The sequence below is a fragment of the Balaenoptera ricei genome, chromosome 14 (assembly GCF_028023285.1).
Source record: "Balaenoptera ricei isolate mBalRic1 chromosome 14, mBalRic1.hap2, whole genome shotgun sequence".
Taxonomy (NCBI): Eukaryota; Metazoa; Chordata; class Mammalia; order Artiodactyla; family Balaenopteridae; genus Balaenoptera; species Balaenoptera ricei.
This window is the reverse complement of record NC_082652.1, coordinates 10,302,496-10,573,429: the sequence shown is the minus strand read 5'-3', so window position 1 is coordinate 10,573,429 and position 270,934 is coordinate 10,302,496. Positions and strand designations below refer to the sequence as shown.

Here is a 270,934-nt window from a genome sequence, read left to right as displayed (position 1 = left end):
TCCTCTCACTGATCCATATTCATGCTGCTCAGAACCAAGTAATCGGGACGGCCAAAGTGTGCCGAGAAGCCGTCCTGATGAGCTTGCTCAGCTCCTCTTTTGAAACGGCATCCCCTGCTGGGCTGTGGGGCCTCTTCTGTCAATACTGACGCCTGTCTGAGACTCTTGGAACCTGCCATGAACGGAGGGGCAGCTGCTGCTGAGAGTTAGAGAAAGGAAAAGAAAACAATACAGATTCCCCCTTAACAACACTACCGCTTGGCACTGCAGATCCAGCAAACCCCTGTGCATGTGGAGAAACTGGGGAAGAAAAGTCTGGATCAGATGCCAGCTGACCTGCGAGGTATGTGCCCGGGCTCCTCACCCAGTCGCCTGTTCGGCAGCCTGTTGGGCAGCACCGCGGAGGGCCGGGAAATCTGCTCTGGGGAGGGGATGGTGCTCCCCGGGGAGCTGAGATTTTAAGTTCTGCCGAGGCTGCAGCCTCTGGAGGGGCAAAGTCATGCTTCTGGGGCGTGAGAAATCAGGGGCTTGGAAGAGGGCTTTTCAGGAAGGATGGTGTGGCTGTGGAGTCCGTCCTAGGTTTGAATCCTATAATAAGCGAGTTATCCTCTCTGGCAAATGGGGTTTATTCGCTCAACAAATATCCATGCATCTGGAGACCAGGACAGTCCAAGGCCATGGGGATATAAGTAAAATGCCAAGCACAGAGCCTGAGCCTGGCACTTAGCGTGTCCTCAAGAAATGCAGAAGCTCTAGATGGATCAGGCAGGGGTCACCACCCTGTGGTTGCCTTATCCACGGGGAGAGCGACATGGCTGTGTAAGGAGGGCTTTGGAGGGACTTCCCTGGCAGACCAGTGGTTAAGACTCTGCGCTCCAAATGTGGGGGGCACAGGTTCAAGCCCTGGTCAGGGAACTAAGATCCCACATATCACACCGCTTGGCCAAAAAAAAAAAAAGAAGAGCTTTGGAGACAGCTTGTTCTCCAGCCCTGCCACCGGCGCTGTCACACACCCTTGGACAATTATCCCATGTGATGGTTCTTTTTATGTGTCAACTTGACTGGGCCACTGGGTGGCCAGACATTTTGCCAAACGTTATTCCAGGTGTGTCGGAGAGGGTGTTTCTGGATGAGATTCGCCTCGAATCAGTAGACTCCATTTCAGAAGACTGCCCTCCCTGACGCGGGTGGGCCTCTGGCTGGTCAGGCTGTTCAAGATGGCTGTCCTCTTGCCCCCTGTCCATCCCCTGCTTGCCCAGCCCCTGCTTCACTCACATGACTGTCCAGTCCTCTTCACTGTAGGGCTTAGTCAGTAATTGCCTACATGCTTGCCCCCTGCCCCAGCCACTGGTTTCCCTGGTAACTGACGAGCCAACCTGACGCCAATTCCCCATATAAATGGTAGCCTCCGCCCCCGTGTAGCAAACGTTGCTCCCACGTCCTGCCTGCTGTCTGCTGTACGCGGAGGGCTGTCGTTCCCGGGCCCTTCGTTTCGGATGCGTAAGATCCCCTGTCTAATAAGTATTGATGTCTCTGCCGCTGCCTCCAGTCTCTCTCTGCGGTCTCGAAGCTGGGCTTGCAGGCCTGCGGGGTGCAGTCCAATAGTTGGCCAGCCAGGAGGCCGAGGAAACCCCCGTGAACACCAAGAGGTCAGGAAATAAGGATGGGGAATGGAAAGCAGCAGGGTGACCCCAAGGAGGCCATCCACTAGCACGTGCATGGGGCCTTGTGGCAGCTGACCACCATGGGAGGTGTCTTTTTCTTCCATTACATTGAGGGCACCCTGTTCACCTTGGAGTCTCTTTCTAGTTTAAAAGGAGCAGCCCCACGCTCATGGCTCATCTGACTGCCCGGGGATGGCTGGTGAACACTGACAGAATGCAAGGACCTGGACCATCTATTACATACTTGGGTATTTTCTGGTCCGGGAAGGCAAGCCTACCCCTGACCCACCACCGCTACACAATGAGAGACACAGGCTTTAGGGATATTAACTCAGGGAAAGGCTTGTGAATTGGACGTGGCCAGTTATCCAAAATGTGGTAATGGCCAAATAACAAGAGAACCCTTGGGCTTCTGGTCCGGCTATGGAAGGGCACAGAGCAACAATATAATGGGATGGGACCACAGCTACATGCCGTCTACAATGCGTTACAACAGGTGGGAGACGTTACAAAAGGCCAACCCGAGTCATCAAGCACCACAGAAAGACCACTATTGGGGGGGCCGTCTAGAACAGCTGTGCACAAAATAAGGACCCCCATGGACGTCACCATCGACCAAGGACCATGAAGTCCAGGAGTGGGCTGATAAAATGACATCCGCTGGCATTTCCACCAGCCTTACAACCTCACCGCTGCCAGGCTAATGGAAAAGATAAACGGAGTACTTAACGATTCAGGCAGGAAACCCGTGCTCTCAACATGTGGGCCAGGAGGCTGACTCAAGCCCTACGAACCGTGACGGAACATCTCAGGAGCATCGTCCCAGCGTCCATGCCATGTTAACCCCGAGGCAACTAGTCAACACAATCTAAGTTCAACTCTCGACCACCAAAGGACCCAAAGGTTGCCAACTGTCAGTCAGGACAGCAACTCACTTTTGCCTACAGGACCTGCCCGCAGAGGGACACATTATAAATGGCGTGGGGCTGGCAGGTAAGACCCTGCTGGTTTGGGTTTGCTGCCTAGTGGGGAATAAGATTAGAAAGGGACTCACAGATCTCACCTGTGGTCTAGCCGGCCCCACCTAAGACTACTTAGGTAATTAATCCGGCCCCTACTGGAGAAAGGCACCAGTATATCCACATTATACCTCGCCTCCAGTATTCGGCACCAGCTCTGGGGACTGCCAGTGGACGGGTGACGCGATACTGCAGGCCAGTACAGAAATTGCAGGCGGGGGCGGTATGATCTCGGAGTGCTGTTACTGCTGTATTCTGCTTAAAGGTCACGACCTCCCCTGTATTGTGCCTGTTAAACATCTTACATTTGCTCCCGAGTCTGAGTGGAGGGAGTCTGCTCTCAGACGGGGCGCAGTGGTGGGCTCACTATGAAATGAATCTGGCTGCTGGGTCTACAGCGAGATGCTGTTGTCGTCATCCTCTGGATTTGCATGAAAAATTGACCCGATAAACACCAGCTCCAAAGTTTACCCACCTCTAGGCGAATTTTACTCTCTTTAGCATACTGGGTATATTTACTCTTTTTTTTTAAAAATAAATTTATTTTTGCGCTGGGTCTTCATTGCTGCGCACGGGCTTTTCTCTAGTTGCGGTGAGCGGGGGCTATGCTTCGTTGTGGTGCGCGTGCTTCTCACTGCGGTGGCTTCTCATGTTGAGGAGCACGGGCTCTAGGCGCACGGGCTTCAGTAGTTGTGGCATGCAGGCTCTAGGCACGTGGGCTTCAGTAGTTGTGGCATGTGGGCTCAGTAGTTGTGTCTCGTGGGCTCTAGAGCGCAGGCTCAGTAGTTGTGGCGCACGGGCTTAGTTGCTCCGCGGCATGCGGGATCTTCCTGGACCAGGGCTCGAACCCGTGTCCCCCGCATTGGCAGGGGGATTCTTAACCACTGTGCCACCAGGGAAATGCCGGTACCTTTACTCTTGGCGCTCCTTAGCTGCTGTTACTTGTATCGCATGTGTGGCGTTCAGTTGCAGTGCAGCTCTATCTACCTGACCTGAGGGCAGCCGTGGAAGAGAGGTTGACCAAAACTGTGAGGGTCGTGCAGGGCGTGTGGAGGTGGAGTGTGAGGTCAGGCCACTCAAGATGGCTGTTCTCTTGCCCTCTGTACACTCCCTGCATGACCAGCCCCTGGTCCACTCACATGATAGGTGTAATCAGTAGCTGCCTACGTGCTTGCCCCCTGCCCCAGCCACTGGTTTCCCTCGTAACTGATGAGCCAACCTGACATCAATTCCCCCTATAAATGGTAGCCTCCTTCTCCCCTGAGAAGTGAAGTTTGCTGCCATGTCGTGTCTGCCGTACACAGTAAGGTGTTGGTCCAGGACCTTGTGCTTCAGACGTGTAAGATTCCCTATCCAATAACGGCTGGTGTCTCTGGGCTCTTTCTTTGGTCTTGAGGCTGGGCAGCTGCAAAGCTTGCAGGCCTGGGGGGTGCAGCCCAACAGCAGCCTCCTTCAATCCATTGAACACCTGGGTGGAATAAAAGGCTGAGGAAGAGGGATCTCCTCCTGCCGAACGGTTAGAGGTGAGATACTGGTCTCTTCCAGCCTTCAACCTTGGATTGAAATACTGGCTCTTGGGTCTCAAGTGTCAACAGTTTTTCAGCTAGTTATGTGTCATTGGCTAATCCTGGTTCTCAGACTTTCGGACTCAGACGGGGACTCTGCGTTGGTTCTCCTGGGTTTCCAGCTTGCCAACTGCACATCTTGACTTTCCAGCCTCCGTAATTGTGTGAGTCAATTCCATATGATATCTGTACCTCCTGTTGGTGGGGGAGGGATGGATGGGGAGTTTGGGATTAGTAGATGCAAACTATTATATAGAGAATGGATAAACAGCAAGGTCCTACTGTGTAGCACAGGGGACTATATTCAGTATCCTGTGATAAACCGTAGTGAAAAAGAATATGGAAGAGAATGTGTATGTATAACTGAATCACTTTATACAGTAGAAATTAACACAACATTGTAAATCAATTAAATTTCAATAACTTTTTTGTAAAAAAGAATACAAAAGTTCTTACCTATTACACTATGAAATGGGTAAGAACAGGGAGCTGGGGCCTCAAAGGAATACATGACCCAGTCTTCAAGAGTAGGTTTTTTTTTTTTTTTTTTTTTTTTTTTTTAAGAGTAGGTTTTTAATAGGAAGAGAGTAGTAGTAGTATGGATGAGTAGTTGATACCAGAGGAGGGTATGGAAAGTGTTTGAAGAAGAAGGAACAGAGTATGCAGAGGCCAAGAGGCCAAATAGTCTGTGGCTTTATTGGAGCCCTGAACATGGCTCTAATGCCAGACCACAGGGCCCTTCTGCGTCACATGACTACCTTGGTCTTTATCTTGAAGGCAATGGGAGCCACTGAAGATTCTTCAGCACAGCAGGGACATGGATCTATGGGATTTTTAACAATTCACTTTGATCTCCCTATCAATCTCCTTACGACTAATATCCAATAGCTCCACCCACCTCACTGCTTTTTTGTGAAGATCAGATCAAGTTTTGTATCTTAAAGTACTTTGTGAATCACTGAGTGCTTGGCAATGGATGGCAGGGTCACCACCCATAAGTCAGTCCTATTATGTCCACTTCAAGGCTTTCGTGTTCCTAGCAGTTTCTCCAACCAGAGCTGCAAGTCAAATAAGATACAGGATAAGAACTGATTTGGCAAACCCTGGAACTTTTGACTAAAGGTAGAGATGTGTTAGGTGTCTCCCTGGTATCTGTGTTAATTTGTGTCTTACAAGAAACAGATGCTAAAATGGGGTTAAACGTGCAAGAGATTTATTTGGGGAAATGCCTGTGAGAATGGAGAGGGAGCTGGCACCTTGACACAGGTGAAGGGTAGAGAGGAGGAAAGAAGGATGAATGAAAGCATGTTAGACTTAATGCATAAGCCATTCAGCAAGACCACTAGGGAGTCCTTGAGCCAACGTGACTTGTCAGGAGAGCCTTGTGTCTCCCAGGAAGGGGTCTGCCTTGGTATTCCTTCTGCACTCACCTGCTGTCTGGAAGCAGCCCGAGGGAAGTGTGGCCTCTGCACAAACATGGTGATGGATTTCAGAGCATGGCAGTTGAGGCCCTCGACTCATCATGCGCCCTGCACACAGAGATCCAAGAGGCGCATTCTTGTGGTCCCCACAATATCCACTACCCTTCTTGTGACTACAACCCTGAATTGTTTTAAGAAATGGGATCCTTTCCTGCTCTCGCTGCACATGACTCAGGCCTGAGACAATCAGAGCATCATGGTTCACTGGCTGTAGTGATTGGTTGCCCACATGCATTCATGGGCACGTGACCTGGGCTGGTCCAGTTAGAGTACGTTTCAGAGTTTTATGAGGACCTTTAGGGAAAAGGTGATGCTTTCTTGGCTCTGGATCTGAATATAGAAGGATGGAGTCCAGGAGTCATGGCAGCCCTGTTGACCAAGTGAGGCAAGCCTCTCTCTGGGAGAGACAAGTTGCACAAAGAAGATACCATTTAAGTTTTTTTTTTTTTCAGACATGCTTGGAGCCAGAATTATTTTCTTGACAGTTCAATTTTTAAAATTCTATGTATTCACTTTTCTTAATAGCTTTACTGAGGTGTAGTATGCAACAAACAGCACATATTTAAAGAGTACAAGTTGATGCTTTGATATATATTTACACCAGTGAAGTCATTCCCATAGTCAAGGACATACCCATCACCCCCCAGGTTTCTTCCTGACTCACTTAATCTTTCCCTCCCACCTCATGCCTTGGGCAATCACTGACTTGCTTTCTAAGTTTTCTTTTTCTAGATTTTTATACAATTTTTGTCTCCCTTATTCTACTCGGCATAGTTATTTTGAGATTCATCTCCATTAGGTGCATCAACAGTTCATTCCTTTCTATTGAGTAGTGTTTCATCATATGTATATACCAGTTTGTTTATCCATTCACCTGTCAATGGACATCTGGGTTGTTTCCAGTTTGGGTCTATTACAAATAAGGCTGTTATGAGCATTGGGTGCAAACCTTTACATGGACATAAGCTTTCATTTCTCTTAGATAAATAGCTAAGTGTGTGATAGCTGAATCATATCATAGGTATAATTTACTTTTTAAGAAAAGTACAACTATTTTGCAAGTCAGTTTGTCAATATTACATTCCCAACAGCAGCATTTAGGAGTTGCAATTTCTCCAGTCTTTGCCAACATGTGTTAAGGTCCGCCTTTTGAATTTTAACCATTCTAATAGGTGTTCAGTGGTATCCTATTGTTTTTTTAGTTTGCATTTTTCTAATGAGTAATGACTAAATAAGCTGAGCTTTTTTTGATGTGCTGATTTGCCATCTCTATAGATTCTTTGGTGAATTGTCTATTCAAACAGTTCACCCATTTTTAAATTGGATTTTTTCCCTTACTGTAGAGTTTTGAGAGTTTTTATATATTCTGAATACAAATCCTTTATTAAATACATGACTTGGAAATAATGTCTTCCGGTCTATTAGTGGCACCTCTATTTTTTTTATGTATTTTATTGAAGTATAGTTGATTTACAATGTTGTGTTAATTTCTACTGTACAGCAAAGTGATTCAGTTACGCATATACATTCTTTTTCATATTCTTTTCCATTATGGTTTATCACAAGATATTGACTATAATTCCCTGTGCTATACAGTAGGACCTTGTTGCTTTATCCATTCTCTATATAATAGTTTGCATCGGCTAATCGCAAACTCCCAATCCTTCCCTCTCCCACCCACCCTCCCCCTTGGCAACCACACGTCTCTTCTCTATGTCTGTCTTTCTGTTTTGTAGATAACACAAATGAGAAAGACTCATTTGTGTCATATTTTAGATTCCACATGTGATAGCATATGATATTTGTCTTCTCTGTCTGACTTACTTCCCTTAGTATGATAATCTCTAGGTCCATCCATGTTGCTGCAAATGGCATTATTTCATTCTTTTTTATGGCTAAGTAGTATTCTATTATATGTATGTATCACATCTTCTTTATCCATTCATCTGTCCATGGACATTTAGGTTGTTTCCATGTCTTAGTTATTGAGAATAGTGCTGCAATGAACATTGGGGTGCATGTATCTTTTCAAATTACAGTTTTCTCCAGATATGTGTGGCATCTCTTTTCATTCTCTTAAAAGTGCCTTTGGACCCTCCAAGGTCATGTGACTTTTCTGTTCTGTTAAACTTCATTGTAATAAAATGAGAGAGAAAAAAAGTGCCTTCGAAGAACATGTAATGGACTGGGTGTTTTCATCCCCTGCCCCAAAGTTCATATGTTGAAACTCTAACTCCCAGGGTGATGGTATTTGGAGGTGGGGCCTTTAGCAGTACTTGGGTCATGAGGGCAGAGCCCTCGTAAGTGAGGTCAGTGCCCTTCAAAAAGAGACCCCAGACATTTCCGCTCGGGGTGGGGCGGGGTGGGGCGGGGAGGGGCCTCTTTCTACATCAACCTCGCGATTTTAAAACACCCGGGGGAAAAAAAAAAAAAAGAGACCCCATAGAGCTCCCCATCCCTTCCATTCTGTGAGAATACAGCGAGAAGTTATGGGCTATGAACCAGAAAGCTTGTCCTCAACAGACAGCAAATCTGTTGGCATCTTGATCTTGTATGGCTCAGCCTCTAGAACGGTAAGAAATTTCTGTGGCTTATAAGCCACCCAGTCTGTGGTACTTAGTCTGTTGGGGCTGCTTTAACTAAGAGCAGAAGATCTTAATTTTGATGAAGTCTGATTTGTCCATTTGTCTTTATATAGGTTGTACTTCTGGTGTCATATCTAAGAAATTTTTGCTTAAAGCAGGGTCACAAAAGTGTTCTCTTCTGTTTTCGTCTCGAACAGTTTCTCCATCTTTGTACTAATATGTTGGTCCAGACACCCAGCACCGTCATCTCTAATCCTTGCAGAAGATTCCCCAGCCTTGGGTAGTTGCTCGCATGCATGAGCTGATCAGAACTCCACCGTTTCTGAAGTTCTCTCTGAATAGCACTCTTCTGCACGATTCTAACTTGGGAACTCTAGCCACCATGGGTTCCCAGACTCTCAGCAATGTCTTCTCATTTCAGGGAGTCCACCAGGCCCCCTCCCTATGCTGCACCCTGGAAATTCTCTCATGGAGGAATGCAAACCTAGGGCTGACTTTTTGTTTCTTGCCCCTCAGGGATCACTGTCCTTTGTTTCCTGAGGGCCAGTAGCTTGGAAATCATTGTAGCATATATTGCACCAATTTTTTGGTTGTTTCAGGCAGGAGGATATTCCCATTCCCACTACTCCATCCTCGCCTACAGCTAAAGATTGTCCAATTATTGAACTAATTCCTGGTTTCTGTCGGAGTTCCATCATCTGTTAAGAAAAAGCACTGTAATTGTTTAGTTATGTGGCCTGTCAGATCTGGGAAAAATTGAGCTAGAGCACCTTATCTAGGTCTGGATAAAAGGCCAGGGAATGGTGAGAGGTGGTAGTAATTCTTGTTAATTATATATTACTATATATATATCATATATAGTAATGCATCACATCTTACTACTACAGGGTAGTAATAGGAACCCAGGGCTGAGAGGAAAGGTCTTAAACCTGCTTTAATTCCCAGATAGTCCCACTCCATTTCCTGCTATAATTCACAGGTATTCCTTTTGGAAACAACTTTTGTTTTCTGAACAGAAAAATTAATGCACTGTCACTGGAGAAAAAATTTGGAACAGAAAAGCTCAGCAAGTATAAAAATAACCCTGATTCTCATTTTCTCAGAGGACCATATAACCTTCCAGTCTTTTTTTTTTTTTTTTCATGAAGTCATAGCCATATACTTTTTTTCCCATAAAACTTAGATCATACCATTTGGTATTCTATTTGGTTTCTTTAACAACATGGTATCATTTTTCCTCATTCAATATATATTCTTCTCTAATATACTTTTTTTTTTTAAAGTATTTATTTATTTATTTATTTATTTATTTATGGCTGTGTTGGGTCTTCGTTTCTGTGCGAGGGCCTTCTCCAATTGTGGCAAGCGGGGGCCACTCTTCATCGCGGTGCGCAGGCCTCTCACTATCGCAGCCTCTCCTGTTGCGGAGCACAGGCTCCAGACGCGCAGGCTCAGTAGTTGTGGCTCACGGGCCCAGTTGCTCCCCAGCATGTGGGATCTTCCCAGACCAGGGCTCGAACCCGTGTCCCCTGCATTGGCAGGCGGATTCTCAACCACTGCGCCACCAGGGAAGCCCCCTCTAATATACTTTTAAATGACTTCAGAATATTATTGCATTCTTAGGATATGCCATTAGTTGATATAATTCTTTGTCATTGGACAATTAGATTTTTCAAATATTTGTTTGTTTATTTATTTTTGGCCGCATCGGGTCTTAGTTGAGGCACATGGGCTCTTTTGTTGTGGTGCGGGCTCCAGAGTGCACAGGCTCAGTAGTTGCAGCACATGGGCTCTCTAGTTGTGGCACGCAGACTCAGTTGTTGTGGCACATGGGCTTAGTTGCCCCCTGGCTTGTGGGATCTTAGTTCCCCGACCAGGGATTGAACGTGTGTCCCCTGCATTGGAAGGCAGATTCTTCACTGGACTACCAGGGAAGTCCCAGGGAAAACCATTTCTAATTTCATCACGGGAACGCAGAACCCCCGGGCAACAGATCCAAGCCAGGGACCCTCCCATCTTTCAGTCTATAACCTCCCAAGAGTGGATCTGTCCTTTCCTCTCTCTGAAACCCACTCCTGAGTAGAGAAAGACAGAAGAAAATGAGACAGATGGAGAACTCATTAAAACAATCAATTATTTCAATGCATTTGGACATGACAGAAGTACACCAGGGCATGTGGGTTTTTAATAAGGCCCATGCCGGGCGAGCAGCCTCGGGACCGACTGGCAAAGAATGAGACATTGCTTTCTAGAAGGCACCTACTGTGATAATGTTACCTGCCGTTTGCGCTGTGGCAGAAAATAGACACGGAATCAGAGAACGTTAAATCTGAGATAATGGGTTTTTTAATTGTTTTCAAATTTTGGATGAGCATTTTAATTGAAGTGGTTGGTAGGTTAATATAACTTTTATATCTGATTATCTGGCAAGGAGAGGGGGAAATGAAAAGTGGGGGAAATTGAGGTAGTCTTTTAAAGAAGAAAAAAACACTCGTAACACGTATCATGATATATTCCATTTCTGTACAGTCGTTTGCATTAGACAGCAGAGGCAAAATGATTTCTGTACATAATTAGTGCCAAGATCAGAGAAGTGCTGACAGCCTGAGTTTCTAAGTTAACCGTCTGCATGCTGAGGAGGGGAAATCTTCATTCTTTCACTGAACTGTTCGCCCATTGACATTGAAGTTGAAGAGCCCATCTGTGACGTTGGGTTTACTTATTCAGCCTCCTTGAGCCTCAATGTTATCTTCTATAAAATGGTAATAATAGTAAACGGTAATAATAGCATGCACCATCTGGGTTTTTTATTTTTTGTTTTGAACATTTACTGAGATTAAGCCCCTTAGCATGGTTCCTGGAATAGGGCAAGTACTCAGTAGACATTAGCTGTTGGTATTAACAGGAACCTGCCTGTCTCTGCATAAAGTTTCTATTTTCAAGGTCCTATGGGGAAAAGAAGTTTTCAAAGACGTGGTTCTCCTCTCGGGGAACTTACAGTCTGTAGAGATAATAGATCAGGATCCCCAAATTGCCAGGTAGCTCCAGTCTGGTCAGTGGACAGATGGTTGGTGACCTTTCCCCTAGTTTGCCAGGATTTCAAATATTCTGTTGTATCATCAAAACTTGCCCACCTCTTCCCTACCCTATCATGAATCTCGATTTTCCTTTTTTTTTTTTTTTTTTGTCTTGAGAAAAACGATCCATTTCAGCACCTAGAAAAGTATTAAACGTATTGGACTTCACCCATAGGCATTGAAGTTGAGGAGCAGGTTTCCACCTTGTCTGGAAAAGTGAAGTCGCCAAGTCTATAGCCATCATGGAAGGGTTTAGGTTCCTGCATTTGGGGAAACTTTCTCTGGCAGGGCTTAAGGGTGCAGGTGATTTGAGGAGCTCCGTCTACTCTTTCGGGGGCAGAGTGTCCTTATCCAGATACTTACGAGCTTCCTCCCTCCCCTAAAACTGATGTTGCCAACAAAGGCGCCTCGGGGCAGAATTCTCCAGTTTGTTTCTGTCCTCAAATTCCTTTGCCAACCCAGCAACAGTAAGGATCCTTTATGGAGTGTCTACCCTGTGTCAAACACTGGTGTGTCGGTGCTAAAGGGACCTGAGGGAATGTGGGTCACCCAGCTGGTCACTGGTGAGAGTGGGATTCGAACCCTGGTTTGCCTGACACGACAGCACTGCTTTTCCGGTGTTGCTTCCACCCCTCACACCAGTGAGGTGAGGAGTCAACCCCATTTGTGGCCCCATCCCTTCCTCTTAAGGAGTAAGTAGCCCAGAATTCTCTCCAAATACCCAGAATGAAATTAACTGATCTCTTACTTGTCCATCTCCCACAAGAGACAGTGCGCTTCTTGGCTTGATTTTTATTAGGTGCTCAATCAAGGTCTATTGAGTGACTGAATAAAGGGCTACTACATATTGCAGCCACAGTATGTCCAAGATTTTAAATACAAACATTCAATTTTGAATACTCTGTTCCATTATCCAATCATACTGTGGCATTTTGGATTTGGGGGAAACATGGGCAGTATGGGGCAGGGGTCTTGATATTGCAAAAGAAGAGGAAATACTGGGAGACTTGAATGCAAGCGATGGCCTTGGGCAAATCGCTTAACCTCTCTGAGCCTCCATGGATTCATCTGGAAAACGGGGAGAATAACATCTACATTGAGCTGGCACACACCGCTTTCTTCAACACGCACACGTTCTCTCTCTCTCCCTCGCTCTCTCTCACGGCTGTCCTCTGGAATCTGTTTTGTTTGCACCCAAGGAAGCAGGGTGAGGTTCACTGGGGATGCAGAGGGAGAATACGGCCAGGGATCTGGTCCCCAACTGAACCCAAGTCCTCTGGCAAGAGGAAGTGAGGGCCAGAAGCTGATGGAAACATTGATGAAGTCTTCATGCCTGGGGGCACACAAGCAAACCGATGTGAGGCCTTGGCCTGTCTCCTCACCACTGCATGGCCCATGGTACCATCCTGCATCCCCAAGACCGGAAGATCTGGGGACACAGGGAGGTGATTCCCTGGCATGGACCCTGTCTCCTAATGAGCACAGTGGTGATGGTGTCACCACTCCAAGGGCTTCAGTGACTGAGGACATGTGAAACCAGAACAAGAGAACAGCCTGATGCCAGGTGGTGAGTGCATCTGTCTTGGGGACTTCTGGGCACAGGTGAGAGGACACATGGGTGGGACGAGACAGGGTGTTTGAAGTATCCTACGTAAGTAGGCTTGGACTCAGGACAGCTCAAGTTGGATATAGAATCCCAGCCCTTCTCACCAGCCCCGCTGCTACTGTCTGGTCTGAGCCACCATCATCTGTCACCCAGATCCTTACAGTAGCCTCCTAACTGGTCCCCTGCTTCCTCCCCTGCCTCCCACAGACTGTTCTCAACACAGCAGCCAGAGTTGTTGTTGAAACCTAAGTCAGATGAAATTACTTCCCTGCTTGCTATTCTGTAATGGATCACCATTTCACTCGGATTAAAAGCCAAAATCCTTACAATGCCATGAGGCTCACGTGATCCAACACCTGTGCCTGTTCTGCCCGCACCTCCCACCACTGTCTGCCTAACTCCCTGTGCTCCTGGATGCTGGCTTCCTTTCTACTCCCCAGAAATGCCAGACACGCTCCCACCTCAGGGCCTTTGCACGTGCTGCTCTCTTTCTGTTATACTCTATCCAAAATATGCACATGGCTCACTTTTCACCTGTGATACTGTGGTTTATAATAAAAAATACATATTTGGTCTTTCTACTTCCAACACAGCTAAAAGCCCTCAGAATTTAAGTGATGAAATCAACAAAGGTGTCTTTTGTTATATTAACGAGGTGACTTTTGAACCCCACCTACGGATGGGAGCTAGTTGCCAGGGGGAAAAAACCAATCCTGTAATTAGAGGGTTGAAACTTTCAGTCCTGCCTCTCAGCCTCGGGGAGAGGGGCTGGAGGTTGAATCAATTGCCAACAGCCAGTGAGTCCTGCAATCATTCCTATGTAATGAAGCCTCCAGAAAAACCCAAAAGGACGGGGTTCAGAGAGCTTCCAGGTTGGAGACCATACGGGGATGCGGGGAGGGTGGTGCAGCCGGAGAGGGCGTGGTGCTCCGCGCCCTGAATGTCTTCCATCTGGCGGTTCCTGAGTTACATCCTTTCATGACAAACCAGTGATCTAGCAAGTAACATGCTTCTGAGTTCTGTGAGCCGCTCTAGCAAATACGTCGAACCGGAGGAGGAAGGTGTGGGAACCTTTGATTTACGGTCCGCTGGTCACAGGCGCAGGTAACAGCCTAGGCTTTTGGCTGGCATCTGAAGTGGGGCTGGGGGTCTTGTAGGCCTGAACCCTGCAATTCCAGCCCTGTGGAACCTGATGCTATTTCCCGGGCCTTGAGTCAGCAGACACCCTGCTGACGTCTGAGAACCGCTCGGTGTGGTATGGGAAGCCCCTCCACTCACCCACCCAGCTCTGCTGGAATCAACACAGGAACTTTTAACCAATGACCTTTTTCAGGTCATCGCTTAAATGTCTCCTTTTCAGAAAGGCTTTTCCTGACCACTCTTCTTAAAATTCGACCTCACTCTACCCCTACACGCGCCACCTCCACCCCAGGCTTTATTTCCCTCACAGCACTCCTCGTCACCTGACTACTAGATGTCATTGCCTGTCATTGTTGGCCGACCCTCAGCCCAGGAGAACGACAGCTCCACGAGGGCAGGGAGTGTGGTCTGATGGTCTGTCTGCTTTTCTGCTGTATCCCCGGTGCCTGGAACAGTGCCTGCCATACGCTAGGTGCTCAGTGAACGTTTGTTGAGTGAATGAGTGAATGTATGCGTGCATACAGAAAGCGTGACCTTTTCATCACCCACAGGTGGATGAGGCCTGACACACATGAGCTAATGGCATCTTGAGCCTTAACTGAGCTCAGGTGTGTAAAGTGCCCACAGCATACAGTAGGCGCTCAATTCACAGCAGCTATTATTATTGTTGTCATTGTTGCTCTCAGTCTTCTCAGCTCTAAACCTCTCTTCCTCCCTCTCTGATCCGCTCGCATGTTTTGCCCCGTATTCCCAGCCTCCCCTCAGCCGCTGGGTTGGTTCCCACTGGGTCTCCTCTCCTTGTTCAGCATTTCCTATCTGCCCCTTGATCGTCTTCTCTTCCTGCTCGTCAGGGGAGCAGTCAGATCCAGCAGGCATCTGGGACCTCCTTCTGTCTCTCCACGGAGTCAGTCTCACTTCCTGGAAAAGCAAATCATCATGAACCGCTTCCTCCCTGGACCAAAAACCAAAAGCATCCTTGACAACATGTACTGGTTCTGGCTGCCGACAGGCCTTTTCAGATGGGACGAGCTTCCAATCAATTCTCATTTCTTCCAGGTGAGAGAGAGAAGCTGTTGGGTGACCCAGCGGGCCCCGTGAATCTCCCACCAGAAGTCACTTCGGCTTCTACTTTTCTGCTCAGCTGAGCTGCCGGCTTCTCTGCAAATTCAGCTCTATCTCTGAATGATTCGCAGAAACAAACGCTCCTCAAAGGCGGAGGAAGGTCTACCCCTGTGAGCTGGCATCCAGTGCCAGAGTGGCATTCACTAAAGTAAAAACAAGAAAGTAATGATGGTAATAATAATAAATTCTTATAAGCACTAACCAGGTGCCAGGCCCTAGACAGATATGGTAGCTTATTTAACCCTTACCACAGCTCTGTCTGGTAGATACTTCCCCACTTTACGGAGGAGGAAAACGAGGCACAGAAAGGTTAAGTAACTTGCCCGAGTTCACACAGCTGGTGAGTGGAGAAGCCAGGATTTCAACTCAGGCCATCTGGCTCCAATTATTGAATAGATACCACCTGGCCAGACACTGCTGGGTGCTGGGAATATAGGCAGGAACAACAGAAAACACAGTCCCTGCCTTGATGGAGCTGACGGTCGATCAGGGCATGGGGGCATTAAACCATTAAATGTACAAATCAGTGTCTAGCTACAGGTTACAATGATACCAGGAAGGGAAAAGAGCAGGGCAATCCCTTTGGGCTTCCCCTTGATATATTTGCAATTTCACCAGGACCCACTGGTACCTTTTAGACCCTGGAAGCCAAGTGGCTGTTGTTTCTTGGGTACCTGCTCTGTGCCAGGTACTAAACAGTATGATTTATGCCCAGACTCCCTTCAGTCGTTATTAAGAGGGGGCTATTTTCATCCCCTCTGACAGATGGAACACTGAGACTCAAAGAGTTCAAGGGACTTGGTCCAGAGACTCACTTGAGGTCTTCTGACAGCGACAGGCAGAGTCGGGACTGAACACAGTGAGTCCTATTCTATCTTCCATATTAAAGATCCGATTTCTCAACCTCAGCACCATGGACGTTTTTGGTCAGATAGTTGTCATGGGCCGTCCTGTGCGTTCTAGGATGCGGAACAGCGTCCTGGCCTCCACCCACTAGGTGCTGGTAGCGCCCCCTCCTCCCCAGTCCTGACAACCAAAAGTGCCTCCAGACACTTCCCAGTGTCCCCTTTGGGAAGGTGGGAACCATTCCTATTTAAAAACCGCTGCTATAAACCTCCATCCCCAACCCCCAGACTGCGCCTTACTCACATCTGACAACTAACACCCAGCACAGTATCTGGCCCATAACAGGGGCTCAACTAAAGTTTGTTAAATGAGAGGATGGAAGAAAGGAAGGGAGGAAGAAAGGGAAGGGAAGAGGAAGGAAGTCTGTAGATAAATCAACCCAAATTGATGTTGTAACTCAAATTCTATTTGAAGTACCTGGGGTGAGGGGAATTAGGGTTTCAAGGAAACTGGTGATAAGTTCTAAGTGAAATGAACAGTCTTTCTGTGATATGCTTCAGTGTTACACACACAACCACACACAGCCACAAGCGCTCATGAGCACACACACACACACACACACAAAGTAAAAATGTCCTGCGGGTTTGGCTTTTCTACCTTAGGTTGACCTAGAGACCACCACCCAAAATGGGGTTAGCCAAGCAGCGCTTGTTTCCTCCCAGAGGGAATTCAATTACCCATCTGGCAAAACACCCCAGAGGCTCCTCCAAGCTTCTTCACGGCACAATATTTATCAGCGATTGATTATTATTAGGACCAAGAGGGTCCCAGATGGCCTGGGATATGCTTCTTGCTGCCCACGTCCTCCCATCTCTAGCTCTGCCGGAAGTAGCTGGTAATGCCATACTCCCCTCAGCTCACAATGTCCCCAGACTCGGGAACAGCTTTTCCGTTTGTCCATTTCAATCAACAGAAGCACCGGTGTTTCTAGAGCAGATGTTTCCTGTTGGTACTGTCTGTGTCCTGAGCAGGTGGCCCTGATAAAGCCTCTCAGTCAAGGCTTTTGTTCCTGGATGTGAGTGACGGGCGACAGGGAAGGGGGCTCTGACGTCAAATCCAGGCAGGACAGACTTTTCCAACCTAACAGCTTCCACGTGCTTCCAAATGAGACCAGGATGTGTCCTTGTATCGGGTGCCTGGTAAAGAGTGTAGCATGTGAGAGAAGCACATGGAAGGGCCTTCAGCACTTATTAGTTGAGTGACTGTGAGATGGTGGAAAACATGTATTGGTCTCTGCCCCCTGGTTCCTGGCACAGAGCTCCTGAGACCCTCATGATGTCCTAAGTGATGAGAATACTGGGAGCATCTTCTGTCCTAATGAGGCAACTCTGGGTGGGCACTGGTCACCCGAAAGACCAAGCCGTAATTAGAAGCTTGGAATTTTCGGCCCCCAGTCCCTTCTCCAGAGGAGAGGGGCTGGCAACGGGGTTAATGATCGATCATGCCTGCGTGGTGAAGCCAATACTGTGGAATTCGGGGGAGCTTCCAGGTTGGTGAACACATCCACGTAATGGAGCAATGCACCCAGCTCCACGGGGACAGAAGCTGCCTTGCTCAGGGCCCTCCAGACCTCGTCAGCCTACGTATCTCTTCACCTGTCTGTTCATCTCTGTCCTTCATCATATCCTTTGATAAGCTGGTAAATGTGTTTTCCTGAGTTCTGTGAGCTGCTCTAGCAAATTAGGGTCATGGGAACCTCCCATTAGTAGCCACGTCTGACAGAGGTTGTGAGTGATCTGGGGACCTACTACTTGGGATGGGAACAGTCGGTGGGACCGAGCCCTTAACCTATGGGATCGACTCTACTCCAGGTAGGTAGGGTTAGAATTGAGTTCAATTGTAGGACACCCAGTGGGTGTCATGGAGAATTGCTTGGTGTGGGGAAAACCCCACACACATTTGGTGACCAGAAGTGTCAGAAGTGAAGCGTCCTGTGTGAGTAGTTAAGAATACACCCAGCAGGGAAAGAATGGTTTATTCTAATACAGTGACCTTAGCTCTTGGAGTCACAGTGCCTTCCTTTGTAAAACAGAAATACTACTGTACCTACCTCGTAGGGAGCTACATGTATTGTTGGCTAGTTCCAGGCTCTGTAGTAGTAGGTGATTCATATATAAATGAATTGAAATCCTAGAAAAAGCAGTGTGACTGGGGAGGCGATAGTCACAGTGATTTGATATGTGACATAAAGAATTGAGTTGCTGACCTTAAACCGAAGTCAACTTGATATACAAGGGTGTGAGGCCAGGAATAAAAATAACGGGAACTTGCTTCTGTCTGGCTACTTCCTGTGACATTGAAGGGAATTCGTATTTATCAGGACAATGCCAAGTTCAGTCTCATTTCCTTTATTATCTGATGTTTGGGCTCTTTGTTTTGATTGGGCACAGACAGGAAGTTACTGGCTCAGCATAATGGTCACGAGTTTTCTGGTGTTTTGCTAAGGACTGAGCTGGTAGATACATACAGATGGTAGTAGGAAAATTCTTCAGGTTTCTAGACAATGGTGTTGATGGTATAAGGTTTGAAACAAAAACCCTGAATTTATGTCTGGCCCCACGTGTCAGAATCCGTGTGTCACTTGGGCATGCCTCTTAACCTCTCCAGTCACGGTGTAACGGACACCGTAGGTTGTTTTTCCAGACCACCTCCCTCTTTCCCACCAAGAGCACTCACTCACATTTTCCTGTGGGTACCTTCCCCCCACCCCCCGACCACCATCTTTAGCTCTGTTGTTTTTGGTGGAATTGATCCCACCCTCTGCTCTAGAATGGGCCCTGATTGGCTCAAACCAGTAAGTGCTTGTATCCATCATCCATTGTGATTGGTTGAGGGATGGGCACCTGATCTAAGTCACACCAATAAGATATGAGGAGAGGCTTTCTGACATTTCTGGGACAGACAAGTGCTCTGCCCTCCATGAGACCTGCCACAAGAACTCATCTGTTTCCCTTTTGGGCTTTGTGGTGTGAGGATATGGGAATAGGAGGCCACTATGGGTCAACCTGAGGATGAAGCCAACAAAGCAGCAGAGAGAATCATCCAGAAACAAAGCCAGAAACTTAATGACAGCACGGACCCCTGGATCAAACCATTCCTGAATCGGAACATTCCAGGGCAATTCAGTTATGTGAGCCAACAATCTTACCATCCGCTCCCCCCCCATTTTCTTTTTTCCTAAAGCTAGTGTAGGTTGGATGTTCGTTCTGTTGCTTGCAACCAAAATATTCCCAACTAGTACACTCTGTTTGCTCTGCCCTACTCCCTCTCCACATTTCTAGAAAAATGAAACAAGGTAATAAGGCATGTGAAAATGATATGTAAAGTGTAAAGCACTGTACCAAGTAGATGTGGTGAAAATCAGAACAATTATTATCGCTGCCTCAAGGACTTCCTAGCTTAGAATAATCCAGTTTGTGTCAAATGTAGAATATTTCCTTCTATTCCTCTGAAATATATTAGTTTCATTATGTTGAAATTATTAGATTATGCATTGATAATGGTGTTTAATGGGGCTAACAGTATTATTCTCTTGTAAACAGAAATATATATAATTAATAACTCTGTTAAGGTTCCTGTTATTCACGGGTACAAATTACCACCTCATCAATGTGAATCCAGTCTGCATAGTCTGAGTGAAAATGGGCACTCAGTCCTCAAGGAGAGGAGCAGGAGCCCTCAGCAACTTCACTGGCTTCCAGTTTGTAACACTTGTTTGGAGAAAACAGGAGGTTATGTTCCAGCTCTGCCACTGAACTTCTCTGTGACCATGGACATGTCACTTAACCTCTCTGGGCCTCAGTTTCCCTGAATATAAAATGAGGAGGTTAGACTTACTAGAGATTTTTAACTTTTGGTGAACACCTGTGAGAAACTGCTGACATTTGTGTGTCTTTGCCAGAGAAGTTCGCTTCTACATTTTATATATGGAATAGTTTATATATTACAGCAAAAGGCACATGGAAAACTCCATTTGCTTTTCCTTTTTCAGCAAGCCAAACAAACCTTAAAAATCCAGATTAAATGACCTCTGAGGGCCTCTTAAACTCTGTATTTTGAGTGTCCGTGATTCCATGATTTTTCAGAAGTAACACAGCCATTTTGAGTTTTAGAAAGATTACTTAATTAAAATGTGAAAATTTTTTGGGCATGCGTGTCAGTGGGGAGAGGTTAAAAGCAGGGAGTCAGCAAGGAAGCTATTGCAGTCATACTGGTAAGAGATGATGTTGTTCAAACAAGAATAATAAAATGAGATGGATTGGAGCCAGGATAGCTGGGAGACAGGGCTTAGTATAAATTAGATGTAGGAAAGGAATCCCAGGATTCTGGCTGTCACTTAGAATTAGATACAGCTGTGAGTAACAGGAAACCCCAAACTACAGTGGCTTACACAAGAAAGAAGAATCTTTGTCAGGAGAAAGGCAGCTGGAGATAGGCAGTCCAGGGCTGTTTGGAAGCTCTTCAATATTTAGAGAACCTGGTTCTTTCCATCTGTTCTACCATCCTGTCACGTTTGTTCTATCCTCAGGGTCCAAAATGGCTGCAGGAGTTCCAGCCATCACACCTGCATTTCAGAGTATAAGAAGGAGAACAAGTGGAAGTACAAAATGGAGCCCCTTTAAAGAGATTTACTGGTAGCAAAGCTTCCACTTGTATCTTATCAGCTGGAACTCAGTCATGTAGCCACAACTAGCTGTGGGGAGGCTGAGAAATGTAATGTAGTGATTTCCTAGGCAGATTGCTGAAGATTCTGTTACTAAGAAGGGAGAATGATTATTCGGAGGCAACTAGCAGTTTCTGCCACAGGTTCCACTTATAAAGAGACAAAGGAAGGTAGAGGGGTGGTGGAGGAGAGTCAGATTTAGGGAGGAAGGTAATGAATTCAGTTTGGGCCATGCTGAGTTTGAGTGCCTGGGGGAACAGCTATGAGAGTTGTCTAACAGGTGGTTGAATTTACAAGTATGAACCTCAGAGAAAAGTCTTGGGCCAGAGCTAAAGATCTGAGAGCCACTGTGATATGAAGGACATGTGGAACGAATCATCTCAAAACACAAATCTAATCATCTCAAACTCCCTTGCCATCTTTGAAATCGTTCTTTTCATAGCTCTCAAGATAAAGATGAAAATCCTGAATGTCATCTACACTGATTGTCATATTCTAGCCCTGACCCCCAGCTTCCTCTAATACCACTCGCCCCTTTGCTCTCCCAACCCAGGACATGCACCTCCCTCTTCAAGGTCCTTGTGGGTGCTGGTCACTCTCTCCTCTCCATCTCTACCTCTGGCACCCTACTATATTTCTTCTGTTGACCTTTACAAGCCTTATAATTTGGGGAGACTGGAATACTTACCCCATTTTACAGATGAGCATAACATTGGCTCAAAGGGGGAAGGAATATCTCTAAGGTCACGCAACTAGTAAGTGGCAGAATCAGACATTAGAGCTGAAATTTTATGAGCGGCTGGTACCCTGTTCTCTCCACTGAGCACACCAGACTGCTACTATTGTGTGGTTCTCAACTGTCTAACAAGAAAGCACAGACGGAGGAGGGGGGCGGAAGCCCCAGACACTCAAAGAGCTGACTCCAGTGGAAGGCTTATTAAATCAGTCTGGACGAAAGCCTGCCCCATCACTCCCTCTTCCCTCCCTCCCACCTTTTCTTCCCACTTCCCAGAGGAACTTGATTAATCCATTAGGTTTAACCTCTCTTTAACTTCCTGATTAGTTACATTTATAAACTCCATTTGTTTTTGCTTTCTCATCAAGCCAAACCAACACCCCCAGAAAAAAATAGGGCAATTTTCAGTGCCACTGATTTACTGCAATTTCTGAAAATCAGACCGAACTGAGGAGAGACATGACTAGAATTTCAATTCTTCCTGCTCCCGTTGCAGGCATCTTTGCTGAATGGGAGAGAAGTGTAACAGAAGAAAACTCAATAATGGCAGGATCCCAGATATGACCAAGGTGGCAAAATACCAAGCCTGTTAATAAAGCACATAAATAAATTCTGTAGTTTCCATCTCCTAGTTGAGCAATAAAGCTACAAAGTAAAATAACAAAACCCAACAGATTATACCTTTTTACTGGCAAGGTAAAATATTCAATGATGATATTGGCTCCCCTCCTTCTATTCCCTACCCGCCCCCCCCACAGTCTCTGGTCCAAACAGCAGCTGGAGGGGATGCTTTAAAATTAAATTACTTTTTTATTTTGACAAAAATGAAACATGTGTATAGTTAAAGGCCAAATTTTATTATAAAAGTTATAACAAAATTTCAGCAGTCCCCTCTGCTTCATTGTAAAATATCACTCCCCAGTCCTGCTCCACCATGGCAAATACATTCACTATTTTGGGATGTCTTTTCTGGTACTTATCTCTGTATTTTAAGTAATGTACTAATACTGTTTTTTATTGGTTGTCAATTGTAAGCATTATCTATTATGGAAGATAATTAATTCTCTTAATGACACCCCCCAGTTTCTTTCTCTTTCTACCTCTCTGCCCCCCACATTTCATAAAATATCTTCTATACAGTATCTCAATTTTTGTTTAAACCACTGTTCAGTGTTAACATTATTAGAACCATGTAAATTCAGTCCTTAGCTAAGTATTACACTGTGATTGCATGTTCTTTATTTTCTAACCTTTTATTTTTCCTGGAGATAATAATTGCCTCTTGTTTTTATTTGCTAAGTTCCTACCACTAGTTCTTCTTAAAACCTACAACTATGATACAAAAATCTTAGTACCATTTTTCCACATGCTCAAATGCAACATGTAATCTTCCACTTCCTCCCTCCCTTCCTTTCTCCCTCTCCTCCTCCTCTCTCTTTTGCTTTCTTGCCTTCCTTCCTCGCTTTACTTTCTTCTACTCTTCTTCCTCCTCTTCCTTCTCTTTCCCTGGACTCTCCAGTCTCATCCTTCAAAAGGAACTGGTTTCTTTTCAAGCCCCTGCTGCATGGCTGTTGACTTGGTATTATCTTTCGTAATTATCCTGGGGGTTTAACTTCTCTCCTGAGTTGAATACCTAGATCCCCGTCACTTTTTTTGGACAACTCATTTGCTTTCCTGTAACCTTTAGTAGCTTTTTGAGAAAGGTACTTAGGTAATATTGAATACTTTGAAGATCTGAAAATGTCTTTCTTCCTTGATTGACAGTTTTCCTAGGTATACAATTCAAGATTGAAAATAGCGTTTACTATTAATTTTGAAGGCATTGATACTTTACTTCAATCTTCCCATATTACTGTTAGCTGATTGATACCATTCAGATTCCTTGGTATGTGACCTGTGCACATCCCGTAAAAAGTAGTAAAGACATTGTCAGAATAGACAAAAGGAGCAAGCCTGAAAACGTGGACTTCATTCTCAATCATCCGCATTTCCTTGATGTTTTCTTCTTGTAGGTTCTTGGCATCTTGTGATCCATAAAACCTACCCGTTGGTGTCTGGAAACAGCTCCAGATAAATCAGGATGCTTATAATATCTTGGTGTCAGGCTGATTTACACAAACGTCTCAATTTCCTGTACCCAGTCATATTGTATGAATCTTAGGAATTTCAGCTCAGACTTTCCAACCTGCTAACAGTGGCCAACCCACGAGGCACAGCTTCTAAATTAGTGCTTCTCAAATTATCTATCGTGAAAGACATTCTTTTTCCCAATCCTTCCTAAGTCAGTACTTAGGGTCTACACTCTCTTCGACACGATCAGTCTTCTTATCACACACATGGATGTTGTAGAAATGTTAAATTGCTCTGTAAGTTTCTAAATGCTTACCCTTGATTTGTATTCTTGTCATGGCAAATAGCAAATAGTTCACGAACCAGAGGAGTCTCTCTCAGTGTTTTCTGCCGTTCGTGGGTGGAGTGGGCATCCATCATGTGTCCATGCTGTCCCAGCATCTGTTTCCTCCCCTTACTCCTTCCCAATGGCTCTTCATTCTTATCTGGGGACCCATATTGCTCTGGGAAAGATGATACCATCTCTAGCTGCAGGTGTGGGATATGTTACCTAGGAGAAGCCAGTCAGAGCATTCCATCACTCTGGCCTTAGTGATTGATTCTAAGGTTGGCATGTGACCCCAAATGGTCATTGGCTAATTGGAGTGAATCTCAGAACATTTCCTTGGGATGCTGGGGAAAAGATACTCTCTTCCCCTGGCTTTGGGGTATGTGGGTTCTCGGGCAGCTAATTTTGCTACATGAGGCAAAGCCCCCCTGAGGACAAGGACAGGGAGGATGGCAGATCTGAGGAAATCGTAGAGAGATGAAGTCACAGCCCAGATTACAACACGAACCTTTGGACTAGAACATGCCACAGCCCCCCCCCCCTCATTTCTGAGTAAGACTTTTTTTGTTAAGCCAATTTGAGATGGATTTTCTGTCCCTAATAACTGGGAAGTGGAACCTTCCTTTCTGATTCCTTGGTTGTGTGCATTTTTTCCAACAGTCACCTATTAAGCATCTACTGTGTACCAAGCACTGTAGGTCTAGGAAGACTCCTCCTCACAAAAGAGGTTGTGAAATGAGTCCAGTGAGGGATGGGTGGCTAATATAGCTGGAAGCATCCATTGATAGCATCTGGCTTACTTCAAGAGTCTTGTGTAACTCTAAGATAATAGGTAAAGCATAGATGTTTGCTGTTTATTTGCAAATTATTAACTTTGCAATTTTAAAAAAAATAGAGCAATTTTAAGGTTACTGCTAGCAGGATAGCTTAGCTCCCTAAGCTGTATTACAACATCTGCTAATTTCACAATCTTCCATTTTCACATACCCTCTATTCATTTTTATTTTCATATATTTTTTAATTGATGTACTGCATTTCAAGAGTAAAGTAATAAATACCACTATAAATGGAAAACTAGTACTACTTGACATGAATAGAAGGTAGTTGTAGATTAAATACAGTGAAATTATACAGTGTTACAGAATTGAGTATTGTGACTTGATCAAGGCCCTGACCCTATGGACCCCTCTTTTGTGAAAGGGGAAATTAGGAAGTGTTCAAAAAGTGTTAAAGACAGGTTAGCACCAAAACTGAGACTTTCTCCTTGCTGTGTTTAAAAGGATTGAAAAGAAATTGAAAAAAAATATCAATTTCCCACCAAGCAATTCATTGCTATCTGATGCCACCTCTGTGGACAACTGCAAATCATTCCCTTTGCACAAAATGTGGTATCCTTACCACTCTATGAGAAACACTATTATAGCTAGATCCCATTTTATAGCTGAGAAAACTGCAGCCCAGAGAGGCAGTGGGACTTTCCAAGGCTTCCTGATTCCCAGCCTGTTCAGCTCCCCAATACTGAATGATATTTGATTACTTTCACTGGATTCATATTGTGATACCTTCTAATAATGGCAAGTGACTCTGGTTTTTAATTTCTGGTAATGATATCAAATTTCCTTTTTAACCTTTGGTTGCTGTTAGACCTTCTCATTGTTGAAACCAACTAGAATCAAGGGCCTTAGCAATGCCGATGGCTCTTTGCCCACCTCTACCACCATTGCCATCTTACCCCCTGAAGCGAAGGCAACCACAGAATTTCCACCAACCTCTACTGCCCCGTGCTGATGCCCCCAGAAATGCCCCATGATTTGATTCTTCCTTCCCCAAGCCTGGAGGGGAAAATAGGAGTTGGGATGCAGAGATTCCTCTAAGGCAGGGTCTCTCATTACTGACATCTGGGCTTGGATAATCCTTCATGGTGAGGGCTGTCCTGTACACTGTAGGATGTTGAGCAGCAACCCTGGTCTCTCCCCTCCTCTCTCCCCACCAGACGCCAGGCGCACTCTTCCTCTAGTTGTGACAGCAAAAATACTGCAGACATTGCCAAATGTGCTCTGGAAGCAAAGTCGTCCATGGTCAAGAGCCATAGGGTTCCTCTGCATGGCTCCAAAATTTCCCCATAAACTTGAAATACAGAGCATTTCTTTGCCATTGAAGTCGGGGTCATTGAAGGTCACTTTATTTTTTTTTAAACCAACATATTTTTCTAGGGAAAAAAAAAAAAAGGCAGTAATATCAACTCTCTACCAGCCATAAAGTTCTCTCCCTTTAAACAATTTATCTGCACTCTCCCAGGCAAAGGAAGCTTAAATGATAGCACCTTTGAGGGGTCTTCACCCCTGCCCACCAGCAGCTCCTGTCTCCACGCCCCTGACCAGGGCTGATAGATGGGGTCTGCTGGAGGGGATATTTCATTCTCTCAGAACCCTTTGCATCTTGACTTTGGAAATTGAAAACTAGCGGTATTTTCATGCCTCCTCCTGGCACTTGGGGTCTGTTCGTGGCAGTAGTGTCAATGACTAAATGCTGTACCTGAGAAAGCTTGAGTAGGACTTAGGGTCCCAGAGAGTTATCGACCCTTCTTAAGGGAATCGATGTTAAAAATAGAGGTACCAAAAAAGTGTACCAAGGTATGTCATGACTGATGAACAAATGAATGAGCATGTATATTTATCTATTCATTATAATATAAAATTGTAATAAAATGCCAGTCTTACCTTGGGTTTCTCTAAAAATAGAGAGGAGAATTTGAGGGTAAGGAGCTTATTTGGGAATGGTCTCAGGAAGCATGGTGAGGGAGTGGGAAAATGAGCCAGTAAGGGAAGTCGGCAATACAGGGTACATTATTGAGCCAGTTACTTCTAGGCAATGGTGTAGGACACATTTTAATTTTGTCCCACTGAAGGGCAGGGCAGCTGGTGTCTTTGTACACCTATTCCTGTTCCTCACTGGTTGAGGGACACTCCTGAGATGTCACTCCCCGGGCACCTCCTGCCTCTTTGGAGGGGTACCAAGCACACTGCCATGGCCAGGGGCTATCCTCTGGCTGAGAGACACAGGAAGTCGTCAGAGTGTACAGGAAGTCACCCAAGCAGACAAGAAGTCATCAGAGCACACAGGAACAGTCTGCAGACTGTTCTAAATCTAAGGGGTAGGCCTAGGGGATAGGGACAGTCCCAACAGCATCTCCCAACGGCATCTACCTGGATCCAGCACAGGAGGCTGCAAAAGCCTGGAGGTTTTTACACCTGGACCATCACCCTAGTCCAGGCTGCGGTCTCTGGTGTTATTGTAACAACTTCCTCGTTTTCCTGTCTCCATTCATCCATTCTCTACCTGGGCAACCAGAGTGATCTTCCTAAAGCACAAACCTAGTTATTTCATTCCTCCTCTTAAGACCCCGCAGGACCTTTAACACAAAGCCCACACTTCCAGCAATCCAATCTCACACACCTCTGTGGACTTGCTTTTCACCACTCCCACACCTTCTCCATGGAGCTACTTGAAGTCCCCTAGCAGAGCATCTATTAATTCCCAGGACTGTGCCAAGAACTGGAATGGAGAAGACAACATCGTATTCTCCATGCCCTCAATGATATCACGGAGGTCTGTGGGGCAGTCTATCAGGGTGGAAGTGAAGCCGAATCTGGCCTCTGTGCCCTGACGCCCAGTTAAATCTCGGAGACAGAGTTTTGGGTGAAGTAGAAAAGAATAGCTTTATTGCTTTGCCAGGCAAAGGGGGCCACAGCAGGCTAGTGCCCTCAAAACTGCATATCCCGACCTGGAGGGGGTAGTGAGGAGTTTTATAGTAATGGTTCAAAGAGGGCATGATCAGCTCGTGGACATTCTTTTTTTTTTTTTTAATTTTTTTTTTTGTTTTCTGTGAGAGTGATTCTTTTTTACTTTTTTTTTTTTTTAATTTAATTAATTAATTAATTAATTTTTGGCTGTGTTGGGTCTTCGTTTCTGTGCGAGGGCTTTCTCTAGTTGCGGCAAGCGGGGGCCACTCTTCATCGCGGTGCGCGGGCCTCTCACTGTCGTGGCCTCTCCCGTTGCGGAGCACAGGCTCCAGACGCGCAGGCTCAGTAGTTGTGGCTCACGGGCCTAGTAGCTCCGCGGCATGTGGGATCTTCCCAGACCAGGGCTCGAACCCGTGTCCCCTGCATCGGCAGGCAGATTCTCAACCACTGGGCCACCAGGGAAGTCCCGTGGACATTCTTCTGATTGGTTGGTGATGAGGTAATTGGGAGTCAGCATCATTAACCTTCTGGTTCCAGCTGGTCTGGGGTCTAGAGCTTGTGGGCAGCATGCAGTTAACTTCTTCCACCAGGTGAGGGTTTCAGTACCTGTAAAATAGCTCAAAGATATTGTTGTATCCCTTGATGGGGAACCAGGACCCTGCCCCAAGGCTGCACTATAGTTTCTCTTGACTATTTGTCTCTCCCATGTCTCGCATCCCCTCCCTTCCCTAGTTAACAACTGTTTGAACCTGCCCATTGGAACTCAAGGAAGGTCATGGAGGCTGAATGAAGCCTATTTCCTGTAATCAAAGAAATGGGGGACACAGAAAGGATTTTGTGCCCAGGAGCCCCACAGAGTCCTGCTTGATATCAGCAGGGGGCCAGGGAGACCAAGATGGAAACCGGGAATTCCAATGCTGGCTGGGTATGTCCAAGGAGCTGCCATGGAAGGAACACATTACTCAGATGTAATCTACAAACAGAGCATTTAGTTTAGGATTAATCCCTTCTATCTGGAGTTACCTAACAAAGTCAGGGATGGGACACAGGACTGCTATGTTTAAAAAGAGCGTCTCTCCTGATGGGTGCAACGGTCAGCGAGTGGCACGTGGATGGTGGCTGCATTGCGGGAAACCAAGAGGGAAAAACGGAAGGTGCAGAGTTTTGCCTCCCTCTCCGCAGCCTCCATGGCCCCAGACAGCAGCATCTCCAGGGTCTGCCGCCCCAGCCCAGCCATCTTGGGCTCCTAGGAGCTCAGCAGAGGCATAGACCTTCAGCTGATTAGCCTCAGAGATGGCAGGGCAACTTCAGGAGGCTGGAAGCAGAGGAAAAGCGGGGAGCGGGGAGTGGATGGGTCTAATTATGCAGGAGCCATTTTCTGTTTACATAAAAATATCTTGAGTAATCAGCAGTGATGAGCAAGTGGAGGAAAGATCCTGCCTGAGAGTCTGAGGATGTTATGATCAATTAAATACCATCTTTCAAAGCATTTGCAGAGGGGAATTTTAAGGTGGAACTGACTTTAATTTGGCAAAGAAGACTTGAAGTGCTTTTCCCTGGGGCTCCAAAATACATATCTGCCTAGCCTGTCACTAGCTCCATGTTCTCTGAGTGTTAGCACCTCTCCATTTTTATGAGTAAAAAAACACTTCTTTACGTGATGAGAGTGCCAGGTGCTTTGCAAATATTATTTCCAACCTCATGAAACCCCCATAAAGATGGGCATTATAAACTCCACTTCACAGGTAAGGAAACTGAGGCTTCAAGAGCTGAAGCAGTCTCCCTAAGGTGACCAAGCAAGATGGAGATGTAGGGCCTGCTTTCATGGCTTTGCAAAGTTGGTGTGATTCCCGTGTCTTGTTTCCAAAGTCAAAGGCAGGGTTGGGGAGCTGCAAATGCACCACTCCTCGGGAGGACGGAAGCTGAGATTGGTACAAGGATATTAAAGTTCCCAGCCAGACTCTTTTTCCACCTTCGCTGCAAAGCCAGGCTGGACGCAGTGATCAACAGGCCCTTCCAAACTCCTGCAGCCTCAGTGGGTTTGGCCATGACCTTGTTGTTAAGGAGAAGCAGATTTTCTGAGCAATGGATCCCGGTGCATTTTGGAGCCACTTGCAAGCTGGGTGACCTTGAGAAGTTATTCAACCTCACTGAGCTACAGTTTTCACATATGTGAGTTGGAGGGGACATTTACTCTGAATAGTCAGTGCAGGATTCAGTGTGATGATGTGTATTGAGTGTTTGGCACCGAGGGGATGCTTATCACAGTTAGACATCTTCCTGTCCTTTCTCTGTCATCCTTCCCAGGTCAGCCCCAGCCTTGGGGTCCCTATCTCTTTCATGCAGTAATATCTGCTTCATGCGGCTGTGCTGTGTTCAGAATGGGTTCAGGTCTGTAAGCTGAGCACAGACACACACACATGGCTCGTAGTAAGAGCACAATGATAAGAATTATTATCCTATATCAGCATCTATAAGAAGAATTATTCTAATTATTATTGTTTAAAAATATACCCCTATCATCCAAAGATAATCCCTATTAACATTTTCGCATATATCCTTACAGATATATAGAGTAAAAGAGACAGACCAGGTTGCATATAATCTTTTTTTCTGCATTGTCCACTTTACTTCTATATTAGGAATCTCTTTTTGTGTCCACAAATATCCATCTGCTTCTTTACTTTAAAAAATGATATAGGATTCCAGTGCATTGACAAACCCAAACCCTTGGTGGACATTTAAATTTACGTTCTTTTTGCTCATTTAAAATCGGCCATAAACACCACTGTAGCTAAGCCGCCATACACATTCTTATTTTCATTCATTCAATACAGTTTTAAAACTCAATTTATTTATCTATTTACCTGGCGTGCCACAATTTATTTAACTATTTGTTTATTTAAACCAATGTCCTACTGTTGGATATTTAGGTTAGATGTAACATTTTGGCTCCTAGAGATAATATTGATATGAGTGTCTGGATATCACATTTTCATATCTTATCTATTTCCTTGGGATAAATTCTAAAGAAGGGGAATGAAAGGGGCCAGAAGGAATTTATATATATATATATTTTTTTTAATTAATTAATTTATTTATTTTTAGCTGTGTTGGGTCTTCGTTTCTGTGCGAGGGCTTTCTCCAGCTGCGGCGAGCGGGGGCCACTCTTCATCGCAGTGCACGGGCCTCTTAGTGTTGCGGCCTCTCTTGTTGCGGAGCACAGGCTCCAGACGCGCAGGCTCAGTAGTTGGGGCTCACGGGCCTAGTAGCTCCGCGGCATGTGGGATCTTCCCAGACCAAGGCTCGAACCCGTGTCCCCTGCATTGGCAGGCAGATTCTCAACCACTGCGCCACCAGGGAAGCCCAGGAATTTATATTTTTAAGGCTTTTTGACACACTTAGCAAAATTGTCCCTGGACAGGTTTACAGGGGTTTATTCAACCAACATCTCCCTCAGTCACTTGCATTCATTCAGCAGACATTGACTCAGGTAGGAGCGGCTCCTTTCCTTCTCAGCACAGTGGTGCAGCGATGCAGCTGGGACCCAGCTAGAAGTGCACTGGCGACTTGGCTCTGCCCCATTTTAGGCTGTGTGACCTTGGAAAAATCACTTCACATTCCTGGGCTTCCGTTTCCACCACCTGTTCCCACCATCTCGCCAACGTCCAAGTTTATTGCAACGATCACATGGGAAACGAGATTTGAAAGAGCTTTGACGCCTGAACAAATAGATGGGACTTATTGCCAACACGAAGGGTATTTCTCATGCAGCATTCTCATTATTTTGTTTTTGCACAGAACTCTGTTTGCCAGGAGACTCCTTATTAGGTTTTCTTAACTCTCCCCTGCTGTGGTTACCAAGACACAGATCGAATATAATTTCTTATAGAGAAAACAGCCCCAGAGAGACTCTGTGGTTTTCTCTAGACCACGTCAGCCTCGGGACTGCTACCCAGCCCATCATCAGGTTGCCCTCTGAGCCGTATTTCCTTTTTCTAGATTGACAGCATAAAAATGGCTATTACCCCCAAAAGATGCGCTTGTATTCAGAGTGAATCTGATGGTGCCAGCAATTTAAAATGTAAAGGCAATTTACCACTTAGTGCTTCGTAGCTAAACAAAATGCAGTGACCCTTTCTCGTCCCAGAAGCTTTGGAATTCTCTCTGAGGGTTGGAAGGGAGGAGAAAGGGACTAAGACCGCAGGTTTCTTGAGCTGCTTGTTTCTGTATTCACCATGGCATTGCCAACTGCAAAGTAAATGCACAACCTAAAAGTTAAGAATTATGTTTTATTCGGTGGATTTTCTGAGGACGTAAGCCCGGAAGACAGCCTCTCAGATCACTCAGAGGGACTGCTCCAAAGAAGCAAGGGAGAAGCCAGGATATATAGGAGTTTTTGCAACAAAATCCAGGTAGTTGGAACATCAAATATTACTGTTAATTAAGGAGAACCAGACATCTCAAGTTAATGAATTTAGTGCTTTGCTATGGATGGGAAGATATAAGAGTCTGGGCTCATTGAAATTATTCCTTTGATCTGCACCTTTGCTGTGTAAGGCCAGTATCCTGGGGTTTTTTCCATCCTGGATCCCCTCAGCGTGCACAGTCTGGGTGGCTACAGTGGCTCCTGGCTTGATGGCTGCAACATCCTTTGTTTACTGACATGGCAGGTGACATTCTTCATCCACAGCATCTAGCGGCTCTAGATCCTCATCTGCTGTGACAAGTAATAAGCATTAGTCTCAAGGCCTAAAACCTATAGCTTAAATGGCTTTGCCACTTACTAGCTGATCAATCAACATATAACTTATCAGTTGCCTACTAGACGTCACACACTGCGCTAGGTGCTGTGCAGCCTTGGTCAAGTTAGTTCACCTCTCTGAACCTTTGTTTCCTCTTCTAGATAATGGAAATCATAATTCCTACCCAATAGGAGAATAAAAACAAAAGATCTAGAGGAAGGCTTGGTCACATGGTGGAGGTTCAGTGACAAATCTGAATATGTGTAAGACTCATAAAATGACCTTTCAGATGACAAAGCAACATCTTTTTGTGCAAACGTGTAATTGTGCATGGTATGTGGAGGCACTCGTGTGGTGCACCCCAAAAACTTTGACAAAGGGCAGTATGATTGCCCTCCTAGAGTACCACTTCAGAGTATGTCAATAACCAAGCTTGGTAACACATGGCACACATGCCTATATCAGCTTTCCTTTACCCCTGGCAGACATTGCTAATCAAACACATTGATTTTTGCTGAAATTCTCCTCAAGAAGGAGTTCCAGCCAGAACCACCAACAGAACAGGGTTGACTAGTGGGGTGAAACCTAGCCAACCTCAGATTAAATTGATCAGAGCACAATTATTTTAAACAATCCTCCGTGGAGGATTTTCTTCCTGTAGTTGCTAGAACACAATGCTCCTTTAAAGATGATGTTGGAGAAGTGCCATTTCCTCTGCACCGAAGATCGACAAAGCAAGCCTTTCAAGAGGGGTCAGACCTTGTAAACTGGCCATAGGAGTAGCTGCTTGCAAATGCTGGGAAATGCCAGGAGCTACCCATGCTCAGCCTGGGGTTTGGTCCCAGCTCAGTCAAAGTGGTCCTTGTTCTCCCCTCACAACCCTCCTCCAGAGAGTGTGTCCAGTCCAAAGAGAAACTAGCCTTTCTACTAGATATTTGACCTTGGGCACATTGCTGAACCTCACTGCCCCTCAGTTTCCTCAGCTGTAAAATGGAACACTTAACAGTATCTACCTTACAGACTTGATGAGAACATTAAATGAGATGGTGCATGCAGAGCCCTGGCACACGGTATGTGCTCAGCAAGCTTTAATTATTATGAGCTATTATTGTTAAGTGCTTACCAAGTGCTAGGCATTATTGAGCTTTACCTTAATCGTGTCTTGAAAACAATCATATGAGGCAGGTTTCGGGTTGTTAAAGTTTTTTGAAGCTAATTGTTGTGGATTGATTTGTACAAGCCTATGGTGTTTGTTGATATAAAGCATTTAACTGTGAGTTTGTTTAGTTCCTGTGCCCACACTTTCTTTCCTGGAAGTCCTAGCCCAGTGCTGCGAGAACAGCACTGCTGGGGATATGACATCCTGAATTTCACATGGCTTTAAACAAGCGAGGCAGCAGTGTTGAGTTGCAGTAAAGATTTGAGCCCAGGTTGTTTTCGGTTCTGTGATGCCTAACATTTGGGTTCCTGTTATGCATGAGGTAATTTCCTATGTGTTCATCTTCTCTGCTTTATGTCATTGTCACAACAGCAACCCTTGAAGATGGCTTTCCTGGTTTAAGCCCCTCCCACCGCTTACTAGCTATAGCAACTTGGGTCAGTTGTCCATCCCCCATTTCTTTATCTAAATGATGGGAATAATTACATCTACTGCACAAGATTGTCATTCGTTCATTTGCTCACTAAATGTTTATGGAGCATCTAATGCCAAGAATTGTGCTATGGGCCGGATATATACCAGAAAACAATGGGCACCACTTCGGACTTCAAAGAGTTTCCTGCCCAGGCTTAAATGAGGTGATTTATATAAAACTCTTAGCACAAAGCCTGGCAAATAAAACATACTCAATGAAAGTTCACATCATGATTACTATTACTATTGTGGCAGAATGCTTTCCATAAAATAGGTTTTTGTAGGGGGCCAGAATGAGATAAGAATAGAAGGGAACATGGTGATATCCAGAGAAGACTTCAAATGCTAGTTTATTTAATATGTGCAGCAGCAACCCGTGTGAGTCCTTGTACGTTCAAGCGTTTTTCGGCCTTCTTGCTGTCTTTTTCTGTAAATTTCCATGTACATACCCCTCTCCGTGGGAAGGAATGTATTTTCCCTTAAATGCAGACCCCACGTGTTTGATTCGCCTGGCAAGGTGTGGAAACCACCCAGACACAGTGCTAATGGGATGTGACAGAACTCACAGCTTCTCCCGGCCTGGAAGGAAGAATGTTGACGAAGGGAGCTTAATGAGCTTCCACCCACATTTCAATTATGCTAACAAGCTGCCAATGGAAGCCCTGTTTGCGGTACTGTATTCTGGAAAGTTTTGACAAGCCCAGGAGGAATCTCTCTGGGCTGAATCTGAGAATGTGTAAGGAAGGAAAACAGTCTTCCTCCGGGAGAGATATATACAGATGACAAGGCCAAGCTGGTCGTCAGCTTTGCCACCTGCTACTGGAGAGGGCCCTCTGCCCAAAAACGACTCCTTCATTAGCTATCCCAGTGCAATTGTATCAGCTATCTGCTGCCACCATAATGCCACATAACAAACAATCAGAAAACGTCAGTGGCATACAATAACAAACAATTACTTTTAATCTCAAGTCAGCGGGTCAGCTGGGCATTTCTGATCATCTGGGCTGAACCCAGTGAAGTTCACACACATCTCTGTGGACAGTTTGGTGGCTTTGCTGATCTTGGTCGCGTGGTGTCACATGTCTCGGACAGCTCGGCTGACTCAGCCCTTCTCCACGTGCTCTCTCACTCTACCCACAGGTTTGTTCACAGGGCAGCAGAAGGGTTCCAAAAGAAAAGCCAAATTCATGAAGGATCTCTTGATCCCAGTCTCAGAAAAGGTATGACACTACTTCTGTTGCAGTCTATCGAAAGCAATTACAAGGGTAGCTGAAATTCAAAGTTTGGGAAATAGACCCCATCCTCCGATGGGAGGGGCTTCAAAGTCACGTGGCAAAGAGTGTGGCTACAGGAAGGCCATTGATTGGGTCCATCAGTGCAGTCCATCTCCCACAACAATGTAAAAATAACTACCAACATTATTGAACAGAAACTCTGTCCCTGTTTCATGTGCGCAAGAGGATGTTAAAGTGGGATGCTTTGGGTCTTGGTTTCAGCTGAGGTCCCACAGGCATAAAGTAAAATATGTTCAAACAGCTGACATTTCAAAGCAAGATGCCAGCCTTGCAAATGTTCCAGGCAGAAATAATTTTGTAACCCTTGGTCCAACACCCACCGCCAGCGTATAAAAAAGTTGAAGTTGGAAAATGGGCAGAGGATTTTTTTGGAGGAAGTATTCCAATGAGAAGTAAGTCTCAGTCCCTCTTGGGAAGGGGAGAGGCAATTACTCCTAGCCACAACTTGTGAGGGAAACTTCAAGGAGATAGCTCTAGTTTTGTTATGCGTTGCCTAGAGTCTGACTCAGATCTGGAAAATGTATAGATTAACAGTCTGTGGCTGGAGCCTGTCAAGATCACAGGATGCTGTTGATAATTATTAGATAAATGCAAATCAGAACAACAGTGAGGTTCCACTTCACACCAATCAGAATGGCCGTTACTAAAAGGTCTACAAATAATAAATGCTGGAGAGGGTGTAGAGAAAAGGGAACCCTCTTACACTGTTGGTGGGAATGTAAATTGGTGCAGCTACTATGGAAAACAGTATGGAGGTTCCTCAAAAAACTAAAATTAGAGTTGCCATATGATCCAGCAATCCCACTCCTGAGCATATACCCAGACAAAACTATAATTCGAAAAGATACGTGCACCCCTATGTTCATAGCAGCACTATTTACAATAGCCAAGACATGGAAACAAACTAACTGTCCATTGACAGATGAATGGATAAAGAAGATGTGGTATATATATATATATATACATGTATGTATGTGTATGTGTGTGTATATGTGTGTGTGTGTGTGTGTGTGTGTGTATATGATGGAGTATTACTCAACCATTAAAAAGGATGAAATAATGCCATTTGCAGCAACATGGATGGACCTAGAGATTATCATACTAAGTGAAGTATGTCAGCAAGAGACAGACGAATACCATATGATATCACTTATATGTGGAATCTAAAATACAACACCAATGAACATATCTATGAAACAGAAACAGATTCATAGACATAGAGAACAGACTTGTGGTTGCCAAGGGGGAGGAGGGGTGGGAGAGGGAAGGACTGGGAGTTTGGGATTAGCAGATGCAAACTATTATATACAGGATGGATAAACAACAAGGTCCTACAGTATAGCACAGGGAACTGTATTCAATATCCTGTGATAAACCATCATGGAAAAGGATATGAAAAATAATATATATATGTACAACTGAGTCACTTTGCTGTACAGCAGAAATTAACACAATATTGTAAATCAACTATACTTCAATAAAAATTTTTTTAAAAGATCACAGGATGATGGAAGAGGGTAGCAGTGGAAGCAGGTGCCAAGGATGCATGAGTTTCCCATGAGTTGAGTAGATATGTAGAAACTAGGCACAAGCAAGAAAGACAAGCAGAGAAGAGAGTGTCAGCCAGATTGAAGGCAGTCTTTTTAAATCAAATCTCCAAAGTTGCATCCCATCTCTTTTACTGTAGTCTATTAATTAGAAGCAAGTCACTAGGTCCAGCCCCAAGAGTAGGGGATCACAAAGCGTGTAAATACCAGGAGCAGGAGTTAATTGCAGGGGGTGGTCATCATAGAAGTTTGTCTCCCACATAAACTGATTTTATTAGAGCAGCATACCACCGCCATTGGCCAAAGATCTGTTATAATCAAGACATAGACCTACAATGTCTACGATATGAACAATTCCTACTAGTCTTATGTGCTTTACAACCCGCCAATCATATGCGGTTGCCTGGAGGAGATGCTTTAACATCTTTTTCAAACATTTTATTCTGGAAATTTTCAACCATTTATAAAAGTAGGGGAAATAATATAAAATAAAAAATAAAATAAACCTGGCCATTTTTGTTTCACTTATGCCCCAGCTCTTTCCCCACAAGCCACCAGTTATTGAAAAGCAAATCTTATACATCATGTTATTTCATCTTCAGTAATTCAACACAGATCTCCACATATCATATTTACTATTACACAATTAACAAGAATCCCTTAATTTCATCTACTATTCAGTCAGTGTTCATATTTCTCCAATTATTTCATCTGTGTCTTTTTTACAGTGGGTTTGTTTGAAAGAAGCTTTCAGTTTAAATGAAACCCAGAGTTTTAACCATTACTTAAGAGGAGGCATTTTAATTACTGAGACAGAACTATTCTGTGAGGTAAAATGAGTGCAGGATGTTGTATTACCCAGGAACGGCCAGTGAAATGATGGAAGTTGTTTAAGATTTTACCCAGGGGCAGAGAAAGCTTCAGCTCACCCCAGCTTCGTCAGTGGACAGTGGAGAAAAGAATTAGGCTTCTTTCTTGCACCCTATCCCGTTCTGCTTATTCATCAGGATGGTGACACACAGGTTACCTCTAATCCTCACTACAAGCCCTTTGAGATGGGTGTCATAATCCTCATTTTTACAGATGAGACAATGTAGATGCAGGAGAATTAACTTGCCTAAGTCACATAGCTATTACTTGGTAGAGCCCATATTTCCAACTTAAGTCTCTTTGATCTCCCTGAGGGACTCTGGGAGCAAACTATAAACCAATACTGTCGTAGCTCCTAGGACATGAAGATGCTGTGAATGCCTTTTGCCTTGACGTTGGCAAGAACTGAACCATATCTGCTATTCACTTCTGTCTCCTAGTACTCAGCACAGAACTGGGTACCTAGTAGGCGCCTAATAAATGTAGCTTCTCTGAAGCCTGGCTGGCCTGCTTTGGCCTGGAAGCCACCATAGCGCAGATCCCTATACCAAGAAACCCCAGTTCTGACAGCCAGACAACCAGTCTAAAAAGCAATCTTACTCAACTGCCCAAGGCCCCAGCAGCATGACCTCAACTCTGATCTCCTTGGCAATAGTGGCAGCCGTAGAGGAAGTAGCAGAGGAGGTGAGTGAGACAGATGCATGTCCGCCCTGTAGAAACTCCCCTGAGAACACTGGATTTTACTTGCTTTCTGGAAACTGGGTCTTGAGAAGAGTCTGGTGGGGAAGTTTCTAGCATTATTTCTTTTGATGGGGCAGCTTTGGCCAAGTCCACTACATTCTTTCCTTGCATGAAGCCTCTCAGATGCTCTTACTTCTGTCTGAAACTATCCACGTACCCCGTCCCCTTCTCTTTGCCTGACAAACTCCCAGTCCCTCAGGGCTCAGCATAAATCTCACTTGCCCAGCAAAGATGTCTCTCTCTTCTCCAGTGAAGTTTCATCCCTCTCTTGTGTACCTCTGACATGCTCTGTCTGTCTTTCCCTCGTAACAACAAGCCCAATGAGGCAAAGACTGCATCTGTCTTACAGCTGGAACATAGCGGGCACTCAGTAAATATTTGCTGATTGATTGATGCTTTTCTTTCAAAACAGAACAATTTTAGAACTGCATTTACTTAAGTCCCCTTAAAAAAAAAAATCACAGAGCACAGAGGCAATCCGTTCTCAGAGCAAAACTTGAAATTAACTTTCTTCTCCCCACTGCTGTTCCCATAGCCCACTCCCAAAAGTTTTTTCCTATTGTGGAAACTCCCTAAAATCTCCAAACCCTAACCATGCCAACTGTTTTGTGTTCTTTACCCTTCTCTTGTCGTGCGGCTCTTTCTCCTGTAATTCACATGGCTCTTCTGTCTCCTTTGACTTTTCATATTCAGCCATTACCCAGATTCTGGAAAGCAAAGAAGACCTTGAAGCTGTCCCAATCATCCAACCTCCTTAGAAGGTGGGGCAGGATTGTAAAATTCCCGAAGACATGGATTTTTTGCCCTTTCCTCCCCTGCTGTGTTTTCAGTGGTTAGGAGAGTGCCTAGCACATATTCTTACTCTATTCCATAAGATTTATTGGTTGAATAATATATTCTCTTTTAAACTTGTCATATATTTTGGTGGTTGTTCAGTGAATGAATAACAAGAGGCATTTTAGGAGAGAAAGGAAGCAAGGAAAAGATTGACAAAAAAATATTTTCTCTGGAAGTCTAGGATGGGGAGTTTGCCTGAAGAACCAAGTAGCCGTACCAAGTAAAACACAGCCCCTGGTCATTCCTGGACCAGAAAGGCCGCCTGCTGCTGAATCAGCAGGAAACAGCACTGGGGCCGTGGGCGAGGTACAGCTTGGCAGTGTGGCAGCGATTTGGCTGACAATTTCCTTCCATGTTTCAGCGTAATTGAATTAGCTTCCATGGAGACCGTCTCCCAGACATCAGCAAACGCACTGCTGTGGAGCGGGTGCTGCCATTCATCTGGCATTATGAGGCATTGAATTGCCATCTAATCCTGCATCTCTCCTCATTGCTTTGTGCGTGCTCATTAGAGGAAATTAGGTGGATGCCACAAGCCTGGGAACAGTTAAAATCTTCCCACTTTGCCAATTCCCAGCAATGGTGCCCAAGTTCCTCTGATAACCTCTCAGGTTTGCTCAGCTAGTGGGCATGATTGTGTGGCTGTGCCTTCATAGTTTGAGTGATGAGTATCAGTTCATTTTACTCTAGCTAAGGATATGGACTGTTAGGGCGTAGAGGAAAGAGGCCTTACGGGGGCAGTCATAATATGAACAACCAGAACAGCATCCGCGATGGACAGCACCCCAGCGAGGAATCCTGGGGCTCAGCCCAACTGGGAAGAGTCTTTCTCAAGACAGTTCTAAGCAATGGGGCTCGATGGTGGGCCAAAGTCAAGGTTCAGGAAGACAGCACCCAGCGCACCCAGCGCTGAGTCCAGAGGACAAGTTCAGACTAGAAGTTGGGAGGATTAAGAGCAGATAAGTGGGGCGTGAAGAATGGCATTGGGCAGATGATTTCGAACTAAGGTTGAGAACATTGGGAGAGTGCTAGATTGAACATACTCTGAGACTAGGAGTGGCCACTGAAAGGATTTTGTTTTACTTGCTGGAGGGGATGGCTGACAGCTGCTGGGAAGCAGAGTGGTATGGGAGAAAGAGCAGATCTTTGGAAAAATATGAATCTGAGATTGAATCCCAGTCTTACCATGACTGATGGGTTAAACAACTTCACCCCTAGGCTCTCTGCTTCCTCAGTGGAGACAGGAAGACATCTATCTTGCAAGATTTGGAGAAGATCAGGGTTGTTCTAAGGACTAGACATATTACGTGTGTCATGGTTTGGGTTCCACCAGACAGGGACATTGAGATAAAGATTTGAGTGATGATGGAGATGCGATTGTTTGGGAGATGATGAGGAGAGTGGGATAATGAGTCAGGAAAACCATTGAAGGTTTTGTTATCAAGCCAGTGACCACTGTGGGCATCAGAAATCATCAGGTGGGGAGCTCTGGAACCATGCAGAGCACACGCCTCAGAGTTAACCCAACTCGGGAGTGAGGGATCTGGGAATTTCATACATACACTCTCATTGGTCGCTGGCTGAGGGCTGCTCCTAGGGGCTTTTCATTCCCTGGCACTTCTGGTCTGCCTCATCTTCAGAGAAAGCCCCCGGGCACCTGGATGCCGATATTGGCGGATGGAAGTTGGTCTTTCCACTCTGATGCACTAAGTCCCGATGGGGCGCTTGACAGTTTCTACTGCTGGCTGATGTGTTGTTTGAATTTGGACTGGGTCCCCTAAGCAAGCCAAGAATGAAACAGTAAGTCCCAAGTCTTCCCATGTTCCAAAGAGAGGGATAAGACACCCCCAGCAGGACTGGCAAAGGAGATGGTCAAAACCTGCTTCGGGACCCTTAGCCTCTCATCTAATTCAAGGGCACAAGAGGGTTCAAGGTGAAGTGTGAAGAGAGTAGGGAATTGGGAGGAGGATTTCTTCAGAGAGAGCTGATGGAGTGCTGTGACATTTTATTCTCCCCACCCCCCTGGGGGTGAGAGGGGTGTGGTCCCCTGACCTGAAGCCTAGTGGGAGGAGCTTTGAGGAGAACACTGGAGAGCACGATCTGTGTCCCCTGGAGACTGGATTCCGGTGGCCCGGAGTCTGACGTGTGCCTGAGAAGTGTAAGGGGTGGAAAGCTGGCTGAAGAGGGCTGCAGTCTGGCAAGTAGCTGCACTCCCACCAAAGTCCAGTGTTTTCCTTGGTGGAGGAGAAGGAGAAGGGAAGAGAGAGAGAGAGAGCTGACCTAGAGACAGATGAGAGAAGACGCTTTGCCTAAGAAGGCCTCTTGGAGGGATGATGAGACCCAGTCTGTGGAGACGGACCACAGAGAACCAAGGCCGAAGGGAACATCGGTGCCGGGGGAACACAGGTGAGAGATGTGCACCCAGGGTCCCTGCAGACAGGCGGACGCTCAGCGCACTGAACAGAGGTTCGAGAGGGTGCGTTTTGCAGAATTCCAGCCACACTCCGCTCTCAAGGTGTGCACACTGATATGGGCTTGCAAAAACATGGAAGGAGAAGGCTTTTTCTAACTTGCAAAAGACAGCATCCAAAAATGGTTCTGAAGAACCTAAGGGCAGGACAGGAATAAAGACGCAGACGTAGAGAATGGACTTGAGGACATGGGGAGGGGGAAGGGTAAGCTAGGACGAAGTGAGACAGTGGCATGGACATATATACACTACCAAATGTAAAATAGATAGCTAGTGGGAAGCAGCCGCATAGCACAGGGAGATCAGCTCGGTGCTTTGTGACCACCTAGAGGGGTGGGATAGGGAGGGTGGGAGGGAGACGCAAGAGGGAGGGGATATGGGGATATATGTATGCATATAGCTGATTCACTTTGTTATACAGCAGAAACTAACACACCATTGTAAAGCAATTATACTCCAATAAAGATGTTAAAAAAATAAAATTAAATTAAAAAATCAGCCAAAAAAAGACAGCATCCATGTGCCAAGCTGAGCACCCATGAGGCTGCATCTGAAGGCAGAGGAGGTCTTTCTTCTTCTTCCTACAAAGGTTTTGTCATGTTCGGAGGCCAATGGAGACAGAGGTCCAAAGTTCACACAAACAGCCCAGGAGGGCGTGGCAGCCAGCAGAGGCCAGCTCACAGCAGCCCTAGTCAAGCGAGACCTTTTTCTCCCCATCATTCTCCACGCTGTGCCCTTGCCGACCTTGGAGGGGCAGGGCGGCTGGCTGGGGAAGGAGTCGGACGGCAGAATTACGACTCGCTTAGGGGAAACTCAAAAAGCTGACTGTGTCCCTTTCCCATGGCTGCTTCTGCCTGCAGCGAAGACACTACCTTCCACTGAGCTAGTGAAGCCTGGAGGTTTGACCTTTGCCCTGGACCGGACGTATTAATCACTGAATTGAAATGGTTTGGGGGATCACAGGCATCACGTTTTTATTACCTGCAAATAAGCAGATGAGCTCTAGGGCCTGTCCGACCTTCATTCAGAGACAGGGAGGACCAGTGCTGGGATTGCACAAGAACTGGGATTGTACCCCCGCAAGCCCTGCTTTTTTAATAAGCAGGTTATGAAGAGAAAGCCTCCTGTAGGTGTTGTATGTGGAATAAATGCCATGAATAAATGGCAGCTGGTTGTACAGAGGAAGGTTAAACCAGAATTTGCAGCCGGTCGGAGTGATTCCCAGGATGTTTGTACTGGCTGATCAGCCCTGGGCTGGACCAGCTCCTGGCCCAGTGGGAGGAAATGAATGATGGAGAGCAGTGTCTGTGTCACCAGGCGGGGGGGGGGGGGGGGGGGGGGGCCTCCGCCCCACAGATGACAGCTGCAGGTCAGGAGCCCCAGGAAGGCTACATTCGCTGTGTTCATGATGCCGGCTCCTGAGAGGGCGTCTTGATTTCTCCCACTGGACAGCAGTTGGAGAAGGAGACTTGCTCATTATTCTTCCTGAGCTAAACCTCAGGGTGGGTTGGGGACAGCACAGGGGTGGGAGCCAGGACTCGGTGCTGCCTCTGTCAGCATCAGAGCACAGCCAACTGCTGGCCCCCAACTCAGATCCCAGGAAGGTGCTGATGAAATAAATCAGAACTAAGACGAAGGGATTTCTACCCACAACCTGTGGGTTGTTATACCCACAGCCTTCACTGCCTTCTTTCCTTACTGGAGAGCAGTGGAGATGTGCTTTTTTATCTGTGCCTGATTCGAGATTCAAAGAACTCTAACTGACCTAGCTTCTTTTTCCTGTAAGACGTGCAGCTCTGTGAGGGCAGGACTGTATCCCAATTCGTCTTTGAATCCCTGGGACCTAGCCCAGGGCTGGGGCTAATAGGATCGAAGGAGAGTGGGCTTTAAATTCACACAAATCAGGGTTTGAATCCTAGCTCTGCCACTTACTAGCTGTGTGCTCTCAGGCAGGTCACTTCCCCTCTCTGAGTTTCCTCATCTGAAACCTGGAGATAAAAATACCTATACCTCCCAGTTTGAGGGAAGCATAGCTATATTTAACATGCTGATTACAGTGACTGGCACCCAGCAAAATAGAACTATATCACCATCCCCATCATTTCCCATTGGCGTCTTCTCATTTCATCACACTTATGTTCAGACAGTTCTGGTTCCCTTACAGAATTTAGTGCAAAAATGGTCAGATCAGTTATCTACTGATGACACTTTCCATTTTCGGTACAAATCCTTAGTTACACGGTCTGTAGACGTTGTCAGAGCTGAAAATACTTTTTAATTATCAGATAAGAAGATCCCTTCTTGTCCCTTCTGCAGTCTCCTTATGCTCTAATTCTGCTCCCAGTTGGTCCTGAGGGAAAGTAATCTTGCATGATGCTTCGGCTTTAAAGTTAAAATCAAATTTAGCACCCCAGTTCCCAACAGGGCAAACCCACCATTTTCACACACTTCCAAAATGCCAAAGAGAAGAGCTGCATCTTTTGTTTCAAGGCAGTTTCCTCCAAGTCAGTTTTCTACTGAGTCATTTACCTGAGCCTCAGTTGTGCCGTCTGTAAAATGGAACCAGTGATACCATCCTCTCTCATAGCGTTGCTCTGAGGATGGATGAGTGACCAGCGAACTCAGGCCATTGGCGTTGTCACTCCCATCAGCCCTGCAGTGTCAGTGGAGGAAATCAGTGGCTCTAGTCCATTACGGCTGTTGGCCAGCATCATGTCCAGGCTGAATTTGATCAAATTTGCTCTGTTGAGCGAAACTGATCAACTATGACACTTTTTGTGAATTCTGATCAAATACCCCATCACGTGTGACTGCCGGATCCTATTTTGTTTTTGCTGTTTAACCATTTCAGAACTCTGCAAGCCACAGAAAGAGCAAGAAAGGGAGACAGAGTGCTTTAGGGGAACAGAGGGGCCAGGCCACAAGTTCTCTGGGCGAGAGTGGTTAGGGACAGAGCTAAAAGGAAGCAGGGCAGGATGGGGAAGGTGAAGAGGCTGGCTGCCAGGTGCAGGCGTCCGAATTCTCTCCCCTGAGCATCAGGGAGTGGGGAGAGGCATCGGAACAGAGTACCTTTCCCTTACCCGACTCAACCAAGTGACCACACATGGAATAGTGTGCATTTCGACCAGGCTAGTCCCCAAAGAAGGAAAAAGGATAGGCGAGAGGGAGTAACGCTGTGCCTGGCGCCTTACACATAGTAGCTGCTTAATCCTCCCAGTAACCCAATGAGGTGGGTGTTCCTATCCTCATTACACAGAGAGACGGTCGTGGAGCCCAGAGAAGTAAATTCCTCAACATTCCCCAACTGATTCTTTCTATCTGCCAGGCCTTTCATGTTCCCATCATTTATTCAGTCTTCAACAATCATTTACTTTCAGTCACTAGACAGGTTAGCTCAGGTAGGCAGAGAAGAGAGAGGATTTCAGATAAGAGTTGGGGTCAACAGAAGCCCAAAGCCAGGACCAGCTTTGTTTTCCCAAAGTGCTTGGAACAATGGTACCAGCAGCCTGTGCCCAAGAGAGACAAAATAGAGCCCCAGCCCCAGGAGGAGGGTCACCTAATCGTCTCTCTCCCTAAATCATAGGCTTCCCAGAAGCAATCAGAGTAATGACGATCAGTAACACTTTGCTTTGTGCTGAGCTGGTTACGGGCTAGCTTCAGTGCCCCAGCCTCACTTAACCCTCACTGAGGCTCAGAGAGGTGAAACCACATGCCCAAGGACACATAGCTTGGAAGTGTTGACTGAAAAAAACGCAGAGAATTATGTTTTATTGGGCGGACTTTCTGAGGCCTCAAGCCTGGGAGGCAGCCTCTCAGATCACTCAGAGGGACTGCTCTGAAGAGGTAAGGGAGGAGCCAGGATACATAGGAGTTTTTGCAACAAAAATCAGGTAGTCGGAACATCAAATATTACTGTTAATTAAAGAGAACCAGACATCTCAAGTTAATGGATTTAGCGCTTTTCTGTGGATGGGAAGATGCAAAAGTCTGGGCTCATTGAAATCATTCCTTTGATATGCACCTCAGCGCTCTGGGGCCAGTATCCTGTGCTCTCCCATCCTCAGGGGGCACCACTGGGGGTGGCTGCAGGGGCTGAGGGCTTGGCAGTGGGCGGGGCAGCCCGATTGTCTCCATCCCAGCGGTAGTGGCCGATGACTTGATGGCCGCAGCACCCTTTGTTTGCTGATCCGTAGGCAACATTTCTCGTTCACAGAAATAGCAGAGCTGAGGTTCAAACCCAGATCCCCCCAACTCTAGAGGCTGTGTTCCGAACCCCCCACGCTACACCGTCCCTCCCACAGCCCCGTAGTCATGAGCTCACCCCACTTCCCTGTGGACAAGGGTTGACCCACTCCTAGAAGGGCTGCAGCAGGTGAGGGCTGCACAACAGGGAGAAGAGCACGGTGGCCCTGCCACCTAAGAGCTGTGTGATCTCCGGTCAGCGGCTTCACTTCCCGGAGCCTCAGTCCCCTCATCTGTAGAATGGGAACTATATCATGGAGCGATGGGGAGGACGTCACACGGGACCTCATGCTCAGGAGATGTGCTCACTGTGCACTCTCCTCCCCTCTTAGGGGCTCCCACACCATCCTCACTGCTCCGTGGGAAAAGCAAGGACCGGGAGTCCCTGGAAAGCTGAAGGAAAGGCTGCAACTCCTCGCTACCTCTAGACCGTTGGACCTAGAGACCAGGGCTGGGGTCTTATTACTCTTTTTCCCCCACAGGGCTGATCACATGACACGAAGTCAATAAATGTTTCTTCTAAACACACACACACACACATTCACATACACACACACACACACATTCACATACACGCACACGCACCAATGCACACATAGGACAGGAAGGAAATACATCAGCACATTCTCCCCAGATAGCTCTGAATTGTGACACTTTATCTTTCTTTTTCCTTATCTGCATTTTCTGACTTTCCTAGAAAGCACACATAACATTTTGTGGCACTATCTGAGATCTTGAAAGACATCTCACCCCACTGGTACTATAGGCTACCTCTGGGAAATGGGATGAGAAGGACTACTTAATTAAGGGGACTTTTTTTTTTTAACTTTATGTGCATCCTTACTTTTTAAATTACTTTTGTAATTTGTTATAAAGAAAAATATAAGCCAGGTGGCACATGAGGGCAGAAATAGCATGACAAAACTTACTGTTCTACTCAGTAACCTGAGTCTCAGTTTCTTCATATGTAAAATGGAGGTAAATTTGTTATTTTGTAGAGTTCATTGTAAATATTAAATATAACGTGTGTTAAAAAGTAACTCAGCATATAGTAAGTGATTAGTAATTTAAAACTGTTATGAAGGGCTTATTTGGGGGTTATTTTGTCTGTGGGTTTATTCTACATAAGCAGATGCTTCTCTAGGGATCTGTATAATGAAAAATACACCTTTATCAAACACCTAAAATTCTACATCTCACTACGGTGAAAACACATTAGAAAACATAAGGTGCATTTGAAATAGAATATCTCCTTATATTTTCTAGTATTGAACTTGACCCCTTAGGCTCCCTTAGATTCAGCAGTCAGTGACAGATCTTGGTCTTCTCCGTGCTGGGCAGAAAACTCTGGAGTGTTTTTTTCATATTTATTTTCTTCTTTTTCTGTTCCACCACAAAGCCTTCCTCTGGCTGGAAAATTCACCAAGATCCCCACCACCACCCTCATCCCCAAAAGATCAGGAGGAAGTGAGTTTTACCCCAGATGCAGTGGCGGAGCTGAGCTAATTGTTTCTTCTGTCTTTGGGAATTCGCTTGCCTGTTGACCCAGCTGCCCTACACATGCTCACAAAAACCTTCTGCCAAACTTCATTAGCCATTTAGGCTTCTCTGGTGCTATTCTGAGTCCCTTATTTTCTGGCATTAATTTAAAGCAACATTTTCTCACCTCTGTCGGCATGCTTCCACAACTTAGAGGCTTAAAAAAATGAATTGTAATGGATTTTTGTCATAAATTGCCTAAAATCAAAATGTTTGAAAAAAAAATAAAAAAATGTTTGGTTTCATCTCTTTCATGTCCAAATGATTAGCAGCAGCTACCTGTAGCACCTGTTGGGAAGGACTCAGACCATTCCCAGGCTAAACAAAAAAAACAAAAACAAAAACAAAACAGAGAATAACACCAAAAAATTCCACCATAGCCTTATCAATTAATATTTTCTGTTAATGAGTTATGGATGTCTCCCTTGGGCATGAAATCAAGGGCTGATGGCACATCTGATACCACAAACCTAAAAAAGCACTTTCTCCTTTGACGCCAAAGAAGCAAATTGGTGGGAATTCCCTGTGATACAGTGTGGCAATAATAACAGCTATTATTTATGGAATGCCACTCTGAGTGAGGGGTTTTCCATATACAGTACATCTTATAGAAACTCCCCAGTTATCAGGACAGTTGTAGTTGCAAGTGTCAGACAACCAACTCACACTAGCTTAAGCAAAAAGGAAATCATGCAAAGGGAATTATTTGGATTCATGGAACTAAGAGAACTGAATTAATGCTTAGAATCACAGGAACCAACCTCCAAAACTGGCTCCAGAAACTTCCTCTCTCCATCTCTCATTTTTACTTATCTCTCTTTGTCTTTGCCTGTTCATCACATTTCCTCCTACTATAAACAGGCCTATACCATATGAAGAGGAACATGGTTGCCATTTCCCCAATGAATATAAAGTACTACTTTCTTCTAACATGGGTATATCAGTCCCAGGGAAAAATTCTTATTGGACTGTTTGGGTCACATGACCATTCCTTGGCCCAATCACTGTTGTCAGATGATTTGACCAGAATTGGGTTATATTCCCATCCTTGAGGATGGACTAGAAGACAAGTTAAAAAGTTGAATAGGCTGATGAAACAGGGCCACTGTGAATAGTTGCGCAGGTTGCACACTATACGAGGGCACCAGCAGAAGGGCTAAAGAAGAAATAAAAGCCTGCCCTGTGCTCTGCCCAGCAAGCCATGCACCCTGGCTCCAGAAACATCTGCTAGAAGAAGGAATGCCTTTTCCTAATTCAGACAAAGGTATCAAATAGGTCAGCAGCCGCGCTGAGCCAAACCAACAGTTACTGCTGCCCACTGCAAACTCTGGGAAGTAAATAGTGGTGATCTCATTTATAAGATGAGGAAACAAAGATCCATAGAAATAAAGTGACTTGCCCAAGTTCATACAGCAGGATACAGTAGAGCCGGGATTTGAATCCAGGTCTGTCTGGCTCCAAAGCCCATGTTTTCCCCATAAGAACCCATTCAGCCAACTGTGGGAAGAGTAGGGCTCACCAGTCTCCTAATACCATAATGAAGAAGTGAGAAAAGTGGATTCTTTGTGCCTCTTCTCTCTGAAAAACCCAGCTAACCCCCTGGGGGCAGACAATCTAAAGAAGAAATCCAAGCCAAACCCAAGACAAGACACTTGACAAACACTGTGTTTGCAAACAGCTCGAAAGTCATGGTGTTTCCCTTAAAAAGGTAATTTCTTGCTTGGAACAGTGAGAAATTAGATGCAATCTGTTTTGATTTCTTCTCAATTTAGGACACGCTTTAGTGACCAATCTGAAGACATGCCAGCATCCTTCTGTCTCGAGGATATGTCTCTGTTCATAAAGGAAATCTAAATCATCCCACAGGAAAAGCGGCCCAGGATGTATATGGCAAGCGTGCAGACAGGCTGAGCTGGCTCTTTCTAGTTATTATTAATAATAATAATAATTACCATTCACTGGGCATTTACTACATGTCATGCCTGGTACTTGAGACACCCATCACCACACAGCCCTATTAGAAAGTCAGGGCAGGAGGGTATTTTAGCTACTCAGCATCTGAACACCCTTCCTGTTGGGGGAAAATCCCACATTGGGAGATTCTTGGTGGGAGCTGGACTCCTCTCCCTCCACAGGACCAGAAGAGACCAGAGCTCCGTGAGCTCCCCGATATCCTTCCTGAACATTCCCTTTTTGCTTAAATTAACCAAAGTCTGTTTCTGTTGTTTGCATCCACGCACCCTGCTGCATAAAAGTGTCGTTACCCCCATCTTACAGATGGGACTCTGAGACTCAGAGAGAGTACAAGACTTGATTTAAAAAATTTTAAAAGCTCTAGAGAGACAAAGCAGAGTTCCAGAAAGGCACTGGGGAGGCGTAATGCGGTCAACACAAGCGTAGCTTTGTAGTCTGATTGACTTGGAGGTGAACGCCCACTTTGTCATTCACAGCCAAGGGATCTCCGGCAAGTCACTTAACCTCTCTGTCTCCGTGTCTTCCTCCAAAAACTGCAGACAGTGATGCCAGTAACATGGGATTCTTGAGAGCATTAAAAGAAAGCATGTGTGTACTGCTCTCAACCCAGTGTCCGGCACATAGAAAGCACTCAACCTATGGGAGCTAACGCATCTGTTATTACTTGTGTTCATTATCCCCTTTCTATCGTATTATGTTGTAAGTGGGGTTTCTCTTTATCTGACCATCTAGTAGGATTCTGTCTGCTTTATTTTGTCATCGTCCCACCCCTAGAGCCATGGCGGTAGGAAAGTGGAAGGTGGGGTGAGTAATAGTGCCGCCAGGGTGTCCGTGACTGGGGGTAGGGGTGGGGTGACTTCTGAAACCAGCCACATCCACCCCGGTTCTCCCCGTGTCTCAGGAGGACCCTGGCACAGACCAGTGGAGGCGCAGCCTGTGCTCACTGATCACACTAATGACGGCAGATTTCCGCCCCTTCGCCACTTGATCACCAGCTGCCCCGGAGTTTTATCACCGGCTCCCAGGGCAGAGCGGGCCACCCCCTTTTTGTCTTACTCCGTGTCACCCAGAACAGAGCCAATTAAAGAACTCATTCATTTCTCCACCCTCCACCCCTTTAATTACGAACAGTGCTGAGAGTTGAATAACACAGAACAAAAGACGGATTTATTTACCCCAGGACATAAACAAGATTATCAGAAACCGGCATTCAGAAGCCCTGAGCCCCTGGGAGAATTTTAATTTGCTGACCCCTACAGGAATCTTAGGCCTTTCCACATAATTATAAAACCCCAAGAGTTTTGCCTGCTTGAGTGATTTGTTGGCACACGTACACCACCCTGGCTCCTTGCTCTCATTGGCCAATTATGAGCATCTCTGCTGGGGATGTAAACCAGGCTCTTTTGAGACAACACAGGAAGACTGAAAGAAATTCTCTTTTCCTGGTGAAATGTTCTTACTGCAGGCCACCAGGAGTGACTGAGGTACGTCAACAGGAGCAGGGAGAGGGCGAAATTACATCGGTTAGCATGTGTTTGGTTACAAATCATTTAACCTCACATCAAAATGGCCTTAAGCCCAAAAGGGAATCTATTGGCTCCTGGAACTCAAACATCGACCAGGGAAGCAATCTTCAGGCACAGCTCAATGTGGGGGCTTTAAACATGTCATCAGGCTCAGTCTCCCTCTGTATCTCCCACCTGTCTTTCTCTGTGTTGGCGTCTCTCTCATGGGAAAGATGGTCCCTGTTGCTCCCAAGCTCCCAACGTAGCAGCTCCTAGAAGAGAGTCTCACAGGGTCACCTGAACCGGTCACTGTGCCACTGGAGGATGAAATATACCCATTGGCCAGACCTGGGTCACATGCCCAATCCTGTGTCTGGAGTGTGAGGCCAATCCTATCTGAACCATATGGACTGAGGGTGTCGGAGTGGTGAGTACTCCCCACCTTCCCCCCCAAGACTGGGATGCCGTACCCAGAAGAAGGGAGATGGGTGCTGGGCAGATAAAAACAGTGGACATCCATCAGAGTGCTCCTCTGGGGTTAGGGTCGCAGAGCACACCACGGTCTTCCTGGGGCAACTTGAAAGTGGTCACTTTAGTGTCCGTTATGGGTTGTTGAATTGTGTCTAGGAAAAAAAGGTACAATGACAATATTAAAAAGCTCCCAGATTCTGAGGACCTACCGTGTAGCAATCTCCCTGCTCCGTAGTTCTCCTACATCGTTGCCATTCCTGTCCTCAACCCATATCAGTATCCCCACTTTACAGATGTGAAAACAGAGGTTTTGGAGGGATTCAGCACCTGGTCAAGGTGACATGGCTAATGAGTCAAAGCTATGGTTCAAACCCGTGTCGCCTGTCAGAACCCCAAACCCAGACTTCTTCCCTTAAAACAAAAGGCTGCTAGAACAGACTTCAGAATATCTCCAATTCAACTCCAAACTTTATCACAGGGATAAGTGGCCCCTCCCCCGCTGACTTCCAGTCAAGAATATTGTGGCCCTGTTGATCTTAAGGCATCGAAGTCTCTGGTAATACTTTTACTTTTAATCTGGTAGTATTAAAAGTAGTGCAAATAGTAATAACAACAGCAGCCATCATTTGCTGAGGATGTGCTACGTGCCAGGCACCTTTTTAAGTGTTTGTCATGTCATCTTCACAGCCGCTCTTTAAAGCAGGAACTGGGACCGTCCCCATTTCATAGGGGCAGAAACTGCACCGGTGTGGGCAAGATTTGCATTTGAATCCATGTTCAACCAATTCCAATGCCTCTTCTCTTTCCATGGGAGTTAAATGAATCGGCTTTCTCCCTGGCAACTTGTTCCTCCTTTCTGTGGATTCAGACGTTCTAAGCCTTTAAATTAGTGCCGGTTCTGGGGAGTTTGTGTGAGTTCTTGTTTGAGCAGCTGTCTGTAGGTGATGAAGTGCTGCACGTCAACATGTAAAGATGTGCCTGGAGGATGGAAGGTGCTAAGACCTCACTTGCCCTTGCGTGGAGGGGAGGCACGACAGAGGACTGGCCTGGCCACAGATGCCCTGCAAACTCAGGGTGTGCCCATGATGGGCAGCTGGGCCCCGATGTACGAAGCGTGATGGTGAATCGTTTGTGTCAGCTTGGCTGGGCCGTGGGGTGCCCAGGTACTTAGGGAAACATTATTTCTGGGTGTGTCTGTGAGAGTGTTTCCAGATGAGATTAGCATTTGGACCAGTGAGTCAAGAGGATCCGCCTCCCCAGTGTGGGTGGGCCTCATCCTATCTGTTGGAGGCCTCAAGAGTAGATAAAGGCTGAGGAGAAAGAAGGAATCTCTTTATCCCTCTCTCTGTCTCTCCCTGAGTCTCTTGGAGCTGGGACATCAGTCTTCTGCCTTCAGACTTGGGCTCAGGCTGGAACTTAGAGCATTGGCTCTTCTGGACCTGAGGCCTTCAGGCTGGCTCTTCTGGGTATGTTCTACTCAGCCTCCATATCATGTGAGCCTATTCTTTATAATAAATCTCTGCACGTGTATATACATGTATATACACATACGGTCATCCCTCAGTATCCGCAGGGGATTGGTTCCAGGACCTGCCGTGGATACCAAAATATGCAGATGCTCAAGTCCCGTAGTCAGCCCTCTGTATCCATGGTTCCACGTCTGCAGATTCAGTCAACCACTGATTACATAGTACTGTATGTATTTATTGAAAACAATCTGCATATAAGCGGACCCGTGCAGCTCAAACCCATGTTGTTCAAGGGTCAACTGTATATATCCTATAGATTCTGTTTCTCTGGAGGACTCTAATACAGAGGACCACAGGGCATACATCATCTCCCTGATGACTCAGGCCAGATTCTTCCTAAAGGCAGTGGAAATTCTCACTGCCCATCACCCTGGAATGAGGTCAGACAGTGAGGATGCGGAGAGGGGGGGCTTAAGCTGGGCGGCAGGTGTGAACCCCAAGGCAGGCAATGCCCTGAGCACCGGGTGCACTGACACAGTGTGGGGGGCGCAGTCCGTAAGCGTCCAGGGAGCTGGGTCTCTGGTCTCGGAGCACGTTCCCTCCAGTCGCGGTTAGAAGCCGACACTTCACTTCCGCTCCCCTCCCTCCGCCCTGGCACGCTCAGTCAAGTCAGCATAAAAGCTGCAGCCTGTTCTTCGCTGCCACTGTGGGCAGCAAGGTCTGTCCCGTGCTTGAGGGGAGGTGAGCAGGGCAGAGCGGCAGCTGGAGGCTGAAGGAGGGGAGCTGAAGGAAAGGAGCAGCTCCTCGTGGGAAATGTGAGGCAGTGGTCCAGAGAACCGCGGCTGGCTGCGGTGACAAGCAAGATGAATTTGTGTGACGTGCGTGCGTTCCCCAGTGCGGGAAGCCTGGCTTTACAGAGGAAAAGAAAAAGAGGAAGAGAAACACACACACACACACACACACACACACGCACACACAGAAAGAAAGAAAGGAAGAAAGGGAAAGGGGGAGGGGGAGAATCTTCTAGAAATTGAGTGGGATGGAAGCTTGAGCCTCATAATGAAGATCTGAAAAGGAAATACAGCACCACAGACTGGTAAAATCTGGGGCCTACTCGTGAATGAATGAATTTTTTAAAAATGTGTGCCCAGGTGCTGGACTGAACCCTTTCCATGGCTCATTTAATTCACTCCTCAAAATAGCACCAAGGTCAGTATGATTATCTTACTTTATAGATGATGATATTGAGACCCAGAGAGGTTTACTAAATTACTCAGGGTCACACAGCTAGGAGCTAGTACAGTCAAGAACTGAATCTAATTCTGTCAGACTCCAAATCAGGGACTCTTAACGGCTACACTCAAGATTCTTAACATGTGATCTGCAGAACAACATACCGGAAAGATCTCTGTTTAAAAGGGGGAGGGAGAGGGAAGGAGGGCAGGAGATTTGACCAAATAAAATTGGAAAATGTAACTTATGATCACCCACTTGGAAAGTCACACAGTGCAGCAGCAGGTTGAGAGGCTGCAAGGGGCTGTTCTGGTTAGCTACTGCTGTGTAACAAACCGGTATGTGATAGTTAATTTATGTGTCAACTTGGCTAGACCATGATACCCAGGTATTCGGTCAAACACTAGTCTAGGTGATGCTGTGAAGGTATTTTTTTAGATGAGATTAATGTTTATATCAGTAGACTTGCAGTGAAGCAGATTACCCTCTATAATGTGGGTGGGCCTCATCTAATCAGTTGAAGGCCTCAAGAGAAAAAAAGGCTGATGTCCCCTGAGAAAGAGGGAGTTCTGCCTACAGCTGCCTTTGGACTTGAGGGAGAGAGATAGAGGTGGAATTGGTTTTGTTTCTCTGGAGGATGCTGATAATACATAGCCTAAACTTAGTGGCTTAAAGCAAGAAACGTTTTTTATGTTCACTGATTCTATGGCTCAGAATCCAGACAGGGCACAGCCAGAACTACTTGTCCTTCTTCCACGAGGGCTGGGACTTTACCTCAAAAGCCTCTACCGGCTGGGACTAGAGCAGCTGGGGCTGGAGTGTGCAGTTCCCAGATAGCTTTTTCACTTACCTGCCTGGCATCTCAACAGGTTAACTTTTGGACTGGACTCAGCTGGGAATGCTGGCCAGAGACTATCCACGTGCTTCTCAGAGGGCCGGCCTCAGGGTATTCAAACTCCTTAGGTACAGCCCAGTCTTCCAGCACATGAGGTGGAAGTGGCATGGTCTTTTATGGTCCACCCTCAGAAGTCACATAGCATTTCCACCACACTCTGTCTCGGATTCTGGGGGAGAGAATAGAGGCCCCATGTCTCAATGGGAGGAGTATGAGAGATTTTTCTGTGAGGCTGTGAAATCACCATAGAGGCCCTAAAGTAATCTGTTTAAATTTGCTAAACTCAGCTTTTCTCAAGATTCCACTTAGCCGTTGTTATGGGTTGAACTGTGTCCGCGCCCCCCTCCGCCGCTACAAAATTCAGATGTTGAAATCTTAACCCCCAGTATCTCAGAATGTGACCTCATTTGAAAACAGGGTCGTAGCAGATGTAATTAAAGATGAGGTCATACTGGGTGGGCCCTAATCCAATGTAATTGTGTCCCTATAAAAAGGTGAATTTGGGGCACAGACACAGACACGCACATGGAGAGAATGCCGTGAGAAGATAAAGACAGAGGTCGGGGTTATACATTTACAAGCCAGGGAACATTAAGGATTGCCCGAAAACCACCAGATGCTAGGATAGAGAGGCCTGGAACAGATTCTCATAGGCTTCAGAAGGAATTAACCCTGCTGACACCTTGATCTTGGACTTCTAGCCTCCAGAACTGTAAAACAAGAAATTTCTGCTGTTGAAAGCCCCCAGTTCATGGTACTTTGTTACAGCAATAAAGTAATACAGGTATAAACTCCATTCATTCATTCACTGTCTCATGCAGCCAAATTCAAAGCCCTTCACAGCATGGCCCCTGCTGATAGCCACTCCCTTCCCTCCCCTTCCCTTTCATTCCCTGAAAAGAAAAATTTTGTGAAGATTGAGTAAAATAATATATGCAAAATACCTGGTAATAGGAAGTACGTTATAAATATCTATCCCCTTTCTTTAGCCATTTATCTTCTCTTGGTCATTCCTGCTTATTCCACTGACCCTGCCCAGTTGGTTTGCTTTTCTTGTCGGGCCCTGCATCTTTTTATTTATTTATTATTATTATTTTTAAATTTGGCTGTGCCGGTTCTTAGATGCGGTACGTGGGATCTTTAGTTGCAGCATGTGGGATCTAATTCCCTGACCAGGGATTGAACCCGGGCCCCCTGCATTGGGAGCGTGGAGTCTTAGCCACTGGACCACCAGGGAAGTCCCGGGCCCTGCATCTTAAGCCTCGTTTTCAGACACCTGGGTTCCCAGTCTCCTAAAGAGGTTGGAGCCTGACTCCTCCATTCCCATAGAAGCTCTTCCTTCCAAGTCCATGCAGAGCCCCCAAGCAGCCCCAAGGTCAAGCGAGGGGCTCATAAGGGTAAGAGCTGCCAGGGGAACAAGGCTTTGGGACATTTCTAGTTTTGATGTAAGCAGCATATAAGAGGGAATTCTGCTTGAGTCATGTGGAGACAACATTGCTGAGCCATGGCAGGAGACTGTGCTCAGTCTAGGCTCGAATAAAAATTAGCTGTGTGACTTTGGGCAGGTCTCAGAACCTCTCTGGGCCTCAGTTTTCCCATTTATGCAATCCACATCTCCTCAGGGATCCTCTTTCCTTTAAAAGCTAGATAAGATTGGTATGGATACCCTTTGTACAAATTGTAGAAAAATGTCATGCCCTCCCCAAGATTTCTGTGAAATACCAGGAATACTTTCCGTTTGTTCTTAGTTTTATTTAGGGCTCATCTTGATGTGCTGCTCAGGGAGTCCATTTCTACACTGGGGCAAACAGATGCGGAATTCAGCTCCTTACTCTCCACTAAGCAAACTGCTCACGTGAGGCACTGTGTCAATGAGCATGTATTCAATATATTATGTTTGCTTCCCACCATTGATTCTCCCACTGTGAACCCAATTTTCTGGAAACCACTCCTCACCCAACTCAAACCAAGAGGGTTTGAATGTGACACCATCTCTGGATCCAAGGGTGAGCATGTGATCCAACCCTGGCCACTCAGAGCATTCCATCCCTCTGGCCACAATGATTGGTTCAAATATGGTCCCAGTCCGTCCAATAAGAATTAGCCCTGGGTCTTTTTAGAGAAAACTATTGGGAGTCAATACCTGAGAGTGAACCAAGAGAAAAAGAAAAGATATAAAAAGATACCAAATGTCAGTGACATGACTTAAGTGACATGACTTAAGGCCCTGAATCCAGCCATGCCTGGTGTATTCAATTTCATAAGCGAATAAACACTCCTAGCTTATTTTTTTCTTAATCCAATTTGAGTTGTATTTCTATCACTTGGTGGAAAGAGACCCAAGTAATATTAAGCCTTACTGAACACTTGAGAGAGTAGGTGAGTTTACAGCACAGCAGTGCAAATAACAGGAATTCGGTATTTGATATTCTTGTTTCTAAAAGTCCTCTGTTTTTTTAAACTCAGGTTCTACCCTCTCTGTCATGTGGCTCAACATTCTCCATCCCAAATGTGTTTATTCCTTGCAGAAGGTGGTTCAGCTACTCCTTCTACAGCAGCCTCCCCTCTACAAGCAGTTACAAAGGTATTTCTGTAAACAAAGAAAATTTCCCGAGGGAAGTTCTTGTACCAGCTTTGAGAAAATAAAAATTTCACTCCTCTGCATATAAAAAGAAGAGGCTGGACAAGATCTCCTCTGTGATTCCACACAACTTATAAACTCTGGAGTTCAAAATACAAAAAAGCCGTTGAAATTGTGACTAGGAGAATGCTTTTCAAAATGCAACTCACAACCCATTAGTGGGTCTTGAAATCAATTTACTAGGCCATAACAAGCATTTTTTAAAAATGAAAGAGAATAAAATGGAAAATAACACGAGTACGTCATACATAATAGTGGTGAGTAGTGGTTCATGAAACTTTTATCTCAATTATATATGTACTGTACATACACTGTACTGGATCACAGTTTAAAATGTATTTCTCATTGTGGTACCGAAAGTATGTAAGCTAATGGTGTAACTCAGTACTCACTGACAGGGAAAGATGTCAGTAAGATTTTTTAAAATTAGTATATTTAATGTGGTCTGATTTTTGTCAAAAAAGAAGGGATAAGATATAGGTGTAGATATAGATGTATCTGGGAAAAATATGGAATTGTATATACCAAAAGACTAAATAATAATCCCTGGGTAAGGGGACTATGGTAGTTTTTTTCCACATGTATACTCTTTTTTATCTTATGAACAAAATTAATTCTCATTTTTTCCCTTTATATCCATGGAGGGACCTAGAGAATATTATACTTAGTTAAGTACGTCAGACAAAGACAAATGCTACATAATGTCACTTATATGTGGATCTAAAAATAATACAAATGAATCTATATATAAAACGTGTATACTTTTTAACATCTAATTATAAACATACCTTTGTTACTTCTACAGTCAAAAATTTCTTAAAGCCTATTTTTATTTTGAAAGGTAAGTACACTTCTAAAACCCTTCTAAAAAGAATATCTGGAAGAAATATACCAAATAATAGCAGCACTTTTATTTTTGGTTAATTCTTTGTGTTTTGTAGTTTTCCCACAACCAACAAGTGTTATTGTAAAGGTAAGAGGGAAAAGGTTTGTTTTAATTCCATGATTGTTCAGTGGGAGAAAGAAGTTTGCAAACAAAATTCAGAAAACCAGAAAACATAGTTAGGGGCAGGGCAGAGTGGGGATGGCTTGGGGTTGGCAGATATGCAAATCCTTTGAATGGATTTTCCACTTCAGTGAGTTCCTTTTTTTCTTTTAGCTACTGTCTGATAAAGGTATACGTTAGAATACAGCTATTATATATTCCAAATGTCATATTCCTCAACACCTGTTTGAAAGAGCATATTTTATTGAGAAAGAAGTGTCACTGAAGCTAAGAGAAAGACAGTTTCTACCAAAGTGCCAGAAGTCGGGAGGCTGCAAGACAAGAAACAGTTGTGTACTTCTGAGGCTGTCCTTGAGCAGAACACAGACAGCAGCAGAGGACAAAGCCAGAGAGAGAAGGCAGAGAAAGTCTCTTCAAGGAAGATGTTGTCAGGAAATTGAAAACTGGGCCACCCCATCCAGACTGTCTAAACAGCGATGCCTGGAAGAAGGTAAGAGCAGGAAAATTACCTCCCAAATGGTTAGATGAATTGTGAGTTCAAAATTATAAGTTATGAAAAGAAATTATAGGGAAAACATGGGGAGAGGCGTAAGAGAGGAAGGAGGGAAAGAGATAGAGGAAACAATAGTAGTAAACTAAATTCTTAGCTGTCACTTTTCAGAAAAGCAGGGGGGAAATGCAGCATGGGGGAAGAGATGCATTTGGGGTCAGATAAACAAAAATATGGACATTTCAACTTCATCTTGGTAATGATCAATCTAGCAGCCTCGTCTAGCATGCCAAGCCCCCGAGGAAGAAACTGTTGTGCCCAAGCTTTGCCTGGAATAGGAAGCCATTTGTTCTTCCCTCTTCTTTTCAGAGGATTACACTTTTCTCTGCTTCTGTGTGCATGGTGGGGAAGGGAACTGACTTTTACTTTTATTTGTGCATTTGTAAAGTAATGCTTGTGCATGGGGTAGGAAAAATTCAAACAGTGAAAAACCCTATCTAGTGTAAAGTAAGTTATGCTTTACACTAGACATCTTCTGCTTACCCCTCCAGATCCACTTCTATGGCACCAACAGGCTCTCATGCCCTCTGGCTTCTAGGTGGGTTGAGCCCATGGGCGGCACTGGCAGGAGATCAGAGGAAAGTAGCAGCATGTGTTTAGGACACCCTTCCTGCAAGGTTGCCTCAGACTGCTTGTATCCCTCAACTACAGGTCATTGCTCCTCTCAGGGAAGCCTTCCCAATCTGATCTCTCTCCTTCAAGGAGCTGGTAACCATTCCTTCCCCTTGTCCCTTAGAAATGGCCACAGTTTCATTGATCCTAGCTCTCGGTTACTGCACTATCTCCTATGTTCCATTACACCTACACCTGTGTAAATGGTCCCTTTGTAAATAAACTGTCTTCATATTGCCTTGAGTCTGCCATATGTGTCCTGCTGGGCTCTGACTCACACACCCTCCCACACCTAATCCCTCCCACATGCTATTGTTCCCCCACTTCAAGGTGACCACTGGTACAATTTCTTGTGTATCATTCCAATCTCTCTCTCTCTCTAATAAAAAGTTAACATATGATATACTCGTTTCCCTCCCCTTAAAAAAAAACAAACAAACTTAATACAACTTGAAGCTTGTGAATAATGTTTTCTATTTGCACAACTTCTGCCCAATCCATTTTCCACTCTTTTCCACAGTGCTCTGTCCTTCTGGAAGCTGACCTATATGAATTGCACCAGTGGGCCCCTTGTCCTGTAGCATCTAGTTGGGTCTTGCCAGCTGGGGGCCCATCTGTAGATTGGAGGCACCTACCACAGATACGAAGGCAGGAGGAATGTGACCTTTGGGTAGTTATCCTTTCTGCTCCCTCTATGCCAGGTTGCTATGGTTGGTTGCTTCCCTCTTCAGAAGGCTACAGCTTTGTTGTTGGACAGCCGTCTTCTACAGGTTCTTCCCATTCTGCTAACTGCTCCCCCCCTTTGTCCCTTCAGGTCTAGCGTTGATAGCAGCTCCCCCCTGTTGCCAGCTTTGAATTACTGCACAGTCCCCTGTTGGTTTCTGCTAACTTTGCTACACCTTTGGCAGTAACCCCTTAATTAAACTCTCCTCTATTATCCCCCTTTGACTATGTCACCTCTGTCTTCCTGGGACCCTAACATCTGGATCATCTCATAGAAATACATATAGCATGACCTCATTTTTCTTTTTTTACCAACTGATTAATATTCCATTGTAAGAATGTAACATATTTTATTTAACCAATTCCCTATTAATAGATATTTGAGTTGAAACTAACATTTATTTACAACCTACTATGTGCCTGGAATATTTTTACATAAAATATCTCATGTGGTCCTCATATCCACCCTATAAGTATTACCATTACTTATGAGTAGAGGAAACTGGGGTTTGTAGAGGTGATGATAGGACTCCAGGTGACATAGATAGTAAATGTAGACCCAGGATTTGAAACTAGCTCTGACTCCCGAAGCCCATAGCATATTGGATGCTGGTGTGACTCTTAAGATCTGCCTTCAATAACAAGTGTTGAAGGGACTTCCATGGTGGTCAAGTGGTTAAGACTCCATGCTTCCAATGTAGGGGGTGCCGGTTCAATCTCTGGCCGGGGAACTAAGATCCCACATGCTGCATGGCACGGGCAAAAAAAAACAACACACAAGTGTTGAAAATTTGTTTTATTGTTGAAGTTTTAATGTATTTTAAAATAAACTTATTTATTGAAGTATAGCATACATACAGAAAAATACACAATTCATAATGTACAGCATTTAATGTTCACAAAGTGAACATAATCAGAGAATCACCACCCTGATCAACAGGTAGAATATTATCAACAGCATAGAGCCTCCCTGGGTCCCACTCCCGGTCACCATTCCCAGCTCCTCTCCAGAGATAATCTCTATTCTCTTTTGTCTGATATGATGTTAAATCTATCCGTTGAGTCCTTAACTTCAACTATTGCACTATACAGTCATATACTTTTTGGCTAAGATGGAGTAACAGGAGTCGAATGCACCCTTCTGCCTGAAAACACTAAAAAAGTCAGACAATAAATATAAAACAACGGTTTTTAAGACTTTAGACATCAGGCGATAAAGGATAGTAACCTCTGAGAGACCGGAAACGAAAAACAAGGTGAGTCCTGTAATTGCCTGGGTTTGCTGACTGGAGAGGGTTTCCAGAGTGCAGCACAGGGAAACAGAATGGCAGTCACTACATGGAGGAGATAAAGCTGGGAGTCCAGGGAGGCTGAGGCTGTATTCAGGGGAAAATGGGATTATTGCCCAGGCACAGGTGATAAGCTCGTTCCTGTGACCCTAACAAGAGTCCTGTGAGCAGAGTAGGGCAGGACCGTTCCCCGCTGGAAGTGTGCGTTCTGGACAGGCAAAAGTGGCAAATGTCTACTACATGAGGTCTTGGTTATGTGTCTTGGCACCAGGCCCTCATAATGAGGTGTGGATGATCAGCTAACGTTGATCTCAAGTCTCTGCAATCAACAAGACATCATCCTATTCGCATGAAACTACCCGATTGTACATCCAGGACAGAAACGGACTGTTCCCTGTCCAAGGATAAGGAATTGGTTGGACAAACTTTTGGACAGCCACAGGCTGGAGCTCTATTTTAGCAAGCACTCATTTAAAAAAAACATGTTTTAAAAAACACATCTATAGAAATGGGAGGATGTTTACATTTTCTTATGTTTGAAAAGGCAGCTTACAAACAGGAGGTATGGCAGGGGTTCCTACCCTACCTATGTGTTAGAATCACCTGGGAACTTTATTTTTATTTAACTGAAAATTCAGTGATGCCTAATATTTAATTGTAAGTCACTGAGTCTGCACAGCTGTGCAGTCTTCTTCTACCATTTGAAACCTTTAGTAAAAGGCTACTATACACAGGTTTAGGAAAGTAGCATTTTGAGGGTATAAATAAACTGGGGCCAACAGGAAAATGAAGCTGAAGCAAAATGGGTGGTGTATTTGTTTCCCGGAGCTGCTGTAACAAATTACCATGAAATGGGTGGATTAAAACAACAGAAATTTATTCTCTCACAGTTCTGGAACTAGAAGTCCAAAATCAAGACATTGGCAAAGACGTGCTCCCACTGAAGGCTGGAGGGGAAGGTCTTTCCTTGCCTCTCTGGATATGGCTGGCAGTCCGCAGCCTTCCTTGGCTTGTAGACACGTCACCCCATTCTCTGCCTCTGTTGTCACCTGGCCGCCTGTTACTGAGTCCAAGCTTGTTCTGCTCAGCACACAACAGGCCAATAAGTTGGGAGATGAGGTGTTGGGGCAAGGAATCCTGACTTTATTTGGAAAGCTGGGGGTCTGAGAAGATGTTGGACTAATGTCCTAGAGAACCTTCTTTCCAGGCTCTGGATGCTAGTTTCTTTTATAGGACAAAGAGGGGGGAGGTGAGAAGGTAGAGTAAAAAGGCCATAAATTGTTGCAAATATCTCCTGGTTTCTGCCAGACTCAGGAGGGGATGTGTTAATTTCTTCATCCCTGCAGCCATTCACAGGTGGGCTGGGTCAGGTTGTTTCCTGTGAGCTGAACAAAGATATTTTAGTTTTACATTGAGGCATGGGGGCAGGGTTCTCTGAGATGGGCCATTATGTTACTTTAAGGCAACATCCCTTTAGTGATTAACTTGTAGCAAGAGCACTAGAATACAAAGGTTAAAGTAAAAGAAACAGATCTAATATGGAGTCAGATTTGTTATTCCCTATTACATTTCTCCTTGTGTGTCTTCTGTCTCTATGTCCAAACATTACTCTTCTTGTAAGAAAGGATTAGGGCCCATCCTAATCCAGTATGACCTCTTTGTAACTTGATTATTTCTGCAAAGACTCTTATTCCAAATAAGGTCACATTCACAGGCTCCCAGGGTTTAGGACTTGAATATATCTCATGGGTGTGGGGGACACCCAGTTCTACCCATACAGGTAGGAAGCAGGATGGAGTGCGTGCTGAACAGGAAATGGGAGCTACTTGGAAATCTTGGGACTACCTGGCAGGGGAGTGTTTTCCTACCTGGGATGGGGGTGGGTGGGTGTTGGAGATGTCCTTTTTTTTTGGTGTTTTTTTTTTCTTATAATTATTATTGAAGTGTAGTCGATATACAATGTTAAGTTAATTTCAGGTGTACAGCAAAGTGATTCATATATATGTGTGTATGTATATATACACATATATATACATATTCTTTTTCAGATTCTTTTCCCATGTAGGTTATTACAAAATATTGAGTATAGTTCCTTATGCTATACAGTAGGTCTTTGTTGTTTATCTATTTTATATATAGTAGTGTGTATATGCTACTCCCAAATTCCTGATTTATCTCTCTCCCTGTGCCCATGGAGATATCTTATGTGGATGTTAAAGGAAAGGTTTCCCCCAGAAGGCTAGAGAAATTAAAACCTTCCAGGTGGCTTGGAAATCCCTTGTTTTGGCGGGCCTTGCAGAGATAACCCTAGGTTGTCCTGCTGTGTGAACACACACACACACCTTGAAGCATGAAGCCACTGTGGCAGAGTGCTGAAATAGGCTGCTGAATTTGGAATCATAAAACCTGGATTCTCAGGCAACCTACACCGCTAACAAAGTACTAGATGCCAAGAGCTTCAATTTCTATCTTGGTAAAACGGGATTCATAACCCCCTTATTCCAATCTGTCCTGCAGCCCAGCAGGTGGTGCGCTGAAGAGTGTAGGAATGAAAAGCTTTATCTATGGAGGTAGCTTCCGCCACATCCTAGATCTCCAGTGGGGGAAATTCACGAAGAATATTCCTACAAACCATACCACGTCCCCTGCTGCTGGGTCTGGTGGACCAAAGTAAAGAGACAGGGGAGGAAAGAGAGGTTAACATTGCATTTTCTTCTCTTTGTTTACAAAGATTCAAATTCACCACCCTCCCCCTGGGGTGTAATTTGGAGAATAGGGTAGGGATGGGGTTGGTCCATAGAGCCCCCAAGGGGCCATGTGGCAGGCAGTCATCCTTCTTTAACCTAATGAAGTACAGGAATCAGGGATGTAGTGCAAATACATGTTATCCAGCAATATTTCATCCTGGCAGCAATTCATGAATAGATTGCCAGCTACCAGGTGTCACAGGAGCCCCAAGTTTTACTTTTGCCCTGGGCCCCATAATTTGTAAATCCAGTGCTGACATTTCAGTAAAAATACTCAGAAGGAGTCCTCTGGGTGCTAGATGCAACACAGACAAGTATATTAAAGATATTCAGAAAATGATGATTTTTCGAATAGGTTTTTAATGTCAGATGTATGTAGTACTGACTGAAATTCAAGTGTTTAGCAGATTTGGAGATTTCACTTTGGCTACCCCAGCTGGCGTCCGACACATTCCAAAATTTTTCTTCTACTTGATACATCTATTTTTAATCCCTTCAGATGCCTTTCTTTTTGGTGAATTGGGAGGAGAGAACACCCGTCGCTTCACGTCTTTCAGTTACTATTTTGCATAAATCAACCAGGGATTAAGATTTAGACAATCACTTCATATCTGAATTGTCAGATATTTCACTGTTGGGGGATATATTTGCATATCTGAAAACACATTGGCCTCTCCGTGTTTAAGGGATGCAGAGAATATCCAGAAACTCCTAGAGATGTATCCATGAGAGCAGAGGTAAGAAGGCGATTATGGGGCAAGAGGACCCAAGAAGGTAGCAAGTCCAGGTCATGAGATGAGGAAGAGAGAAGATTTCCAGACCTGACTTAGTCTGACCTCCTGGTTATCCCAGTCAACACTGACCTAGCTTGGGTTCCCCAGAAGCAGACCTCGGAACAAGAATTTGGATATATTTGGGAGGCCATCCAGGCAGTACCAGAAGGGGAGTGGGAAAGCGAAACAGGAAAAGGGGAGAAGCTAATGCTGGGTGCTTGGTGAACAGGCAACTGCCACAGGCAATGGGGCTGCCCCAAGGCAGTCCTGAAGGGGACCTCTGGGGGACTATAGAACATGCTCCAGAGATGTCCTACCTTAGGGGCCAGGAGGCAAGGTATTAACAAACTCCCATTAGACGTTATTTTTATGTCTACTCATGTGGGTGTTAACTTCTTGCATAAAAAGGTCGCTCAGCTCAAAGAAAACAGGCCTGGAGCCCTGTGGTTCTCAAACTGTGCACCGAGGCACCCAGGGTGCCACAGAAAATTCACAGGAGGAGATAGGAAGATTTTACAGTTTTGAGGGAAACACAGCAACATCTATCCAACACTGTGTGAGCTTTTAGTTTGAGGCAGCTCAGTGTTATAGGTTGATTTGTGTCTCCCCACAAATTCACATGTTGAAGTCTTAACCCCCAGGACCTTAGAATGTGACCTTATTGGGTTGAATACCTCTAGTGCTGGGGAGCTCATTCTCTCTCTATGGAACATACCCATTCACGAACCGAAAAGGGAACTACTGATAGCATGCCTTGAGCCCTTGCTGGATACTAGGCTCTATACATTCATCATTTCACTTAGTCCTCCCAACTGTACAAAGTGGGCATCACCATTACTATTTATATATAGTACATGATGAAATTGAGGCTTGCAGAGGTGAAATGACTTGACCAAGATCTCATTACCAGTAAATGACACAGCCAGGATTTGAACACAGGTCTTTTCTATTCCAGAGCCCTTTCTATTTCCAGTTCTTGCATGGCTCTGACAGGTGGGTGTTAATAACAAAAGAAATAAGAGCTAACATTAATTGTGCACTTCCTTTTTGCTAGGCATTGTTCTTCACATGACTTACCCATTTGGTTTCATCATAGACCTATGAGACGATCATTGAGGCTGCTCCGTGGCCAAGCCAGCCAGACTCCAGGACTCATGCCTTTCAAAACAGTGTTCTGCCGTGTATTTCCTCATATCGAGCCGAAACCTTCTTCCTATTCTTTGGGCTCAGACAAAACTAATTGAGCTCTTCTTTGCCAAGCCTGTCCCTCAAAGCCGTATGAAGACAGCCCTTTGTTCTGCTCGGGGCTGAACATTTCTCATTCTATCTTGTTTTCCTCATCCCCTCTCATCCCCAGCCCCATCTTCTGAACACAATTCAGTTTACCTGCATCCTTCTGAAAGTGCTTGCTGATGGCTTAATGCTGCCCACAAAGGAAGCAGGAAGACCAAAACTTCCTCCTGTAAAAAGAAAGGTCAGACTCAGTCTTCGGACAATGGCAGGAAAATAACGACTTCTAAGCATCAGCATCTGGAGCTGTGTGGCTGGGCATTTTGTACTCTCTGGAGGGTCATCTTGCAGCAAGGCCTTCTAAAGAGAAGGTGAGGTCATCGTGCGGCTGTGGTGACATCATAATCCTCAGCAGCTCAAGGGTTAGAAATAAAAGAAGAGTCAGATTGAACCAGTGTGAAATAATGCCAAGGATAAAGCGTGTAAATCAGAACATGTGCAATCAATCTGCAAGCTGGAACCTTCCCCGTAGGGCTACTGGAAGGATTAAATGAGTTAATGTAAAGCGCTCAGTAGAGCACCTGGCACAGAGCGTGTGATCAATAAATATTAGTATTAATATCTGCTGTGAAATGAACACTGCACTGCAAAAATGACTAATTCTTCCTGGGAATGTGGTGTCAGGACCTAATAATAATAGTTGCCACTTAACTAGGACTCCTCATGTGCTCAGCCTTTACATAATGATCTGTTTTAATCCTTGACACCTGTGGTAAAGTTGTTTTTCCCCATTTGAAAGAAATGGAAGCCAAGCTTCAGCCACATTAGGCATCTTATCCAGGGTCATGAGGCTAAGTGATTAAGAGGTTGGATTTTAGACTCAAACAGGTCTGGCTTTGAATTCCAGTTCACACACTTTCTGTGTGACCTTAAAGATGTCAATCTCTCTGTGCCTCAGTTTCCTAGTCTGTAAAAGAGGGTAAGGAAATACCTACCTTAACGACATGCTGTGAGGACTGAGTTAATATATGTAAGACACTTAGCACAGTATCTAGCACATTCCAAGCACTTGTCATGCACACATAGACGTATGTATGTATACATTTATGTGTGTATGTATATGTGTGTGTATATGTGTGTGTGTATGAGGGATTTGAAGGATGAGTAGGTGTGTTTGTCACGTGGATAAAGGAGAGAAATCTCAGGTTAAAGTAATTGCGGGGCTAAAGGCCCACATTGATCTACCCACCCCAAGGCACAAGAAATCACTGGCGGGCTATGGCAGGACAGGGTAGTTAGGAAGGAAGGAGTCGCTTGTAGTTAGACGGAGACAAAGGGTCAAGGTCCTCAGGCCTGAGAGGAGAAACCAGAGTTTGGAGAACGTGGCTCTCTGGCCAGCCGCCCGCTCCCAGTCACGGACCCAACGGCTTGGGCGAGTTCGCGACCCCGCCCCCACCAATCCCAGCCAATGAGGAACCCCTCCACGGGGCGTGCCGTTGCCAGGCGACCGAGTGGGCCCCCGGCTTTGCACTTAGCCGCGGCTTTCGCTCCCTCTCCGCGGGCGCGCAGCCTCGGGGTGGATGTCTGCGGGCCCCTCCATGGGCCCCCCTCAGACTTTGTCAATGGAGTTTTATTTTTTTAGTTCATATTTTATTTTTGTTTCTAGAAGACAAAGGTATCCCCTTTCCAAACGGGGAAAAACTCATAAAAGTTTGTGACTGTCTAAAAAGTAAGTCCAGGCTTGCCTGGTTTCAACCTGCCGGGACTTCCTTATCCTGTTGGAGGGAAACCCAGAAGACTTGCTTTCCCATTCCTCCCCAGTCAGAAACCTGTCGGGAGTCTGTGTCTTTAGGACCTGCGAGTCGGGGAGAAATTGCTGGAGCCCCTGACACCAGTGACTGCTGAGGTAGAAGATTCTGGAAGAAACACACACACACACCTTCCCTGGGGAGCATAGGGAAGCCTGAAGGATTTCCAAGATGACCAAGGTACCAGCCACCAAGAAGCTACAGAGTTCCCCTGCCTCGGGGGCCCTCTGGCCCTTTTATGCCTCAGATCTTCTGACGCAGGTGAGTCTCCCTTCTCTCGTGAAGGCAGTCGTGTTTTCAAGACGAAAAATAGGAATTAGCCTCCAGACCAACAAGGGAAAGGGGGAAAGAAGAATCACGGTGTAATTAAATTGTCGGGAAACATCCCCGTTGCTATCAGTGGTTGGTTACTCGTGAAGACTGAAATCGCCAGCCAGAACAGGGAGCTGGGCCATCCTATTAGCCAGTAATTCCAAAATGATGGAATAAATCGGCAGTGACACTGTAGAACATCAGGAAAAAATTAAGATGAATTGTAGGTTTGCCATCGAAGAAATTATTTTCGGAGATCCGCTGGGCTCAGGGTACGTGCACACCCTCTCTCTTTGTGGAGAGACTACAGTGTCAGACTTCGGGGTTTGAAGCCTGACTTTGCGTCTCAGCAGCTATTGAGATTAGATAAATTGCTTAGCATCTCTGAGCCTTTATTCGCTCGTGTCTGCAAAACAAGAACAGGAACACCAACTAGGCAGAAACAGTGTGAGGACTAAGTAAGATACGGAAATTGTTCATGGCGATGCTAACACTTGATAATGTGTGTATGGGACAAGAAATACTGTTGTTGGTTTGAAAGACGAAGAAAAATCAGTATGTGTTTAGTGCCCGAGTCAAGTTGTTTCTGTTTTTAAATGATCACAACTGGGCAGGCCTGTTATGTCTTTGTTAAGCGTGTCTTTCTTATTGTATCTGCAAAACCCCATATCACCACTAATTGACCAAGGTAGCTGAACAGTGGGAGAGGGTCAAAGGCAATTACTGGCCCACAGTGGTCCACGCACAGTGGCATATCTTGTGGCTCAAGGTCCTGCCCTAGGAAGGAGGGCCTGGGAGGAAGTCAGGGCACAGAAGAGAAACTGACCCGTGCTTACCTGGTGGTCCAAAGCGTTCCTGAGCTTCTGTTGATATTTCCTAAGGATTGACACAGCTGTTTGCACCCCTCATTGCTCAGCCCTCTTAATGAGCTCACTCTTCAAGATGCAGTCTTCACGTGTCTCCTTTTGTCTCAAAAAGCTACCCGGAAGTGGGTTTTATCCAGAGCAGCCCCCTCTGGGAACAAACTTCCCAGCATAGCAGTGGGGGAAGGGAAGGAAGGAAGGAACGAGGAATGAGGTAGGTATTTCAGAAGCAGCGACGAGTGTGAGCACGTGGGCGGTGGACCCAAATAGCCTGGCTTGAACCTTGGATCTGCCTCTTGGCAGGCCTGTGACCTTGGGCAAGTTACGGAACTTCTCTGCTTCAGTGTTGCCGTCTGTAAAATGGGAATATCATAATACCTGCTCATGGGATTGCTGTGAGCATTCAATGATATGTCCAAAACTCCTGAGAATAGCGTCTGACACATAGTTAGCGCTTCCTAGATTTTCGTTACGTGGTTGTTTCATTCATTTAGCAAACACTTACTGAATTTCTCTTGTGTGCTAAATACCTGCTCTTGTGAAAAGCGAGACTTGCCTTAAAGATTTTCACAATCTGTAGTGTGTCTGTTTGGGATGGGAAGTAAAAGAGATAAGAAACAGATCATTGTAATGCAGGATGATTAATGTGCTGGGGATGTATCATTGGGTGTGGTGGGAATGCAGAGGACAGGTAACTCACACTCGTGTGTGTTTGTGTGTGGGGTGAGTGTGGGGGGAGACTGGGGAGGGAAGAGGTCATGTAGCCAAGTACATGCAATAGAGTTTTCCATCTTGGGTTAGAGAGATTGAGGAAAGTGGAGGTAGATGCAGAGGTTGAAATGATCATTTCTTTCTTGAGAGGAGGATAGGCAGGACTCCGGGAGGTCAAGAGATGGGAAGCAGGCTTCCAGGGAACTGTTAGATAAACAAGACCTCAGGCACAAAACTCATGGAAATCCTGCTGCCCCTGCCTCACTGTCTAGAAAATAATGAAGCCCTTAGGGTGTCCCTGGCTCACATTTGAAGTATCACGCCTTCAGAAATTTCAACTTTTTAGAACTACCGTAAAGCGTTGATTAATCTAAAGCAGACTGACTAGAACGTGGCCAGTCACAAGAAAATATGTAGAGATTAGAATCAACTTCTGGTGTAAATCACACTAAGAACAAATTGCAGCTTTATTGGTTTAACACACTAATACCAGTGGCGATAATAATGATGATGGTTGGCATGTATTGAATATTCACCACGTGCCAGGTTCTGAGCTCAAGTCTTTACATGTGATATTTCAGAACCATCCAGAACACTTGGAGGTATGAACTGTCACCTCCTCATGAGATAGATGGCAATACCAAGGCCCACTGAGGACAGGTCCTTTACCCAAGGACTCCCAGTCAGCAAGGCACAGAGCAAGGGTTTGAAATCAAGAGTTCTCTGGCTCGAGAGTTCAAGCCCTCCCTGCCTCTCCATGCTAAGCAGACAGCGATAGTGGTTAGCACACACCACGGGGGATGCAAAGGGAAGGTGTAAGGCATACTCACCGGCTTCAGATAGCTTTCAGGGTTGTTTGTTGGGGACAGGGCAGGGGTGGGGAACAGAGGAATGCCACATAAAAAGAGTAACAAATGCCAGGCAGCGAGGTAAATGTCCAGTGAGGAGTGATCCGAGGAAGGATCTGGCTTCTAGAGGAGGAAGGTGAGACCAGCTGGGCGACATGATAATGCCACTTCCTGTGAGTCCCCGTGCGCTGGTGTAATAGGTGACACTTGTGGGGAGACCCCCAAAGGGTCCTGCAGCCCACGGAAGCTGGCCATCTTCCTTCTCATGGGGATGGAAGTTGCTCTATCATAACTAATGTTATGATGGGACCCTTCCTTGCACAGCATCTTCATGTAGATTTTTCGATGGAAGGAGTATAAATAATGTATGCAAATCCCCTGCTTGAACGTCTTTTGTTGAGGAAACCTTCTAGCCTGCCCTAAGTCAGGTGCCCTAATCTGTTTAGGGAGTTCCTTTTCCCTTTGTTGCCCAAGGAAGCAAAAGAGAAATCTAATGGGATTAGCCATGGGGGAGGGAGGGAGCAGGGCATGTGTAGATTATCATGGACCCACATTTTCTTCTTTAGAAAAGACTAAAAAAGAGAGGGGCACTTAGAACACCCCCTCCATGTTCTAGAATGGAAATGCAGGAACGGCGTTTGGCAAAAACTCTAAAGGTGTGGAATCCTTTACATAAGCTCTGTCTCTTGGTGGCAGAGAGGAAAGAAGCATCCTTAGTTTGGGCAGATCCTGAAACAGCCGGGAACTAGACTGGGTGCTTCCGTGATACCCTAGCTTAGTGATTAAAAGAGGAGGTTCTCAAAAATAAATTAATTAAAATAGTTTAAAAAAAAAAAGGGGGCTTCCCTGGTGGCACAGTGGTTAAGAATCCGCCTGCCAATGCAGGGGACACGGGTTCGATCCCTGGTCCAGGAAGATCCCACATGCCTCGGAGCAACTAAACCTGTGAGCTACAACTACTGAGCCCGCATGCCACAACTACTGAAGCCCGTGCGTCTAGAGCCCCTGCTCCGCAACAAGAGAAGCCACTGCAATGAGAAGCCCGTGCACCGCAACGAAGAGTAGCCCCCGCTCGCCGCAACTAGAGAAAGCCCACGCGCAGCACCAAAGACCCAATGCAGCCAAATAAATAAATAAATAAGTAAGTAAGTAAGTACGTACGTACGTACGTATGTACGTACGTAAGTAAGATTCTTCAGCAAACGACATGGGTTCAGACCCCCAACTCTGACACTCAGCTATGTGCGGGGCCTTGAGCAAATCAGTGCCTCTCTGTGCCTCAGTTGCCTCCTCTGTGAAACAGTCACATTGTGTTTTAACTAAGACATCTTCCGTTTCAAGAGGCATCACAATTTTGTGTGAGCGCCACCAAGAAAGAAAACTCTACTGATTAAACTATGACCTACTTTCAATTATAAGAAGCGCCCCAGTTTCAGAGATGTTGAAATGGGGAAAGAAAATGTTCATCTTGGATGAAATCCAGCTAAAAATGCTCCTGTCTCATGGGGTTCTGTGGGGATTAGGTGAGTTAATATGGGTAAAGCTCTTAGAACAGGGCCTGGCACAGAGTAAATACTATGAAATGTTAGCCATTATGACATGGTGTGGTTTGATCTTTTAATTGACTCTGTGATAGAGGTGTAGTTATTACCCCCTTTTGCATCTGAGTAGACTGAGGCTTGAAGAGTGCCAGGGTCTAGTTCTCTGCTGAGAGTTAAGTTGGCAGGTTCAGGGAGAAGGTGGAAAGCTATGCAGAGTCCTGTGTATGGAGAAGACCTTGGCCTGAGCATCTCTGACCCCCGTCCCCTACCATTCAACCTCTTATCGCCCCACTGCCACCACCCCTATGGTGAGAATGGAGTTACTCAGAAAAGGTCTCAGAAGTTCAGCCCACTATCCAGCTGGTCTGCCTGGAATCAGAAAAGGAAAGGTTTCCCCCAGCAAGAGAAACCTCAACTCCCAGCATAATACATGTCCACCGCAAACATGAAACGATTTTCCTCTTTGTCCAGATAGGAGAACTTGTGGCCTGAAGATGTAAGTAGTGAGTCATTGGTCTTTGTTCGAAGTGGACTCAGTGCTGGATAATTTCTCTGGCCTCTAATCACGGAGACTGTGCCCCCCCGCACTGTATCATGATTACCTTGGAAAATGAAATAAAATAAAAGATCTGACGACCGCTTGAGATTCAGTTCTGAAGAATCCCAGCCAGCTGCACCTTCATTTATATTATAACTCATGACTCAGGCCAGGAAAATAGTAATGAGCCCTTTTCTCTGTCCAAGGGATTCTTCTGGCTCCATTGTTACTGCATTGAGACAATTGCAGAATTTAAGTTGTTGCTTTGTTTTGTTTTGTCTTCTTTATGCCCTGGCGCTTTGAACTGGTGATGCTTGCCTCGGCAAATCTTGCTGTGTCTAATTGCAGGCCCATGTGACAGTCGGCTCCCTCCATGGTAAATCAGGGTGCGGGGAAGGCGTGTGTTCATTACCTCCTGACACAGGAAGAATGATAGGCACTTTCTTTATGCCGGACAAAATGAAGCGAGCTCTTTCACTCATCTGCAAAGAGGCAGCTGCTGCACATGGGGAGGTGAGGGCGGGGAGAGGAGTGGTAGAAGAAACACATCAGAGAGTCTAGTTGATGTGATGCAAACCTAGTGACCAGGTAGGAGCTCTGCCTTTGAAATCAGACAAGGTGGGCTCGAATCCCCTCTTTGACACTAATATGAGGTTCTGTGAAATGGGCTGAATAATAATAGGAGCTGCTACATACATCTTTTGGAAGGATTAAATAAAATAATGCATCTGAAATACTGAGCACAGTACTTGGTACACAGTGAACTCCCCAATAAGTGATGACAGTTGTTATTATTATGACTCATGCTCCTCTCTCTTCTCTGACTGGACACATGTGCCTCCATCACCATTTTGAAGACATAGTCAGCCCAGATATGAAGTCTGGAGGAAGCTGAGTATTAACTGTAAAGTCACAGAGTGGGGTCCCTCGTTAGTGAGGCCAAGTCCCAGTTTAAGGGTAGAGGAGAAGAAGCAAGTCTAGGGATATTTTTAAGAACTAGTGTGAGAGTGTATTTTTATGAAGGATGAAGTGCCTTGCAGGAGAGAGTTCATTCTGATGGCAGAAATGCTTGACCCAGTTAAAAAATCCTAGTTGTAGGAAAGGGAGTGCCCCGAGCATGATTTAAGTCCCTTGGATTTAACTTTCAGCTCAGTCCCGTTGCTCATGTTTGAATCCCATTGAGAACCAGAAGGAAGTAAGAAAAAAGGAAAACCCTGTGTATCAATTAGGATCATTCTTGGCTGCAAGTAAGAAAAAAACCGAAAAGCAGTGACATAAACAAATGTGAATTTATTTTTCTCACGTAAGAAGTCTGGAGCTGTATGCCTGCTGGCATTGGTTCAGGAAGACCTCACTAATGTTGGGACTGGTAGGTTCTTTTCCCTCATGGTCACAGAATGGCTGCCCCATCTCCAGCCATTACATTCATATTCCAGTAGAAAGAGGAAAAAAATGGAGAGTAAGCGCTATTTTTGCCCCTTTTATGAGGCAAATAAAGTTTGCCTGGTTTCCAGGAAACTTCCCAGCATATTTCCTCTGTGTCTCATTTGCCAGAGCAGTGTCACCTGCCTTTTCTTAACTGCAAGAATGGTTGGGAAAATGTGTTATCTAACCTGAGTGTGGAAAGCAGGGGCAAGAGACAGGTGAAGGTATTGGAGATGGGTGTCTGGTTGACTAATCAACAATAACTGGCACAAATGGCTGCACAAAAAATCAGACATTGGGGGTCCCAAGCAATGCAGTAACCTGAAAAAGAGAGACATCCCCTAGCTTGCACCACAACTGCTTAGGAATGTCAAGGGCACTTGTCCATAGTGATACTTTATTTATTTATTTATTTTATAGAAATTTATTTTTTATTTTATTTGTTTTTGGATGCGTTGGGTCTTCGTTGCTGCGCGCGGGCTTTCTCTAGTTGTGATGAGCGGGGGCTACTCTTCGTTGCGGTGCGCGGGCTTCTCATTGCGGTGGCTTCTCTTTGTTGTGGAGCACGGGCTTTAGGCACGCAGGCTGCAGAGCGCAGGCTCAGTAGTCGTGGCGCATGGGCTTAGTTGCTCTGCGGCATGTGGGATCTTCCTGGACCAGGGCTCGAACCCGGGTCCCCGCATTGGCCACCAGGGAAGCCCCATAGTAGTACTTTAAAAAACAGCACAGAATCCACCGAAGAGCTGTGGGGCTCAGGGCAAGGGTAGAGGCTGCCAGAAGAAACATTCACTCATTCAGCTGATATTTACTGAGCTCCAGGTATATGCTAAGCATGATTCTAGGTGTCGAGGATACAGAAGTGAAAAGACAATAACATGGGACAACCTTCCGGAAATTCTGAAAAATATACTTACAGGGAATAACATGGAGAGCCAAGACAGTGGAATATGCACCATCTTTATTCCTACCCTCTTGTGTTTTCACCGTTTGGGGAGCAGGGAGCTTGAAGAATCTCTGGTTAGACAAGCCTTTGCACAACTGTAGGAAAAGACCTATTCTTGGCCCCCTTTCAGCATTCCTGCAGCCTCTAAAAGACTCAGCCGTTAGCTGTTAAATTCAAAAGCTGCAGAATCCATGTGGGGTTCAGTGGCTAGTAGCACTTACATAAAATCTGACAGAAGCCAATTAAACCTTGCTTGGACTGAACAAATCAACATATTTTTCTCAGAGATCTTTCTGACAGTTAAATTCAAAATCATAATCACCAGTAATGGGATACCTTCTATCATGAGATGGTGGCATTTTCCCTTCTGAATTCCTGTTTTCAAACTCTGCCGAGAAAATTTCTTGCAGGCTCAACTTTGATCTAATGTATTTCTAAGTTGGAATTTATGCATTAGGCAGTTTTATTTAATAACTCAAAAATTAGCTATGTCTGGTGATCTACTTGCAAGCCTGGAATTGCCTTGGGATTTCTGGATTTCACAAAGTGGGAAGATTATACAGCTGGGATGGTTTCTGGAATGGGTTCAGTATTGTCAGGGGCTTCAAGGGGTCCGTGGTTGGCTGTAGCTCAGCGGCAGAAAAAAACAGAAAGTGACGCCCCATTGTAGCCTAGTACGGGGTCAAGTTCACCTTCTGGGGTGTCTATTAAATATATGTGACAGATGTTTTAGAGGCATTAATATGAATCAGACTTGGGGGCTTCTCTCCAGAAACCCACAATTCTGTTGGAGAGCAAATTCATAAATAACCATGAATCAAGATGGCAAATAAGAAGTACCAAAAAGAAAGGTGAAAAATATTTAAGAGTTTGGAGGTAGAAACAAGGTCTATCATAGGAAGAAAGGTACAGTGAAGCCATCTGATCTGCATCTTCAACGTTGGCTGGATGTGAACTTGGGGTGATATGAGACACTGAACCACGGCTGGAACTTATTTTCTAATGCATCGGGGTGAGGGGGGTGTATTGCCATTCTCCACCAGGGAACAAGTTCTTTCTTGGTACCCTGTCTGACTAAATGCTCTCCCACAGAGCTCCGGTAGATAAATCTTTACATATTCTCCTTCTCCATACACAAAGTTATCCAAGTTTCTACCCTGGAGGGTTGTCAAATTAGGGAGGACTTAGCTCCATGAATTCCCATTAAAACTTTCAATAACCAGAAAGCTCTAATATTTTACTTCTTTTAAGAATTTGAATTTCAGCAGAGTAGGGTTTCTCAACCTTGACACCATTGACATTTGGGACCCATAGGCTGTCCTGTGCATTGCAGGATATTGAGCAACATCCCTGGTCTCTAGCCATTAGATGCCAGTTGTGACAACCAAAAATGCATCAAGATCTTACCAAATGCCCCCTGGGGGCCAAAGTCGTCCCCGGTTGAGAACCATGGCAGTACAGGGCTACTGAAGTCCTGAATACCTTTCCCCAGCTGAATGCTTATCTGATGGTGAAACATGCCCCATTTAAATAAATGATGCCATCATGTACCCAATTGTTCAGGCAGAAACCCGAGCTTCATCTTTGATCTCTCCCCGTCCATCACCTCTTGTGTTCAAACAGCTGCCTCAGGGCAGGTGTTCTATGGACACTGCCTCCTTCCCCAAAGTCGCTACCCGACACAGGATGCCCTCGCCTTTAGCCTGGACTATTCCACCAGCCTCCTAACTGCCCTCTTTACCTTAACTCTGCTTCCAACCCATTCTCTTTTATTCCAAGTGTCATTTCCCTGGTTAAAACAATTAATGGCCCTCCATTGCCCTCAAAATGAAGATTAGTATCTTTAATAAAGTTTAAAAGGCTCTCCGTGATCTGGTCTCTGCTAACTTTTCCAGCTTCATCTTTCATTACTTGGTCTACTTGGAAGCCATACTGGTTTTTGAGGGTGCCATGCCTTCCATCTTCTTCCTCCTTCTAGAACATTCTCCCCTCCCCCAAACTATGGTTTTCCATGGCAAGATATTTCCGGGGTTCTGAACAGTGGTGGGGTGGGTGTGGCCCTAGCCCGGAATTAGGAGGTCTGACCCAAATATCAGCTCTTTCCCTACCTAGCTGTGTGACTTTGGGCAAATCACTTAACCTCTCTAGTTTCTTGATATCCATATGCAGAACGAGGAACTCTAACGTGGCAGTTTGGAGGCTCCCTCCTTGCCATATGACCCTAGAGAGCAAATAATGGCTACCACTTATTAAGCATCTATTGTGCATCTGCTGTGTTCTGCATATATTATTAAAATTAACTCCTCAATCCTGTGGGGCAGATGCTGTCATTGTCCCTGTTTGTAGAGATGAGGAAGCTGAGGCTTGGAGCAGTTTTGTAACTTGCCCAGAGATACCCAGAAAGTAGGTGATGGAGTTAGGATTTGAATCCAGGACCAACTAACTAGAGAGATCCTCTGCTCTTAAGATCAGTCTGGTTGACTGCAGTAAGAAGGGGCAGTAGACAAGTATCTCTCTAAAAGGGGCGTTTGCTGGTGCAGTTTTTAAAGAGTATATTTGAAAGGCTCCCGGCAGAAAAAGGAAAGTGCCAATTTTAGCTGTAGGCGATGCAAACAAGAATGTGACTGCTTCGCCCCGTGACCACAGACAAGGACGTTTGCATTTTCCTGAGCTCTTGCTAAAATATGCCAGTGAGCTTTTCTGGAAGAGAAACACAGCTAAGGACGAGGTAGGGAAGGGGAGCCCCTGCATGTGGTTTAGATGCACCTTTCTAAATAATGCTCATTTCAGTGAAGATTTATAAGCCATTTCTAATTAGAGTCACATTTCTAAGAAAGGCATATTTTGATGCTGGGTCAATACACTGTCAAGACCTGCTGGATAAAATGGTGAGGAAGACAGGCCCAGCTAATGAGGAATGAGGTTCTGGGGGTGTGTGGCTGAGATGTTGATAATGGTAAATAGCTTAATTGGGTTGAATAATTTGGGTAAATATCTAGTTAAATGGATTTAGTCTGAATCCAGGCTCTGACCTGCTGAATTTTTTATCTTCTATCAAAAATAACATAAAACAAAATACCCCGACCATAATTATCTGTTTATTTGTCCGATTTCCACCCCTAGGCTTGGAGTTCATTGAGGGAAAGGACCCTGCCTTGCTCACAGTTCTACACCCAGAGCCTAGCACAATGCCTGGCCCTGGGTAGAAGTTCAATATTCTCTAGCTTCTATTCTCAGGACCAAGGATAGCTCCACATGCCAAGTGAGGCAACGCATCCCTTGGGTAACTGTAAATTCCACTTGGACAAAGGCCACAAATGTTTTATTCGCAGATACAGCACCAGCATGTGCTGGGTGCGCCATAAATTGGGATAGCATTCTAACACTTGCTATGTGTGTGACCGTGGGCAAGCTTACTCTCTGTGCCTCAGTATCCTTATCTCACATGTGGAAATAACAGTTCTTGCTTTGTAGGATTGTTGGGAGGATCAATGAGATAATGCTAAGAAAACCCCCTGGCAGATAGTAGGTGCTCATTGAATGCTATCTCTTCATGTTTCCACTTAGGAATTGAAGCCGTTGGCTCCCCAAAATATCAAGCATTAAAACATTTAAATACTGACATTTCCCGAGATGATGACTCTCATGCCAGTCATTTTTTATACATTCAGGAAAAAGCAGCCAAAAGGGTAACATGACTAAAGTGTATTATTTCCAAGAGCCCTTGAAGAAAGTGCCCAAGAGGCAATTAGCACATAGCTGTCGCCTATGTTGCTATTGCTTATTGGCTGATTCCATCCTCTACTAATCAAACCGCTTCTCTGATATTTTTAGACCTTTTTAAAAAGTCCTCTCAAAACTCAGGAAGCAGTGCTTGTTGACAGATACCAAGGAATCTGAGAGAACATGAATCTGACATTCTCATAGGGAATGAGAAAATGCTGGCAGTGGGGGAGCATTCTTCAGGGTCCATGGGAATTAGATTAGGCAGCCTGGATGATTCTTTAACCCTAACTAGCCTCCTCACCTTTTCCCTTCCTGCCTCGGACTAACAAATAACCCTCCTTGTTCCCTTTTTATGCAGCTCCAGGGCTTGAGATTTAAATTGTCTCAATAAAGGATAATTGTTGAGCTTCCTTGGCTGGCCAGACGACCCAGGTCAGGGTTGACTGACTTAGCACCTGGGCCGTGGATCGTTCCAAGGTTTGAGTCTTGGTTCTGCTGCCGCCTACCTGCTCTGTGACCTTAGGCTCTCTGCTTCACCTCTCTGATACTAAGTGTTCTCACCTGTAATTGAATCTCGTGAGGATTCAAGATAATATCCATAAAGACTGGGTCCAGAATAATAGCTGAGATTGATCTACGATTAATGTTATTCCACCTTTCAGTGCTTTATAAATCCCCCATGTTATGTTGTGCATAACGCCAACATCAGTTTTTGTTTTTTTTTTCTTTTGTCAAAGAAAGATGGTTCGGTACGGAGAAAAACTGTCTCCTTGTGAATTGTCATTCTCTCAAGGTTTTCCTGTGGATAGTCAAATGAACCATGCCTTTGTGTCCTCCGTGAGGTTAAAAATGATGTTGATGTTTTGAAATTACATATATGGCGCATTATTTAGTCATGGTGATGATCACAGAAATAACTGGTATGACTGGTTGATTACTGAGTGTGCGCCACGAGCCGAGCCCTTCTGTGAATTGTCCAATGCCACTCGCTCCACAACACTAAGAGGTGTAGGCAGTATTAACCCCATTTTGCAGGTGAGGAAACTAAGGCTGAGAGAGCTATTCTGCACCTCTCCACCCTGCCCCAGAAGCACTCCCCAGCCTGTCTCTGCCCTCTGGGTTTTCCAGGAGGGTGTCAGAGACCAGCTTGCTGGTCCCCCAGCTGCAGGGGTCACATTTTAAGCTCTTGAGCATCACGGAGGCCGATCTTTTATTCGGTTTGAAGTGAAGGATACAGCATCCTCCTCCCTTTGGGGTCAGGATTCAAAGCATCTCAGCAGCTGCTGTCAAAGAAGTCACTTCCTAAATCCCTCTCTCCCTTCCCACTCTCTGTTTTTATATTCTCAAAGTAGATACCAATCGAGGGTCCCATTCTCCTACAGCTGCCTCAAAAATTCCTTCCAGGTGGTCTTTCTCACCTTCATTTGGAGTCTGATGTCTGTGGCATCTTGGATCCTCAGTCTATACTATCCTATTACCTATTCTACTTGTTATTCTACCATTTACTGAGCGTTCACAATGCACCAGGTGATTCACAAACATTACTTTGAGGCCTCATTACAACCCGGTGGGGAAGGTGTTGTCACCTCTGTTTTATAGCTGAGAAAACTGAGGCTCAGAGACAGAAAGTGACTTGTGTGATGGAGAAGCCAAGACTCAAAACCGGAGCAGTCCGGCTCCAAAGTCCCATTTTTTTTTTCCTCTCTGCACAGTGCCCAGACCTGCTAATATTTGCTGGGATGGAGAGTTGGCTTTACTTTCAAGCCCCCAAATTCAGTTCCAGACCACGCTCCCCCAGCCCACATCCTCCCCGTTGCCGAAGGCTTTCTGAGCTTATCAGAAGTTACAGGAGTGTTCTGGGGGAGGATGTCACGCTGTCCCCAGAAGTCACATCAAATGCAGCCATCTCATGGTTCCTCACAGAACAAGGTGTCCCTTTTCTTCCTTTTTGATATTAGAACATGGTCCTACTGCAAATTGACTTGAAAGGAAGCCAGACCTCATGGTTCCTTGTCTGCCTGTGAAGGAAGAGAGCCACTTCTGGCACCTAAAGGACCTGAATTTAATCCATGGTAGGGGCCTTAATGAAGGGGGTGGGGAGGTTGGTCAAAGGTCAGACACCCCCTAAGCACCCAGCCCTCATTCAGGGAAAATCAAAAAATGTCACTCCACAGAAAGTAGCTTTTATTTCATTGCAGGTTTGGAGGTTGTGCATTAAATGTCTCTCTCTGTCCCCTCTCTCTCTTCTCTCCTCCTCCTTCCCCTCTGCTCTTTCCCCCAACCCCTCTCCCCTTTGCATCCTGACACCTAACAGTATTTGTTAGCTCTTCATACGTTTCCTTTTAGCTTCTTTAATTATTGTAGCAATTTCATCTGTTTAAAAAGAGAAAAAGAAAAACGCCAGAATAGCCCGGCCACTTGGACACTGAGGGAAGGCAGACGTTCAGACCAATTGCCAAGCCATCTAATCCTGCAGACTCTTGGTTTCATTAATGTTCTTCTCTCTGCCCTAGAATGTAATGGGAGCCTGTTCCGTAATGGTGCGCTTCAGGTAAACAGATCGTTAGGTAAGATTGATAGCAGAATATGGTCCAGGTAATGTTTTAAGCCCAAAGCAAAAGAGCACGAGGTGTCTCCAGCTGACAGGACCACAATTCATGCAGTTTCGGTGAAGGGTGTGTTGGGGCTTTTTCAGCATAAACGGCCACTTTCTGAAGGTTTTCTTTTCTGCCTTAACAAAGGGAGGCTTTCTTTTCAGCTAGACACAGAGCATAGGCCTTCAGGCACATGAGGGGTTTGTTTTGATAATGAACTTGATATCGAGTTACAACGCATTAATATAGACCAAACAATGTTATTGCAGCTGATTTCTTCATTTTATAAAGCCTGGTTCTCAACAAAGCATATTATTGGCCCCAAATGAATTAAAAAAAAAAAAAAGAGTAGATGCCACAAAGGCTCGGCGGGTTCAAGGCAGAAATAGCACAGCTGTGTGCAAAGCATGAATTCACCAGCAGCCGTTGCCGCCAATTCAGGCAGGGTCACGAAGCACTCAGACTTCGGCTTGGTATTCAAGTAGAGGTAGATTTCAGACCAGTGGAGCCAAAGCCAAAGAATTCCTCTCTTGTGTTCAGGAGGCAGTATAATCCAGACCAACAGATTACCCAGAAACTCTGAAGTTGGGGACTCATCACCTAGAATCGTAGAGTTGTTGAGAAACCTTGAAGGGCATCTCACCAGCTTTCTACCCAAAGCAGGAGGACGTGATGGTAATGTTTTCTGGCTCTGGAGTCTACCTGACATCGGATGAGCCCTGGTTCTGCTGTTACCCAGCTGTTTGACCTGAGACAAACCACCCCCTCTCATTCCAAGCCTCAGTTTTCTCATCTGCAAAATGGGGATAAAGATAGTCCCCGATAGCTCCCTCTGAGAGAGGGCTGGCCGGATGTAGGTGCGGTAGTTACACGTACATTTTCTTCCTAGATGTTGTTAGGAAGTTCTTCCATTCAGGAAGCTTCCTCTGACTCCCTCCCTTGTCTCCTTACTCCTCAGTTCTGTGGGGTTCCACAGTCATAGCCCTCATCACATACCTGCTCACAGGTCTGTGTCACCACCAACAGAGAGGGCCACCAGCACAGGGACCATCATTAATCTTTGAATTCAGTATTTGCAGCAACTATTTGCAGCACACCTATTATGTGCCAGCCTCATGGAAGACACACAAGAAATATGTGTGGACTAAATTAATCCAACATCTTCCCCAAAGGGAGGACCTATTATCTCCTTGTACATCTACTTGCTCTGAACAATACAAATCCTATTTAAAATGTGTTGCTGGAATTCCCTGGCAGTCCAGTGGTTAGGACTCCGTGCTTCTACCCGCAGGGGGTGCGGGTTTGATCCCTGGTCAGGGAACTAAGATCCTGCAAGCTGCGTGACTTGACCAAAATAGAAAAAAAAAAAAAAAAAAAAAAAGTGTTGCATTTTGGTATTTTTTAAAGTTTCCACTCCTTCTTGCCTTTAGGTTTTCTGGAAATATTCTAGAAGTCTCTTCACTTCCAGGGACGTGGCCTCCTTGCCATCTTTGGTGAAATCTCTTTGAATATCTGAACACACTGGAGCTCTGTAGAAGTCTAAGTTTCCTTACATGCTGCACCCCTTGCTTTGTAATTAGAACTATGCATAGTTATTCATTTTGTTTCATTCATTTCATCAACATTTGTTGATTCACATCCATTTAATTCATTCCTATCCATTTCCTTCATTTCCTTCAACATTTCATTTTCTAGCATCCCCCACCCAATTAACACCATGTTTCTTTCTAGAGACTTTGACCATGAGCTCATTATCAGTCTTTCACCAAGTTGTTAGAACATTTCTCTTTAAAGTCTAGTGTAGAATGTGACCAGAATTCTCTTCCTTCCCAATACAATACCAACTTTTAGGTGCATACACCGTGGTCAACTTTCCCCAAAGTTTCCATCAGGTTTTTCTCCTTTGTTGGTTCCTAGTCTGTTTTTCATTTGATTCCTGTATCTGTCCGGAAATTAAATTCCTGGAAATGCAAACACATCAGATGCTTCACTTTGGGTCTGTAACAAAGGCCTGAAGAACTGGCCTCTCACCATTGTAATATCTTGCATCAGGACCAGTTTTGCAATTTCTTGCTTTCACCTGTGTGTTCTGAAGCCTTTTCCACTATTAGATTTTTTCCAAATCATTTTATTCTCACTCAAATGCTTTCAGAAATTTTCTTGAGGTATACATAGAGAAAAGTATACAGATACAGGTGTACAGTGTGATGAATTTTCTACACGGTGACAAGATCCATGCAACTTCTTCACCAAAATCAAGATATATAGAGCATTACCAGAACCCCAGAAACTCCCTCAAGATACCTTCCAGACATGAGTCTCCTCCTCCCTGGTGTTAATCATCATCCTGATGTCCTTCACCATCAGTATGTTTTGCCTGTTTTTTAAACTTCATATAAGTGGAATCATACAATATATATACTCTTTTGGATCTGGCTTCATTTGTGCATTATGTTTATGAGATGCATTTGTTTTCACATGTAATTGTCATTTGCTTATTCTCACTGCTGTATGGTATTCTACTGTGTGAATGTACCACAGTTTATCTATTTACCTGTTGAAGGACTTTTGGGTTGTGTTGTTTTGAGGGGAGAAGGGGATGGAACTATTACAAAAATGCTGCTGTGAATGTTTTCTGTACATATCTTCTGGTGAACAAATATTCTTGAATATATATATATATACACATATATATGTTTTTGAGGATAGATAGGTAGGTAGGTAGGTAAATAGATGCTCATCACAGTTATATTTTGTTAGAAGTCTTTCCATTTCCATTGACAAAAACCTTAAACTTGCACGAGTGAAAAAAAAAATGACAAAAAAGGAATTAGAGGCTCACAATTATAGAAGACTCCAGGAGATGTGGCTTCAGTTATAGCAGGATCCAGGAGCTTAGACAAAGTCATTGGGAATCTACCTGGCTATACTCATTGTTCCTATTTCCAACTATGGTGGTTGCAGTCTAAGGCAAGAGGTCTCCATTGAGTGTCAAAATGGCCATTAGCAGTTCCAGGCTTAAATGCCTCTGGTTTAATAACAGCAGGAAAAAAGAAACCTCTCTTTCCCAAATGAACCACCGTGAATACCATTTCTGAATTATCCACTTCAGGATAACTGCCCACCCCTGGAGCCCAGAGAACCAGGGTCGCCCACACCTGAACCACATGCCCTGAGAAACAGCATTCATCATGTTATTTTTAAAACTTTAGACAACCTGAAATTTTCATCCACAGGAGAGTCAAAAAAATGTCATGTACATGCATCCTATAGAATATTATGTAGCCACTGAAACAAATGGATTAGATCCATATGTACAGACATAGAAAGATGACTGTTATGTATAGTTTGGTGCGGGACGGGGGAGGTGATGGTTATATGTACAGTATAATGAGTGTGGTCATGTAGTTTATTGTCCAAAATGGATAATTTTCAGGGTGAAAGGGAGTGCTATAATTAATTACACTGGCACGACAGGTATAAATTGAGATTGTCCTGGGCAAACATATATGAACAGTGACCAGAATTATAATTCTTAAAATGTCTATCTGTATCTGTCTGTCTATCTGTCTATCTATTTATCTATGTTTGCTTTTATTTAAGAAAGACATTGAGGTTGACCCCAAGAGGTGTGAAAAGGAGAAAAAGGGGGAATTTTTTCCTTCCTTTTTTTCAGTTTTCTTTCTATGTCTGTGAGTCTGTTTCTGTTTTGTAAGTAAGTTCATTTGTATCATATTTTAGATTCCACATATAAGTGATGTTTCATCTTTATATGTTCACCCAGTGAGCTCTGCTAAGCACAATACCAGATAGTGTGCCAAGTGCTGACACAAAGATAAGTGATAGCACATGGTATTTGTCTTTCTCTGTCTGATTTACTTCGCTTAGTATGATAATCTCTAGGTCCATCCATGTTGCTGCAAATGGCATTATTTCATTCTTCTTTATGGCTGAGTAGTATTCCATTGTGTGTGTGTGTGTGTGTGTGTGTGTGTGTGTGTGTGTGTGTGTGTGTACTACATCTTCTTTATCCGTTCATCTGTTGATGGACATTTAGGTTGCTTCCATGTCTCAGCTGTTGTAAATTGTGCTAGCGGAAGTTCTTAAATTTAACAAAATCAAATTTCTCAATGCTTTCTATTACGGTTGTTGCTTTTTTCTATATTTATTATAAGGCCACAAAACAGTTAATAATTTTGCTTTAAACAGTCAATTTTCTACCAGTGTGAATGAATACTTACTTTTTCTGATCTCTTTATTCTTTCTTGTGGGTCCCTATTTCCCTCTGGGACCAGATTCCTACCACCTGGATGGAGACTTGCTTTAGTGTTTCTTATAGTGCATGACTGCTGCTGACAAACTCCCTCAGCTTTTGTGTGTCTGTAATGTCTTTATTTTGCTGTCGTTTTTGAAGGATGTTTTTATTGGATACAGAACTGTAGGTGGGCAGGGGGTTTGTTTTTGTTTTTAGCACTTTAAATATGTCACTCCATGGTCTTATGGCTTTCATAATTTCTAGGAAGGACATTTCTCTTGCTGGAATTTTAGTTCATCCAGCCTTCTTTTATGTCCACAGCTTTCCAGTGTCTTTGAGAACACGATTTTTGTCGTTTCTCTCTTTTTTTTTAATAATGTAATTTTATAAATGTATTTATTTATTTATTTATTTTTAGCTGTGTTGGGTCTTCGTTTCTGTGCGAGGGCTTTCTCTAGTTGCGGCGAGCAGGGGCCACTCTTCATTGCAGTGCGCGGGCCTCCCACTATTGCGGCCTCTCTTGTCGCGGAGCACGGGCTCCAGACGCGCAGGCTCAGCAGTTGTGGCTCACGGGCCCAGTTGCTCCACGGCATGTGGGATTTTCCCAGACCAGGGCTCGAACCCGTGTCCCCTGCATTGGCAGGCAGATTCTCAACCACTGCGCCACCAGGGAAGCCCTCATTTCTCTTTTTAAACCCAGTGATGATAAGATTTCACTAACCGCCACATCCTACTTAGAAGTCAAGCTCCAGCTTGAGGAGAAGTCAAGCTAGGAAACTTGCTTCCCTTCTTTCTTCCTTCCTTTTTTTTTCTGTTTTGTTTTGTTTGTTCATTCATTCTTTCCTTCCTTCTTTAATTGTTTTTGCTTTTTTGTTTTATTCATTTATTTTTAATCAACTTTTGGGGTATAATTTACATGCAATAAAATGCAAACATTTTGGGTTTCCTTGGTGGTCCAGTGGTTAAGACTTCGTGCTTCCACTGCAGGGGACCCGGGTTCGATCCCTGGTCGTGGGAAGTTATGCATGCTGCATGGTGCAGCCAGAAGGGGAAAAGAAAAAGCGAACATTTTAAGTCTATAGTTGAATGAGATTTGACAAATGTATGCACCCACATAATCAGCACCCCAATCAAGGTGGAGAGTTCCATAATCCCCCAAAGTTGCCTCCTGCCCCTTTGAATTCAATGCCTTCCTCCCATCCCCAGCCCCAGGCAACCACTGGTCTACTTTCTATCACTGTAGATAAGTTTTGCCTGCCTTCAAATTTCCTATAAATTGAATCATACAGTGTATACTCCTTCTGTCTCTGGTTTCTTTCATTCAGCATGTTTTTGAGACTTCTCCACATTGTTGGGTAAACCAGTAGTTTGTTCCTTTTTATTGTTGAATTGTGTTCCATCAGATGAATATGTCAGAGTTTATCCATTTGCCTGTTGATGGACATTTGAGTTGGTTCCAGTTTTTCTTCCTTTTTGATATCTGAAATGCTATGAGTAAATCGCTGGTATGTCTTATAATTGATACACAGAGCTCAGCCCCTGCCCTTGTGTAAGCTTCAGACTAGAGGAGGAGATCTGTGTTGGACAGGTAATTTCAACCATGATGAGTGTGGCAGAAAGGCAAACACAGGCTATCCCGGGGAGCGAACAGCAAGAACACCTTGTTTACTCCAGGGCTTCAGGAAAAGCTCCTTGAAGAAGCATTCAACATAAGAATCTAGGGCGGCCAGGAGTGAACAAGGAAAGACTGAGGCAGGCTCTGGGGCATAACAGAAAACTCAGTGGAGATGGAAGGCAGATGAAAAGTAGTACATTATTGAACATAAGTGAGAGACATTGCGATAGACATTTTAAAATTATTTATTTATTTATTTATTTCAATTGGGGTATAATTGACATACCATATTGTATTGATTTCAGGTGTACAACGTAATGATTCAATATTTGTGTATAGTGCGAAGTGATCAACACAGTCTAGTTAACATCCGTCACCATACATGATTACAGAATTTTTATTTATTTATTTATTTATTTATTTATTTATTTATTTATTTATTTATTTATTTATTTATGGCTGTGTTGGGTCTTCGTTTCTGTGCGAGGGCTTTCTCCAGTTGTGGCAAGCAGGGGCCCCTCTTCATTGCGGTGTGCAGGCCTCTCACTATCGTGGCCTCTCCCGTTGTGGAGCACAGGCTCCAGACACGCAAGCTCAGTAATTGTGGCTCACGGGCCCAACTGCTCCGCGGCATGTGGGATCCTCCCAGACGAGGGCTTGAACCCATGTCCCCTGCATTGGCAGGTAGATTCTCAACCACTGCGCCACCAGGGAAGCCCAGAATTTTTTTACTTGTGATTAAAATTTAAAATCTACTTTCTTAGCAACTTTCAAATATACAATACTGTATTAATTTATAGTTGCTCTGCTGTACATTACACCCCTATGACATTTATTTTATATCTGGAAGTTTGTACCTTTTGTTTCCCTTCACCCATTTCACCCACCCTCCCACCTCTGGTGGCCACCAGTCTGTTCTCTAAGTTGGGTTTGGGGTTGTTTTTTAGATTCCACATGTAAGTGAGATCATACAGTGTTTGTCTTTGTCTGACTTATTTCACTTAGCTTGATGCCCTCAAGATCCATCCATGTTGTTGCAAATAGCAAGATTTCCTTCTTTTTCATGGCCGAATAATATTCCATTGTGTACATATACCACATTTTCTTGATCCATTCATCCATCAGTGGACACTGAGGCTTTTGTCATATCTTGAATATTGTAAATAACAGACATTTTAAGAAATATCATTTCATTTAATATTATTTCATTTCATTTACTATTATTTCATTTCAACTGTGAGTGTATAGTAAGCTCCATTTTACCAATGAACAGCCTGATATTCAGGAAGATGAAACTTGTAGGTGACGCCCCTAGTGGTAAAGCAGGATTCGAACCCAGTTCTCTCTGGCTCCAAAGCTCATGCATCCCCCCAACCTGAGGTCAACACTGGTTAGACTGATTGCAGGGGAGATGGAAAGAAAGAAACAGGTTAGAGAAGCATCAACATGCATGTCCTTGGCATGTTAATGGGCACTAAAAAATATATACATATTTATTACATGAATAAATGTCTAAGAAAAGGAAACACTCTAGCATACTTTTTATATTTTTTTCATTTTTATTGCTTAAAAAGAAAAATAGAGACCTTACCGCCAAATGTATCAAATCTTATCCATTCTTCCCTCACAGTGTCACATTATACAAATGTAGATTTTGGTTGTGTGTGTGTGTGTGTGTGTGTGTGTGCGGGTATGTGTGTGTTTTGTGGTCAGAGGCAAGAGCTAGAAGAAAGTGGGATCAGAGAAATAGCAAGACGTGTTTACAGACTAAAGGGCAGCGGGATCTATCAGTTAGGCAAAGTGAGATAAATGGAACTGCCAATTAACTTAGTATTCTCAGAAGCAGTGAGTAGAGCACGCGGCCTGAACAATGAAAGCGTCGCTGGGAGCTTTCATATTCTGTGTTGTCTGCGTTCAATTTGTTCCCTTTTACATAGAAATATATGGTATTAACTGGGGGATGTGATTAGAATGCAGGCGGAGGCTCACTTTGATGGGAAACACACAGGCCTAACAGCCGCTGAAGATCAGAGATGGTCTCTCTCCAGTAAACTCACAAATTGCAGGGACCACAGTCTGCTTAATAAGTGAAGGGCATTGGGGCCGAGATTGCAATGTTCTAAAGATCCAAGCCTCCCGCTGGGGTTCTGGCCTCATAGTAACCATAATAGGCTGAGATGCACTGAGAGCTTACCTGCTCCTATGTACTGCCTGCACTGAGGTGCTTTCCATGAACTCACCCATTTCATCCTCAAGCAACCATAGAAGGGAGATGATTTTCTCGTCCCCACTTTAGAGATAAGAAAACTGAGGATAAAGAGGCTCAAAGATTTGGTCAACCATGTGGAGCCAGTAACCCCTCTGCCTTTTACTGAAACCCTTGATTTTACCCTTTGCTCTGTGCTGCATCCACACCTAGCAGGGGAGAGAGAGCAGCAGTGGGGTGTAGGATGCTGGAAGGCCTGAGAGACCCCACTCCCACGTAGACCAAGAAACTGTGCTCTGGAGGAGGGGGGGATGTTCCCAGAGGAGATCCAAGTAGTCAGAGAGAGTCTTAACATTCTTAGAATATATGCACCTATTCTCCTAATTTGATGGCTAGGAAAACTAGGGTCCAGAGCAAGGACAGTGGGCCAGTGAATGTTTCTTCCAACAAATACGGCCTTCGGGAGACTCACCTCCCTGTACCTGTGGGATCAAGGTGAGCGCCCCAGAAGACTTCTCCTAGGTAATAATAGAAGTAATAGCAAACACTTGTACTTGCTGTGTACCAGGCGCTGTTCTAGCCACTTTGACAAAGATTAACTCACTTAGCCTCCATACATTCCTAAAGAGTAGGCCCTGTTACCATCTCCCTGTTTTACAGATGAGGAAACTGAGGCACAGAGAGGCTAAGAGACTTCTTCAAGGTCACTCAGGCCCACGTTCCCACCCTCTGGAGTACGTCCATCCCTCACCTTTTGCACGAGAGCCTTATACGTCTCCAGAAAGAGCCATCAGGTCTCATTCTTCCCCTCATTCCACATGCAGTGGAATCATGCAGTTTTCCTTCCCTGCATGATAATCCCACATCCTACGTTTCCCAAGTTCCCCCAAATTCTGCACTCAACATATAGGAGCTTCACATCTTTCCTCAATAATACGGAACGAGATCTCCATTTTAGCCTTTGTGTGCCTGAGCCACAGAGTCCCAGGTTTGCCCCTAACTGTGACCCAGGTCTGAGTCCCAGGTTTGCCCTTAACTGTGACCTTCAATAAGCTTATACGATGTGGAGGTCAACATGTGAGCTCTGCCCAAATGTCCATCAGCTGATGAATGGATAAACAGGATGCGGCATATCCATGCAATGGAATACTATTTGACCATAAAAAGGAATGAAGTACTGATACATGCAACAATGTGGATGAACCTGTAACACGTGATGCTCAGCGAAAGAAGCCGGACACAAAAGGACACATGTTATAGGATCCATTCCTATGAGATGATCGTTATGGGCAAATCCATAGAGACAGAAAGCAGATTAGTGGTTTCCAGGGGCTGAGGGGTCTGTAGGATAATGGATGCTACCTAAAGAGTTTCTTTGTGAGCTAGTGAAAATGTTTTAATATTGACTGTGATAGTCACACATCTGTGAATGTACTAAAAATCATTGAACTGTACACTTTAAATGGGTGAGTTGTATGGTATGTGAAATGTATCTCAATAAAGCTAAGAAGAAGGAGGAGGAGGAAAAAGAGGTTGGGGGATGAAGATGGAGGGAAGAGGAGGAGGAGGGGGGTCCTTTAGAGCAAGACAGCCTGGGTTCAGACTCCAGATCTGCCACTTTATAGCTGTACAGCCTCGAGCTAGTCGCCTGAGCCTCACTTTTCTGGTCTAGTAATAGCTGAAGATGAGAGCAAACAATATCAAAATGTTTAGCAGTCAGTATGGCAAGGACACTGGACCAGCTGTTAACCCTTTTGTTGCCGGATCATGCAGAGGTACAGGGAGAGCGCCGACGGACTGGGGTGACCAGGGGGGCACCGGGCATAACTCTTTGCCAGCCAAGAAAGAACTACGCCTCCAGAGTTCTAAACTTAGAGTTTGCTACGATGAAAGAAACCGCCTGAGATTCGGTTTGTCATCAGCGGCGACAGAAGCCTTGACTCGTGTGAGTCCATCAAGGCACATGGAGCCCACGTCCCCCTGCCCTTTCCCAAGCACCGTTTTCCAGGGCAGAGATTTGCATGCAATTAACATGAGTTCATCAGTGTCCCCGACTTGGGTTTGCGTGGAGACTCCCTGCGCTCAATTAACGTGGTTAGGTCGCATCGCTGTTCCCGGTTCAGGCTAACCTCCACTCACTTGCCATTTTATTCTTAACACCCCAAATTTAATCAGCGCTAATTATTTCTCCTTTGCTGGTGTTCACCTGATCACTTGGCAGTTCTTTTTTCCTTTTTCTTCTTCTTTCTTGCTTTTCCTAATTCATACCCTAGAGGAGGATAAAGCGGGGTGGGGGTGGGGGAAAAAACCTGTTCTCTTTGGAGACAGAGGAGGAACCCTGGGAAGGTAAAGTACCACCATCCCAGTGCACATCTCAGCTGATAGAACTCGCGGCTGCAGAACTAGGGAAGCAAGAGATAAAAACTAGGCAGGCAGGCAGGTTTGTACAGGAGATGAAAACTACACAAGCATGACCTTTTATGGGGCCTTCCTCGCCTCTGCTGGAGGAACGGACGCCGAGTCCAGGCCTGAGAAGTCGCCATATTTGGAGAGAAAACGCTTGCAGTGTAGGTTTTAAAAAGATTTACAATGCACAAAGCTCCCAGGCTTATCTTCCAAGAGTCTCTCTTTAAGCCCAGAAAGGGGTGAAAATTGCAAGCAGAGGGCTGACAAATGGCATTCCTCAGGGAGAGGTAGACGCTTTCCTGTTTTATTGGGTTAAAAAACACTTGCATCAAATTGCATTTCTCAGATCTGCAGAGCGGGCGAGCTTCAGAGGGCAGCAGGAGTTTAAAGCCAGATGAATCTTTGAAAGCCAATGTAAGCTCCCTGGGAATCAGCCTTACCAGAGAAACAGTGGCATGCGGTAGTTAAGAACATGGGCTCACCAGCTGTGCAACCACAGGCAAGTTACTTCACCTCTCTGAGCCTCAGCGTCCCCATCCATAAAATGGAGATAATAATTGTACTTACTCAAGGGATTGTTATGAGGATAAATGGGTTGTGAACTGAAGCAGCGTCTGGCAAGTGGTAATTCTCAGCAAGCATTAGTTCCTATTGTCTACTACCTCCCTGGTACCCTGCACAGGGCCTGGCAGAGAGTAGGTGCCAGTGAATGGTTGTTGAATGAATGAATGTGATGAAATGGGAGTCCAGAGCCCTGCCAAGGGCATCAGTAGGTGCCTCTGTCACCCAGACTTATGTCTCTTAATTCATTTCCTTAAAGCAGGGATTTCAAATTTAAATAAATGCCTTCAAGGGCCAGGCAGGAAATACAAATGAATAAAATAGGCTTGGGGAATGTGGACACAAACCTCTCTATCAAACACTGGGGAAGTCCAGCTAGACCCAGTCTTGAGGCCCGGTCAGAATCAGTAGTCACTCAACCTGCCCGGACCTGCCAGGACCTGCGGAAACCCGCCCAGTGTGTGGCTCAGTCCCACAGCCCATCCCCGCACCGAGATGATTCAGAACAACACAAACCATTTTTAAAGTTCAATTTCTCTCCAGCCCACAGTGTTCATAAGGAATTAAGGAAAGCATATCAAATATAATCACGCATTGTTGTTAAGTTCTTGGCAAAGTTGCCAAATGTCAGGCAGCCGGCACGCCCGCGGTGCGCTCCACACTTGGGACTGACGCTTAAGCTGTCATAATAATGAATTGCTCTGCTCACTTAAGGCTCGGGAATGGGTCCAGGACACCACGTTCGCTTGAGAAAAGAAGTGCTTCACCAAGATGAAACCGTGTACCGCGTTCACAAGGCAACAATCCCAAACACACCTCGCCGTGGGATGGGTGAGAGAAGGGTCTTTTTAACACAGCTCTTTAAAACTGCACTTGAGGGTCTGAAATCTTCGTGAAGGGGCTGCACGGGTGGAGCATTCCTCTCCTCCCTGCCCATCTCGGCAACATCTCTGACATCCCACTATCAGCCCAGGACTCAGAGACTGAAATGCAGATGCTCGGTAATAACAGCGTGGAGACATTGGGCAAAAACGCTTGCACTCCAACTGTTTGGTTTAAAAGATGTGAGCAGCTTTTTCATCAGCCTGAGCCCTGGAACCTACATGCCTCCAGCCATTGGGCGCCTTGGCTCTCGCTACGAGATTCCATTCCTTGGGACATCCTCATATTTCTTCATTAAGCAACCGTCGCGGGGGAATTGATTCCTTCTGTAGGAGAGCAAGATCGTGAGGTTGTGTCTCCATCAGCAGAGCAGATATTTGAGATAATTAACCAATAAAAAAGCAAGACCCCCAAGTGATGCCTGTGTCCGCTGAGGGCAGGGGATGGAGAGGCTGAAATCCCGAAAATTCCAGGGATTTGTCCCAGAGCCCAAATCTCAAACATCATTCCCCACTTATTCCCAAGGCCTGGATGGAGCAGTGACTCAATAAATAGCTGTGGAATGAGTGAGTGAGTGAGTGAACGAATGACTCAATGACCTGTGTGTCAGGACGAACAGCTGCCTTTACAGTCAGAACTGGGTTGGAATCCCAGGTCTACCACTTAGAGGCTATCAGGTCTTGGTCAAGACACTTTTGGTTTTCTGGGCCTCGGTTTTCCCCCGATCAGAATCTCAGAAACTCTCCTAAGCTGCTGTTTAGATTTTCTAAAACAAACCCCAGCATCCATCCACTTCTCTTAGCAGCTGTGCTTTCTAACCCCGAGGTGGTTCATTTCATCGGGAGCAGGCTTTTCTCCAGACCTCAAGAGGAAGACCGCCTTGGAATTCTTTGCTCTCCCTCCTACAGAACCTGCTTGGGTACCCCTTCCTGTCGCTGGAAAAACCCCCAACAGCTGAAGCCTACATCTGCTGTTAAAAGCTCTTCTGCTGATTTCCTGTGATGGTCCCGTCCAGGAACCCTCCCAGATCTGGGGATCCAGGGCCAGGATGGTGGCTAAGCATCGTATTTCAGGGTCTGGGTTTTGAAGTCAGGGTAACCTGAGCTCAGTGGTGGGGCCCTCTGGCCAGCTGTGCCGCTTTGCCTCTGAGCTCTCATCTGTAAAGTTGGGGTTTAGTGTCACCCTTTGAAGAGGCTTGAGGTTTAGAGCTGATGCATAAGGAGAATGGTGCCTGAGAGCCATCCCCCCTCCCTTAGCTGTGGCGTCCAGGGTCCCAGGGTTGGTCCTAACTGGTTTCTTGAAAGTGCTGCGTCTTCAGCATCCACTGAAGAATTCCCACTCTCAGAGACATCTTGGTGCTTGGGCAGGCCACCTCGTCAGCAGACGTGACATAGATTTCACACAGCACCCGGGCCATGTTGCCTAGAGGCTGGTACAAGCCACCAGTGGTACAAAGGATGATTTTTATATGTACAGCCACTTTTAATCTTGATAATTATGTGTGAATTTTGATGGTGCGTTAGGGAAACTCTAACAAGCACTTCAAAGGCATAGTGTCGTGGATATTATTGCTTAGGAAGAAGCGAAAGTAGATACGGTTGTTTGTTTAATGTTAATGTAAAGAAAAATATTAATAGTAAAAGAAGTGGTGTGTGGATACTATGATAGATTATGATGATTGTATGTGAATGACTGAATTTTGGAAAACTTGGAATCAGGCAGAGGGGGGAAATGTCAGGTTTAAGCTGCAGAGCAGGTGGTGGTGTCTTTACAAAGTACTGAAATGCAAGCGAGATGGCTGACCTTGACCCAACCCCGGAGCAGCTTTAACTCCCCAGTGTTAAATGGGGAGCTCTGAATACTTCTCCAGTTCCTTTCTAGTCATGATATGCCTGGCACGTAGCACACACTCATAAACAGTTGCGTCATTATGGTGCCGAAGAGGAGGTGATTGTGGCCAGTTGACCTAATGGGTTCCAATCCTGTTCAACCCCACCAGCAGCTGTGTGACCCTAAGCAAGTTGCTTAACTTCTCTGAGCCTCAGTTTCCTCATCTGCAGATGGAGGTTTTCATCAGAGCAGCCCTGCTTATCAGAGTAAGGCATTTTCATGAGGAGCTTGCTCCCAGGTCACTTACGACATGCCTATTCATGCGGAACTCCGCGCCTGGCCCATGTTGAGCAGTTTCTGCCAAAGTCAGTGTGTTGGGCTTGAAACCACACCGCTGAGAGTTTATACCCCAGCTCTGCCACCAAAAGTCCACAAAACCTTAGGCAAGGTACTTCCCGTCTGGGGGTCTCGGTTCCCTCATCTGCAAAATGGAGGGGGGGGTCCCCTTCATTCCCACACGTTCTCATTAAGACAAACTCGGCTTGGCTCCTTTTCCAGCCATCCAGATGTTTCTAAAATACAGCAGTTCTGACACTGCAGAGACCAAGCATGTGGGTGATTATCTCCATTTTTCACATTACATTTGTCATCTAGATAGGCTTTAAGTATGTGGATAATGAACTCAGAATTCCAAATGAACTTCAACCAATTCCTCTCTCGCTCTTTGAGACAAGAAAGTTTTCTTTGAAGGAAATGAGGAAAATTCATCCTTTTTTCCTGCTCCCAGCAGAACACCAGGGCTTGCCCAAGGCTGAGTGGTGGGAAGCCGACTTGCCAGAGGCAGAAGACAGAAGCTTCACGGGGAGTTTAAGGTGGTGGTTGGACACCCAGGCTCTGGAATTCCAAAAGCCGTGTGTTCCTATCTCGCCTCTGCCACTTACCAACTCTGAGACTTAGAATCCTAGGGGCCCCTTCGTGTGGATAATAATGCCTATGTCACTGGATTATGATCAAGACTAGATGTATTAAAATATTAAATATAATGTATTACGCCAATTCTCCATGACAGCCATGAAGAAACTGCCCTATAAGGTTTGGTGCTATTCTTATACCCATTTTATTGATGAGAAAACTGAGGCACAGAGAGGTTAACCAACTGCCCCAACTTTGGAGATAGTAAGTGGTAGAACTAGGAAAGGAAACACTGTAGAGATAATAAATACATAGATCATTACAATTACAAAGGAAACGGTGTGATGAGAGATGCCATGAAGGGATTTGGAGTTTAGGGACAATGCCTCTTAGGAGTGGGTCTATCCAGACAGAAGTTTTTGCCCGCCAGGATGTGCTGGTAAATGTTTTACAACCAGCTCTCTGGGAAAAACAAAACAAAACAAACAAAAACGTCTAGTTTGTAGTGTTTGCCAGTTTCTGGGGTGTAAATACTCCTTCCATTGTGGCCAGTTTCAAGCTACCAATGTGACGTCATGGAGTGCAGAGTTGGGAAGGAGACGAACACAGCCCACACACAGTCACTCTCACTACTTTTTTGTCCCCACCTGACTTCTGATAGTTTCCCCTGAAACAACCCTTTGGCTGCCTTTCCTGGGCCACGTCCCTCCACCTCCACTACTGAACCATCACAGAACGTGCTGGTGCAAATGAAATGTATCCATGGGGCCCCACGTTACCTCTCTAGGGGGAGCCCACTGGGGACTGAGTTGGATCAGACCGGTCAAAATAATGGGGCGTGGGCTCAGGGAGTCGGGAAGCAATGTCCTTCCTTGAGCTGAGTGGTCCCTGCACACGACAAAGACCATTTTCAGCAAAATGGACAGCAGTGGAGCAGAGGGAAGCGGCTCGGGTGTCATTAAAATTTCATGCACTCCTGCTGCACGTAAAATGCAGTGTGTGTGTGTGTGGGCGCCCAGAAGCCCCCGAGCCAGTTTTCAAGATGAATCAAGTCCACGGCTCCTTCCTGCCATGGCCAACCCCACCCTCGGAGCTCTTAATGTAAACTTCTGACAAATGTAGAGCTGCCTAATTAACGTGCCTGTTGTCTCCTAAAAATACGTCTTCTCCTGGCTTTCCTTTGGCGAAAAGAGCAGAGTGGTAATCAGATGGAAAGGTCACATTATACCAAGAAATGGGACTGTGCTGGAAGAGGGCCTGCACCCCCCTGCCCGGATGCATGTGTTGGACACGTTTCCTCTCTGCATTTCATCAGCAACCAAGAAAGCATGGCCGCCTTCAGAGAAACCCACTTGCTGCTGCCCCAGGGAAGCTTAGTGGAGGGACCCGTCTCCAAGCTGAAGGATGGGGTTTTCCTAACTGCCTTACGGGACAGAGGCTATTCCTCGACCACCTTGCTTTCTCCTTTCCTGCCTTTCCGCACGCACCTGCAGGGATCCAGTTAACCAGAGTGAAGAAACTGGCTCACTCTGGCGGGAAGAAGATAGGTAGTCGTGTCCATCTGGGTCCTTTGGGAAGCAGGTACCAAGACAGAGTTACAAGGGCAAGGGAATTGTTTCAGGTGATGCCTGTGATGGTTCGGAAGGCGAGGGAGCAGGATTGAGCAGGGTGAGCCCTCAGGCTGTGATGAGGTCTGACACTAGGGAGAGAGGGGAGGAAGGCGGATCGAGGAGGAAAGGCATCAGGCTGCAGTGCAGCTCTGAGCATCTCGGCCAGCCCAGCGGAGAGCTTCCGTGCAGATTGCCTATCGGAGGAGTGCCACGTTGGGCGGAAATGGCCAGCCCAGGACCCTCCCGGTGCGCTGTCACCGCTGGGGCTGTCCAGACAGTGAGTGTCTGCAGCTCCATTGCTGTGCTCTTAAATCACTCAGGGGCTTGACCTAAGTATGAGGCCAGAGTCATTTCAGGATGCTGGCTTCGTCTGGTCCAGCTTCAGTCCTCCCTTCCATTCCTTTAAGCAGTTTGCCCTGCTGCCACCAGACTACGTGGATGGAGATTGTACCCTCTATATTCCAACCCAAGTCACAAGAGATGGAGAAGTAGACTAAGAAGTATTTCCCAGTTATCATAAAGCTTTGTCTCTGTGGCCCACGAAAATCTGAGAAAGTCAAATAACCAGTTCTGTTTCCCATTATTCTCAGTGACTACATTAACCTTGTTAAACGGTTATATTATAAATAAGGTTGATGTCATCTTTGACCATCATCCCAAAGCAGTTCCTACCCCAGAAGTAGGTGTTGTTAACTATTTAGTGTGATTCTTTCCATAGCGCCCCCCCCCCCCGCCGCCCTTTTATGCACAACCAGCACTGGGGAAATTTGGAATCAAACCCGGGACAATTTGGTTCCAAAGTCTTTCCATTTTACCTCCACACATTTTCTCCTCCACCAGATGTCACTACTCTGTTAACCAGGCTCTGAAACGCTTTGCCAAGGAGCATAAAGGAGTGCTTACTGCATGCCAGGCTCTGTGCCAAATAACCTCAAATAACCTTTACAACAGCCCTGTGAGGGAGTGGTGCTATTGGTCCCATTTTACAGACACACAGACTGAGGCTCAGAAAGATTAAGTAACTGGCAATAGGGCTAATGAGTGTCAGAGATGGGATTTGAACCTAGGTCTATCTGTGCTCTTGACAAATATGACACCTACCTCCCAGGACACGGCTGAAATTTGACCTCCCTCCAACAAGTGGCAAGTGCGCTGCTGAAATTGATTTCTTTGGCCGAACTCCTCAAGGCACACGCCTAGAAAACATCACAGGCAAGGCCCTATGCACAGGCCAAGCTTGACACAGGCTTGTCACGACAGCAGGCTGTGGACCTGCTGGACGCGTGTGGAGAGCCAGGCCCGCTGACGGAATCCTCCCTCTGTATGTGATGGTCAACCACTAATCCGAGATGTCGGTACCAGCTGATGCTCAGCTCAGAGCCAGCACCTTCTGGTGGATCTGGGACCAGAGCGCATGGTCACAAGATGACCATTTTTGTTCAGTTCTCTATTCATTCTGGAAACCCCCAGCTCAGCCTGGCCAGGTCATACCAGACAGTGGCCAATTCCGGCATTGAAGTGGGGAAGAGGAAGAAAAAACAAAAAAACATAACAGGAGCTCCTGCCAAACCTTTGCTAGGAAGCTAAAAATAGCTGTTGCTGTGATGGCCACAGATCATGAAACGCATATGCCAACATAATAGCCCTGTGTAAAATCGCCCCATGTGGGGTGTCTTCCAAGCCACTCACAATTAAGCTTAAGTGATGATGTATAGGACATCATTTTCCAGGTGGAGGACACTCCAATGCTTTGGAGGCCTGAGTACACAGCAAGTGTTGGGAGGGCGGGGCTGAACTGAAGAAGAGCCAGGGCTAGCATCTGGAGCTGTTGGCAGTCCCACTGCTGTTGCTGAGTGTCGGCTGGGGACCCCCAGGACCCACAGCACTGTTCTGGGCTTTGTGGGCACACAGGAAAAAAGAGAAAGCATGGCATAGCATGGCAGAGGTTAACATCTTATTTAATCCCCACCGCGATTCTGTGAAATAGATACTCTAATAATCATACAATGCCTGGTGCATAGGGAGCCCTCAGTGAAATGTTATTTACACCCAGTTCTTCCTTGAAAGTATTCATGGTGAAATGTGCAAACAGATCAGATGAAGAATTAATCGCCATAGCAGTGCACAGTAATTCACCTGCATATAGATGCAGATGGTAATTGACGTGTGGGAGATGCTAGACCTTGAAAGGTGATGACAGGTGTGAACTGACCCAGGGAAGCTACTGGAGGGGGTCGTAATCCTCGTGCCGTGACTTAAAAGTTAAGCAGGCAGGAGTCTGAACACCTTGCTTGGATATGAAGCAAAGCTACATACAGCAGGTGAATATACAGCAGGTGAAATGCAGATGTGAATTAAATACAGATGTGCATAAAGTGGACAACTTGAAAGTCACGCCCAACTCTGGTGGTTAGTGCAATGTCTGGGGATGCAGGCAGGAAGGTACCTCGCAAATGGGCATAAATGGAATCCAATTGTGGAGTCGGACTTCAGGGACTCTAGTCCACCGCTCACACACACAGGCTCTAGGAGATGGCCACGCGTCTCAGAGGCACTCAGGTTTCCAAGGACAGGCACACCTGTTTTATTGCACTTTGCTTTACTGCACTTCACAGGCATTGCATTTTTTACACGTTGAAGGTTTCTGGCAACCCTGCCTCAAGCAAGTCTATTGGCACCGTTTTCCAACAGTATTTGCTCACTTTGTGTCTCTGTGTCACATTTTGGTAATTCTGGCAATATTTCAAACTTTTTCCTTATTATATTTGTTATGGTGTTCTGTGATCAGTGATCTTTGGTGTTACTATTGCAAAAAGATTGCAACTCACTGAAGATTTAGATGATGGTTAGCATTTTTTTAGCTGTAGAGTAATTTTTAATTAAGATATGTACATTGGGTTGTTTTTTTTTATTGTTACTGCCTTTATATTAATTAATTTATTTATTTTTGGCTGTGTTGGGTCTTCGTTTCTGTGCAAGGGCTTTCTCCAGTTGCAGCGAGCGGGGGCCACTCTTCATCGCGGTGCGCGGGCCTCTCTTGTTGCGGAGCACAGGCTCCAGACGCGCAGGCTCAGCAGTTGTGGCTCACGGGCCTAGTTGCTCCGCGGCATGTGGGATCTTCCCAGACCAGGGCTTGAACCCGTGTCCCCTGCATTAGCAGGCAGACCCTCAACCACTGTGCCACCAGGAAAACCCTGTACATTGGTTTTACATACCAATGCTGTTGCACACTTAGACTACAGTATAGTGTCAACATGACTTACATGCACTGGGAAAAAAAATTCATGTGACTTGCTTTTTTGCGATATTGGCTTTATTGCAGTGGTCTGGAACTGAACCTGCCGTATCTCTGAGGTGTCCCTCTACTGGAACTGAATATCTCGGATGCCGTTTATTTCATGTCCTTAAGAGGACAACCACAGCGGGCGGGAACAGACGTGTGCCGGCTCCAGCTCATCCTGGCTCCCAGAGCCTAGTGCGTTCATCTCTTCCCAAATCTGCGTTCGGTGACATCATGAAGGCGGTTTGAAGGCAGCCCTGGTGGGAGTATTTACACCATGGGAACTGGCAAATGCTACAGATCAGGGTTTTGTTTTGTTTTGTCTCCCTGGAGAGCAGGTTGTTAAACATTTATCAGCATTACTGGGTGAGAAATTCATATCAAAAAAGTATAATGATATGATGAGGTCATAAAATCTCAGAGTGGATATGGGTTTTAGATCTCCTCTTACCCAGTCTCAGATTTGGTGCTGGAATTCTTCTCCTGGAGGTTTCCCTGAGGGGAAGACAGACACCACTAGCAGACAGTGAGATGAGTTTTCGGTGTTACACAGACTGTAACATGAGATGACATAGTGGGAAAGGTCATCTTTTTTCAGTTCTCCTCTGTCCTTTTGTATTATGCAAAGGAGAAAGCCTCAGTTTAGTGCTAGTTGTCTTTAACACTTGTCTCACCCTTGTAACTCTCCCTTTCAACCAGGAGAGGGCAGGGCCCCCAAACTCAGAGCCTTGCGCAGGCAACAGTGCAAGCTCGGATTGCATAACACTGTTTTGTTTCACTGTATTTACTTTTATGGTTACCTTCTATTTGTGACAGGCAGTAATGGCTTTCCACCTATAGTGCTGGTATCAAGTTTCCTCTTTACCGTGTTTTTAAATGAGCCCATTTAAAGACAACTATTCAGTAATTAATAATACAGGTGGTGCAGAGAGATGGCAGATATCCTGAAGGTGGTTTGCAAATGACCGAAGTGTGAGGAACACAGATGTACCCTATGTCAGGCAGACTTCACTTGAATACAGCCCGTCGCAGGGAGGTCACCACTTCACAATGCATCTCCTTTGTTACTGTAATCAGTGCGATGCCCCATTCAAATAAAAAAGGCTTGTTTTGTTTTCCTCCCCACCAGCACCAGTTAAAAATTAAGTGTATTTTCTACGCTGCTTTCCTATTGGACCAAACCCGCCCTCCCCCTCCCCCACCCAGTCCTCACGGTTTCCTGTTTCTACACTTGCCCTGTCTTTGGCTCAAGATTCCTATTAATTATCATGGACTTTTGAGCCTCTGTGGTGCACTTAGCTGTAATGTTCCTGAAGGTCTAATTCTGCTCTTGGTGTGTCAACATTTCTCCTGTTGAAGCTATTCCGCTTATACAGGAAGAATTGAGGTTGTGGGTACCCAGCACAAGCAGCAGGAGAATTTGTTTCTATGCGTTATGATCTCTGGAGTTACATTCTGTAGCTCCTTTGGAAGCCAGCTTCTCCGTGTGATGTCCTGACATTCAGACTCGGTGGTAGCTGATACGAGCCTCTGCCTGTTGCAGTCTGGCTAGGTACCAGGCACCAAACCGAGAGCTCCACGTGCATCCTCCCAACCGCACCTCACAACAGCCCTACCCCATTCTGCACACAGCTGGCTGCAGCTCAGAGACGTCAGGTCACTCTCTCAAGGTCACCCAGCCAGTGAGCAACAGAGCCCAGACTCCTGAGCAGCTCTGTGAGTCCCCAAAGTTGGCGCTCTTAGCCCATGACAAGGATTTCTCATCTCAAACCCTCAGACCTGCAATGGGAGGTTGAAGCAGGTGACAAGGGGGGATGTCCACGCTATAACCAGAGAGCCTCTGAGAAGAGGTCTAGTTTGCTAAGGTCGGAAGAATGTGCAGCCAGTGAACAAAGAGCAGGCTGGCTGCCTGCGGGCAGCTGGCACCTTCTCGTGATCTTCCATCCTTATCATTAGTGATCGAGAGCGTGTGTGTGTATGAGAGAGAGACAGACACAGAGGGAGAGACCCTGCGTGACCCTTATCTAGGCAAATTCACACCCCTCTTCCTCCTCAGCAGACATACAGTTTTCATGTACTTTAGCCATAGTTGTTTTTCTCTTGCCAATATTCAGTCATTAAAATAAAATTTAAAAAATCTGTGAATGAGCTCAGTAGCAGTCTGGAGTGTTTCACCACGAGGCAGAGATGTATCTTCAGCCCTTTTTTCAACATTCACCCGTTGAGCAGACGTTGCCCGCTGCTGTACCGCGTGCCAGGCAGCACACTGGCCACTGCGGGTCCAAGGGAAGCCAGACGGCACCATCTCTGCCCTCTGCGTGCCTCCTGTCAAGGGCTCACCACTGTGAGGGGTGTGACAGAGGGTGCAGAGTGCTGTGGGAGCACCTCACCGATGAGGGGAAGGAGGGAAAAGTGTTCCTGGCAGGGGGAATAGACTCTGTGAAGGCCCTGAGGCCTGAGAAAGGAGGAGGGACTCCAAGAGGTCCAGGACGGCCCATACTGCGGGGCTGGCCCATAGTAGGTGTTCAGTGCGGTATGAATGAGTGAATGGGTGAGCAGAGAGGATGAGGGGAGAAGTGGGAGCTGAGGATGGAGAGATGCACTCAGGCTAGCCGTGAGGCCTCTGCTACAAAGAATTTTGGCCTTGATCCTGACAGCGAGGGGAGCGCTTGGAAGCATTCTGAACCGCAGTGGTGTGGTCACATTGGCGCTTCTCTGGAAATACTGGGCCACTGAGCTGTGACTGGCTCCCCACTCACCCTCCAGCGCCAAGAGGAAGCTTTCCTTCTGCCTTGGGCCATGAGGCAGCTCAAAACGTCCCAGCCCCTTGGAAACTGTCTCTCCTTTCCCATCAGCCGTTCCTCCGAGAGTTGAGGAGTCTTACGCATGGAGGAACTGCTTTGGGCCGGCCTGTTAGCCGCGTGGTCGCAGCTGAGCTCGTGCAGGCGTGGCTGAGGGGCGGGCAGCACTAGACGCAGCTCCTTGGTCCACGAACCAACTAACAAACGTACTACGTGCTTTAATTGCGGTTTCTGCAAAAGCAGAGCCTGAGACGAGGACTTGAGGGCAGGGGGAGTATTTGGAAGGTGATCCCAGGAAGCAGGAAGTGAGAGAAGGATGACAAACCAAACAGGAGCCCACTTCGAGGAACCCTCTGGGAAAGGCAGGCCCCCTGGGAAAGCCGTGCAGAGCGGGAGGCTGGAGCCTTCGTCCACTTGCCTCATCCTCCATCGGTAGGGGGTTGCCCCGGAGGTGTTAACTCCCCCAGACTTGTGGGCTGCACCTGCGTGTGGGCTCAGCAGACTCCTGGGACTCCGAAGCAAGACACGAAGCAGAAAAGAGGACAGGCAGGTGCTGGAGGTGGGACACTGCCGCTGCGCACGGGACCTGTCCCCACCGCGGCAGCTGCAGCTGGAGGTGTGCCCAGAGGATACGGTGTGTTCCACTGAGTAACAATTGCCAGGCATCTCCCATGTGCCAGGTACGGGAACCCACGTTCAGACATCCCTTGACTCATTCAGCCCACCCGAAAACACTGTGAGGGATATCTTACCACCCCTGTTTGCCAGATGAAGACACTGAGGCCTAGAGAAATTACATAACTTACCGAAGGCCACAGATCTGGAAGCGGTTGCATGAATAGGTGTTTAAATCCAGATCTGCTTTCGCCAGCACAGCATCTCTTTCTGGAAGTTCTAGAGAAGTCATTCTGGCTCCAGCCACATTCCTGTTTCCACATACCATATAGCCCCACCCTCCAAGCCACAGATGATTGGACCGGAGGAAGACATCTGATACAAGCCGCACCAATCAGATTTGGTGGGAATTTGGACTTTGGATACTGATCCAGGCGACCACAGAGTAAGGAAATGAGAAACTTTGGGGCTGGAAGCGCCATGTTGGCACAGCTATTACTGGCTCTGTAAAAGGAAGCAGAAGGAGCCGGGGTGCAGAGAGGACGAATGAAGAAGCAGACGTGTAGAAAAATAGCACATATGAGGGCCCATGCCTTTTGAAGAGTCCAGGAGACAGAGCAAGGAGCTGAGCTTTCTTGCTCGTTGGATTCCATTTTTCCCCCCACTGGAGTTGGATGAATTTGTTTCTGTTTCTGCCAATCACAGATTCCCCTAATAAAACACAATCTGAAAAAGACAAGAGCCATCAAAACGGCATGTTCATGATATGGGTGGGTGCATTATGGGCAGATGAGAAGATGTGGAGTTTCCGTGGGTTTCTCTGTTATATCTCTGGCCACTTTAAAGAGACAGAACAAAGATGAGGGAGAGAAATGGGAGAGAGGAGTCAAACGCACAGCTACAGAATGAAAGGTGCTTCACTGGGGGTCCGGCGTCTGATTCTCAAGAAAAGGACCACAGCTCGGGCCTCATCTCCCATCAGTGCTTTACCACGAATAAAAGCAGCTGGGCAGTGGGTTTCTGCATCCGGCAAATCCCACTTCATTTCTCGCCCCTCTCTTGGCTGCAACGTAAGACAGTTTGAGAAGAAATTAATACTCGGAGTCGGTGTCAGCCCTGCTGACAGCAGATCAAGGTTGAAAGACAAATTGCTTATTACAGTTCAGGGAGCCGGAAGCCCTGCCATCCCCTGCCAGCTCCAGGCGGCCCCCACCAGTGACTAACTTCAGCCCGGGACTCGCCCTGGCTTCTGCCTGCTTGTGAGGTTTAGGGTGGGGGGCTGCAGGGGGGCTGGCTCTGGGCGAGCAGCCCGTTCAGACCTCCTGGGGGCCCCTCATCAACCATGTTTGTATCGTGTCACCATGTCACCGGCATGACACAAGCCTAAAGCTCTAGAGAAGCTGCTTGTCCTAGGTCATGGCGGCGGCCCTCGGTGGCAGCAGAGCCAACAGGAAGGCAGAGGGACCTTGGGACAATGAGAAATCAAACGTGGACAGAATCCCCACTGTCTCCCCTTGCCTCGCATTCTCTGTCACTCCCCTCTGATTTTTTAATTTATGACACCGTGACTACTTGACATTTGGGAGTATCGTGTTTTGTGCGTTGAGTCCCACACGAGCCCCTTGACCCAAAAGGCAACTGGGGGCTGATACCCAGACGGTGCTGCATTCGCTCACCACATCCCCTGGCGAGGGGCTGCATCTATTCAGAGAGAGGGTGGTTTTTTTCTAATTTGCACAAAGGTGCCTGCTGCTTGGCTGAATGAAGGTCCTGGCAACATTATATTTGAGATCTATTGGCTTATTTATTGTCCGTCTCCCCCGAGTAGAATATAATAAGCTCCACGAGAGCAGGGACTGTGCTGGAAACATTCCACTTGCCTCTCCAGGTTCGCTGGCCACCCTCCTCCTCCCTGCTCTGTGCCTGCCCGGGGAGGGAGGTTCATGGCCTGCATCAGTGAGCAACCTTGCTTTTCGGGCATCTGGTTGGATTCAGCCAATAGGAGGCACCACTAGGAGATCAAAGGGCAGGAGGAGGGACGGGTCAGAGGATTTGTTCTCCATCTCCTTTCTGTCCTGTCGACGTGGTGGGTCGTGAGTCTCTACCAAGGACCGAGGCTCCTGTCCCAGGTCTGGAGAGCCACCCTCTTTGGGTTCTGACCACCGCTCCCTTGCTTTGCCTCTTCTCAGGCCTAAGAGTGGGAGAGGCTCCCTGCTGTTGTGGCCCCAGGGTGCTGTGCTATCCCTGAAGGTTTCTTTGCCTCCTGCCCATGCCTCTGTAAATAGTCCTTTCATTCAGCGTTCCTCAAATTCCCAATCTGAGTGCACCATTTCTTTCCTACTGGGAGCCCCATTAGGATATGGGAACTTTGCTTTGTTCATTACTAGGTCCCCAGCACCGAGAGTGCCCGGCACAGAGCAACCACCAGTATCTATTGAATGAATGAATTCTGATCCCCAAAGCTGGGACAGCTTCTTGGTTTCTTGTTGCTTTGTCAAAGGCTCACTGGTGTCTTCTTTATTCAGTTACAGCGCAGCTGTTGGAAATTGGTCACCAGGACTATCCCTCCCACCTCAATCTTCCATGTTCAGCAGACCCTAAATCTCCCCCGTTCTCAACCGTTTATTTCAGACGATGATTAGACCCTGTCTGAAAAGTTTTGCTTTTCTCTCTCGCCAAGGGGGAGCGGGGGCAGGGCGGGGAGTATAAGTGATACACTTAGAGAAGCATCTATTTTGATTTCCAGAAAGTCAAATATTTCCTCCGCCATTCTTTTTTTTTTTACACCTGCTTGCCGGACCTCATCTCCTGAATTAGCTCCAGTGGGTGCTCCTTCGCCAGGATAATTCCGTTCTGAAAAAGCATGGGGCAGTCACGGGGGCAACAGAGCCAGTTAGTCTGGGGAGACTTCGTGCAGTGGCAGTGAAGGCACGAATCCTGCAGGACAGCCATTCGAGGGCTGTTGGGCACAATGTCCAAGTGGCAGCATTCCAGCCCTGGAGACCCTGCAGGATTCTCCCTCCAGGATTTTGCAGAAGTGACACAGTCAGAGAAAACAGTGACTTCATGGCGGCCTGACAGGGACCTTGAGACAAATGCTACCCACCCCAGAAATCAGAGCCAAGCAAACGTAGGAGACAAGGGAAGGCAATTATGACACAGCCGGTGCCTGCAACTCTCATGACCATCTGAGCATCACAGGAAGCCTCTCCCCTCTGAAAAGGCGAATTCATACGGTGCTGAGTAGTTGGGGGAGAAGAGTTGGTGCAGGGAGACACAGAGTGGGTCTTTCTATGGAGAATTCTCCAGAATCACGTAGACAGCACCCCATCCACCTTCCCTTTCTCTCCCCCTCCCCTCCTCTTTCTCTCTCTCTCTCTCTCATACACACACACACACACACACACACACACACACACACACACACACACACACTCCAGTTCAAATGATGCAGCCCTTCCACCTCCCAAACCCAGTTCCCACAAAGCTTTGTTTATAGAGGCTAGGAAAAGTGACATTGCCCACTGGACAAGTAGCTTTTGATTAAAAACACTGAACTCTGCCCAAGTAATTGTGCTACACACAAGAAAAACATTTGAGGGCCTGAGGAGAAATTTCTCTTTGTTCCCAGGAAGCCTGAAATCATGGTTTAAAAAAAGAAAAAAGACCTCTGGCTTGCACGATCTGAACAAAACTTACATCTGTATGTTCTGCCACTTGCTACATTTTTCTATAATGAGCATGTGGGATGTTTTCTGCACATTATTATTATTTTTTAAAATTTATTTATTTATTTATTTATTATTTTTGGCTGTGTTGGATCTTCATTTCTGTGCGAGGGCTTTCTCTAGTTGCGGCAAGCGGGGGCCACTCTTTATCGTGGTGCGCGGGCCTCTCACTGTCACGGCCTCTCGTTGCGGAGCACAGGCTCCAGACGCGCAGGCTCAGTAGTTGTGGCTCACGGGCCCAGTTGCTCTGCGGCATGTGGGATCTTCCCAGACCAGGGCTCGAACCCGTGTCCCCTGCATTGGCAGGCAGATTCTCAACCACTGCGCCACCAGGGAAGCCCATCTGCACATTATTTTTAATGGCAAAGGTCATAAATAAAATTCACTAGTGTTGCCAAAAATCCATAAAAAAGTAGAAATCTCCTTTGAGTATCACTTCCGGTCTGTCTCCAGCCTCTGGAGACGAATCCTTTTATGTATATGATGTGGCTTCCCCATCCCCTTTCTTTGTAGGTATGATTGTATATATATGAATCTTTACACAGATTTTATTTTGAGGATTATTTTGTTTGTCAAAAATGGAGTTCTCCCATATGTATTATTTCAGAACTTTTTAAAACTTAAGAATGTATCTTGGAGATCTTTGCATGGTGGACCCAGTGCATAAAAACTAACCTTACTGTTTTTATTGGCTGCCTGGAATTCAGTAGTGTTACCGACCCATAGTTTATTTTTCTAGGTCCCTGCTGATGCACACTGCTAACATCTCATTGTTACACATGTTGCTACAATAAAATGCTGGTCTGTTGCCTATCTGGACATGTGAGCCACTATTTCTATAGGGAAGAAACAATTTATATCAATTAAGATACTTTGGGCTTCAAAGAAAAGAAGACTCAAGTGGCTAAGCAACAAGGGCTTTATTTTCCCATGTTAACAAGAAGTCTAACGTAGGTCAAGTTCCAAAGATGGTTAATTCAGGGCTCCATGCCATCATCATGGACCTAGGTGCTTTCTTTCCACGTTTACGCTCTGCCACCCTCAGTGAGTTGGGAATGCCTCCCCCGTGGTCTTAGGATGGCTGGAGATGTCCTAGGTGACACATGCAGGCATATCTTTAGCTTCCTCTGGTCCCATGAGCCAGAACTGGGCTGTAAAGCTAACACATACACCAGTCACTCGTGAGGGGAATGGAGCCACCGTGATTGGCCTGGACCATCGTGATTTCTCCTCTGGGTCTTGAAAGAAGAAGGGAGAGAAAATGGATTTTATTAATCACAGTACTCTCCAGAAAACATGTACCAGTTTGCAGCCTGTCAGTAGTACCTGAGTACCATTTCTCCACGTATTCATCTATTCTTAATACGATGTTTAAACTTTTGCCAATGTGATGGGCAAAGAGAGCATCTCATTGTGGTTTTCTTGCATTTACCTGATTCCTAATTGACGATCGTCTGTATACTTATTATTCGTCTGTATACTTATTATCCATTTGTATTTTCTGAGGATCACTTTTTTGTATCATTTGTTTTCTATTGTATAGTTTGCTGTGTTTTTCTTGGTTTGTAGCCGTTCGATATGTATATCCTGGACACACACAATCAAGCAATTTTAAAAGGTTGTTAAGAAGGAAGAACACTTAGATCATCTATCTCTGTTCTTCCTTGGATTCTCAAGGGTTTCTGTAACAGTTCACAAACAAAGGAAGAAATTCCATTTCAAGGAAAAGGTTATGAAGACATGCTTTCCAAACTCTGTGCTTCAGAACAAAAGTGCCTTGACAGATGTTAAAATGCGATTTGGAAACACCACATGAAAAGTCCACCTTTCAGAGTCTCATGGTTCACAAATAGTATATGGACCAGCTCTGGTTTATTAAAATTAATTAATTAATTTATTATTATTATTTTTGGCTGCATTGGGTCTTCGTTGCTGTGCGCGGGCTTTTCTCTAGTTGCAGTGAGCGGGGGCTACTCTTCGGTGCAGTGTGCAGGCTTCTCATTGCGGTGGCTTCTCTTGTTGCGGAGCACGGGCTCTAGGCATACGGGCTTCAGTAGTTGTGGCACGCAGGCTCAGTAGTTGTGGCTCGCGGGCTCTAGAGTGCAGGCTCAGTAGTTGTGGCGCATGGGCTTAGTTGCTCTGCGGCATGTGGGATCTTCCCGGACCAGGGCTCAAACCCGTGTCCCCTGCATTGGCAGGCGGATTCTTAACCACTGTGCCACCAGGGAAGTCCTTCCAGCTCTGTTTTGACCATGACCTCTTCCAAGCTGTGTGACCTCAGGCCCATCATCTTACCTCTCTGAGCCTTGTTTTACTCATTGTCAGAAGTCCTCACATGGCTCGGGGGTGGGGGCGGGTGATGGGTTGCAGGGGCATCAGAGCCCTCCCTGTATCCCCTTGGCTCTTCCCAGGCTCACGCACCTCCATGACTTCCTAGAGCAGCATCTGTGGCTCTCCACCTGGGGTCTGGGGCAGTCCAGAAGGGGCAGGAAGGTGATACGCTCCAGAGCAGCCCCCCGCTAATGGCAGACAAATGTCCGTGGATACGTGCCTGGTTGCATTGCCTTCAGAAACGACAACTCTGGGGCACGTTCTGTACCAGGAGTTGACAAACAACATCTCTCTAGCCAAATCCAGCCCGTCACCTGCTATTACAAATACAGTTTTATTGGAAAACAGTGACACCCATTTGTTTACATGCGGTACATACTGCCTGTGACTACTTTGATACTTCAAGGGATAGAGTTGTGCAATAGACTGCATACCCTGCAAAACCTAAAATAGTTACTCTGCGGTCCTTTCCAGACAAGTTTGCTGAGCCCTGCTCTGTCCTATCCCCCAGTGGTCCCAGCGAGATGAGCCCCAGTTGCCCACAGTGGTAACCTGCTTTCCCATTAGCACGCCTTCCTCTTCTTGTCTCACTTGCTCACTGTGCTTTCTGGGGTCACCTCCCAAACATGCGACTTGTGCTTGTAAAGCTGCAATGTCCTAGGCAGACTTGGAAAAGAAGTAGATATATAGAATGGAAAAAGGAAGGGCATTGCAGACAAGAGTGGGTCTGAGGTCCAGGGCCAACGCATCTCATGGGGTGGGGTCCCCCACCTTCATCATTTCCACAAGTCACACACGCACACACATACCCCACGGGCATGCACACACATACAGCGAACTTGCCATTTGTTTGGGGTAGTGGTTTTGCTCCCATTCCTGTTAGGGGTTGGGGACTTGCAAACTAAATGGAAAATGCAAATGAGAAGACAAAGATGCTTTTCCCGCCTCTGCGCTAAGGAGAACACCCTGATCCCTGTCTAGCAAGTGGCCACATGAAAGAGTAGACTCTCCATAGGGAAACACCTCTGTTTAGTCTGTAACTACACTTACTTTTCATATATAAAATAAACAGGTCATCAAACACCTCTCCTAGATGGGGAGGGGACTCCTGATGTCTCACTATTACGCGCAGTGCCACAATAGTGCCGGTCTCAATTCAGGGGACAAGGCTATAGTGTCTTAAACACGCCCAGCATCCTCCCACCTGCAAACACTTGCACAAGCTGCTCCTGCTACTAGAACACTCCCTTAATAAATGTACTTTTATCATTATTTGGGTCTCAGTTTAGATATCACCTCCCCAAAGGAACCTTCCCTAATTCTCCCTCCAAATGCCCCTCTGTAACACTGTTTGCTGTGCTTACTAGACTTTTCCATTGTGGTACTTACCATAGTAACTAAATCAATGTTTGTTTAATATCTTTCTCTTCCAAAAGACTATAAGCTTCATGGGTATATAAGCTTCTTTTGAGCATATACCCAGAAGTAGGATTGCAGGATCATGTGGTAATTCTGGCTTTAATTTTTTTAGGGAACCATCATATGTTTTCCACAGCAGCTGTACCATTGTACATTCTGTCGAGGTGCTTTCAGGATTTATAGAAGACATTCTGAGCCGTAGACCTGAGGTCTTGGATGGTAACCATCAAATTGTTGGAATACCAGACAACAGTTCAGTGCTTCAGGCTTGGATGTAAGTGTTAGAACTTGGAATCTAGTCTCAGACTGATCTGGATTGGAATATCAACTCCCAAACTTCATAGCTGTGTGACCTTGGGCAAGTTACTTAACCATTCTGAGCCTTGGTTTCTGCCTCTGTACAATGACAACAATAAGAATCCCTACCTGAAAGGCTGTTGTGCATGTCCTGTTGAAGAGTGTGTGTGTAGAGTGCATGGTACGGGGTCCGGCACGTAGCAAGGGTCAGTGAATGAGAGCTGTCGTCATTGTTATTATTGTCGCTGTGGTTGATACCCGTGGAGAAAGCTAAGAGAATTTTGACGTGTAGGTTGAAGGGGCTTTTATGCATTAGGATAAGTGAAGGTCTGGTGTCTTCTTCTCCCTTCTGAACCCTGGGAAATTGCTCAACCTGGTGTTGCCACCCCTAGAAGCCTTCGACAGGGGGGTCCTGCAGCAGTGTGCCAGTGGGTAGCTCAGAACCTGTGTGGTCTACTGCTTCACTCCACTGCAGGGCACAGTATTGTAAAGGGCAGAGGCCAAAACTCACGACAGTGCTCTGGAAATACTCAGAGATCTGTGATTTCGAGATCAGCTAACCCAAGCCCTCTTGGTCATACATAACACACACGCGTTCAGAGAAACTTGATCGAAAGTGGGGAATTTATCCTAAGAACAAGGGGTGTCCTGTAGTTCAGTGGCAGAAGGTGCAGTGGGGCCTCCTAAGAGTGGTCCCAGGACCTGAGACCTGAGGGTGTCCTCCCAACCCTTTGTCTCTCCCCACATCCACTCCCTGCAGACCACTATACATGAGGAAGGTAGCTGCTTCCGGAGACCCTGCTTCTCTGAGAACTACCTTCTGCTGGACTGTAGCCAGCTTTGAACTGTGTGACACATTTCCACCCTCTTCATCCAGCTATGAGCAGAGGTGGACACATGACCCAAGCTGGGCCAATCAGATTCTTTCTTGGGAGTTTGGAATTGAGGCTGATTAGTCTCGGCTGGTTTTCTCAAAATGGTGATGATAGTGATGATACTTACCTTATAGGATGGTGGTGGAATTGGATCGGGGAATCCATGCCAAGTAATTAGCCCAACACAGGACACATAGCAAGCACTCAGTAAAGTATGACTGGTATTATCCTTGTTATCCCTAACACCAAGCTCCCTAGCACACAGCCTGGGACATAATGGTACTCAGTAAATATTTATTGGATGAATGGGTGAATCATCAATCAATCAACCAATCAATAAGAGAATGCCACAGGCCATAGTCACCCATGCTATTTGATGATGCTGGGTTACAACAATACATGGACTTCACGTTTGTGCAAAATTTCTGTCTTCCAAACACTTGACTTTGTCTCCTAAAGGAAACCGAGCTGAACATCCCACAACCCCAGACCTCATGGTGTGAGGTGCAGGTGCTGCATAAGAGTTTTGAGGGTTGCCAGGTGCCGCTGACACATTTTACAGGTCGTTAAACCTCTAGTTAGACAAACTCAGTCACGTGTATTCGTTAAAATGAGATTTGGGCCATTTCAAAGATTAGGCTCATAGTGCAGGGAATATGGTTTATGTTTTCCTTTGACAAGGAGGAGGGGGAAATGCATTCCACAATAGTGTTGAAGATTCCACAGCGTACTTCTCATTTTATAGTTCCTGCAGTCGTTCTTTCTCTTCCAAGTGATTTCTCGCTCTGCTTCCCCTACTCCCAAATAGTACTTAATTTGTCTGAGTCTCCACCTACACCACGGGCTCAAAAATGTACATCCTAGAGATTTGTACATGCATTAAACTGGGAGAATGTTTATATTTTTAAACGTTAGCTACAGTAAACGACTTTTGAAATGTACCTTAAACAAACGCAGGCAAACATGATAAATCAGCTCACCCTCGGAGAGCAAGTCACAAGAAAAGTTTTGCAAATGGAATTTTCTCCTGGTGGTTTAGGAAAGAGCCTTCGAAGTGGTACTTGTGTCCCCACCTGGGCAGGTTTCAAAAGGAAAGAAACATCAGTCAGGTAGCTTCCCTTCCGTGTGGCATTTTCAGCAAAGGGATCCAGCAAGAAAATAAGGACTCACGTAATGGAACTCCCCTCAGAGGTGCGGACGGGGTGACTGAGGGCAGATGGCCTTTTCTGGTCCAGCCGGGCTACAATGAAGCCGTCAGACATTAACAAGCACCTTCAGGAAGAGAGTGTTTGCACACCTTCTTTGGTCTCGAAAAACAGTGTTTAACAGCCCTAAGCATCTTGAGTTTAAACATTTTTGAGCTCCCAAGATCCTGGAATGATGACAGGCCCTTAATAGACCGCCAGAAAACATTTGTTAAATTAATAATATTCCTGCTGGACAAAAAAAAAGAATGACAGGTAACCATTTACCAACAGCTTGCTACATGCCAGGCACTCCATGTACACTGTCTCATGGTCACAACCACATTGCAAGGCAGGCCTTATTATGAGCACCTTCACCATGTCGAAGGTGAGAACAGAGAGGATAAAGGACTTGTCCAAGGTCACTCCACCAGGCAGTAGAAGACTGAGGGTTAGAAGCCTATGTGTGTCTGATGCTGAAGTCCGCACTCTTGCCGCTTGTCCCCTCCAGCTTCGTAAGGGTCCCCTTTGGCTTCTTAAGTGCAATTCCTCTAGTTCTGTCTGCCTGTCACGGAGCAGGGGATAATTCATGGCGAGAGGGGTCTACGTGCTTAGCATCCCCCCACCACGTGGTGGTCCACGCGAGGACCATACTCCTTGCTGCCTGCTAAGCCAGAGGAGCTCTCCAGCTGCTCCCGGGCATCCCCCCGCCAAAAGCAAAGTTGCACTTTCCGAGAGCTCCCAGAGTGGGAAGGCTTCTGGCTCTACAGAAGACAGTACTTCTCATGGGTGACCAAGTCATGGCATGCGTGGCAACATGGGCAACTGGCCTCCCCAAGACTGATTAGGGCAAGTTATTATCTTGACCCTTCATGTCCTGGTCATCTCTGCATATGTTCTGCGACCTCCCAGTTGTTGCATCTCCTGTTAAACAGTATCAGTTCTCTCCATCTTTTATTATCCATTCCAAAGAGTCATTTAGTCAACCAACAAACATTTATCAGTCCCTGACAAAGATAAGACCATCTGATCTCAGGAGCTCATGACTAGTGTAAGGGTGGATGCATCAGACAAATAGCTTTAGTGCATGAACTCAGTGTTCCAAGGAGAGAGGCTTGTCCAGTGTGCTATGGGAATAAAGAGAAACACAACTAATTCTCCTTCCAGTGGAAGGAGGATTGAAGAAGGGGGTGCGGTGCTTGGGAAGGCTTTTCCAGTGTGCTATGGGAATAAAGAGAAACACAACTAACTTGTCCAGTGGAAGGAGAATTGAAGAAGGGGGGGTGGTGCTTGGGAAGGCTTCACAGCGGTGGCGATATTTATATTGGGTCTGGAAGGATGAGCAGGAGTTTTCCAAGTGGGAGAGGAGAGAAAGGGCATCTCCTGTAGGAGACATGACCTGTTCCCAGGAGCACGCATGCTTCAGAGGTGTTTAGACTGGAGGACAGGGTGTGTGTGCCAGCAGATGCAGCCGTGAAAGGCTCTCTAGAATAACCCCGAAGAATTGGGACTTTGCTTTGAGGCCACTGAAGAGAGTGGTAGAGACATTTGTTTTAAGGGAAAGATGGCGTGTCAGTTTCCTAGGGCTGCTGTAATAAATTATCACAAACTGGGTGGCTTAAAACAATAGAAATTTGTTCTCTCACAGTTCAGGAGTTCAGAAGCTCACAGTCGAGGTGTGGGCAGACTTGGTTCCTTCTGGAGGCTCACTCCTAGCCCCTTCCTCCTCAGCCCTGGTGGTTGCTGGCAATCCTCTGCGATCCTTGGCTTGGGGTAGCATCTTTCCACCCCTGCCTCCATCTGCACACGGCCGCCTCCTCTGCTGCCCTCCCCTCTTCTCATAAGGACCCCAGTCATTGGGTTTAAGGCCCACGCTCATCCAGTGTGACTTTATCTTAATTACATCTGCAAAGACCCTCTTTCTGAAGAAGGTCCCATTCCGAAGTTCCACGTGGGCATACATTTTGGAAAGAGGATGCTGTTAAACCCACTGTAGATCATAAAGAGGCAAGAATGTCAGTGGGAACCTGCAAGACTAGCCAGGAAGCCAGTCCCACAGAGAGAGAGAATGGGGCCTGGATGTGGCAGCAGCAGAAGGACCCATCGCCACCCCGGGGACTTGTTCACGTGCACCTGTGACCAAGGGGGGAAAGGGAGACATGATGACACAGCGAGTCCTGCCGGAAGGGACCTTAAAGACCAAATCATCCACTTTTCCTCTGTTTACTGAGGGCCGTGGTCACGGATGCCGAACATGGTGGAACCAGCATTTTATAACCAGGCAGTGTGTCTCAAGGATCCCTTTCTGTTCTTAAGACTGTTTTAATGCACACTCGCTCTTCCTGGTAAGGTGTCGTTTAGGCAGGGCCTTCAGGAGCCAAGGAGCTTGTTGGCAGAGCCCATAATTGTCTTAATAACCAGCATTTATTAAGCACACACTAAATGCCAGGTGCTATGTGAGGTGCCTTGAATTCATTAGCTGTGATTCTCACAACGTCCCTAAAAAGAAAAGCCATATTATGGATGTCCTCATTTTACCGGTGAGGAAATCGGTGCTCAGTGAGGTTATAACTTGCCCAGGGTCACACTGTGGTGAACTGGAATGCAGGGCCATGTGATGCCAAAGGCAGTTTCTAAACTAATAATAATAATTTTTAAATGCCTCGATTAAAAAAAATATATATATATATATATATACACATACATATATATATAGGATTAATGGAGTGGGGTATGGAAATTTCATCAATTCAAGTAGCCCCAATTTATCCTGCTTCCAGAGAAAGTCTCCGTGTCCCTAGCTTGGGGTAAAGAACCAGCTCTGGAAGCCCGGATGACAAACTGGGGTCATTGCCCCAGTCTGTGGGGGGCTTAAAGGAGATGTACACAGGACCCAGAAGGGCATCCTTCTGTCAGGTGAGGGGCCAGGGCTCCAACTTAATCAATGCCTTTCTCCCTGCCAACATTTCTTTTGCCCTCCCATCTGTTCGAAAGAAGGCTTTTCCTCTCTGGGGATTAAGGGACCTTTTCGGTTCCAGCTTATTCAGAATAAAGTTCCTTCAAAGGAGTGGCCAATTTCTTTTTTTCCTTTGAGCCTGACATGCAGAGCCAGCTGTTGAATCAGGAAACTCTGCCAATAGAGCCTGTCGTGCCCAGATCTCATCTGGTGTCTGCTTGGGTGTGTGTGTGTGTGTGTGTGTGTGTGTGTGTGTTTTTCCTTTAAAAAAAAATTCTTGTAGGGTTTTTTCCATTTAATTATTATTATTCTTCAAAGGGAATCTGGAACTGGCAGATTCAAAGATCAGAGCCTCAAGAGGGGCTATGTCCCTCCCTAAAGTCCCAAACAAGACTCTAAAGACACAGGACCAAGCACAGGGTGGAGGTTGATGCCATCAGCCTGACCGACCTTCCCCTCCCTTTTCCTGCGGCTTCCTGTGCTCAGTGCCTTCACCCAGCCTGGCTGCCTCTGGGCCTCCTGATCAGCCAAGTGATCCCCCTCGTGTGGCCAGAGTAGGAGGTGACCGAGGGTAACCTAGGGGTGTAATCTGAGGATGGAGCAGCTTGGTGTCACCGTAAAACATTCCCCAACACACTAAACCTGGTACATACCTGAAATTATACCCCTTACCAAGCATCCCATTGGATTTAGCATTGTCTACTCCCTGGCCTCAATTTTCAGGGGGAAAATGCTACTAGGTTCAATCATACCTTAAGCCACTCCCACTTTAGTATAAATTAGTCTACAGGTTGGTTTCCATAGAAACCATAGAGCCTCGGGAGAATGCTTGGCACCTTGAGGGGCGGGGGCGGGGGGGGGAGGAATAATTAAAGGGAAGAGTAAATATTTATACATCACTAGAGAAAGAAAGGAAAGAAGGAAACCAAAAGTTATTAGGTACCTACTGTGTGCCAGTCCTTTCCATATATATTATTTATATTTTCAAGACAACCCTAAGGTTGCAATCATCGTCCACATTTTGTAGTTGACTCACCAACGACCATCCCAGCTGAGTTGTCTAACCCAGTGGTTCTCAGACTTAGGTGTAGGAATCCCCAGGAGAGCCTGCTGGGGACTCCTGGGCCCCACCCCCCAGAGGTCCTGATTCACTTGGTCTTGTACGTGGCCCATGAATTTGCAAGTGTAATAAGCTCCCAAGCGATGCTGGTGGTGTTGGTCCATGGACCACAGTTTGAGCAGCACAGGTCTAGTCATGGTGATCTTATTCACCTAGGCAGTGATCCGTCCAAATGATGGGCCAGCCTATAAGCCCATTTGGGCCAATAAGACATGAACAGTAGATTTGCCAGGGGCTTCTGGGAAAGAAGTCTTGACCCTGATGGCTACCAGCAGTCATTTTACAAACACAAGAGGAAGATGTCTAAGGATGAAGCTGATTCTATGGACAGTTGACTCTGTGGGAAGCTCGGTGACATTACAGAACTTCTAAGCCAACCCTGGATTCTCCTCTGGAGTCCCTCTTCCATGAAGTAATAAATTTCCTTATTGTTTAAGCAAGGGCGGATGGAGTTTCCTGTTGCTTTTCAGCTCAAAGCATCCTAACGGATATTATTGTCATTTTCACATGAAGAGAGGTTCAGTCCAAGCCCAAGGTCACTCAGCTGGTGACCCAGGTCTGTGTGATGCCAATTTGTTACACTTCCTGAGTGGCTTTCTCTCCAATATCTGATGTGACTCCCCATGTAGTGTGGCCCAAGTATTTGGGGCCAGATGTACCTAACCTCCCCTCACCAAGAGGTTAAGGATTCCATCCATCTATCTGTCCATCCAGCCTTCCAGCCGTCCATCCAATCATCCTTCCCTTCACCTGGCGATTATCCTGCGCTGGGTACACATCAGTCTCTGTGCTCAACGCTTGTGATCCGCAAATGACAAGGTTCGGTCTCAGCCCCAAAGGAACTCCAATCTACAGGAAGAGACAGCCCCACGATGTCCACATCCCTCCTACATTCCCAAGACTTTGGCGTAGCAGCCAGTCCTCTGAGGCCAGAGGCCCAGTCCTATTGAGTTTCCAAGCTGTTGGCAGATAATAAAAACCCAGTCTTCTTTTATTTAACTCAGATTTATACACTTTGGAAAGTTGGAATTTTTTTTTTTTTTAACATCAGTAAAGCAATTCAAGATCTTCAGTAATGGGGATTATATAAATATCCAACCATCACATTTCTATGTTTATGGAGCATCAAAGAGCACAACACATCATACAACTTCTAATTAATCCCTGTAATGCTCTGGTGTCATGAGCAAAGGGTGGATAATATCCCTATTTTACCGATGGGACCAGCGGCCACTGTAATTCAGCGACTTGCCCATGGTCCTGTGGCAGATCACCTGAATTTTACACCTTCATTAATAGCACAGCTTATTATCCATAATTATAATAATTACATTAACAGCTAGCATTTATTGAGAAGACCCCATAAACCCGGCCCTGTCCTGAGAACCTGACACACATTAGCGTGGTGAATCTCCATCACTACCCTATGAAGTAGGCTCCGTGCATGAGGAAACCAAAGCTCAAAGAGGTATCGTATTTGCCAAAGACCCTGGGTGGCATGTTGGGAAGTGAGGACCTACTGTGTATTCTTGTCCTGAGTCTTCTACTACTTTGCTGTGTGACCTTCAGAAAATTCTCAGCCTCTCTGTGTCTTGGGTTGCTCATCTGTTAGTGGAGCAGGGAGAGTACGGGCTTTGGAACTAAACTGCATATTGGATCTGAACCCTGCCTCTGTCCCTTGCTTGCCATGCAACTCTGGAAGTGTATTGATACTTGACCTCTCTGCAACTCCATTTTCTAATCTGTATGATGGAGATAACAGTCCTATCCCACAGAATGTGTTGCAAGGGTGAAATGAGTTAATGCATGTAAACGTTTACAGCAGTGCTTGGCACTGAGTAAGCACTCAGTAAATGTCAGGCTGTTTTTAGTTTATCTGTCATCTGCTGGAAAGATTGTGTTGGGTGATCTCTCAACTCTGATGATCTCTGATGATTCTGAAATTAACGACCTCCCATGGGTTGTTTAGCCACAGGGTAATAGTATATATAACTCTCCTGGGGTGTCGTTTGGGGTCCTCTAGACAAAATACTTGCAGTGTGCTAACAAAAATCATGGTCAAGACCCTTTTCATTGCAAATGATAGGAAAACCCAAATCAAAGTGGCCTAAGCAAAAGAGAAAATTGCCTCAGGTAAACAAAAGTCCACAGGTAAATCTAGCTTCAGCTTATTATGCCTGCCTCTCCTTCCTCACTGCTCTACTTGTATGCTCCGCTTGGGCTGAACCATCTTCAGTATCAAGTTCTGAGTCACCTACAGGTCTTTGCATGTGCTGTTACTTCTGCCTGGAGCGCCTTCCTCCTTCATCTTCTTCTAGAGCCTCCTAGTCTTCCAGACTCTGCTTGGCCTAAGAAGTCACTTCCATCCTTGATGAGTCACACGTGCCCACAGCCTACATAGCATGGCATTGTGATTTGTTTAACTGTCTACCTGTCCCCATGAGACTCCAAAAGGGTGTGTCTCTCCTACCCCTGGGCTGGCACCCTAAGAGGGGCTCAATAAGCCTTTTTTGAATGAAAGAATATCCAGTATGCCCTGCACAGTGGGGATGACTCATTGATAAGTCCAAGGGGCAGGAGAGCCAGGAGCAAAGCACAGAGTGTGAGAGGGAAGTAGGGAACCCTAGACAACTGTCAGGAAACCCAGACATTGGTGGGGACAGGCAGGTCTGCATGAGGTTAGGCGAATGGGCACCCTTGAATCTCAGCTCTAGCTAGGATCTTACCCCAGCCCGAATACCATGTCCCAGAAAAATCTAGAAGTTTTGCCCAGCAGGACCCCTTTGGAACAAGGCTCCTCGCCACCTCTCCCCCAAAGGCACATCCAAGATGGTTTTAAAAAAAAAATCTTAGCAGTTCCCGTGTAGAATCTTGTGTTGTGAAAACAAAAATAATCTCTCACCCACCTCTGTGGTGTTTGGTTCACCTCCCTCTGATTTGCACAGCGAACCGGCCTCTCCCCTGTTTAGCCCCAGGAAAGCATGAAAATGAACATTTGGCACCGTCAAGGGCATCCATGCTTTCGCCTTTTTTGGGGAAGCCCTCTTTGTTCAGACTTTTCACATTTGAAAATACGCAGCTTCAGCTTGTTATTTTCTCCACCCGGGGCTGCCAGCCACACTCTCCTCCCGTCTCAGGCTCACGCCCACCCCCCAACCCTGTTTGCTGACTCTGAGAAGGAAAGTGTTTTGCTTTTTCCAACAAGTCTGCACCCCGATTAGTTTCTCAGTAACTTGATACTCATTGGTGGTGATGGTGGTTTCTCATCTAGCGTTGTTATTGACTTGGTCAGAAGTAATTAAGGAGATAATTCTTACTCAATTACATTTCCCTGAATTTCCTGAGGTTGGTAACTCTGCTCCCCGGTTGTATTTTCTTTTGCAAATTAATTTTGTCTTGACTCTGAAATGAGAGTGGATATGAGGGGCTTGTTGTGTTGATTGTCATGGAAACAAAGTAGGGCTCTGTATTTTCATTCCAAGTAGGGCTCTCAAATTCTTTTAAGTTTTTTTTTAAAAAGTTAATGTAAAACATACACAAGTTAAAAAGAAAAAACAGCATGGAAAGCCGTTTACCGAAGAGGAGCCCATCTTCCTTGCCCACATCTCACGCTTGATGCCATTCCCCAGCGAGCCACGTCTAACGCTTTTCTTATTGTTGCTGTTTCCCATGATCCCTGTCTCCAAATTATTTAAGTTTTACCTCTGTTTCTCATTTGATACGTTTAAGGCTTTGATGACTTTCTGCTATGAAAGATGAAAATCTGGCTTCTTTGTATCCCTATGTACTGCCCACTCCCGAATGCCATTCCCCGCCCCCGAGACAGCGCTACCTTTCCTTCCTGTACTGGTTAATTTTGTAACCTTTAAAAATGTTATTAGGGCAGTGAAACTATTCCGCATGATGCTACTCTGATGGATACACGGCTTTAGACATTTGTCCAAACCCATAGAATATACAGCAGCAAGAGCGAATCCTAATGTAAAGACGGGCTTTGGGTGATAATGTATCAATGTAGGTTCATCACTTGTAACAAAACACCACTCTGGTGTGGGATGCTGATAATGGTGGGGGCTGTGCGTGTGTGGACCCAGTGTGGGGCGGGTGTTGGGGACGGGGGAGGGGGCGGTGTGGAAGCTCTCTGCACCTTTCTTTCAATTTTGCTGCGAACCTACAACTGTTCTTTAAAAAATTGTCTTAAAAAAACAACTATGTTACACTTGTAACATAGCTGCATTCACCCTGAAGTGTATTTTGACCTGACCCCTTACTTTGTAGCAGAGGAGGCGAAGTCCTCATAGGCTCTTGTGTTTTTTACTACCACTCTTACATTGTGGAGATTGATAACACCCGCATTCTGTTCAGGACTTGTAACTGTTTTCCAGTCTTGGTCTATGAGCTGAGTGTAAAAGTTGAAAATCAACAAATCTTACAGTGGTATTTTCCACCCGTTCATTCACTCACTCAACCAATAACTGCCAAGAAACCACTCTGTGTTTGTCATTGTGCCAGAGACCAAAGATGCCATGTGACAAGGTCACACTCCCTGCACAAATTGCAAGGCTAAAATTTAGAGGAGGAAGAGAGAGAAAACATACAATTTACAATGTAAGCATAATAACTGCTGAAATCAGTGGTTTTTAACTTTATGTTCAAAATATGAATATGAAATGTAACAAAGAGGTAAGCTGCCTATAACAGATGTCTTAAATAGGAGCTGCTTGGTTTTCTTTTGGCTTTGTAAGCATAACCAGAGTCTTGGTGTCTGAACCTCAGCCCGTTTTCCTTCTCCATTGACCCTCAGGCTGAAGCCACGACACTAGAGCATTCTACATACTGGAGACCGTGCGAGGTGGTGAGAAGCATCACAGTTGCAGTTTTGTTTCATGGTTGTAAAGCTCCTTCATCAATAGGGAGCCTTTGCAGCATTGGATGCATTTGTCCAGGACACACTGGCTGGAAATATCACTCAGAGGATAGCTGGGGACAAACATATGCTCATCATAAGAGGTGCCAGACTGGTCACAACAATGCCCATGGCCCAGCACGGGACACCAGGGGGGCCTCTGGGGCCATGGAGGGGAATATTCTGACTAACCTTGGCATGAATGTCCCATCCAAGTGGGGCGTGTGTTGTGTGTGTGTGTGTGTGTGTGTATAAGTGGAGCATGGCAGCACTAGAGGCCAGATTGCCAAGTGCACTAGGAAAATTTGAATTATAAGATATAGTCTCTATCCAAACACACATATGTGTATACACACCAATTAAAGTCCCAGATTATTCTTCTATTTACCTATTTTGCAAACAACTCAGTAGTTTGTTTACTTAATGATCATCATTGGGTCTGTTTCCTTGACTATGTGACCTTGACCTGTCACGCTCTCTCTCTCCATGCCTTGGGTTTTGGGGTTTTTTTTAACCTATAAAATAGGCATTTATTTCTTATGGCTTTTACCCAAAGGTAACAAGTGGCAGAGCTGGGATTTGAACCCAAGTCTCTCTGATTCTAAAGTCTGTGCTTTTCAATACTACAATCTACTGTCTCCTGTGGTAGCTCAGTTATGGAATTATCTTGTTTGCAATCCAGTCATTCCCCAGGCCAATTCACATCCTGAAATGGTCCCATGCTTTTTCTTTGCCAGTGGGTGAGACTGATATACATGGTAAAAGCAGTGACTAGACCCTAAAGAGAAATGAAATGAGTTTATATAATGCAAATCGTCGATTGTTTCCTATGGAGAGTTTATTCCTTTGTGGCTATATATTAGTTATCTATGCTGTATAACAAGTGACCCTAAAACAAACATTATCTCACAGTTTCTGCAGCTTACCTAGGGGCCTCTGGCCCTGGAGGCCACAGTCAAGATGCCACGTTGGCCTGGAGTCATCTCAAAGCTCAGCTTGGGGAGGACTCACTTACAAGCTCACCCACGTGGCTGTTGGCAGGTATCAGGTGCCCGCTGGCTGTAGACTAGACGTGTCAGTTCCCTGCTGAGTGGGCCTCTCCCACAGAGCAGCTCACAGTCTGGAAGCTGACTTTTCCCAGAGCAGGAGAGAATGCCCGAGACAGAAGCCATATTGTGTTCATTAGAAGTGAGTCACTGGGTCCAGCGTACCCTCCAGCAGAGGGGATTAGACAAGGGTGGAAATGCAAGGAGGCTCACTGGAAACTGCCCACCACACATACTGGTGAAGGGAAAAGGCAGAACCTAGACCGTGATCATCAACAAGCCAGGTGCCCTGGATCTCCAGGAGAAATAAAACTTGTCCTCTCTGATGGGGCTTCTCGATCTCAGCACTCCTGACGATTTGGATCAGATGCAGCTTTATGGGAGAAGGTCGTCCTGTACGGTGTAGGATTTAGCAGCATCCTTGGCATCTACCCACCGGATGCACCCCGCCCCCCCAAGTTATGACAATCAGAAGGAGCTTCAGTGACACTTTGGGAAAATTTCTGGGTCTCTCCTGAAGGTCCACCTTCAGTGGAAATGAAGGGGAGGCATTGTGCCTGCAGGTCATCAGTGAGCCCTTAACGAATGAATGATAGTCGTTATTATCACCAAGATGTGCTCCAGCTCTCACGCCAACAAATAACTAGGAAAGGAGAAAAGATATGATTTGAGATTTTGTAAGCATAGAAGGCTGGGAGTTGACCCAATATCCATTTTCTTAGAAAGGCGGGGGGTGGGGGGGAAGCGGGCATCCTCTCTGCCTCTAGGTTCTTTGCACAGGGGAGCCAGGTGATGCACTCAATTCTCCAGCCCTAATGTCTGTGATTCCCAGCTTTCCAACCTTCTCAAACATGGCTGGAGAGAGAAAGACAAGAATTAGAGAGAAGACCCAGGCACTGTGGCACCATTATCACATTCATGACTTGCGGTTTGGAGCTGCTGCTCTTGTTTCTTTCAAGGTGGGATTTTTTGTTTTGTTTCTGAAAATAATCTATGGCCACAACTTAAGCCATGAAGAAGTGCAGGCTTCATTCTTCTAAACCAGGGCTCAGCAAACTTTTTTTGAGCCAGGTAGTAAATATTTTAGTCTTTGCAAGCCATACAGTCTCTGTTGCCACTAGTCAGCTCTGCCCTTGGAGCTCAAAAGCAGCCGCAGACAATCTGTAAACAACTGGGTAATGGTTGTGTGCCAGTAAAACTTTATTTACGCAAACCGGCAGGCTTCTCTGTATCTTCTTCTTGGTACTCTTGCCTCTTTGCCAATTTTCCTTTTGTGTCAGTCCTTAACTCTATAATCTTATTCTCCTCTCTCTTCCCCTCTCCTTCCTTCCCCTCTCCTCACTCCCACTCTCTCCCCATCCATCCCTTTTGTGACCTCTTTTCCTCTTCCCTCTGTCCCTTCCCTTTGTTTCTCTCTCTCTCTCTCTCTCTCTCTCTCTTTATTTCTCTCTCTTCCCCCAACCTTCCTCTCTGACACTTAATTCAACACCTCCGACCTTAATCTCCAATTCCATCCCCTTCTCCAAGCTCCAATCCACGTATCAGACAACTGCCTCTCAGCCCCACTCATGCTCCCCGATCCAGCTCCAAAGACTCAAGAACTGGGCGTCATCTTCGCTTATAGCCTCGTTGTGCACTCACAGCCCTCTGAAACCCTCCCAGATATATTTGTTCTTTGGGGGGAGATCACGGCACAAACAGTACTGCCATTTGTGTGAAAAGGGAATGCTTGTGGTGGAAAAAGAAGTGTGTGTGTGTGTGTGTGTGTGTGTTTATTGAAGTATATATTATCTCTCTGGAAGGATACAAAAGAACTTGGTAACACTTAGTCACCTCCAGGGAGGGAAATGAATGGCTTGAGGACAAGGTGGAAATAATACTTTTTAACTATACACGCTCTTGTATGTTTTAAAACCATTTGAAAATATTTCCTATTCCACCCCCCCCAAAAAAAAACCACTAAAAAAATGAAATGAAATGAAGTAAAACCCAATGCTTCATTTTCAGTTCATAGTGAGGACCCTCATCTCTAAGCTTATTTTGCTGAAGTGGCTTCTCATGGTTTCTCAGCAGCATTAAAGCTTTAGGCATCTTTCCTCCTGCTTGGGGATGTCAAGAGAACCTTCATCGCCATCACACTCTACATTTCAATTCCTCACAGTAACTTCCGTTTGAAAAACTGTTCCCGCCACTTTCTGTGTTCAGCTCAGTCTGAAACTGGAGCAGTAACCCCCCAGCCTCACTGGAGGGTAGTTGAATTGCCTGTTTGATTTGTGCCTCCCCCACCAGACCGCGAGCTCCTTGAGGGCAGGGATGGTGTCTTGTTCAGCCTCATATCCCCAGCCAGTATCTAACTCCCAGTAGGTATTTAAGAAATATCCGGACTACTCTTGCCCTCACCCCGCTTTGTAATGCGGCTCATGTAACTTGGTATTGAATAGCACCCTGCGGACAGGATCATAGAATTCATACCGCAGCAGCCCTGAAGTCACATGAAGCCTCATCCCAATGGGAGTTCAGGCCCCAGCCAGCTCTTCTGCATCTGGGCTCTTTTCTCTTTCACCTCTGGCTTAAACTCAGCTCAGCTTCTGCTTCTTATATGGAAAATGAGGTTAGCAGTTATTAAGCAATGGGGGGCTGGGTTTCCTTGGACCTTCAGGGGGTTCGCTCAGATTTTGCTACGATGTTGACTTAGTCTTCTTCCAGGGAAAGAGAAAAGAGCTGAAGCTACGTGGGGACTTCACCCCTCACCCCAACCCACAGACTCTCTCAGCCCAGATATTGACAATATGAAAGGAGATTTTCTTGGGTAGCCACTTGTTTCTTTTCTCTAGGATGAACTGCCAAATATTGAATAATTTGTCTCATTTTCAAGAAAGGGAGTAAACTGTGGTGTGATCAGCAATAAAGAGAGCCCTGTGATCAACTAGATTGGCCTATTCTTCCTCCTGTAGCCAAAATCCAGCCTCTGTACCCCAGCACTGAATTGAATCTCAGAGGCAGAGTTTGGGGTGAAGTAGAAAAGAATAGCTTTATTGCTTTGCCAGGCCAAGGAGCCCACAGCAGGCTAATGCCCTCAAAACTGTGTGTCCTGACCTGGAGGGGGCAGTGAGGAATTTGATAGCAATGGTTCAAAGAGGAGGGCGTGGTCAGCTCGTGGACGTTCTTCTGATTGGTTGGTGATGAGGTAACTGGGAGTCAGCATCATCAACCTTCGGATTCCAACTGGTCTGCGTGCTTGTGGGCAGCAAGCAGTTAACTTCTTCCACCCAGTGGGGCTTTCAGTACCTGTAAAACAGCTCAAAGATATTGTTATGTGTATCCCTTGAGGGGGAGCCGTGACCCCCTTGGGGCAGCCAGGCCTGTACTATTGTTTCTTGACTGTTCCTCCCTCCCTTCCCTGATTAGCAGCTGTTTGACCCTGCCGTTGGAATTCAAAGGAAGGTCATGGAGGCTGAATGAAGCCTATTTCCTGTAATCAAGAAACGGGAGACAGAAAGACTTTTATGCCCAGGAACCCCACAGGGTCCTGCTAGGTTTCACTCCTGCCAACTGGGTGACCTCTATAGAGGTTATTTAACTAATCGGGGTTTCAGGTTTCTCAACCATAAAATGGGGATAATAATAGTTACAACACAACTTTTGGAGTGGTTGTGAAGAAGATTCAATGAGAAATGGCATGTAAAGTGCCCGGTATGGGAATGGCAGTCGTGTGTCGTGATGCTGCTTTTCCTTCCTGGGACCATGGCTGACATTGCTACCACAGAACGCTTTTTTGATGAGATCGAACTGCAGGGAGCTACAGGCGGCCACTGCTTCTAATGGGTAGATTGAAACTGACGCTCAAGTTGGAACCAATTTGCTATCTATAGCCTAGCACATTTCCAGACATTAGGGAGGTTCTGAAAATTTAGGCACTGTTATCATTATTAAATAGAAGCACGTTTGGCAAGGTGGTTGTTACATTCTGGGACCCTTTTCCTGAAGCTCCTTCGGGACGTTGAGCGACAGGCCATCATATGGATTCCCACTGGCTATTAATGCCCAACAGCTGGACTGCTGGCCCCTCGTATTTAGTCTTTCAAAAGAGCTTATGAGATTAATGTATTTGATTTAAAAAAAATTTTTTTTTTTTTCAAAACTAGGTGGATAGCACATTTGCTGCTGGCAGGCCAGCTCAATCCCAGGGCTGATGGGGGCTCATTGATGGTGGCAGCCAATTTCCATTTCAATCGAGCAAGAGGAGGGAGGCAGAGAAAGGCAGAGATGGAGAGGAACCAAGACTCGATTGCAAGCTATGGCATCTGGCGCCACCTACTGTTATGTCACTGCATCGCTACCATTGATGACTATCTTGAAGTTGTTAGCCTTAATCTGCCCTTAATGAGTTTATCTGGGAACATTTTCATAATCTCACTCAAATCTTCATTTTTTATTTATAATTTATGATTTAATTTTGTAAAAATGCCAGATCCTCATGATGTAGTGACAACGATAGTAATATTTTCTTGGCCTATTTGGTTTCAAAGACCTATGCACCAAGTGTGCCTCTTAGTCTTCTGGATGAGGACCCGGCAGGTGCCAGGTGGGAGCCCTGACATATGGAGGAAGTGACTCGCCTGGGGTCACACAGCCGGTGGGGCAAGGTCTCGAGGCTCTGGATTCACATCCTGTTCTTCCTCTCCGTCTGTCTCTCCTCCACCACTGCTCCCCCTGGCCCACCTTGGCGCCCGGCTCAGTACCTTGCCAGGCCTCTCAGAGCACAATTCCCATTCCCAAAGTGCTACTGCGTAACGTGGATTTTACTGGAGGGTTCACGGAAGAGCAGGAGGGGAAGGTTACATTGCATCCCATGGAAGGAAAACCAATGACACAGTCCTTTAAACTGGTGCTTTTTTCCTGAATGTCAGTTGCTCCCCTCCCCACCCCACCCCAAGGCTCCCTCCTCACCCTCTGTAATATATCACTCTGCCTTTATTACCCGGAACGTTCATCCTCTGTGTGTGCTTCTCCAGTATCCATCTTCACACTTGTCTTCCTTCTCAAGGAGACTGGATGTATTAGGCAGAGTTCTTCAGAGAAACAGAACTAATGGGATGCATTTAGGTATAGATACAGATACAGAGATCTATTATAAGGAATTAGTTCATGTGCTTATGGAGGCTGACAAGTCCCAAGATCTGCAGTTGGCAAACTGGAGACCCAGGAGAGCTGGTGGTATAGTTCCAAAGGCCTAAGAACCAGGAGAGCTGATGGAGTAAGTTCTAGTCCAAAAGCCTCCAAGCTCAAGACCCAGGAAGAGCCGATGTTTCAGATTGAGTCTTAAGGCTGAAAAAAACCTGACGTCCCAGCTGGAAGGCAGTCATGCTAAAGGAGCTCCCTCTTGCTGGGGGTGGTCAGCCTTTTATTCAACTGATTGGATGAGGCCCACCCTCATGAGAGAGAGCAATCTGCTCTACTCAGTCTATCAGGTTAAATGTTAAACTCATCCAAAAGCATCCTCACAGAAACGCCCAGGATGATGTTTGGCCAAATATCTGAGCAGTCCATGGCCCCGTCTAGTTGACACACAAAATTAACAATCACACCAGGCTTCTAGTCTTGGCTCTGCCAGCTGACCAGCTCTGTGACCTTGAATGATTTCCTCTTTGCTTCCATTTCTCTTTCTGTAAAATGGGTGGTGCTTTCAGGATCCACTGCAGCTTTCACACCAAGGCCAGGATCAACCCAGCAGTCCCCAGTCAGTGAGCCGTTTCTGCACTACGCTTGGAGTCCCATCATGGGTCAGGTTTGCTCAGGAGCTCCCCGTTGCATTGGCCAAGACTTTGTCAGATCCCCATTGTGGCCTGAGGCTCCCTCTGCCCAATCCTCCTCTCTCCTCCTTTTCTCTTTCTCACCCTCAGTAAGCCTCTTGTACTCCTGTCTCAGTGCTTGCTTCCCAGAGGCCCCAGATGATGCGTATGTTGACATTTTTTAAGAGTTCAGGTCATTTATTTTGCAGAATGACTATACAGTATGGTGACTGTAGTTCGTAATGACCGTATTACATATTTGAAAGTTGTGACAAGAGTCCATCGTAAAAGTTCTTATCACAAGAAAAATTTCCTGTAACTATGTAAGGTGACGGTGTCAACTAGATTTATTGTGGTGAACATTTTCCAGCGTACTCTACAAATATGGAATCATTATGTTGTACATCTGAAACTTAATATGTCAATTATATCTAAAAAATAATAAATAAATACTCCCTAAAAGATGCACCCTGCCTTTATTGAAGAGAGTCTTTAAAGAATTCAATAGCTCACTTCATACTTTAGTTGGAAGGTCTGCGTGTGGATGAGGTCACTAGTTCAGGGTTATCCCTACATAGGTAGGTACCTGCCTTATACCCTTACGACAAAAACATTCACTCTCCCCAAAGGAAAGTGTCTATCACCATCATAAAACCACCAAAGCTTAAATATCAGTATGCAAGCTAAGGTCTCTGGACTCATGTGTACGTCTTCCCATGGACCCTACCCACTCTCTGCCTCTCCATTCTTTACAGCTTGTCCATAATGAGTCTAAAATTTGCTAATCATCTTGCCTGTTCCTCAGTGTTCTCTTTTCCAATGGTCTCCCTTCCCCCGCCTCACCACTTGACAGAGCACCGCCAGCTGTTCCCCTGACATCTGTATCAGCCCAAGTACGTTTAGCAGGAATTCATTTCCATCTTAATCTGATTTGAGGAAGTAGATCACATTTTAAGAAGTAACAAAGATGGATTTGGAACATTCTTTCATAAAAGACAAGAGAACAGCAGACATTTCAAAGAGTGCCTCTCTGGTCTTGACCTTCAACAAATCATTCTGATTTTCTGCCATATAAAAATTTTTATGACAAAATCTAACAAAACTCAGCGGGCAACCTTTGGAGGTAGTATCTGTAAATTAATAGCTAGCAACTGCTATCCCTTGTTTAGCCCCCGCTACGCAAAATTGGGGGCAAAATGAAGTAGTGGTTGAGAACACATGCTTTTCAACAACAGCAGCAGCAAAACCTGATGAAAAACTGGGCAGAGGATCTGAATAGACATTTTTCTAAAGAAGATGTACCCTGATGGCCAACAGGTACCTGAAAAGATGTTCAGCATCTCTAATCATCAGCGAAATGCAAATCAAAGCCAGAATGAGATATCACCTCACACCTGTTAGAATGGTTGTTATCAAAAAGACAAGAATCGGAGAATGTGGAGAAAAGGGAAACCTTGTGCACTGTTGATGGGACTGTAAATTGGTGCAGGCACTCTGGAAAACAGTATGGCGATTCCTCAAAAAGTTAAGAGTATGAGACCCCGATATTCCACTTCAGTAGCCAAGATATGGAAACAATCTAAGTGGCCATTGATGGATGCATGAATGAAGAAGATGTGGTGTATATGTATAATGGGATACTACTCAGCCATAAAAATGATGAAATCCAGCCATTTGCCACAAGGTGGATGGGCCTTAAAGGTACTATGCTAAGTGAAATAAGTCAGAGAAAGACAAATACCGTATGATTTCACTCAAATGTGGAATCCAAAAAAACAAAGCAAACAAAAACAAACACATAAAGAGAACAGATTAGTGGTTACCAGAGGGGAAGGTGCTTGGGGAGGTGGGTAACCCAGGTGAAGGGGGTCAACTGTATGGTGATGGGTGGCAGTTAGACTTGCAGTGGTGATCACTTTGTAGGGTATACAGATGTTGAATTATAATGCACCTGTACACCTGAAACTTACAAAAGAGAAAGAGACAAAAAAAAAAAACAAAAAAAACACCCAAAACAGGACATATGTTTTGATGTCACTTGAGCTGATTTCAGTTCCAGACTTTGCCACTTAGTAGCATGTTGTTTTCTCCTTTCAAAGCCTCAGTTTGCTCCTCTATAAAATGGGAAGAATAATAATGAGGCGAGGACTAAGTGGAATCATGTATTTCAAATGAGAACACGCTTAGGATCGTGTATGGCACATAGGTGAAAGATAATGTTATTGTAGACAGCATTAGGTCCTCTTCACAGGCCCAAAGTTACCCAACACCGAAGTGACAGAATTAGGACTCCACCCTGGGCCTTTCAGACAACAAAACTCTTTACATTCATTCCTGTCACCTCCCACTTCTCAGCTGTCAGGTTAAACCAAATCACTTCCAAATGCTACTATTTAAACAGTCCCAGTACATGAATATTAAATGTGAGTGTACCTGCCCAAGAACCATCCCCACCTAAGGCTCTACTGTGAGTCTGTGCTCTCACCTCCCCTTCCAACATTTGTCATCTTTTAACCTGACACATTACAGGATGTCGTGCGGCATTTCTCACAGTCCTCTCAAAGACCCATTTACAGATTAGAGAAAGGACACGTGATGTATGTAGAAAGGGACAGGGCAGAGAGTCGATCTGGTTTTCCAGGAAACAAAGAATGGAGGCATCACCCACACTCTGCAAAGCAATGGAAGAACCGAAGGCTCTTAAGACCAATGGAGCACCCAATGAAGAAAAGACAGGATTAAAATCAAGTCTCCCAGGATTGCTTTTATGAAATCCGGCTGGGAGTAGTCACAGAAAGTGAAACAAAGGACATCCAAAGAGATGGTGATGGGATTATACTTGGCTTTTATTTTCTCCTGATTTAAAAATCTTCTCCTGATATCCATTAATTAGTTTCATAACCAGATGATAATCTTAAAAGTAGAGTTGTATTGCAAATGTGTTACTTGGGTACGGAGTCACCTTAATCAGTGTCAGTAGGGAGGAAAGATTTAGCATTTGTTTATCAACAATAAGGGTCTAAAAAGTGTGAGACTTAGAACAAACGAGTTTTGATGCAAGAGGAGGCGGTCTCTGAAGATCTGGAATATACAGTACTTCCTGGGGAAAGAAACTGGGAAAAGTAAGAGGGTTCTGCATTTCCTAGAAACATGGATTTTGATAATGATTTTGAGAGAGAGAGAATGATCCTAATTCTGGATATGCATCTAAGCCATGGAAATTCTGGGAGTGTCAGGTTTAGGATCAAAAGGTAAGGGATTACAAAGTTATCGTCTGCAAAGGGGTCCTTGATTAAAGGGAGAACCAGCTTTATAGTCTAAAAGTAGCTAGTCTGCACCTGGAGCCAAGGCATTTGCATAAGCTATAACATAACCATTTGTTTTGGGCCCTCATTTCCATTTCCCCGCTCCCCACAGGGAGCTGATCCTTGCAAACTACATTTCCCAGGCACCCTTGCCAGCTGGCTTTCCGGTAGGTTCAGCCAATAGGAGGTGGAGCAGGAAATTGGGGTGGGGGGGAGAGGGAGAGAGGGAGAGGGAGAGAGGGTGGGAGGGAGAGAGGGAGGGAGAGAGGGTGGGAGAGAGGGAGGGAGGGAGGGGGAGGGAGAGAGAGATCAGCATATTTCTCCTCTTCTCTCACTCAGTTTCTGGTGGCACCTCCAACTGAAACTACATGTCTTCCATGAGTCCAGCTTCTGCCAGGTGGCCCAATTCTAGCGCTTTTGAAGGCTTCCTCTTCCCTTTGTCCTTCCAGCCCTGGAGGGGGTACAAACTTCCTCCTTTTGTTAAATCTCTAGCATGTCTTGCCCTCACTTATTTGGCTTTTCAGCTCTTCTGACACCTTTGTAACTGCTCCCCTGTATTAAAGTCCCTCTCTTGAACTATCTTGCATGAACTCTGATTTCCTGCCTGTACCCTGCCTGATAGAGTGTGTTAAAATATACTTAAAAAAAAATTTTATTGGAGTATAGTTGATTTACAGTGTTGTGTTAGTTTCAGGTGTATAGCAAAGTGAATCAGTTATACATATAAATATATCCATTCTTTTTCAGATTCTTTTCCCATATAGGCCATTACAGAGTATTGAGTAGAGTTCCCTGTGCTGTACAGTAGGTCCTTATTATTTATCTATTTTATATATGGTAGTGTGTATATGTCAATCCCAATTTGCCAATTTATCCCTCCCCCTGCTTACCCCCAGTAATTGTAAGCTTGATTTCTATATCTGTAACTCTACTTCTGTTTTGTAGGTAAGTTCCTTTGTGCCCAAAATATACTTTTAAATTACATCATTCCAGACCAACATTAAAAACTTATGTTTTTATGTTTTGCTTATGTTGATAGGGTTAGTCAGAATTGCTTTACAAATATGAAAATCACTATTATCTTATTATTAGACAATTAATATAAGTAAATTATTTTAAAATCAGGAAAAAAATAACCAAAATAAAAAATTATTATTTACCTGCAATTCAAACATGAGATAACATCTCTGTTAACAATTTGTTATATTTACTTCCAGCTTGTTATATTATTACATATATACCTTGCCATATGTCAATATTTTAAAACATAATTTGTATCAGTTTATATACATTTTTTAGGAATGTCTGTAAACTTTTATGAATATATATCTTAAAATTCTCTATGATCTAAGTTCTTTATATTTGTGACATGCATTTTTCCTTGAAATTATACTCCTTTCCAAATCAGTGAGTATACATCTACAGCGACATTAAATAGTAGCACCAAGTTCAAATCATCATATACCATTGTCTGGATAGACCATAATTTATTGCCCCAATGCCAACTGCTGGACATTTAGATGTTTTTCACTATTACTCACACTGCTGTGGTAGATATCCTCATGGATAAATCTTTTCATCCTTGCTGCATAATTTCCTTGGATAGAAGCAGATTTGCTAGAGCAAAAGAATATGTATTTTTAAGGCTTGTCATACATATGGTGAAACTTTCCTCCAGAAAGGTTGTAGAGATAGTGATTCTTGGATGCTTCGTAAACTTTTCATCGTGCTCATATCAAAGTGTGTTCGTAAATATCCTGACAACCGGCACTCCCTCATTCAATGCCAGTTATTACCAGTGGCTTATTTAAATTGTCATTAAACAGTGGTCACAATGAAAATGGTTTCCTGAGAATCCATTGAAATGCTGCCATAATTTCAGCGCTTGTGGAGTGGATCTTCTCCTGCTAAAGTCTTGTGTCAAGTTGAGGACACAATTTGGCTTTGCTGCTATAAGTTGTTCAGCACCAATCCCAGTCTGTACAAACTCACTCTTTTACAATAGTGTGAATCCCTGGTGCATGGGCAACTATCATTAGGTGAGATTTCAGGGAAAATGCTTGAAATTTAGACAGTATCAGAGTTGCTTCATGAAGGGGGTGAAACCTGAGACATTTGGGAGAGTGATGGGTACACAACTGATATCAGGCAGCATTTCAGTCATGGATTTTCAAATTATAGCAAGGAAATTTGAGTGTGTTTATTTTGTCTTTGTTTGTAAGTGTTTTAATCACAACATCTCTGAAGAAAGTTGCTGAAAGAAGGAATTAATTGGCTGTTCAAAAAGCAAAATGGGGGCTTCCCTGGTGGCGCGGTGGTTGGGAGTCTGCCTGCCGGTGCGGGGGGTGCGGGTTCGAGCCCTGGTCTGGGAAGATCCCACGTGCCGCGGGGCGGCTGGGCTCGTGAGCCACAATTACTGAGCCTGCGCATCTGGAGCCTGTGCTCCGCAACGGGAGAGGCCGCGATGGTGAGAGGCCCGCGCACCGCGATGGGGAGTGGCCCCCGTTTGCCGCTGCTGGAGGAAGCCCTCCCACGGAAACGAAGACCCAACACAGCCAATAAATAAATAAATGAATAAATAAATAAATAAAATTAAAAAAAAAAAACAAACCAAAATGAGGCATTAGAAGGAGACAACCTTGATTTCAAATGTTTGATCTCAACATGGCCAATCTCATCGCTTTCACTGCAAAATGCACCAGAATAGGAGTCATCTGATCTTAATCCCCAAGAGGGGAAAGAGAACTAGTTGCAATAATTCTTGATCTGTTGCTGCCTTGCCACACTCAAGGGAGGAAGCTGTTTCAGAGAGAAATCTCGTGGTTGTAAGGAAAAGGAAAGCCAATTCAAACTGGTTAAAATAATAAAGGAAATGTTTGTGAAAAGTCCAGGTTCTAGTGAAACTTGTTCAGTTCAACAAGGTACCATGGGACGAGTTTTTCTTTGACTGCCCTCTCTGCCTTCCCCCATATCTTCTTCAGCTGGAGGGTGGCTCTTAGGCACAAAATGGCTGCCAGCAACCCTCACAGGTGTCTGCTTCTCTATTCATAGTCTATGAGGAAAGAGAACTTCTTTGCCTATGGTTCCTTAGATCTAGGAATCGTGCTTTTTAGAAGCCCATGGCAAAAGTCTGCTTGTATCTCATTAGCCCAAATTGTGTCACATGACCATCCCTCAACCAGTCACTGTGATGAGAGGTGGGCTCTGCTGTTTGGCTTCAGCCATTTAGGACCACCCCATTGCTGGTACCGTAAGTATTTTCTGAGGGGCAGGCAGTCTAACCAGGGAACCAACCAGTATCAAGAGGGAGGGAGAAGGGATACTGGGAGCGTGAGAAAAGCCGGTGTCCATTATGCAGAAGTTTTAAAAAGTACTCCCAGAGATCCTTATGTGCCTCCTTGGAGGACTGTCTCTCCACCCACTTCACCATCCCTCAAGATGAAAACTGATAGATTTGCCATCAATTTTCAGCCAAGGGGTTGAAACACCCTGGTGTATTGGGATAAGCTTGATAATATTACCTACAAGTCATTCCTAGTGATAGCTAAAGAGATAAAGTGTATAAATGATTTTATTGTTTCATGTCTAGCTGAGCTTATTCAAGGCTATCCCAGGTGCTTTTCTGGTGTCCCGTATGATTTATTTAGTGAACAAGACGGGGTACTCCGGGGTCTTGCCGTAGATTCTCCACCTCTAACCCGAGCTGCTTGGTACAGGACGCGTACTGGGTGACCCAGGAGAAAAGTGGCTGAGAATCAGGCAGGCTGGTAACGGTCCCTTCCCTGCACTCCAGACCCTACTCTCTATCCTCACCACCGCGCTACAGACATCACTCAATTTTTAAAAAAATTTTATGGGAGTATAGTTGATTTACCATGTTGTGTTAGCTTCTGCTTTACAGCAAAATGAATCAGTTATACATACACGTATATCCACCCTTTTTTAGATTTTTTTCCGATACAGACCATTACAGAGTACTGAGTAGAGTTCCCTGTGCTATACATCAGGCTCTTATTGGTTATCTATTTTATATATAGTAGTGTGTATATGTCAGTCCCAAACTCCCAGTTTATCCCTTCCCCCACCCCCGCTTTCCCCCCTGGTAACCATAAGTTTGGGTTCTACATCTGTGGCTCTATTTCTGTTTTGTAAATAAGTTCATTCGTACCATTTTTCTTAGATTCCACATATAAGCGATAGCATATGATAATTGTCTTTCTCTGTCTGACTTACTACACTCAGTATGACAATCTCCAGATCCATCCAAACGTCATTCAACTTGGATACAGCTACATCCCCTGCCTTCCACATTCCACTCAAAAGACCCAGCGCAGCAGGCACCACAGCCCAATTTCATTTTCAGAGAAAGTGGGTGATGATGGCTGCTGAAAAAACACCGCACCTCCTCCCACACGTCCGTGTTACTATGATTTCTGTTAGTGAGTAGCTCACCTGTCCTCACTGTGCCTTCAGAAAACACTGTCAGTACAGTACCACTGATCAGCCATGGTCAAATTTCACTTGCCATTTATTTTTTTAAAATCTTTTCTTTTTGTTCATTATATAACTGATTCATATTTACTGCAGAGCAATGGGAAAGTCACGTAAACTAAGAAAAAAGTAATAAAATCTGCTGTAATCCCACCCCCATAGAGAATCACTGCATGGCGGGGGGAGGGGGGAAGCTTATCATATCTTTTGATATGTATACATTCAAACAGATCATTTTTCCAAAAACAAAGAATCATGCAATACCTATTACTTTGTAACACATCTTCTCCCTCAGAGAACTCCTCCAGCACCTCTAGACTTAGATCATTATATTGTCATTACATTTAATTGCTGCATAGTATTCTGTCATTTAGAGGTACCCTGATTATTGAACCTGTCTTCTCTGGTGAAGTTGTGATTTCCAAGAGTTTGCTCTCACAAGCAGCATCTTAGCAGTTTTGTTGATATGAACCTCTGTGCCCATGCAGGGATGTTCCCATAGGATGATTGACAGCAGAAGCATCATTAGACCAAGGGCAAGCCTGCTTTTGCAACATTTAGTATGCATTGACAAATTGCCCTTCAGAAAAGTCATTACAATGTATTCTCCCACAGTTTCATTTGAAAGCATCCATTTTCCCATAATTTCTTGTCATTTCCTTTAATTAAAAAAAAAAAAAACAATATTGCAGGAATTAATTTCAAGACACGATAATCCAGATAATAGTCTTGCTATTGTTCACCAAATTGGTAGCTGAGAAAAGTGACTTTTATATTACAATATAGTTAATTTAACTCTCTTCTTTATATTGACCTGATATCCACCTCTGAGTAATAAATTGAAGTCTTGTGAGGTTTCCCTGATGGCTAAGAAAGGCAAATGAATAGAGAAGAGGGAAAGAAAAACCCATGAACCATTACCTGGATAATTCACTCATAAAATCCTGCTAGGGGAGCAGTGAGGGCGGGGGAAAAGTACACTTGCATCTTTATTTTGACAAAATTCAAGCTCTCTAAATCAGCTACCTGTGCCACTTTACAACAATGATTATCAACGTTTAATTTTTTGCTTTACTTTGAGTCTAACGCTCATAATAGAGGCTTCCATTTTTCGATGCTTGCCATGAGTCAGGAATTTAGCGATTAATTTAATCATCACAACAAAGTAGGAATTATTCCCCTTCTTCTGCTGAAGAAATTAGGGCCCAGAGATGCTGAGTAATTTGTCCAAGGTCACGCAGGCGGTCACCAGACAGAAAGAGGATCAGAGCTCAGGTTCGTCCGTCTCCAAAGCCCTTGCTGTTGCCAGTGTGCCACAAGGCCTCTCTTCTGGTGGAAAAAAGGACACTGTGCTGCCTAAGGACCCCTCCAAGCTGAGCAGACATGTCACATGAACGCATGAGCCTCCTGCGGCCTGGCTCCGCTTGGAACAGTTGTACTGACACTTCTTTCACTTCTTGACTTCCCTCAGGTCCCAGACAAACCAGTGAGGAGCATCAAGTATATGGAGAAGGATATAATAAACCTCAAGAAAGACCTTACACGAAGCCGGTGAGTGAGCCCTGCACCGAATGACCCGCAGACAGCCCGATAGGGACAAGCAGGCTATGGGGTGACGCCTGTGAGTCTTTGCCGAGTCTCAGTGCCCCTCAGCCCTGAACATTAGGCAGGAGATTCGCAGGAGGGTAGCCCTGTAAGGACTAGGGATGGGACCCATTTCTTGGTTGGACTCTTCAGGGAGCACCTGCACCAGACCGACCTACCCATTCTTGCTCACGGCAGTCCCATGCCTAGAATTCCCTCTGCTTTCCTTTCTTGGGCTGAATCCAACTCAAGAGGGTTCCCTTATGCTCCAGAAGACTCTTCCCTTTTTACTGCACACGCACAGTGTGGTAGCCGAGAGTCAGATCGACTTGGTCTCAAATACTGGCCCTGCTACCTGCCAGCTGGTGACACTGGAAGAGTTACTTAACCTCCCTGAGTCTCTGTTTCCTTAACTGTAAAGTGAATATAGTATGAGGTTGTTAGAAGGACTGGGTGAAATAATGCATAAAAGCGACATAGCCTTGAAGACAATGCCATTCATATCTTTTTCCACCCCACCAATTCCTTCCTCCATAGCGTGATAGCGTGAGCAAACTGAGGTCTAGAACCATATTTTTTTTCATCTCTTGGCGTGAGGTGGGATTTCTTTCTCCTCAAGGTGGGGTCATAAATGGGGCTTTTGGCCAAGCAACTCAAGGCGGAGTAACAGATGGAGAGTCTTTTAACACAAAACACGTTAAGAGACACGCTAAGCGGGGGTGATACAGGCAGCGCGCAGGGTCTGCTTGTCTCACGTGTCTCCCGCTCTGAGCCAGACGCTGGTAAGAATCACAGCGAGACGCTTCCTTCCTCACCTCCATGGTCTGGAAGCTCTTCCTTCACTGCGCACCTGCATCTCCTCCCCACACGGCTTTGACGGAACGGGATGACAGCCCAAGAAGAGGCAGGAAGGTGTGGGCTTTTGAAACGGGGGAGGAGGAAAGGGATGAAGGAGGCTAAGGGGGGCATCAGGATGGGGCCCCAGAGAACAGTATTTCCCCACCGACCACAGGAGGGGTGCCTGCATCGGTGCTGAGAGGGTCTCTGGACACCCAGTGTCCAGCAGAAACATAATGTGAGCTGTTACATAATTTCAAATTTTTCAGTAGCCGCACTAAAAAAAAGTGGAGAAAAAACAAGTGAAAGTAGTTCTAATAATATATTTAGCCAAATAGATCCAAAGTATTGCCATTTGACATGGAATCAATATAAAAATGTATTAATGAGATAATTTAGAGTCTGTTTTGAACATGTGCTGAAAAATGATGAATGGTGAAAATCCACAGTGTATGTTGCACTTAGAACATATATCAATTTAGATCAACCACATTGCAAGTGCTCAGTAGTTGTTACAGATTGAATTGTGTCCCCCCAAAATCCGTATGTCAAAGCCCCAACCCTCAACGTGATTGTACTTGCAGAGAGGGCTGCTGAAGAGGTAATTAAGGTTAAGTGAGGTCCGAAAGGTGGGACCTAATCCAATAGGATTGGTGTTCTCATGAGAAGAGGAAAGGACGCCAGGAATGTGCACACACAGAGAAGAGGGCAGCTAAGGACACAGCTAGAAGATGCCACCTGCAAGCCAAGGAGAGACACCTTGATCCTGGGCGTCTTGCCTCCAGAACTAGGAGAAAATAAATGTCTGTTGTTTAGACCACCCATTCTGTTATGACAGCCGCATCAGACTAACATAATAGTCAACATTGGAATAATCCTGCAGAGAATGTCCCCAGCTCAAGGGGGGATGATGGGACTCAGTCTCGGGGTTTCAAGCAGAGCAGAGCTCAGAGATGGCACGTGAACTCGTCCCTGAAAATCAACGGATGAGCCCCACAGGGACCCCTCTGTTAGTTGTGGACACATTGGCCTCTACGGTGTTTGAACCCAGGTTAGAGGGCTTTTGAGGCTGATGCCTTGGGAACCTGGGAGCCCCAGGGACTGGTGAGAGGTAGTGTCAGGAGGCCACAGTTACCTGAGTGGGGCAACATCTGGGCAGGCAGCGAAGAAAGAGGGTTGCACAGCTGAGGGTGCACCTCCCAGCGGGGATTCGTACTCTGCTCCGCAGTCATGCCTGAAGGATATTCCAGGTTTCAGAGGGAATGTTCCAGGCTTCAGAAGAAATGGTACAGCAGGGGAATTGCATCAGAGGTGAGGTTCCATCTGTATGTCATGGGCACCAATCAGAATGGACACTGGCCGTACACAGCCATTATGACCATGTTAGTTCTTACCAGCTGAGTGTTCCTAGCCTGGAGGTAGATGATTCTAATACATCTTCATACATACCAGAATCTCTAGAGCCTAGGAAATGAGCGTTTCCATAATAATTTATACTGTAGACTGAGAGCTGGTAACTACAAGTACCAATACATGCCTTCTTGATCTACGTAGGTTCCAGATACCAAGACTCAACCCAGGCCAGGGAGGGCGACAAGCAGTGGTGAGCCAGCTTGTAACCAGAACTGATGCGCTGAATTTCCAGGAAATTTGCAAGCCAATTATTAAACGCAGCTATTGTTAAAAATTAACTTATAGAAACTTACAGTTAAATACATTATATTAAAACAAAGGTGATAAATACTCGCAACTCATCATTTCTTAATGATTTCCTACATTTTACTGCTAGCTATGCAGTTGAGGTTATTTCTGGTTATAGTATCTGTGTAGTGGAAATACTGTATAATGGGGGCTACTGCAAATCTCCTTCCAGCTCCACATTCACTGACATCATATTGGTAGGTCAAAATCAGCTACAGTGGGAATATTTAGGCACAGAAATCAGCAAAAGGTACAGATCAGGGCTTACTTGTCCCTCCAGAGAGATGGTTGTTAAACATTCACCAGCACTCTGGGGACATGCCCCAAAATGACCAAGGTAGAACTTTCCACTAACCTAGAGGGGTCAGCAGAGGGGTGATGAAAAGGTGATAAAGACAGTGGCTTTTCTGCCATCCTTGAGTTGGCAAGCTGAGTCTGTCCTTTGTGCCAGACACATTTACCATGGCTAGAATTTAACATCCTCGCCAGACGGACTCGGCTTGTCCAAGTGCTGGGCGTGAAGGACAACGTGGAAAGGGCCAGACAGAAAAGCCACAAGCAAGAAAGCAAGAAACGACAGTAAAACTTTCCATCTGGCCACACTCCTGGATCCCACTGACATTTAAGGAACCAGAGATTCCCCTTCAGAAGGAACACCTTGTTTTCCAGAGGAAATCACCCTTCCAAGAGATGCATACCCCTTGGCGCCATCACCCAGTATTGAATGAGGTGAATTGTTAACAAAGAAGATATTGTCTTTTCCACGTACTGTTTTTAAAATCTGCTCCACCTCCTGTTGGAATCTAGCCCAAAACACCAAAAGGAGGTGTCAGAATGAGCCAAACACCTTGACTATCTCCTAGATTTTCATTTAATACTTCAGCCCCCTTATAATTCAATTGCACCATCCCTGGTTTCATGGCCAATTTAACATGATGCTAAAAAGAATAAAAATCTAACAGCTTTCCTCCTCGCCTCTTCCACCAGATGTTCGGCGGCACCAAGCTGCACACTGTGCACTCACTTCCCAGATTTCTCCTAGCAGAAGTTGACAACCAGGGCTTCTGTGTGTGCCCAGTTCTTGGTTGACTCTTGAAGCCAATGACATGCTTTCCTCCGAAGCTGCCGGTACTTTTTATTGCACATGGTTTTTTTCGGTTTGTTTTTGTTTTTCTAAGGAAAATAGACATCTCTGCAATGAAAACAACTGAAATGTTGAACCTGAAGCTGTGATATACCCGTGGCAAAGTTTAGTTAGGTACTGGCAACTGCAAATAAGCAGCGATGAATTAACCCCCTCTTCCAGCAGATCCCAGCAGGGTACAGATTATGCACCTGTTTCCAAGGTCTGCGACTTTGCTTTCCAGCTGCATTTGGTAGACTGCTGAAGCAGGGCAGTGAGATATGACAAAGGTGGAATTTTGGCAAAGGAAGAAGCTTTTTCTTTTGTATGAAGTTAGGCACTTCTTCTTGGTCCCTCCTTAGTTTTTCTGTGCTCATTCATTTTCTTCAACAAATATTTATTGACTACCAGGCATCACCAGGTATACACCAGGCATCATTGTATATATTGGAGACACAGCAGTGCACGAAGTGGACAAAACTCCTGTCCTCAATGAATAAGAGACAGTGATGCGCATTAAAATGGGGCAAAGACAAACAAGTTAGCAAGTAAATAAACAGGATTGGGGCAGGGGACGTTGGCCATATCCTATGAAGAATATAAAGCAAGGTGATGTACAGGCATAGCTCGTTTTACTGCACTTCACAGATACTACGTTTTTTACAAATGGAAAGTGTGTGGCAAGTCTGTCGGCACCATTTTCCCAACAGCGTTTGCTCGCTTTGTATCTCTGTGCCACATTTTGGTAATTCTTGCAATATTTCAAACTTTCCCATTTTTACTGTATGTGTGATGGTGATCTGTGATCAGTGATCTTTGATGTGACTCTTGCAAAAGATTAGGACTCACTGAAGGCTCAGAGGACGGTTAGCCTTCTTTAGCAGTAAAGTATTTTTTAATTAAGATATGTACATTGTTTATTTAGATACAATGCAATTGCCCACTTAAGAGAGTACAATATAGCGTAAACATAACTTTATACGCAATGGGAAACCAAAAAACCGTGACTCACTTTATTGCGATATTCACTTTACCGCAGTGGTCTGGAACCCGACCTGCGGCAACTCCGAAGCGTACCCAGATGTAGCAGTGGCAGTGACGGGGAGCAAGTGCTGCCTTAGCAAGAGTGGCCAGAGGGAGCGGTTTTGTAAAGGGGGCCGTGGGCTGACGCCTGAACGGTGACGCCTGAACGGAGTATTTCACAGGACAACAGATGGATGGGTGCCAAAGCTGGGACAAACCAGAAACGCTGGAGAAGCAGAAAGAAGGCCAGCGTGGCTGGACCAGAGTGAGGGAGATGGGCACAGGCTGGAGCGCACAGGGCCTCGGGCCTCACAGGCCGTGGCGAAAAGTTTGGGTTTTAGTCTAAGTGCAATGAGAACCCGTTGGAGGGTTCTGAACAAGAGAGGGATATGATCTGATCTTTAAAAGAACATCCCATCGGCTGCATAGGGACCAGTAGAAAGGCTGTGTGGTAAGAGATGTCGATGGCTTGGATCAGCAAATAGCAGTGAATTGGAGAGGAGTGGGTGGATTCGGGATTTGTTTGGAGGCACAGGATGAGATCAGATGTGGGAGACAAGGGAGAAGGCGGGATCAACATGTTTTTATCTCTTCCACCCTCACGGGGATGGAAGATGTCTCCTAACCTAGAAAATATCATGTCCACTGTCATGGTCCCCGAGTGCTTAGTGATGGGATGAATTAATTCTGTTGTCCATCCCTGGAACTTAGAAGTTAAAAATAAGGGGGAAGGCCTGTACATTAACTCAGGGGGAAGTGACTGAGGGAGATGGCTTACATATAAATCTGTGGGATAAACCAGTTGATGAGATGGCTGGGCCATTGCTGTCTCCATCAGGCTGGTCTCCCTCTTCCACTGCCTTCAAGCTGGAGTGTCCACTCTGCCTTGTTGGGGAATGGCCTGTGGCTGGGAGGAGAAGGTGCTGATGTTGTCCTGCAACAGGGTCAGTCTGTCCTGGGAATCCCCAGGGTCTAGCTCAGTTCTTAGCATAGAGAAGCACTCAATAAATATTTGCTAAAGTTTATATTTGCATCGTATCTTAAAAATCTTCCCTGAGGCAGGCAGGAAAGTTCCTTTTGCTCCATTTCTCAGATGAGAAAACTGAGACTCAGCAAAGTTCAGAGATTTTCTTGCAGTCATTGTATCAGTTAGCTATCACCACATAACAAGTCACCTCAAAAAGTCAGTGACTTAAAACAGTCACATATATTAGTGTTTATGAGTCTGTAATTCAGTTGGGAGGTTCTCTGATCTCAGCTGGTCTCCCTTGAGTGTCTGTCATCAGCTGAGGGTTGGGGAGGTGACTTTGCTGATCTTGACTGGGCTCTCTCCTATGGTTTGGAGGATAACCAGCCATAGGGAGGTCTAGGGTGGCCTTGGCCCTAACAACATGGTGTCTCATTCTCAAGCAGGTCAGTCAGGCCTTGTTCTCACCATGGTAGGATTCTGAGAGAGAATGGAAGTGTGTGAAGCCTCTGAAGATTTATGCTAAGAACTGGCAAAACATCACTTCCACCATATTCTTGTGACCACAGCAAGTCACAAATCCAGCCCAGATTAAAGGTGGGGGAATAGGGACTTCCCTGGTGGCGCAGTGGTTAAGAATCCGCCTGCCAGTGCAGGGGACGTGGGTTCGAGCCGTGGTCCAGGAAGATCCTACACGCCGTGGAGCAACTAAGCCCATGCACCACAACTACTGAGCCCACGTGTCACAACTACTGAAGCCTGCGTGCCTAGAGCTCATGCTCCGCAACAAGAGAGGCCACCGCGATGAGAAGCCTGCGCGCCGGAACAAAGAGTAGCCCCCGCTCGCCGCAACTAGAGAAAGCCTGTGCGCAGCAACAAAGACCCAACACAGCCAAAAATAAATAAATTAATTAATCAGTTTTTTTTTTAATTATTAGCACCTTTAATTATTATTTATTTATTTATTTATTTATTTGGCTGTGTTGGGTCTCCGCCTCCGTGCGAGGGCTTCCCCCAGCCGCGGCAAGCGGGGGCCACCCTTCATCGCGGTGCACGGGCCTCCCACCATCGCAGCCTCTCCCGTTGCAGAGCACAGGCTCCAGACGCGCAGGCCCAGCAGCCGTGGCCCACGGGCCCAGTCGCTCCGCGGCATGTGGGATCCTCCCAGACCAGGGCTCGAACCCGTGTCCCCTGCACTAGCAGGCAGACTCCCAACCACTGCGCCACCAGGGAAGCCCCTAATCAGTTTTTTTAAAGAAAAGGTGGGGTAATAGACTCCACTTCTTGATGGGAAGATCTGCAAAGTCTCCTTGCAAAAGGGTGGAGATTTGGGGTCATTTTTTTCAGTAGACCGCAGTCAGATAGCCAATTCTGAGCTAGCCTTTGAGACATGAGCTAGTTTCCCAAAAGTTAATTTGTACAAATCAGAGTCCCCCTCTTGGGAATGTAAAGTGGAAGCCACGTCAAGAATCAAGGAGGTAGCAGTGAGGGGAGAAGCTACAAGGCTCTTAGGAAGGGGGACCAGAGAGGCGTGGAAAGCTGTAGGGAACCAGGGCGTGAGGGGCAAAGAGAGGCACGATGAAGGAGCCGAGTGGGAAGTTAGAGGAGAAGACAGCAACCTAAGAGAAGAGAGCCCGACGTCAAGTCTAGACTCAACCTGAAGACTTTCAGATCCTGCTACTGAGGTCCCTGAAGCTCTTTTGGGAGAAAATCTCCAATTCCTCTTTGAGTTCCTGATCTTGGATTCCCACAAGATTTTTCAAACCCTTTATCAGCCCTATATGTACTCTTATAATAAACCCCTCTTGAGTGGAATAGCTTGGCAACCAAGGACCCCAATGACTAAAATGACTTCTTAGTCTATAAAGACAGAGAAATCCAGAGGAAATGTGACACCTTTTATCATCCCACTCTGTTGCTGGGCTGCTTTATGAGTTAATGGTGTTTAATAAGGGACATTCCCTTTGAGTTATGGTTTGTGTCTAAGCTGGTAGGTGGAGTGAACTTCTCTTCTTGAAACAAAAAGAGACGAAATGAATAATTTAATTAAAAGTTAAATCTAGATGGGTGGCACATGTACCCCCACTCCTTTCTCCTGTGCCCAAGGCAGACATTACTGATGGATCACAGCACTCTTTGCATTTGAGCCCAGACTTGGTCTCAAAAGTCCTCTCAATCCAGCACTCCAGGTAGCTACCACCATTGATTAGAGTTGTTAAACAGGATGTAATTTATTTGTCATCTCTAAATTAGAAGACTCAAAAGGAGACTTTGGTATCTATCATATGGCACCTTATTAATCCAAAATGAGGGCGGGAGTGTAAGACCTTGGTATCTATAATATGGCACCTTATTAATCCAAGATGAGGGAGGGAGTGTAAGAGACCAGCAGGAGAACAAACCTCACTCAAATCCCTTCATAAATGGGGGTGATCTTAATCAGTGAATTTAAATAGTTGAAAAATGGTTGTTGACCTCTGACATTTACTGACGGTTCTCAATGGCTTCTGCGTCTCATCACTCAACACCCAGGACCTCCACATCCGTAGCCTATAGCCCAGAACGTCTTCATTTCAAAGTTCAAGCCTGATTCTTCCCACTGCCCCCTCCCCAGACTTGAGACCTGCCTCAAAGCCGCAGAATTGTTTAACATCATGGATTTATATGCTGGTCAATACTTTGGAATGCAGGCAAAGTTAAGCCTTCTGAATGGTACCTTATGAATCATTCAAAGAAGACCTTAGTTCCCCCACATTACATCATCCCCATGCCCTGCAGCCAGCGGGTGGACATTAATGAGTCCCCAGCATGTTCCATGAAGGAAAGGACTTGGCCCCGTGTCCTTAGCCCAGAAATGATCAACACAGCCTCACACCCAAAGGGTAGGTCACTGCTGTGGGCTGGAGGAACCTGGCTCGAGTTAATTGCATTTGTATCATCTTGAATGTGACCCAGAGGCTCTACCTACTTTTTCTTTGTTACTGGTATCTTCGTGTGTCTTTGACACCGCTAGTTAACTATAGTTCTAGGGCAAGTTTTCTTCTCTGCTTTTCTTTTACCACTGTCCACTGAGGGTGGATATCTTTGTTTAATTTCTCTCCTTATGGCTATGGCTGCCTCAGAGGACCCCACATTAAAAAGGAACTCAACTAGAAGACCGTGTTTTCAAATTTAAGCATCAAAATATCTTGAACCCTTGAACCTTTTGTTACATAAAGGTTTGCACAAAACTCTGTTTTCTGAAATCCTTTCCCAGATGACAGGCAGTGTTCCCAGGCTTATAGCCAGGCTTGGAGGGTTCACACAGTATAGCTGAAAGTGCGCTGGCTTTGGAGTCAGCTGTGGGTTCAAATCTTGACTCGACCAGTTATTACCTGGGTGGCCATGAACGAATCAGTTCACTTCTGTAGAGCTTGGTTTCTTTATCTATGGGATGGGTTGCAGGGATAAGAAGTCTGCTTCACACAGTTGTTGGGATTTGCGGGGGCAGATATGGGTGAAGAATGTAGGAGTAGATCGATAAAAGTTAGTTGTTGTTGTCTTTAAGCTGGTTGTCCTGAGACTGTCTGCAGATATTCAAGGGCAGCCATGAAGGGCATGATCTTTGGAAGCAAAGAAACCCCGTCCTGTCACTCATCAGCTGAGTGACCTCAGCCTGGTCATTTTACTTCTGTAAACCTAGTTCTCATCTGTAGAATGGAATCAGTGCCTTCTTTCAAGGATTTTTTTGGTGAGGACGAAATGAGACAATGTGTAAAAATCTCCTGTTCTGCTTCACTTCCTTCCCTTTGCTCCTCCAGTGCTCTGAAAACAGAGGCAAGACCAAGGAAGTCAGAGTCCCACCCATGTGTGACAAGCTAGAAGCCCTCAGGCTGGCATCTTCCGTTCCCCAGACCTCAGTGGTCTTGGACCATGCACAAATGTGTTCCTCACCACTTCAGGGGAAGCCTGCATAGTACAGACAATGTATGCTTCTCTCCTGTGGGCAAGAAAATGATTTAACTCAGTTCTGCACGACCCTACAAAACTCTTAGGTAAACAGGTCCTAAGGTGAATTTACCCTATTGATTAAATGTGTGCGCGTGCACGCGCGTGTGTGTGTGTTTAAGAGACAGAGGAAGAAAAAGAGACGGTCTGTTATCTAAAACAAAGACCTCACACTATATTTGGCTTCCCCAGACCTGGGAGGGAACGGGGTGGGGGGGGATATTATCCAGGTCAGAGTTTGTTTCATTTGCATCCCTTTTTTACCAGAGGGAGAGTCTGTATCAGCTACATTCAGAGAGAAAATGCCAGGAGATAAAATACTGACAATGAGTGACAACTGTTACTCTTCCATCATTTTCAATATCACTGCAGTAATGCTGACCTCAGTCCCCCCAAACCACGAGCAGAGGGAGCTACTGGTTTTAGGAGACGCCCTGGATTTTAGCTCTTGAAGAGAACAGGTCACCTTCTCCAAAGTTTCCCCTCTTATGTTGAGCTGAGCACGCATCCTACAAGGTGCACTATGAAGAAAAGTGTTCTGTGGTCACATATGTTTGGAAAATGCTGTGAACTATATCCTCACCTCAGAGGTTCCCAATTCACAGTAGAATTTCAAAGTTCTGTAAAGTTCTATGGTAAGGAAGTCTACTTAAACGCACATAGCTCAGCATTGGCTATTTATTTATTTATTTACTTACTTACTTACTTATTTATTTATTTTTGGCTGTGTTGGGTCTTCGTTTCTGTGCGAGGGCTTTCTCTAGTTGCGGCAAGTGGGGGCCACTCTTCATCGCGGTGCGCGGGCCTCTCACTGTCGCGGCCTCTCTTGTTGCGGAGCACAGGTTCCAGATGCACAGGCTCAGTAATTGTGGCTCACGGGCCCAGTTGCTCCGCGGCATGTGGGATCTTCCCAGACTAGGACTCGAACCCGCGTCCCCTGCATTGGCAGGCAGATTCTCAGCCACTGCGCCACCAGGGAAGCCCAGCATTGGCTAATTTTTAAACCATGGACTTCCATTTCTGGCTACGTGGCAGATTAGACACCGTGAATGAGGGGAAAAAAAACTAGATAAAAGTCTGGATATAAAACCCACTGATGTTTAATATGTGTCGCGGGATGGGTCACTAGGGAAGCGGTCTCAGATGGAGACTTGTGTGCCGTGGTTTCGTGGGGGTGCCGTCAGGCAGTGGAGACTCAGGATGGTGCAGCATCACCGGTGGGTGACACAGGAGTCTGCACCACCGCCCACGCACCTTAACTGTGCCCTCTGACCCTGCTCGTGCCTGATTCCAGGTGTCCCACTTCCATCTTATGATGGGTCATAACTGGGATCATTGTGTCACAGGGAATGTTACACGTGCCAAGAGGCTCTCTAGCTTTCACGCTTCACCTTGAATCGGTGATTACCCACCCTCACTCTTTTATTATCTTCTCCGGTGCACCAGTAGACCTCGCACAACAGCCATCTAGCTCCACAGTCTTTGTTACCGTCACCTCCCCCAGACCTCTCAACAGCTTGAGACGTTGCACCAGCCTGTGCAGCACCTCCCGCGGGTGTCTGGTCCCGTCTTCCCCCCACGAGAATGCTGACAGCTGCTCTTTCCGCAGCCTACCAGGGCCACTCACTACTGCTCCTACTGCCGGAGACGGGATGGGAGGTTTGCTGGCACGTGTTTAACACCCCACTCTTCAGTGGGGGGAAAAATCTTGATATGTTGTATTTGCTCATTTCTGTGGTGTAAATACTCCCACCATAGCCAGCCGCAAGCTACTAATGTGATGGCACTGAATGTGTGGTTGGGAAGAGATGTCGACAGTCCACACTCACAAGCTGGTGTCGGTTGGCTCAGCACGCCACTGGATGAGGTCCTCATTGCCAGATGGATGGTGGTTAATCCAGCTCCAAAATTCCATCTTTTTTTTTGCAGATTATATTCCATTATAGGCTATGATAAGATATTGGGTAAAATTCCCTGTGCTATACAGTAAATCCTTGTTGTTTATCTACTTTATGTATAGTAGTGTGTATCTGTTAATCCCATGCTCCTAATTTGTCCCTCCCTCCCCTCCCTTTCCCCTTTGGTAACCCTAAGTTTGTTTTCTGTGTCTATGAGTCTGTTTCTGTTTTGTATATAGATTCATTTGTAATATTTGTTAGATTCCACATATGTGATATCGTATAGTATTTTCTTTCTCTGTCCTACTTATTTCACTAAGCATAATATTCTCTAGGCCCATCCATGTTGCTGCAAATGGTAATATTCCATTCTTTTTTACAGCTGAGTAATATTCCATTGTATATATGTACCACATCTTTTTAAGCCAATCCATTAATGAGCACTTGGGTTGCTTCTGTGTCTTGGCTGTTGTAACTAGTGTTGTTGTGAACATTGGGGTGAATGTGTCTTTTCGAATTAGAGTTTTCATTTTTTCCAGATACATACCCAGTAGTGGAATTGCTGGGTCATATGGTAGATCTATTTTTAGTTTTTTAAGGAACCTCCATACTGTTTTCTATAGTGGCTGCACCAATTTACATTCCCACCAACAGTGGAGGAGGGTTCCCTTTTCTTCACACCCTCTCCACCATTTACTATTTGTAGACTTTTTGATGATAGCCATTCTGACCAGTGTGAGGCGATACCTCATTCTGGTTTTGATTTGCATTTCTCTAATAATTAGTGATATTGAATATTTTATGTGCCTGTTGACCATCCGGATGTATTCTTTGGAGAAATGTCTATTTAGGTCTTCTGCCCATTTCTGATTGGGTTATTTGCTTTTTTGATACTGAGTTGTATGAGCTGTTTGTATATTTTGGAAATTAACCCCTTGTCAGTGGTGTCGTTTGCAAATCTTTTCTCCCGTTTTGTAAGTTGTCCATTTGTTTTGTTGATCGTTTTCTTTGCTGTGCAGAAGCTTACAAGTTTGATTAGGTCCCATTTGTTTATTTTTGCTTTTATTTCTATTGCCTTAGGGAGACTGATCCAAAATTCCATTTTAGAGTCTACTTCTGAGGGTCACTCTTGCACCTAACTGCTGTAGGTCAGTTTCCCTGGGACAGACTCTGAGACGGAGATTTTCATGCAGGTTGTTCATTGGGAAGTGCTCTTAGGAGCAACACCTGTAAGCAAGTAAGGGCAGCAGGATGGGCAGAGGGAGAAGTTGAGCTAAGAAGCAATCACAGCGCAAACCTCAGATGATCACGCAGGGAGCTCTGGAGCTGGGTTGGCCATTCTGAGATATCCCAGCTTTAGAGGCAAGAGGACCAGACCTTTGTACTCTTGGAGGAACCAGTCGCTGAATGCAGGTTTCCTCTAAGGAGGGGCATACCCTTTATTGAAGCAGCTCCTTTTATTTGATGACAGATCCTGGGAAAGAACTCAGCTATGAGCCCTCAGCAGACACCAGAACCTGGAGAAACGGGGGCCTCTGTCTAGAAGGAGGATTCTGGGTGGCACAGCCCAGCATCCCCTGGAATATGTGTCCAGAAATAAAAGCTTGAATAACAAGAAGAGAGAGGTTATGAAAGCACAACTGAACTGACAGTGGGACGTTTTGTCCTCATGCACAGCCATCCTAAGTTAACATCCCACAGATGTGGTAGCATTGACTACCACAGTCAGTTTGGGAATTGATCATCTATTCTAAGGCCCCCATGTCCCAGGTGAGGAAACCATAGCCCAGAGAGAGGAATTGCCTTGTCCAAGATCACAGGATGTGTTAGTAGCAGAGCTGGAACTCACATCTACTCTAGGGCCTTTGTTCCATGTTGTACTTCTTGCTTAATGTGTATAATTTTGCAGTTTTGTTTAGTTATTTGAATAATGGCCGTTTCCACCACTAGATTAAAGGCTCCCTAACAACAGGGGCCATAACTCTTTCTCACAAATATATTGTCAGTGTCCAGCACAGTGTCTGGAATGTACTTGGTGCTTATAAATACTTTTGTTGAATGAATGAATGCATGCTTCAGAATCCCTCTGGCTTTCTTTTTAGGCATCAGGCTGAGGGGACAGGGGGAATGGAAGGTGACGGGATGCATCCCTGAAAAGATCAGGCGGCCGGGCTGAGCCGCGAGGAAACCTAGCTCAGAGCAATAAGCACGCACACGTACTGTCAGTCCATGCAGGCTTTGAGCCAGACTGCTGGGGTTCAAATCCCAGCTCTGTGGCTTACAAGCCACATAGTGGTGAACAGCCTTCCTAATTTCTCTAATTCCCCGGAGCAGAGACTGCAAAAATACTTTCTTCCTCTCTCAGGGATCTTGTGAGGATTAAATGAGTTAATAAAGCACTTAGAACAGTGCCTGACACATGGTAAATACTTGATAAATGGTAGCTGCGTGTGTTACATCCTTCATGTTCCCCAGGTGACTGTAACTATTGTACAGTATGGTCATGATCTCACGGATTTCTCCCTGTCCCCAGTCATGGGGCTACAGGCAGAGCTCAGCACGAGATCCAGCATGTCACACCCGATCCCAGACTTGGAACCTCAAAGGTCCGTGTTTAAGGGACCATTGGAGCAAATCTGATACCAGGTAGGAGCGGGGAGTGAGGATGGATAGTTTGTAAGTGCAGGCGGTGCAGATGCAGCTGTTAGTGCTGGATTTCCATATTGATTTGAAATCTCTTCCTATTGGGATTGTTCAACAAGCCATCATTCTAATGGATGTAACCACAGGCTGTACAATAAAGCACTAATCCACCACTTAGCGCAAATGCTGCCTGCATTAAGCCCTGTAATTTTTTTGAACTTTTTATTGAAATATAACATAATACAGGAAAGCACACAAATCATTAAGCCTACAGCTCAATAAATTTTCACAAGATGAACACACCCATGGAACCCACACCCCCATAAAGAAAAGGGACGTTACCAGGCCCCTCAGAAAACCTGCTCGTGTCCCTCCCGGTCACTATCTCACCCCAAAGAAAATCACTCTCCTGACTTCCAGGACTTACGTTTAGTATCTCCTGCTTTGAACGTTGCGTAAGTGAAATTGTACAGTTGGCACCCTTATCGTATCTGTTTGTTTTTTTTTTTTCATTGGACATTATGTTTCTGAGATTTATCCACACTGCCTCACAGAGTTGGGGTTTGTAATCCTTCAGTTTCTGGGCAGTTTCCATTGTGTGAAAGTAGCATAACATACTCGTTCTGGGATTGATGGGCATTTGGGTGGTTTCCACTTTAGGGCTATTATGAAGAGAGCGGCTATGAACATTCTTATGCATGTTTTTGGCTGAACGTGTGTATGCATTTCTGTTGGGAACATACCTAAAAGTGGAAGTGTTGGCTCTCAGAGCTCGCGTAGGCTCAGCTGTAGTCAATACTGCCAAACAGTTTCCCGAGCCCTATATTTTAAAGAACTTTTAAAAATACATGAATAAGATGATTTAGAAAAACTGGAAAATGTGGAGAAGTAGATATTAATAAGTAATAGAACCACACTCAATTACATCACCTAGGAATCATCCCTATTCATATTTTGGTATGTCAACTTTTATCAATATTTTTATATATACTTGTGTATTTTTTTACCAAAAAAAAAAAAAAGAACCATTTTGCATATTCTATTTGGTAACCTGATTTTTTATTTAGCAATAGATTATGAACCTCTTCCATGTCAATAAATGCACATCTGCAATTTCATTTTTTAAACTTTTTTGTATGAAAGTATTCAAGTATCTGTATTTGAACAGAACAGTACAATGAACTTCTATGTACCCATTGCTCAGATCAATGATTATCAACTTATAGTCAATCTTGTTTCATTTACACATCATCCTCCCCTATTATTTTGAAGTGTTTATCATTTTATCCATAAATATTCTAACAACTATCGAGGAGAAGGACTAGAGAAGAGTAGAGAAGAAGAGAAGGACTCTTTTTAAAACCATAACCACAGTAATATTATCACATCTAAAACAAATAGCAATGTCTTTAATATCAAATATTCACTCAAATACAACCATCTTAATGGTTGTATAATATTCCAGTGTAAGAACGTAGCATAATTTATCTAACCAATTTCCTATCATTGGACTTCTTGGTTGTTTTTGATTTGTTCTCCTGTTATATAAACAGTGCTTAGATGGACATCTTCGGAGTTACATCATTCTAATACTCTAGTTCCATAAGATAAATTCCTAGGGCATGCAGCTTTAAGGTTCTTGACCCTTAACTGAAGTCCTCTAGATTTATACTGGGTTTCAGTTGCTGAAAATAGCTAGTTCATAAATGCTTTTGCTTTGAATGCTTTGAAACAAATGAGCTTTTTGCATAAGAAATGAAAGCAAAGCAAAAAAAAAAAAAAAAAACAGGGTGTAAGAGGTTGACAATACCTCAGACATGACTTTTTGCCCTGTTCACCTTAGCATAGTCATCAGAAGCAAAGGAGCAGTTTATGGAGAGCAAAATGAAAACAAAAAATGGTCACGAAATAAACCCTGCCCTCAAATTTACTGGCAATGTCCAACTGACCCATAGGCAGACCCAATCTGCATCTGCGAGATCATTTCTCTTCCCCAGGATTCTTCACATAAAATCTTTGTCTTACTCAGTACTCCCTTTAATCCCAGCCGCTCCACAAGTGATTGTTCTGATGGTTTTCACTCAGATGAGCCTATTGCCAAAGACTGTAATCCATTCAACTTTTTCAATGCAAGGGAAAACTTCCATTTGTTCTCTACAGACTATAGCCTTTGACCACGTCTTTTTCTGGATCTTCTCTGTAATATTAACTGACACTTTGCAGTTATGATTTCACTTAAAAGTAAAATAAAATAAAATTATATTAAAAAGTCAGAAACCTCACAAGTTCGCCAAGCGCATCTCCGAGAACCTGTACGGTGCTCAGGTGCAACACTTAGGATGCTAGGCCAAAAACCAACTTGCAGCCCACTGTGAGAAAAGTGACGCTCTGTCATTGGTCCAACCCACGACCCACAGGAGTACAAAGCAATAATAATAATACGATAGCAGGCAGTTCAAACCCTGTTATTCCAAAATTAATGCTTGTAAGTATATTTCAGCAGGTATACATTTCCTCATGGCTCTACTCCAGAAGTGCATAAGAACAAGAATCATCTTTAAAACCAGTTTTCCAGTCACCTTCCCCTCCCCTGACCTACTGTATTGACAGGTAGTATATCACGGCTTTTGGAACCAGCCTGAATCCCAGCTCCACCACTGACAAACTGTTTGAATATGGGCAAGCTACCTAATCTCTGAATCTCATTGCCCTCATCTGTAAAATGAGGACAATAATAAAACTTGGTTGTGATGGGTAAATGAATTAAGATGCATATGTCTGGCACTTGGATTGCATGTGTTAAACACACATACAAGCAACGCAGTCAGTATTCCTGATGGCTGGTGTTTATACCTCACTCCAACTGCTTGACCATGCCACTGGGATTCTGTCCATTCTTTTTTTTTTTTGGAAAAAAGACACGTTTTTTCAGCATCATGATCAGACTATTACATTTAGCAATCAACAGCATGGGTGCAAAAAAAAAAAAAATCTACATTAAAACACTTTGTTGGAACGCTTTACACTTTCCACAGAACAGAAACTAAAATAACCTGTTATACAACTAGTCACAAATACAGTCCTCGAGTTTTTTTGCCCATACACATGAGTATTGTCTAAAACATGTCTTCTTTGTAGCAGCTGGGCCCTGCCACCACTGTGCTTGGCTGAGTTCACAAATCTGTTGTAACCTGTAACTTCCCTGTCACTTCTCTGGCTCTCCTCTCCTGCTAAGCCTGCTAAGCTTTGTTTCCTGGCAGTAATCAAAACCTTCTGCCCCTGCCATAGCTCCTGCTGCTGCTGGAACCGCCATGGGCACCTTGGTTTCGGGGTTTGGCAAAGTACTGGCCTCCACCACCATAGGGGCCAGAACTTCTGCCTCCAAAGTTTCCTCCTTGCATGGGTCCAGAATTTGAAGATTGATTGTTGTAACTGCCAAAATCATTGTAGCTTCCACCACCTCCAAAACGGCTTCCATCATTACCAAATCCATTATAGCCATCCCCACTGCCACGATATCCCCCGCCACCGTGGCTGCCGCCAAAGCCACCTCGACCACTGAAGTCTCCTCCGCGACCAAAGCTGTCATTCCCACCAAAACCACGTCTGCGACCACCACCAAAGTTTCCAGAACCAGTTCAACCTCTTTGGCTGGATGAAGCACTAGCCATCTCTTGCTTAGATGGGGCTTTCCTTACTTCACAGTTGTGGCCATTCACAGTGCGGTATTTCTGAATGACAATCTTGTCTATGGAGTCATGGTCATCAAAGGTTACGAAAGCAAAGCCTCTCTTTTTGCCACTGCCTCAGTCAGTCATGTTTTCAATCACTTCAATTTTCCCTTACTGTTCAAAATAATCTCTTAGGTGATGTTCTTCAGTGTCTTTTTTTTTTTTTTTAATTTATTTTTGGCTGGGTTGGGTCTTCGTTTCTGTGCAAGGGCTTTCTCTAGTTGCGGCGAGCGGGGGCCACTCTTCATCGCGGTGTGCGGGCCTCTCACTATCGCGGCCTCTCTTGTTGCGGAGCACAGGCTCCAGACGCGCAGGCTCAGCAATTGTGGCTCACGGGCCTAGTTGCTCCGCGGCATGTGGGATCTTCCCAGACCAGGGCTCGAACCTGTGCCCCCTGCATTGGCAGGCAGACCCTCAACCACTGCACCACCAGGGAAGCCCCAGTGTCTTCTTTAATGGCACCAACAAAAACCTTTTTCACAGTTAAGTGGGCACCAGGTCTTCGAGAATCTTCTCTTGAGACGGCCTCTTTGGTTACCCAACTCTCCCATCCGCCTTGTGTGGCCTTACCTTCATGGCCGCATCCACCCCCTCCACAGCAGCGTCTGTGACAAACCCGAAGCCTCTGGGGCACTTGGTGTTTGGATCCCTCATTACCGCACAGTCTGTGAGCGCTCCCCACTGCTCACAATGGCTCCTCAGACTCTCGTCGGTTGTTTCAAAGCTCAGACCTCCGATGAAGAGCTTCTGTAGCTGTTCGGGCTCTTTGGGTGACTCTGACTTAGACATGATGGCAGTGGAGGGCGGGCGGGGGGGAGACGTCAACGATGCTTACTTGGCGGTGTCCACGGGCAGAAAAGCTGTCCATTCTTTAGGAGAGATTTTCTTGTCACCTGTGCGGGGACCCAGAGTTTTCTCATTCCTATCTGATTGGAAAGAAAGTCAAATGCTGGAGAGCATACAGCTAAGAAGCTTAGGGTGCTATAGTTTGTCCTTTGCCTTGAGAGACAAAGAGCTAGATACTTTTCAGGCATTGTTTTTAAGATTAAATTAGTTAGTACACAGGAAGCGTTTAGAACATGAGCAGCTACATCATAAGGACCATCTCTTTTGTAACATAAAGAGGCTACAAATTTAAGTCACAGTTCTTATATTTTTCCAGCTAGCCATAGGATCCATCACATGAATTTTTCACAGGAAGTCAAGTGTCTCCCTCTAGGAGCTTCACCTCCCCCTTGAAATGTCTAATGAATAGCTTTATTGCTTACCTTCCACACCCAGAGGTGGAGGGAGAACATTGGTGCTGTGTCCTCCATTGCTTCTCACTGCCACAACGTGTCGCTGTCAAGAACAGGTCCTCCAAGCTCTTAGAGACCGTACTAGCCGTTCTTCCTGATGTCTCACTGATCCACACCATCATAGCTCTCAAATCCCATAGGGTTTGATTAGGAACCTTCCCCCAGACAGTCAGGCTACCTGCATGTGAGAGGTTGCCTTTAGGGGCTCCAAGATGCCTTTTCCCTGCTCAGTCTGAGGGAAGCCACCCTAGTGTATAACCATAGAGGTTTTCTGGGCTTTTTCTTGTTGAAAACCTATAGAGAGAGCACAATTTTTTTTTTTTTTTTCTATTGAGGAGCCCAGAACGTCACATAAATCATTTCAATAGATGGACAGTAATGTGGAATGAGACATTTTCCCAAAGTCAAACCTCATCACAGCAGAACATTGCCATCCCCCTTGCGATTAGAAGGACCCCCCCCCCACCTTACAAACTTACTCACCTGGACTTTATCTTCCCAAAATTTCCCATGGAAATGAGAACAAAGTCAGCAAGAATGCTTGCAGAAGCACTTTTCTGCCCTGAGCTTCAAGAAAATGCAGGACGGTCAAATCAAACAGCCTGAGAAGTGCCAAGAATGATGTTTCAGCAAGTTTCCTCAGATTGCATATGAGGCAGACAGACAGAGTTTTGAGGGTCAGGAAATTCTGACTGTTTTGATGCTGCTCTGTCAGGCCCATGGGTACCATTTAAGGAAAATGCATGTCCTGGCCCTTCAGCACATCTGTGTGTTTAGCTTTACGAGTCGTTCTGGGTCAGATTAGCTCCAACCAAGAGTTTCCTTGCAGAATGTGGGTGCAAAGTAAAAGAAACCAATTAGAACATTGCTTTGCAAGATAATCTTTGCAAGATAATCAGAAGAGCTTTGCAAGACAATCAGAAGAGCTTATTCGGGAATCCATTAAATAAAGCCAAATCCAAACAACTAGTTAAGGCGAGAATCTGAATCTCCATCCCTGCCCTGAAACAGCCCAAAATGCACATTAGCTGAAAAGCAACCTTTAGATCCAGTGAACTTTCTCTGAAGGTCTCCTACTGCCCACTCAAGGACTGGGGTGGGGAAAGGAGTGGTATATGTTCAGAACAGGGCTGCCCCTTTGCACAGTTCCAGGGGCTACCATTCGCAATGTGTGTTTCAGAGTGAATGGCACCCCCAAAAAACTCAATTTGTAGAATACAGTGTTAATAGTGGCCCTGAGGTTGTACAGTTGAGCAGCACTTTATTGGTAGTTATACAGAGATAAAAATAAGAGCTTAAAGAGCTCTCAGGGCCTGGAGCCTGGGAGCGGGGAAGTGCTGGAGAAGGGATCACAGGCCAAATTATTGGTAAGAGTTTCGATGGTGATTTGTAGACTAGATACCGCCTTAAAAAGGGTGTGTTTGGACTCATTTACCTTTTCCCTGCAATACGTCTGTGGTTCTTTGAGTTTACTCCCTTAGGAAGTGTTTGGTCTAGAAAAGTGACTAGGAAGTGACCAGGTAAAAAGGATATAGAGTTGGGGGAGGGATCTCTGGCAGAGAAAACACACGATTGCAGCCAGGACAGGACCTGGAAGGTTGGGTGACTGTAGACACCTTTTGCTAAGTTCCTGCTCTGTCTCAGGCACTGGGCTAGGGATTGATGTAAGGTCATGTCAAATGTGAGAGGAAGATGAGAGTTTAATCCTGGGATCAGGTAGTAAACAGAACATCTTTCAAACTGAGGCAGCTCAGCAGACCCTGGGTAAATGGGGGCCCGGTGCAGGGGGCGGGGCGGGGCGGGGGGTGGAGCTGGCCGTGGTCCTGAACAGAGGTTTTGCATCTTCCCGGCTCTCTCTGAATGTCCCACGACAAAGACAAGCTGTGGCAGACAGCCGCCCCACGTCCAGGAGGCCATCAGAAGCTGCCCCTCATGGCGGCAGGCAAGACCCAAGTTGTGAACTGAGAAGGGAAGCCTTTCACCACACACTGCCCCCAGCAACTGCACCGCACCTCAGACCCCTGCAATTTCCCCTCATACTGACACTTAGCGAATTCCTGAGCAGTTCTTGTTCTCCAGCAAGTAATCCCCACCATCAATCAAGCAGAAGAACACGGGTCAAAAGCTCACAGGCTTGTGGCCTTGTGCCTTATTCCATCGTCTGTTGTCTGTTTCAAAATTATAAGCCAGGGGTTCTCTGGAGATTGCCAGTGTGCTGAAGAAACAGAAAAAGCCTGTTTCTCTGCTGATGCATGTTTTCTGTCCACACTGGCTGGTCCATGAACAATCCTTCCATCCCATTTAGTCATTGAGCACAATAGGTAGTAATGGGTATTGTAGGGTGGGGCTTACATTCTTTAAAAAACAAAAAAAAATACTCAACCAGTTTATCTCAGAACCGAAAACTGATTGCTGAACTGCCTCCAAAGGATACGCTTTTTTTTTTTTTTTCAGGTGGGGTAAGTTTCTGTGTGTTGATGGATGGCAGGAGAGGGCAGTGGTTAGGAAAACTACTATATATAAAATAAATAAGCTTCAAGGATATATTTTACAGCACGGGGAAATATAGCCATTATTTTATAATGACTTTAAGTGGAGTATAATCTATAAAACTACTGAGTCATTATGTTATATACCGTAGACTAATATAAAATTGTAAATCAACTATACTCAAAAAAAAAAAAAAAAAAAAAAGTCGGTGACTCCTAGATTCAGACAGACCAGAGTGGAAGTCCTGGCTTTGCCACCTTCTCATTGTGTGACTTTAGGCCGGTGACTTCATTTCTGTGAACCTCAGTTTCTCTGTCTTTGAAATTATAGTACCTGCCTTGCAGGGCTCTTGTAGGGATTAAATGAGATAATACGTGTGAGGCCCTGGGGCCCTGCCTGACACTCAGAAAGTACTCTGTAGGTAATGGCTGTCATTAGGGTAATTTTCAAAGCCTAATCCTCCCCAGGGTTTTTGCACTCAAGGATAGTTAGCTTCTTCCACACCCCCTCCAAGTTCTAATTTGCTTCTAAATGTGATGGGGTAAATAGACAAAAAGCAGGCTGCGGAAGTGAGGGGACCAGGAAGAGGCACATTACACTCCTTCACAAGGCCGACGTGCCCATCTTCCCTTCCCAACGAGGTTCAGAACTCCTAATAGCAGTTGCCTAGAAACCGGAGCTATGGGGGCTTCTGCTCCCTTCCAGAAATCGCCCTAATTGGGATGCATATGGAACGGTTTGTTGACACTTGGCGGGTTTTTATTCTTCTTCTTCCAGAAGAGATGCATACATCTCTCATACAAATGCTGACTCACATTCATTAAAGAGTAGCCCTGGGCCAAGGTACCTTTTCACCACAAAGGAACCAGTGGGGATGGCAGCCTTGCTCAACATCCTCTGACAAAATGACCATTTGAGGTTGCTGTCACTGTGCTTACATTTCAAGATGTTTACAAGGTCTGAGATGGATTTTGGTGGAGGATGGTGTGTGAACAAGGGTGTGTGTGTGTGTGTGTGTGAATCGTGAGGTCGCAAAAGCTTGCAAAGTCCATGAACTTGTGCCATCAGTCAAAGCACAACGTATGCCTATTGTGTAACCTGGTATTAAGGTCTGGATCTGTGTTCCTTTGAGGGGTTTAAACACCACTTGTGGTCACTGGGCACAAGGTAGGTCAGAGACCACATTACAAGCTAAAGAAATAACTTTCCTGAGAGGCACATGCGGAGCCTGTTTCATTTGATCACTTCTTCCAGAACACCGCTATAGTCTAGTTCCCAGCTGGAAAAAAAGTAAATTTCAGAGGCATCCACTTATCTCTATCCTGTTCGGATGATTCAGCTTCTGCACAGACGGTTCTGTACACCCACCCCACCCAAAGAGAATGCGAACGTGCCACATCAGAGTAGGGTTGCGCCATTGTTACGTGCCCAAAAGGAGGCGTGTATTTAATTCAGATTAGAGATGCAAGAATTTCAAATGGTTAGTTATTCAGGCAACAGATATTTTCTGAGGACTCCCCATGTGCTGGTTCTGGGGACACAGAAAAGATTTAGAAATTGTCCCTGCCCTCTGGGAGCTCCGTCTGGTAGCGGGGTAGGAGGAGGGCGTGCCTGGACAGAAACAAGTCAACCGGCAGTTGAGGGCAGCACATGCCAGAGGTACCTGCTCCAGCACGGGAAAAGCAGAGGCAGCGTCCACACAGGGTGGGGTTTACACCTCAGTAAGTTCTAAAGGATGAGTAGAAGTTAGCCAGGTGAAGAAGAAGAAAGGGCATTCCAAGCAGAGGGACAAAGGCACGAGATGAGGCAGAGCATGGTCGTGTAGCATGATGGTGTTGCTAGAGCATCAGGGGGCAAGGAGGAGGCTAAGGGGATGGGACAGATCCAGCTCACGCAGAGCCCTGGAGGCTGTACGGGGAAGCCTGGGGACGGTGTGCAATATTGGAATGGATCGGAGAGGAAAAGAGGTCCAAGATAGGGAGGCCAGTGAAGAGGGAAGGGCAGGGGAAAGATAACGGCAGCCTGATTTCAAGCCATGGCATCCAGGATGGAAAACTTCTGTTACTTAGCCCCTCAGAAGTGTACAGCCCTGAGACAAAGCAGGCTGGGGCCAGCCCAGGTGGCGGGGAGCTGCGAGGACAGCGGGGTGGTGCACTCTTCATAGGATGTGCATCTTCACGTTTAAGAAGCTGGCTCTGTTGCCCGGTGGAGGACCAAACCATCGGGGAGCAGTGCTAAGAGGCAAGAACATTTTAGTCGTTCCAAAGCCCCAGCCAAACATGTCATGCCGTTTTCAATTCCTTGAGCGGTGCCTAAGGTGGCAGAGGGTTTAGAAGAGAGCGCATAGAGATTCGCAGAGGTACAGCTTTTTTTGCATCTTAATTTTACTCATCACCAACTTACCTACGTGTGTACCCAACTGTGCTTTGTTGTACAGATTGTACTCTGACTTTTTAAAAAATGCTTTCACATCTATTTCCTCATTTTTCATCTTTCACGAGTCAGATAAGATAATAGTATCTCAAAAAGACAGATGAGGAAGACAGGCTCAGGCCTGGATACGAGTCCAGACTCCACTGCACCCCATCTGGGTGACCTTGCATAAGTCACCGAACCTCTCTGTACTTCAGTTTCCTCACTGTGAGATGGGGTGGTAATACTGCTAATTGCTGCCTTGGAGAATTGTTTTAGAAGTTAGAGAGATTAGTAACTTTAAAGCCTTTTCATAGTTATTGCCACGTGGTAATTATTGATGTTCTAGTGGTGATGGTGGTCGTGATAGAGGCAGTGGGGTGATGCTTATCCCTAAATCAATAGGGCAGAGGGGCTGACTATTCTGCCTAAATCACACAGCCAGTTAGTTGTTGGTAGAATTAGAATTAGAACCCGGCTTTCTAACTGACCTTAATGTCCCACTTTCGCCCAAACCCATCGGCCGGATGATCATCTCCTGTCTCCAGCGGGGTCTCCCAGGCTGGATGTGGGTTCCTTATATTCTTCTTTCCATCTCTTGCTCCTCCTCTTTTACCTCTTTGTCTTCCTTTCCCGCTTTCTTCATTTTCTTTAGTGAAGGTCTGAGATAGAGATTAAATAAAGGAAGAACCCAGAAAAGAAAACCACTTAAAATAATTAGAAGGTCTCTGCATGTCAATTTTTATTCAGCAGAGCAGAGGTTAATTCCCTGGCCCTTTAGCTTAATAAATTTCATTACTTAACATGACAACCAAGCGTTGATCCTACCACCACCACGTACAGTGGATTCACAGACCTTTATGAATTACTGTGTAATGCAGTTGACCGAACCCCAAAATAATTGTGGTCTTATTAGACTGTTCTTGCCGCTACCCTCAGAGGAGAGAAACTCCTAAGCTTGACACGTGAACCAAGTGCCGCTTCCCAGAAGCCTGTGGAGGCTCAGAGCCAAACAGCCGTCCTGTGTGCAAAGCAAGAGAGTTGTAACAGCACTCATTTATAGCTTCATGGAGATGATGACGATGGTGATGAAAATAGTGGTTGTTACCATTTATTGAAGATCTCCGATGTGCCAGGCATCATGCTAACTGCGTCTCATACATGGTTTCAACAATATCCTGGGAGGGTATCAATTTATCCCAATGCTACAGATGAGCAACGTGCATCTCAAAGAGGTAAAAATGACTCACCCAAAGTCACAGACATTGAGTGGCAAGGAAACGATGAACAGTTAAACCTGGAAGAGACCTTTTCTAAAACCAGTGCATCTTCCTCATGCAACGCTGTGGAATCAGGCTACCTGGGTTTAAATTCCAACTCCACCAGTTACTAACCTCTGGTCAGACTACTACTTGACCTCTATGAGCCATGCTTTCCTCAACAGCAAAATGAAGAGTACTTCCTTCATAGGGATGGTGTGTGGATGCAAGGGGAGAACTGCACATCGAGAGCCTGGCTCAGTGCCGCTCAAGCCATCACTGTGCACCTCCTCCCACCACCCCGGACAGTACCTGCTTCTCTCCAACTGCAGCCACTCTCCTGGGCCCCCAGCCTTCATTCCTTACAGGCTCAGACCCTCCTGTTGTATATTTCCCAGCTGTTCAGGCACCCTCAGTGGAGATGCTCCCAGACCTACCTCTCACAGAAGAGTTTCATGCTTCTAAGTTTCCTTGCCTCATTTCCCATTATCCAAACTAACCTCTCCTAATATCTTTCCCTAGTCCTCGGCCAGTGATTTAGCCAAGATGATGGCATTTCAAACGTGATAATCATGACAGTTTAGTCAAGGAAAAAAGAGACAGAGACAGAGACAAAGAGAGATTGTTAGTTGGGGGCTATATTCAACTGCATAGCAAACAGAGCCCTGAAATTACCATGACTTAAACAAGGTAAAGGCTTACCTCCCTCACATAAAAGAGGTTTACCTTCTGGAGGAAGTACCCAGATTCCTTCTATCTTTTAATCTACTATCCTTAGTGTTTGCTTCCATCTGCAAGCTTTCCTCATGCTCACACAATGGCTACTGGCATTGCAACCATTGTAGCTAAGTTCCAGGCAGCAGGAAGGAAGAAGAGGAAAAAGGGACCAAAGGGCTTATGCCACCCAGCTGTGTTAACCTTGTTTATAGAGTTTTCCCAGAAGTCCCTCCCAACGATTTCCTCTTGTACCTCACTGGCTTGTCCTATCTGCCAGGGCAGCTGGAAAATGTAGTTTTGTTTGTTGTTGTTTTGTTTTGTCGACTTTTTATCTAGGTATTTGATGTCCAAGATAATGTGGTCTTTACTAAGGAAGCTCAGGAAATGCACTTTCTGCCATTGGGAGAAAGGGCGAGAGGTAGGGAAGGAAAACCAGTAAATGCTGACTGCCTGCTCTTTGTCAGGCACTGTCTTCAAGGAGTCTGCCTTCTAGTAGGAAAAGCAGACAAGGAACTAGTCAATTGCCATATAGTGTGACGAGTGCAGTATGGGGAGCACATAGACACAGGGAGCTGTGAGGGCACAGAGGAGGCACTTGACCTAGCCTAGAGCTGGAGGGAGGGAGGGAGTAGCAGTATTGAATGGTCAACAGTTGACAGTTTTTCCAAAGCCTTGGAATCAGCAAGTGAAGAAGGGGGAGGAAGTGCTGCAGGAAGAGGCAGAATCATAGGATTCTGAGGGGTAGAGAGATACACATGAATGACTGGATGAGTGGTTATGTTGCAGGAAGGGGGACCCCCTTCCAGGGCCCGAGAGTCGGCTCTTGTCTAACACTTGGAAATGAATCGTCCGAGGAGACACACGTGCTGACAAAGCAAAAGATTTTATTGAGAAGGGGCGCCCGGGTGGAGAGCAGCAGGGTAAGGGATCCCAGGAAGACTGCTCTGCCACGTGGCTCGTAGTCTCGGGTTTTATGGTGATGGAATTAGTTTCTGGTTTGTCTCTGGCCAATCATTCTGACTCAGGGTCCTTCCTGGTGGCACATGCATCGCTCAGCCAAGATGGATTCCAGCGGGGAGGATTCTGGGAGGTTTGTAGGACATATGCACTGGCATCTCCTTTTGACCTTTCCCAAATTCTTCCGGTTGGTGGTGGCTTGTTAGTTCCGGGTTCCTTACCAGGACCTCCTGTCGTAAAACAACTCATGCAAATGGTTACTGTGGTGCCTGGCCAGGGTGGGCGGTTTCAGTCAGTGGTTCCCCTAACAGTTGGAGATAAAGCCCAGATCTTAGAGGGACTTATTGCCATGGGAAAAAGTCTGAACTTCATCCTGAGAGCAGTGGGAAGCCATTGAAGGGTTTGGAACACTCTGATGGGAATGAGTCTGCATTTCAGAAAGAGCCCTGTGACAGCCAGGTGGACAGTGGATTGAGAAGGAGAAAGACCAGGTAGGAAGCTACTTAGAGTAATAGATGGTTTCTGGCTAGGGTGGTGGCCACAGGAAGTCTAGTGACATTTAGGAAATAGAGTTGACTTCACTTCATTATGAATTAATAAATATGAAGGGAATGAAGGGGGCAAAAGCAATCTCTCCATTTTACAGGTGAAATGAATTGTATTTTGCCACTAAGGTCACTTCTGAATAGCCAAGGAAGACTGTGGCCTGTGGCCAAAGAAAGATTCTAGGCTGTGCCTTCTTCCGACTCAAACAGCGTCTGCTAGGTGCAGGTGCGCTGTTTGCCCAGACCTCAGAAATGCCACGTGAATTTTGCAAAGGAGCCAGAGAGAATAAAACTGAAGCAGATAAAGCGACTCCTCGCTTGCGAGTCAATTTTTCTGTGTCTTTACCACAGTCTCAGTAGCATCTTTCTTCCATCTGATTAAAAAGAACCCTTGAGGGCTTCCCTGGTGGCGCAGTGGTTGAGAATCTGCCTGCCAATGCAGGGGACACGGGTTCGAGCCCTGGTCTGGGAAGATCCCACGTGCCGCGGAGCAACTAGGCCCGTGAGCCACAATTACTGAGCCTGCGCGTCTGGAGCCTGTGCTCGGCAACGAGGGGCCACGATAGTGAGAGGCCCGCGCATCGCGATGAAGAGTGGCCCCTGCTTGCCGCAACTGGAGAAAGCCCTCGCACAGAAACGAAGACCCAACGCAGCCATAAATAAATAAATAAATAAATTTAAAATAAATGTGATTTGAATAAAATATAAAATCTGGTTTAAAAAAAAAAAAAAAAAAAAGGATTCCTTCTAAAAAAAAAAAAAGAACCCTTGAACTGGGCCTCGTCTTTGGGCTGAGTCATTCAGACAGGAGGTGAAATCCTGACTTGGCGAATCTCCCATTGTTAGGCATTACAATTAGCAAATGACCCAGGGAGAGTACAGAGATGTTCAGATGTGATTTAATAATATTGTTGCAGTAAGCACTCAGAATATGTTTGCAATCAATTTGCTGTATACACAATATGGTACCAGAGCAATCTTTTGTGTATGCAGTTGACCTTTATCTCTGGCAATCTTGTCCTATAAAGAAGAGTGAAATCCTCCATTGCAAATCATTGGCCCTCAGGAAATGGCTTTAATTTGCATGCTGACAAAGATATTAACTTGGGGTGGGGGGGGTGTTGATAACCCAACACGTCCTTTTGTCTGAAAGGTAGTTCAGAATCTGTGTTGTGCCTACAGTTGACTGAAGTTCAATTACTGTAATAAATGTATTCCAAATTTCATCTCAATTGCATTTGCATTTTAATGAATGATTCTCACCTTCTTGTCAATTTGGCAGCCAGGCAGATTTATTAAGTTATTGTATAAACAGGGCATTCTAATGCGGGAATTTAAATGCAAAATATTTGCTTGGTGCGTTTGAGCTAGGGCTGAGTTATTAATTTGCCTGTAGGGGTTGCCTGAAAATTCAAGAATTTCGGGATAGCGTTTCAGATCCATTCCTCGTTCCATCGTGTTTGCCCTCTCCTCCTCTGAACTCAATATGTCTGGGTGGGCTGACAAAGCAAGACGTGAGCCAGCCAGCTGAAATGGGCTCTCCAAGCCTTCAGCCTCCACAATCTGGGAAGAAACTAATTTATTTGCCATTATTGGAAAACAGTAAAATTTGTTAAGTGAAAATTTCCCATGTAAGCAATTCCCTTCTGCGAGAGCAGGACATCCCTGAAATCGGATATTGCCAGGAGTGTTTGTTCATTTTAATGTCATGCTTCCTCCCCCCATGGAAGCTCTCCTGGCTTTATAGTCCCATATTTCTTGCAGGCAAGACAGAAAATGTGAGTGAAAACCAGCTGGATGCAGAGCCATAATACCATTAAAAGTTGTGTTTTTTTGTTTTTTGTATTTTTTTAAGTACATCTGGGCTGTTGATTTTTAACAAAGTGATTTGCGGTGGTTAATCCCCTGCCCCCCATAATAGAAAGGTTGAACGTGAATTTCTTTCGCTGCCTGTCGACTCTCCAGTACTCCGCAGCTTCCTGCAAGGCCCCTGTGAAGAGAGCTGGGGCTGTCTGTTTTAGATGACCGTCAGTCCCTGTTTCCTTTAGGGCCCTGGGGATGGAGGTGCTGATTCAGGTAATGGGAGACTCATGAGAAGCGGAGTGCCCTCAAAGGGTAAGAATGGCTGCTACAGCTGTGCTTGAAGAACTTTCTGAGATGAATTGACTGCTAGTGTGTGTCAAAGGTTTATTTCAAACTTGTAGGAAGGGAATTGGGCTTCTAATAAAGCCAGTTCGAAGATTTCTTTCTGGAAAGAGTATCTTTTAACAGAAAGGAGAGGACAGCTAGACCAGTGCAACTCAAACTTATATGTGTATGTGAGTCATCTCGGGGTCCTGTTAAAATGCAGATCCTCATTCAGGAGGTGTGAGGGGGGCCCAAGATTCTGCATTTCTAACAAGCTCCTGTATGTTGCTAATGCGGCTGCTACAGGGACCACACTTCGAGTAGCAAGCAGCTACATAGCGTCACTCAAGAGTAGGATGACTAGTAAAGATTAATAGCCTTGTTACAAGTCTGACGGGCCAGATGTGCGGGTAAATCTAACACCCCAGAAAGGACTCTCAATCTCATCAGAGAATATCAGAAAATCGCTAGATACTTCTCTGAAGGTGCTGTTAATTACTGCCTTTATGTTCCAAGTTCTGTTCCAGATCATCTTTTCTCGGGTCTGAGGCAATTTCTTTCCTAATGCCATATTTTATATCTAATAGGCACATTTTTTTTTCACATTTTAACATCTCTGAACTGGAGATGCAATGTACAATCATGTCTTAATCGAACTGGCATGGATTTTTTCCTTCGTTGTGGTTCATAAAATAATGTCACCTCTTATAACAAATGATGTATTGGTCAGCGATTTTCACCATAATGCTGTGTAACAAACTATCCTAAAACTCAGTGACTTTCAATAAGTATTTCTTCCTTGCTCATGTGTCTGTGGGATAACTGGGGTTTGGCTGATTTAGGTTGAGATTAGCTGGGTTCAGGTCTGTTCCATGCCTTTCTTATTCTTCTGGGTTCAACGAAATAGTGGGGGTTTTTTCTTGTCATGGACCCAACCGAGCAAGCTTATTTCAAGCTTCTTTTCAAGTCATATCTACTAACATCCCATTGGCCAAAGAAGTCATATGGTGAAGCCCAAAGTCAGGATGCTGGGAGTACATTCCACCCCTGAATGTAGGGGATGGGGGAGGGAGTGCGTATTTGCTGAATGATGACCTGATCTGCCACAGGTGGTGACTTGGATTGGGTAAAACATGGTCTAAAGGAGGAAAGTGTAAGCCACCAGCTTCTCTCCTGTGGGCCTAGAGGTGAACTCTGCACAATAAGAACAGCCCAGAGATGCATAGACTCAAAGCTTTAAAGCTTCCTTCTGAATATGCTTGTGTTTGCAGCATGCAGATGGAGAGAGAAATTCTGGAATCATCCCTGCTGGCTCCCAACACTTGCTTTGCTACTTCCCAGCTACTATGACCCTCATCGTTTACTTAACCTCTTCCCTCTATTTTCTCAACTGCAGATCACACCACCCTCTCAGGACTGTTAAGCGAGTTGACAGTAATAATTGTAGCGCCCAATCATGGAGTCCTAGGTACTAGGCACTACACTAAACTCTTTACATCCACTGTCATTTAATCCTCCCAACAGCCCTTTGAGGCAAGAATGACTTTTTTCCTCGTTTGGAGATGAAGAGGCTGTGGTTTAGAGAGGTTTAAAACCTGCCTAAGGGAGTGGCAAAGTAGAGACCCCATCCAAGAGGCTGGCCCCTCCAAGGCTTACCACTGCGTACACTGGCCCTCAGGTCTGAAGGTGCTTGGGAGTGAAACCTGCCCCTTTGGTGTGGCTCTGCTCAGCCCCACTAAGACTATTCCTATTGCCATATTGTGAATTTTTCATTCATCAGCTCACACAGGCTGATGAATGTACAGAGAACATATGTCCCTTAAATGTGAAAACCTACCCGCATGCATTGGTTAAGAGGAAGTGGCATTGGGTAGTGGCATTTGGCATTTATAATCTGCTTCTTCCTTCGTTTGCCTGACGCAGTTAATTATTTGACTCCCCATTGTTCCTCCTGCCATGTTAGCCGTGGGAGTTTTACATCGTGGAAAGCAGTGAACAGGAGGCCCCGGGTGAGTGGATTTAAAGGCGAAAACTGCTCTTCCCTGCAAATAGCTCCCTTCGCGCAAATAGCCTGGTAATCAGCAATAATGATGAAGAAAATGGAGGGAACATACAAGGGAATTAAATGGGAATTTGCTAAAATACTAAGCATTTTTAAATGGGCCTCTGCAGTAACAGGGGAGCACTTCACGGTACACGGAATGAACACCCCGCAGCCTGAAGTTCCCAGAATAGGCTGGTGGGTCTGACCTGAGGGCCCAGACAACCCCTGCCCCCCCCTCACCCCCCCACACCACCACCTCTGTTCATCTCTCAGCCAGGTCTTTCCAGAAGATCTAACCGCTAGGAGTCTGGCTGCCTTGGTTGAAAGGGGCTGCAGTTCTACCAGAAAACTTGCTAGATTCCTCAAATTGCCAACACCAACTCCCCGATGCTTTTCTGTGAGTTAATCAGTAAGACAGGCATTTATCACTACCCTCATCTAGAGGTTTGTTGCAGACTTGGCTTTTCACCGTGTTGTCCCTATACAGATCCTTGAAAGAAATCTCTTCTTCTTCCACCAGGAATGGCTAGGCATCACCTGAACAGCTTTTTCAAAATCTCATGGTCATTAGGAATCACATGAGGGATTGTGTTTCCCTCTTTGTGCTGGCCGCTAGGATGCTGAGGGCCAAATCTGTGCACTAGCTCATGTGTCATGGGTTTCGATACTTGTCTTACCTGATATTGTTTTCTTATTTTTTCATGTCTCCTGCCCTTCTCACTTTTAAAATTTTCTGCTCCTAATCCTTTTTGGAATAAGGGCAAAAAGAAGTCAAATAAATCTCTTAACAACCTCTTAGTTTCTACTTTTGTAGAAATAAGATAACTTAGATGCAGAGGTGAAGACTGTGAATTCTTTGAGGATGTGTTCGCCTTTGTAATTCCAGTGCTTGAACAGAACATGACACATCATAACTGCCTAGAACAGGATCTGACACAAAATAGGTGTCCAGCTCAGGGCCTGGTACATAATATTCAGGTCCCTTTTATTTACTGTGGCATGGACTTCAGCCTGTCACTTATTATAAAATTAATAAGGATTTCGTTAACCCTTGCAGTCAAAGAAAATAAAGAGTTGGGCTGTTCCATGCGTGTAGGCTTAGATATTTGATCATACTGTAACAGTTTACTAGGGCTGCTGTAACAAAGTACTACAAACTGGGTAGCTTAAACAACAGAAATTTATTGTCTCACAGTTCCAGAGGCTAGAAGTCCAAGATCAAGGTATCAGAAGGGTTGGTTCCTTCTCGCGTCTGAGAGAGAAAATCTGTTCCATGCCTCTCTCCTAGCTTCTGCTGACTTGCTGGCAATCTTTGGCATTCCTTGGCCTGCAGAAGCATCGCCCTGATCTCTGCCTTCATCTTCACATGGTTTTCTCTCTGCCTATGTGTCTGTGCCCAAATTTCCCCTTTTTATATGGACACCAGTCATATTGGCGTAGGGACCCACTCTCCTCCAGTATGACCTCATCTTAACTGCAGTGACCCTATTTCCAAATAAGGTCACATTCTGAGGTACTGGGGGTTGAGACTTCACCCTATGAATTTGGCTGGGGGGTGGTACACAATTCAATCCATAACATGTGCATTTCAGGATCTAGTTGGTTACAGTTTCTGCAGGGAAAGACAAAGGCTTTTGTTCAGTTACACAGTGAAATCAGAACCCAAAGCCCACCACACCGCCTGGGTCTGCTCCAGGTGCCTGGAACCCCTCCCATTGTTGTGCGCAATTATCACACATGAGACTTCTCAGTGCCGGTCCCACCCTCTGCCTCTGAAGACCGTGGTCTGTTCTGGGACCTGAGAGGCCTTGCTGACAGCCTTCTACTCCTTGAGAGAATCTGGACAACAGGTAAAGGCGAGCCCCTAACACCGGCCAGTCAATGACAAGCCACCCAAGTTAGCCAAGGACCTGGTGGCCTATAGAATCTCCAAGTCAAGGACAGGGGTTTCCAGGACAAGCTGGTGAGACTCCCCAGTGGAAACATCCTGACCTCCTACAAACCAGCAGACTCTGTAGTCGGACCCCACGGGGGAATCCACTACCTGGGTTCAGACCCCAGATCTGCTTCTTGCCAGCTTTTCTGACCTCACCTTTCTGGGCCTGTTTCCTCATCTGCAAATGGAAATGATAACAGTGCCCACAAGGTCGAGCTGTTGTGAGGATAAGTAAGTGAACTCACACACCCAGAAGTGAGGGGCTCGCGGGAGGGCAGAACACAGAACTGCTGAGCTACAGGGCTAAGTTCTACCACGGATGTGAAACCACAACATTGCCTCGTTCACTGAAAAAGCCTCTTATCCAGATGACTTGCTGCATCTCAAGAGCACCCTGGATGCGCTTGAGAAGTCTCATTGAGGTCCGATGGCAGAGAGGGACCTCTCCAATTGCTGGGACTCTGAACTTGAGGATGTTAGTTGGAGTTATTAGAGATGAGCTTCTTAATGAAAGTGGTAACATCTTTTGCTTCCTAGAGTAGCACCCAATCTGGGACACAGCAGGCTTTACTTCCTTCTCCCCTCCCCTCCCCTCCCTCCCTTCCTTCCTTCCTTCCTTTTTCAGAGCAGATCCTTTCTGTTAAACAAAAGTCTTAGAAGACCAATATCTAAATCAGAAAAATATAATCTTTCAGGAGCACAAACTGTACTATGTGATGTCACATAACATTTTATTCAACGAAAGCGAAACTTTTCTGGATGAAAAGTTGTACTTGCCCAGGGCCTTTGCACATGCTGTTCCCTTCCCCCAGATATCTGCATGGTTTACTCCATCACCTCCTTTACGTCTTTCCTCAAATGTCACCTTCTCAGCCAGGCCCTCGCTGACCATCAGTTTAAAATGGCACCGATCCACACCCCACCCCTGTCTCTCACTCTCCCATGTCCCTGCTTTATGCTCGTGCCTGGAACTTAGCGTGTCACCTACAGTTCACTCTGTTTCGTGTCTGTCTCCGCCCCCTGGAATAGGAGCTTCAGGAGGACAGGAATGTTGTGAGCTGTTTTGTTTGCTGCTGTACCTCAGCACCTAGAGTAGCTCCTGACACACAGCGGGTATTCATTACCTTTTTGTTGAATGGTTAATAATGATGCAGCTATTCAGGCAAACACACACATTTGAAATTGGGCGTGAATTAACGCAATGAAGAGTCTGACTCCATTTTTGACGTGCGACCTTTGACAGCGTTTGAGCTGCCCGCCCCCCTCTTCCCCCCACCTTTCCCTCTGCCCCACATCTGGGCAAGCTGATAAGAAACCCAAGGTGCTCCTTGTTTTGGTGCTGGCGGGAAGCTGAGACCACACTCAAACAAGGGACCCTTCACCCCAGCCCCACTCCCAGAAAACCCTAAGCCGGCCCTCCCTTCCCCCCCGACCCTGCTCCCTCAGCTGATTGCAGACCTGCTTCGGAGCCCAGAAAGCCTCATAATGTGAGTCATGTCATTTCACACCCTTGTGGTGCGTGTGTGACGTCAGTCTTTACCTATGAACCACATTTTGAGCGAAGAGTCTCTGTGAAGTAACATAACCACGAAAAAAACAGTTGCTGTCAGCCCCAGCTCCCAGATTAGCTCTGCGTTTGCTTTGTTTGTGCCACATCAAGGAAATCCTCCTCTGTGAAATTAAGGGGTTGCGCACGGTTACGGTTTTCATTCTATCAGGTTATCTGGCAACCTCAGGATGCTCTTTGATGAGTGGATTTCAGAAGCTTGAAAGCAAGACCGCAGCACATTTTTGTTTCAAATACGAATTCCACTTCAGATCCACAGCTTGCATCCCTAAACTTAAAAATAAAAACCCAAATGGACAGTTCAGGGCCAGTTCTGTATAATCTGGTTTCACTGTGTTCCACCAGGATACACATTCATTTGGTTTTGCACAATTTTATACATGAGGAACCTGAGAGACTATTTTGCTGTAGCGAGAATATGGGCTGGGCAGATGATGCCTGATCCTTACCTGCCAATGACTGGCTGGGATGCACGTGTATCGTGTAGCATAGAGATTCAGAAAACTTTACGTGAGCTGAGAAGCAAGGTCTAAATTTAGAAAAAGATTGCTGGTGACCTTCCGGTGGCATATGTATAAGAAACTCAAATACCGCATTTCACTGAATCTGAGACACACCATGAAAAACAAAACAAAATAAAAACACTGCCAATTAAATTAGTTCTCTGGGGTGTGAATTATTATGCTCATTTCAATGTACATAGCAGAGTGCCTAGCACATAGTAGGCACTCAATAAATGTTTGTGGAGTGATGGAACTGAAACCAGGAGAGGTTAGATAATTCAAGGTCTTTGGTAAGAGGTGGGTCCATAATCCAAGCTTAGGTCTCTGTGACTTTGGAATTCTAAAGGCAGGAGGTCTCCTGTTACTGGGCATGAGAGTGCCCTTCAGTGGATTATCAGTCCCAAGACAGTAAGACATTGCATTGATCGCCAACTCATCTTCCTCTCTCTTTCTCTTTCTCCAGCATCTTGATTCAGTGGGTGAAGATGGGCCGTGGATACTTTACTATTCTGAGGGAGGAGAGTGCATTGAAAAAGAGGCAACAACAACTTCAGAAACTCAAAGAGGAAGAAAGAAATATATTCCAACCAGCCAAAAAGATGTCAGATATCCAGTATGGGGATATTCTTTTGACGTAAGTAGACACCATCACCGTGGCACCAGTGGTCTTGGGAAGGACCAACGAGAAGGACCCCTGTCTGGTTGGGTTGAGGGGTGGCAGCTGTCTCACATGGGGAGCCCCTCCTTAGGCTGGTGTCTAATGACTTCTTTCAGTCTGGCTCAACCTACCTCGCCAGCCTCACCTTCTGGTATTCAGTGAGGTATCTTCTACTACATATGTCTGTCCTCACATCCATTGCCAAGAGCTACCCAAGAAATCTTGCTGGTCCCCAGATGTGCCTCTTTCCCTCTCGTTCCAAGGCTTGTCCCTACCTCTAGGCATTTGCCCGTGCTGTTTTCTGGGCCTTAAGTGCTCTTCCCTACATCCTCTTCCAACTAAAGTTCTAATTATCATTAAAAGCCCAGCTTAAATGCTGCCCTCTCCTGATCCTTCCCAGATTTCAGCCCAACCACCTCCAGAACCCATTTGGACTCTTGAGTTCCCTTAACATGTTTGCACACTACTTTGTTTTATTCCACATCGATATCCCTATTCCAGACCTTCTCCTGAAACCCCAGGTTGTAGCTCGGTATCCACCCAAAGCAAGTGGACCAAAAAAAAGGTTTGTTGGTTTGTTGAATCAGTAGCCTCCCTCTTTTTGTAAAGGTCTTTCCTCTGGTTGAGAGAGGACCATCAACAGACTGGTCCATTATGAAATGCCCATTCATGTAACAGTAACAATCATGCTAATAATCACAACCACAACAGTAATTTATAATGAGTGTCTACTGCGTGCTTTGTGCACGTCTTTTTGTCAAAATTTCAAAACGTTCCTATGAGATAGATACTATGATTAGCCCCATTTTAGAGATTAAGAATGAGGCTTAGTCATAATTCCGCCTATGACTAAGGTCATAGTTGGAAAGCACCCCCGTGTCCCAAACTGAGTGACACCAACATTCATGGACTGCTACATTCTGCAGAAACAAACTCCCGGAATACTTAGCTTGTGCAGACCAAATGAGGCACAAATCAGTGATGGAAAGGAGGTGCTGAAGCAGGAAGAGGGGAAATATATATGGTAGAAATGGCCTGCCGTTGCCCTATTAGAGCAGTGGTCTCAGCCCTGGCTCCACAATTAGAATCACCTGGTGCCCAGGTTGCTTCCCAGACCCATTACATCAGACCCTCTGGGGTTGTTACCCGGACATAGTACGTTCTAAAGCTCCCCTAGATAATCCCCATGTGAAGCCAAGGTTGAGAGTTACTGTGCTAGGGCTGCCTTTAGGAACCCAAATTGACACGTTGCCGGCTAAAGAGGAAATGGAATCCACAGCAGGTGATGCACCATTTCCCAAATTCTTCACGACGTTAACGTAAAGAAATATGCACGTGTACGTCTTAAAAACAATGGTCCTACCAATGGAACCATACAATATGGGACCTCTTTGTGCCTGGCTTCTTTCACTTACCATAGTTTGTTTGAGGTTCATCCCAAACAGGAAGCAGATTGGTGGTTGCCAGGGGTTGAGGAAGTGGGGGGATGGAGAATGACTGCTTAATGGGTGTGGGGTCTCCTTTGGGGCTGATGAAAATATTTTGGAACTAGATTTAGGCCATGGTTGTACAGCCATCAATTCAAATGCCATTGAATTGCACCCTTTAAAACAGTTAATTTTATGTTATGTAAATTTCAACTTAATGGAAAAAAAAAAAGAGGGTGTTCTGGTCTGTGAGGCCCTGGCGGGGAGGTGGTAAGGGGGCTGGACACTAGTGGTTGGAGATCTTCTTAAAGCTCACGGTTCCCAGTGACTGTTGGGAACCCTGAGTGTGAGACCATGAGGGGCTGGTATATTTCTAGTCACCTTTCCCCTGAAAGTCTGGCCCTTGGGAATCCCAGCTTATTGTAAGAAGGGTCTTTTCTTTGATTCCTCATTTGTGCAGACCATGGACTATGCTTTTTCCTTGCCCTGTGAAGCTGTTAGAAGGAAAGTTAACCTTTTCTAAATTGGCAAATGTCCTTAGGACCAAAGCAGCTCTCAGGCTGCCTTACCTCTCTGGTTTCCAGTCTCTCTTTAGTTTTGGCCGAGAGATTCCCACTTCGTTGTTGGCTCTTTGCCACTCTTTTTATTTTATTTATTTTTTAAATTTATTTTTTTTTTTGCTGCATTGGTTCTTCGTTGCTGCGCGCGGGCTTTCTCTAGTTGTGGCGAGCGGGGTCTACTCTTCGTTGTGGTGCGTGGACTTCTCACTGCGGTGGCTTCTCTTGTTGCGGAGCACGGGCTCTAGGCGCATGGGCTCAGTAGTTGTGGCACGTGGGCTCAGTAGTTGTGGCTCACGGGCTCTAGAGCACAGGCTCAGTAGTTGTGGCACAAGGGCTTAGCTGCTCTGTGGCATGTGGCATCTTCCCGGACCAGGGCCCGAACCCGTGTCCCCTGCATTGGCAGGCGAATTCTTAACCACTGTGCCACCAGGGAAGTCCCTTTGCCCCTCTTTTTAAAAAAATATTTTGTCCAGCAGTTTTGGTTATTTTTACCCAAAGGGTTGGTCTAAATAAGCTAGCTTACCATTTGTGCATTCATTTATTAACTCATTCATTCATTCTGAGAGGAGAGAAAATATCTATGATTTGCAATCCCCACCACATGCCTTCCAAGGAGTGAGCATCCCAAGGAGAAGCTTTCTTTGGTGAGCAAGTGTATTCAAGTGAATACGCAGGTAGACAGGAAGAGCAGAAAGGCTTCCCTGACAGATAGAATGGAGACATTCAGGAGACGGGCCAAGAGTGTGAGCGGAAGGGACCCTTCGGAGGAGAGAAGAGAGGAAAGGCAGCCATCACTGGGAGAGAACAGAGATGTCTAATGAGGGTTTTTACAAGGTTTTGCCTTGGCTTCCAAGTAAGTGTAGGGGTGAGAATGGGAGACTACCAACCGTTTGTGTTTTGAAGACCTACTGTGTGCAGGCCTTCTGATGGCACGGAGATATGAAAAGGATTGAGGGACAGTCCCTACCACATGTGGTGCCACAACACAGTACCATGGGGGTGCACCTGAAGTGTGCCTGTAAAGGAAAAACACTCCTCCCATGTGTTTCTCCTTTACTCTCACACTGTGATCACACTCATACTTCTGACACCAGATGTGTGGGTTTTTCCCCCACACCAAGCAAATGTCTGTGACACCAGCGGGGCATCCTACCATCCTATTCAGTTCTGACACTTTCTACCTGGACTTAGCATCAGATCCCACAGGTTAAGTGTTCAGTCCCACAAGACTGCCCCCACGTCAGATGCCAGTCACGAGTCCCAGGTTGTCACCTGTACTTCTGACCAACCAGCTATAAATCAGGGTTCCCATGACCTCCTTCCTTGGGTTTGATAATTTTCTAGAATGGCTCACAGAACTCAGGGAAACACTGACTTACATTTTCCTTTTTATTACATAATAAAGGGTACAGATGAACACCCAGATCAAGAAGTACATAGGGTAAGATCTGGAAGGGACCCAGGCACAGGAGCTTCTGTTTCTGTGGAGTTGGGGAGTGCCATCCTCCCATTATTTGGATGTGATCACCAACTTGGAAGCTCTCCAAACCCCATACTTCAGGGATTTTTATGGAGGCTTCATCATATAGGCATGCTCTATCATTAACTCAGTCTCCAGCCCCTCTCCCCTTCCCAGAAGACTGGGGGTGGGGCTGAGAGGTCCAAGCTTCTAATCATGGCTTGGTCTTTCTGGCGACCAGGCCCCATCCTAAAGCTATCCAGGAGCCCACCAAGAGTTGCCCCATTCCCAAAAAAGACCCAGGAAATTCCAAGGGATTTGGGAGCTCTGTGTCAGGATGCAGGGTCTAAGACCAAATATTAAGACAAGAGATGCTCCTGGTACTCTTCATCACTTAGGAAATTCCAAGGGTTTTAGGAGCTCTGTGCCAGAAAGTGAGGCCAGAGACCAATATATATATTTTTTTCTATTATTTCACAATGTCCGCCCACTCCACTTTAGGGGGTGAAAAGGAAATCTGGAAAGAATCCCCAGAAGTGTGACTTCTGAGCAGGATCTTTAGTGCTGAATGGGAGTTCATTGGGTGACAAAAAAAGAGGTATGGCTAGACCCATCTGTTTCAGCCCGCCAGAAATCCTGCAGCCCGCATGTCTGGTTAGAAAGGCCACGGCTGGAGAAGGAGGGTGTGGTGGTGTTGTGTATTGCCAAAATCAGAAATATGATTTTCAGAATGAAAAAAAGAAAAAAAGCAGGCAAGTCATGACCTGAGCCACCTCCATCCAGCCACTCAGTGGACCCCCACTGACGTGTCCTCACGGGACCTTGAAGAGGCGCAGGATACAGAGAAAGCCACTCAGTGAGCCGAGGGGTTCTTACCCTTTCCGTGAAGGTCCCACGAGCTCAGCGCAAGTTTTGCCCTTAGTGTCATCTAAGAGCCCGATGACCCTCTCTGAGTCTGGTACCTCTGGTGGCACTAGTCACCTGGCAGCCTTTCTCTAGAATAAAGAGAAGGAAGGAACTAGTGGCTCTTTTTCGCAGGAACTTTTTGTTCAGATTATTGGGCAAACAAACAGGCGCTGGGGAAGGTGGCATCTGTAAAGATCCTCCTGTGACTGTTTAAATAGTTTGGCTGTAACGTTGCCCTTGTTTACATGGGGTTTTTAATCCATGGTCACAGAACACAATTCTTCCCTCTCCGATCCATGTTTCAGTGTGCAAGACATGGTATATTTAAAGTTTAATAAGTTTAAATATGCATGAGATCTTTCCTCTCGTAGACATTGGTCTGGTTATGACTTATCCAGTGGATTCTATGAGCTGTGCAAGGCTGGTCATTAAAATAAAACTGGAGGCTATTATTGCAACATAGCCATCAAATGCAGGTGGGGCGGCAGGGGTTATAAAATAGCACTGGGAGATTATCCCTACCAGTAGGGAGTAGTGGTTAAGAGCACAGGGCTGGGGTTCGCGTCCAGACTTCCCCCACACAACTGTTTCACTTTGGGCAGGTCGCTGTGCTGCTCTGAGTCTCCTCTCTCTACACACTTATGAATGGTACCAAACTCCCAAATTTGTTATAAGGATTAAAAGAAACAACGCTTAGCACAGAGCCTGGCATATGAGACATACTTAGTAACTGCTAGCTATTATTATGCAGTGAAATGAATTTGATCTCTCTGGCCCTCAATTACTTAAAACCCTCAGATCTATGGCTAAAAATCTTAATTTCCAGGCAGGCTAGAAGGCCTCTCACATGTAAGAGCTATGTTCTATAAATATAATTCCAATCATAGAATTATCAAAAATACAAGTGTTCATTTAGAACTGCTTTTTTTTTTTTTTTATAAATTTATTTATTTATTTTTGGCTGCATTGGGTCTTCGTTGCTGCACGCGCTTTCTCCAGTTGTGGTGAGCGGGAGCTACTCCCCGCTGCTTGGGCTTCTCATTGCGGTGGCTTCTCCTGTTGCGGGCACAGCTCTAGGCTCGCGGGCTTCAGTAGTTGTGGCTCGCGGGCTCTAGAGCGCAGGCTCAGCAGCTGTGGCACACCGGCCCAGTTGCTCCGCGGCATGTGGGATCCTCCTCGACCAGGGCTCGAACCCGTGTCCTCTGCTTTGGCAGGCAGATTCTCAACCACTGCGCCACCAGTGAAGCCCCTAGAACTGCTTTTTTAACACAGTATTTTTATTTTAACACAGTATAAGGGTAAAATAACACTAATAAAATAAGTAAATAAAAAAAAAAACAAAAAAAATAACAAAAAAAACACAGTATTTGATCCTGTGCATTCTAAAAGCAAAAGGGATTTCCGCCCCCCCCCCCCCCCCTGGATCTAAGACCATAGGATAAGTTCTTTTAGACCAAAGTTTTCCCCCCCTCTGGATCTAAGACCATAGGATAAGTTCTTTTAGACCAAAGTTTTAAGTCTGACAAACTATGTAGGGAAAAAAGAAAATCAAGCATGTCCCCAAAGATTCCGGCCTGCAAGCAGTCTTTCCCACTGTGTTCAATGACCTCATTTCTCAGCTGCAAGTTCAGCGAAAAAGGCAAAAAAAACAACGAATAGAATTTGTCTTATGTTTGCAGTTGAGAGGAGACATAAAACAAGAGATTAAGGAGTGTAAAAGCTGGGTTAATTTCCCCGTATTCTAAACCACTGGGTTGAGCCAGTAAGCCTGGGTATGCCAACATATTGGCTTGTGGTTTCCTCAGCTCTGGGATTGAATAAAGAGCCTGTGGAAATGGAAAGCAGGGGACCTAGATTCTGGTCCTATTTTTTAGGTAGCTCTGTGACCCCAAGATTGTCCTCAAATTCCCAGGAGGAAGGTGACTTCCTAATGGGTGCCTCCACGTCCTCTGGCTCCCTCTGTCTCCTTGCCCCACGCTAAGCCAGAGCCGAGCTTTCCAAACGTAAACCACTCCCAGTTTAAAATCCTCAATGGCCACCATTCTTTATCGGATAAAGACAAAAGTCTGAGCAGGGGCTACAAGGCTCTGGATGGGCTAGCCCTTGGCTTCCCCTCCAGCCACACTGTCCCCCTCTCCCTCCTCCCCAGGGCCTCTCCCTCCGCCCTCTGCCTACTGAATTCCCATTCAACCTGCAGATCTCAGCTCAATATTTACTTCTGTGCCAGTTACTGTTGCTGTGAGCAACCACTCCAAAACCTATTAACTCAAGACAGCAAACATCTATCTCACTCACAAATCTGCCATTTGAGTAGGGTTAAGTGGGGAAGGATTCAGCACTAGCTGGGGCAGCTCAAAGTATCTGTTTCCAAGAGGGCTCATCCGCACGGATGGCACCTTGGGGCTGGCTGTCAGCTCTGAGCTCATCCAGGACTGAGACCCAGCAGTCTTGGTCCCCCTCCCTATGAGCCTCTTCACAGGCTGCCAGCTTCCTCCCAGCATGGCGGTGCCTGGGTGCTAAGAGTGATCTTCCCAAGACATAAGAAGGAAAAGCTGCCAGTTCCTGGAGCCGGGACCCAGAAATTGGCATCCCACCATTTCTGACACATTGTATTGGCCCAGCCACTCAGAAAGCCAAGATTCCAGGGGAATGGGGGCTATAAAGCCACCTTCCCATTAGAAGAAACTTGAGGCACATGTTTCTAAATTGACACAGCTCCCTCCAGGAAGTATTCCCTGGCTCCATTTCAGCCATATTCTCCGTTTGGGTCTGTCAAAGCACCACACACTCTCCAGCTCAGCCTTACCACAGCTGTGTTTGTGTAAAGCCCGTCTCCCCCACGAGGCTCTTAAGCTCCGGAGGGGAGGGGCTGGATCTGTCTCCATCACCGCACCTACAGCCCCCAGCACAGAGATGTTCCATAGATATGGGTAGACGTGAATGAATCAGGGAGCCCGTCAATGATTCAATCAGTATTAAAGTACTCAGGCTGAGAAACTACAGGGCTTTAAAGGAGCACACTGGTAGCATAAATATGTAAGGCAAGCTGGGAGTGAGATGCCAGGGGTTTTTGAGTCTCAGGCAACCCAAGAGGCACACACCTCGTGCAAAGTGGGCAGCCATCTTGACCTTGGGCCTCACCCAACTCTTACTCAGAGTGGCAAGAACTTTCGAGTCTTCAAGAACCAAAGCTTTTCCATCTTTATGTGACATCTCCCAATTTTAAAATATAGACAGTCAATTCCATTACGCACACAGTAGGCTTATTAAAACATGTCTATGGGCTAAATTTGGTCATGGGCAAAAAAATATATACCTTGTGACCCAGACATGCCAAAAATGAAAAAACAAACAAACCCCGTTTTCTCTGACTGACATGACTTACTCCATGATGGTGTTGAAAAGAAAAACTTAACTGTGGTATTAAATGTAACTTAATATTTTTCACTTTGAAACAGTCTTTTTTGGATAAATGTCCAGTGGTTTCAAAGCTGAACTGCCTGTTTGGGCTGTTTCTCTCCTCTCTAAGCATCCCTTATCCCCCACCCCTTCCCCCAGATGGTTTTGGCTTCAGAGGAAGCGTCTGTATTCTCTGTGGGGCAGGGGATGGGCTTCAGGAGAGATATGCCTGGTCGTGGCTGATCTTTTGGGGCGCACTTGTGCCGACTTCTGAAGCTCGAGATCCCCACGTCTCACGGCTGATTCATCCAGCCAGTGAGTCAGCAGTCTGTGGAGTTGGGAGAAGCCCCTTTAAGGAAAGGCCCGCAAATAAGAACTGCTGACTCCAGGCAGTTCCTGCCCTGTGTGCCTCCCGCCATTTCCACTTCCCACCATCCCTGTCGCTAGGACCCTGGGTGCCAGCCACCCTCCTCTCTCAAGCTGAAATTATTGTAATACTTCTCACTGGTCTCCTTGCCCTCCAATCCCACCATCGGCCATTCTCAAAACAGCAGCCAGAGGGATCCTTTGTCACGTCATGTCCTCTTTCAGCTCAGAGTCCTTTACTTTCATTGAGGGAAAAGGCCAGAGTCCTTGAACTGGTCTGCAAGGCCCCCATTCTCTCTCCATCCTTCCCTCCCTCCTCTCTCTCTTGCTCACTCCACTCCAGCCACACGTGCTTCCTTGCCGTCTCTAAAACACCATCCCACCTCAGGACATTTGCACCTGTTGCTCCCTCTCTCCAGAATGCTCTGCCCCCAGACATCTGAATGGCTCACTCCCTTCCACTGCAGATTTTTATCAAATGTCACCTTCTCGGTGATAACTTCCCCAATCACTCTATGTAAAATTGCAAGCCCCAGCTCTCCCAGCCCTTCTGAGCCCCCTTCTCTTTTTTCTGCCCATCGCACGTGTCACTGTCTAGTGGGGGTGGAGGTGGGAATGGGTCAGCAAACTCCAGCTCATGGGCCAAATCCAGCCCCCAGGCTGGTTTTGTAAATAGAGTTTTATTGGGACCCTGCCATTTGCTTATTGCTTACATTCTGTCAATGGCTTTCCTGCTCCTAAGTAGTCATGACATAGACCGAATGTCCCACAACATCATAAATATTTGTCTAGCCAGAAAAGAAAACATATCTGACCCCTAGTCTAGTATACCAGTATACCACACAGCTGCCCGATTTATCTTATTTGCTCCTTCGTGGGAATATGTGTTCCATGAGAGAAGGGGGTCTAATATGCTCTGCTTACTGGCTGCATCTAGAACCTTCATCTCTCCAGCGGGAGTTACTGCCTGGCCCATAGTAGGTGCCCAGTGATATTTGCCAGATAACCCCTGGCGAGAGAAGAGGGCATTTAAAACTGCTTCTGCTCGTTCACTCTGCTGCTCTCGTTCTGCTTCACCTTCAGCACGTACGGGGACGAGAAGATGAAGAAGGTGGGGATGGGAGGCCTCCTGCGTCCATTCACCCCCGTGCACAGCTGCATCATTGCGCCCTCGCTGCCTGAGGCTCACATGTAAGTAGTCCCACCTCTGGCTCATCTGCTTATCATTCGAAGAAGCCAAGGTCAAATGACTCAGACAGCTGGGAGCTGTTCCTTTGTCCTCTTGAAAGGGGGGAGCCTGGGGCCAGCAGTGTTACGTGGTGTATAAAAATAACAGAAAGCAAACATGGGGGCTTAGAGCTAAGTGGCAATCCAGCTGGAACTGAGTCATTCCATTCCTTACCACACCAGACGCACTAATGTCAAATAGTTTGCAAAGCCTGATAAAATCTGTCTGCAGCATGCGCCTAGCAGATGTCTCACCCAGGGCTCCGGGGACATGTTTTCCCCAAGACTCAAGGAGCTATTTCCCAGAGAAGCCCCTGCCGCCTTCTGAGCCGACCCCAGGCACAAACTCATCATTGCGTGATGTAACAGGGGCTAACCAACCCTCCAAAGAATACTTGGGCTTTCCAAAACCTTGACATCTTGTTCCCCTCCTATCTGTTCCAGAGAATTCTAAGGCCAGCTTTTTCTTTTTCACTAGTTAGCACTTTCCAACTGGGAGATTTCAGGCACAGAGATAGAAATTGACTGTAAGGCAGGATTAGGATTGCTCAACCTCGGCACTATTGACATTTGGGGACAAATACTTCTTTGTTGGGAAGGACTGTCCTGTGCACCGTAGGATGTTTAGCACTATCCATGGCTGCCACCCCCTAGTGCCAGTAGCACCTCCCTCCCCAGTTGTGACAACCAAAATGTCTCCAGAGATTGCCAAATGCCCCCTGGGGGCAGAATCACACCCATACCCCCAGCCCTCCCATATAAGAACTACTTTAGGGCAATGAACATGGTGCACTGGATTCTGTCTGCTCATTTGTCAACTATTTATTAGGCCCCTACAGTGTGCACAATAAAAATGGCACTACTGACTGCTCTGTGGGCTCTGTCTCAGTCCTCTCAGCAGCCCTTTTGTGTAGGTGTATTATTATCCCATCCCTGCAGATGAGAGAGCAGAAGCTCAGAGAGGTGTACTAGCCTGCCCAAGGTCACAGAGCTCAGTGTGTTGCTGCACTGGGGTTTTAAGCCAAGTGTGTCTGACTGCAGAGCCTGACCTCTCACCACCACACACGACACAGAAGGTATATCCCAAGGCTTTACCTTTGAGGAGCTAGTGATATATTTGGACAGCCAAGTCTCATGTACTTGAAGAGTGAAATAATGCAGGAATGAAACTGTAAGACAAGATGGCAGATCCTTAATGAGAGCACTTAGTTCGTGGGTGGAAGATGGCACCATCACCACCACCATTGACATCACCATCACCACCACCACCACCATCATCATCCCTATCACCACCACCACCACCATGTATTTGGACACATTCCTATCCCTTACTAATATTTCAGCTTTTGATGAGCCCCACTCCATACTCTCCTCCTATCTCCCTTTGATGAATAGTATGACTGGCTTCTTCATACACTTATTTGTTCAGGGACATTCCAACTGGCAGCTGATGTTCTTAAAACATCTCCTTGCAAAAGTAGTCTTTGCAGTTTCTCATAACGTCCCATGGAAACACTTGCGCTTTTGCCTTTCTTTTCCATGGACAAGCCCTCTGAAACCAAATGGTGTAAATCAGTGGTTCTTAGGCTTTCACTTGCATTTGAATCATCTGGGGCTCTGGGCTTGGGTGGGGGGATAGCAAAATAAGGAGATGCCTGGGAAAATGCATATTCCTAGGCCCCATGCCCATTTCCTTTGGTCTGAGCAAATTGAGGTTTAAATCAACTGTGGACGTGACTGGAGAGTTTCTTGCTCATCCTCCTTCAGTGCCAGATGCGGAAGCTGAAGCCCAGAGAGAAGGCAGAACCTGCCAAAATGCTCACAACAGGAATTCTGATCTCCTGACTCTTAAGTCAGACCTTTGTATCAAGTTTGTTAGATGATGATGATGGTGATGGTGGTGATTATCACAGTGGTGGTTGTTACTATTCATTATGCCCTAGACCAGGGATCAGCAACCTTTTTCTTAAAGGGACAGACAGTAGATATTTTAGGCTTTGCAAACCAGATGGTATCTCTCGCAACTACAGTCATCCCTAGGTGTCTGCAGGGGATTGGTTCCAGGACCTTCTGCCGATACCAAAATCTGTGATGCTCGAGTCTTTTATGAGTATAAAATGGGGTAGTGCTGTCGGCCCTCTGTATCCACAGATGCAGAGGGTCAACTGTACTTTACCTTGTTGTCGCAGCAGGAAAGCTACAATGAATGGATGTGCCCGTGCTCCAATAAAGTTTTATTTGCAAACAAAGGCACACACTCCTTCTCTAGATTGAAGGCTGCCCCTTCTTTTCCTTGGCTGTTCAAAGGCTCTGGCTGCATTTGATGATGGTATCGGCATCTATTGCTGTATTACAGACCACCTCGAGGTGGAGTGGCTTAAAACAGCAGCCATTTATTCTTGTTCAAAGTCTGCAGGTCAGCTGGGTGGTTCTGCTCGTCTCATCAGTTCAGCTGGTCCTGGCTGGGCTTGCATATGTGTGTGGTAAGCTGGAGGCTGGCCCATCTAGGGTGGCCTCATGCCCAGGTCTGTTGGTTGGTTGGCTGGTTGGTTGTTGGCTAGGGTGGCAGGAGTGACTGTCACTGTCATCATACAGCAGGCTAGCCGGCCTTGTTCCGTGGCTGCCAGGAAGGGTTCCAAGGACGAGAGCCTAAGCACTCAAAGCCTCTTAAGGCTTAGGCTCAGAATGGACCCAAGGACCTTTCCACCCCATTCTATTGGCCAAAAAAGACATCAGGCCTGCCCAGATACAAGCGATGGGGAAAAGAAAGATTCCACTGCCTGGTGAGAGAGATGCTGAATCACCTTGTGAAGTGCACGGATGAGGGAGGAGTGGGGAATCGGAGCAGTTTTATCATCTTTCTACCGAAAGGCATCAGGGCAGAGCCTGCCTGGTCAGTTCTCAAATTCTCAGTCTTCACGTCAGCCGAGGTGGATCCGAGCCTGGTCAGTCCCTTCAAGACCAGTGCGATTGATCCCCAAACCAGCTGAAGATTCTGAATTGACTGTATGGGGATCAATTCAATCATGCCCAGGAAGACTGTACCTTTATCTTTTTAAAAAAAGAGCTGGGGCACAGTCTGTAGGAAGGAGGACAGCCCCTCCTTTCCTCTCGGAGATGACTGGCCTGTCCTTACAGCCCTTCCTGAGCGACTGTGCAACAAAACAGTGCCTGCAGCCACTGTCTGGGTTTGCCCTTGGCAGTCAGCATGGGGTGCTTTGTAGCATTTGCTGATTTCTCGTAGTAAAAGTTTTGAAAAAATGTTGTCTTTTTCTCAGGGATGTTGACCCCCACTCGTATTCTGGTTGGTACAGCAGTTTCAACAGAGAGGGCTATTCAGATGCACTGACCGCTAGGTGCTCCCCCAGAGTTCTGAGCATAGGGATTTTAGAAGCAGGCTTTGTGCACCCTGGTCAGCGTTTTCATCTATTATGTCCCACATTTAAGAAAATAAATGCTTTCTCTTTTAATTTGACAAAATCCAAGGTATTGCGCTTTGACCTGACATACAATCATTATGAGAAAGGAGCGATTTCTATCAAGCATGTTTCTGGGGACCCTTTCTTTCTCCCTTTCTTTCCTTCTCCCTTTCATTCCTTCTCCCTTCCTTTCTTCCTTCCTTCCTTCCTTCCTTCCTTCCTTCCTTCCTTCCTCTCTCTCTGTCTCTCTCTTTCAGTTTGCTTCACTGCATGTTAGATGAGAGATCATTGGGTTTGAGGCACTGTATTTTTTCATTAAGACCTTATTTTTTTAGAGCAGATTTAGGTTCAGATCAAAATTGAGGGGAAGGTGCAGAGATTTCCCATTTCCCTCCTGCTTCCCCCATTGTCGACATCCCCCACCGGAGTGGGACGTTAGTTACAGCTGATGAAGCTACACCGACACATCATAGCCACCTGCAGTCCCTAGTTTACATTAGGGTCCTCTCTTGGTGTTGTATATTCTATAGGTTTGGATGAAAGTATAATGACATGTATCCATCCACTCACGTATTAAACGGAGTATTTTCACTGCCCTAAAAATCCTGTGTGTTCTGCCTATTCATCCCTCTCCCCCTCCCCGCCCTGACAACCACTGATCCTTTTACTGTTTCCATAGTTTTGTCCTTTAAAAGCATCATATTGTTGGAATCATACAGTATGTAGCCTTTTCAGATTGGCTTCTTTCACTTAGTAATATGCTTTTGAGGTTTCTCCTTGGCTTTTCATGGCTTAGTAGCCCATTTCTTTTCTACGCTGAATAATTGTCCATTGTCTGGATATACCATAGTTTATTTATCCGTACATCTCTAAAGGTTGCTTCCAATTTTTGGCAATTATGAACAAAGCTGCTATAAACATCTGTGTGCAGGTTTTGTAAGGCACTTTCTATATATATATAAGCAGAGAAAAAGGTCCAGACCCATTGGATGAAACCCTCTTCTGCTGAAAAGGGCGTGAGGGCTCTACCCTATAATAAGAGACATCAACACTGTATTAAGGCACAGATTCAGGAACCGGACTGTCTGGGCTTAGATTCCAGCTCTGCTGCTTGCTGCCTTTTTTGACCTTGGATAAGTTATATGACCTCAATTTCTTCATCTGAAAAATGGGAATACTAATAGTACTTTCCTCACAGTGTTGTTATAAGAATGACTTTAATTAATGGATGTAGAGCACTTAAAACAGTGTCTGGCACAGAGTAAGCGCTCTGTGGGAAGTGTTTACTATTATTGTTATTTTGCTGTTGCTGCTACTATTCTTTGTTATCTCTGTGGTTGTGCATATGAGAATTGTGCCCAAATTATCGGCTCTGGAAAGCGTCAGATCCAAACCAGTTTATTCCCGCCATCTCCCAGTAACCAGAAATGTATTGAGCCTACTCTGTGCATACCTGTGATGGACAAGACTCTGTAGCTCACAGGCTTGTGGGCTGCAGAGACAAGTAAACAGGTAGTTACAAGAGAGCAGGGACACAAAATGTAGGGACAGAGGGACACATTGTAGGGTGGGGGGGTGCTTTAGAACCTCTTCGGAGAGAGGATGCTCGAAAAATCAAGGAAGGCTTCCTGCTGGAGGCGACATCTGAGCTGAGACCCAATCACGGAGAGGCAGAGGAGGAGGAAAGGGAATGTGTATCAGGAGCAGAGAACAGTGCCGAGCACCTCGCCTCACTTTCACTAGAACGATTACTGCCATTATACAGATGAGAAAACTGGGGCTCAGGGAAATGAAGTAATTTGGCCAAGACCACATAGCTAGTAAATGGCAAAGCTAGGATTTTAACCCAGTGCAAAGAGATTACGTACGGTGAGCTTGCGCTACAGAGCAGAATTTCACCAGGCTGCAGGTGGCGGCGCAGGGGTGAGAGAGGAGACTCGAGACTGGGGAGATGGATGGGAGTCTCCCATCGGATGGGGTGTTGGTTTGCCAGGGCTGCCATAACAAAACCCCACAGACTGGGTGGCCTAAACAACAGTAAAGGTATTCTCTCACAGTTCTGGAAGCTGGAAGTTCAAGATCAAGGTGCCCACATGCTGGTTTCTACTGAATCGTTTCTCCTTGGCTTTCGGAGGGCTGCTTTCTCGCTCTGTCCTCACATGCTCTTTCCTCTGTGAACATGTACCCCAGTGTCTCTCCGTGGGTCACGGCTCCTCTTCTTCTAAAGACACCAGTCAGATTGGGTTAGGACCCACCCTCTTGGCCTTATTTTAACCTCATCACCTCTTTAAAGGTCCCCAATACAGTCACATTCTAAGGTACTAGAGATTAGGACTTCAGCATATGAACTTCGGGACATAACTCAGTCCATAGCAGATGGTTTAGGGAGTCTGAAGATTTTAAGCAAGGGAGGGAGAGGGCCAGGTTTGTGCCCGTTCCTGTCACCTGCAGAAATGAGTCTGATGCTCACATGCCTCTCGTCCCCCTGTGACAAAGCAGATCCCACCTCGCCAGTTAACTCCCTTACCCGTCCCTCCCCACCCGCACTGGACACAACGGAACGCCCAGGCCTGCCAGGGCTCTGAGTCGTGAACAGAAGAGGGGGCGTCTCCCTGGGCTTTTCGCAACTTCCTGGGGTCACAGTGAGGGTACAGGGAGGTGTCTGCACAGGGCTGGGCACATGGTACAGCCACTGCTACTGTTGGTACCCAGAGCTGCCAAAATGCACTTACCTGTAGGGACCAAGATGGTGTAAAGGGGGAAGACACAGACAGAACTGGGAGGGCTGTGGGCTGGCGGGTCCTTTAAATTAGAAGTGAGGGATGAGTGGGTGCTTATTATTAGAAAATAACTTGTGGATGGAAAAAAAAGGAAGGAAGGCGCTCTAGATGAAAAAAAGAGAGACAGAGCTGCTGACTCTAGTTTTCCTAAGAGCCGGTGGACACGGCCGCCCCAGAGCATGGGGGCAGAGGAGTGGGGTGCATGGGGGCAGCTCCCCTGCAAGCAGAGTGGCATGGGTGCCTCCCAAGGGGCTCTCCGGGATGCCCCTGCGCCCGCTCCACACTTGAGCCCCAGGGCTCGGACTCCACCTTCTGAGCTGGGGCCTTCCTGGAAGCTGGAGGGTGGATTCCTGCCTGCCCCTCTGAGCACAGGCCCAGGAGCCCTGGGGAGTATCGATCAATACAGGAGCAGTTTCAGAGAAGAGCAATTACACAGGTTGGTAATGGAGGCATCTGGCCCATTAGTGTAAGTGGAGAAATCATGCAGGGAGGGGCTGGCTAGTTAGGACTCCCCCCCTCATTTCCAGGAAGAATGCAGGCAGCAGGTTAACCCTCTCCTGACCTTGCTCTCGGGGTGGCCACTCATTTGGCCCCATCAGCACCGCAAACAGTAAGAGCTCAGGTCCACAAAAGCACCGTCTCTGGGATTAAACAGATGAGGGTTCAAATCCTCACTAATCCTTGCGTGACCTCAGGCAACTCTACCTCTCCGAGTCCCTTGTCTGCAAAGAGGACGGAATAAAGGCACCCTTCTTATAGGGTTGTCGAGAGCATTGAATGGGATATTCAGGCCCCATCTCTGTCACCAACAAGCTGTGTGACCTGGAGCAAACCGATGGCCCCTCTCTGAGCCTCAGTTTCCTCTTCTCTAAAATTCAGATAATGATTCCTATCCGGCAGGGTTTGGGGAGAAATAAATAATGTGTCAGGTGTCCTACCCAATGCCTGGCTCATCGTAATACAGAATGCCCCCCAAATCAGAAAATACAGGTTAGACCTATTTTTAAATGGTGTTTTAGTTACATTTTCAAATCATGTGTTCAATGTGGTTTTCCTCAACATCCAGCTACATTTGGGGGCAAAGGATTTATAAATTTAAAGCAGTGGGTCTAGTTGTTAATTGGGGTGGAGAGAAAGTACAATAAATACACTAGTTTCCTTGTGTTTCCGGACGTTTTGGACCCTGCTAGTGTATTTATTGTATTTTTATCAGACGAAGAATGGGATGCCTGTAGGATGTTCATTTCCTTCAGTCCTCTCGTTTGCCTGAATCAAGTCCTCTACCTGTGGGACACCCTCCCTTGTCCCTTCCCACTGTGCATGCAAATCCCCAGTAACTGGCATAGGGTCACCTTGTGTCAGATCATAGCTCTGCCGCCTACTGGCCCAGTGACCTGCACAAGTTCCTCACCTCTTCTGAGCCTCAGTTCCCTCATCTGTAAAATGGGGCCAATAAATAGCTCAGGAGCCCACTGGGAAAGTTTAATGCTGGTGCATGGGAAATGCTGCCACACGCCTGGAGCCTGGAGACAGCTCTCCAGCCGGGAGCCAGTACCACTCCTGTCTCTGTCGCCACTGTTGTGAAGAATGTTATTCTAACAGGAGCCCCCTGGGCTTCCTCCCTCTGTCTTTGCAGCGAGCCCATCTTCCGCCAGCTCTGTGCCCTCCACTGGCTCCTGGAGGCCCTGACTATCGACCACACTCACCACACCATGAAGCCCGTGATCACCTGCTGGAATCCGAAGTAGGTCTCAGCCCTTCCACCTGCCGTGTAACTAGCAAGAGACTGGGCCGTGGGGGAGGAAGCTCCCATGGGTTCTCTTCCTCCTACTGCTGTTTCTTGGTGGGTGGGTTGCTGTAGGAGTGCTACTATGTGGGGTCCAAACAGGGGTGAGCTGGAGCCAGGTCATACGGGTCATGCGGTGGTGACAGCGCCCCGTGCATCCCTCCCAGCATCTCTCCCCAACGCCACATCAGAAGCTTGAAATGAATCAGCCACGGTGGGAGTATTTATACCACAGAAACTGGCCAGCTAGCCCAGCCCTGCCCTGGAAGCACAGCTAGATCTCTCTCCAGCTCTCTTCTTGGACCATGTTTCCCCAACGCTATTCCTCATTTGTTCCTCTTCTTTTTCCTTCTCTCCCGCTCCCTTTTACTTCTCCCATTCTCCATGTTTTTGTGTTTTCCCTTTCTCTCAAAGTTTTGCTATGTGTCTTTTTTTTTTATTATTAACATCTTTATTGGAGTATAATTGCTTTACAGTGTTGTGTTAGTTTCTGCTGTATAACAAAGTGAATCAGCTATATGCATACGTATATACCCATATCCCCTCCCTCTTCCGTCTCCCTCCCACCCTCCCTATCCCAGACCTCTAGGTGGTCAAAAAGCACCGAGCTGATCTCCCTGTGCTATGCAGCTGCTTCCCACTAGCTAGCTGTTTTACATTTGGCAGTGTATATACGTCAATGCTACTCTCTCACTTCATCCCAGTTTACCCTTCCCCCTCTCCATGTTCTCAAGTCCATTCTCTACATCTGTGTCTTTATTCCTGTCCTGCCCCTAGGTTCATGAGAACCATTTTTTTTTTTAGATTCCATATATATGTGTTAGCATACGGTATTTGTTTTTCTCTTTCTGACTTACTTCACTCTGTATGACAGACTCTAGGTCCATCCACCTCACTACGGATAACTCAATTTCGTTTCCTTTTATGGCTGAGTAATATTCCATTGTATATATGTGCCACATCTTCTTTATTCATTCATCTGTTGATGGACATTTAGGTTGGTCCCATGTCCTGGCTATTGTAAATAGTGCTGCAGTGAACATTGTGGTACATGACTCTTTTTGAATTATGGTTTTCTCAGGGTATATGCCCAGTAGTGAGATTGCTGGGTCATATGGTAGTTCTATTTTTAGTTTTTTAAGGAGCCTCCATACTGTTCTCCATAGTGGCTGTATCAATTTACATTCCCACCAACAGTGCAAGAGTCCACATCCTCTCCAGCATTTATTGTTTGCAGATTTTTTGATGATGGCCATTCTGACTGGTGTGAGGTGATACCTCATTGTAGTTCTGACTTGCATTTCTCTAATGATCTTGCTTTGATTTATGTCAAAGAGTGTTCTGCCTATGTTTTCCTCTAAGAGTTTTATAGTGTCTGGCCTTACATTTAGGTCTTTAATCCATTTTGAGTTTATTTTTGTGTATGGTGTTAGGGAGTGTTCTAATTTCATTCTTTCACATGTAGCTGTCCAGTTTTCCTAGCACCACTTATTGAAGAGGCTGTCTTTTCTCCATTGTATATTCTTGCCTCCTTTATCAAAGATAAGGTGACCATATGTGCGTGGGTTTATCTCTGGGCTTTCTATCCTGTTCCATTGAGCTATATTTCCATTTTTGTGCCAGTACCATACTGTCTTGATGACTGTAGCTTTGTAGTATAGTCTGAAGTCCAGGAGCCTGATTCCTCCAGCTCCATTTTTCCTTCTCAAGATTGCTTTGGCTATTCGGGGTCTTTTGTGTTTCCATACAAATTGTGAAATTTTTTCTTCTAGTTCTGTGAAAAATGCCATTGGTAGTTTGATAGGGATTGCATTGAATCTGTAGATTGTTTTGGGTAGTATAGTCATTTTCACAATGTTGATTCTTCCAATCCAAGAACATAGTATATCTCTCCATCTGTTTGTATCATCTTTAATTTCTTTCATCAGTGTGTTATAGTTTTCTGCATACAGGTCTTTTATCTCCTTAGGTAGGTTTATTCCTAGGTATTTTATTCTTTTTGTTGCAATGGTAAATGGTAGTGTTTCCTTAATTTCTCTTTCAGATTTTTCATCATTAGTGTATAGGAATGCAAGAGATTTCTGTGCATTAATTTTGTATCCTGCTACTCTACCAAATTCATTGATTAGCTCTAGTAGTGTCCTGGTAGCATCTTTAGGATTCTCTATGTATAGCATCATGTCATCTGCAAACAGTGACAGTTTTACTTCTTCTTTTCCGATTTGGATTCTTTTTATTTCTTTTTCTTCTCTGATTGCTGTGGCTAAAACTTCCAAAGCTATGTTGAATAATAGTGGTGAGAGTGGGCAACCTTGTCTTGTTCCTAATCTTAGAGGAAATGGTTTCAGTTTTTCGCCATTGAGAACGATGTTGGCTGTGGGTTTGTCATATATGGCCTTTATTATGTTGAGGTAGGTTCCCTCTGTGCCCACTTTCTGGAGAGTTTTTATCATAAATGGGTGTTGAATTTTGTCAAAAGCTTTTTCTGCATCTATTGAGATGATCATATGGTTTTTATCCTTCAATTTGTTAATATGGTGTATCACATTGATTGATTTGCATATATTGAAAAATCCTTGCATTCCTAGGATAAACCCCACTTGATCATGGTGTATGATCCTTTTAATGTGCTGTTGGATTCTGTTGGCTAGTATTTTGTTGAGTATTTTTGCTTCTATGTTCATCAGAGATATTGGCCTGTAGTTTTCTTTTTTTGTGACATCTTTGTCTGGTTTTGGTATCAGGGTGATGGTGGCCTCGTAGAATGAGTTTGGGAGTGTTCCTCCCTCTGCTATATTTTGGAAGAGTTTGAGAAGGATAGGTGTTAGCTCTTCTCTAAATGTTTGATAGAATTCGCCTGTGAAGCCATCTGGTCTTGGGCTTTTGTTTGTTTCAATTTCAGTGCTTGTGATTGGTCTGTTTATATTTTCTATTTCTTCCTGGTTCAGTCTCGGAATGTTGTACTTTTCTAAGAATTTGTCCATTTCCTCCACATTGTCCATTTTATTGGCATATAGTTGCTTGTAGTAATCTCTCATGATCCTTTGTATTTCTGCAGTGTCTGTTGTTACGTCTCCTTTTTCATTTCTAATTCTATTGATTTGAGTCTTCTCTCTTTTTTTCTTGGTGAGTCTGGCTAATAGTTTATCAATTTTGTTTATCTTCTCAAAGAACCAGCTTTTAGTTTTATTGATCTTTGCTATTGTTTCCTTCATTTCTCTTTCATTTATTTCTGGTCTGATCTTTATGTTTTCTTTCCTTCTGCTAACTTTGGGTTTTTTTGTTCTTCTTTCTCTAATTGCTTTAGGTATAAGGTTAGGTTGTTTACTGGAGATGTTTCTTGTTTCTTGAGGTAGGATTGTATTGCTATAAACTTCCCTCTTAGAACTGCTTTTGCTGCATCCCATAGGTTTTGGGTTGTCGTGTTTTCATTGTCATTTGTTTCTAAGTATTTTTTGATTTCCTCTTTGATTTCTTCAGTGATCGCTTGGTTACTTAGTAGCATATTGTTTAGCCTCCATGTGTTTGTATTTTTTACAGGTTTTTTCCTGTAATTGATATCTAGTCTCATAGCGTTGCGGTCGGAAAAGATATTTGATACAATTTCAATTTTCTTAAATTTTCCAAGGCTTGATTTGTGACCCAAGATATGATCTATCCTGGAGCATGTTCCATGAGCACTTGAGAAGAAAGTGTATTCTGTTGTTTTTGGATGGAATGTCCTCTAAATATCAATTAAGTCCATCCTGTTTAATGTGTCATTTAAAGCTTGTGTTTCCTTATTTATTTTCATTTTGGATGATCTCTCCATTGGTGAAAGTGGGGTGTTAAAGTCTCCTACTATTATTGTGTTACTGTTGATTTCCCCTTTTATGGCTATTAGCATTTGCCTTATGTATTGAGGTGCTCCTATGTTGGGTGCATAAATATTTACAACTGTTATATCTTCTTGTTGGATGATCCCTTGATCATTATGTGGTGTCCTTCTTTGTCTCTTGTAATAGTCTTTATTTAAAAGTCTATTTTGTCTGATATGAGAATTGCTACTCCAGCTTTCTTTTGATTTCCATTTGCATGGAATATCTTTTTCCATCTGGTCACTTTCAGTCTGTATGTGTCCCTAGGTCTGAAGTGGGCCTCTTGTAGACAGCATACATACGGGTCTTGTTTTTGTATCCATTCAGCCAGTCTATGTCTTTTGGTTGGAGCATTTAATCCATTTACTTTTAAGGTAATTATTGATATGTATGTTCCTATTACCATTTTCTTAATTGTTTTGGGTTTGTTATTGTAGGTCTTTTCCTTCTCTTGTGTTTCCTGCCTAGAGAAGTTCCCTTTAGCATTTGTTATAAAGCTGGTTTGGTGTTGCTGAATTCTCTTTACTTTTGCTTGTCTTTAAAGGTTTTAATTTCTCCATCGAATCTGATTGAGATCCTTGCTAGGTAGAGTAATCTTGGTTGTAGGTTTTTCCCTTTCATCACTTTAAATATGTCCTGCCACTCCCTTCTGGCTTGCAGAGTTTCTGCTGAAAGATCAGCTGTTAACCTTATGAGGATTCCCTTGTATGTTACTTGTTGCTTTTCCCTTGCTGCTTTTAATATTTTTTTCTTTGTATTTAATTTTTGATAGTTGATTAATATGTGTCTCGGCATGTTTCCCTTTGGGTTTATCCTGTATGGTACTCTCTGTGCTTCCTGGACTTGATTGACTATTTCCTTTCCCATATTAGGGAAGTTTTTGACTATAATCTCTTCAAATATTTTCTCAGACCCTTTCTTTTTCTCTTCTTCTTCTGGGACCCCTATAATTTCAAATGTTGGTGCGTTTAATGTCGTCCCAGAGGTCTCTGAGACTGTCCTCTATTCCTTTCATTCTTTTTTCTTTATTCTGCTCCCTGGCAGTTATTTCCACCATTTTATCTTCCAGCTCACTTATCCGTTCTTCTGCCTCAGTTATTCTGTTACTGGTTCCTTCTAGAGTATTTTTAATTTCAGTAATTGTGTTGTTCATCATTGTTTGTTTGCTCTTTAGTTCCTCTAGATCCTTGTTAAATGTTTCTTGTATTCTCTCCATTCTGTGTCTGAGATTTTGGATCATCTTTACTATCATTACTCTGAACTCTTTTTCAGGTAGGTTGTCTATTTCGTCTTCATTTATTTGGTCTTGTAGGTTTTTACTTTGCTCCTTCATCTGTAACATATTTTTTTGTCATTTCATTTTTTTTTTTTTTTGATGGGTGGTGCTGTATTCCTGTCTCACTGGTTGTTTGGCCTGAGACGTCCAGCCCTGGAGTTTGCAGGCAGTTGAATAGAGCTCGGTCTTGGTGCTGAGAGGAGGACCTGTGGGAGGCCTCACTACAATTGATAGTCCCTGGGGTCTGAGGTTCTCCGTTAGTTCAGTGGTTTGGACTCAGAGCTCCCACCACAGGAGCTCAGGGCCGACCTCCAGCCTGATACTGCAAGTTTTGTAGTGCAGTTAAAAAAAAAAAAGGAAGAAAGAAAGAAAAAAGAAAAAAAGGAGCAGTACAATATCAAAGACTAAAAAACAAATAAAATTAGAAAGATAAAAAATATAGTAGGAAAAATAAAACTATAATTGAAACAACTGCAACAAGGTAAAATAAAACCACAACAGAGAAAAGAAACAAAAAGGTGGGGGGGAGGGACAAGCCAAAAGGAGAGAACAATAACAGAATATAAAGAATAAAATAAAATTAGAAAAATAAAAGCTTTATTAGGAAAAATAAAAATATAAAAGTATCAACAACAGTGAATCAACAAGGTAAAACAGAACCCCAGTCTAAAAGAGGGGAAAAAAAAAAAACGCCTTGCCTATGGGGGCAGCGTTTAGGCAGGGGCGGGACCTAGGTGTGGGGCGGAGCCTAGGCAGGGCGATGGTCAAGTGTGGGGCGGGGCCTCTACTTAGGACCTATACAAGGGGAGAGGCTGCACATGGAAAGGAGGGCCTCTGGAGAGTGGGGTTCCGAGTTTGGAGGTAGAGCCCTGCGGGAGGGTGTGTGGGTGGGGTTTAGGCCCAGCGCGTTGGAGGGGGTCTCAGAGGGGGTCTCCGAGTGTAGGGGTGGGGCCCTGGGTGGGGGTGTGGGGCGGGGCTTGGGCTCTGCACGGCAGGAGGGAGGCTCCCAGGGCAGAGGATTAGGACCTGGAGCCCAGCAGGCTCCCGGGTGCCTAAGAGGACAGGGAAAGCGCTGGCCCTGTTCCCTTCCATTCCTTCGCGCCCCTCCCGCACCGTCTCCCCCAGGGTCTCCCGGGTCGCTGGACCCCTAACCGTGGGTGGGTCCTGCTGGGTGTAGGAACTCCTCCCCTCCCCCAGTCGCCCCTCAGGGGTGCTGGTCCCAGAGGTCTGCCCTTTGCTTTTGCTCCCCCTTCCCTCCCTCCCACTCCCTCAGGACCCACGTGGCTGGAGGGCACCTCCGTGGGCAGAGGATCAGGCCTGGGATCTCAGCAGGTTCCTGGGGGCCCAAGTGGGCAGGGGGAACCTGGCCACACTCCCTTTTGATCCTCTGCCCTCCCAGTGGTCCCCCAATTTCCCCCGTGGGGTGAGGGATCTCTTCCCCTCCCCCAGCTGCCCCTCAGGGGCACCAGTCCCATCCCGCCTCCACTTCTCCTCCCCCTTCACTCCCCCCATGCCCCACGTCCTACCCGGCCCCTGGGGGTTCTTCCCGTCCCCTTAGGCGTCTGTGGTTCCCCAGCGGTGCCTGGTAGGTGCCCTAGTTATGAGGAGACGTGAATTCCGGTGTCCTCCTAGTATGGCATCTTGACTCCGCCCCTGTTTTTTTTTTTTTTTTTTAATGGTGACTGTTTCTCTACTTGGACCCAAGGGAATAATATGTGTTCAGGTCCCAGGAGCAGCTGAGTTTGCTCAGGTGAAAGTTCTAGAACCTGTTGTCCAAGCCAAGAAAAATGTTAGATGTGTCCCCACCAGAGGGGAGGGCTCCTCAGAAGACTTGAGGCCACTATTGCAGGAACTGCATTGCACATACAACGCAGACCAAGGAACAGGTAGGCGTGTAAAGGCATTGTTTCTTTAGGGAGAGTCCTGTTGTCTGCAAGAATGTAACCAAAAGAAAAATGTAAATAACACTGACTTGCTCTGTGAAAATCCAATACTGGGTTAAATAAAATAGCTGCCCTTCCCTCAGTGCTAACATCCCCACCTCTACCCCAATACACTGACGTCAACCCCTCGCTCAGCGCCGGCTCCCAGGTGAATTCAATCTTCCTTCACTTCCAAAATCCTGAATCTTAATTAACCCCTTTTCCTTCCCACTCCAGGGCGTTTCATTTAGCACCCATCCCCCAAAACTCCACCTCCCCCCAATTCCCACCCCACCTTGATTCATCTCTTGCACCAGAGCCTAAATAAACTAACCTCAAATGTAACCAGAAATATGAGTCATGCATCTACTGATAGATCAGTAACTCCAGCTGATTCCATGTTTTTGGTTGGGATGAATTTGAAACTGCAGTTCCCCTTGATGCAGTGGTTTATAACCTTTATTTTTTTTTAAGCAGCAGAAATCCTTTTTTAATAATAGAAACCCCAATAATGTTAAAAAAAAAATTTCAAAATGGACCTTCTACATGAAGCAGGAGGTTGGGGAGAGCAACTCACTTCCACCCCAACCAAGGCACCCTTGTTACTTCCAAAATATCTTTGTGGCATACAGAATTTGTTTGAAAAGCACAGCTTTAAAACATTCCCACACATTATTTTTGTGTAAAACAAAACTGCTCAAGTAATAAATGAATACAATCTATTTATATTAAAAATTTCCAAAAAATTCAGAAGATATAAGGTGTGAAAGCCTTTATCTCCCCCAACCCCAAATCCATTCCCCTCCCTAGAGGAAATACTTTTAAAGTCTGAGGTATGTCTTTCCTGCTTCCTCCTCATTTCTAACGCTGTACACACACACACACACACACACACACACACACACACACACAGATATACACTTTTTTTTTTTAACATAAATGGGAGCATGCTCTGCATATTGTTCTGTATATGATTTTCCCCCTTTTACAGAGTCTTATGGACATCTTTCCATCATGGTTGTAGGGGAGCAGAATTTGCCACCCCAAAATGTCTCTTTGGCATGTGGATTACTTTGAGCTAAAAACAATAAAGGCCCAAAAGACTCAGGAAGAAACTTTGACCTTCCCGCTAACTGCCTAACAGGATTTAGACAGAGGGCCTCTTCCCGGCATAGAGCTATCACCAGAGATGCCTGCAAAGAGCACGGGCTGGGTGTGCTGAGTGAGTCCACCCTGCGTCCCATTGAATCTGCCTGGCCCAGCAAACATTTGTTTACCAACATGGTACAGACAAAGCTTCCACATCCTTTTAACATTTTTTCCATATTCTTTTCGTATTTGAGTATTCTGTGGTCTGGACAGACCATAATTTAGATAACCATTTCTCTACTGATGGACACTAGGGTTGTTCCCCAGTTTTCGCCGTTTCAAATAGTACTGCATGGAACATCCTTGCACGTATATTTTGTGCCGGGTTGAAAATATTTCTGTTGGCTAGGTTCTGAGAAATAGAATTTATGGGTCAGTGCAACATCTAATTTTTTTCACAGTTGACACCTAGATTCTAAGAGAAAGGCCCCTGAACCAGTGGACCTCTAAAAGCATTGTATCTCCCTTGAGTGAGCTACCAGTGGCAACATCTTGCCTCTGACATTTGGGCACCACTCTCCCAAACTGAGGAAAGAACGTAATACAGAAATTGGATTGAGAAGACAAAAAGGACCATCTTTATTTCCTTTGATTGGTTTTAGAAATATGCCCATAAGGTGACCCAAAATTGTTATCCAAAAAAAAAAAAAAAAAGACAGTGGTCACATTGAGTCAAGTGGAGGTTCTCCTGTGACTTGTCAGGACAGCATGCTATCAGGGATCCGAGGATGTCCAGCTCTGTAAGAGCAGAACCTGAACCAATCAGAACCTCAGCCAGACCTGACGGAAAAATACAGTCCAGGAATGACTCCCCCAGGAAGTCAGAGTATTTGTGGGGGTTTGTTTTTTTTAGTGAACCCTTTGCTCCTGATGGTGATTTTAGTTTGGGGTCAGTGGTATGCTGGTAAACGTTTAATAGCCAGTTCTCCAGAGAGGGAAAAACCGTGATTTGCAGCCATGCCAATTTCCATGGTATAAATACTCCCACCGTGGCCGATTTCAGGCTTACCACCATGATGTTACTAACTTGGAGTTGGGAAGAGATGCACAAATGTAGTTCTTGTGATGCAGTATGAGCTGACTCTAGCACACCATTGTTTGGGATTGATTAAAAAAAAAACTAGGAATGATGGGGGCAGGGCGAGTGTTATGTTCCTTAGAAAGTGCCAGAAAGATTTTTTTTTTTTTTTAGTTAGTAAGAAAAGAGAAGGGTGTTTTCTCTTTAATGCTTAATCCCTATTTATGATGGTTCACATTTATGCCATAATGTGAATGTCCCCAAATCTTCAAACACATTTTTTAAAACCCAGAGGAAGTAGAGTGATTAAGGTCAAGGACTTTGACATCAGAAGGACATGGATGAGTCCAGGCCCTGCCACTTAATGGCTATGTAACCTTGGGCAAAGTCACTTAACATCTCTGGGTCTTGGTTTCTTCATCTGTCAAATGGGTTCCTGTTTCAGAAGAGTTCTTGTAAGGATTAAGCAAGATAGGGTACATAGAACATTTAGCCTAATGTCTGAGAAGACAGTGAGTGCTCACTAAATGATAGCTATTCAAGATCAAAATCCCGATTTTAAAGAGCAGTTAGGGCTATGACTGTCAATACCATTGAGACTTAGGGCTAGGGAAGAAATAAACCTCTGAGCAGAATTTTACTAACAGCTGAGATCCATGTTCACTGAGCGAATGGACAAAGATACAACGAGATGGGGGCGGGAGGGGGGAAGGCTACATGAGTTCAACCAAAATCTGGTTGCAAAGATGGGCAATCCAGGCAATGACCCCAAGAGGAAAATACCAAATCTTCAGTTCCCCTGATTGTGCGTCTCTGAGTTTCCACCATCAAGCAGCAAGCATCTTCTGTTATTAAAGTGTTCGAAACATAAACCTTGAGTCCTGATACCCACCATGCATCTTCCAAAAGGAAACATCCATTCTCCAGGACCTGTAGATCCCAGAGGTTTCGTTTCTGTTAGACATTATGATGGCTGTAGGTCCAATCCTGCCCCCTTATGGATTTTATAGTAAGAAAGTGGGGTGATTCAACACCTCAAAGTGGGCTTTCTGCAGGCAGCAAAACTTTACTAACTGGCATCTAGCGTGCTACAAACAGATGATCTTTGTTCACTGCAGGAAGATCCCATATTTGGATGGATTGGTGAATGGTTTGGTAAATGGACAGATGAGAGATTTTAGCATTGCATTCTTAGTTGTACCTGAGTCTGCTTTATTTAGGGAAAAAAAAGGCCTTCTCAATTTCATCATGTGGCAATTGAAACACATGATCATTTCCCAGCATCCTCATTAATTCTGCTAGCAGGAGAGTTTATTTCAGTTGACAAGATGATCAGGTCCACACAGAGCAGAAACTGAGCCTTCAATAATGAATGTACTAATTACCCTTCTCTGAGCGATGTAAGCTTCTGTTTAGGCAAAGTAAGGCTTGTTTCATATATCAAGGCCCACAGATTTTTATTCAAACCTTTGGGACCAGCTGCGTTTCAGAATTCTGATTTTTTTTTTCTTTTTTGACATTTTAGAAAAGAAACATGGGACATATACCGTGTAGAACATCATACTCCCAGAGGGAACTGGGGCAACACCGTATCATCAAACATATTTCTGCAGAAAAAAACCTGAATGAATATTTATACTAAGTGGATACTCAAGGTAAATAAAGGTCATCAATAGCCTCCCATCAGTTCAGGTCATGTTTTGCTGCCAAATAGGTTATTAATTTTTTTTTTTGTTGTCAAGACCCTTTGGATTTTGGAGTTGGTTCAGGGGTTGTGAACTTGTACTGGTTTTATTCTTATTAGAGACTCGCTTTCCAAGGACTGACTAGAAACGAATGGATCTTTACAGAGAAACAGACAAGACCCGGTGTAAGCAAGCACTTCAATCCTTAGTGCCACCTCTTCCCCATCCCACTCAACCCCACCCAATGGGGAAGAACAGGGCAGACCCCAGGCCTAAGAGGGAAGTGAAGAGTTACTGATTTACCTTCCAGGCAGAGGGGAGGAGCTATTCCAACAGCCTTGAGCCTCCATAGTCAGGTAATCATGTGCTCTCCACTGGGGCAGTCAGGTTTGTCTTACTGCCTCGGGCTGTCCCAGAGAGACACCATTGGACCCACCCTTTTTTTTTGTCTTGAAGGATCTCAGTTCCCCGACCAGGGATTGAACCTGGGCTATGGCAGTGACCACTAGGCCACCAGGGAACTCCTGGACCCACTCTTAATTGGAGAGTCCAGGTGGAAAATCCTGATTTTCATTAAGAGAGTCCAGACACTCAAAGGCTGGGCTTCTCAGGCACAAAGAACCCACACCTGCTTTAGAAAAATATAGATGCCTTTCTATATATAAAACATTTCAAATATGACACAGTCACCTAAATCCAACTACTGTGTTATAAGGAAAATAGCTGGCATTTGAGTGCTTTCTTTGTCAAGCACTGCTCTGGATATATGACCTTATTTGAGGCTCATTCTGACTAACAAATGAGGAAACTGAGGCAAAGAGAATTTAAGTAACTTGCTCCAAGTTACGCAGCTAGTAAAAGTCAGGACTTGAACCCAGGTAGCCCAGATGCAAAGCATGTGCACTTAACCACTAAATGATTGTTTCCTCTGTTTCTAGCCAAGGCCCCCAAATCTTCAATTAATTTAGGGAACAATCTGGTGTCAAGAAAAAATAAATAAATAACTCATTAAAAAGTAATATTTGCCAGGATACAAAAGGGACCCCAACTTACCAAGATCATATGATATATAAATATATAATTTCCTTTAAAAAAAAGTGCGTTCTACATTTATTGTTTTGCAACTAAATTTTTGTTATTTAACTTAATATATGGGAACATCTCTCCGTGTCAAAACCTCTTTTAACGACTGTGGAGTTTATCAACATACTTAACCAATTCCCCCAAAATCTTTAAGTCTTTGCCAGATTGTCACTCTTGTGAAAAAAATGCGGCATCATTCTGAACAACACATTAGTAGCAATGCTTCCCCCGACCCCGACCCCAGAAAGTCTCATTTTCCTTCAGCCCACTTTTTTCAGGCACTACTGGGGATTCACCCATGAAAATAAAACAGACAACATTCCTGCTTTCTGGAGCTTCTATTCCAAGGGATGTGGAGGGGAACAACAGATAATAAACATGTAATAATCAAGATTCCTTGAGATAGCATTAAGCATCATGAAGAAATTGACAGGGTGATGTGATAATGACAGGGTTGGGGGGGTGACTTTTAAGTTGGGTCGTCAGGGAAAGACTCACAGAGAAGGTGACGTTTGAGTGAAGTCTCTGATTTTACCTGCACTGACCTAATTGCATCATTCCTCCACTCCTGTTCTCAAGTGGACATCTCGACAGGAGTGGGAAAACGTGGCAGGATGATCAGAGCACCCATCACTCAGGAGTTGGGACGGGCACCCTGGCCTGGGAGATCCTGGCAGCTTTGATCTCTGTTCCCTCCCTGCTGCAAAATCAGCAGTTACCTCCGTTCTCCCATCTTGTGGTGGCCACGTGAACACATCCTAAACCAGCCAGCAGACTTTCCACCCTGAGAAGCAAATGCGGATTCAGAAAGAGTGAAGTATTTGAGAAAATTACTCTGATTGCCGCTGTGGATAGATGTCTTCAAGTGGCTGCTAGGAACAAAATGTGCCTGGCGGTACAGTTAAAAGAGATGCAGTGGTGCTCAACGACTTCTTCCCTTGATTTCTGGCAAATAGGATCCCCCAGAAAGCTTCAGCAGAGGGGAAATGTGGTCTCAAAATCACAGCCACTTCTCCCCCACGGATGTGCCCTAGTGCCTCCTTCCCCACCATCAACCCCTCCTCCAAGCCACATTAAGGTTTCTATTGAAAAAAGCGGTGGTGTTCATAGTTCAGCTGTATCCAGTTCTGTGTACAAGGCACCCTGGAAAGCTCCTAACGAGCCCCATTTCATTGCATCTTCACTCTAATTATCCTCTGACTTAGCTAATGTTCCCCCATTTGACAGATGAGGACACTGAGGCTCCGAGAGCGTAAATGTTACACACAATCTCACATCTAGGAAGCAGAAGGGCAGGCGGAGGACTCAAACAGCTGGTCCACCCGATTCTTAAACCCACTGTTAACCACCCAGGTACACCCCTTTTCCTGGTTCTGACGCTCAGAGAGACTGGCCTGAGGTCACACAGACAGTAAATCAGAGGCATCGATTAGGTAAGCTAAATTAAGCTGCCGTGATGAACAACCCCCAAATCTCACCAGCTTAGCGCAACACAAGTTGCATTTCTCGCTCACCCTTTACGTGTCTACCGCACGGGACTCCGCTCACCGTCGTCACCCCAGGACCCAGGCTGATAGGAGCGCCACCTCATCACAAGCTTCCCCATCACCGCAGCAGGCAAGGGCATCTGACTTGAGCACTGGCCCTTAAAGCATCGCCCTACAGGCCACGTGTCACTTTCGCTCAAGTATTTTTGAACAAAGCAAGTCACAGAGCCCCACCCGACTTTAAGAAGCCGAGAAGACCTGGGACTCTGGTGGGTGCAGGGCACTGACTGTCCCTCCAGGTCGTGGGCAGGAACATGAGCTCGCTTGTGTAGCAGTGTGTAGTCAGCCCACGGTGGATGACAACGCTTGGGTTATTTCCTTTTCTCCCCTTATTGATCCTCCTTTTTGGTTTATTTGCTACTGAAAGTGAAACATCAGAGAGACGGATTCTGTCCAACCAGGCCCTTTCTGTATCAGCGGCTTTGCAAGAACGATGCTCAGGGCTTTTTAAGATCCCTGGGAAGCTTGCTGCATTTTTAGCTCATTTAACCTGCTGCCTGAAGTCACAATAGATTTTGGGTCGTCTTGGAAGTCTGTGTGAACGAGAAACCTCCATCTTCCCGACTGGGTCTGAATATTTAAGATTTTGAAAGCTTGGCCATACCAGATTTAATTTTAAAAGGGGAAGAGGGATTGCTTTTGAACATCAAGAAGAAGGCTGGAGACACAGCAGGAGCTGCGTTAGCAAAGGGGAAAAGCGAGAAAAGCCCTGTGGTCTGGAAAGAAACGCTCCAAAGCGGAAACACTAAAGCTTCCAGTTGGTGAGCCTTAAATCAGACTTCAAAAGTGCCGCTAGTTTAAATGTTGTTTATAGGACTGAAGTATTGATGCTCCTTCCTCCAGCTGGATTTTAAATATTCCCTAATTTGATTACTCTGGGGAGAGGCAGGCAGAACCAACGTTACATGAGCTTCACTGTTAATTATTCAGAGGGCTTTTTATTGTGTAATCAAACATAAAGTCTTACAAAAAGCTTGGAGGCACATTCTCACCCCACCCTCCCCAGCCTGACTTTCACCTTGTCATCTGTGTGCATTTCTCAGTTTGCGGCTGTGAGCTGGTAGATGCCCAGCAAGGGCTCTGCCAATAAAGAGCACACACATCCCCCTCCCCGTCTGGGCTGGTAAAAACCTTTGATTCTGCGGCTCAGACCCCCATGCCATAAGAATCGAGCTTTATCTTGATCGCCTTTGCCTCCTGTCTGAGCGTCTCCCCCCACCACCAGCACTTGGCAGCCCCTGCTAAGTCTAGACTCCTGTTGGTGCCTCCCCACATCAAACTGGTCTGGCCATCTCATTCCCTCAAGTCCCTCCTCTACCCTGGGTGACAGCCAGCCAAATGATCTAAAGGCTCCCAGCCATCTAAAATCCTTTCTGCAGAGAAAAAGGAGATAAAGAAAGAAATGGATGGATGGATGGGTGGATGGATGGAGAGGTCAATAGATCAATCAGTCAGTACATAGATAGGTAGAGGTCGCTGAGAGAGCTTGCTTATCAACAGGGATCCACCACCCCATAGCCACAGGTCCAAAATCCAAAAGGCTCTGAAAACTCAGTTTTTCCATAACTCAATTTGACAGCAAAATCTGATACGAACCAAACTGATTTGGTGGCAAAACTTGAAGCTATTTATGGTCTTTATCCCACCTAGGGTAAATATTCATATATATCACTGCAGAAATATTAATGTGTTTGATTATAAGATGCTGCCGAGACGCCACTGGAAGGATTATGTTAACGTACGATACACATGCAGCATATTTCCATTCCAAAATGCCAAGGTTCTGAATTTGGCAACACATCCGGTCCCACAGGTTTCAGATCAAGGGTTATAGGTATGTCACCATCCAAACTTGCTGGGGCTTCAGTCTCATACCCAGAAAGTTCCAACCCATGAGGGAAGATCCAGGTTTCACGCGACCTGAAATTTATTTAATTGGGGAGAGGGGCACTTTAAGAAAAAGAATACAAAGTTAAAATACAAAATTAGGTACAGGGCCCTGGCGGGACCCATGCAAGTGAGGGTCATTACATTCATTGTGAATATGCACCTGGATGAGTGACTTAAGACCCCGAGTTTGTTTTTTTCATCTGTAAAATGGGATGATAAATGACTGCATCACAAGGTTTTGTTGAGATAATTCAGCGAGAATGCACAGAAGCGTCTTGCATGTAGAATTGTATAGAATTTTCACTCGATAAACTCCAAACCAGTGATTTTCGTTGTGCAACGCACCCTATAAGCTCCCCCCGCCCAAGCAAAGTTAGTAATTCTCTCTGTGCGTTACTCAGAAGTGGCCCAGATGGTGGGACCCTTAGGCACCAGAGCAGGCAGAGATTTGGAAATGAACACGCTTTTCAATTCACCCCCAAGAGGAACCGCAGACCTGCCCTGGAGTCTACGAGAGGACCCAACCAAGTCCAAAATGCAAACAGATGCGGAATGTGTACAAATACACTCCACCTCCCTCAGTCCCTACCCAGTAAGCGGTGGTCTCTCCTAACCTCGATTCCCACTCGCGAGACCCGGCTGTGGAGAACTGTCCCTTCCACTGCTTCCCGAGTATAGGAGGGGGGAAAAAAATCACAGCAGGGAACAGCCACCATCCATCATCCATTTATTGCATTTCTTAAAAGTACTTGTAATAAACTGAGGCTCTAGAAACGGAAAACTCATTAAGCTGTTTCTCACTCAGGGACCCAGGTGGAAGCAAGAGCACAGTAAAAAAAATCAATAAGGACAAGTCCATGGGACAGAGGTGGGAGCACTTCATCACAGCCCCGAAGGTAACCGTCAGCACGTGACTCTGCTGCCTGGCTACCAGCCGCAACTTGGGTGGGAGGCATTTTGGCCAGTCTTCTCTCTGATGGGATTTTTTTTTTTCTAGTTGGTTCTCTTGAGTGAAGGGAAGTCAGAACCTCATGCTGTTGGATGGTTTTTATAAATTTTAATTAAAATGCTTATCTGGGGATTGTAGAAGAAATGTCATTTGGCTGGACACCACCCCACGCAGGAGGGAAGGGGTGGCCGAGGAGCTGCCTAATAAGATGTCACTGGAAGGAAATGGATTCACTCATTCTATATTTAATCAATAACAATCATTTCTCTCTCTCACTCTCTCTTTTTTTTTTAAACTCAGTCAGAAAATAAGAAGTGAGTGATTGAACAGACAGGGTTTTCTACAAACTAGAACGTGTGTTTGTTATTAAGAGAAAACCAAGTGGTCTATTCTTTTCACTCAAAACTATTCCTAACCCCCAAAACCCCCAAACTCATCCACTTAACAAACAAGCACCACAATAATAATAACGGCAAGAGTAGAGAGTTAAAGGCAGTTGAGAGAACACACAATGAGATTTTTGCTGAACCTGTGCTCCAACCCACAAAATGGATATAATGCTGGGTTCTGCTCACTTCTTAACATTAGTAAAGAACCCCAGGAAACAGTATGCAATCTCACTTTGAAAATGTGAAAATGCTGAGCATTATTGTGGTTATATAATTTTTAGAAGCCAATCTTTAACAGAATTACAGTGGGCCAGGTTCTGTGCTAAGGACGCTCTTTAGGTGTATTAGCCAGTCCTGTCCTCCTAATGACCCCATGGGGGCACTATTCTTATTTCCAGGTAGGAGAGCAGAACGTTAGGGCTCAAAGTTAAGTGATTTGCATGAGGCCACACAGCTGGGCAGTGGCAGAGCCAAGAGTTAATCCTGGATCTGTTTACTAAACCCTGTTTATTAAAACACTGAGCTCTTCAAAAGCATGTTCTCCCTGGTATGATTATCATTGCCCCTCATGAAGTTTCACCGTTTTCTTGCTGTTTCATCAGGGCACTTCTAAATCTGAGAAGGAGAGCCTTTGTTTTTATGACAGAAAGTTGCTATGGAGATATCGTGTGTATCTGTCTCCAGAGATGCACAGAAAAAGCAGCAGGAGCCACAAACCTTTAAAAAAATGTCCTTCAGGAATATTCACAACAACAGTTGGAGGAGGGAAGAGTGAATCACTGCACTTGAACTCTCACTGAATTGAATTCCCCCCGGGCGAGTTTGTAGATCAAACTCTGGGCTGTAGTGTGGTCCATTCCGAGGATGAGGGAGCACTGAATTAGGAATCAGGAGACCTAGTTTAGCCACTGTGACTCTGTTCACTGCATCGCATTGGAGAAGTCCTTTCCTCTCTCCTGACCTCAGTTTCTTCACCTGTAAATTAAGGACTTTGAAAGAGAGGCTCCAGTCAACTTCCACAGCACCTGATAGTCTTCTGTATGTGTGGAGCTTGTCAATGCCAAGGCAGTGATCATTAAGAGCCGGACAAATGGCATAAATGAAAAAAATCAGGCTGGGTAAATCAGTAGGGAGTGGTGAGGTCTGTGGCAAACAGGAATTCTCCTGCACAGCTAAAGGGAAGAACCTCTGCTTAGTTCTACTCATCTCGCCATGTGAAAATGGGACCCAGGGCTTATCATTTTCAAGAGAGACCAGTAACCTCAGTTCTTATATAAAGATATCCCCAATCTGTAGAACTCTGGGCAGCTGAACATGTCTCCCCATGGGCCACCAGTTTGAAACCCCTGCTTCTAAGAAAGTATAAGGAATCATTCAGGGAAATCTTTTCCTTTGTTGCCAAAAAAGCAGTCCCTCCTGAGGTGCAACACGGCAGCCAGTTAATACCACTCCTGAGTGAAATACAAAACATAGAGAAGAAGCATTTGGGGATTTAAGTCAATTCAGGGAGAGTCAGTTCAGTAAACGGCAAGCAGGATGCTGAAACTGCCTGTCACATCTTCCCCCCACATTTTATTTTTCTGCCACTCTCAATTAATGAGAAGTGTCAGCCCTTCACTCTGGATTTCCTGTCTGTGACTGTTAATTGAACTTTAATTAATGGTAATTTTAGGAGCACAAGATGAAATCCTAATGCAAGGAAGATGCACACAGAACTCTGGGTATGGAAAGCTCTTCTAAGATCATCCCAGCCCGTCCTCTCTGTTGTATAGACGAGGGGACGGAAGCAGGGGAGAGTGACTTGTTCAGGGCCCCCTTGAGGTCCCCTGGCTCTGAGTCTGGTGCTCATTGCAAGACTCCAGGCTGCCCTGGTGACACAATCTGTCCAGCCTTCAAAAATGACATTGATGTAAAGAGTGTGGTTTCCAGAGTGAAGAATTCATGTCGTGCCAGGTGAGGCAGGAAGAGTTGCCTTCTACAGGTATTATCCCTGAGCGCTGACGTTCTCTCTCCCTGTGGGGGCAGGGGGCAGAGGGGCTGTCAGTCTGGCAAGCTCTTGTCCAGTTGCGATGCCAGGACAAAGGGGACATTGCATCAAGCCCCTAATTTATCAAAGGGAAGAACATGCCAACTTTTGGCATTTGCTTTTTCGTTATCACAGTCATTTTGTAACTCCCATGCTCCCTTGGAGATCCGGTTAAACCCAGTTTGAACTCCAGTTCCCCAGGCTATCACATTCCGAAGCGTTCCATCACTTGTGTAGAGTTTCACTGAATACGTTGGGGGAGGTGGCGTTCCCAGGAAGGTACCACATCTTAAGCCCCACAACCTTCTTCCGTCTCTCTTCCCCCACCCTCCCCTTGCCCTGTGCAAGCAAGAAATCCCTCCACTCTTCCGGAGCAGGGAGGTTCCACCTACACTCAGGGCCCCATGAGGTGGCCCATCAAAACATTACTTCTGATCACACACAGTGGACTCCCTGAGGTGAGTCCTGCTGAAAACAATTCTCTCCATCCTGTTAGATATTTATTAAATGTTGTGTGGTCTTCAGTGCTGCCTCTTCTCCTTATCTTCTTCCCTCAGGTATCACACACTATGAGTTTCATCCAGAGAAGACCTTGGACTGCCCTCCAAGGGCTTTCACTTCAAATGTTCTCAAATGAAATTGTTTCTGTTTTAATGGAGTGCAAACTGTAGCCCAGACCCTCACTGAGCTCTTATCCTGGAGCAGCTGAGCAAGTTAGGGCAAGTTAGGAAGCCTAAGACATGAATCATGAATTAAATGAAGACGTAAGCCCACACAGTACATTCTGAAGTGACACCAATCATGCACACACGCACGCACGCACACCCACACCCACACAGACACACACACATTCCTGTAACCTGTCCACTCTGACTCTTTCCTTCCAAAAATCCCCATTCTTCTCGCAGGACTTTCCCTACCTACCCCCTTTTACCCCCTAGGACTTGTCATCTAGGTCTTCCCACCCACCTCCATCGTGGCTCCTCCCCCCTCCCCCCAAGAGTGCCCCCTCATCAGACAAATCTGCATCCCTCACCTCCACCTCCTGAATGTCAAGCCTAGAATTTTCTCCATCTTGTATTCTTCAGAAAACCCCAGTGAACATAAATCTTTATTCTTTGAGTCCCAGGTGTCATTTGGTGAACAAGAGGTTGATACATAGAATTGGGGGTCGAAACCAAGATGCAGCTAAAGAAATTAGACCCATCCTCCCCCAGTTTAAAAATCAACTCTGATGACTATTACAAAAGAAAAGTGAAAAACCGTTGTCGTCCATGGCAACATCATTGGAATATATGTTTGGCTTCCTGTGGTGACTACTTGGGCAACCATTGCACTCACTGAGTAGAATAAGTCCTATCAAACTCGCTTTCAATAAACACATGTATAAATTATCTTGATTTGTGACAGAAGGTCTTTCCAGACCCAAAATATGTCTCATGGTGTTTGGAAAGAGCCAAAAGGAATTCACGTTCAGAGCCAGGTTTTCGCTTTTCTTCTTTCCTTCCTCCCTCTTTTCCTCCGTTCTTCCCTTCCTTCCTTCCTTTCTAAAATCCCTCTTTATTTTCTCTTTCCTTCAGACCAAGAAATTCAAGGTTCCTGTAGCACGCGTCACCAGCCGCAAACCAAGCCGGCGAGGCTCCACCCTCAGTCTGTCTCGGACAAGTGGAGGGTCATCCCCCCAGAGCAGCATGGTCTCCGTGAACCCGGGCTCAGATGAGCCCCAGAGTGTGATCACCCAGGCAACAGGCAGCAAGGATGTTGAGGACAATGAATCGTCTTCGGCGAAGCCTGAAGAAGAACCTCTGCATGTCAGTAAGTCCTACCGTAGATCTGACCAATCTGCCCTGACTCTGCCTTGAAGCCAGATATCAAGAGCCCCTCGTGTTCCGCCTTCACCCCACTCAGGTAAAGGAGACACACGGGTCCCCTAGCTCTGTTCAATTTCCATGGACCCCTTTGCTTTCCCTCAGTGGAGATCAGAAATATACTCTAACTTGGGTTACTCTGAACCATTTCTACTTGGGAGACAGCCCATGGTCATCAATTGCTCTTTTTAAAAATTTTAATAGTATATTTTCCTTAGCCCAATTTATAAAATATTGTCATTTCGACATGTAATCATATAAAAAAGTATTGATAAGATATTTTACATTTTTTCATACTATGTTTTTGAAATTCGGTGCCTACTTTTTTTAACAGCTTTATTGAGGTATAATTTGCATACCATAAAATTCACTTGTTTTAAGTGTACGAGTCAATGATTTTTTTGTAAATTTATAGAGTTGTATAACCAACAGCACCATCTAATTTTAGAACATTTCAATCAACCCCAAAGAAAACCTCATGTCCATTGGCAGTCCCTCTCCTTTCCCACCACAAATCTACTTTCTGTCTCTGGAAATTTGACTTTTCTGGATATTTTATATAGGGAAGTTGTATCACTCTGTGACCCCCACTCTGAAACAAGCCTTTTCAATGGTTCACAATTTTGAGGACACAGATTCTTTAGAAAATCTGTTGAAAACTATGGGCCTCTCTTTAGGAAAAAAATGCAAGCATACACACATACATGTTTTTGCACAGTCTTTTAGGGGGAACCTGTGGACCTCCACCAGATAGAATTGTGACTGGATTCCGTAAGTCGTGTAAAAAATTCATTTTCAGGACTTTCTGGCTTGAGCTTGTATAGTAAAAGGAGACAGGAAAAGAAAGGATTTATGCAGAAAGATGGAGAAGGCAGAAGGAAGAAAGAGAAAGGGGCATGAAAGAGGCAGGCTCACTGCAGAACTATTGACTCTGGTGCATGAAACACCTTCTCTGCCATATCCCCACATGCTTTGTCCCCTCAGTGCCACCTAAGCTGAGGCCTGCCTGCTCAGCCAGTGTTCTTTCACACAATCTAGAATGCCCATAGCAACCAAAGCTGGACCAGGTTTAGTACAGATACAAGGAGGTTGAAAAAAAGGTCAAGGTAAACCAGAAAGCCTGATTAGGGCCCCGATTATCAAAGCCAGAAATGGGCAAAAGTGCAAAAGTTCAGTAAGTGGTCAGGACTCATAGTAATGATGGCCAATGAGAAAATTTTCCACCATCCCCCTTGTTAACAGGAGACCAAGAAAAGTTCTAAGCCCTGAAAAGCTGTTTGCTGAACAGAAGTAGTATCGCAGATGGAGAGGAACTGAGATAAACCATCATCAGATGTATGACTCTTCTGGATTTCTTGAACCTTCTTTCATTCAAAATGTATTTATTGAGCAGCTACTGTGTTCTTGGAACTGAGAACGACAGTACCTGCCCTCCCCAAGCTTATATTTTACAAGGAAAAAGCAGACATAAACAAGAAAGCCATAAATAGCAGGCCAATTGCAGATAATACATGATCGGAAGATAATAAAACAAGACTCAGGCTAGAGAGAGACTATTGGTGGGAATGGAGCTAGGTTAGACAGGGTGGTCAAGGAAAGCCTCTCTCAGCTCTGACATTTGAGTTTCTGAAGACACGAAGCTGGGGAGGGATGCAGGGGTGAGAGCATGCGTGGCCTTGGTAAAGCAAGGTAAGGACTTCAGAATTATTCCAAGTGCAAGAGGAAGGCTCTGGAAGGTTGCAAGTGTAGGGGTAACAAGACCTGGTTTTCTTTTCAAAGGTCTGTGTGTGGTTATTAATGTTGTGTCCGCTCTGTGTCTCTTAACTCTGAAAACCTTGCTCTCAAGTAAGACAAGCAGAGAAGAGTCCCCAGCTTCAAGAAGTGCCTCAGTCCCAGAGTTCACATATGGTTCTCCCAGTGGCAACCTGAGAGCTGAAGGAAGGAGGGACCAGAGGGGGAAGAGACTTGGCAATGAGGGGAGGGGAGAATAGTGCCCTCTCTCCAGGCACCCGAGACACCACAGACCCTTCCCTAACGGCCACGCTACTCCTACTCCCAGTCTAACCAGTTGCCTGCTCCAGTCAGTGCCATCTCCCAAAGCTCTTTTGAACCCTACCCTCTTCATTCCTATTGCTTTTGTCTTAGTTTAGAGATAGAAAACTGGGGCATATGGGCTGGTTCCTGCAGACTGTGTTTTGTTTACCACACAAGGCTTTGTTTAAAAATAAAAAAAGTAGGAGTGACTTTTTAAGATTGAGAGATTGGACATCAAAATTCTGATTTTAAAAAAGTTATTCTTTTGTGGCAACAGTGGGCCTGCAACCCTGCATGACAACAGTCAACTGGAGCTGCCCTTCTTAGGTGGGGCATGTGCTCTCTAGTTTTCTACAGTCCCCACCACTCCCTGTTACTCCCAGTCATTACATTGCTCCCAGTTGGCCAAGTGCATGCCCATTTATCATCTCCTTTGCCCTCTTGTTTGTCTTAGAATGATGATGATGATGATACAATAACTAACCCTAAGACGACTTTTATGTGTCAGGCACTGTATATGTGTGTGTGTGTGTGCACGCATGTGTGCATGTGTCCTCACAACAAGTTTTTATACCTGTTTTGCAGATGAGGAAATTGGGGCACAGAGAGGTTAAGTTATGTGCCCAAAGTCACACATCCAATAAGTGACGAAGCCAGGGTTTGAAACCAGGCAGTCTGGCTTTCATGTCACACTTAATTTCTATGCTTTACCCAAGTCTCTAGAAAAAGTGGGAAATGAAAGACCAAGAGAGCAGCCTGATTTTTCTTACACTGGCTCTTGTCACTCGCCTGTGGTATCTGCTCCCTGTAAGTACATAGGTTTGGGAGCCCTGGTCCAGCTTTCATCACCTCTCATCTAGATGACAGTAGCAGCCTCCTAATTAACCTTCCTGCTTCTTGTCTTACCCTCCCTTGCCTACAGATTCTTCTCCATGTTGAACCAGAAGGAACTTTCTAAATTAAAAACTTAACGTAGTGCTTCCCAGCTTAATATCTTTCAGTGACCCCCCCATTGCCTCTAAGACACTGCGTCTGATCTTGTCCCAGGCTGCCTATAGTGGGCTCAGCTCTTGCCATGTCACACCTTATACCAGCTGCTCCGGCCTCACCAAAAAACTCTCTCCTCCTAAACAATGCACCTTCTTTCATGCCCTCCTCTGTCTGTGGTGCCCTTTCACCTCCAACCCTTCAGTCTAATGGACTCCTATTCAACCTTTAAGACCCAGCTCAAATATTCCCTCCCCTGTAAAGTTTTCCCTGACTCTCCTTCTCTCAATTCTCTTAGTATTTTGTATTTGCTTGTATTAAGTACTTAATTTTAATTTACAACTACATCTCACTGTATCAGGTAGGAACTTCTTTTGATAGGTACAGAGACCTGAAAAATAGTAGCTTAAAAAAGATAAAAATTAATTTTTCTTACAGATTAGAGATAGGGTGGTTCCAGAAGATCATCAGGGATCCTACTTCCTTCTGTCTTTCTTCTCCACCACGGATCACTTCATGGTCCAAAATGGCTGCTGGAATGCCAGTCATCAGAGTCACATCCTACAAGGGAAGCAGAAGGAAGTAGGTGAAGTAGAGAAGTGCTCACTCCCAGCTGAGTTTAAGCAGTCTTCTCAGAAGCTTCATACAGTATTTCTCCTAAAATCTCATGGCCCAGAATTTACTCACAGGGGCACACCTAGCTACAAAGGATGTTGGGAAGTTGGGCTAATAAATGCTTCCCTCACACACACAGACACAAAAGTACATATGCATACATATATTTCTGTTACTAAAGAAAGGAGAAAGGAGTGTGAGCTCCCTTCAGGCGTGGAACAATGTCTTACTCACCTTCTACCTGGCACACGGCAGGTGCACAGAAATGGCTGGGAGATGTATTCCCACCAGAGACCCAACATCCAGGAGAGAAAGTCCTTCTCCCTCAGCCTCCTCACCCTTTTCCTCTATTTATACCTTAACCTCCATTGCATTTGTCAGAGCCTTAACAAAAGTAGATTAATTTCCCAGACTTTCATTGCCTTCTAAAACCTCCTCAAATTGATTCTGAATTCATGAATCCTATTCTAAGAGACACACCATCTGACCAAGGTTTAATCTCCAGGGCTGGCTGCATAATGAAGTCTTTGTGGACACAAATCACTGGGGACAGCAGGCCGTGGCCTCTCTGTGGAACGGTCCCTTCCCAAATCAATGGCCAAGGGATTCCAGAGGAGCCAAAGCCCAGACCATTCCTTCCGCCAGTCTTGAATCTTCCAGTCTTGGAACTGTTGGAGGAGAAACTCACTTAAATAGTAACTCAGAAAGAGGGGTCCTATGCCTTCTACTGTCCTATGCCCCCCCTCCCGCCACTGAAACAACCCCATACAACAAAAGGACTTCCTCCCTTTCCCCCCAACAGAGAGGAAGAAATGGGTATAGTTGCTCTCGAGGGGGATTCTTAGGCAGGCCGGGGATCGGCAGTGGAGGAAGGGAGTTAGAATTTTTTCTTTAGGGGTGTGACTTGGCATCTGAAACAGGGGATGCCGTTATCTCAGAGCACTGGGTAATGGCATCCCCGTAGCCCCGGGCACTGGGAACCAAGCAGGTTCCTCTGAGTGCGGACGTCCATCACAAGACCGTCTTCCTCAGGGAAACTCTATTTTGTGGCACCTGCACCTTTTCCAAACAAGCCTCTCCTTCCTTGGAGAGTAGACGTGGGCCTTGGTGGGTAGATACGAGCCTTGGTGGGTAGACATGGGCTTCACAGTCCCAAGGCTTTGTTCTAGTTCATACTTATCCAACCTCAGCTATGTGATGGGCGGAGCTTGATGTTGGTGGGCACCGTTCCTGCCCAGAGGCATTATTGGCAAGCAGAAAAAAAACCTTTGGTGCATTAAATGGCATATGGAGCCTTATAGGGGATTCTCTAGGAGAGCTGCCCAACGTGCCAGGTCACTGGGCTCATTTGCTGGTGTCCACCCACTAAGCTGGTTTGCTTCCGGGTGGGGGCAGGAGTGGGGGAGTGATCAGCTGGTGCTGCTGGGTCCCCAAGAGAAGGGAAGAAAGTGGAGGAAGCATCCAGAGCTCCCTCATTAATAGGCTTCTGGACACACACCAAGGATTCTGGGATGCGTGGCAGTAGGGAAGGTGGGCATGACAAGACAAAAATGAAGATCAGATTCAGGTCAAATGGAATCATGCCCACCAGTTACTAGGAAGATAAACCGTCAGTACTTGAGAATGAGGAAGGTGGAGTGGAAAATGGCTAAATGTTGATGTTGATCACAGCCTAGATGGCTCCCAGGTCACTGAGGGGAGCACCCTTTCCCTAGCACCCAGTGACTGCATTCACAAACAAGGTTGGACACAAATGGCCCTGGGAAGCACTGGCTTCACCCTTCCAGGTATGGCTTTTGAGACTTGACCTTGAGCTGACTACAGGCGCCTACTAAAGAGTGAAAAGTGTCCATGTTGGCATTGTCTTCCTTCATTGATATTCCACATCTAGCTCATAGTCTCCCAAACACTTCCTACTTTTTTTCTCCTTAGTCGTTTACTTATTTATTTAGCAAATATTGACAGAGACGCCTGTATGACAAGCACGGTGCCAACTGATTGCCATCTGTATTTGTACAAAACACTTAGGACTTCCCCTCTCCCACTTTTCTTCAAGCACCTAGCTTACTCCAAATATATATTATTTTCCAACTTTTAAGAGTGTCCATGTATTAGATTCCCAGGGCTGCCTTAACAAAGTACATTTCCTGGCTTAAAACAATAGGAATTTATTGTCTCACAGTGCTAGAGGTTAGACTCTAAATCAAGGTGTCAGCAGGGCTATGCTTCTTCTGAAATCCGTATGGGAGAACCCTTCCTTGCCTTTTCTAGCTTCTGGTAGTTGTTGGTAAGCCTTGGCATTTTGGCTTGTAGACCCATCAGCAGTCCAGCCTCTGCCTCTGTCATCACATGGCCATCTTCTCCCTTTGTGTCTCTCTCCCCTTATTACAAGGACACCAGTCATATTGGATTGAGGGCCCATCCTACTCCAGTATGACCTCATCTTAGTTACACCTGTAGCCACCCTATTTCTAAATAAGAATATGAATAATTCACATTCTGAGGTACTGAGGATTAGGACTTGAACATTATCTTTTGGGAGGACACAAGTCAACCCACAATAAAGTCAGGCACAAAGAAATATCTCTACATTGTGTAAAAAGCGACAATGTGAAGTATGAATATACAAGTCAACTAATGCAGTGAGGAGTGGGGGGAGCCATGGGGAGCTGGAGAATGCACTGGAAGGTCTAAAGGGCCTCATCAGCATGGGATGAGCCCCACCTCAGAGTCTTTTCCGGGGAAACTGGAGGCCCAGATTTGTAATGTGAAAACTTCCAGTTTTGAAAAGTTTGAGCATCTACATCAAATCAAATCAAACACATTTATGAGCTAGAATCAGCCTGTGGATCACCAGTTTGGAACTTCAGGTCTTTGGGATCAGAGAGGGTTTTCCCCGGACAAGCTGATTTCTTCTTGGAATTGGAAACAGTTATCTCAGGCTACAGAAGAGTGTTTAAGGGCGGGGTGGAGGGGGGCTGCGGCCAGGAGGAATGAGATGAAACAGGAAACAGAAAGCGCAGCCAAGACCCTCAAGGCCTCACAGGCCATTGGGAGGAATTTAGCTGTCGTCCCAAAGGAGATGGCCAGTCACTGGTTGGAAGCAGAGGAGTCACGTTTGCAACCTGCAGACTTCTAGACCCCGGTCAAATCCTTCTCCGGCTCCCCAATATGCCAAAGCAGAGGGGATATCGGCCTGGGGGCTGGGCCGTGACCTGCGCAGTCCTGCAGACAGTGACCTCTTGTGTTCCCATCAGATCTGCAGAAGCTCCTGGAGATGGTTTGGGAAGATGCTCAGAGAACGGTCACAATGGCAAATGGGATGCAGAAACAAGCGGCCAGGTATGTTCTTTTGACACCTGGGCAAATAAAGGATGTCAGCCTCATAGTGATAACATTAAGGACAGCAGTTTCCAATGGTGGAGCATTTCCTCTGTGACAAGCGCTGAACCGTGTACTTTGCTCATGTGTATCACCTCCCTGAGTTCTTCCAGCAACCCTACAAGGTAGGTACTATTGTCTTTATTTTACAAATAAGGAAATGAGGTTCAGAGAGGCTAACGAATGGTAAGGCCACAACTCGAATCCAAATCTTTCGTATTCCAAAAACTGTTCTCTTATCCACTCCGCTGTACTGCTTCCCAGGAACCCAAAGGTTATTCATTCATTCTTCTAGTGAGTATTTATGAATATGGATGGACCGTACTAATTACTGCAGGAAGTGTTATGAAAGAAAAGCTCAGACCTGTGAGAGGACATAATAGGGGCATCTGATCTAGTCTGGGATGGGGATGGGGATGAGGGAAGTTCCCTCCAAAGAAGAAACTTTAAGCTGAGATTTTGGATGAAGCATGAGAAAGAGCTCACCAGCCACAGTCGTTGGGGGGTAGCCGGGAGAGCCAGCAAGGGGAGTGAATACTGCAGACAGCACATGTGCAAACATGGTCAAAAGGGAGTGTAGCACCTTCAAGGAACTGAAGTGCTTCCCAAATGGGATGGGCAGAGATATAAGTCTGTCTGGGGACCTTGGAAGCCACCTCTAGGATTCTGATTTCTATCCTAGGAACAAAAAGAATCCTTTGCAGTTTCAAGCCGGCAACCAATGTAATTGGCTCAGAGAGTCAGACTTGAACCTGAGGTGTCCTCCTTCCGGCGGAAAGCCCTATCCACTGGACTTCTGACCTCTAAAAGCCTCAGAGAGCTTTTAGAGGCTAGAGCCGAAGTTCCCTTTCCAAGTGTGGATCCCTCAGAGTAAGCAGATGACTTCCTGAGAATAAATGAGGCACTGGAGAGGTTCATCATCGCCTTCAGCCTCCTGGGATGCCGGCTATGACTTACTGGTTGTTGTTATTACCACAATTAGGGTTCACCAAGCACGTTCACGTGCATCACACCCGCCTCTGCTTGTTAATGATGAATTGGCTGCTGCTGCCCCATCTCACACCGGGGCTCTGGAGGGTGGCGTTGAAGGCTCTCAGAGATGATGTTGGCCCTTAAGGCCCCGGTCGCTGCGCCTGATTTATCAGCGTTAAAGACAGATGACAGCGATGAAGCATCAGCTCCAAGAGGCTCCTTCCTTTGCAAGAACTCACGCCATGAATACTGGCTTTGGAGTCAGACCGACATAGGTTCAAGACCTAGTGCCTTTGAACACGTCCCTCAGCCTTTCTCTAAACCTCAGCTTTCTCGTCTGTAAAATGAGATTGTGTTTCATCAAAGCACTGGCGGTGGTACCAGGTAGACTAGGGTCAATCTCCATTTCCGTGATTTAATGGCTGTGTGCTGTTGAGCAAGTTGCTTCACCTCTCTGAGCCTGATTCCAATTCTGTAAAGTGAGGCTCATTAACAACCTATCCCGAAGGGCTGTAATGAGAATTAAATGATAATTTCCTAGTAAAGTGTTTTTATTGTTGTGGAAATAATGTCTACATCACTGAGTCATTTGAAGCATTTAGTGAGATAATGCATTTAACATATTAGCATGTGCCTGGCATACTGTAAGCACACAAAAATTGGTGACAGTGGCGGTGGTGGTTGTTAGTTTTGTTTCACATACAGCATCCTGTGGAACCTTTGCAGCCACTTGCTGAGACAGGTTGATTAACCAATACCCAGCACCATGGTCCCATCTGGTAGATGGAGAAGGATGGCCAGGAGTGACCTGCTTCAGTTCCTCAAAGACAAAACCACACAAGAACCTGCTTCTCACAGAACTCATCACGTGGCCTCTGCATTCACTTTAATGATAAAATAACCATGGTTACAGTGCGAGAACCTGTTGAAATTTCCCATCCTTTTCAATTCTCCTCCAGGAGAAAAATCTCCCTAATCCCTTGCTAAGGCAGCAAATATTGAAGGCTTTTCTGTGGAGCTGCCCAGAGACAATTAGGGGAAGCTGCAGATTTTCTTTTGCCCTCCTCACTTTAAAAATGTAGATTCCTATTTCACTTTAGACAGCAAGTCTGCTCCCATCAAGACTGACGTAGAATTCTGGGGGTTTTAGGAACCCCTGAAAGCCTTCTCTCCCAGCCCTCAGCCTCAAGGGCCAGACCGCCCTCTGGTCACCTGTCTTAGGGCATTTGGTCTGGTATAATAAAAATCCCGTAACTGAGTGGCTTGTAAACAAGAGACATTTATTTCGCACAGTTTCTGGAGGATGGAAAGTCCGAGATCGAGGTGCCAGCAGATCAGCGTCCGGCATGGACCCTCTTCCTCACAGACGGCTGCCTTCTCACTGTGTCCTCACGTGTAGAAAAAACAAGCTAGTTCTCAAGGGTCTGCTTTATAAGGACATCAATTCCAGTCATTAGGGTTCCACCCTCATGATCTAATCACCTCCTAAAGGCCACCACCTCCTAACAGCATCCTCTTGGGATGAATTTGGGGGGCCATAAACATTCAGACCATAACATCACCTAGGAAGATGACCTTTTCTTAAAATCCTCTAGCAGTGTTTTACAAATGTCCCTGAAGATCAGAATCAGCTGGGGCGCTTGTGAAAACTACAAATTTCTGGTCTTCATCCCAGACCCACTGAATCAGAATCCTTAGAGGAAACCGCATTTTTTAACAGGCACTTCAAGCAGGCATTATTTCATGGTATGCCAGGAAATGCTAAGGTTTTCAAAGTATGCTCTCTGCACACCTGCATCAGAAGTCTGTGTGTGTGTGTGTGTGTGTGTGTGTGTGTGTGTGTGTGTGTGGTTTTAAATGCAGCTTCTGGGGTCCCACTCCAGGCCTGATGTATCCAGATCTCTGGGAGCGTGGCTCAGGAATCTACATTCTCATTCTGAGCAATTTTTCCAGGTGACTCATGCCCTCCTGTAGAGCCTAGGATCCCTGCTCTAGAAGGAGAACTCTCCATTCTCCCATAGATATTTAGTGCCTTGGGGAGCATCATTTGTTCAGCGCCTTATTAAGTGACTCATCTTGCTTTGCAGTATCTTGTCAATGCTCAGACAAAACAAGAGCGATTCTGCCTATAAAGACATGCAGACCACCCGCAAATCAAGGTAGGAAGGCCTGGGGCCATAGCAGGTGGGTCAGGAGGCACCGCACAGTTATGGGTGGCGTTGCAGAGATGCCCCTCACCAGACCGTGGAAAGTGGGGCAGGGAGGGGGATCTTCTTCCTTCTTCACTGGAAATAAGTTCCTTAACTCCCAGGTCTTGGGGGTGAGTATTCAGCCGTTTCTCCCCAATAATCGTATACCATAAAGTTACAATCTTCTGGTAGTGGAGGGATGAAGTGGGGAGGGTATGTTACAGAACTACCTCTTCCCTTTTTACTTGGGTGACTTGTAATGGGGGAGGTAAAGGTCTGCCCCCAGTTTGTTTATTCATCTATAGAATATTCCTCAGTCCCCGCTGTATGCCAGGAACTGTGCTCAGCTCTTTAGAGATTCAGCAGCAAACAAGACAGAAGCAGTCTGACCACATGGGTGGATCCCACTGTCTGGTCTGGGGTCATAACTCCTTTTGTGTCATAGATTCTTTGACCATCCGAGGAAGCTCACAGACTCCTTTCAGAAAAAATGCTTGAATTTCAAATGCAGACTCTAAATGACAAAGGTTTACAAAGAAATCTATAGTAATATCGATTACATTATTACAACCAAACATGAGCTATATAGTCATCTATGAGCTTCTTTAGCAATACCTTATACAGTAAGACTTAGCAGCAGGTCTAATAGCTACTGTAATTTTGGATTAGTGTCAAGTGTAAATGATTTTTCAAAATATCTACCACAATCTTAACGTGATGTGTAAAAATGGTGATTTCCGTTTCTGTGAAAGGCTAGGTAAAGATGTGAGCTGTTGTTTTCCATCTGCATTCATGGACTCCTTGGATCCCGCTTGTGGTTGAGAACTGCTGTTCTAATAGGAGAGTCATGCATTTATCAGATAACCCCACAGAGGTAGCTGTATAATCAGGACTGTGGAAAGCATTCTGAAGGAGGATTATGGAGGATTTGGTGAATGTTGAGCACCAGGGTTCTAACCAAGGCTGAGTTTGACATTTAAGCTGAGACCTGAAGGAAAAAAGAACAGTTAGGTAGCCTATGGCTGGGAAAGCTGGGATCTGGAATCTGCATTCTCATTCTGAGCAATCTCTCCAGGTGATTCCTATGCCTTCCCCCTGTAGAGCCTACGGTGCCTGCTCTAGAAGGAACAGTAGGAATAGTGTTCTGAGCAGAGGGAATAGCATATGCAAAGGGTCTGAGGTAGGAGGATGCTTAGAGGCACTGAGCAAAGACCAGTATGGCTGAAACTCAAGGAGGGCCAAGGAGAGGGGAGACTGAGACAGGCAGAAGGGTCTTCTGTTGTTGTTTGTTTATCACAGCTAATAACACTGCTTCCTTCCTCTCCTGCCTCCCCGCCAAGTCACACTATCAGCCCTAGAAGAGAGCCGTCTACAGGAGGAAGGTCAAAGCCAGCCTGCTCCCCCAAAGAATTCAGCAGCAGAGGTTGGGGCAGCTGGGTGGAATCCAGACGCATGGCCTTCTGGGTATTATTACTAGGGCTCTGCTTCCCAGCACGGTGGGATAGGGCTTGCTGCATCGCCTGCCAGACCTAAGGCCTCTAGGTCTAGTCCAGTGAGCCTCTGGGAGAAGCAGCAAAGGCCGGGCCCTTTCCTGTGGGGAGTGGTCTGGGAAATGGCCTGAAGAAGCCCCGCCTGCCACAGGGCTGGAAGGGAAGGGTTAGCCACGCATCACAGGGATAAGGAAAACAGTCTTACCCTCTAGAGGCACACAGATAAAGCAGTCAAGTCAGTTTCTCAGATGTTTAGAGAAACGAAGGGAGGCAGCGTGTGAGAGAAGATGCTGGGCACTGATGCTGAAGGCCCAGGCCACTGAAGGAGGAGCTGGAAGAATGTATTGGGGGATGGGCACGGGCAAAGACCTTCACCCCCATCTAGGGACCCTGGCCAGGCAAAGTCACAGGAGGCAGCAGCTGCTTAGGGAATTCACCCCCCCCCACCCCCACCCAGAAAGGGTCAAACGGCACCAGGAGTTGACTGATCAGATGAGGAAACTGACGATCCAGAGCAGAGGTGCTTATCCACAGCCTGGGAGGAGGCAGTGCCAGGGCTGGGCTCTGAGCCCAGCTCTGCCTGCCTCCAAGGTTGAGTGCGGTGGGTGCTCAGCACCAGGGTCCAGTGTAGAGAAGAGAAGCCTTGAATGAAGGGGCGGCCTGGGGCCGGGAACACCACAGACAGTGTGCCCAGGAGGACTCGACCCTCCCCTCAGCAGGTCTGCACTCAGCCCCAGGGTAAGTGCTGACAAGTGTAGAGAGGGGGATGGGAGGGTCCAAAATGAACCTGCCCTCCAGATGGAGAGACCGATTTTATACAGATGAAGCTGGGATCCAGAAGATACGTCATCCCAACAGTATGCAGAGGCAAGAGGTCACAGTTGGACTTGGAGAGTCAGAGCAGGCAGAACTTGCTCTAGGCCATGTGACAGGGTGGGAGTTGAGCAGGTGGAGAAGAAACGAGGATTGTCCAGGCAGTGTGTCCGGTAGGAGTAAAGGCCAAGACGGGGGGGAAATGCACACCGAGTTCTATTTCTGATGCCTCGATTAGAACCACCGCCCTCACCTGAATCCTGGCGGCTAGCAGGTGTCATGGGGGCCCTAAAGTCACCCTTTCTGGAAAAATAAGGCTCCAGGCAACTTGAAACCAACCTTTGTGTTTCAGTGACAGATCCAGCAGTACAAGTGGAGACAGCCACTCCCAGGTGCTCCAGAAGAAGTCTAAAAGGTAGGCCAGCTGGGCAGCGGAAGATGCCAGGCAAGAGGGACCGTGGCAACTCTCCATCTTCCCAGGGGTGTAGAAATAACCCGGTGCACACCAGACTCCCTGAAGCCATAGACACACCTGAAGGACAAAGGACCCCCGGGGCAAGGGGCTCATGGCAAAGATGCTGAGCAACCAGACAGACACCGGCAACAAGTTCTTCCTTCAGGCTTGGCGCCGGGCAAAGCATTCTGTATTCGTTATCTTGCTTATTCCTCAAAACCAATCCTATGAGCCAGGGGTGCTGTCCCATTCTACAGAGGAACAGACTGAAACCTGGGCAGGTGAAATGTCTCACCAGAGGCCACACTGCTAAAAAGTGGTGGTATGGGAGTTTGAACCTGAATCTCCCAGCTCCATCACACCATCCTTAACGCTTGCTGGGCTGAAGAGACCAGATGTCTCTCTGTGGGCTCGTTTAATAAGGCCTGACCCACCAGCCTGATGTTTTGGGGAAGATCTATCTTCCCTACCTCCGGGGGAGTGCCGAAGGAGGCTCCAGTGAGGGTGGAGAACCTGGGTGGGTATTATTGCACAGCACCTTGGGGCCCGGGGAGGCCAGCCTCATGGGTCTGTCCCTTGGGCTCCGTCCCCCAAGCCCTTCTCATCTGTGTCCACAGCCGCTCCAACCGTGACATCATCCACTGCAAGAGTGGGGTGTGTAACGCCATGAGGGCCAAGTTTAACAGTGTGGCCCAAGAGGCTGGCCTCTGTCTACAGGACAAGATGGAAATCCTCATGAAGTAAGGGCACACATACATCCATTCACTCAAAGGATGTTCATCTGGCACTTACTCTGTACCCACCAGATGCTAGGAGTTGGGGTTATAACAGGGAACAAGAAGGACCTGTTCCCTGCCCTCAGGGAACTTGTAGTCTCCTGGAAAATATGGGCAGAGACAAAATACCTGAATTGATAAATTTATAGGTACAAATTATGATCATTACTGTACAGTAAGAGAACAGGCTTCTCGGAGAGAGGGAGAAACCGTGGGATCCTAATGCAGGTTGGATAATCCAGGAAGACCCCTCTAAGGAGGTGATGTTAAGGCTCAGCCCTGACACATGAAGAGGAGCTGGTGGTATGGTGAGAAGGTGGAAAGGCATTCCAAGCAGCAGGAAAAGTGCATACAAACTCCCCAGGTAGGAAGGGACATAGAACATTTGAAGAGGAGGAGGAAGTGGTAGGTGAGCTCTGCATCATGCACAGCCATGCATGTCATGATTAAGACTTGGAAGTTGACTTTCAGAGCAGCAGCAGACAACTGGAAGCTTTTCTATTCTAACAAGCCAGTCACTGCCTCCCTTCCCACCTTACCCCTTGACTACGGTGACTGTTTACCCCAGTGAACTCATCCATTCAGCGAAGGTTTCATGATGACCCTTTGCCCTCTCACCCTCTCAGCGTGGAGGGACCAGCTGCTCTGGGCCACAGGTTCAAAGTTGACTTGCCCCTACCTTTTGGGAGCTCCCAGTCTAGTGAGGGAGACAGACAAATAAAGAGGCGATTACCACACAGGGTGATGAGGGCCAGCATGGGAATAAGGAGGTGGCTAAGGGAACACAGAAAGGGCCAAGGGAAATCAGAAAGGTCTTCCTGGAGGAAACAATATTTTCAGCTTAATAAAAATAGGTGATATTTCCAGGGCACTTAGTATGTACCAGACATGGGTGTAAGAGCTTTGTTTTTATCACTTGGGCCTCACAACAGTCCTGTGGGATAGGTGCTATTATTAGACCCATTTTACAGATGAGAAAAGTGGGCTCAAAGATGTCTCTTGTCGACGGCCACGCGCTGGTTAAGTATTAATAGTAAAGGTGGAATTCAAATCTAGACGGTCACACAGGAACAGTAGGAGGGAAGAGAGTTCCAGGGAAAAGCAACAGCAAAGTCCCAGAGGCAAGAAGGGGCACAGTGGGCCATAAACTGCCAGTAGTCAGGTGTGCTGGGGCTTAGGTTGTTTACAAGGTAAGCGGAGAGATAGACAGAGGCCAGATCATAAAAGGCCTTCCTAACCCAGCTGTGGAGGTTGAACTTTATCTCAGAGACTTTGTTCATGAGCCAAACCATAAAATGCTGGGAGGAAAGGGATGGAAAGGATAGAGATAAAGCTGGAAGATGATGTAGGGGCTGAATAATCCAGAGCCTTGGAGGGTAAGTCACTCAGAGGACTTTACTCTGAGTAAATGGGAAGCCATTGAAATTCATAATATATAGGTGAGGACATGGTTATATTTATAATATAGTCTCTGTAGAGAGAGAGGACATATACACCAAATGATAAAGGGAATGGGGAAGAGAGGAACCAAGATGAGTTAAACACCTACTGTGTGTCTGGCACTAAGCGCAGCACTATACACACATTATCATTTCCTCCTCACCACTGGGATCTAGGAATCATTATTATCCTTCATTTTACAGATGAGAAAGCCGTGTAAATACAATCTAAAGTAGGGAGAGAATGAGGGCTGATTGAAAAGTGACTGGATTTAGCGAGACTTGAGCATTTCAGGACCTCGGAGAGAGCTATATGCTCTTGTGCCCAAAGCCAGCTTGTATATTAGAGTGGCTGAGAGGAGAGGGTTAAGAAGTACCGCAAGAAGGAAAAGGTGTTTGACTCAGATCTCGAAGGGCAGCTAGGATGGTTAAAGGAGAAGAGTATCTGATTCTTCTTCCTCTTTCTCATACAACCTGTGATGCAGGCGCCAAGAAGAAAGAGGTCTCCAGAAGTTCCGTTCTTTTGACCTTGTCTCAAATTTCCAAAAGGATGTAGCAAAAATGAGACACCACATCTCCATGGTAAAAGGAGATGCAGAAGAAATTGCAGACCACTGGTAAATATCCTGAGAGCCAGATAAGACAGTCCCTGAAGTGGGTGAAGGGGGCAGTGGTGTTACAAAATTACATTTGATCCCATTATCCTTCAAGACACAGAGAGGCATCACTCCAGAACTGTCCTTGGCCACCAGTACCACCCCCCAAACCAGGCTATATCCAGAGTACAACCAGGCAAGAAGCCCTCAGTTCCTGAACTACAGATAATCTACCCAGCTGTGTTCTCCATATTTACCTTGTTTGATTCAGCTTGCAAATATGGAAGTCCTATCCAAGCTATCTCCTATAAGAGAGGTAGAAGAGGCAAACCAATCTGAAAATTCTACAGATTCTGAGGTCTATGGGGGGAGAACTATATTCCCCCAAATAATTTAACTCTTAAAGATACAAAGCCAGTCAGGCATATCCCAGGACCCCTGTGCCCCAGCATAGGGATGACAATAAGTACAACAAAAAGCAATGTGAATTGAGTGATTACTGGCTGGCAGACACTCTCCTAAGCAATTTCCATAAATTATCTATTTTATTCCCCACAAAAATCCCGAAGGGTACATATCAACCCCCCACTTTACAAACAAGGAAACGTTAGGATTTAAACCTCTGGCTGACCTGTCTCTATGCTTAGCAGCGATATAAAATTGGAGTCTGATTTCCCAAAGCTCCATCCTGTCAGGGTGAGTAAATCAAGATCTACGAGTAAGATGGGAAAGCCTAAAAATGTACCCAGAATCCCTTCAACAATTTTAATAATGCAGACTGGGAGCTTACAAAGAGACATGAATAAATATATAAATATATATCACAACTATAAAGCAATATGAGCAGCCAGAATGTATGATGGAGGATCAAGTTCTTCAACTTTTTCTGCAATCAGGGAAAAAAACCCTTTTTTTCATGAGATACCACTGCTGCCGTCACCTGCACCTGAACCCCCAGGTTAGAACCTACCTCGTTCCCACCATCTCAAGGATGGATTCCCAAACTACCTTCACACGCTGTCATCATATTAATAGAGATTCTTGAAATACACAAAGCTGTGACTCCTGCTTACTCGTTATCAGGGACATGGAAAGTACACACACACACACACAAACACACACACACACAGACAGCAGCAGCAGCACCTTGTGTGTGAGAGCCTCTTGCATCCTAGAAGTATCCCACAGATGTGTCTGTGTCCTCCCTGGCTTGATTAACTCTCAGAAGAGAAGCTTCACAGCCGCATAGCACAGGAAGATCAGCTCGGTGCTTTGTAACCACCTAGAGGGGTGGGATAGGGAGGGTGGGAGGGAGGGAGATGCAAGAGGGAAGAGATATGGGGACATATGTATATGTATAACTGATTCACTTTGTTATAAAGCAGAAACTGACACACCATTGTAAAGCAATTATACTCCAATAAAGATGTTAAAAATAAATAAATAAAAAATAAAACCTTCAAAAAAAATAAAAAGAAGCTTCAGGATACCAGCGTTCTTCCTTTCTTCTAACTTTTCACATTGTCTGCTTGGTAGAAAAATCATAAATGCATCACTTTATAGCATGCCCTTAATTTTTTTAATGCGATGCAAATCATGCTCCAGCTTTTACTATCCATAAAAATAAAGACTTGCCTGATGTGTGGGCACTTTACACTGAGGGGGGAGGAAAGTCCCCCAGATAGAGACCGATGCTGCCCTGGAGACATCACATGAGTGGTAGAGGTCGTGGAGATGGGGTCCCTGTGGTGCCCAGGCCCATCTCCCAGCAGTTTCCTAACTGACCCTCTCCTCTTGGAACTGAAGGTACTTTGACCTGCTGTCCAAACTCCCTGAGGATCTGAAGAATTTCCACCCTGCCAAAAAGATCCTGGCGAAACTGCAGAAGTTTGGGGAAAATCTGGACCTGAGGGTCCGGCCGCATGTTCTCTTGAAGGTGCTGCAGGACATGAGAGCCTGGGAGCTGTGCTCTCCGGACATCGCAGTGGCTATCGAGGTACGGACCACCTCCTTTCCCCTCACAGTGCCTCCGGCACACTCGTTCATTCCTCTCTCAACATCCAGGCACTGTTTACGTTTTTAAAGTTTTAAAAAGACATAAAGGCCTTCATGGAACTCATCATCTAATAGGAGAGGTGTTGTCACGTGACCTTGGTTGTTCAACTCCAGGGGACATTATATTCTGTGTAAACGGTGCCCCCTGGAAACTTGGAGGTTTGGGAGAGACATAAATAAATGGACATGGGAATACAATAACTGACAATCATAAAAAGGAGCCCTCGAAATCTGGCAGCTTAAAATTGTGGCCCATGGACCTCACGTGGGTACTCGTTAGTGCAGAATCTCAGGCTCCAAATCATATCTAAGCAACTCAGGATCTACATTTACATGAGATGCCGGGTGACTTGTGTGCACAATAAAGTTTGAGGAGCCCTGATTTAAGGTAAATGTAGAGGAGGCTTATCGTAACTAGAGCCACTGGGGAAGATGACTTTAAAGCTGAGATCTGAACAATGTGAAGGCAGCACCACGAAGAGAAGGGGAAAGAGCAGGTCGGGAAGAGGGAACAGCTGGTGCAAAGGCCCCAAAGCAGGACAAAACTTGACCTGTTCAGCGGCAGTCAGTGGGTTCGGAAGGAAGAGAGCCGGAAGATGCACAGTTCCAAGGGGATTGAAGAGGTCAGTCTGTGCACATCTCTGATGGTCAAGTTAAGGATTTAGGTCTTTATCTGGAGGGTGCTGAGGAGCCACTGAAGGGTTTGCAGTAGCGGCTTACCTTCCCTACCCACCCTAGAAGTTCCGAGTGCTCTGTTCCCTTAGGGCATCAAAAGGGGTCAGCAGATGGGGGGAGGGCGAGGGCCCACACTAAGGTATTAACAGGTGTCAGTGGAGTCACTTCCTTAATTTTATCTGATGGCACGTGTCCATTTTAATAGGGCTTTCAATGCCTCAAGATAAAGAAGTGACTCAGGTGGTAGCATTCTCAGTCCTCTCGGTGTTTTCATGAGAGGTTGGCCCTTCCGCAGGCTGACCTGGGTTGTGTATATGGGTGCAAGGTCAGGAGTGGGGGAGAGAGGATGACCTGTGGACAAGTTCATCTGCCCGGACTCTACTTCCCACGTCCTGGGAAGCTCTTTCGGGAGAGGCTCTGGCAGGCTACTCCGAAACTAAGTCTAGGGCATCTGTCCGGTTATGGGGTCTGCATTCCACCTGCCAATTGTGGAGGCCGTGGAAAAGGCAATCGCTGAGTGGGTAAGAGGGGAGGGGTGCTGGATGCTCTCCTTTCGCTGAGCTGAGTTCATGGCCCTAGCTATAGAAGTCAGCGTGCTCTCCTCCCAGTGAGAACATCACAGAACCTCTGTTAACCTGGATATGGGAGTCTCTTAACCTGGAATCTACATGAAACTCTATGTTTTGTGTCTTAACCCTTGCCCGGAAGCAAGCCCATAGTTGTCCTCAATTCTCGAAGGGGCCTATGAACCCAAAAAAGTTTAGGGTCAAATGACTTTTTCAAAAGATATTCAGGAGTAGAAAAAAGAGAAAGATGCAGACAACTGGGTTTTCCTGCTCTCCCCAAACTTCTTGGGGTCAGTGGTGACAATACGGGACTTAACATTAGCCTGCCGAACCGGGAAGCTGGAAAGAGACCCTTTTCTTGAGAGAACCATCCCCAGCATGATGCTCCAAGCATTATGAATGCCTGAAGGGTTGGAGGTATCCTGGGGCCACAGCCTCAATCACAGATCTTCCAGGATCTTGTTGGGGAGGGCGGGGGCATGGAGTCTAGCTTTCAGACCAAATCTGAGGCTGTCACTGTGTCTGCCCCTCAGTTTGTGCGAGAACACATCATCCATATGCCTCAAGAGGATTATATCAACTGGCTGCAGAACCGAATCAACGTCCCCATCCGGTCCCACAGTGCCCAGATGTAGTGGGCCTGGGTTGACCAGCGATCCCAGTGGAGGAGGGCTGTCTACACTGTGTTCCTGTTTCCTGCCTACTCTCATGGATACTCATTATGATCTAGTAGGGTCATCTGGAGACCAGATGACCCTACCAACATTCTAGAGGGAGCTCCTCCCAGGTGGGAACTCCCTTCTACCTCACACCCTAGCCTCAGTCTCCCAGCCTCCGTTCCTCATTGGTCCAGCCTGACTCTACCTACTCCCTCTCCAGAATCCTTCACTCTTATTTCTCCTCCTCAAATTCTAGATAATAAAATTGGGTTGAATGTTTGATGTTCGGCTGGGAAAAAGTTGGAGTTGTGAATTTGGCCGTGGTATTCAGATCCTAATAATAACATACAGTTATCATTTATTGAGTTTTTGTTATACAACAGGCCCAGTGCTGGGTGATATTATTGCCTAATAATATCATTTAAATCTCACAATTACTTGGTTAAGTAGGTACTAATGTTATCCCCATTTCACACCATTGGAGCTAGAGTGTATTTCTCAGCTTTGTATATACTGTCCTGGATAGAGATGGGTGGATGGGTGGATGGATGGGTGGATGGATGGGTGGATGGATGGGTGGGTGGATGGGTGGGTGGATGGATGGATGGATGGATGGATGGATGGGTGGGTGGATGGATGGATGGGGCATTTCCCAACAAGGCAAATAGTGTGCCAGAAAATCTCATTCTTAAGAGTGCTTGTAATATCTTGTGCTGGTTTTGGTTGTACAAGGAAGCTTAACTTCCTGTCATCTCAAAATGTGTGTGGGCTCACTGCCATTTAACCTCTTTTCTCATCTTGATCTTCTGCTTCCCTACATTCTAAGTTATAGGACCTGTAGTCATTTTAACTCTGTCACTGATGGCCAAACTGGATTAACAATGAAACAACTGGACTTGATTTGCAGTTATGCCCCGATTATCAGAACACTCATATAGGCTGGACCCCAGCATCTCTCCATGATCCAGAAGGGGTGGACGGGAAGAGAGTTGAACTGGAACTATTTTTCTGTCTAGGCAACATCTCACTCATCCGTTCACCTATTCAGTTATTTACTCATTCATTCAATGAATATTTATCAAGAGCTCAATATGCATCAACCAAGTTCTGGGTTCTGAGGGTAGAGCAGTGACCAAAGCAGACAAGGCTCCTGATCTCGAGAGTTTACGTGGAGACAGACAGTTTACATGGAGTCAACAAAGGCTGATGGGGAGGGCAGAGGGACTGCGTGACATCCACATTGATACCCTTTGTTTAGTGTGACTCTGTGACAGCCATTAGGGTATAGAGGTGAGATGCAGTCTGTAAGGAGTCTGCAAAGTTAGGAGATCCTAAACTTCTCTGTATTAAGTAAGAATTGGGGTGAGGGGGGACAGAGAAGAAAGGAGAAGGGCAAAGGCCTAGAGGCAAAAAGAAAATGTCATCTGAGGAGCTAAAATGACACGCGTCTGGCGGGACTGTAAGATCAGGTTGGTGGTGCAGAGCGGGGGACGGGAGGAGAGGGAGTCCAGGGAGGGCGGCGGAAGCCAGATTTTTCGGTGCCTTCTAGGCTATGGGGAGCCATGGAAGGATTTGCAGCAGGGGAATAATCAGATTTGCATTCAGAAAAAAAAGACCCCTGTGTGAGGACGAGGCAGGGAGAAGGGCACGAAGATAAGGCTGCGGCAGCGACTGTGGGGAGACAGGAATGTCAGGAATCATGTCCGGTGTTTCAGCTCAGAGCTCTGGTTGGAGGATGATGCCTTTAATGTACCAGGAGGAGAGGAAGAAAAGAAGGTTCAGAACGAGAAGGTAAGGAGTTCTGTTTTGAGCATATTGAGTGGGAGATGCTTGTGGGACCGTCGAGTGGAAGAACTTAAAACTCAGGAGACAGGGTAGCACTAGGGATAGAAACATGACACCAACATCCTATGGGCCATGATTGTTAAAGCAGGAAGTGGGAGGAGAGGCTAGAAGAGGAGAGGGAGGGTCTTGAGGACCCTTGAGGGTCACAAAAAGCTTCAAGCAGCCCACTCACAACCTAGCATTGACTGAGGGACTGCTTTGTTCCAGACACTGGGCAAAATGCTTGCCATGTGTTATCTCATTTCATCTTTGTGATCCTGCAAGGTTCACGAAGGCAGGGCTCACCTGCTTTACAGATGATGAAATGGAGCCTCCAAAAGGTGTTCTGTACTCATGTCCAGCTGACTCTGAATTCCCTCCCTTCTGCTGCTGCCCTCTAACCTCCCAGCCCTGACTGTATGAGACAAGAACGTCATGAAAGTTATCTGGCTTTTGGAATCATGTCCCAGGAATAGCTCTAATGATGCGGCTTCCTGGCGTCTCATTAACTTACATGTACGCTGCATTCTACAGTTTGCATCGTACTTGATGATCACAGCATCCCTCTGCTGTGGGCATTGTTATAATCCCCATTTTACAAGTAAGGATGCCAACACAGTCATTTGCCAACAGTCACATAGGCAGCAAGTGGCAGAGCCAAGTCGAGAACGTGTCTGTCTGTCTTGGGCAGGGGAGATGCTGGGATTACAAGACTTACTCCACCCTCCTGCTTGCCACTTTCTGGGAAAGCCTTTTTCTCAAGAGCTGTAGTTCCATCTAGTGGTACGTATTAGTATTATGCTTCCATCGTGCTCTCCAGCAAAATAAAACCTGCCAAAAAGGAAGAAAGCAAGCATTAACAGCTTAGGCAAGGAGTATTTATTCAAACAAAGGAAGCTCTTTTACTACTAAAATAGATTAGGGACCAGGAGGAGGCAATACATCACCTCCCAGCTCCCAAGCTCAAAAAATATTTCTCAGGGAGAAATATTTTTGCTGTGAGCATTTTCATCAGAATCATAATTGAGCACCTACTATATGCCAAGCCCATGCCAGGTGGTCCTCTGTTCCACTGCTCTGACTGAGCCACCTGAGTGGTTATCATGAGAGTTTTTAAAACCCCATGTGCCCTGCAGAAGCTTTTTCTGTAAAGGAGCAGATAGTACATATCTGTTGCATATTCTTTTTATATATGTGGCCCTTTAAAAATGTAAAAACCTTTTGAGATTGGAGGTCATACAAAAATAGACTACAGGACAAATTTGGACCATGGGCCAGAGTGGAACAGAGGGATGGACATGTAAAATAATCCAATAAAAGTCAACCCCTGAACTTGCGTTGGAACAGGTGAGAACAAGGAGCTTTCTGCTGGAATTATTGACAATAAGGATAAAATAAGCCTACAGCTTGTGAAAGCCACCACACGGACACTGCCAATAAAGAGAGGAAAACAAAGCTGAGAAATGCAGTGAGAGAGATACCAAATCTTGGTTACACCATGGGAACACCTGGATCCAGCCAGACCTTTGAACTTTTGAGTCATGGGGATAAAGCCTGCTTCAGCCAGATTCAGTTTGGTCTCCTTCACTTGCAACAAAAGTATTCCTAATTAAAAGGAGAAAAGGGATCCGTGTATGAGTGTGGCCAAATTCTAGACAGCCCTGAAGAAGGGCCCTTCCTCTCACAGGGCTGGTGGGACAGTAGTGGGAGAGACTCTCATCAGATACGTCGTGCAGGTAAAGCTAAGAGAAAATCCTGAGTTAAACCCCACAGCACCAATCAAGACACAAAGGAAAGACTAGGAACACATGTTTTATCACTCAGCTTCGCAGCAGGTGTGAAAGTGCCAATTTAGCTTTAAAAGAGCATAAATACACGTAAGGTAGGGGTTGTGATCAGAGCCCATCCTCCCGTATGTGACAGGAGATGCTGGATAAGTGAAGTCCCCAGCTCCGTGGTCTCCAAAGTGTGGGGTGAGGGGGTGGAAGGGGTGGCCGTGCTCTAGATGATCCATCAGGGAGAAGAAAATATCGGAACGTAGAGTTATCTTAACTAAAGTCTATTTTAAGCATTACTAGTAATTTAGATGTGGCTTGACCCTGGAACCTTCACTCAGTCTGTACTGAAAATGGCTCTATGGGTCTGGTATCAGTCAAGCCAGGAAATCCAAGAGGAGAGGAGAGTTCCACAGCATGAAACGGTTAATCAAGGCATCACTGTCTTCTCATCTTCAGTCTTCCAGTAAACTACAGTACCGCTTCTTTTTTGCTATTTTTAATTGTCTTCTGCGATACAGTTGACATATAACATTGTATTAGTTTTAGGTATACAACATAATGATTTAATATACCACAGTAAGTCTAGATGTCATACATCATCACCTCACACAGTTCCTTTTTTTTTTTTCTTGTGATGAGCACTTTCAAGGTCTACGCCCTTAGCTACCTTGTCCGATATGGTAGCCATTACTTGCTTGTGGCTACTGAGCACATGATACGAGGCTGGTGCAAATTGAGCTGTGCTGTAACTGAAAATATACTCAGGACTTTGAACATTTAGTATGAAAAAAGAAATGTAGACTATCTCATTAATATTTTTTAATGTTGATTACATGTCAAAAGGATAATATCTGGGGTATAATAGGTTAAATAAAATATTGTATTAAGATTAACTTCACCTTTCGTTTTCCTTTTTCTTTTTTTATTGAAGTAAAGTTGATTTACAATGTCATGCCAGTCTCTGGTGTACAGCAAAGTGACTCAGTTATATATATTGAATACATTTTTTAAAAAATATTTACTTATTTATTTATTTATTTTGGCTGCACCAGTCTTAGTTGCAACACGCAAGATCTTCGTTGCGGCATGCAGGATCTTTAGTTGCAGCATGCGGGATCTTTTTAATTGCTGCATGTGAGATCTTTAGTTGCAGCATGCAAACTCTTAGTTGCGGCATGCATGTGGGATCTAGTTCTCTGACCAGGAATCGAACCTGGGTCCCCTGCCTTGGGAGCGCGGAGTCTTACCCACTGGACCACCAGGGAAGTCCTACAATCTTTTTTAAAATATTCTTTTCCATTATGGTTTATCCCAGGAGATTTGATATAGTTCCCTGTGCTATACTGTAGGACCTTGTTTATCCATTTTTTGTTTTACTTTTTTAATGTAACCCATAGGAAACTCAGAATTACACATGTGGCAGGCATTATGATCCTATTGGAGTAGAGGGCTTGAGACTGAAGGTGAGAAGACCAAGGAGGTGACTTTGGAAACACCCAGGAGAGATCAGGAGAGGATGAGACATCCCCGGGCAGTGGGATGGGGACAGAGAATAAGGGGGAGAAACTCAGGCTTCTGCTGTAGGATGTAGTGTAGTGTTGTAGTCGTATTGTTGTAGGATTAAAAGCATGGACTCTGGGACCAGATAGCCTGGTTCCAAGCCTGGCTCTGACACTTATCAGCTGTGAGACCTCGGGCAAGTCCCTTAACCTGTCTGTTGTGCCTCAGTGTCCTCAATAAGACAGTGTGGGTAGTAACAGTACTTGCTTCATAAACTTGCTGTGAGGATTTAATGAGTTTGTTCACTGATTCTCACCCTTGACTGCACATTTGAATTACCTGGAGAGTTTTTAAAACTTGCTGCCCAGAGATTCTGATTTCACTGGTGCAAGCTATGGCCTGAGCATCAGGACTTTTAAAAATTACCCAGGTGATTGTAACGTGCAGCAGAGTTTGCGAACCATTGAGTTCGTATACATAGACAGCTTAACACACCGGCACAGTGTGACCCTGATTTAAGTGTTTGCTGCTATTATACTTTTAACGTCTTGAATAATTCGTAATATGTTTATATTATGGTAACAATTGAGAGCCTACTATGTGCCAATCATGTCATTGCAGGAGCAGGACATCTTCCAGGTCCATTCACAGAGCGCACAGTGAGTGTTTCGATACGTCCTCCCTGGCAAGTACAGGTGCGCCAATCGGAGACCAAGGTTGGATCTGGCGGCTCATTCAGCAGTTCCAACTTTTCAAAGCCTTGGTTGGGGAAATAGTACAGCCCATTTCCCAAAACACTTAACTCCAACAACAAGGTTTTAGTGTTTGGCAACATACAAGCAGAATGCAATTAAGCCTTGGAGCTGTATACTGGGTGTCTACCAGCTGGAGCCAAATGGAAATGGAGTGAGGTGAGGCTCTGTTTGGAGTACGGAATAAAGCCGGCTGTCTCAGGTCCCCAAGGCGGGAGGTGCTTCAGTGAGAACTGGCTGAAAATGGGGAGGGACCTTCAGAACTCAGGTTGTCATCGGAGAAGGAGGAGTGGCTGAGACGAATAAGGACAGAAGGCAGAGAGGTACTAAAGTCATGAAGAATGACCCTCTGTCGTGGACAGAGCTGAAAGAAGAATCAAAACTCTCTTACTCAATAGACTTATAGTGAGCACCCACATTGTCTCTAGGCACCATGGGTGCTGATTTAAATCATAATCGTTGTTAACAATTATTGGGCACTTACATGCCAGGCGCTATCTTAGACACTTTGTATGCAATATCTTTTTAAAATATAACAATTCTATGAAGAAAGGGTTATCATCATCACTTTTAATGAGAAAGCTGAGGCTCCGAGAATTGCAGCAAGTTGGTTGCAAGCGACAGAACTCAGACTAGAGAGAAATTTGTTGCCTCAAGGAATACAATGAAGGATTGAAACAGCAAGCTATGGTATGGACAAAGATGCATCTGGATCTTTTGATGCATCTGGTACCAGGGGCCCTTTCCCTCTGTGCCTCCCCTTTTCTTCTGTCTGTGCATCAGCCATATGCTATCCTGCTGCATGCCATCCTCTTAACGCAGATGGCAGTATGGTTTCTGGCCTTCCCAAGGCTGCTCTCCTCTGTTCTGGTTTTTCAAATCCCAGGGAAAAGCTCTAATTGACCCAGCTTGGGTCAGGTGTCCACCTGGGTCAGTGCAAGCTTGAGCCAGGGAGGTGACAGTGATGACGGAAGGAAAAGGACAGATTCCAGAGGCATCATGCCTTCAACACACTGGAAGCAACCTGTGTGCAGTCATAAGGGTCATATAAGTATGGTACAGCCTATCTGAATAATTGCTCTACATGCATAAAAATAAAGATGCAGATGAATAAGTAATGAAACCAAAAGATGTTCACAATCTATTAAGTGAAAAAAAAAGGTTACAATACAGAATGTACATCGTGATCCCATTTTTAGGTAGATGATATATAGTTAGATCAGGAGGGCAGATACTGAGGGAAAAAAGACCTTGAAAAAGCACACACGTGAAAATGTGAATAATGACCATCTCTTCTAAGCTAAACTCCCAAGAAATTACTTTCTATGCTCTATTTTATTTTCTTCATTGCCCTTAATGCTTTCTGAAAATGTCTGATCCTTTTGTTCATCTGTTTATAAATTCCAGGAAGGAGGGAGTCCTTCATTCTCCCTCTAGTCCCAGAACCTAGAATCAAGCCATAGGAAAAGCTCTATAGATACCAGCGAAGTTGCTCAGTGATGAGATCCCACTTTTTTTTCTTACCTATTTTTTAAAATACATACAGTGAATTTATGACTTTTGCCCTAAGAAGAAATAGCAAAGAAGCAAGACATTAAAAGGAGTCATTCTCACCACTGGCAATACTATCACCACCACCTCCACCGACGCCACTGGTTCCTTGATCATGGCCGTGGTCCCCAGAAGGACCTCGCAGTCAGAGGCTAACGCCAGACACCACTAGCACAACATCAAAGTGCTTTGCTCAGCCTGTGAACCCACCCAATGCCTCTCTCGCCTTTCTCCAGCTTCCTGGGTGCCCACTTTGTCCATCTGTGCCCACTCAGTACAGGGGATGTTATTAACAACATCACACCCCCATAGACTCAGGAGCCCAGAATAACCTGCCACCAGTAGGGCGTACACTCAGAAGAATGTTTCCAGAAAGAGGAGGTCACCAATCTGTACCCACTCTCGTCCTAGCCTCACCCCCTCACCTCCTTTGCCCCCAGTCCTGAGGACTCTGAAGATCATTATGAAACACCAGAGCTGGCTAAGGTTGGAGAAGGAACTCAGGCTGTGGGCACGGAAAAGTAAGAATGAAGGCAAGTAGACCGCTTGTTCTGACCCTTTGGAGTTGGGCCCCAACAAGGGTCCTCCTGCCCAGTGTTGTTCGGACCAATAGAAGCGGACTGAATTCAGTTCAGAAACAAAGGAAAGCTTTATTCTCTGATCAAAGAATGGAGAGGTGCCACCTCGACAAGCTCTCCCCGCAGCCCGCCAGGCCGTGGGCGGGGCTGCTTTATAAGGTCCTGGGCAGCGGAGGGGGCGGAGTTCTCGCAGGTCGGGCGCATGCGCTGCTCAAGGCTCCAGATTCAGAGCCGGGGGGCAGCAGGCCTGCACGCGGCCGGCCGTTTCACGCCGGGAGGTCCTGTCTGGAGTGCCGGGAGCAAGGCCTCCGCACGCAGCACGCAGCCCCCTAGGAGGAAGGGAAGCCAGACTAAGCACAAAGGAAAAAAGGTTAGACTTTATTATCATTTCCTGGGAACTGTTCATGGGCTTTGCGCGCGACAACCCCCTCGTCTGTCTTTCGTCTGGCTCCTCATTGTCAAAGGGCGCTGGGGGCGCTGGGCGTCCTCTGTAACTGCCTCCTGTTGAGGTCGGGCGCCTTCGTGGCCTGGGTGGAGGAGCAGAACTCCCCCAGCCGCCTTTAGATGTGTTTGATGGTCAGCAGGCCTCGGCCCTGACTGTTTGCCCCTGAGCGACCCCCGTTTGTCTAACCTCTTGGAGACAAAGGACGCCAGGCAATTGAGGGTGCGTGGCCCAAACGTTAGCAAGAGCGCAATGGTCACATGTCAAATTTTTCCTAAAAATGAAGCTCTTGGTCTTCAGCCTGCCGGCCGCTGTGCCTGATGTGGAGGCGCTGTCGGGGCGGACTCTCCCTGGTCACACTTTGGTTGTTTTTCGGAGGAGAAGCTTCAGGTCAGAGAGAGGTTAGCGCGAGTAGTCAAGGGGGGCCGTTGCCCCAGGTTGTCTCTCCGGAGGTTGGGGATCGGGGGCCTTTTCCCTCCAGTGTGCTGCCCCCCCCCGGAGTGACCCCTGCGACTTAAGGGCGGATGGGTGATTAGGGTCACAAGTGGGGTCCGTCCACTTGGGGGTGAGCTGGACTTGCAGGCCGCCGGTTTTCCAGGGTTTTAGGTGCCCCCAGACTCCTGGCTGGAGGGGGTGCAGGGCCAGGTGGGTGGGTGGGTGCGGGAAGCACCTGGGCACCATATTCAATGAGGGCTTTCACGGTTTCTCCCTCCTGGAGGGCCCACTTGAGTTGGTCCATTTCCAGGGGGCTCAGGTGTCCCTTCTCTCAGGCGTGGGGAATGGGTCTACCATCCGTGAGTTCTAACGCACTAGAGTTACCTTATCCTTGGGGCTAACTGCGTGCGAGCCGGGCAGTTGGAAGCAACTGAATCTAATTTTCTTGAGTCTTCTGGCATAGCTCAGCTGAGGTTCATTTTCAGGTCTGATTGGATCTCTCTACCTTCTCGGATGATTGGGGTCTCCAGGCTGAGTGCAAAGTCCATTTTATGCCCAGGGCACTCGTTATTCACTTCGTCACTTGAGTCACAAATGCCGGACCATTATCACTTTGTAGGGCATAAGCATACCTCTTTCCTTCCAAATAGCCCCGTGTGCGTATAGGATGGCATATGCATACTGGGAATCTGTGTGACGGGGGCTATGCCCAACAAGGCCTCCGGATGGGGAGGGTACTGTTTTCCTTGGGCCGCGTGTGTCCAGGTTTTAGAAGGACTATCACAGGACTGGCTCCTGCAGCTCGTGGTGCTGCAGATCCAAGTGCCGAGGGTGGCATTTCTGCGCGTGCCCCACTGCCACCATCCTGAATTCGGGTGTCGTGTGCAGCACTTCTGCACACGGTACGCCAGGTGTTGGGCACAGCCTTTTTACTCTAGGAACTCTGGTCTGAAGTGCCGGGTGCAAGGCCTCTGCACATGGTACCCTGTGAGCAAGTGAAACTACACTAAGCACAAAGGGGAAAACAGTTAGATTTTATTACCCACGTTCTATTTTTATTTCCCGGGAATTGTTCATGGGCTTTGCCGGTGAAACACTCAGACTCATCTTACAACTTTGGGTATTAATACCTACTCGCAGGTCCCAGAGTTCTGAACCACGAGGCTAAACACCCCTGGGACAGAATTCCTGTGAAGTGGGTTATGCGTAGGCAGGGTTATAGTCATGGGTCACTAACATAAAGTACCAAGTTTTAAAATAATTTAATATTTATAGTAACTTAGTATATAGTTTATTATATGTAGTAAATATATCCTACTACATGATGTGCTGTATAGAGAAAAGTACATATATTTACACAGTACTATACACAATATATATGATATATAAAAGTATATAGATTACTATATTTTACCATGTACATATATGTGTGTATATAGAAAGTACACTCATTTATTCATTTGTGCTGTGAAACTGGACATTTTCACATGATATTTTGTACCACCTCTAGTCTTAAAGTGGAAAACACACCTATTTTAAAGCCATAGTATTTTTTCAATTGCTCCTGAGATAGAGGTTGAGTTCATCATAGGAAGAAGAGAAGACTTCTATTTTGTTTTGAGGAGAATTACTCTTAGAGGCCTTTGAATTAAGCAAAGGAGAAGCAAAGGCCTCTTCTGAAAAGGTCTTCATTAAGGGCAGAGATGTCTCTCTAAAGAGATTTCTGTGTCAGCAGGAAACGAGAGATTCTCCTTCCTCTGGAACAAAGTGGGAGTTGGCAGCTTCAAGCCTGATTTGGGGGAGAGATGATCAAAAGCACTGACAACTCTGGGAAACAGGCTCACCCCACTGAGGCAGGAGAGGAGAGGCACCAGTTGGGACATTTCAAGTCCAGGATTCAGGGTCTAGGTTACTCTTTCTATGATACATTTTCCTGCTCTCACCTCCGCGCATCCAGTAAATGATGTAGGGCTAAGGTGATGAGAGATACCCAACAGAGAACTTAGGAGCAGGAGCCCAGAGGAAGACCCTTAGGACAGATATGGGGAACAGGGAAGCATTCTGCAGGAACCCCCCAGAAATACCTGGGAAGGGCAGCTTGGTACAAGACTGCAACTCCAGTGGATCAACTAGGAACAGAGCTCAAACAATTGTGATGCAATTATTAATGGAAGATGGAGAATCCCAGGACATCTGGGATACAATGAACTCAACAGTATTGACTATCAATTCTGTATCCAGAGCTAGAAAGACCATGGTGAACAAGATAGACATGGTCTTGAACCTCACAGATACAACAACTATGTACAAATATGAAGGTGATTCCAATAGAGATTACAGTCTGTGAAAGTGTCAGCAAACTTTTTCTATCAATGACCAGATAATACATATTTTAGGTTTTGGGTCATATGGTATCTGTCACAACTACTCCACTCTGCCACTGTAGTGTGAAAACAGTCACAGACAATGAGTAAGAAAATAGGCATTGTTGTATTCCAATAAAGCTTTATTTATGGACACCAAAATTTGAATTTCATACAGTTTTCACATGTCACAGAATGTTATTTTTTTTCAACTACTTAAAAATTCAGAAATTACTCTTAACTCACAGGTTATCCAAAAACAGGTGGCAGGCTGGCTTTGGCTCCCGGGGTGTAGTTTGGCTATCTCAGGTTGTCAGTTAACCTTAAATATAAATAATAATAATTTTTAAAAGCCTGTGGTTTTGAGAATTTGCTAAGTGTCAGGTGCTATGTTAAGTATGTTTCGCTATAATAATATTACACTTATGATTTGGCTTTCCAGTGGACTTCCTTGAGTGGGAAAAGAGAGGGTGACAGTGCGGCTACTTTTCCAGGTACTGAGCATAGCTATGGGTGATGTCACCCTATGACCATCATCCATTATATCTGTCTCTTTTTTTTTTTTTTTTACTTTTTTTTTATGGGAGTATAATTGCTTTACAATATTGTGTTAGTTTCTGCTGTACAGTAAAGTGAATCAGCTATGTGTATACATATATCCCCTCCCTCTTGGACCTCCCTCCCCACCCCATCCCACCCATCAAGGTCATCACAGAGCACCGGGCTGAGCTCCCTGTGCTATACAGCAGGTTCCCACCAGCTCTCTATTTTACGCATGGTAGTGTATTTATGTCAAACCTAATCTCCCAATTCATCCCACCCTCCCCTTCCCCCCCGTGTCCACACATCTGTTCTCTGCATCTGTGTTTCTATTCCTGCCCTGCAAATATGTTCATCTGTACCATTTTTCTAGATTCCACATATATGTGTTAATACACGATATTTGTTTTTCTCTTTCTGACTTACTTCACTCTGTATGACAGACTCTAGGTCCATCCATATCTCTACAAATGACCCAATTTCATTTCGTTTTATGGCTGAGTAATATTCCATTATATATATATGTACCGCATCTTCTTTATCCATTCATCTGTCAATGGACATTTAGGTTGTTTCCATGTCCTGGCTATTATAAACAGTTCTGCAATGAACATTGGGCTACATGTGTCTTTTTGAATTATGGTTTTCTCAGGGTATATGCCCAGTAGTGGGATTTCTGGGTCATATGGTAGTTCTATTTTTAGTTTTTTAAGGAACTTCCATACTGTTCTCCGTAGTGGCTGCATCAGTTTACATTCCCACTAACAGTGCAAGAAGGTTTGCTTTTCTCCGCACCCTCTCCAGCATTTATTGTTTGTAGATTTTTTGATGATGGCCATTCTGACCAGTGTGAGGTGATACCTCATTGTAGTTTTGATTATCTGTCTCTTTTTAAAGAAAGTGTTGAAATAGCTGACCTAGCCATCTCCTCTCAAAGTCACCAAATGCCAAGCAAGAAGGGATCATCACGTCCAATCCTGCCACTTTATTAAAGAACATCTGAGTCTTAGAGGGAGTTACAGAAAAGGCACCCAAACACAGCAGCCATCCTGCCACCTCTCCTGGCCCCATTTACTGCTGCCTTCCCCCATCCTCAATGACCATTCAGCTTCTGGTCACAAATTGGCAAATGGGATCACAGAAAACCAGGTGGCCTTGGGTCAGCAGAGCATCTTGCCCAACAAGGGAACATTCAGCTAAGAGTGACTCTCTCTGGGGCGGGGGGAGAGACAGATTTAACAGGCATCTGGGCAGGAAACACTGCCCTGTTTATTGATGGAAAACTGTTTGCCAGATTAAGAGCTCTTTGGGGACCTTTGAAGGTGTTTGGCAAAGCCCAGTCCCAAAAGCTGATGTGTGCTGAGAAAAAAAACGTGTGGGCCTCTGAAAACTGAGCAGCCAAAAGGCGACCTCCCCGGAAGCCTATTAAGGGAGTAGCATGAAAAGTTCCACTTCCAAAGATGAGGCATGGGAGTGAGCTACCATCTCTTTAAGAGATGCCCCTCCTCCAGGAAGTAGTCAAGCACTCCAACCTGGCCCTGTAACTTCTTTGGAGCAATTTGCACAACTGTAATTAGTCACTTGTATGTATTTTATACCCACAAGCCCCAAGCCTGTTTGCTGTGCTATACTAGCAAAGTGCCAAGCACATGGTAAAAACTTATTGACCACAATGAGATACCACCTCACAACCATTAGGATGGCTCCTATCAAAAGAAACAGCAAGTAACAAGTGCTGGTGAGGATGTGGAGAAATTGGAACCTTTGTACATGGTTGATGGTAAAATGGTGCAGCCGCTCTGGAAAACTGTGGCAGTTCTTCAAAAAGTTAGAAATAGAACTGCCATTTGACCTGGCAATTCCACTTCTGGGTATATATCCAAAAGAATTGAAAGCAGAATCTTAAAGAGATAGTTTTACACTCATGTTCATAGCAGCACTATTCACAACAGCCAAAGGTAGAAGCAACCCAAGCATCCGTTGATGGGTGAATAGGTAAGCAAAATGTGGTATAACATACAATGGAATATTATTCAGCCTTCAAAAGGAAGGAAATTCTGACACATGCTGTAACATGGATGAACCTTGAAGACATTATGTTTAAGTGAAGTAAGTCAATCACAAAAAGACAAATATTGTATGATTCCACTTATATAAAGTAGCTAGAGTAGTCAGACTCATACAAGCAGAAAATAGAATGAATGTTGCCAGGGCTGACAATGTCAGTACACTTAACATTACTGAACTGTACACATGAAAAATGGTTAAGATGGTAAATTTTATGTTATATGTATTTTACCACAGTTTTTAAAAGTGAGTTTAAAAAAAAACAACTTCTTGAATAAATGAAGATCACTGCTGGGGAGACTTTCAGCTATGTGGAACAAAATCCAATGCAAAGCTAATTAAGCCAAAAGAAAATTTTATTGGCTCACGTGACCAAAAAAATCCAAAGGTAGATGCTTCAGATATAGCAGGATCCAGGTGTTCAAATGATGCCATCAGGAATCTGTCTCCATCTCATCCCTGTCCCCACGTTGTGGGAAAGATGAGCACACAACTTGTGAAAGATGGATTTGCTGTTCATCAGTATAAGTTTCTCTCTGAATTGGACACTAAGTGGAGACTACTTTAAAATCCTCTCAGGCTCACCTCACACTCCAGGGAGTGTGGGATTGGGTGGGAACCGTGGGGAAGAATGTGACTCGAAGGGATTTTTTTCAGAGTGATGAAACTTGTGGTGGTGGTGATTTCACAGATCTATACATGCGTTTAAATTCCTAGAACTGAACAGTCCCCAAAGCCAGTTTTTCTGTGCGTTAATTTAAAAATAAAATAAAATTTATAATATATCAACAAAATGTAAGGGGGAAGAAAAGAGTGGACAAGAAATAATAACCTTAATAATCAGGAAATTTTGAAAAGTAAGGTAATGGAACTACTAGAAGTTATTTATTTTAATCTGGTAATTTAAAACCCAGAGGAGAGGCTAAAAGGCAATTTAAACCTAGCTAAATAGAAAATTGATGAACTAAAAAATTCTAAATAAATTACCCAGAAAGCCACATGGAGACATAGAGATAAAATATATGAAATAAATATTAAGTGACATAGAAGATAGATAAGGGAGCCTAACAAATATCTAATCAAAGTTTATGTAAATAATAGAATGGAAAACATAATATTTGAAGATATGATGGTTGTGGTTTTTTTAAAATTAGTAAAAGATATGGATCTGGAGATACGGATCTGGATCATTTGCTGGAAGCCCAGCAAATCCCAACCAGAATAGATAAAGGTCTGTCTTACTATATGCATCATGGTACAATTACAAATAGCAAAACAAAGATCTTAAAAGCAGCCAGAAGGAAAAGAAGGTCATTTGTAAAGGAAAGACACAAGTAGACAGCACACATCTTATCAGTAACATGGAAAGCCAGCTGTGAGTGAAATAACATCTTTAAAATACAAAGCAGAAATAACTGTCAAACTAGTTTTGTGCACTCAAAAAAAGCCATCTTCCAAGAATGTGGGCTACATACAGACATTTTCCAAAAGTCAAAAAGTGGAATAGTTTATTACCAGTAGATCCCACTAATATAATTTCTAAAAGATATATTTCAAAGAGAAGAAAAGTAAGCCCGTAAAGAAAATATGAAATATAAGAAGGAACAATACCAAATACATTGGTAAATAGGTAAATATAAAATATTATGTAAAAAAATGAACATAATAGTAATACTTTTTTTGTGAGGTATAAAAATAGACTTAAAATATTGTCGTAGGGGAACGTGAGCACTCCCCAAGGCTTTACAAATGATTATATATATACGGTTGACCCTTGAACAACATGGGTTTGAACTGTGTGGGTCCATTTATAGACAGATTGTTTTTCAGTGCATACATACTACAGTACTACACAGTCTGCTGTTGGTTGACTCTGCAGACACAGAGCTGCAGATATGGAGGGCCCACTCTAAAATTGTATGCAGATTTTTGACTGCACATTGTGTGTGTGTGTGTGTACACACACACACATGCATATAGATATGTGTGTGTCTATATATATATATGAATATTATTCAGCCATAAAAAAAGGCAATCCTGCCATTTGAATTTTTGGACAACATGAATGAAGTTTGAGGGCATTATACTTATGTGAAATAAGCAAGACAAATACTGTATGATCTCACTTATATGTGGAATCTCAAAAAGCCAAACTCATAGAAATAGAGAGTATATTGATAATTGCCAATGAGCTGAAGGGTGTGTTAAAGCCTTATTGTGGTAATCATTTCTCAACATATGTGTATATCAAGTCATCACATTGTATACCTTAAGCTGATACAACATGGCATGTCAACAATATTGCAATAAAGCTGGAAAAAAATATTAATACAAGTTAAACTTCAAAGTAGTCATCACATTATGAATAACAAAAGGAGGAAATATTCTTCTCCTATTTGAAACTGTTCAAAAAAAAGTTGCTCACGTCATTGACAAATAAGTGAAATTTCCACAGGTCTTCATCCTTTCAGTTTTGCCTTTCTCATTAACCTACAGCTCAACTAACTAAACTAACTAAAAAGTTCAACTAACATTCTTGTCAAAGCTACACTCATTCATCCGTGCAATCAGAGATTGACTAAGGACACAAGAGTTTGGTGAAAATCAACAAAAGGATTCTGTAAGAATTAATTGGATCTTTGGAGTTTACAATAAAGAATATTGTATTTTTAATTATTTGTAAATTGAATGTTACACATCCTTTGTATGATTAAAATTTATAATAAACACATATAATTTATAATATATGTATATAGATAGATAGTAATATCCAGAGCAGTCACTACAAAAACTATGTGAGATACATCTAAAAACACTAGAAATCAAGTTGGAATCTTCAAGAGCATTCAGATAACCTACAGGAAAGCAAGAAATGAGAAACAGGGAAGCAAACAGAAATCAAATAATAAAATGGAAGAATTAAGTTCTTAAGTTCATTGTCTTAAATGTTAAGTGGTCTGAATACACCAATTAAAAGGCAGAGGTTGGCAGATTGGCAAAGCGGATAACAAAGCAAGATCAACTGTATCCTGCCTTCAAGAAACTCACTTCAAACTCAATGTCACAGGTAAGTTAAATTAAAAGGATGAAAAAAGATATCCCGTGCAAACAGTTTTTTTAAAAGGCAGAAGTGGCTGTAATATCAGAAAAAAAACAGACTTCAGAGCAAAGAAAATTACTAGAAACAAAGAAGACATTACATAATGACAAAAGGATCGATTCATCAGGAAGACATAACAGTTCTAAATATGTGCATATCAAACTGCAGAGCCTCAAGATACATGAGAGGAGAAATAGAAAAATACACAGTTGTAGTTAGGACTTCAACATCCCCCTCTCAGCAGCAGAACTGCTACAAGAAAGTCAGCAAAGATATAGAAAATCTGGACTATGCAGTCCACCAACATGATCTAATTGACATATATGGAACACTCCACCCAACAACAGTAGAATACACACTTTTTTTTTTCCCTAGTGCTCATGGAATATTGACCAAGATAGATTGTATTCTGGTCCATAAAACAAACCCAACAAAAATTTTAAAATTAAAATCATAAAAGTGGTCAAGGACATAAAAGATGGGGACGAACTGAAGAACTATTCCAGATTGAAGGAGACACGATAACAAAATGCAGTGCATGTTCCTGGATGCAATCAGGACCACCTGTTGGGACAGGTAGCAACATGTGAACAGGGTCTGTAGATGAGATGGCAGTGTTGTATCAGGGTTGATTTCCTTCCTCGAAGGGTTGTATGATGGTTATGTAGGAGAGTGTCCTTGTTTGGAGGAAATACACACAGGAGAATTTAGAGGTGACAAGGCAACACATCTGTAGCTTATATTTAAGTGGTTCATAAAAACTAATGATAATGAGCTTGCACACACAGACATTATAGAAAGAAAAAGAAAAATGAATTAATGAAGTGAAATATTAAAAAGTTGAGAATCTGAGTAAAGGAGATACGGATTTTTTTTGCTGTTCTTCCAACTTTTACGTAAGTTTGAAATTATTTCAAAATAAATTATTTTGAAACAGTGAAAGTTAAATGTTAGCAAAGACTGAAGGAATCCATCTACTAAAAGAAACACAAAGTAGATTCTTCAGGCAGAAGACTCATGTAGTTACAGAAATTAAGACAGTGTGGTACTTCTGTGAGGAGAGGCAAATAGGCCAACCAGTGGAACAGACCCACATGTATTTAGACATTTGATTGATGACAAATTATTAACAGTGCTATATTAATTAGATATCCACGTGGAAAAAGAATACCCCTTCTCACCTCCTTCACTAAATATCCTGTTTTCATAAAGGATGCTGTGAGGCTTGAATTCACAATTAGGAGACAGAATACATCCTCCCCACTTCTTCACTGATTGCAGGTTACCACTTAGCACTTCAGCTGTTGGCAGGATTAAGAAATTGCACCTTTGGCATAGAAATCAGGGTTTCAGAGTGGGACCGGCAGCAGTGAGGGTACATAGGAGACTTGACATAGTGACTGTAGCTGGCAGGCCTGTCTGCAAGCATATGTGACACGCCCCCAGGGGCTACCACACAGGAACGGAGGGTCCCTTGCCGTATTCTGGAAGTTCTGGGTGAGCAGGTGGAGGCAAGGGCCAGTTGGATATTACTGTTAAAGTGACTCCAGGGGGCTTCCCTGGTGGTGCAGTGGTTAAGAATCCGCCTGTCAATGCAGGGGACACAGGTTCAAGCCCTGGTCCAGGAAGGTCCCACATGCCGCGGAGCAGCTAAGCCCCTGAGCCACAACTACTGAGCCTGCACTCTAGAGCCCGTGAGCCACAACTAATGAGCCCACATGCCACAACTACTGAAGCCCACATGCGTAGAGCCCGTGCTCTGCAACAAGAGAAGCCACCGCAGTGAGAAGCCCGCACACCACAACAAAGAGTAGCCCCCGCTCGCCACAACTAGAGAAAGCCTGTGCGCAGCAACGAAGACCCAACACAGCCAAAGATAAATAAATAAATAAATAAATAAATAAATAATTAAAAAAAAAAAAGTGACTCCAATTGAACTCACAGGAACACAAACCTATGAGCTCCCCGTAGGTCTGAATTAGGTCTTATCTACCTCTGTGTCCTCAGTGTCACGCATAGGGAAAGTGTATTGGTTTGCTCAGGCGGCCATAACAAAGTACCACAGACTGAGTGGTTTAAACACGGAAATTTATTTTCTCATAGTTCCGGAGGCTGGAATTCCTTTGTCGGTGTGGTCGGTTTCTTCTGAGGCCTCTCTCCTTGACGAGTAGATGACCGGCTTCTCCCTGTGTCTTTGCATGGTCTTCCCTCTGCGTGTCTGTGTCCAAATTTCCTCTTCTTATTAGGACACCAGTCATACTGGATTAGGGCCCACCCTAATGACCTCATTTTGACTTAATCACCTCTTTGAAGACCCTGTCTCCAAAAACCATCCCTTTCTGCAGTCCTGGGGGTTAGGACTTCAACACACGAAAGTGTTGGGGGGTACAATACAGCCCATTTGACACTGTGCTAAGTAAGTGAATGAGTGCATGAGTGAATGATAGATGCCTCCATTACAACATCTCTTCTCTGAAAGAAGGTTTGAAGTTCAGGTGCCTGAGCGGAGAGTATGTAGGCATTTATGATGGTCCTGGACCCCTCCCCTTCAGCTAGTGAAACAAAGCGGAGGGTGCAGCCATCCCCAGTGGGACACCAGCGAGCCAAGCTAAGTGCTAATACAGTCTACTTGTTACGGCTACTGCTTTGATATCTTCAATATTCCAGCACTAAACCTTGAGGCTAATTTTCCAAGTGCCAAGGAAGCTTTCAAGAGTCAATTGCAGTCACCTTTTGGAAATTAACCCTCACCAATCCACAGATCCTGTAGAACACATTTAGACACACACAACCACCACCCTAAGAAATACTTTCATTCTCATGATATGTGGTAGGAGGATAAACTGACCTAAAGCCATTTATTTCCAATTTTCCAGGTCAGGACAACCCTTATAGCCAGAGTCCTACTTTCAAATATACAATTCCATTGTCTTCACATATATCCTTGTGATCAGTGGAACACATGCCCAAATTTTGGTAACTAAGGAAATGGTGGTAAAAAGCTTGGATATCAGAATATTAAACCTGGTCCTACTCTCTAAAGATATCACCACCTGTAAATATGCATGCTTTGGAGTTAATCATCTCACTGGTCCCTTTAAGTCTGACTGCTTATCTCTAGATACCCTTTATTCTTTATAAAATTATGGCTTTGATGTCTATTTATCACTTTATATTTATTCATTTATTATTTTGATCAATATTCATTCAACATTCTTTCATCTGATCAATATTTACTGAGTGTTTACTATGTGCTAGGCACTAAGACCTCATGTACAGCAGTGAAAGAAGGTTCCTGCTACCATGAATCTTATGTATTAGTGGGGAAGATGGATACTAAGTAAATAATAACAATTATAATTAGAATAATTGAAAAATGTAATTGAAAACCATGTGAAGATCAGAGTATAATCCAGTTGAACGGAACAGAATATGCAAAAGCCCTGAGGTAAGAACAAGAGTTTTTAGAGGAACAGAAAAAAAAGTGCAGTGTGGCTCTGAGTATCAGAAGTTCAGTAAGTGTCCAGAATGGTATGTTCTATCATTTGGTTTAAGCTGAATTCTCCCAAGCATTTGGGAACTAGGAAAGGACATTCGTTCTTGTAAACAAGTAACTTCTCCGTTATCCCTTTCATGAGTTTAGATTTGGATCATGGCTACTCTTAAGCTTCATCCTCTAACTTGAAGCATCCCAATGGTTTTAGCTTATCTCATGCCACCTCAAGTCCTCTCGATAAAAATAACTTTGTCCTTTTTGCATTCCCAGTACTTAACACTTAGTGAGCACTTATCATGTGTCAGGTGCCCTGCTAAGCACTGGACATGCATTGCCTGCTTTAATCCCTAACAACCTTGTTAGGGATGTTATCATTTTACAGGCAAGAAAACTGAGGCTCAGGGAGACTGGATGACTTGTTCAAAATCACTAAAGAAAGAAGTGGGAGAACAGAAATTTGACTTGTCCAGGCGTGTGCCATGCTACTTTTGGCTGCAGTCTATTGGCTACCCTTCTCCCCCACATGATGTACATGACCCTTGACCTAACTCAGTTCCTAAAATCATGGTGGATCTCAGGGAGTCCTCAGGCTCTTCTAAGGGACCTTTCAGTTCTGCCAGTTTACTGGTTCCAAATGCCATTTGGGACCAGAGCCAGGTTGACTTCATCTGAGTCTCAAGGGAGGATTTTTTTTTTAAGTAGAGATGCTAGGATTTGAACCCAAGGCTAAAAATCATCTGCCTCTTTTGGAAAGCTCCCCCAGGTGATTCTGGTAAGCAGCAAAGAAGAGGTCAGGTTTATCCAGCCTGAGCTTCCTGATATAAGCAGCCTGTGCCAGGAAACTTTCAGAAGTGGAGAGATTATCACATACCAGTTTGATAGTCCTAGTATTTGGAACCTTCTTTCTTCTTTGCCTGAACTCTGCTCTTCCCAAACTTTGGTTGCCTGAAGAAATGAGGTCATCCAGTGTCAACCAATAATACCATATGGTTGAAAATTCTTATACCTGATAAACAATTTCACATCCCATTTCCTAGAACTGTGCTGCTTTGTTCTGGTTTTTGTTAGGAAAAAGAAAAACACAAGCAAACACGGCACCTCAGAGTGCAAATCATAAAACAAAAGAAAAGCACGTGTGCCTCACTATATCCACTTTGCAAAAAGATCAAAGGTACAGAACGAAGAGAAGGAAGTGGAAAGAGGAACAGGGGAGGAAGAAGTCGATGGGATAGAAAGAGAAAGAAGAAAGATTAGGTCAAATATGGGCTCTACTGACTGTAGTTCTGAATTTTTAAAACCCACTTTCACTCTTACTCAAAAGAAACATAGAGAAAATTTTCCCTTACCAAGAGTGTGTTGTACCTTCATTGGCCCAAAAGATCCAGGAAAGTTTTAATCCTTAATGCACAAAAATTCCCCAAGAGCCCAAGAAGAGCTTTTTTGCTGGATTGTGATAGAAAGCCCACTCCTTCATGTATAATTGAAGACGTTTAGGGCAGCAGTTCAACCCTTCCTGCTTATACACAGACTCCAAACCCTCGCTAATGTGCAGCTATCTCAGGAAGCTCTCTGAAGCAATTAAAAATGGTTATTCTGCTGCCTAGGAAGAGTCTGAGCTCATCCTAGCCTTTGCATGGATTGTAACAACACATTAAGGAGTTATTCACTTCACTTGTACTCATTCTACAAACTTTCCTCAAACTGTGATTGCCAAACATGTAGGTAAGGCTCATTACATTTTTTTTTCAAAATAACACAAATAGTGAAGATTGTTTTTGATAAGCATTTCCTCTTAATTTATCCAGTTGATTTCTAATTTGCCAAGTGTAGGAGGTAAAATTATATTATGTGTGGTCTCTACCCCCTCAGGAAAATTTTGCTTCTGAAATTTTAATGCTGGAATCTTCATCTTCCACATAGGAAACCTAATTTAATTCATAGCAGATGTTGTACTGAATGGAGTGTTATTTTGCCTTTCATCTGTCATATACACAAGTCTCCAAAAGTGGAAGGAAAAAATCGGTTACCTCATTAGGCTGTGTAGTTCAGAGCAGTGTTATTCAATGTGTGATCTACAGTCCAGCAGCACCAGCAGGACCTAATATTTTGTAGAAATAAAAAACACTGCTTTAGAGCAGTGATACCCAGTTGGAGGAATTTTTGCCTCCAAGGAGGCATTGGAGACATTTTTGGTTGTTACAGTTGGGGGTGAGGATGCCGTCGTATTCTAGTGGGTAGAGGTCAGGGATGCCACTCAGCACCCTCTATGGCACAGGACCGTCCCCACAGCAAAGAATTATCTGACCGAAAATGTCAGTAGTGCCGCTCTTGAGAAACTCTGATTAAAGGAAAGTGAGTTGGAAGCAGTAGGGTGGGGGTGGGGAAAGTAAAAAGAAAGTGTTTCAAGATGATAAATAATAGAAGTAAAAGAGAAAGAGAAACATTGGCAAAAGAGTCATGGAACTTGGGCTGTGATCATGGGGACTTTGTGCCCTTAGGGAAGTCATTTACCCTCTCTCAATTTCATTCTACACATTTTATAAAATGTGGGAAAAGAGGGAAAAGATTGAACCAAAAGAATGGGATTATTATCCCTAAGGTTCTTTTCAGATAGATGCATTATACCTTAGGCAGTATTTCCCAAACTTGAGTAATCCATAGACCACCGTCACTATGTTTGCCGTATCTGAGTGTCATCTTCGCTATTTAAATTTTTACTTTAATTAACATATTTTCTGTTTTTAAGATACATATATATTTAATTTTATTTATATTTTATTTTTGGCTGCGTTGGGTCTTCGTTGCTGTGCGTGGGCTTTCTCTAGTTGCGGCGAGCAGGGACTACTCTTCGTTGCAGTGCGCGGGCTTCTCATTGCAGTGGCTTCTCTTGTTGTGGAGCACGGGCTCTAAGTGCGCAGGCTTCAGTAGTTGTGGTACGCGGACTCAGTAGTTGTGGCTCATGGGCTCTAGAGTGCAGCCTCAGTAGTTGTGGCACACGGGCTTAGTTGCTCTGCGGCATGTGGGATCTTCCCGGACCAGGGCTCGAACCTGCGTCCCCCTGCATTGGCAGGCAGATTCTTAACCACTGCGCCACCAGGGAAGCCCCCAGGATATATTTTTAAAGGAAATGCTATGTCACTATCATTAATTTATAGCCACTTCTACTTGTCTTAACTGGAAGTAAACGCCATTAAAAGAAAACAATGTTATTAAAGTCTAGCTAGATACCATTGCCTTGCCAAGACTTAGAGCCTGAGGACAGACCTGTCTCAGTTAAACGGGACATTAATGAGGGTTTGAGGAGTTAAAGGCTTGTTAGCGCCAAACTGCGACCCTCTGTATCACCTTATATGATTTTATATTTACACCAGGGATGCATCTACACTGTGGAAGACGGTGGCATAACAGTTGAGAGGGCAAACTTTGGAAGCAGATCCATTTGGGTCCCAGACTTCACTCTGTGATTCACTGGCTGTGGGATGTTGGGCCAGTGGCTTAACCTTGCCAAGCCCCAGTTCCTCACTGGGAGTTAATAACAGGACCTAGGGTATTATGGTAGGCAGCTTCTCAGGTGGCCCCCAAGGGTCTCCACCTTCAAGCATTTATGCTCTTGTATATCCCCTCCCCTTGAGCGTGTGCTGGATCTAGTGACTACTTGTAACAGCTGTAATGATGCTGGTGTGTCACTACTGAGATTAGGCTGCAGAAAGACTCTCTTTCTCCCTCTCTCTCTCTCTTCCCTCTTCCCTCTTATTCTGGAGAAGCAAGCTGCCATATCAACAGCCAGCAAGGACATAAGGCCAACCAACAGCCATCTGAATGAGCTTGGAAGTGAATTGCCCCCCAGTCAAGCCTTGAGATGGCTAGAGCCCCAGCCTGTGAGACACTGACAGTTTATCTCTCTAAGCTACACCCAGATTCTTGACCCATAGAAACTGTGACATAATACATATTTATGAGATAATATATATTTGTTGTTTTAAGATGCTAAATTTTAAAATAATTTGCTATGCAGTAATAGATAACAAATATAGTTATCATGAGGGTTATACAAGATAATGGCCTTCCATTCAGGGGAGAAGTCCTACTGGAAATATTGTGGAGGAAATCCACAATAGCTGCTAGCGTTGGCTAACCAATTTCATTATAAATATGAATGGACAACCAAAGCTCCCCAGACATGAGAACTAAGATGAAAGTAGCACAACTGACCTACGATGAAAAGAAAGTACAAAAGAAAACATCCTTAAAATTATTAGTATCTTCAGAGAGATTCAAGAAGATATTCATTTTTAAATAATAATAATAGTAGTAATAATAATTACAGGCTCCAATCATTCTGAAGATATCTGTAAATAAGAAGGAGCTCTTAGAAATTTAAAATGTTACTACCTAAAATTTTTTATGTAATGGACAGCTGGGAAAAATTTTGAGAAATTCTTCCAGAACATAAGGAGAAAAAGAGATGCAATGTCGGGTACTTTGCTAAGAGACATAAAGGTACAACCCAGGAGATTCAAAGTTCATCTAATAAAATGTCCCAAAAATGAGAATAGAAAATGCAAATGAGGAAATAAGAAATATAGAAACATCATCTTGATACATGCAGGAAAAGCATTCAATAAATCCAACACTTAATGATTTTTAAAATACTGTTGAAAACTTTTTTAATGCAATAAAGGATATCTATCCCCCCACCAAAAATAAATAAATAAATAAAACTAGAGCGACTGATTGTAAGACATTACTCTGAATTACCTAGGTTTACTGAAGTCTATTTTGGTCAAACCTGAATGATACACATGTAAAGTTATACTTTAAATTTCTTGTAAAACGTAACTTTCATAAAAAGAATTGATTAACATTTTCTTTAAAAATCTACCACAAACAGGTTTATTGATGAAACTCTAGGCACATCGTCATTAGCGTCAGGAACAATAACAATAAAACTTGCTAGTTACAATCAGAATTGTCATTGAGATCTTAACCACTCCAATAAGACGAGAAGAATAAATGATGTTTAAGAAAAAGAGAGGAAAAAATCTACAACCAATATGATTAACTATAGAGAAAATACAAGAGGATCTATAGGTAAATTATTAGAGCCAATAAGGAAGTTCAGCAAGGTTATTGTGTAAAATAAATATCAGTAAAATTTCCATATCCCAAGAACTACCAGTGAGAAAATGCAAAAAAAAAAAATGTCCTATTCAAGTAGCAACAAAAAATGTAATGTACCTAGAAATAGAAGGCCTTTATGAAGAAAATTATAAAACATTATAAAAATACCTAAAAGAAGTCCTAAGTAAGTATAAATTAGGGAAGACTTGGAAATGTTATCATTTTTTTGGTCCCTATCCATGTAATATATGTGCCTTACGGGTTTCAAGAGACTTATTTAAAAATGAATATGAATTGTCTATGCCAATTTTGCAAATAAAAATGATGAGGAGGGTTCACCCTACCATATTTTACCGCATCATACAAACTCATAGCAATAAAAACCATGAATTGCTGGTGTAGGAACTGGCTATCAAACAAATCCATAATCATAAATGATTTGGGGAAACTAGCTCATTATTTGGACAAAAATGAAAGTGGATCCCTACCCACACCTTTACAAGGACCTCCAAATTCCTTGAGGACCTAAATGTCAAATGTAGAACCAGAAATCTAATATAAGAAATTGTCAGAGAATATTTTTGTAGCATCTAAATGAAGACGGACTTATTAAATAAAATCCAAAATATCATGCCGTAAGTGGAAAACTGGTAGTTCTGAGAACGTCAAAATTAAAGTTTCCTGTTTAAAAAAAAAAAAAAAATCACATAGTTAACAGGTAGATTGTAACCTGAGAGAAGGTGCTTGCAACATATAAAACTGACAAGGGATTAACATCTGGAAAATAAAAGAAACAATTAAAATCAGTAAGAAAATATGTAAACTGCAAAAGAAAAATTCAGAAAAGGATACTGACAGGCAGTTTGCAGATGGGGAAGCCTGAATGGCTGACAGTGAAATGAAGAAAGGCCCAATCTCACTAGTAACCAAAGAAATGCACATTAAAACAATAAGGTACTGCTTTACTCCCATTGGACTGGCAAGTAAGGTAATAACAGGAATCTTAATCCGTTGCTGTTGGGAATGTAAGTAGGTACAGTCATTCCAAACTGGCAGTATTTAGTGAAAGTAAGTCTGTGTATGCTCTAGGACTTAGCAGCCCCTCCCCTGAACATATATACTCCATAGAAACTCTCACACACAACCAGAAAGTGACGTATATAAGGATGTGTATTGCAACATTGTTCGTGTAGTAGGCCACTAAAGACCACTAGATGTCCATCAATGCTGGAAATGTAACAATAAACTATACAGGTTTATGCTTTGGAATACTATGCAGCAGTTCAAAGGAATTAGCTAGAAGTAGAAACAGCAGCATAAATACATCTGAAAATCATGATGTTACTTTTAAAAAGTAGGAAACAACTATTTCTGTTGTTTGTATCATTTAAGCACATATTCACACAAAATAATATCCATTTTACAGTGATACACATGGATCCAGGCACATATATCAAACACATTTGAGTGTGTGTCTAAGGTGAGGGCAAGTGGGAAAGACATGGAAGGGGAGTGAGAATATGAGAATGGAGGGGTCAACAAATAAAACAAGGGCAGTGCCTTGAATGGGCCAGTTATGATACGTTAAATGAACAGAAGTGTGTTATTAACTCTACCCTCTGCACTTGAGATCAAACACATTTCACAAGGAAGAACAAAGGGCCAAGACTACCCAAGAGAATTTTGAAGAAGGAAAGCAAGGTAGTTGGATTTATCTTATCAAATATCGAGGTGTTTTATAAAGCTGTAGCAAGTAAGGCAGGTGCAGTAGAAACAAATCCCAGGATGACATCTGTGCAGTGGACATGAAAACAAATGGCTCAAATTAGAACAGGAAGGAACTTCCCTGGTGGTGCAGTGGTTAAGAATCTGCCTGCCAATGCAGGGGACACGGGTTCAATCCGTGGTCTGGGAAGATCCCACATGCCGCAGAGCAACTAAGCCCATGCACCACAACTACTGAGCCTGTGCTCTAGAGCCCTCACGCCGCAACTGCTGAGCCTGCAGGCTCTAGGGCCCATGTGCTGCAACTACTGAAGCCCGTGCACCTAGAGCCCGTGCCCCGCAATGAGAATCCACCGCAATGAGAAGCCCGTGCACGGCAACAAAGAGTAGCCCCCGCCCCCCACAACTAGAGAAAGCCCACATGCAGCAACAAAGACCCAATGCAGCCAATAAATAAATAAATAAATGTGAACCAGGGAATTGAATGATGTGTGGCCTCATCTGCCAGCTTGCACATCAACAATAGCTTGGTTTAAATTTCAATCTACTAACAACAACCTACTGTATAGCACAGGGAACTATATTCAATATCTTCTAATAACCTATAATGAAAAAATATGTACATGTATATATGTATAATTGAATCACTTTGCTGTACACCTGAAACTAACACAACATTGTAAATTAACTACTTCAATTAAAAAAAAATTAGAACAGGAAGTCAGGGGTCTTAAAAAATAGGTAAATCATTTAATATATTGTCACAGAATCCAGATGAACTTGATGAAATGGGATGGCATATAATAAAAGTAACAATAGTATATGGTTATGTTATATCCTCTCCCCTCCAAAGCCTCCCTCCCCCAGTTTTTATTAATTATATCTTCTTTGAAGAACACAACTGTAATAACACAGGATTAAGTCCTTCTGTATAAGTCCAATCACACAACTTGATTCTGCAGTAAATTATATTTATGTAACACTTTTGAAACTATCAGTTGATGATTTCAATTTAACTTGTAGAAAAGCCTCAAAGAATTAATTTCTCTTTATGATATAGAACAAAATGTAAATGTTATTAGCATTGATGATGTACAGATAATGGCAGAGAGCAGTTAGGAGGTAAAATGACTTGGGCCTTGCTCTTTAGAAGAGCAGAGGACAGGTGTACAACCTCTGAGTGGGAAGTTGGTGCCTTAGGGAAAGTGTCTGTCATGATTTCAACCAGTGGAATATGGTACAGAAGCTCAGAGGCAAAAAGACAAGAGGGCAGGGAAGAGGGGCTTCAGAGAACCAAAGAGCAAAAACATCCAGAAAAGATGAGAATGCGTGCTCTCCACTGTGGTTGAAGGATAGCAAGGATCCAGTCCACAGGAGTTCCTGGAACTCACGTGACCCCCAAGTCCGGCTGCTTTTGCTTAAGAGTATTTCAGAAACCACAAGTAGGAGTGTGGAAAGGAAAAAAGTTCCATCTTCAAATTTGAAGCACTTAAAATCAGTTATGATTAACCCATTTTTAGGGTTACTGAGATTTGGTCATTCACAAGGCAACTGAAGCACTTTACAGTCAGTCCGCTAGAGGCCCTGAAGTAGAGATGGTCACAGCCATTTCCCAAGATACTTATTGAATTATGTCCCTTTGGAGAGAGTATGTCCAGTTCACCTCAATTCCTCCTGTCTCTAAGGTGTGTGTGTGTGTGTGGGGGTGTCTGTGTGTGTGTGTGTCTGTGTGTGTGTGTGTGTGTGTCTCTCCAGCACTTTCTCATCCAGAGCCTCTGCTCATGCTATTCCTCCTGCCTGGTGGGATTATACCCTGCTCCTACTTCTCATGCTGCAGGTCTCAACTTAAATGTCAACTTCTGAGTGAGGCCTTCCTTGACCATTCTTCTAAGTTAAGTCCTTTGCTATTATCTGTCTGTCAGTCCACTCATATTTATTAAACACTTTGTGCCAGGCTGTTTATTCTCTAGATATAAAACTGTGACCAAATAAAGGCCCTGACCTCAAAGAGCATTCTGAAATAACTTGTTCTCTTTTCTTCTAGAGGGAGGGGCTGTCTTCCCCTTAGAACAGAGGTCCTGTGAGGGCGTGGACAGGTCTGTTTAGCTCATTATATGCACCCCCAGCGCACATGACAGTACAAGGCATCCGTTTGTCACAGGGTTTGTGAATGAATCAAGGAGTAGATGACTTCTTCACTACATTGGCCACCAACTGACTGGAACCCTAGACCTGAGCTAAGCCAGATTCCCTCTCCCAAAAGTTTAGAATTTGATCCATAGACACAGACAGACAAGAAGAAACTGACTCCAATGGTAAGATCCCCAGATCTGCCCTAGTTCCTGTGTGTCCCAAAGCCTGGTTGTCTAACTCTTTTTGGAGCTCATGAAACAAATCTGCCTTCCAATAAATTTCCCGAAGTCAATTTTAATCGTTCTCTGTATCTAGCAACTCATTAATGCAACTGATCAACACAAAAGAACATTATCAGCTCACATCAAAATCTGGCTTCAGTGGCTTCCTGTTGTTTTAGAATGAAATCCAGACTCCTTACCAGTGCTGGAAGGGTCCTACGTGGTATGGCCCTGCTTACCTCTCCTACCCTCACTGGGCTTCTTTCTGTTTCTTAAGCAACCTGAGTTGTTTTCCACCTCAGGGCCTCTGCACGTGCTATTCCCATTACCTGGAATGTTCTTCCCTCAGCTCTTCAAATGTCTGTCTGGCTTCTCCTTAGCCATCAGCTCTCCACTCAAATGTCACCTCCCCAAAGAGACCTTCTAAGTCAGTCTTGGACCCAGCACTCCTCAACTGACACATTCACATTAGAATATTAGAGGAAAGACTATTTACAAAGGTGTGGGGAACAATAGTGCAGTACCCCAGGAACAAAAGAGGGGTTGGTACCCCTCTTAAGTCTGAAGGGAAGAAAGCAGGGGCTGTCTGGGATCCAAAAGGAGAGTTCCCTGGAGAGGGCTGCCCCCAGAGGGGCTTTGACCTTCTGTCCAGTGATTCACCAGCTCAAGGCAACCAAGCTCAAGCAAGGAGAGAGCCCTGGAGGAAAATACCCTGAAATCATTCTCCTCTCTCCCTCTGTTCTCCTGCCAGGATTCCCTGTTGACCAAACCCATCTGAAACCAGAGGGCAAGGAAGCCTATTGAAATGGAACAGGAGTTGGCAAACTTTTTCTGTAAAGGTCCAGATGGTAACATTTTCAGCTTCAGGGGCCATGCGGTCTCTGTCATAACTACTCAACTCTGATATGGTAGCATGAGAAAAGCCATGGACAATACATAAATGAATGGGTGTGGTTGTGTTTCAATACAACTTTATTAACAAAAACAAGCAGTGAGCCATATTTGCTTGGGCTGGATGTAAAACATTCAGGATAATCTACGGGGTCAGAGGACAGGGTGGAAAAACGTGGGGAGTGGCTCTAGGGTTCAACAGAATTTATCTAGCATCCCTTCTCTGCTACCCCATCTAAAATACTCCACTCCCCTCACAGATACAGAGAACAAACTAGTAGTTACCAATGGGGAGAGGGGAGGGGCAAGATAGGGGTAGGGAATGAAGAGGTTCAAACTACTACCTATAAAATAAATAAGCTACAAGGATATATTGTACCAAACAAGGAATATAGCCAATATTTTATAATAACTCTAAGTGGAGTATAATCTGTAAATATTCTGAATCACTATGTTGTACACCTGAAACTTATATAACATTGTAAATCAACTGTACCTCAATATAATAATAGTTTAAAATAAAAAAATTTTATTAAAAAAATACTCCACTCCCCCAAGTCACTATCACATTATCCTGTTTTATTGCCTTCCTTACAGATTGTAAGTATCTTATTTGTTTGTCCATCAGAGTAGGGATCATGGCTCTCTTGTTTGCCACTATATCCCCAGCACCCGAAATAGTGCCTGACATATGGTAGCTTCTCAAATAAATATTATTGAGTGAATAAGAAGACTTAACTGACAAAGTGTGATACAGGTTGACAAAACCAGAACATCTGGTCTCCTTAACTCAGGTGCACCAAATGATACACTCCAAACATAGACACTCAGCTCTCCCTCTCTAGCCCACATGTAGGTGCAATCCTTGTCTACTCCTCTTCAGTCCTCCTAATACCCACCAGATCAAGCCTGCTCAGCTGTCACCCCTAGCACCTCCACCACCCATTACTCCAGGTTGCCGTTCCACGGGTCAATTTTCAGCCTTTCAGACCCTAATCTGGTTTGCAGTCCAGATTCTTTGGAAATGATTCTGCGTCAGGAGACCTCTCCTGCGAACATGGCGAGCCACGTGCAAGTCCCTGCACGGCAAGGGAAGGAGAATGCTTTTATAGAGGGGAAGGGGCAGTGGGAGGGCTCTAGTAAACAAAGAGTCCATGGCTTGTCATTGGCTGAGTCCTTGCCAGGAAAAAAGAGGAATCTTTCTTCTTCGTGTTGGGCACTGTTATCACCACAGGGCATGAGGGCTCCCCCTTCCGGTCTCCCAACTCTATTTAGTTGAAGTTTCTGTTTATTAATTTTTTATAGCAGGTTCATCCATGAGTTGCAGAGTATAGTCCAAAACACAGCATTTTCTATATATATATATACACATACATATGTATGTGTGTATATCATTATATATATATATATATATAAAAGGATGGGGTGGATACAGTTCTTCTCTGGTACAATGGAGGATGAATGGGAAAAAGATTTTTAAGTCAGAGAGTTTGTGTGTTATGCCCCTCCATCTTCAAGTGGTTTCATTAAAAGGTGTTGTGTTTTAAAAAATTAACAGGACAGAATCTGTTTCACCCTCACACTCCCTCTCCCCTGTTTTGCTCTTTTTTCCCCCTTGTGAGAGGATCAGAATTGTTGGAAATTGGAAACGTAAATGGTTTTCTAATAATATTAGCCAAAAAAACACTGTTCTTTTGTAGCAAACCCCTGAGACCACAGCAGTTACTTTATGAATGCTAAAGCCTGGTAGTTGAGACTAACACAGAATTTGGCAGCAAATGTACTTGACTTCTTGCCATTCCTAAAGATCTGGAACCTTTCTCTTGCATTTTCACAGATCAGCAGGTTCTCAATATCTCTCTCTCTCTCTTCCCCCTCCCTCCTTCCCTCTCTCTTTCCCTCCTTCCCTCTCCCTCCCTTCCTCTATTATGGAATCCTAGATACAACTAACATCAAAAAGCATACATTCAACGTCACCCCATTGAATATTGTAGATCTAGGGATCCATTTGGCATTGAGAAGTTGTTCTTTGAATCCGTCTCATTTTATCTCATTTGAATCATCTCATTTCTGTAGTCCATTGAATCTGTGATTGTTTCCTTGGCCTAAATTTTAATTTTACCTTTGGTACATACCTTATAATATAATTTCTCAACCAGCAAGTCTGTTTTCTTTGCCTTTCAAAGACAGACGTCTACCCTGTAAAATCATGAGTCATAAAGAAACGATCACAAATGCTGATAACTGGATACAAAAGATCCATCACAGCATTTTTCATGTTTTGTGTAACAACAGAAACCCACTAAAAATAACCTAAATAGCTAATTATCAGGGGATGGTTTTATAAGTAATAATCCATCTAATTGACAGGAAATGATGCAGATTATGAAAATATCTGCAAAGAACGTTAATAGTGATATAACATGTAGAAAAAGGATTAGAAGGAAATATTCCCTTATTTTCATGGTGGTTAACACTGGATGGTAGGGTATAGGTGATATCTCGTCTTATTTACACTTTTATTCATTTTCCAACTTTTCTAGAATGAAGGTATATTACTTTTACATTTGGAAGTAAAACTTTTTTCAAAGGTCAAAAAGGGTAAGTTGCTACATCAGGATCCAGAAAGCTAGAGTGAGTTTTTTTTCCTCTCCTACACTGGCCATTAGGAAGTCACTTTCTTCTCTCCTTTTAAAAGAGGGAAGGTATTGCCACATTATTAAGCAATCAGCCAGTAGGGTTCATTCAAGAGCAATAAATTGACCTCTCAAGAGAAAATTACTGAAGCTCAGGAAATTAGAGCTAGAAACCCCTACTGAGTGGTCTAATGCATCCCTCAAGAATCAACGCCATATACATTGCACTTTCTGGTATGGGCACTTTCTTTTCAATCTAATTGTAAATGTTTCAAGTGATTGCAATTTCACTGCTGTATTTTAGACCGGTCAACAAACTATTAATCCATCTTCCCTGAGCAGAATATAATAACTTCAGCAAACTTCAGAGATTTCAAACTACCTCTCTTGCCTGGACCTGCTAGCTGAACAAGTATCTTACACCTGGTTCAAATCCTGGCACCTCCACTCAGCTATAAGGCCTTACACAAGACAGTTTACCTATCTGATCCTAGGTTTCCTTAGCTGTAAAAAAGAAACCTCTCCACGTACCTTACAAATGGTGCTGTAGGAATTAAATGAGATGACGCATCTAGGGAAAGCATTGAGTGCACACAGTAGGTACTCAGTAAATGTTTGGTGATTCCAGAGTGTTGGACCAGTGTTGAACAGTTGTTTTCCTGACAGAGGAGATGGGCTATGCTGAGTCAACAACCCCTTTTTTGTGTATTTCCCTGGATGACACAAGTGGGTTGGAGTGGATGGTGCAGTTCATGACCTTGAAACAGCAAAATTCCATTTGGTACCCAATCCTTGGGCTTAGTCACACCAACTAATATCACCAGGCTCACATCACAAATACGGCTCATACAGCCCCCATTGGAGCCTTTTCATTGTTGATAGGAGCTGCAACTAGAACACTGGCCATGGGGATGGGAAAAAAAGGATGGAGTGAAGAGTCATGTTTGAGATGGGATCAGTAGGGTGTGATGAATTGTTCATGTAGAAGCTGAAGGAAAGAGAATAATAATGCCCTCCAAGCTCCTAACTTGGATGACTACATGCACAGTTTATTGAGTCAACAAATACGTACTGAACACCTACTAAGAGCCAGGAACTGGGCACGAGGAACACCACAGTGAACAAAACAAACAAACAAAAATCTCTGCTTTTTTGAGTTTAGCTTCTAGTGGGAGAGACAGACAATAAATAGTAAACAAATAAATAAGACAATTTCTGGCTGTGGTAATGTAGTGAAGGAAATAAATAGGATGAAAGGATGGAGAATAAGATTATGGAAACCTGCTTTAGGTATGATGATCAGGGAAGGACTCTCTCAGGAGGTAAATACATGAGGTGATGGGTTCTGAAAGGTGAGAAGGAGCCAACAGGTGAAGAGAGGGAGGGACACATTCCAGGAAGAAGGAATAGCAGGTCCAAGACCTTGGGATAGGAAAAGGCTAGGTGTACTTCTTGAGAAAAGAAAAGGAAAAAAAAAAAGGGCCTATGAAACTGGGCATAGTGAGGGGAGAGGATTGGCTGGAGAGGAGGTTAGAGAAATGGGCGGGACCCATTAGCCAAGAACCAAGCCTTGAGAAGCAGGTTCTTGGGGAGGACACTTTCACCTTTGACATGCTGAGTTTGAGGCACCAGAGGCAACCTAAAAACTAAAGATCCAGACCTACATCCTGCGAACTAGAGACAGTATTGGGATTTGGGAAAATGTTCCGTTCCATCAAAATCACTGGGGAGTGTTCTAAAAATATGGACTTCTCAGGCATTCAAAATACAGATTTCTGGGGTGCCACCCTGGGAAATTCTAATTCAAGTAGATCTTGGTCAAGATCCGGAAATCATTTTTCAGTTCTCCCAGGTAATTTTGATCCATTCATTCAAGAACTATTGCTTGCATTCCTAGTATGTACCAGGACAATTCTAAATGCTGGAGATACTGCCCTGAACAGGTTACAGAGCTTATAGTCTCAAGAAAGAACAGACAGCAAACAAGTAAACAAATAAATTACAATAGTGATACATGTCACCCCCCCCAGAAAGCTGGTAAAATGTACAATAATTATGGGGACCTACACTAGATAAATCTAAAGAGCTCTCTGTCTCTCTGAGGAAGTGACATTTCAGTTGACAGCTGAGGAATAAACAGGAGCAGCCATGTGACAGTCTTGGGGAACACCATTCCAGGCAGAGCGAACAGCCAAGGCAAAGGCTTGGTTGAGAACTCAGTAGATGAATCTAATTCTTTGGCTTATTCCCACTTGATTAACCAACCAAAATGGGGGAGAAGGCATGGTGGGAAAGGTACTGTTGTACTGTTCCATCATTTTTTTAATCATTTTTAAAAATTGAAGTACAGTTAATTTACAGTGTTGTTTCAGGTGTACAGCAAAGTGATTCAGCTAGATATGTAGGTAGATAGATATCCCTTTTCAGTATCCATTATAGGTTATTACATGATATCGAATATAGTTCCCTGTGCTATACAGTAGGTCCTTGTTATTTATCTATTTTATATATAGTAGTGTGTATATGTTAATCCCTAATTCCTAATTTATCTCTCTCTCCCCACCCCACCCCTGCTATCCCCTTTGGGAACCATAAGTTTGTTTTCTATATCTGTGAGTCTATTTCTGTTTTGTAAATAAGTTCATTTGTATCTTTTTTTAGATTCCACATATAAGTGATGTTTCATCTTTATATGTTCACGCAGCAAGCTATGCTAAGCACAATACCAGATACTGTACCAAGGGCTGACACAAAGATGAGCAGGACAGTTCCCTGTCTCAGGGAGTTTGCAGTCCAGTGAGGGAGGTAGATATTCAAATCACTATGGCCCATGAAATGAGTGAGAGCATCCCAGATAATCAATTCATGTTCTGAGAAAGCCAAGCAGATGAGTAATACTTTCTCATCTCATTTCTCCGTATGATGGTGTGAGCAACTGTTTTTGAGACTGTACATGCTAAGATTATTTGCATTTCTTTGTGACCCTGCCAGCTCAGACTATCTGGAATTTTCATGAAATATTCGCAACAATGGATGTTGAGTTTGAGATACTGTATAACGACTATATTTGGGGAAAATATCGTCCTAATAATAGCTAACATTTATTGAGCCCTTAGAATCACGTGGCTTGACATGCAATCTCATAGTCTTTACAACATCCCTATAAGGCAGGGTCTCTCATTATTCCACCTTTTTTGGATGAAAAACTCGGAGCTCAGTCAGGTGAGGGAATTTTCCTGAGGTCATTCAACTCAGATGTGATGATTTCCCAGCTCTATCTGGGTTCGGAGCCCCAGTTCTGGTCCATACCATCTTTCATAAATTGCTCAGATACTGGTACAATTGCTATCCTCACCCCGGTTCCCAAAGTGGATCCCTCTCTCTCCTTTCCATCCCAGTAACCACCTGGGTTGTCTACACTAGTTAGATCTACCTGCTTCTCTCTTTCCTATAGGTGGGAAAGTGGAGCGGAGAAGGACTCCTTGTTTCCACACTTGGGAGAGAGTGGAGGGGACCGGGGCAGGCCCTGACCGGGTGGTGCCCACTGCCTGTCTCCACTCCACGCCAGTCTCCAGAGGCCCCCTGTGTAGTGTGTGAAGGGTTAGGCCCCA

The 270,934-nt window shown here is 45.1% G+C and overlaps 1 protein-coding gene and 1 pseudogene across 1 annotated transcript; one reads left to right on the top strand and one right to left on the bottom strand.

Annotated features, from left to right (window-relative positions):
• The first annotated feature begins 68,721 nt into the window (after positions 1-68,721).
• Positions 68,722-242,717, top strand: CCDC60 (coiled-coil domain containing 60). Its single transcript, XM_059895217.1, has 16 exons — positions 68,722-68,811; positions 139,946-140,025; positions 176,287-176,457; positions 185,682-185,789; positions 193,661-193,768; positions 210,043-210,133; positions 214,182-214,416; positions 221,363-221,447; positions 224,546-224,617; positions 227,303-227,365; positions 228,022-228,144; positions 230,105-230,236; positions 232,022-232,211; positions 234,045-234,145; positions 242,016-242,096; positions 242,618-242,717. The coding sequence occupies exons 1-16, from the start codon at positions 68,722-68,724 to the stop codon at positions 242,715-242,717; spliced, it is 1,830 nt and encodes a 609-aa protein (XP_059751200.1).
• LOC132347664 (heterogeneous nuclear ribonucleoprotein A1-like) lies at positions 157,501-158,757 on the bottom strand (annotated as a pseudogene).
• Positions 242,718-270,934: the final 28,217 nt, after the last annotated feature.

Coding starts and splice junctions, on each gene's coding strand:
- CCDC60 (XM_059895217.1), top strand. CDS start 68,722: ATGACCAAGGTACCAGCCACCAAGAAGCTACAGAGTTCCCCTGCCTCG. Junction 176,458..185,681: donor TATGGGGATATTCTTTTGAC/GTAAGTAGACAC, acceptor CTTCACCTTCAG/CACGTACGGGGACGAGAAGA. Junction 234,146..242,015: donor TCCCACAGTGCCCAGATGTA/GTGGGCCTGGGT, acceptor CTTTGCCCCCAG/TCCTGAGGACTCTGAAGATC.